Here is a 262,912-nt window from a genome sequence, read left to right as displayed (position 1 = left end):
TCATGTCCACAGAATTTGCAACTTAACACATGTATTATACTCACTTTAACTCTTCAGGGTCCAGAATTTTACGTGCAATTATTTTCAGTGATACAGAAGCTGTTCTATTCTTTCACTTATCCTCATTACTCTCCTACACGCTTCTTCTCACTCAGTACCTGCTCTTTGAGAAAGGCCAGAGCTGTTTACACAATCCAGGTTGCACAAGGAGCCTGAACTTAGACAAGTGAGTCTTCTGTCTCCACTTCCCTTCCTCATAGTTCTCCATTCTTTAGATACTGCATTACTGCTTGACTCTGCCTTGCATGTATGCCCGGCCCCCCTGGAGAGCCATTTGATGTCCTGCGTGAGGTTATCCCAGGCTACTCCAGACAGCAGCTGCTTCACTAAACCTCTGCAGTCTTTCAGTTTTCCTGCAGGGGTCCCCTGGAAACCAGAAATCAACAAGACAGGGAACCTCTGAGGAAAGGGACAAGGAACAGTGGCTTTTGCCTCTAGCGACCTTGAATATTTAAACTGCAACCCAACCGGCATGTGCATCCCGACAGTGTCCTGCCCTCTTCAGCCCTCAGCTGAGATCTCCTCTGAGACGGGGTTTTCTTTCCGTCAGGTTCAAGACGCACAACCCAGACAGGGGCAGACTGGGCCATCAGGTTTGCATTCTGCCTGGGACGACGTGCACCTCTCGTTTACACAAATCAGGCAGCACCCCAGCTGGGCACTTCACTGTGTTCTTAGGTGGATATAAACCAACCGACACCTCACACGTTTAAAAAGCCGATAAGAAATACACCGACCTAAGAAAGGTTTTATGTTTATTCCTGAACTGCCTTAGAAACTAAAGGTTGTACAAAATGTGGCATTTTTAAAAAGAAAAATTAAAAAGTAATGTTATGTCATTTAGCATAAGTAATGTTACTCACGTAGCAGAGCAACAATGGAAGCACGAACAACAGAAAAGGCTCTGGAAAACCAAAACAGCTTTGGTCAGCAGCCTAGAAACCCCACAAGTAACATCCATCCTGGAGTCCATATGAAGATAAATTGCATATTAATATAATTAGGAACCCTGACAAACAAGATGATGGAGGAGTGATGACTCACATTCTACCACCGCTGATGTGCTAACCAAAAACGAGTTGGTGACAGCACTTAATAAACCAGATCATCCTTACAACATCCAGGAAAATAATCCCTTGCAGCACTGTTACCTTCTTAATCCCTTCCCTTGTTCCTGCAGCCTCAATTTTGGCTGTGGATTGAGAAGTGTGTTGTTCAAACTCCACTGGCTCCTACACACACTGCCTGCCTCAAGCAGCTATTTGCAGGTAATTCTCTCTCTTACGGAACTGCTAACGTTCTTCAGTAAATAAAATACTCCAGCTCGCAGCTGCCTGCCACATTTCACAAAAGAAAATCGAACCAAAGATTATAACATAACTTTGATATAGAATCAGATGAAATATTTCCACTGATAAGATTTCCACAAACATTTTATGTAACAAATGCATAGTGATCTTTAAATAAACCCAGTTCTCTTGTGGTTAATTTCTATATACATTATAAATACATACACACACACACAATTAAAACCCTGACACAGTAGAGTCTTGTGTCTGCCTGCAAGATGCCAGAAAGATGTTTTTAGGAACCAAAATCTTCTCTGATCCCCGATTAACGCCTCAGGCGAGTTTGGAAATGTCTTCGTACTGGATATCTTCAACTCGGCGTCCTTTTAAAGGTCCCTGGAGAATAACACAGTAGAAGAAATAAGGTCAAAATATAAATTTGTTTGTTTGTTGAATTCCCAATAGGGAGCTTAAAGTAAGATAGCTAAAGGGGCTGTATGAAATCTCGCCATTTAGACATTTTTCAAGAAGCACAACCAAAGGCAATAGCACTGGAAATCACAGGTATGAGCGCTTTTACACAGTGCTGCAGGCTGTAAAAGCACGACGACTACGCTTCTCTTGTAGTGCTCTGCCCAAAGGCCACGTGTAACTGCACCCCGGAGGCTGTCCAGGGGATGCACAGCAGAATGCATCCAAAAAACTGCAGGTTTGGGAGTTGCTCATGACACAATAGCTTCTGTTTCATTGTTTTCAAACTAACAAGAGAATGTGGCAGGGCTTCAACACTGTCCCAGAAATCTTTTTGCTTTCAGGACACCTTTTGTGCTAGTTAAAGTCCTTGCGATTTTGAGGCAAACGTAAGCAGCTGTTTTGAATTAATTCACTGTGAACACTGTGCAGTAAAAATTTAATTCTGAATACAATCTTATGTATTAAAATCCTGATCATCCTATGATCAGTAAGAAAATTCTCACAGACTTCACTGGCTTCCAGGAGTAGTTTCACACATTTTTAATTTATAGGCTCAGAGTTCATGCAGGGAGGGGAAATCTTAACACCTACAAGCATCAGAACTGGAGAAAAAACTACCTTTGCTTTCCAAGGCCAATGTTATCATGATCTTTAGCTCCAACCAAAACTCCTTCTGTGGTCAGGACATCTGCACAGACTCTTCTCAAGCAAATTCTCCAGAATCCAATATGGGCTGAGTTTCTACAGCCCTTCTTTGAACAGGATCCTAACAGGGTCTCTCTCCTGCAAGCTGTGCTTAAGAAATTTGACTTTGAGCCAATATCCTCTCTGCTGCATCAATGAGTTTAAAGATTGGTTTTGCAGAGGGGAACAAAGAAGTAGCCACACAGAAATAAGGATATGGCCTAATTTTAGCCCAGAGAAAGGTGATACATAAAAAAAACCCAGGCCCAAAACCAACCATAATTGTTAACCGTGAACAGGACAACAAAGAAGCGCATAAAGCCCCAAGTTCAGTCTGAAAAAGGCAGGAGAAAATTCACATCCTTGCATAGTTCACGTTTTTTTACCTTCCCACAAGGCAGTACAGCATATATAGTTCAAAATAAACATACAAAATATTTTTCAAGTCTCTTTCAAGTTCAAAACTTGCTAAGTTCAGCATCCTGGCATCTTTTTAAAGGCAAACAGTGCAGCATTAGTCTGCAATGGGGAATATGTGGCTGTCTTCCTACTGGTTGGGAATAGGTGGGGGTGACCACAGCATTTTGCACACCATAAATCCCACCTGTAAGACAGGATTAATGGTACCTTCTTTCTTTATGAAAGCTCTCCTACGTACAGATGAAAGGTGCTCTATGCAAATGAGATCTTGCAACGTTTGATACTTACAGAGTCGATGATTATTGTCGCTGAAAACCTCTTTTCATTGATAGATTCCAAGATGCCTTCGTTTCCCCTGTAACCACCATTTAACACCATCACTTTCTTGCCTGAAACGAGAAACAGGAAAACAGTTACACAGCAGGGCTCCCAACTTCTTTTGATGGGGTCGTGTTCAATTCCACTGACAGCTGGGGGAGGGAAGGCTTCTCCCAGCAGCTCCGGCAAGCAGTGCCCAGCTTTGCCTTACAGCCCGCCTGTTGCCGGAGTGCACCAAAGTGTACTGCTCCAGGCTACACTGACACTACAGGCAGAAGCCACTGAAACTACATGAGGAAAGAAGCCAAAGCTCTTTTTCCCACGTCCCATTCCCTGTGTCAATGGTTCAGTGTACCTCCTTTCTGCATTCTGTCTCACACAGGCAGTCCCCTCAGGGCATCAACCCCAGCAGAAGGGTGAGCAGAACTCACCTACACCATCAACCAGATCTTCAGCTGCATCAGGTCTGCTGAAAAAACTGTGAATCCCAAAATCCTACGCCCTGTTTGCCCCTACACTGACACTGCTCTGCTTACCGCTGCCCTGACCGTTCCCTGAGATACCGGTCAGATGCTACACACAAACATTAGTGTGGGCCAGCCAAAAAAGGCCAGTGAACCGGACAGGAGATGAGGGAAGCTTTGCCAAGTACCCACAGCTATTTGAGGCATGACTTTGGAAGGAAGACACAGGATAAATATGACCAAGGGCTCTGTAGGGCTCCCAGAGATGCTTTCATCTCATCAAATGAACTGATTCCTAAAGCACTTCTGTCTTCTCAGAAAAGAATCTAATTCTTACGAGAAGGGACTGTGAAGACTCAAAGCAGAAGCAGTGTAATAATTCCCTAGAAAGTAACCAGAGGATATTTGGTAAATGATCAGGGCAGCTTATGAAATGCTGTCCCATGAGCAAGGTGGCTTTTGTTATGGTACTTTCAAGTGGATGAATTATAGTTTAAAAGAACTTATATTTAAGTTTTGCAGCAACAGCTAAGCTGAAAAACGAACAAAACAGCTATACCTGGTGCGGGTATTACAGTTTCCAGGTGTGTCTGATCAAGCTTCAGTTTGTCTCCAGAATCAATCATCTTCACAACTGCTGTATATTTGTCAATCACTTCCTGTTGCGAAAGGCAGAGGCCAGTCAGAAAAATAAAAAAATTTTCTCTAAATTTTACATTTCAAAATTAACAACTCAGGACCACAAGTCTGCACTTCTACATTTTTCAAAAGCAGCAAGGACTTCTGAGCTGTCCTAAAGGCATCCAGCTTTCACAAACTGCTGACTGGCACCACTCTGAAGTTAAGGCTAGATTAAAAGGGCCCCTCTTGACCATCAGTGACTGGCCTAGTCGACCACTGATTTTGCTGGCCTTGTCTGAAAGTTTTGTCAACCTTCGAGTAGCTATCTTAGCTATTCTGTCAAAGATGGAGAGCAAATCAGAGGCTTCTTTCCCCCATGGGAGGCTGAGCTGGCTGAAGGCCACACAGTGACCACTGGGATAGTACCTCTCAATGAGGCAAAATCATGGAATCATGGAATCGTAGAATCGTTAAGGTTGGAAAAGACCCTTAAGATCATCGAGTCCAACCGCTAACCTACCACTGCCAAGTCCACCACTAAACCATATCCTCAAGCACCACGTCTGCCCTTCTTTTAAATACCTCCAGGGATGGAGACTCAACCGCCTCCCCGGGCAGCCTGTACCAATGTTTGACAACCCTTTCAGTGAAGAAGTTTTTCCTAATATCCAACCTGATATCACTGATCATTTTTCCAGCTAGCATAAACCATGTTCCACCTCCCATATTCAGAGCTCAGAGAAAGACAGACACTGGGACTCATAAAACCTCACAGATGACTACCAAAAAAGCTGTGATTTTAAGCTCTACACACTCGCGTTGATCATTCAAAACGCACCTGGGTGTTGTCTTTGGCACTCTTGCCAGAGACCGCTGAGCCTTGGACTACCTAGTACACCATCATTTTATTGGCGGAGGCTAAAAGAAAACACTTCCAAACAACAGAGCAAGGCTTACAGCCTGAAGATTTTGTACGCAAATGGGATCTTGTTCAAAGGCAGCCTGCAGCTTAAACGCCAGTGCAAAACTGACCAGTCTCAGATTAAAATGCAATCGCACTGCTCTTGATCATATCACATTGACAAAGTGACTATTCTCCAAGACGGATATGTTAATAGGGACCAACAATGCAGAACAAAACAGTGCTTAAGAAAGGATCAGAGTAAATTACATTAAACCTATTCAGAGATTCACTCCGTGCCCAAAATGAGTCCCGCTACAGTTAAGGTAACGTTACAGCCCTTACCAGTGTTGCCTTAGGGCTGAACAACTTGCACAACGAAACAAAACCCCGTGTTTCCACAATACCAGAAAAGCCTAGCCAATGCCACATGCTTCTATTTGCACACCTTACCTTAACAACTGCCTTCTTCTTGTGATACTTCTCTCCAAGCTTTTTTGTTACAATTTTTACAACGATTTCCTGGAAGATTTGAAAGGAGAAAAAAAAAAGCCCAAATATAGAAACAACTACACAATCTAAGCTAACCGCACATTCAGGTGGCTCTGTCTCCAACCCCAGACTGTACAGCACAGCGCACAAAGCAACAATGGTAAAGACTTGGCTTTCAGGAATTTGCCTTTATCCTCAAATTGTTGCCTCAAAGTAGCATCCCTCAAGACTTCGCTTTTGTTTTACAAATACAGTTACACTTGAATTCAGGATATAATGTGACAGCCCATAATGGGTCAAAGGCAGGACTTCCTGATCTACAAGTCCAGCCAAAAAGCAGATGAGATGAGGTCTCTCAGCTCAAAGGCTGATGCTGACTCCTACATCTCTGTGCGAGTCAACTGCTATGCAGAAAGAAGAGGGCTGTAAGTAATATCATGATTTAAACATGACCTGTAGAGACTCACAGTACCAACTTTTTAATTAGAAAATTCCACCCCATCTGAGATCAGGCATATGATGCTTCAGACTGCAGATCATGCTCAACCAGAAGAGCAATTCCTCCCAGACACTGCAATATTTCACATTTCGCAGCTTGGAAAATAAGAGTGAATTTAATTTGGAATCTGCTTTTGGATCTTTACACAAATCAACAGTGTATTTAGAGATGCAGAATTGGTTGTATTTGGTATAATAATAATAATTTTTAAGACACTTACAGGCTGCAACCAGTAGTCTCTTCGAGATGTCCTTTTCTTCTCCTCTTCAAGCTACAGAATAACAACAAATAATCACCATTTACTTCCTCCTTTCACTGCAGCTTTCCCATGCCTTTGAAAAGCTGAACCAATTCTCCAGTCCCACACCAAGTGGGGAATATAAGAAAATAAAAATCTAAATCTAAATAAGCGTAAGTCAGTGTGTGTTTGCTGTATAAAAATCAATCTGATGAGATCCAGGAATCCACAATAAAATGATGGAGATTTATATTTGGTTTTTTGTCAAGTGTTTCTAGATATTTTCTTCTCTTCCAAAATCTGTATTCCTTTACATTTCAGTCGTCTGGGGAATAGGCAAAGATGAGCAGCAGAAACCAGTTTTAACGGGGAAGTGAAATCATTCTGCCTGATAAGATACGAAAGTCTGAATTCCACACGAACTGAAGGTCTGAGGTCACTTCAAAGGGATGCCCTGGTAGAGCGGACATTGCCACAGGCATGGGATTACAAAGACACAGATCCTGCATGATCATTACCTCCATAATCTCATCCAGTGCAGATTTCTTCTTTTTCTCTTTGGACTGACCAGAGCTATGAGCTGATTCTTTCCTTTTAACTGCCCCCTCCACCATCTTCAGTGCATTCGGTCCAAGGACACTGCTGGAAGAGCAAGATGATGTTTTCACAGCAGACCTTACATCGTTTCCTCTACCAAGATGCATTTGAAGAACTGGTTCTGCAAAAAGGCCTGCTGATCTATTTAATTTCAGTTGTGCAAGTCCACAGACCCTGCATGCCTCCTTCTCTAGGACTGCTTTTGGCACCTAGAACTGATCTCCTTGAGGTCTAAACTCCACATCCGCTGACGTTTGCTGCTAGCAGTCCAGCAGAATGAAAACAACCTAGCAATCAGCGCACCAGTGGAAAAGCAAAGGGTTGGTCGGGGACTTGAGATCAATGGAGAAGATAAGAGCAGGTCTGCAAATAAAGTTTTCAAAATCAAAAGGGCAAACTTGTGGCTTTAGAGAAGCCACCTGGACAGAGCAACTCTCAAACATGGTAGATGTCTAGAACTCCTTCCAGACAGAGATACTTAACCTATCTCTGTCTGGAAGGAAAACACATGGGAATCTGCAGAAAAGGTCTCCACACCCAGCAAATAAACACCATCTTCAAAATCATATTCAGAAGAGGCAGCAGCCTATGAAAGTTATGAAAGAAAAGAGCAACCAGCACGAAGAGTTACATATCAGGGAACATCTAGGTAAAGTGAGGACTGCCTAAAGGCACCTCAGGTTAAGCCATTTTTATAAAAGACATTTGAATGCAGTAAAAGAATGTTGGTGTTCTCTCATCCAGAAAGATGAAGTAGGCTGCTGTGAGATCAACAGTAAGGTAATATCGACACGGCCTTACAACAAATTGCATGTTCTGCCTGTGGAGAGGATGTTGTGATATACTAGCAAAGGGAAGATACGTAATGTGAGTGAAGGTACAGAAAAGGCAGCAGAAGCAAAACTGAGAGAAAAATTGTATTTCTGAGGAAGCCTGGATAATCTCCACAGCACAGCTCTAGAAGAAATAGCACATTAAATCACAAAGCAAATTGCAAGTACTTAAAATAACATCTTATAAAGGGTAACATACAATTAAAACATAACAACTGTAGTGCCTATATTTAAGAAGGAAAAAGTATCTAGCTGTGAGGTTACTAAGGGATTCCTGGGTGTCAATACTAAAACAAATCTTATTTCACATATTAATTACGAACCCTGGGGCAAAGAGTGAGAGACCATCAACACTCTTAGGGTGTTCCATCAATATGGAGGACACCAGAATGGACTGGTTTATCTTGAAAATCATGCTTTAAAAAACACAAAATTCAACAGCACGTTATGCAAGCTCACATACTTTGGAAAAGTTTACTCTGATTACCTTATATCTACTGGGAGCTGTTTAAGAACAACAAAACCAGAAAGGGGTCTGGCTATAATCACAGATGACAGCTACCAGTGCAGACCAGTCACGAAAGCGTCAAGCGCAACCCTAGGAAGCATCAGGACAGACAAGCATTAGCACCTTGGATAAGCCATGGTGACATTTCATTTGCAGCATGCACAAATTTGAGCAGCTCCCCTGTTCAAGATTAGCTGAGACTAGAACATGGACAAGGAAGGGATATTCAGCAGATCAGGGGAATGGGGAGAGGAGGCCGGCACCGTGCAGGCCTGCCTGTACAGCACAGTGAAGGCTGAGATGCTAAAAGTGTTCTCTACATATTGTCTGAGAAAGCAGACACCAGGGAGAAAAAGAACTATTTATGTTAAACACGCACACCAACATGAGAGCAACTGGTATAAACTGACTACATTTACCCGGGAAATTACAGACAAGATCCGAACTATCAGAGCAAATAGGTTTTGAAGGATCTTCCTTTGGGATTATAGCGCTGGGGAGACCCTAACTGTGTACAGTGGAGGCTGATCAATGTGCAGACAGGGCTGGACACTGGTACACTTGCAGTACTGCAGACAGGAGTCAGCGACCTTGAGAGTAGCTTCTGCTCGTTCCTTAATTAGAAGTAATTCTAATCTCACTTGTCCACTGAGTGAGTTAAGCAGGGATTTGAGGATGTAAGTTCTTGAGGGAAAAAAGGAAGCCCAGGGCTCCCAGCTTGCTCAAGGACGGTCAGCATCAGAAGCCATGCCCGCAGCAGCAGTGGTAACTCCTAGCTTCACGTCTGCCACACAGTGTCAAGGGAAGGCACATCTCCCCTCTCACTCCCCTTTTCAGCAAGGCTCCAACTCCATCTCTGTACCCAGCTACCAGCACCCCCATGCCCTCAAAACTCTACCACCCACTACCTACGATCTTCTGGTCCTAGTTCTGCACCCTGCTCAGGAAATACAAGTGCCAGGCTTCTGTAGCTTGTGCTTGAGCATAGAAGATGGCAAGCCAGGAAGTGCTACTGCACGCTGTGCTGGGGCACCGGACAGCAGGTTGAACTCAACTGATCCTCAGCAGCAGCCAACAGCTGCAGAACACATGTTTACACTGACACAGGAAAGTGGCGTCCATGTATGAGTCTGAAGAGATTCCTGTATCACCAGCGACACATAAACCACCGTCCGGTCACTTTACCATGAAGTGGGTATCTTAATTTTGCTTGTACACTACCATTACAAAGTTTACAGGCAAGTATCTCCCATATGCTATGAAAAAATTAGACTGCTTGACATGTGGCTTCACATTCAGCCAAATTTTAGCAAATACCTTAAGGATTCCTCACTGAAACTATACAAGTGAGAGTCTGAATTAAGTTTCAGACTCATCTTAGGCACAACTCAATGCTTGAGGATAATTTACAAGTTTTCCTCAATGCCTGAAATCTGTATTATTGCACAGAACTACTTTATCGTCTCATTTTCTGCCTGGCATATCTCCCATCAGATACCTTATCTAAGAGCTGAACTTGTGATGAGAGGAAAGCTTTTGTTTTACCTGCAATATGTTTAATTACAATATTGCCTCACATGAAAAGATGTTCTGCTCATCAAACAGTTTCACAGACTGCCATAAGTCAGTATCGTTTGCATTATTGATCCCTTTTGTCCTGCGTTGCTCATGGTTATATGATGACAATTAAATCCATGAGCTTTAGAAAGATTTACATCAGGTATATTCAGTTTCTTAAATGATGATCAGAGAAAGCATTACCTCCCATTAGACAAGGCAATCAAAGCTTTTAGGAACCAAAAGTAACAAGTCATGAACACTCGTTCATAGAAGGCAGTTGGGACTAGATGGGATTCACTTGAAATGCTCTGACTGGAACCCTCATCCATGCTTTCACGTAACAGTATCTTCTCAGAGGAACCTCTAACTGCCTGTTACTTTATGGACATCTGCCACGAATCACAGAGAATCCAAGAAGGCTTCTCACAGCACACATTTAAGATATACCCATTCATCCATTTTAAATTCAAAAGGAACCATGAAGTCACCTGGTATCCCCTCCTGAATAACATGACAGGATGAGAAATTAGACTCCAAATATTTCAGGACAAGATACATCTTCCTGTCCATACAAATATATTGTCATATAAGTGCTTTGCAACAGTAAGGGTTGCCCTTAAATTCTTTTCTCACCTTGTTTTAGAAGATGCTGCTATTGAAGTACTTGCTCCTTTGTTTAAATTAAATGTAACTAAAAAATAAAAAGACATTACTCTATTTCTATCTTTAAAAATAACTCCATTGAAGGCTGTTACAATTTTTAAAATCTGCAAATGGAAAAGATCATACATTTGAAAATATTTACTAATCTATGTTTTGGTTCAGCTTTTAAAATAGATTACTTTAAACTTTATGAGAAAGAATACTCTGTATTTCCATATTCCAGTGCTCTTTATAACTGATCTCAAAGCACTTTATGAAGCACTGAGCAAGCCTCAGAGCTCATCTCGTTTTAGTCACAGAATCAGCTTCAGTAGGTTCTAGAAAACTATGTGTATCAAAATCTGGTTACCTTTTTCTTCTTCATTTTCTCTGTTCAGCTCAGTATAGACTGGCTTTTCCTGCCAAGAGAACACAGAACACATTTCAAGAGTCAAACAAAAAACTGAGCCAAGATATCATTTTTTGGTAATCGCTGATTAGCTCAGTTTTACAGACTACTGCGAGGTTATTACAAGAAACTGTAATATTCAACCTGGCTTAATTCATAGAAGATTATAAATTGAAAACATTATCTCATTACAGGCTCCTGTGCAAAATTCTCTAATTAACACTCTCTGCAGAGGTGCTGTCTAAACTTGCCTGATTCCAGCATGAAAGGGAAGTGGCCTTTCTGCAGCAGTTTTCTGTTTGAACCAGCGTGATTAGACTGGCTTCTGGACAGACTGACAACCTAAGGAAGGAAATTCTGGAATCCTTCCAAATTTTTAGCACCGAAGGCTCAGACCATTTAAATTTCAATTAGTTTTAAATTTTAAATTAGTTTTAAATTTTAAAAAAAGGTAATTGTTTACAACAGCATTTAAATGTACCTATCAATATCCAGGATCAAATGGGAGGTTCCAGTCCCAGGCAACAACATGTATGGAAGTCATGGAATGATTCCAAACAAACAGATCCCAAATACCACACCAGCACCACCAAAATAGAGCTTTTCAGTGTGCAGATTTGATTATGTCAGTTGCTCCCGCCTCGGTTATTTACCTCAGTCCCCCCACAGTACAAGGTACTTGTTATCTGCAGCCCTGAAAGTTGTGAAATACCATAAATGAAGACACATCACACTGGTTACTGTATTGTTTACTCTCCCCTCTTAAATTCAAGAGTGATTTTTAAATCACCGATCACCTGAAAAGCAATAATTATTCCTTCAGTACTAAAGTAAGCCATGTACAACGTAACTCCAAGTTTTCCTCCAGAGCAAGATATAATCTAAGATAACTGTAGAGCAGAAAATCCAGAAAATAAGTGAACTGATGTGGTGATTCAGGTATGGATGAGGACAGTCTAAATCCAAGTCTGAAATGGCCAGGATCAGACACTAGGGTCACAGGATACAATTCCAGTAGATTTCAAAATCCCATCAAATCTAAAAGGAGCCAAAACCTCTGCTTTTTTTTTATTTATTTATTTTTTGAAACCGTGATTCCATAGAGGACCTTGATGTTCACCAGCTGTAAAAACCACCAGCAAGTTGGTTACTCAAAGAACTGTAACAAGTTGCAATTTCAACAGAAACAAGTTACTCATGGCTGCTACCAGAAATACCTGGGAGAATACTATTCCCTGTGGCTTAGAAAAGAACAGCAATGCAGCCAAATATGCCCACCGTTCCCCAGTTTGAACGCTGATGAGCTTGTAACCTGAAGCATGAAGCTTTCTCATCACCTTCTAACTGACTCCAAAGGAAATAGCGCTGCAAGGATCCCAGCAACATCAACTTCACCATTAACTTAACCAAGAGGAGTTTTGAGCTAAAGCTTGACACGCTGTGCGATTTTTCTCACCAGTTCTTTCCCCTCCAAACCTCTTCTGACTTGCTGTTCAATGAATTTAGCAGTTTTTTCTTCATCATCAAGGTCCTGTTTCTTCTTCCTCTCTTGTTCTTGTTGCCTGCGAATAGTCTCTGGGTCCCTATCAATATATTGAATATACCAGCCCTTTGGAGTCTCATCAACCTTGCAAAGACCTAAAAAAGTCAATGCAAGAGAAAGTTAAGAGTAATACTCACAAAAGCAAGCAAGAGACAAAGAAAATATTAAGGTAATTTTCACAGTCCATGTTCACTGTAACAATGCAGAAACTTTACCAGAGACAATGTACCCCTTACTGGCCTGGTAAAATCGACATTGAATTACCTTTAGTATCTGTTTCTGCCCTTCAGCTAGCCAGTTCTACTTGGAAATAGGCCAGAGTACATAATACAGCGGAGTGCTTTATAATACTTTCCCCTGTTGAAGAAAATGTTTCCTTCCCACTGTTTTAACAAGGAAGAAAACAGAAATCTAACATATATAAACAATACAGACTAACAGCATCTTACCAAAGGAAATGTTACTATGCTACGCTATTGTTACTAACTCTTGCTAGAGCGACATTTCAAGCACTATATGACTCATGAACATATCCTGTAGGACACAGGCAACTGGAGCTAAAGTAAACTTTCTGTCATACCACAGGGCCATTTAATCTCCCTTCCTCCCGCTCAACACAAAAGTGAAGATCTCAAGCTTTAACCCTTTCACTAGGCCAGGAATGAAAACTGCTCGCTTCTTGTCACCTTAAATACGTAAGGATTCTGTGGTCATAAGTAGTGTTCTACCACAGCCTTCAATTTTTAAATGACAACTGTTGGAAGTTGATTTAGAATCTAGCAATACCTCCAGTAAATACAGACCAACAGGTGAAACAAGGAAAGGTTCAAGACTGACGCGTTTATCCCAGACTTCTGACATTTTTCATAAGCAAATTCCTAATGCTTAGCACAGAAATATGTTTGGACATCTGGTAATATATATATACAGGACAGGAGAGGAAGAAAGAAAAAGGAAATGGGAGAACTAACATAAATGTTTACTGATCACTTATCACCACCGCAATTACCCAATAATTTTAAAACTTCCCAACCCTGAGCAACTATGTTTACCTTCTCTCCCCAGCCATTTAGTAAAATCAGTCAGTGTCTCCCACTGTGTGGCATTCATGTGGATGTGCTCCCGATGGCTGATATATTCATTGTACACAATATTATTGTGCACTCTTTTTGTTCCTGAAATACAGAATTATTATTATTATTAAATATAAATATGGGACCTAGGAGAAAGCAAGCAAAACTTCTTGCACTGAACTAATAAAAGACAGTAAAAACAAACAAACAAGCAAACAAACAGTAAAATATTTACCAAATCGCCTCCTGAGTAGTTCTAGGAAATCATTTCGGAACTCCCTCAGGGGATAAAAAGAAAGTATTTTAGTAAAACTTTAAACAATTACAAAGCAATTTTCTATTTTCATTAACAATGACATATCTGCAGTATGAAACGAGCATTCTTTTGAACTGAGCGTAATGAAATTCAGACACTCATTTCCCTTTTTCAGTAACACAGCATTAAACGCAGTACACATGCACAAACAAATACAACATGGTACCCGCACATACGAGTTACAACTTCAGAAGGGTAAGACCCTTTTTAAATGGATACAATAGAAAGAATGAAATCCAAACACTTCCCACTAATTGCCGGTATTTCGTTACCAGGTATCTTCCCAGGTTGACTGACACAAAACACACGGCAGGACAAAGGGCAGCAGGGCAGATTGATCACTCATCTCACTGCTAACTCAAGGGCTTGAGCATAAAGCCTCGCTTCAGACTCGTGCTGAAGACAGCTCCAGTCAACCCAGCTGTCATGTAGGTCAGCTGGACAAAGGACTGGGGGAAACTGTGGGATGCCAGTCACACCCCTGATGGGTTATCTCCCTGTAATGGTTCTTTCAGCCCTTTGTAACTCTGCTTGTGTGGCAGAGCCTCAGCTGGGGCAGAACAGTGACGTACTTTGTAACACAGAGTGACCTAAAACAGAACTCAGACACAGGATAGAACTGCCAAGTCTGATTAAATCTCATGGCTCCGTGAAACCTCTTACACACTTTCAAAAGTGACATTGCCTAAATTTTCAAACTGCAATTAAAAAGAAGCTGCTGACACCAAAATGTATCAGAATTAAAGTGTCTTCAATGGGACATGACCAGGCCTTAGAGGTATGGCTGCACAGAGGTGACGCAGGAATGAAGACCTGGGTAAGAATATATAGCAAACTTACTCAGAAAAGTAATCCATGAATTGCTGAGGATTTTCAGAAGCCAGCAACAATTGCCTCTGGTGGGACTCAGACATGCAATGACATTTGAAGCCGTTCTATAAAACAAAAATAAATACTTTGTCTGTCTTCGTCTCAATTTGCAACACTCATGCAGCTGAAGGGTATTAAGAATAATGTTTTAGAAGTGAAATTTCTTGGAAGTTCCCAGAAAAGACCTTAACTCAGCCATAGCCTACACGGGATGGTTGTTCCTCCTGGAAACAAAGCTCTCCTCAAAGCCAACAGACTTAAGACAAACTGTGGAAGGGGTTATAAGACAGGATGTTTCAGCAGTCCTCCGCGTACCCTGTGGAATGGAACAGACACGGCATCACCCAGGCCCACCCCGGACCATCCAGGTGCTTGTGCGAGAGCACTGAAAATGTCTGCTGGCTCCCTAACGGGTCTATACTGATGCAAACGTGTGTAAGGAGGGAACAGTGTCCTGGGAGCACTCAAGCTATGGACTGTGATAGTTTGGCCACCTCTGGCACAGGGTTATCATCAGAGCTCCCCAAAAAGCACCCAGACATAGGGTATTTGACCATATCCTTTTTTTTTTTTTTTTTTTTCCTAATATAATGCTCTTTCATCACAATATGATTAAATCTACAGCAAATTTCACTGCATGGGAGCCTCATCCCCTCCTTAGAAAAAGATCTGGTTGTAACGCAGTGAAGCTTTTTTGCTTGTAGTCACTGGGAAGTTAATAGGATTTGAGCTTCTTGGGTGAAAGGGAGAGGGGGGCAGAAACAGCTGAAGAACAAGACAATTAAACAACCACAAGATTCTTTACTTCTCTAAGGCATGTTAAAGAGGCCATTCACGGAGAATGGAAAGCTAAAAGCACAGTTAGCCCAAGTGGAGGTACTTTTGGAGCACAACTGTGGTGGAAATCAGGATGAAGAGGACACTCACATCCCTCAGGCATTTGGGTCCAAGTAAATAGACAAGAGAAAAAAAGAAGGGGAAACTGCAGAGAAAAAGCATCTCTTCATAACTGGAGAAGGGAAGAAACTGACCCAGAATCAGCAGCAAGGAGCTCTCAGCACAGCAAAGACATGGACCTGTTGAAGCAGGTCCAGAGGAGACCACAAAAATGATCAGAGGGATGGAACACCTCTCCTGTGAGGAAAGGCTGAGAAAGCTGGCGTGTTCAGCCTGGACAAGAGAAGGCTCCAGGGAGAGTTTATAGCAGCCTTCCAGTACTTAAAGGGGGCTTATAAGAAACACTTTTTAGAGGGTCTGTAGTAACAGAACAAGGGGTAATGATTTTAAACTAAAAGAAGGTAGATTAGGACTAAATATAAGGAAGAATTTTTTTATGATGAGGGTAGTAAAACCCTGGCCCAGGCTGCCCAGAGAGGTGGTAGATGCCCCATCCCTGGAAACATCCAAGATCAGGCTGGACAGGGCTCTGAGCAACCTGATCTAGTTGAAGATGTCCCTGCTCATTGCAGGAGGGTTGGACTAGATGGCCTTTAAAGGTCCCTTCCAACATAAACCATTCTATGTTTCTACAAAAAGAGACCTCACAGTGCTCCAGACATGCAACCCCTTGGGCACATCACTGCACCTACCCCAATCCCAACAGAAATCATGGCTACCCTCAACTCCCTTCAAGGTGGACGGGAGCCCCCTAATTCTTAACCCCATTGACCTCTCAAGGCATGTATAAAGGAATCACCCCTCGAGTGTGTTTGGGGCCACCCTGGGCTCTGTGCTAAATCCTGGGTTGACAAGTCGCTGCAGGGCACTGAATATCCCCAGAGACGCATTAGGGCCAACACACTTTCTCCAGAGTGGATGAGGACTTCTCCCATGGAGGAGCCCAAAGGGATTGCCCCAGCCACAGCAATTGGGAACCCTCAGGGTCCCACCAGTCTGTCCCCACGGGGACTGTAGCCCATATAAGAGGGACTGGGGACCCCCAAAGGACAACAAGGGCCCTCTCCAAAGCTCCCCTAAAAAGAACTGGGGCTCCTGCACACGCAACAAGTGAGGCCAGGATGCTCCCTAGAAGGATCGCACCCCAGACAGATTCAGAACCCCCACAAGGAGACTGGGGACAGTTACAAGGGGAATCTGAGCGAGCCCTGTACTCGCCGGCAAGGGGACTGAGGAACCCACAAGAAGGTTATGAGGCTCCACACCCCCTAAAGAAATCGCAACCTCCACAAGAACATTAGGGCCTCCTACATGGGTAACCCCACGGTGTCCCCTCAATTGCAGTAGGGACGCTCACAAGAGAGCTCGGAGCCCCCACAGCGGGACTGAGGACCCCAAAGGCGGGGATCTGACCCCCTCTCTGCATCTCCAGGAGAGCCACCCTCTTCAAGGGGACCGGACTCTCCCACAAGGGGGTCGGAGCTCGCCCTGCCGCTCAGGGAGAGCCCCCAGCTCCCCCCAGGGACCGAGCACCACCATGCCCCCTCAGGAAAGGCCACAAGCCCCGCCCCGCCAAGGAACCGGGGCCCGCCGCGTCCCTCTCAGAGAGCGACCGGGGCCCGCCGCGCTCACCCGCCACAGGCCCAGCCACCAAGGGAGCGGCCTTACCTCATCCCGGCACTGCTTCTGGCACATCTGACAGTACCAGCGCAACTTCTGCAGCCCCTTGGACTTGATGCGGTTGGCGATAGCCTTAGGACTGAGGAAATCCGACTTCCCCATGGCAGCGGCGCCGCGGAGCGTCCTCCACCACCCCCGTCCACCTCCCTGCCGCCGCCGGAAGTGACCGTCCGCCCCCCGGAAGGACTTCCCGCTCCGCGCCGGGCCCGGCTGCGCGCATGCGCGGTGGGGGCGCGCTGACCTTCAGCGGGGCTGTGGTGGAGGCGCCGCCATGTTCGCCCGGGGCGCCGCCGTCGCGCTTTACCAGCCGCAATGGTAACGGGCGGGGGTCCGGGCTGGGGTGGGGGGTCCTATGGGGACCCAGGGGGGCGGGGGGGACGCGTCCCGGTGGCGGCGGCGCCCGGCGAGGCGGCCTCCGCGGCCTGAGGGGCTGAGGCTCTCCTCAGCCCCGCGGCGGCCGGGGGTGGGCGAGGGGCCGCCCGGGCCCTGAGGTACGGCTGGAGGAGCGGGACCGAGAGGGGAGGCAGGCACGGCAGTGACCTGCGGGGCGGAGGCGCCGAAGCCCGTCGGGAAAGGGCGCTGAGCGCGGGGGGCGATCGGCGGGACTGGAAGGCTGGAAAGGGCAGGTTCCTGGGTGACAGCCGGTGCAAGGGGACTCTGCTCTCGTCAGGAAACGGTTTAGCCTCCTCTCCTTTGCTTCCATCGTTTTTAAAAAACAGTCACGGTTTTTAAAAGTCGTGCCCTTCTGCTGCCCCGCTCTCTGGCCCTGGTTTGCATCGTGCTGTTACCGAAGGCAATGGATAATGTATGTGTTGTGGATATATTAAGTGACATGGAAGATGAGAGGAAGGATGGTTTTGGGCCCCTCAGGACAAGAAGGACACTGAGGCGCTGGAGCGTGTCCAGAGAAGGGCAGCGGGGCTGGGGCAGGGTCTGGAGCACAACTGTGCTGGGGGGCGGCTGAGGGAGCTGGGGGGGTTTAGCCTGGAGAAGAGGAGGCGGAGGGGAGACCTCATCGCTCTCTACAACTGCCTGAAAGGAGGTTGTAGTGAGGTGGGTGTTGGTCTCTTCTCCCAAGTCACTAGTGACAGGACGAGAGGAAATGGCCTCAAGTTGTGCCAGAGGAGGTTTAGATTGGATATGAGGAAAAATGTCTTTACTGCAAGAGTGGTCAGGCATTGGCACAGGCTGCCAAGAGAGGTGGGGGAGTCACTGTCCCTGAAGGTGTTCAAAAAATCTATGGATGTGGTGCCTCACGGCATGGTTTAGGAGGCCTGGAGGTGTCTTAAATTTTCATCCCTCTGAAAGGGATCTGCCCTTGATGGGTGTTGGTTTGCTGGAGTGCTGGGGAACTATCCTAATTTCTCCTGCATTCATTTTCAGGGGCCAAGTCAGGAATATGGCAACTCTAAAAGACAGTAAGTACTGGTTTCTTTTGCTTTTGAGAGAGGGAAAGTGTTGCAGGAAAAACGTATGTTAAAATATCATTTTCGTTAGCCTCTGTTGGATAAACTAATTGTGGTACATCCTGACATTGATACCTGAGCCTCCAGCACTTCTTATATTAATCAAGTTTCCTTCAGAAAAGGCTTTGCTTAAAATGTTTTCAGTACTAATTTAGATGTCACTTCAGCAAACCAATATAGTTTTACTCCAATGTATTTTAAAAATAACTTTATCATACGTGCTAAACCAGACTTTTGCTCACCTTTAAGAATTAGTTTATTTTCTGTTATGTTTACTTCCCTGAGCATTTATTCAACATTGGGGAAAAACAGGTTGACTGAATGGTTTTGCTTTGATAGCGCTTATTTAAGCTGCTCCTTGTAGGTTCTGATACAGGGATATTGCCTTGGAATTGTGCTTGTCTGTAGGGCACCTGTTTTGTTTTCTTTTTACATCAGTATTTTTATGAATCTAATTTTGCCACAAACTAAATGGAGGAAGAAGTTAATTCTGTTTCTTTATAGTTGGGGCCTTTTTTTGTTTGTTTGGGTTTTTTTTCCCCTTGTCATCTAGGTAAAGATGTCACTATACCTCAAATGATATATTTATGAAACAGGTAGAAGCAGAAGGAAAGAATGTAGTAACTGGATCTTATGTTGGGCTGAATAGTAAACAAACATTATGGTTTTTCCCCCAGACATACCTGTTGTAAAGATGCATTTGGGTTAGCCAGATCACTACTATTACTGCTTTCTTATCATAAATACTACAGGCATGTCTTTCATGAGGTTTATTCATACATTGGTTTTGTATTTATTTTTTTCTTCTTTGAGGAACTCGGCGGATACTTTGGGATGTCCGTTGCTAGCATTTTATTGCTTGCTTTTGATGTCATTATGCCTAGTACAGCCCATGACCTTCAACTGTTAACCTTATAGTTACCAGGCGCCTGAAATCCATCAAGAACATTCAGAAAATTACAAAGTCCATGAAGATGGTTTCTGCAGCAAAATATGCAAGAGCTGAGAGGGAGCTGAAGCCTGCTAGAGTCTACGGAACAGGAGCGCTGGGTGAGAGAAGACTCCTGCACTGTGTGATATGGGAACAGAAGAGGAAGGCTTTCATGGTGGTGATAAAATGCCTGGACTTTTTTAACCATTTGGTAGATTTTTTTCCCAAAAGAATTTGTGTCTCTAGGCCACCGTCACCCTTTTAAGTAATTTATGGATAGCTATTTTTAAGAGTTGTAATGTGAAATTCATTATGATTTCTGATTACTTTTTTATCTTTGTGTGGTTGTATGATTGGTTTTGTTAGTCATAAAAGCACCCAACTCAGAATTTCTGGCCTGCTTCTATCTGTTAATGGAACTGTGTCCTGCCTCTGTGGCATCTACAGCTACTGCCAGGCCTTCCTGTGAACTCTGGGGCAGCATGTGCTCTGGACACAGTGGCTTTGCACAGTGACCTTAATTATGACCCTGATCGTGTGACACCCGATGCAGAGATGTGGCTGGCTTTGAACTGTTTATTTGTCATCTCTGGTCAGATCACATGCAGACTTGAATGACTGTGCGGGAGATAAAATTAATCTGGCTTTGATATGGAGTCCCTTTAGAAATGGTTTTAGTTAGAATAAGTTAAAGGTATTTTGATATCACTGATTTGCTTCCTGGCACCCTTGAGAAACTTACCCATCTTGTAAGTTACATATCTGGTCACAGCCGGCTGAGCATGAGCCAGCAGTGCCCAGGTGGCCAAGGAGGCGAGCAGCATCCAGGCTTGTGTCAGGAATAGTGTGGCCAGCAGGAGCCGGGCAGGGATGGTGCCCCTGTGTTCGGCCCTGGGGAGGCCCCACCTCGAATGCTGGGCTCAGGTTTGGGCCCCTGGGGACAAGAAGGGCCTTGAGGGGCTGGAGCGTGTCCAGAGAAGGGCAGCGGGGCTGGGGCAGGGTCTGGAGCACAAGTGTGCTGGGGAGCAGCTGAGGGAGCTGGGGGGGTTTAGCCTGGAGAAGAGGAGGCTGAGGGGAGACCTTCTCGCTCTCTGCAACTGCCTGAAAGGAGGTTGTAGTGAGGTGGGTGTTGGTCTCTTCTCCCAAGTAACAAGTGATAGGACGAGAGGAAATGGCCTCAAGTTGTGCCAGAGGAGGTTTAGATTGGATATGAGGAAAAATGTCTTTACTGCAAGAGTGGTCAGGCATTGGCACAGGCCGCCCAGAGAGGTGGGGGAGTCATGATCCCTGAAGGTGTTCAAAAAACATGTAGACATGGCACTTCAGGGCATGGTTTAGGAGGCACGGTGGTGTTGGGTTGATGGTTGGACTTCATGATCCTAGAAGTCTTTTCCAATGTTAATGATCCTATGTTTCTATGATCTTTTTTTAGCTCTTTATGAGAAAGCAGAAATAAAGGCACCTGAGGACAAGAAGAAACACCTCCTTATTGGTGTGTCCTCTGACCGAGGTCTGTGTGGTGCTATCCATACCTCTATTGCTAAAACCTTGAAGAGTGAGATTAGCAACCTCTCGAATGCAGGGAAAGAAGTTATGGTGGTTGGAGTGGGTGACAAGATCAGAAGCCTGCTCCAGAGGTAAAAAGGAGAAGGGTTGGGTTGGGTTTGGTTTGGTGGTTTTGTTTGTTTTCTGTGGTAGAAATTTCAAGACTGCTCAGAAAGCTGTGTTGCATTCGCAGGCAGATGCAAGTGCGCAAAATTCAAGTTCCTTTAAAAAAAGAAATCTGCAACTACGCTAGAAAGGGGTTTGATCATCTGGATATTCCTGAAAGTGCTGCAGAGCACTGTTATATCTTTGGAATAAAAGTCTGAAAGCACCACTGGTGCTGTTACAAGCGTGTGTTTATCAGTGAAGCTGTTGTAATAATTTAACTGGGGAAAAAAAAATAGCAAAATTTGTCTCAGACCCTAATTCAATAAAATGCTTAGTTCTGAACACCAGTAAGTCACACTGGTTGGTAAGTCTTGTGGCCACATAGTTGCACATTAGAGCATCCACTGGGTTCTCACACAGATTTGATCTTACTGCAGGACACATGGCAATTACTTGCTGCTGACATTCAAAGAAGTGGGACGGAGACCTCCGAGCTTTGGAGATGCTTCAGTCATTGCCTCAGAGCTGTTAAACTCTGGGTATGAATTTGATGAAGGCTCCGTCATCTACAATCGGTTCAGGTAAGATTAAACTGAAACTGCACTGGAAAAACATCAGGTAGAAGGCTTCAAACGGCACATTGGACGGATGAAGTAATATGAAAATTGACTGTGAACTGTCACGTTTACTTTATTTCTTGAGGAGGGATTGCATTTTGTGGTGTGGGAGGAGACTTTTTTAATAGCTGCAGTTGGAATTCTCTTCTTCTTGCATAGTGGATGCTGTTATATTTACAGTCAGTGTGTAATTATACCCACATGGTGTCCGAGATCTCTTCATCAGGATTATCACAGAACTTTGTGGAATTGGAAGCCCAGAAGTTGTCAATTCTAATTTGATTTTAAACAGTTTAAGGTTAGTTGAACAGAAGAGCCCATTACGCTGTTTTCATACAGGTCTGTCATCTCCTACAAGACCGATGAAAAACCAATCTTCTCCCTTGAAACAGTTGCTGGTTCTGGTAAGTAGTGAACTAGAAAACAGCAGTTATGGGAAGCGGTAAATCACAGAAAAAGTACTCTGAACATGGGGATGTGGCATTAAAATGTCTTATTATGCTGTTACAGTATACGTGCTGTATACAGTCCAAGGCTGGCCTGTCGAGGTGCTGTGGGGCAGGGAGGTTAAAAAGAAAGGTCGTACTAACTTTGGTTTGAGAACCTCTCTTAAGCAAGAATACACCAAACTCTGCCAGTTTCAGCACTGACCTGCCTCAGCATTGAGCGACTTTGCGCCACTCAATAATAACCCAGGATGTTTCTGTTACATTGTATGGGAAGGTTAACAGTAATACACCAATAATGTGTGTTTGGTCTCGGCCAGAATCTGGCTTTCCTAGTACTAAATTGAATGAAGATAAATCAAATACTTAATCTCTCTGCTACCTAAAATTTTGTTATGAAAGTAAACATAGTACGCAGAGAAAATCCCTCCGCACCGCCTCGAGCAGAGAAACAGGTAGTCTTTCGCATCGCATTGTATTGTTTTGCTAGAGGTAGCGTATCTTGGATTTCTCTTCAGTCCGCTCTTTCATATTTTACAGAAAGCCTAAGTATCTATGATGATATTGATGCCGATGTGCTGAGAAACTACCAGGAATTTACACTAGCAAATATTCTGTACTACTCCCTGAAAGAATCCACCACCAGCGAGCAGAGTGCTAGGATGACCGCTATGGACAATGCTAGCAAAAATGCTTGTAAGTCTATGGTGTGGGCTTCCCAGGAATTCAGTGGTTTAGCATGGGAGTACTGACTTCCCTTCGTGTAATGCTTTGCTTCCGAAATTACAAGAAATGAGCTGGTTTCTCTCTTAATTCCATGTTGAGCCTGTTTCTTTGAGCCAGTTCAACCGGGATTCTTTTCTGAATATGTGAACCTTATTTAGCCCCTGGAAAGAGGGATTGCTGTCAAGTATACGAGAAACCAGCCTAGGTAATGGGCAGTGAAATAACAGATTCTTTAACAGGAATATGAAATGCTAAACTAATTCCGTAATGGCCAAAAATTCTTTACGCTCTTCTCATGTGGCTGGTCTGAAGATTTCCACAATTTTTATAAACCTGTGCCTACTTGTGAGCCCAGCGTAATTAGTACTGTGCCAATTTAAAGGTGGGGAAGATGAAACAATGATTAAATACTTTACCACCTGTCACGTAACAAGCTGAGAATATACAGGCATTCCTTGGAAGGTGTCCAAACTGAATGCAGTGCAGAGAGCGTGTGGCTGGTATCAGTGGGAGGCAGCTAACTGCTCTTAGGGCGGCACAGTGCTAGGACTTCGGGCCTGAGAAGGTAATGTTGCATAAAGGGTCGTGGAGACTGAGTGAAGCTGATGAAAAATGCAGTTGGGCTTCCTGGAACTGTAAGTATGGCTCTCTGCTGAGTGCCTTGTCTTGAGAGAAAGAGATGGTACCTTTTGTGTTTCAAAAAAAAATTTTGAAGAAAAAAGATTTCAAAAAACATCTGTCTCCCTTTGCCAGAATGGCAGTAACTTGAAGGAAATATCAATGTAGTTGACAGTGAAATCTAATTTAAAAGCAAATAACACATGCTTGTGTTATGTTAAAATAAGTGATGTTGTACTATGGTGTTTACTAGTTTGTCAGCTGTTCTTCAAATGCTTAACGCTGATGCCTCAAGCCAAATTCCCAAGCGTCTCGATTGCCTGCTAGTAGTGTCATCTGTAGGGGGGAAAAAATGGCAAGTGCAGTAAGCCTTGTGGTGGTTTGCATGGATTTACAAGACTCTTTGGTTTTCTGTTCATACAGCTTGTCTCTATCTGCATTTGAATAGTTATTATATGTTTAAATTCCAACCTTAATTTTTTCTAGCTGAGATGATTGACAAATTGACCTTGACGTTCAACCGTACCCGTCAAGCCGTCATTACCAAGGAGCTTATTGAGATCATCTCTGGTGCTGCTGCTCTGTGAGTACCTGTATAAATGTGAAACAGGAGTTGTTGCAAAGTTGTGTGATGCTTGTACGTCCTGCTTCAGTCAGGTTAGCGGGGAAGGTGAGGGCACGTAGGTCCCAGAACCGAAGGGAAGGCAGCCCATGGTATGACTCCCGAGCTTTCAGCTTGCGCAGTTCTACTAACAAGTGTGACGTTTGGCCAGATAAAGTTAGGAAGGTGGTAAAATAGATCTTTAGCCGCAACACGCATCCTTGCCTGATCAGGCAGTGGTTTTTCCTCGGGTTTTTCCTTGGCTTTCCAAGGTTTTTCCTTGGCTTTCAGTGGATTTTCCCCCTTACTCCCTTCTACCTGGGCTTCTCCTACTCTCTCTGTTCAAACAGCCCAGTAGTGCTGGATGGGGGAGAGCAACTCAGGTGACTGAAGCGCTTTTGGAGAAATCAGCCTGAGGTGGTGTTCAGAGGCCGAGAGTTTTGGGGGTGGGGTTGGAAGAAGGAGGGAATTCCCGGAGTCTGTTGATACCAAGTATGTATTTAAAGTTCAGTATTTTGCTTATTTCCATGTGAAAGATGTTTCATGAAGGTGTGTGTACTGCAGGTTACAAACGTGTGGACTTAGACCACAATTTGTAACTGCACGTAGCTGAAAAGTTGTGCCATACTGGGATGCAAATACATGTGTTAATCTCCTGTGTGTTTACAAAATGCCTGGAATACATACCTTATTGCAGCTACATGCTGTATTGTGCTCCTCACAATACATCTGCGCCATAAATACGTGCATAGTTTTGCCTGAATTTGCATGAGTTGCTTCCTAACCTGCTTGTTCTGTTTTTTCTCGTAATACCGTAACCAGGGATTAATCGGAAAAAGAGGTTCAGCCAAATCCAAGAGGTAAAGTTATGAAGTAGAAACTATTTTAAAATTAATTAACACAGTCTTGAAGTCAAATGAGGAAGTTGGAATTCAGTGATGTTGGCCAGAGAAACTTCTCTTCCCAAAGAGCTGGGAAACTGCCCATTGCTAGTCCGAATCTGTCTGAACAAAAACTTAAGCACCAATAATTTTAAGCAACATATGTCAACATTTGACACCATTTTCTGTGTTTTTTATTTTTTTAAACAACTCCAGGTTATTTAATTAATTTGCAACTACTGTGTTAATTTTTTCATAGTGCCCTGACCTTACGCCATGACTTTAAAATTCTGTATGTAAGACTCTGTACCTGAAGAGGCTTCTGTAGCAAAATAAGCATATTGAAAATGTAAAGCTTCAAGGAAAAATAGACTTGATAGAGAATTTGGGGGCGGAGGGGGTAAGGAATATGAATTAGTTGAAGTATTTAGTGTGAAGGTTTAGTTTGCTTCAATTCAAATTGCTTCAGTTCAAATACTGAAGCACAAAGGTTTAATTTGCCTCCATTTTCCTTACAGGTGAAGAAGAGCTCTTCTGAGCATATGGTTTAACCTGCCTGTGTCTGTGCTAACAAGACTTCTCTGGTATTTTGTGAAGAAGTGGTAAAGCCCCAGAAATCTGTAAATTCTTACAATAAACCACCTACATGAAGCAAATGCTCTTGGTGTCTAAATATCTGGGTTTGACTTGGTTACTCTTTGAAACGTGATTTTATTTTAAAGCTGTGATCTAGTTTTTGTGATGTATCTGGGCTGCAAAAACGTATTTTTTTTGGGAGTTTCCTCTTTTGAAGAGTGGAAGAGATGACCTGTCTTCACCTTGTGTCTGAAAGTGTTGGTTTGTTACATACGTTGTACTGTGTGATGAAGGGGGAGGCTGGAATAACCTCTCCACATCGTGCGGTTGGAACACTGATCTCTATCTCATTTGAATACCATATTATTACTATTTCTAGATGTTCGTATTCTGAAGTGAACTGATCTGATTACATGAGTCATTTCAGTGTTTATTTAGATTGCACGCTGGTTTTATCACGGTCAGTGTGTGTGTGCTATAAAATACAGTAACACCGCGGTTCTCAGCCCTCACTGGGTGTGACAGGATGTGAGAGAGGATAAAATGTAAAAAATAAGAGTACAGCAGGAGCGTAAGGAAGACGTGGTGGTGCGGTGTAACCAGGGAAGTGCAAAGCTGCCGCTCTCAGTCTGGTAGACAGAACAAGGGCCTTGAAGGGCTCAGGGATGTCCATGATGGAGACGGAAAGAGGGTTTGCAGAGATCTGGACGGAATGGAGATGGCCTTGAGCCTCAGTCTGTGAGCGTGGCACAGGGACAGGCAGAAGCAGCCACCTGTGTGCTCGGCTGCTGTTGGGTTGAGCTGGACGCCATTCAGCTGGTCTAGAAAACCGTACAGTCGAGTGCTGAGCTTGAGCTTGTTTTCCTTGGAGGCAACTTGTTGGCTTAACAAAGTGATGTGCCGCTGTGCGTGCGTGGTGGTGGGCGCGTGGGTAAGGAGGGAAGCGGTATTGGGATCTGAGGTGAGAGTCAGGAAAACAAGATACTGTCTTGGAGCAGATTTGTTGCGGATTTAGAAAACTCTTCCCATGATTTCTTTTACAGAAACTACGGTTCTAATGCTGCTGTTATTTACACAGCTGGAGCAGCAGATTGGTTGGAACTGGTGAATTCGGGGAGTACTATGCTGTGGGAAGACAAACCAGCCACTGGATGTTGTGATCATGTAGAAGTCCCTGATTATGCAATTCCCAGTTCACAATCTTGAGCCTGTAATTCTTTTAAGCATAATTTTACTGTTACTTAGAACCCCTTTTAAATCATGTTTTGTCTTGTTTCCTTTTCTACTTCAGTGTGGGAAGCATTGCTTTGAAAGTGCAAGCCTGAAAAGCCAGTAGATTGTAATTTACTCTTAAAGCTGAGAGTTAGCCCCGTTGTTCAAATAACTTCCATTTTTTTGAGGAGATCCTGATGGTTTGTGTTGCCCTTTTTCCTCTGTTGATTTATCCACTCTTTCTGTTCTCTCCCATGGGAAATTACACCCCTGCTAAGGAATAACTGCTGGCCTTCTGACATGGTTCCCACCACGTTCCTGACCTGATGGCAGGTGGAGCAAGGTCCATACCCACAGGGCCAAAGCTTTCCCACCGTGTCTGAATTTCTGTGGCTGCCTGGCCTGCTGTCACCACCTTGCACCTGCAGTGGTGCAGGAGTGCGCAGCTGTTGCGCTCAGCAGGACAGGCAGCCATCCATCGCTGTCATCCCAGATGAGAGGGGTGACACACGTGTCATGCTGAGTGCAGTAATGCTGGGCTATTTGAAATGGTTGGCTAAGCGGAAGCTGCCTGGATCAGTGGCAGCGTGCCAAGCCAGCTGGGTCCATCAGGGTGTCGTAGAATCATTTAGGTTGGAAAAGACCCTCTAGGATCATCAAGTCCAACCATCAACCCAACACCACCGTGCCTCCTAAGCCATGTCCCAAAGTGCCACGTCTACGTGTTTTTTCTGAACACCTTCAGGGATGGTGACTCCACCACCTCTCTGGGCAGCCTGTTCCAGTGCATGACCACTCTTGCAGTAAAGATATTTCTCCTCATATCCAATCTAAACCTCCCCTGGTGCAGCTTGAGGCCATTTCCTCTCGTCCTATCACTTGTTGCTTGGGAGAAGAGACCAACCCCCCCCTCACTCCAGCCCCCCTCAGGCAGCTGTAGAGAGCTATAAGGTCTCCCCTCAGCCTCCTCCAGGCTAAACACCCCCAGCTCCCTCAGCCGCTCCTCATAAGACCTGCTCTCCAGACCCTTCCCCAGCTCCGTTGCCCTTCTCTGGACATGCTCCAGCACCTCAATGTCCTTGTCCTGAGGGGCCCAAACCTGAGCCCAGCATTCAAGGTGGGGCCTTACCAGGGCCGAGCACAGGGGCACGGTCACTGCCCTGCTCCTGCTGGCCACACTATTCCTGATACAAGCCCAGATGCTGTTGGCCACCTTGGCCTCCTGGGCACACTGTTGGCTCGTGCTCAGTTCAGGAAAACACCTGTTCTGCTGTCCCCAACCCATCTGACTGTTCCCTTCTTTGCCCCCCCATGCAACATGTCCTTCAATTCCCCTCAGATAGAGGGGAATGCAGAACTCTTTTCTGCACCTTCCAGCCTTCCCCTCTTTCCCCTTTCAAGACACAACAGAGTGCCTCGCGTGCAGCCCAGGTCAGGTTGACGTACCGAAGGAGTAGCATGTCCATGGAGGGAAGTTCTTGCCAAGTCCTTGAATCCTATGTTAATTCCCTTAGGATTTTTTTGTGAAGTTTCAAAAAGGGGACCTGTACATTCGCAGCTTTCCAGGGCACTCAAAAAAAACTCCACCAAAAAAAAATTTCTAAGATGGGAAATGTGATGGCAGTTCAAAACTGCCCAAAGCTTCTCACCAGACTGAAGGGAGTGAGCAAAGATCCACCTGCCCTGACAGTGAGTGGCAGGACTTTGTCCTGGGTCCAGCTCCCCTCTCCTCGGTTGCAGATGTGACTTATAGGAGAGACCTGGCTGCTTACTGACTAATGAACATGCTACTAATGGTCTAATAAATCAAAGAGCTAACCTGTGAACTAATTAACTTCTAATCATAGACCGCTATTATTTACAATTCTGTCCTTCATGCTCTGATTAGTTACACACAATTACCGAGTTACAGGTTACCTCTTGTGGTATTAGTGTATACGCAGCCACTGCTGACTAACAGCTCCGTCGCTCCTCATTCCACCTCCCACGCCCCTCAGTAACTGCTTTTTTTTTCCCCTGGATCCTCCTTTTTGCCACCACAGTCTCATCCTTTCCCTGCTTGTTTTTTCCCCAAATAAACTACTCGCCAATAAATGTTCTTTCCTTGTTGCCAGCTCTGCTATATCTGTTCCCAAAGCTGATGTTTGTACTGCCTAAGCAATCTTGGCCTTATGTGTAGTTATTTATAAACCTGCCTACATACAGGTGACCTTGCAAGGTTCTGTGTGTAGAACCCAAAAGATCTCCCAAACTTCCCGTTGATTTGGCTCATACTGGCTCTTAAAAATTATTTTTTCAGTTGTGGTTCTACCATGTGCAAAAACTGCAGCTGCAGAAGACATTCACAAAAGTCATCTTTTTCTTAGCTCTGGAGGAATTACTGAAATTAGAAAGGAAAGAAATGTTACAAGTCAAATCAGCCTTTTGTTGTTGTTGCTGCAGAGGAGAAATATCCCCTACAAATCTTCTGCCATTAAAGTCAATTTTACTTTAAAGGGTCTTAAATCAGGCTCCTTCCTGTGCCCTTAAGCCTCTTGGCTGTCCAAGGCTTTCCTCTGTTCCACCACACCACAACGTCCCCTCCCGCTTCGCGGACTCCCGTTCCTCGCAGCACCCTCCAACCTGAGGAGGAACCCGCCCTCCCACCTTCCCGCCTCCCCCGAGCGCGGGCCGTTGCGCCAAGCAAAGCCGGCGCGGTGCGTGACAGGCTGCAGCGTGCCCGGCGAGGCTGTACGCGGGGCGGCAGTGCGACCCCACAGCCCGACGCCGCGATCCCCAACCCGAGAAGCGACCCACGGAGGGGATTAGGATGAAGAATAAAGGGCTTCGCCCAAAAGATTTAATGGCGGGGTGTGCGCGGGTGCGAGCTGCCTGAGGACGCCTTAGGGGAAACCCAGCGATGGCGAGGGCTGGCATCGGCCTCCTCCATCCAGCTGAAAAGAAAAAAAAAAAAGAGGAAAATAATCAAACGGGGCTTCGGATAAACTGTTTTGACCAAGGATTTTCAGCTTTTTGGTTAACACGTGGCATTGCTGCTTGTTTAAATGATGCGCCCGGGTTCTGCTCCGGCGCCTCACGGGTAGCCGCTGCTGGGCTGCTTTGGGCCTGCGGAGGACGGCGGGTGGCGGACCCTTGTCCCCGGGGAAGCCCAGCCCTCCGGCTGACACCAACTTTTCCTCACATATTTGTAGGAAGTACCAATTCCGGGGTTTTTTCGGGGGCAGGAACGTCGCCCTGCCCTGCCAACGGCCGATCGCTCGATGCGCCCCGCCCCGCTCGATGCGCTCGGCGCTGGAGCGGCACGGCCTGGCGGGGAGGTGCGGCGCCAAGATGGCGGCGGCGGCGGGCTGTGCGTGAGCCTCCCTCGGCCCTCCCGGCCCAGGGCGGGCGGCGGGCCCGGGCGGCGCCGCGCCGAGCCCAGCCGGCATGTGCGAGACCTACTCGCGGTGGCTGCTGCGGGTGTCGGTGGCGCAGATTTGTCAGGCGTTGGGTTGGGATTCGGTGCAGGTTTCGGCCTGCGACCTCCTCACCGACGTGCTGCAGCGGTACCTGCAGGGGCTGGGCCGGGGCTGCCACCGTTACTGCGAGCTCTGTGAGTGCGGGCCGGGCCCGGGGGGCGGCGCTGGGGGAGACGGGCTTCGGCGGGCGAGTAGTCGTTGCTGTGGGGACACTCCTGGGAATCCGGGCTGAGGGTGGCCCTGCTTGAGTAGGGCTCTGGGCCGAGTGACCTCCTTTAAGTCCCTGTCAGCCTTGGCCCTGCTGTGGAGGGAGTCTGTGGGGAGGGGAGTCTGTGGGGAGGGGAGTCTGTGGGGTGGCACTGTGGAGGCAGGGGGAGGGCAGCTGTGGGGTGGGAGGCTGCAGGGCAGGGCTGGGGGATGCTTTGCAGGGGAGGGTCATGGAGACGTGAGATGGAGATGTGTATCGTGGAGATGGAGATCTGGGCCATGAAGATGTGGGCAGTGCAGGAGGGTATGGGGAGGTGAGCTTTGGGCAGTACTGGGGACTGTGGGGCAGCGGGTGTGGGGTGCCTGTGTGTGGGAGACCAGGCTTTTGAGGCCGTGTTGTGGTGGCACGGGGAGGTGGCCTGTGGTGTAACTCCGTAGGGAGAGAGCATGGGGGAGTGGGCTGTGGCAGGGAGGTGAGGGCATGGGGGGGATCGGGCTGTGGGGCAGTGCAGGGGCCGTGGGGGAGGATCGGGCTGTGGGGCAGTGCAGGGGCCGTGGGGGAGGATCAGGCTGTGGGGCAGTGCAGGGGCTGTGGGGCAGTGCAGGGGCTGTGGGGGAGGATCAGGCTGTGGGGCAGTGCAGGGGCCGTGGGGGAGAATCAGGCTGTGGGGCAGTGCAGGGGCCGTGGGGGAGGATCAGGCTGTGGGGCAGTGCAGGGGCTGTGGGGGAGGATCAGGCTGTGGGGCAGTGCAGGGGCTGTGGGGGAGGATCAGGCTGTGGGGCAGTGCAGGGGCTGTGGGGGAGGATCAGGCTGTGGGGCAGTGCAGGGGCTGTGGGGAAGGATCAGGCTGTGGGGCAGTGCAGGGGCTGTGGGGGGGATCAGGCTGCGGGGCAGTGCAGGGGCTGGTGGGGGGGATCGGACTGTGGGGAGGTGGACTCTGGGGTACTCCACCTGGGGGAAGATCAAAGGGAGCTGAGCTGCGGAGCAGTGCAGGGGACTGAGAGGATGAGAGGGGGAAGCCGTGGGGCAGTGGGCCCCTAGTGTGAGGGAGAGGTGGGCTCTGGGGCAGCGGGTCTGGGTGTGGGTGAGGAGTTGAGACTGTGGGCTTGGGGGAAATGATGCTCTGAGGGTTTGGAGTGTGGGGAGATGGGGCTGCTGCCCCCTTCCTTTGGCCACAGCATGCAGAGTGCCTGTGTACAGGAGGAGGAGATGGGGCTGTGGGCCCTCCTGCTGGGGCTGTAGTGTTCTGAATCTGGGAGGGAAGAAGGGGCAGCCAGCCCTCTTCCTGGGTACAGTGTTTACATGAGAGGGTGCGATGCTGCTGCTTTATTGTCCTGGCTCATCTCTGGGTCAGGGTCTGTGCCCTGGTGGGAATGTTGAGTGGCCATGGGGGCCCACTGCGGGTAGGGATGTGTGTAGGGTCCAGGATATGGGCACGAGGGGAAGTGCTGAAGCTGTAGGGCGCAAGATTTGGGCTGGGTGTGTGGCTCAGGGAGGCAGGAGGTGTTAACCCCTGCTGCTGGAGGTGTGTAAGGAGTGAAGAGATGGGGCTGCAGCACATGGGGTCCGAAAGGTGTGCCTGGGGGGAGTGGAGTCATCTGTATGGGGAAAGAGATGTGGCTGGAAATGCTATTGCTGGGGCTGGAGCACTCTGGGTTGGGTATATGTGTGTAAGGGGGCAGTGGTTTTTGGGGCTTGGAGGTGCACATATGCAGGGGGAGGCTTTAGTGCTGGTGGGGGATGCACGTGTCCTATGCTGTGTGGGGTCGGGGATGTATGCGTATAGGGATGACGTGGGGCTGGGCTGCCTGCTGTCAGGGACACACATGCACATGGGTGGGCAGGGATCGACAGGTACCAGGGCAGTGTGGGGCCATATACGTGAGGCTGGGGATGTATGCATACAGGGGGAAGGGATGGTGCTGTGGGGCTTGGAAGGGATGGGGGATGTGGGGCTGCAGTCCATGAAGGGAGGGATGCACCGGGGTGTTTTCTGGGGGAGATGGAGCTGTAGTGCACAGGATGTGGGAAGGTGACGGGGCTGCATGTGGGAGGTGTGGAGTATGTGTATGGAGAACGCGAGGGATGGGGCTGGGGATAATTTTAGTGTACGTGGTGTGAGGTGCGAGTGTCTTCATGTGGATGCAGTGGAAGAGGTTTGGCTGTATATGTGGGGGACTGGAGTTAGGCATGCAGAAGGAGCTGGGAGTGATGGTGGGGGCCAGGATACCCAGGGCCTCGCTGGATTTGGGGTGAGGCTGTGCTAGGGTGGGAGTGTGGAAGGGGTGAGTTTACGCCAAATGGGAGAAGAGAAAGAAAAGAGATTTGGGAGTCAGCGTGAGGACTGGTGGCTGGGTCACATAGGAGTATGGAGAGTGTGTGTGGGCAGGATGGGGAAGGGGCAACCAGTGCTGGGTCTGGGAGTGTGGTAGAGGGTGAAGTTGTGTGTCCCTCAGGGTTGTCTGCATTCCTGCAGAGCCTGCAGTGGAGGGACTGAGTGGGGTGGGTGACCTGCTGGTACCTCCAGAACATGGTACGTGGGGGACGAGATGACCTGTTGCTTGCTGGATCAGTAATGCTGACTGTGGGGATGAGAGGGTGGTAGGGGTCTGCTGGGCCTGGGAATGTCAGGAAGGGAGTGCTGGTGTCCTGTTGGGCCCGGGAGGGTGTGGGAATGGTGGTATGTGGGGAGAGGGAGGCTGGCAGGGTCGCTGCTGGGTCTGGACATGGGGAGTGTTGCTGGGGATGTGGAGCAAGGCTCGGGTTGTTGGTGGGTCATGAGTCTGTGTGTGTAGAGGCCTTTGCTGCCTTACATGTAGGGCAGGGAGGGTGTGACCTGGCAGGGAGGACAGCAGTGATGTGTGTGCAGAGATGGGGCTGCCAGTGCTGCTGCTGGATCTGTAAATATTCAGGGGAGATGAAGTGGGGGTGCATAGAGTGGAGAGGCTGGCAAGGGAGTGCAGGTGCTCTGAAGGGGTGGGTATAAGCTGTGTGTGCATGGTGAAACAGGGCTGCTTGTGCCTTCTGTGCTGAGAGGAGCATGTTCCCCCTTCCTTTGGTGTGCTAGGGAGCTGTGGGGTTGTGGGCTGCTGCTGCTCCACGTGTCTGTGTGTTGTGGAGGGTGAGGTCCTGGAGAGCCCCTTTGGTGGAGGTCAGAGCTGCTCTGGTTGGGTCAGGCAGCGGGGAAGGCGTTTAGAGGAAGGAGGGCTTGGAGTTGGGATGGATAATGTGATTCCTCGCCTAAAGTGCTGGGTGAGGAGAAGGTGACTCACTGACGGTGGATTTGGGGCTACCGTAGCCACCACCAGTTCAGGGAATGTGCTGGGGACTGTGGGAGGTTATGGGAGAGGTAACAGGGGTGGCAGCGCTGAAGTGTGCCAGGGAAGTGGGAAGGTTTGCCAGCACTTCCGTCCAAGCTGTGGGAGCTGCGCTAATGAGGGTGTCACAGCCATGGATGAGAGGGTTATTGGGGCCACGTTGCTGTCAGCTGGTGGGGGACACAGCCTCAAGGTCAGAGGAGCTGTGAAAGCTGGAGCTGTCGGCTTCCTCTGCAAGAGTGAATTTGGAGAGTGTGTGGAGCAAAGACCTGGGAGCGAGGAAGCGTGGTGTATTTGGCTTGGTCGGGAGAGGAACAGCCGTGGCCTGAAGGTGCTGCTGCTTGTGGTCATGTCCCTTCTCTGAAGCAGAAGGAACATCACTGCTTGCAGTGATCCTTGATAAAGCAAAGCAATGAGCTGAATGCACCTGATTCCTGGCCCTGCCTCTGCTTCGTCATTTCAGGAATAATTTGAGATCAAGATCAGGCTTTGCCAGTGTAACTGAGCTTAGGAGGGACTTAGTGATACCACTGCAAACTCATTGAATTTCAGTTCTAGGTTGAATAGGTTTCCTTGTACAAGCTTTCCCCAAATTTGAGAGCTAGTTAGATGTGAAGCTGTGTATAGTTAGTCTGGAAATGGAACTGTGCAATATCAGCTTGTATCTCCCAGCAGTACAGGTGCAGCTGCTGCACCACTGACGTCTGTGTCTCAATTCAAACAAATGATCTGTAAGGCGATGAAAGGGGACAACATCGAGAGTTTGGGAGAACTGCGTTATGGGGTAAAAAAGGAGCTAACCCAGGCTTGGTCAGAGCTGTTCTTTGATATGGTTAGTACAAATATTGGGGAAGATGCTTTCATTACTGGATCACTGCTTGTGCAGGAGATAAGTTGTTGAGTAGCGTTGTCCCCTGAGCTCAGCTGCCTCTGCCACAGGTACTGTGGTGTTTGTAAGACCGGGAGGAAAAGATGCAGAGGTGGTGAAAATACAACTTTTTCCTTTCGGTGCTGGAGGAATTGGAAGTGCATAGAACTAAGGTATATCTCTCTTGCTTTGGTTTTGCTTACTGTAAGTGGGGAAAGGAATTATCTTTTTCCCCTCTATGAGTCACACAATCCCAGAATGGTGAGGGTTGGAAGGGACCTCTGGAGATCATCCCGTCCCACCCCTGCTTGAGCAGGCACACCCAGAGCAGGGGGCACAGGGCCGCGTCCAGGCGGGGGGTGAATGTCTCCAGGGAAGGGACCCCACAGCCTCTCTGGGCAGCCTGTGCCCCTGCTCTGGCACCCGCACAGCAAAGGGGTTTGGCCTCATGTTCAGGTGGAACTTCCCATGTTCCAGCTTGTGCCCGTTGCCCCTTGGCCTGGCGTTGGGCACCACTGAAAAGAGTCCAGCCCCATCCTCCTGACACCCACCCTTCAGGTATTTATACGCGTTGATGAGATCCCTGCTCAGTCTTCTCTTCTCCAGGCTGAACAAACCCAGGTCTCTCAGCCTTTCCTCATCAGAGAGATGCTTCAGTCCCCTGATCATCTTGGTAGCTCTCTGCTGGACTTGTTTGAGCAGTTAGTCCCTGTCCTCCTTGAACTGGGGGGCCCAGAACTGGATGCAGCACTGCAGAAGTGGCCTCACTGGGACAGAGTAGAGGGGGAGGATAACCTCCCTCGTCCTGCTGGCCACACTCCTTTTAATGCATCTCAGGACACCGTTGGCCGCCTTGGCCCCAAGGGCACGGTGCTGGCTCAGGGTCACCTCGCTGCCCACCAGCCCTCCCAGGTCCTTCGTGGCAGATCCGCTTTCCAGTAGGTCAGCCTGCAGCCTGTGCTGGTGCAAATGGAGAAGGACATATTACAGTCTGTCTCTTTTCTCTCTCTTTTTTTTCCTCTGGTAGAGAAGGAGAATGTGCTGTTTTCATGCCAGTGATGCGGTGGTTTTTGTATTACCTTTCAAAATTATTCCTGTATTTCCTTCTTTAGAAGGTTTCTAAAAAGACATCTTAATGCTTAGCAGACGCCTCCCTCCTTTTTCAGAACTGTTTCCTTTTGCTTCTAAATAAGTTACTGTACAAACCCAGCTCTGGATGAATGAGTTGAATTTTGCCATGGTTTTGCATAAGTAGAATTAATTAAATTCCAATTGTAGCATCTTTATTGTCAGTGTGTTATCTCGGAGTCAAACCAGTGGGGTTTGAGTTAGCAGGGTTGTCAGCTGGAGGGACATAATCTTTGTATTCGAAACTGAATGGATTTACTCTGACGTAATTGAGACAGTGTGGTATTGCTCTGAAAAGCATGTCATTGCCGTTCACATATTTTCTCAGTTGCAAAAGAAAATGATGGCTTTCCCAGCTGTGTTAGATCTTTGTTCCAGCTGTTACATCCCATTAGAAGAGCCACATTCAAGATTTTCATTACTTTTCTGCTGTTGTTTCTTTGCATTTGCAGTAGCTGTAGTTGATGGGAGCTTCTGTGGCTGCAAAGAGAAGGCAAAAGGATTTGCAAAGCGAGCTTGAGATGTGTTTGATGTCATGAAATGCTTCTGAATACTGTGTTGGGGGCGGAGGAGAGAGTGAACTTACAGGAGAGAAAATAAGGTTTTTCCTGTTAAAGTACACCACATTGTGCTGTTCAAATTTGTGGAAAGCTTGTAAGAGGAAGCCTATTCAGTATGCTGTACGCTTCACACGTGTTTTTATCCTAAAATTTAAATAAAATATTTGAAAAATGGTTGGCGTATATAATTAAGGTATTGAATTACACAACAAACTGACATCATGTGGTTTCGGAGAGCCGAGTTCTACATTTGGTTGTTTGTTTTAAGCAGAGGTGAAAAGGGAGAGATTCCCTGTTGCGTGCCACTTGGTTTTGCACTCACATTTCACGTGGTTTGGTAGAGGTGGTGGCACAGGTGGTGCTTTGGGTTCACTACTCTGGATTTTCTAGTCTGGTTTGGGTTTTTTATGTTGGGGAACTGACCAATGAAGACAGATGGTATCTGCTTCATTTGCTATGAATTTAGTTAATGCAGCTTTGCAGCAGGATGGCTGGTTATAGACATGCAGAATGTGTCATGTCTTACCTCCTAACTTACTTAGCACATCCAGTAAGAGAGTTCAGCTTCCAGTATATTTACGTGGTTGGTGCAATTCATGGGAGGATTGAGGAGGAGAGCCATGGTTCATGCCCCCAAAAGCCTGGTTTTTCTATTACATTACTTGAAAAACCAACCAGGTAGAAGCTACTTAGCTTTAATCACTGAGGGCACCCGGGCATATTTCAGCATGGCAAATGTAGATCATCTGCTGCTAAAACTAGAAGTGTAATAAACTAGGTAATTAACTTTGAGGTGTGTTGGATCTAGAAGTGGGTTTTTCAGTACTCTTTCCTTGGATATTCAGTGTTGAGCATGCGCTTGGATTTATTTTTATTTTCTCTGGTGAAATTTGCTTACAGTGAGGAAATGAAGTTTAAAAGTTGCTCTTTATTTTCATATTGTGTGACTACGTTTTTTGAAGATTATTGTTCTGTAAACAGAATCATAGAGTATCTCACATGGGAAGGGACCTGTAAGGATCATCAAGTCCAATTCCCTGCTCCTCGCAGGAGTACCTAAAAATAATTTTATATATATTTTAAAATAATATTAAATAGAAAATTAAGCAATATATTAAAATTGATAACAATAAAGTAATTGCATTTATATTGGAAAGGCATGTTCTGATCTGGCGAGCACAACGTTGTAACTGGAAGGAAAAATGACAGGTCTTGCAGGATGTTTTGCCAAGATAGAGCTGGCTCAAAACCTGCTCTAGTGTCACTGCGGAATCTCCTGTAAAGGAAAACTTAACCTTGTTATAGCAAATCTCTGCTTTGGAGAATGCAAACAGCAAGCCAATATTTTCATTGGGAATTACCGCATTGGAGAGACTTGACCTGGCATCAACCAAATTTTTATTTCTTTCTAAATAAATGTCAAAGTTACCTGATATATTTTTTTCATTTTTGCTCCTTTTTTTGATGTTTTTTTTTAGTTACTTTACTCTTACGAGTATATAATATCTATCAAAGTGTTAAATTTTGATGATCATTTTAAATGAGCTGATTCCCCATACGATGTTGAATGAGTGTTATAACAAGTGTCTGTCCAGGACCCATAACACTGGTCCTGATAGTCTTAAATGTTGATATTTTTAAGCTAATTAATTTCTTGCTGGCTACAAGTAAAGGAAGTCAACTTAGGTTGTTTTGCTTGACTTTTTGAGGTTACCGGGCAAAGGAACAGACTCTGAGTGCAATAGCAAGAAGATGCTTTTGCCTGCCTAGTAACTACATTAATAGGACCCTTTTTCCCCACTGAAATGCACTCAAGTAAGGCATGTATGCTTATTAAATAATCTACTGTGTACTCTTCTGACTGTTCTTGTGGATGCTGGATGGAAACGATGTGTTGTATGCTTGAAAGAGTTATCCTGGAGCAACTATTCAATGAGGTACACAGATGTTTCATGCGTGACAGGGTTATGTGACATGCTGGAACAGAAGGAATCTGTGATAGAGCCTGTAAAAAAAATTACTGAGGAGCTATACCTAATAATTTGCTGGTTAAAATAAATATATATAAAAATCTCTTTTATAGCAGACATGAGGGTGAATGCTGAGCTATTTATAATAGGCTGTACATGTTGCATGGGTAGTAACTAATTAATTTTTCTCAATGTATCTATTACAGAGTTGTAGTTGCTGCCTTCAAAAAACCCGGCATGAAACGAAAAGCTCTTCTGTTCTGTACTTACTTGCTTGTTAAATTTTTACTGATTTATACAAACTTTGGGCGATGAAGGAGGTGGTGATGGGGGTTAGTTTGACAAAAGTCAGTCAGCTATTCCTGAGACTGAACTTAAGGAAAGTAAGATAGCTTTTCCCTAACCCTCATCTGGCAACTCTCAGTTTCTCTGGATGACTTGAGCATTGGTCAGCTTGTTTGCTGGAGGGCTGGAGGAATTCTAGTGACTTTTGCAAAAATAACTAGGCTTTATTAACTTCTGAAAATTACTTTTCCCCACAAACCAAAGGCGAGCTTTTATTACTTGAAGGGGAGTTAGTGCACCACCCTCGTTCTGTTTGGTTTGTTTTTCCTTGTGGACAACTAGGTTTATCTGCAGGTGATGCTGAGCAGCGCGGTTGAGGGGTGGGCAGCTTTCCACACAGATCTGTGCGGATTCTGTTTCCTCGTAGTTTCGGTGCTGTACTTTTTTCAGGATCCATTTCCGTGTGCAGATTCCTCCTCACCCGGAGTTCGTTCTCGTGCGTAGAGAAGCTGAGAGTATCAACTGCCCGGCCATTCCCACAGGTTTCTGATGAGCTGTTTTGAGATGGAATGGTCTTAATTTAGCTCTGCTGTTTGCTGCAGCTATATCAGTTTCAGAGCACAGTTCCCATTCAGGGAGATAGTACAGCTTAAAAGCTTGTGAGAAAGATACTTTCTTAGTGCACCGTTTGCAGAGTAAGAAGGAGAGTTTTAACTTGTTGGATGAACTATTCCTGCCTGCGTCCATCTCCTCCCAGTTCTGGACAACAGATAGTATTTAAAGTGTCATGGCATAGGGAACAGCAAGAGGCTGGAAACCAAAAGCTCCAGAGCTGTTTGTGATCTGGCACTGACTTGCTGGGTGACATTGGATTAACTATTTCACTGGGAGGCTTCAACATCTGAATTTTTAAACTGAGGATGGCACAAATATCTGAGGAGTATTGAGACAAGTTCAGTATGCACAAATTAAACTCTTTTTTTTTTTTCTTGCATCGTTTACTTAGAGAAAAAAGCCGAAGACTGAATGAAAGACCAGGAGAGAGTATGTTACGTGTTTGTCAGCATTCTCTTTCATGTGTCTGGCTTCTGCTATTTTAGTGATTTTTATTTTTATTTTTTTTAATTAAAACAGAGAGAGAAGAGGAATGCTAAACTGTTCAAATCAAAGTATAAAGGCACAGCCCTTTATTTGATGAATCACCTGAAATGACATTTAATGCATTTTTGTGCTGTGTATATTACCAATTGATAAGTGTTCTGATTTAAATACAGATAGGAATACAAACCTGAAACTTTGTACACTTCTGCCACTGAGGATGTTCTTTCCTGAAAAGTAGAGAATAACTGGTCAGTCCTTTCGTCTCTGTGACAGTTGCAGGTTTAAAAATTTCTTTAGCTTTTAACCAATCTTAATACTTGACATTGTCTCTTTAGAGGCCAATGTCGAAGATATGGGAAAATTTCACAGAATCCCAGGTTGGAGGGGACCTCAGGGATCATCTAGTCCAACTTTTCTAGGACAAGCACGGACTAGACAAGATGGCCCAGCACCCTGTCCAGCTGAATCCTGAAAGTGTCCAATGTGGCTGAGTCAATCAGTTCCCTGGGGAGATTATTCCAATGGTGACTGTCCTCAGTGTGAAAAATTTCCCTCTCGTGTCCAATCGGAACCTCCCCAAGAGCAACTTGTGTCCATTCCCCCTTGTCCTCTCCATGGGACTCCTTGTGAAAAGGGAGTCTCCGTCTTCTTTGTAGCTACCCCTTAAGTACTGGTACGTGGTGATGAGATCCCCTCTGAGCCTCCTTTTCTCAAGGCTGAACAGACCCAGCTCTCCCAGCCTATCCTCGTACAGCAGCTTCCCAGTCCTTTGATCATCCTGGTGGCCCCTCTCTGGGCCCCTTCCAGCCCGTCCACATCCTTTTTGTATAGCGGGGACCAGAACTGTACGCAGTGCTCCAGGTGTGGCCTGACAAGCGCTGAGTAGAGTGGGGTAATGACTTCTTTATCTCTGCTGGTGATGCCCTTTTTGATGCAACCCAGCATCCCGTTGGCCTTCTTGGCCGCAGCAGCCACTGTTCACTCATGTTGAGCTTTCTGCCCACCAGGACCCCCATGTCCCTTTCCACAGAGCTGCTCTCCAGCCAGGCGGAGATTTAATCTTCAGGTGTATTTAGCCACCTTTTGAACCTGCTTTCTGACGCACATAATTGGCTTTTGATATCGTTGCTTAAATATGTCCATACTTCAATTACACTTAGTAATTGCATGTCTGCCACGTGTCTTAATAAGCACTTGTAGGAAGAAGTCCTTTTTAGCATTTATGACTTGCTAATCACATCGGTACACTTTGTTGGAGGTTGGAAAGATCACGTTCAGATAGAGGAAAAGACCTTTTCCTATTGCAGTGACAAACTAGACTGAACTTTCACCCTGAGTACATCACAGCTCTGGTGTCAAGAGGCACACACTGAGCAAGACACTCATAACATCTCCTTGAAGCCCCAGTAAAGGGGTAGGTGTTGTGCATCTTCCCAGAATCACAGATGGTAGGGTTGGAAGGGACCTCTGGAGCTCACCCCGTCCCACCCCCTGCTGGAGCAGGCACCCCCAGAGCAGGGGCACAGGGCCGCGTCCAGGCGGGGGGTGAATGTCTCCAGGGAAGGGACCCCACAGCCTCTCTGGGCAGCCTGTGCCACTGCTCTGGCACCCGCACAGGGAAGGGGTTTGTCCCCATGTTCAGCTGGAACTTCCTGTGTTCCAGCTTGTGCCCGTTGCCCCTTGGCCTGTCATGGGGCACTACTGAAGAGTCTAGTCCCATGATCCTGACACCCACCCTTTAGATATTTATAAGTATTGATGAGATCTTGCAGTCCTGTGTCCCAGGTTGTCCAGCTGGAGAACACATTGCAGCATTTTCCCTGCCTGTGCACTTGATTTTTCTTCCAAAGGAAACTGGACGTGAGCACTGTGCACACCCGTGCCCGTCAGTACATTTTCCGGGTCTAGGCAGTACATACCTAGGAGCGAGTGCTGTGGGGCTCACTCTCGATCCCCCTGTCCAGCCAACAGCACAGCTGGTGGCCTCAGGAGTGTCTGGGGAATACATATGCTGTACTTGTGGGATTGTTGAGAAGTTTTCCCGAAGTTTTTCCTTGTTAACTGGCTGTCCAACTTCTAACCGTTGACTCCTGACACCTCAGAAAATGGTTCAGTCAGTTCAAAGGTATCTTCATAGTCTGAAGAGCAACTAAAAGTGACCATGCAGAACTTCTTAGCTGTGTCAATTGTCTACATTTAATTTTTTAAGGATAGAACACTCTTCTGTCTGCTTAACAACTGTAGGGATCTTGTAACTCCTCTGGAGTGGTGAAATCCTCCTTTAATTATGTTTATGCAAGTCTCCACATTTCTCTGTCCCTAGAGTCTGCAGGGGAAACTAGTATTGCACTTGTACTAGACATTATACAAACACAAAATCTGAGATGGTTCTTGTTGCAGGGAGTTCACGTTATAAATTCAGATGGACAAAAGAAGGGATAACTTGGTCTGATCTCCCTTTTAGCTGTGGGGAGAATTAAAACACAAGTGACTTGCCCAGAGTCACACAAGCGGCCAGTGTTACAGAGCTGAGAATCAAAGCCATAATCTGAGTATTACCCTTATCTTCACTGCAAGACTAAGAAGAGAAATTCTAGAACAAAATTCTTATTTCCTAAATGTACCTGCAGGCGTAAGTTGGCTGGGGGTTTGAATTCAGTGATGTGAGAACCAGCCTGCTCGACTCCTTCAGCTTCAAGATAAATAAAGAGAGATTAGGTTAAAGGACAAACAAAAGAGCATCCCCCCTGTTTTCCAAAGCTGGAGCTTCACAATAGCAATTGTGTTCCTTCAATAAGCACGGGCTGGTTTTCCATAATTACTTTTTAAAATAAATCACAGCTTATCATCGTGTAGGGATGTAATATCTTCATAAGCCAACTGTACAGAATTTTAATAATTCAGTATAATTTTATTGAATTAAAAAATGTTTGGGGTTTAAGGCATCTCTTTTTTTCCTGTTATTATTATTATTATGAAAAGTTAGGATGAGACTCAACATGGTGCCTTGGCTACCAAAGCCAGATGTCCAGCTCTCCCTCCAGAGGCCTTCAGAGGGATTTCCCTCTGTCAGGTCAGGGAAACTGAGGCGCTTGGAGGACTTCTGCACTGTACAGTTTAAGTCTTTGAGCCAAATTACATGTGTAGAACAAACTGCATCCTCTCTTAGACTGTTTTCTTGGAGGTCACATTAAATAAATATCCTGCCTGCTTGGCCAGTAAGGTTTCACTGTGCTTTTTGTAAAGAAAAGAATATTTTTGCTGTAGAGTCAAACTTAAATTGCACCCCAGGAAATCAGCCCCTGGAGTTTAGTATAAAATATTCTCTCCTCGTCAGACCACTACTTAATATTCCTGAGTTTCATCTGGGAGGTATATCGAACCGGTAGGTAAAGTGACTCATAGTTTTATGAAGCCTGTAGATTTCATCTGGTGGAAAGATACTCTGTGAAGTACTTTTGTTATCAAGAGATACATGAGATACCTTCTTGTTTTGCTACCCATAAACTACAGCCAGTTAAAAAAAAAAAAGAAATTGTTCCTTTTCTAGGTTGAAAAATAATGTTTGGTCTGTTAGATACCGCTAAAGGGGCACTTTCTGCATATTAAGGGCTTGTTTCATTCATTTGAATTTACATTATGAAATTGAAAACTATTTTGAGTGGTGTTGCGCGATGTTAATCGACTGTTGCCGGGTAAAGCTGCCTGTTGCTGCTCCCTTGGCTTTGCTTGATTTGCTTCTTGAGGCGCAGTTCTTTAATGGTATGAATTGAAACAAAGTGATATGGATCAGAATAAAACACTTTTAAATGAGAGCGTGTTCTTAGCCTGAAATGTTGTGTAGCCCTACGAACAGTAAACCTGGGAGAACTGCGGGGCAGTAATCGCCATTACCGGTGGTGAGCCGTCGCAGATTGTAATCTGGAAGTGTAGATCTGTACATCAATTTTTTTTTAAACTGGATTTTTGCAAAAATGTTGTTCTTTTGCTGTTTTTTTTTTTATTTCTTTGTTACAGATGGCCGCACAGATCCCATTTTGGATGATGTAGGCGATGCCTTCAAGCTTATGGGGGTTAACCTGCATGAGCTAGAAGATTACATACACAATATTGAACCTGTCACTTTCGCACATCAAATCCCTTCGTTTCCCGTCAGCAAGAACAATGTCCTGCAGTTTCCCCAGCCAGGAAGTAAAGATGCGGAAGAAAGGAAGGAGTACATCCCTGATTATATGCCACCTATTGTCTCCTCTCAAGAAGGTGCGAAATTAATCCTTTGCTTTACATTTTGGCCCCTGTGTGTTTGCGTATTTGTTTGCATCCTTGAGCAGTTTGAGTTGTGCTGCCCATAGCAGTCGCTCAGAAAGGACGCACTGGGTGTTACACAAGCAGGGTTTCAAAACAGGTAGCAGTGCTGTGGCAAGTTTTATTTTCCACTCTTTTACTTTCCTCCAAAATTAACTGGTGTCAAAATACACTGTGTTAATACATGTCTCTCTAATGCATTTAAATTTTAGCTTTTCGGTTGTTGACAGAAATGAATGCTTTACATTACCTTTTATGTGTTAGCCTCCCTCCTGCAGATACTGTAAGAACTTATATCATTTGGTAAAGGTAGAAGAAGAAAGGCTGGCAAGACTGGCAGAGCATTCCCGGCTCCTGACAGCTGTTTCTCCTTCTTTTGAACAAATTTAACAAAAAAAAAAAAAAAACCCCAAACAAACAAAAATCCCCAAAGCTCTCCCAGTTAAAACGAAGTCAGATTTAAAATAAGGAAGTACAAGTCGTTCAGAGGCACAATGCTCACTCTTAATTCTCTTTGCTAATGTTGATGAGGGTTTCATCATCACTGTTCCAACTGCTCTCCTTCCCTTTCTTGTGTAAAAGTCCCAGGGAGGCAGGGGTTGAGGATTACTGTAACACTGAAGCCAACTATACAAATGCTGTGAGCTGCAGTCAGCCTGAGAATTTCAACAGTGGCAGTAGAAAAAGCAAAATAATTTTTTTTGTTTTTCAGCTACATGAGACTTGATTGCTAATAAGATAAACCTTTAAGAAACACGACCTAGTCTAACTTTCCCTTTGAATAGTGAACATCATACAACTATACTTCATGGGGAAATAAATGTGTGTAAGCTTGTAGACCAGGTACAAAAATCTCAGGAGTTTATTTTCCAAAAGAGTGTAAAAAACGGGTGCAATCCTCACAAGATACTTACTTAATTTATAATTTCTATAGGGACAGAATGGATATCATACTCTGTTATTCATATTGTTCTTTCTGAAGAACTAAAATCTTAGAGTCTGAAAACTGAAATATGTGTAAAAATTCTGCTCAGTGTGAAGATGAACATAAACAATATCACCTTATTGGGTAAACGAAATCCTTTGCTGTGCCACTGCAAATATTGCATGGGGCAGTTTTTCAATGATTTAGTAGCCTTCAGTCTTTCGTACATTGCATTCAGGTAGATCGATGCAGTTACCATGTGTTCCAGTTAGACCAAGTGAAATTACAGTCAGGACAGGTATCTGAAGTGTAAAGGACTGGCAGATGCAATGGTTTTAATGTGTGCAGTAGAAAAAAATATGCGATTTCCAGTTAAAATGTGAAGACTTACTCATGCTGATGAGTATTTCTGAAGCTCTATAGACCTGACTTCTCTGTTTTCTTTCATTGCATAGAATACCTAGCTATTTTACATGTCAGTAGCATTTTAATGTCTCTTGCCTTAATATAACCCAGGAAGTGAAACTGCTGAGTTTCAGTGAAACTGCAGAAATATTGTATTGGATTGATTAGAAGGTACTGAAATCTCCCTCTTGTGAAGTTGTTTTTAAAATCTAACGATGAACTCTCTTAAATCAGGAAGAGACAAGCAGAATGTAATATCGTGTATGTAGACAACATTAGAAAGATGAAAGTACAGAGGTAGCAGACGTTGAGAAGTGAACAGGCCCTGTTCTGGCTACCTTCTTAAAACAGTTCAGCCTGATTTTCGAGGAGGTAAACAAACACCATTCTGTCAGAGAAATCCAGCATCTTTGAAGTGTAACAAGTTACCTGGCAGTTTTGCGTTCTGTGTTGGTTGGTTGGTTTTAACTTGGAAAATCATACTTTAAAAATATGCGAGAAAGATGAAATTCAACAAGGCTCAAAGCGGCTGTAGATGAATATCTGAACATGGGGAGTGAGAGATGAGAGTATTACAGGCTCCGTCTGGCGATACATGACATAGAAGGAGAGGCTAAAAATTGAAATGGGGACAGTTGTGCGCTTTTTTTGTATGTAACTTTTTATACTCTTTCTCTTGCAAGTTAGATCCAGGAGTTAGATTTTAGCAGTCCTTATAAATAATGTATGAATCCTTTTAACACCCGAAGCAAGAAGATATTATTTCCAAAGTTGGATGAGAACCAGGAAAACTTCTAATGCCTAAGGCTAGTGTATCAGAGGACCTATAGATACAACTTCAAAAAATGAATACAGTATTTTTTCTTAATGGAAATTTAAAGCAAGCACTAAATACAACTGCTGAACCCAGGTTTGTTATAGTTGATTTAAAATACTTATAGCTGAGGACACTTCGATTTTTAATTAAGTGTTTTCTGAAAATGCTATTTGTAATATCGTGTGTAATTGTTTTTTGGAAGAGGAATTGTTTTTTGGAAGAGGTGAGGTATACAACAGAAACTCTGTTGTATATGTTTTGTTTTATTTTACTCCAAGTAAAATTTGGAAGAAAAACTTTTACTTTTTCAGATTAAGGGAATGCGTCATAAAACTACCTAAGAATTGCAGAAGCCGTTTGAATAGTTTGCAGATTATTATAGAGTAGAAAACAAAAGTGCTGCTGGTAAGATTGTGCAGCTCGTAACATTTGAGTTGCTTTGGGTAGGCAATAAAGGTAATTAGTAATGAAGGAAGGCTTCATGCACGTTATGATGTATAAAGTAAATCTTTCAGTCACTGAAAGGAACTGTCAGGAAGACTCGTTATGTCCCATTTTATATCGAAGCCTAGAGCTCAGCTCATGTTATGAATATTTACTGATATGATTTGGAAATTACTAGTGCTGATATATTTTAGCAATAATGTAGCCATGACAGTCTAAGGGTATGAGCAGAACAAGGTTTATTGGAAGAGGTAATATCTCTAGATTTTATCAGTTGATCTAATTAGAAGCATTCTCTCTGGTGACAAACTGACTTCACAGGTAATTTTAGCTAGGTGTTTTAGTAAGAAAAAGCTTTTTTTAATTGCTCATTTAAAAAAAAAAAGTGTTCAGTATGCACCGTGACCAGTAGGTGTTGCTAACCTCCTTCTCAAAAGTGCTCTCCTGTGCATGTAACAATCTTCTTATTTCCACTTACTCTAGAACTGGTGGTGTTGTGTTCAGAGTGTGCCATCTACCCAGCCACTTGTGCAATGGCTTAGCTATCATTGCCAAAGACTCGTGCCGTGGTTTAACGCAGCAGGCAGCTAAACACCACACAGCCGCTCTCTCGCTTCCCCCCAGTGAGACGGGGGGAGAGAATTGGAAAAAAAGGTGAAACTCATGGGTTGAGATAAAGACAGTTTAACAGGCAAAGCAGAAGCCGCGCATGCGAGCAAAGCTAAACAAGGAATTCATTCTCTCCTTCCCATGGGCAGGCAGGTGTTCAGCCATCCTCAGGAAAGCAGGGCTCCATCACACGTAACGGTGACTTGGGAAGACAAATGCCATCACTCCAAACATGGCCCCGCCCCTCCTCCTTCTTCCCCCAGCTCTATATGCTGAGCATGACGCCATATGGTGTGGCATCCCAACTCCTTGTGCTCCCCCAGCCGCTCGCTGGTGGGGTGGGGTGAGGAGCAGAAAAGGTCTTGGCTCTGTGTAAGCACCACTCAGCAGGAACTAAAACATCCCTGAATTATTGACACTGTTTCCAGCACAAATGCAAAACACAGCCCAGTACTAGCTACTGTGAAGGAAATTAACTCTATCCCAGCCAAAACCAGCACAACTTGATAAGAGCAAAATGTCCTGACCAGCCTGAGAGAAGCCGTTTCCTTTATACGTACTCAATAGTAAGAAATGCTAAAACAGCTCTTTGAATGATTTCTGAAGTTGTGGGGAAAGGGAGGAAGGCAAATAGGTTTTCAAGATCTGTAATTTGTGTCAGTTGGAAGTTCAGTTTGGCGGTACAAGTTTTGTTCCAAGAAAGCAGAAAATGTTTTCTTGTTTTAGATATGCCATGCCTCATTTCAGTAATGTGCACTAACTAAATGATCTGGTGCAGATTCCAAATGTTTGCGCTGCAAGGATCTGCATATAAAATGATATATTTTATAAAACAATCTGACTCAGTATTGCCGTGGCAAATGTTCGGTTTTTAGCAGGATTTTTACAAAGGACAGTGAAGGGATAATTTTATGCCAATGTATCATGATGTTCACTGTCTGCCTATTTTTAATTAGTCTCCTTTTTGGTTTTTGAGTCAGTTTAAGCGCTGTTGTCACTAAAATGTTATGGTGAACTTGTAAGACAGATTAAAAAAGGAGAAAAAAATAAATTAGTTGCAAAACATGATGGTTATGCTTTATTTCTTGTGCTTTAATGTAAGAGAACATACATTTTGCAATAATACATCAACTTCATAGAATTTGTTGATTGCATTTGAAGCAAGAGAGTACTCTGCTGAAAGTAGGCCAGTTGAGAAAGCCCAGATACTTTTCCACAGCTCATAATAATCGCTATTACATTTGATAACATTGAGGGCCCCAAGTCCTGCTGCTTTAAGAACTTGTATCATTCTCCATAATGAAAACAAAGAAAAGTGAAGCATGAATCCTACATGTACCACGGTAACCTTATTTTTAAGCTTCCTGGCATGAATTTCTACCTGTGCTTGCTGCCTCTTGTTATTACCTCATTTTAAATGATAATGATTTGGGGGGGAGAACCAAAAAACTTTGTCAACTGCTTTCTTTTTCTGACCTTTTGAAGTCGCAGGTAGTCCATCCGTGTTTCTCTGAATAGAAGACTGAAGAAAACGTGTCGCTTTTGTGCATGCAGTACTGTTCATACCTATTACATCTGCATTAGACCCTCATTCCTCTCTTACATTGTGATTGTGCAGGGGGGTGTCAGAAGGATATGAGGGAGAAGACGTGAGAGTCTTGTCCCAGTAGCTGCGCTTTTATGTGGGGAGAGGGGCAGCTTTTAGGGCGTCGAACTTCTTCCTCAATTCTTGCTTTATTTTTTTATTGTCTTCTGCTTCATACCACTTCAGTCCCACTTCACAGAGGTTCAGCTCCTTTTCCTTAAAGATGATCTGGAAACAAATGTCATTTTTACTGGGCGTCAAGTTTTGTGGTCTTTCCTTCCTGATAATGTGTGTTCAAGCACTGGCATTGCCTTTCTGATCATTGAGTCAGAACCAGTTCTTGGCACGGTGTACAAATTCGGATTTATTCGTAGCCTTTTCTGTCAGAGCAGTTCATTTCCCTGGCAGATCAAAGCATAAAATTGTTGATCTTCTTACAGCTTTGCCTTTTCCCCTCTTTGCTGTTGATGTGATGTTAGGACCTGGTAACCACCAAAACGTGATGCTTGCAGCCACCTGGAAGTATGGAAACCCAGCTGTCAAATTATACATCATCTCAGGGCATCTCTAGTTTTTTCATACAATGTTAGTTGCTAAAAATCTCATTTGAATTGATGGGGGGGGGCGGTGAAGCAAGGTGCTGATCAAAATAACATGATTTTTGCATCTGATATCTAGGGCCTATTGGTGCTAGAATTGTAATTGTATAAAGCATTAAGCATCGCAGTGGTATAAAGCATTAGTGTCTAGCTCCAGTGGCTAGATATATCAGATTTTAAAATTGTCACTGGCCCTTCAGTCTAGCAGGGCTTTCTTTGGCCATGGTCCAGAACTGGATGTAGCAAGGCTTGGATCCCAGACCAGCATCATTTCAGTCTCTGGTTTCCTCAAGGGTTAAACAAAGCCAATACCTCTTTCTAAATTAGCGTGTGATAGGCTTTAAAAAGGATACTGGGATATCGACTTTGCCATTTTGATAAGGCAGGTCTCGCTGTTCTTGTTTTTAAGCTTCTCTGCCTTTCCCCAGATCTAGTTTAACCCTGCAGACTAACTCTTCTTCGTTCTAACAGCTGCACCAATGATTTAAAAGCAGCAATGATCTTTTCAACAGAGCTTTTCCAGTTTACTTGGTTAGGAAACCACCACCCATCAACAAACAGGTACTGTGTAGTCAACCAGTTCGAAGAGTTAAACCCCTGCCAGGCTGTGAACACTTTGCTCCTGGCTGCTACCCGTGCCTGGTTGCTGAGTATTCGCGAGCATCCTTTAGCCGTCCGTGCACTGTGTTAGACGCTGATTGCTTTTGTGCGAATGAGTCTTCATGTATGCATCAGCCTGGCAAGGAAGGAGCAACAGGAGAAACAGACAAAATGAGAAAGGCAGCCAAGCTTGAGATGCAGACAGAAGAAAGGCATTGGGAAAGAGCCAATAGGAGAGGCAGGTTTCAAAGAAAAAGGAAAATATGAGACAGGAACAAAAAAAGTGTACAGAAAATGTGCCTGGTTTAAATCTTGCCATTAGACAGAAAAATAACTCTTTTATAGACGGCGTGCTGATAAAGCTGTAATTGGGAAGACAACTGTATCTTTACCTTTTCTGAAGAAGTTGTATCATAATCGAAAGCATAATTTCCAGTGAAATGCTGCAAGAAAGGATTTAATGAGGAACATTTTTTTAAAAAAGCTTAAAATATGAAGCTGAATAGACTTTTGCAGAAGAGCTTCATTTAATTTGCAGCATTTGGAGGAAAGAAAAAGAAATCAATGTAATAAGTGCCATAGTAAAACTTTATCCGTGGCAGAAATGAAATCACATAGCTGGGATCCATAGACTATGCAGACAGAGGCACATGCTATTTTATATTCTGTAGGAGACCAGTACCTACCTTTTCCTAATCATTCATGTCTTTGGAAAAAAAAACCCAAACCTCTTACTGTTTTTGTTAGAAGCATAGTGGCAGCTGGAAGTGGGGAATGGAGGGAACGGATTAAAAGTGTTTGCATTGGTTTTGAGAGAGAGCTTGTGATGGGCTTTCATGGTCTTGTTTGTCGGGGTCTTTTAAGTGTTGTATCCTTCGAAACAAACCAGCTGGAACCTGGCTGTACCTGAATAAGCAAATCGGAAAATATATTTTATAAAGATGCTGACTCCAGGTTTTTTTTTAAAGTAATAACAAGGAGTTAGTAATGCTAGCTATAGAAATACAGCTTTGTGAAAATACATTTCTTTAGCTTCTTTAGCTATCTAGTTTTATTTGCTGCATATAGCAAATGAAATGAAGTTAACTTCAAGGGGATATCATCCTTTTCAAACCTTCGCACAAAGATTTTTCTCATTTTTTCAAACCTGTTTAGATAACTTACAAGTTGTTAGTGATTCTTAAGGATTCGGAATAAAAACTGCCCAATGCAGAAGTTGACTCATAAAAGCCAGTTTTTTGCGGTAAATTATTTACACTGAATTGGAATGAAAGTTGTGGATTCTTCCACTGCATTGTGATGTGCAAATTGCAATGTTGGCTATAATAAAACTGAAGGAGAAAATGGGACTTTATGATAAAAGGGACCTATTGTCTTGTGTATTTAGAACAGAAATGCTGTCATGATTTTAATTTCCTACTGATCCGTTTTCAGCAAAACTTTTGTCACTTGTCTTGACTCGTCATGTCAGATCAGTTTTTTCCCTTTTCTGACAATGTATGACTTTGTTTAGTGCCTGCTTTGCTTCCTGCACTGTCTACTGCTACTATACTTGCGGATTTTATTTCATTTGGATCATCAGACACCTTTGTGCATTTGAAAGCATAAGTTTCAAATTAGGTTATCGTCTGATAGCTGTGTGTTACTGTTCTCAAGCCTTTCAGACTTTACCTACTGCACTGAGTATTTTTGGTGACTGGGGTGTGTGTGTGTAAATGGAAAGTCGAGCCATCGCTTAAAGCAGGATAAAAGAGAAGAACAACTGGCCTGTTTTAAGGGCTGACCTTGTAACTTTATTATTTCTCAGTGTTTCTGCCTCATGTAGGAGCCATTCCTGTTTTTCTTCTCATCGAACGCTTTTAGCTTCTTTTCTTTGACTTTTGCCACAAAGGATGCTTTAACTTAATGAAAAGGCTAGTCAGTGGTTACTAACAACTCCTGGCCTTTACAAAGCAAATAAAACTTACTTTAGCTACTGGGAGCAAAACCACAAACCGTATTGTTTGGGAAGGATATGGAAGTAAAACATGTTGATTGAGAACTCATATGTATATCGGATTTTGAGAGGTAGCCTTAAGTTTCTCAAGCAATGCCAGCATCCTTCTGCTGCTGATTAATAGCTGTGGCACGTACGTGGACAGGGGGAAGGTCCATGCCTGGAGTTCAGGAGCTGGTACTCCTGGTAGTTCTGAATAACGCTGCTGTCCAGAGAAGAGTTACTTGCAGAGTAACTTTTTTTCCGGTTAAAACACTTTTGAAGTGCCCGAACATTTCTTTCTTCCTGTGAAGAATACCCATGCTTGGAGCTATTCAGGAATAGATGTTGTATGGTGTTTACATGCAGGTTTTCAGACGTAGCTGAGCCTAACCTTGATCTTAGCATCAGAACAAGCCGTTGTCTAGACAAAGATCACTAGTGGATTACGGGACCTGTATCTCTCTTGGGTTAATCAGGTGAATGACTCATTGCAAGCTTCTGCAGACAAGTATGTGGTAGAGCCCAGGTTAAGACCAAGGAACTTTGCCTTCTAATTTTTTAAAATTATGACTAAGAAAGCTCATTTGAATTATTTGGGTTTTGCCACACACAGATAAGCACCAAGCACTTTACTGTACAGCTCTTAACTTCAGTGCCTTCTTCCAGTCTTCACCTTTGGTACATGTTCCTGTTTTCTCCAACTCTCAACTAAAGGGAATAATAATGAGTGGGTAAGTCATTAGGAAGGGATAACTCATTTTTGTATCTAGGCAGTTCCACTTCGTTCTGCAAGAGCTTGAGAAATGTAAAGTTGGATGGGTAACAGGGAGAGTTCAGACAGACAGCATTTGGACACATGACCCTGGTCCGCGCAGCAAGACACTTGGATCATTAAAGTTCATTTGTAACTGAGTGTCTTTTGGGAGTCTTTCATTTTTGTAATTGCACTCATTAGAAACATTAATGGCTTTCTGATGACTTGACAAGATGGTATTGTTATATATTTCTTCGGTTTGGATTTCGTTTCTTTCAACAGCTGTGTATTGCGTGACTAGGTGAAATGTAATTCTGTTTGCATGTTGTGTATAAATGTATATTGTTTGGATCGGTTAAGCAGAAGCTACCGTAGCATACCTGTGTTTTTGAGAAGCAATGTCAAACTTGAGCGGGGCTGGATCTGGCTTGTATTTAGCCCAAGGCTGGAAAACATAGGGTCTTCAGATGGTAACACAGTAAGTCACAAATTTCTCTGACTTGGTTTGAGATTAATGTTTCAGTCATGGTTATAAATGGTGACGCCATGCTGCCAGAGGTGGTATTTTATATATAGAGATAAATAAATCGAAGTTCAGCTCTGTGTGTGTGTTTAAAACAGTCCGATAACAACTTAAATGGCCTTTATCCTGGCCACTTTACAACCTGCAGCATTCCGCTTAATTTATTTTCTTTGGTGAACTTGTTTGCCCTCTGCATTCACACTGTTGATGTCTGCTCCTTTCCCATTCCAAAGAGTTGTATTAAAGGAAGACTCTGCGTTTCATGTGTATCCTTACGGTTGGGATGAAGCATACTTTTCTTCAAACGTTATGAGCTCTTTTCCCTGAGGGGAGGAGGATGGTACTGATCCTGTGCGTCTGAGAGGTACGGCTTAACAGATTGGCCAAATAATCCATCCTGAATTGGAGAGTGAATAATTTTAATACCCCTTATCTTGCATAGATTTTTGTGGATATTCATCTCAGCAAATGAACTTTGCATTTCTAAATGTTTAGAGCAGCATGTTCGTTCAGGCACAGCATACTTGAATCTTAATATTCTCCAAGTTTCTCCAGGTTTCTGTGCGTGTGGGACTTTTGTTCCAGGTGCATTTAAACAAATGTTTTGCGCTCGTGTGTGGACAACGCTAATTACGTCTGACAGTCACAACTGGGAATAGCATGGAGGAAATAATAGTTCTTGACCAATCGCGAAAACTCAGGAAGTCCTGGTGCCATAGGAAAGGAGAGAAACTCACTTTTCATTTCCTTTTGAGTTCAGTGTGTTCAGATTAACTTTAAAGGGAGCTGAGATGCAGCTCTGAGGATTTATTCTTCAATCGCGGGTTACCTACGTGTGGAGCCCGTCTCAGCAGGTAGTTAGTCACCAGCCAGGACAGCTCTCGTAGCTCAGCTGCTGGGTATCCTTTTGCAAATTAAGTATGAAACAAGGATGTTGTTTGGTTTTGCATGAGAAACTTTTAACACATTCATTAAAGAGGCTTTCCTTCTGGTCTGAATATTTTAAATCACAATATTGCTGAAGGTGATAGCTCATATGTGATCTCTCAGAGATAACTAGTTTCTTTTGCTGTTCTGAAGAGAATTGATGGATTTGTACCATTATGTGCAACAGTTTGTTTTCTGTAAATACAGGCGTTACATGTTCAGATCAGCAAGGCTTACTGCAATTCATTTACCTTTTTTGGGGGCACATGTGTATAAAATATTCTACAAACAAATATTTGCAATGTGATCAAAACATGCATGGTTTTTCGTGAGATAAAAGCTACAGTTAAAATCACGTATCCTTGTCCAGGAAACTTGAGTTGAGATGGGTTTTTTTAAGAAGCTTTAGAATTACAAGCAAAAATCTATTTAGATTTTGGTGATATTTAGCCATCCATTTATCCTCCTTTATTATCATACGTTACCTTTTTTTTTCAGAGTCCTTAAAAACATGATATAAATTCACGTTAGTTGTAATGAACTGAAAAATCAAGGTGGAATTTTATTGTTATGGTGTTGCTATATGGTTCGGTTATTTACAAACTGCAGCATATGAGGTGTTTATCACAATGTCACACATATTGAAAGAATTCAGTATTTTTAGGACTCCTGGGGAAAGTAAACTTCATGTGAATTAAAAAGTGATAAGTATCTTAATGCTTACGTTGCAGGTAACAACCTTCTCTTAGATGAGCTGATTTTCATGGAGTACAGCTTATGCACAGTACCTATTTAAACGTAAGGTAATTCAGGCTGAAACACTGAATTTCTTCAAAACTTCAGTGTAAAACCTCAGTTTTGTAAGTGGCCCATCTATTTAAGGAGTTTTTCCTTCCTGCAGACATTCCTTCTCACATGAGCTCACTGAGCCGAGCTCCTTGCATGTATTTTTGGTCCATCTCTGCTGTGCCGAGGCAGAGAGCTGGGTGATGCAAACTCCCAACACGTTTTCTAGACACCCCCCCCCCGAGGTGTAATTTCGTACAGATGGGATGCCAGTGTAAAGCTGCGGTCTTAAAAACTAACCCTGCTGCCTGGTCAAAGACAAAATGCTTCCACTGGTATGGGAACCGAAGAATGTTAAAAGAAATTTGAGCTTGAATTTTGCATATCAGTGGTCCGTATATCCTGTGTGTGGGACATCTGTCCTGTGCCCTGCCGTAGCGGGCTATGATTTTCCTAGGTCACAGGCTAAGGCGAGCAGGGTGGCCCCAGTACTCGTAATAGGAGACGTCCAAGGTAATCCATGGAAGCAGGAAATAGTGTTGATTAGTAAATGGCATTTTATAAGAAGCTTGGTCTGCTGTTGAGACTAGCATATTTCTAATGGGATGAAAAATTAAGTCCTTGCCACTTGTGGTGATTAAAGCCTCGGTGGCTCGCTTTTCAAGAGTAGCATGTTAACCCTGCTGGCGTAGGTCCAGTTGGGTTATAGAGTTCTGCCAACCTAAATGCCCTGAGCAGTTTCAAATTCGTGGAGGAGAAACCGCTCAGCGCTGTTCTGTGCCACTGAATAGCCGCCGCATCCTCCCACCAAGATTACTGCATCTCAGCGGTAATTGAAGTGATGCTGAGTTGAGACCAGGTCCTATCGACCGCACGCACACAGCAAGCCTAGTTTTTCTTTTCTAAGGGTAAATCTAGCCATGCATGCGTGTTTTCTAGGTTAGCGTTAGACCTGTATGTCTGAATGATGATAAATAAATGGAAGGTTGTTACGCTCTTTCAGGAGAGGGAGGAGAGCCCACCCTGGTATCAAATCTCTGTTTGCAGAGGAGAGAACCCGATGTGGTCTGCTAATGAACTGAAGAGACTCAGGCAAATAAATGGAAATATGGATTCCTTTCATCTAAAGTTTTCTTCCTTTCACTTGTGGGCTGCTTTTGTGCATAACATGGATAATAATTTCCATGTGGTATTTTTAGCAGTAAATGTATAGAAAAGGTGTGTGGACTGTTCGAGTAATTAGATGCAAATAGCCAAGTCGAGGGACAACTGGTTATAATCTGCTGTGAAGGAAAGGCGTGTGGCGTGGGAAGGTAATGCTGGCAGTGCCGTGTGCCACTAGGAGGGTGCATGTTGGGGTTAAATAACTTGGGGTAGGATTTTTGTAAAAAGGAGTAATTCTTATTAGCCCCGGTAAAGCAGCTAACACTCGTGCTGCTTTCAGACACCAGTGTTACATATGTGCTTATTCTGTGCGGTAGCTGTTGGCCTTATCTAAATGGAAAACCCTTTCCAGCTTGAGAACAACTTAGCAACTTCTTAATATCAAAAAGAGCACATTATACACAACACATGTACAAGACTCAAAGGAACATGTGTGCTGCCTAAAGTTTTTGGAGCTAGTGTGTGTGTACGCTAATCTCCTGAGAGTTCGTTGCTCCAAGCTTTTATCGAGAGCAAAGGGAGTCAGAGCTGAAGACTTCTGTGCACTGCTACTCCATCTGAAAGAACCAGCTCCTTTTTCCTTAGTTCAAGGCAATACGCCCAGAAGTATGTGTACATCGTTCCTATCAATGCAGTCACAGGACTCTGACTTTCTTTTTAAGTGAAAATAAATGAAAATGTTTTCATTTCTTATTGTTAAATGGCAGAGGAGGTTTCTGCTACAGTCTAATTGTCTTAGATCTGCTTTTTCAGTGCAGCACATCTTGGCATTAAGCTGTTATTACCTTTTAATGTTGTTTAGAAGAGATAAAATATATTGGTAGTATCTCAGGGGAAGGACTCCAGATGCTGGTTTTACGAGAAAAAGCTTAGATGTGGTTTTAAAACCTGCTTTCTTCTCGTCACAAAGATGACTCCGAGTTGACTGCAGCTCAGGGTACTAACTACGGAGTTGCTGCAGCTTCTAAATGTCCGGTTTTGCGGGTTCTTTGCCTTAATTGGTGTAAGGTTTGCTTTCCTAGATAATCTTCTATGAAAGGGCAGTGAGATGAGGGAACAAGCGAGCTTCAGAGTGAGACCCAGTCAAGAAGTCGTGTCCACTTAGGATCGCATTAGCAGGGGCAGAATATGCGAGCTATCAGATTACGCGCGAAACACTACTCTCCAGAATTAGGTGACTTTGTTTCCTTTTCTGCATTTAGTGTCCCAGCGTCCTGCAAAGGTTGGGGTTACTTTTTGAACAGCCAAAGCCGCATTAGTGCCTTTCTTTTTCTGGCCAGTAGTTCATTTCTTTCTTGAGCATTAAGGCAGCAACTGTAACCTTTTCATTTTAATGAGCCAAAGCTTTGTTAAACCAGGAACCTTCCCTGGTCACAGGTAACATGGTACATGAACATACTTAAGACAATTCAATTTCTGTAAGAAACCATATGCAAAGAGAAGTCTTGCTTCCTCATTCAAAGAGCCGGATTCCTAATTACAACGGAGTTGACGAAGAATGACATTTGGCAAAACCCCAGAGCAGTACTCAGCCTCGTTGCTTCTTGTTGCAGGGTGAGGCATCTCAACTGTTCTGTCATCACACCTTCAGATTTAATGTAAGGCAAGTTAGAAATATAAGTGGAGATTTTAAAATCTCCCCCCCCATTTGAGAGCATATTAATACTGCACTCATCAGGGACTTATGTATCTTTAATGTTACCTGTCTGTATTGAGTTATATCAAAGCTACCTTCACTCTGCTGATGCAGTGTCAAGGCTGAAAATTTTATTCTGCAAAACCCAAGTAATTTCTCTCGAGCTTTCGAGCTTTTATTTTGGCTTTTATGTGCATGTCTCATTTACAGCATTCATAGCAAAATATGTGTTCTTAAAATAACAGCAACATAACCTGGCTACATATGGCAAAGGAAATAATACGGAAGATCTAGGCTTTCTCTAATCCGAGTCCATATAGCATCTTATATTGCTATGTGTTATGTGGCTATAAAATACACTGCGCAAGTGGAATATTTTAAGTGTTGTGTTAAAATTTGCAATTTAAAAAAATTTAGTATCAGTAAAAGACTAGTATTAATGTTTATTGCATTTTAATTAAAAATAATTGTGTTTATTTCTGAGTTTACTTGAAATTCCTTACTAGCTCTTTCTGCCACCTCCTCTTTTCTTGCTCGGAAGCAAAACAAAGGAGCATATATCCAGAGAGGGTGATTGCTTGTACACCACACGTTGGCTTTCAGAATCGAATCTTTGGGAGGGAAGCTGAGAGGAGCCAGATGATCACATGCAAAGAAAATTAAACGTTTCAGGCCGATATGAGCAGTGGAGATCAGATAAGTACAGTCGTCGTGTATATTCTCGGAAGTTGTATTCGTAGTTGCTGTGCAGTAATCTCTGCTAAAGAACAAGAGCTTAGTGTGTGGTACACCTGGCACGATTTGAAGCATGAGGTCCAGTGGTTTGTTCCTAGCAATCTCTGTCCTCGGGAGACAAAAAAAAAAGGCACACCAAAGTGGTCTGGCTTTAGCAGTTGCTAGAGTTTGAGGGAAAGGGAAAACAACTAAAGCACTATCCATGCTAATGAGGAACATGTTCTGCAGTTGAGCTGAACCAGAGCTGTCAGGGCACACCAAGCTGTCAGCAGCGTCATCGCCGTTCCTGTTGCAGTTCTGGGGCAAGCACAGGACCACAGCCTGTCTCCAGTTGCACCCCCATCAATTTGAGGTGCAGAGGACATGGAGATGCTGGGGGAAGAGAGGTGACGACCTGGACAGAGCCAAACCCTTCCCGCAAACTTGTTGCCATACTGTAGTGCTGTTGTGTAACTCAGTAAGGGGAGGTTTTGGTGTGTGATGCAGAAGAGATGTAAGGACTTGAAGTGTGTGCCTGAGGGCTGTTGCAGTGACAGTGAATGGTGATGGTGCTAAGCAAATTAACCTGGGTATTACAAACAGCAGAGCCGTGTTAACAGGACACTTTTGTCAGGTCGATTTGTACTGTTGGGAAGAACCTAAGCCCAGCTGTGCTCGGCAAGCTGAACCTCTGGCTTGGCAGGTGCCCTGTAATGGGAGCACTTGGTGGAGAATGCTTTGGGTTAGAGCTTGCACGATGCCCCTCTACAATGTACACGTGTAGCAACATCTGCTCGAAGGACTTCTTTATTCAGAGACTACATCCACATCTTTTTGTTCAGTATTCCTTGATGGATCCATCTAAGGAAGAACAGGAATCCCTGCTGAGAAGCAGAATGCATCAGTCCCAGTGGTGTGCCACCCTAAGGGATTTTACTCGCTTTGCTAGCTGAGCAAGGTTTTGGGGTACGGGTACACCACTCTCAAGTTTAGACTGGTTCTGAGATGTCCTTTCTCACCACAAAACAAGTGGGCTACATGACTGCAGACTGTAGGTCAGTGTTTGGAGTCTGTTAATGAGCCAATTGTACAGAAAATACACGTTCCACTGGTTTCTCTCTTCATCAATCTTCTAGATATCCTGGAAAATTAGATATTTTCCTTTTACCTCCTAAAACTCAATCAGATGAGATCAGGTGTTTTCAAATAACACAGCTGTGGTTTTCACCACAGTTATCGTATCTCATTTGCTGCTTAATGCAAATTCAATAATCATATTGGGTCAGATTTCTACACTGACTGCATTGGTGTGTTTTTAGCAGTAATATTTTACAAATCACTGCAGAAATGCGTCGGTTGCACACTATTTTCAGAGGAATTTCCAACTTGAAGGCACGGTAAGCTTTCTTTATATTAGCTAGAAAATCCTGAGGTGTAAAAGCCGGAAAGGTCTGTATCACTCTTCTCCTTTCAGATACCACACGTGCAAAAATTTTATAGCATCGTTCCAAGCCTCAAGTTGAGAGAAGTTATGACTTAAGGCTATTGAACATGTAGTTTTTCAGACAGCTGCATGTTCTGCTATTTTTAAACACTTCTTCACCTGCAACAAAAGCTCTAGTTATTCTGTGCAATAATGTATTCAATCAATTTAGATTTAAAACATTTTTGATACTTTAGCTGCATTTTGCTAATAAAAAAGGAATGTGGAAGGAAATATTTTGTGGACTCAAAAAGCTGAAGTCTTACGGCACCTTTCACAGAAATTCAGCTCCTAAGTGGAATCCATGCATAAGATGGTGTATTCCTAATAGATACAGTTGTTTGGGTTTTTTTTCCCCCTGAGAATTATAAATGTCTGAGGCATGATTTAAAATGGAAATAGCATCATAGCCTTCACTGTTGTGTCACTATCAATTTGCTATAGTTAAACCATTCGGGGAGATAAAATAGATTCAATAGAGCTATCAGATAGTATCTCACAGTCTTTTTATTTAAATGGGCTTCACTCTTAATGCAAAAGAGAGCATGTATATATGCGCCTATGTATGTTACCGAAAGGGACTAAAGAGCCTGAGTGACTTTGGTGCTCAGTACGTTTTGGTTTTCTCTGTTACCTCGTGTTTTTGCAAATCTCCTGTACCCTTTTCCCCCATCTTAACTTTTACACATGTATTACTTCGCTAAACCAGCATGTTTAGCAGTAATTTTTTTCTCAAAGCTCAGTCTTCACAGCATTCTGGGATTTTCAGTTTTCCTAAGCCCCTACTAACTTCTGTGCAATTTCCCCAGCTGGAAACTGGAACCTGGTTTTGACGTACAGCTCTAGACTATTTCCATGCATTGCTGTGGGGCTTCTAATACTAAGACTGACCTAAATGCTATGGTCAAATTTGCTGTGCCTTTTCTCCCTGCCAGTGCATTCCTCTTACTAGTAGTTAGCACTCTTCAGTGTTCCATGCTTCTCTTTCTAATTAACAGGTTTCTTGAAAGGCATTAAATGTTTTTTTTTTTCTGCATGCCGAGATCAGCTTACATTGTTCTAAGCCTAACAGTTTATTTATGCATGGATTTCTCATAGCTGTCGTTTTCCATGAACGTTTGCGCCACACTTGCAATGTTATACTTTCTGACAAGTTTCATTAAATGGGATCATCCTTGTTTTTAGAATATGCCACAATAAGAGCATGCCTAAATTATATTCTTTTGGTTCCTCACTAGATAGCTTTCTCTACTTCTTCATTACCACATGTCTGCATTCTTTCAGCATGTTTAATTTTTTGTCCGAGACTTTTCAAGTAAGATTTTGTGATACTGTCAGATATCGAACTTTAAAGCTTCTATTATAGTTTCCAGTTATCTATTATTTTTGTAGTTCTTTCAGAAGAATCTAAAAATTGATCAAGTTATCTTTTTTTTTTTTTGTCTAATCTTGTAGTAGTTTTTTTTCTTAATACGTACTGATTCTGTTATGGGTTGAAGTGGTAGTTATTAGGGTCATTCTTTTGAAGTGTGTGTATATTCTGGACTTACTGATAATATTAATTAGATACATGTAATAACAAGCAGCTTTAGTAATTAGTGAACTCCTGATAGAGACAGCACAATAGTTTGAGACATGAATTTTCTCAAGCAGCAAGACAAAATGATTCAGATGCTCTTCATTTCAGTATCAAAACAATGTTGCCTGCTACATACAGGTTTCTTGCGTTCAGGAAACACACCATTTGGTACCGACTGGCTGTTTAATTCTGGAAGTTGCTAGTGATGGTCTGAGACTACTCATAATGGGGGGGGAAAAAAAGGGCAAACCAAAAATAAAATATGTTGGTTCTACATCACTGAAAAAAGCTTTTCTTCTCTACAAGTTTAATTATAGAAATGTGAAGATATTATTAAGGGAGCAGGGCAGCCAAAAAAGGAAACTGCCTGAGAAGTTCAAGAAAGTCAGCCTAAAGGGCAGGGGGAGAGAGAGAGGCTTAAAGTGCTGCAGTCTGTATTTCCATCCCTGTTTGGGAGACTTGCCCTTGGGTTCGTGCTTGGGACCAGCTGTGCCTGGTCGCTGGTACAGAGATGGGGCTGTAACCTGTGGCCACCCATACAGGCAAATGCTTTTCTCTAGAGTTCTTGCAAAAGGACAAATATACAATAATTTTCAATCTTTTCTTACTAGAGTTTCCTTTTATTTTCCTAGTTTGTGTTCATCTGAAAAAGCAAAGGGGTTTTCCTTGCATAGTTGGATGGTGCAGGAGTCTTTGTTAATTTGTCTGACTGGTGTTACATCCAAACTCGATGGCTGCTGTGGTCCAGATTCAGCATATCCTATAGGCTTGAATGTTTCTGTCTCCTTAATAGTGAAAAAAGTTTTGACATGTATCTTGACACTGTTGCATCAGTGCTGACTGTATGGTTGGTTTTTTTAAATTAAATGGAAGATTTACTATTATATCCAATTATTTTTCCCTATTAAATGGGCTTATCTTGACTTACATACCCCTTATCCACCGATGTGGCTTAAAGTCATTTTATCACCTCCACTTAACCTTAGGTGTGCATGAGTTTAAATATATGACCAGCGGAGGCTCACCTGCTGCGATCTGTGCAGTGAATGGTCTCTCATGGGGGGAATAAAAGCTTCACTAAAAAAAACTAGACTTGTGAAAATTAAGCTCACAACAAGGATTTGAAATTGAAGTGAGTGGTGTGTGAGGAAGGGTGCCTCACTCCTCAAAAAGACACAGTTTTGATTTCTCAGCTTTTTCTATGCTATTTTTCTACTTATTTTTCAGGGCGCAGTTAACCAAAAATATCCCAGCTTTGATGATTCGAAACAGAGGCAAGAGAGAGGTAGATTTGGATGCAGAAAGCCCAGGGCTTGTAACAGTATGTAGTAAATAAAAAGGCTGTCAGGATTGCTAAGAACTCCTATCTTTCTTTGAAATTAGCAGCACCTGTAGGTACTCCCAACCCCAAAGGTTTATACCTAGTTTGAGCATCCTGATTTCAAACCATTGGGCTCGATAAAGATCACAGAAGACAGTGTCCATATCAAAGCCTGAGCGAGCACCTTGCTCTCGTTCTCCAGCATCGCCATCGAGATGAGTGTCTGATAGATTGCCACCTCTCAGGAGGCTGGTGAGGTGGTGGAAAAGTTACTGTGATCTACAGTACGTGCAAAAAAACTCGCTTCAGGACTGCCAGCCTGCGTTTATGTTTTACATTGAATGTTCTCTGACACTTAAAACCACGTAAATGTAATATTTCTTGCTAATAGGATTGAGGGGGGGAGTATTACTACTGTTAAAATGAAACAGGAAGATCATTTATCCCCAGTTTTTTTTTAAAAAAGGGTGTCACTAAGGTGGAAAGACGGGAGTTTTAACCTAGTCTGTGTTTGCCCCTTTGGTGCTGTTCACCTCACTCCTCTGCATACACGGAGAGCACAATGTCTGCTCTTACCTGAATTTTATGGCTGCGATCTAATCTAAAATATTTGGGTGCTTGTGGCTGTAGTTTTTTGCAGGTGACAAAAATTACTTGTGAGTTAATCCTTAGAGAGGTATTGAATAACTTGTGAATTTGGGGAAGAGGCAGTGCTCAGACTTTCAAAACTGTGGTTCATTTGTATTAGGTGGAATTCTTAAAACTTTGGTCAAAGAAAAAAAAAACATTGAAGTGGGATCTCCTTTTATTCTTCCTTTACTCCTTTCATTCTCCCAGATTAAGGTAGGAGAGCCAAGGGATGTCAGGGAGGGTCTGCCTACCTCACGTCTGCAAGACCTCTCTGTTTTTATAGCTATGAAATTGTGCTGCTGAAATAGTTGCCCCAAACACATTAAATTAGAATAATTGCACTGAAACCAGATTGTGAAAATCTGCTCTCTCGGGAAGAGTTTACTTTTATTTGGTCCTTTTAAAATCCCAGTTGTAATGGGGGTGCGGGGTGTCGTTTTGGTGTGGGTATTTTTTTTTTCCTTAAGGAAAAAGGCATGGTGAGGAAGCTGTCAGAAATTTCTGTGCTACGCTTTTTGGTCATGCTAAGATCCTTTTCCTCCTGTTTCTGTTTCTCCTTTTCCACTTGGTGATCTGAAACTGGAATTTTGAAAACCATTGGCCAGCCTCCCCTTGGTGCCTGGGATGGCGTTTATTTAGCTGCTTTATTGTCAGGAGCCAGACAGCAGTATTTGGGGGCTATTTACCACCGGGGGGGGAATCAGTTTTCTTGTTAAAATGTATTGAATAATGAATCAATTTTTTTTTATTTGGTTTAGATATTTTCGCAGCCTGTTTGCTTTCAAAGGTGTTTCTAGTATCATCTTATTATATCCATCGGTGCTCCTAAGAAAACTAAGTTGGATCTTCAGAAAAGCAGTGCTTTAGTACGGGATCCTAAACAGAATAGTCTGTGGGAATATCCTTCCTAGACGGATCCTGTGAGTGAGCACAAAACAATTCAGACCTCAGACATTGCTTTTGGAATTTCTTTGAACTACAACTGTCTTCTGAAAAGATAAGTTGCAATGTCTTTGAAAAATGCACGCCTACCACAATGCCGCCCTGGCCTTTTCATCCCACAGAAAGCTGCCTTAATTCGGTTTTGTGAGGGTGCCTGGTTTCATGCAGAAATGATCCCGAAATACCAGTGCCTGGTTTTGTGTCCTGTTTGGTGCCCGTGCGCTAATCCAGCGTTATTTTGGTGCCTCAGCAGAGGGCACTGTTGTAGCATTAATGGCACTTGAAAGTCTCATCTCCAGCTTTTCTTGATATTTTTTTTTTATTTTGGAAACTGTTTAATGTTCTCCATGTAATTAAATTCAGTTCCCTGTATAATTAGCAATGGAGCCTTATTCTTTGTGCCACTGCTGTGGCTAGTATTATTTTTGTCTCTATTCGCCTTCAGTCAATGCAAAATACTGTTGCCTATCAAAATGTAGAAAGTTTTGTTGCTATCTCCCAGAGCTAAGCAATATTTAAAGGTGGAAATATAAAACTGTGTAGTTAGTTTCATTTAGTTGCTCAGAGTAAACAGGAAACCTTTAAAATTCCTGCTCGTGGCTCGGGAAATAGCAGAGTTAATGTGCCATAATAATTTTACCTTTGTATCCCAACGTGTATTATAATACTTTTGGATTGTCAGTACTTCCAGGTTGTTAGAAATACATATGCAAACCCATAATATTTAATTATGTGGGAAACCCATTGATTTTATTTGGCAGATACATTTTTTTTTTTCCCTCTTTAATTTGTTTTCCTCTGTATCTTTGCAAGAAGTTGTGCTGTATTCGTGCTGTTTAGTGTATTGAAATATTAATTACAGAGTGATCAGGCATCAGGCATAGTTGTTTTTCATTAATTGCAAATGCAAAGTAATTACTGTGACCTAGAAATAAGTTTGCTTGTCCAAATACCTGTAAACATCCTGATTTTTTTCATAATTTACGAAGACCAGCTACAAAACATTGTGTCAGAAAGAAATAATTTCCTGAGGTACAAGAGATCTTAAATCTTAATGCTTACATTACATAAAAATGTTCTTTCTGCTTGTAAAGAGAAAGTATTTGGAAGATGGAAGTCTATTAATATTCTGATATGTTTGGCTCTTACATTGGCAAATACATACAGAATTAATTACAAAAAATGTGCTCTAGTTTTCTTTCAGAAGGCGACTCTTTGTCTGTAACTGGTTGAGTTACATGAACGACCTGGAGAAGTTTGCATTAGAGATCGAGGGATACGCTCTGCCGCTGCCTGGCAGGATACTCTCGCGTTCGTTTAAAAGTCAACCACAAAAGGCATCTTCTCCAAAAATCTCTGTTGCCTTAGAAATAGTGAGGAATTCTCTCCTCCCCCCTCCCCCCCCCCTTTTTGGTAGTTGAAAATATTAATTAAGTTATCGACAGCTAAATGCAGTCGGGAGGGTTGCGAGGAAAGGAGCACCAAAGAGTTCGGAACAGAAGCGTGTGGTACGGATCCATACCCCGCTTTGCTCCTCAGGCTCCCACGGGCGATCTCGGGGTGGGGGCCTGATCCTGCTGCAGACCTGGTTCCCTCGAGGTCTGTAGGGTCTCTGGGAGGAGGGCACCGCGCTCTGCAGGATGCACCCGCAGGCTGCCCGGCTGCGCGCAGCAGGACTCGTGTCTCAAGGCCAACGCCGCGGTCCAAAGTCGCCGCTAGGATTGCGGCTGGAAAGGGCAACTTGAAATAACAAAGGCAAAAGTTGGTTGCGTTGCTTTTTGTCAGCCCAGTGCAATGCAACTGGCTTTTACTTTCACTGAGAGAGGAGATTGCCTCCAAAAAAAAAAAAACCAGCAGCATACTCACTAATATTGCTGTGCAGCGGGTTGTAACGATCTGGCGTTACATATTTTCTAAGGGGACTAATATCGTGCCCAAGAAGACTCTAATTAAACGCACGGTTTTGTTTAAAGCTTTCTTTCATATCATTTCTTATTTATTAGCGTCTCCTTACATCTGCTTGGTAGGCTAATATTCAAGCAAATTCTTGTTTTGTCTGAAACATTAATACTGATGTACTGCTCCTGTATCATCTCTGTAGCTGTTATCTGTTGTATGTTTTCCCCATGAGAGGCTATCGCAGGTTTTTAGTCCAGACTGTTTGTATTCGACAAGGTCAAGATAAGTTTTATCTCTATAGATAAGTCAAGTGCATTAGGATCAATACAGTTACAGTAAAATACATTGGCAATATTTATTGCCGGGATCCTAATGAATTTTTAAAGCTTGTAAGACTCTGTCGGTGTAGTGGGGATGCCCTAAATGGCTGTTTATAACAGGGCCTATGCAATTATAGAGTTAGGTACTTTTTAAAAATAAAGTACAACTTCATGTTTTTTTTAACGGGGATGGAGCTTTTTGCTCCTCCTGCCCCAAATCCTTGCAGATTCTTAAGACACTATCAAAATAAGTGTTTACTTTCCTTTCACTTGGGTGTCTGTATAGAGATTAATGAGGCTTTTCCCCAAGTTACCTGTTATGATTATAAAGTTGCTCTATTTGTAGCGCTCTAATAGGTTTTTTTTGAATTTTACCTTCCATTTTTTATTGACAAGATAATTGTCTTTGTTTTGGCTTTGACAGAGTGGCTTAGGCCAATTTCATTTGTGATATAAATTTCCCTAGGTACATATTTATGCAGTTAAATCAATAAGTATTTCATAATCTCTCTAAATACTTATGTAACTTAATAATTCCAGTCATTATGATGCATCTACTTAAATATGTATTTTATGTAGGGGCATTTAAAAATGCAAATTATAGGGATTATTTTCCTTCAGGCTTTGTATTTTCTGTTGCATCAGATAGAGAGTAAGAAAATTAACCCACAAAAAATCCTACTAAAGTAATACTGAAGATCTGACTTATATCCGGTAAAGATAATTTGTTGATAAGACTGCATGGCTCGCTCAAACTCATTTTGCTTTCTCTGTTTTCTGTAGTTGATCTTTTAAATCACGCGACACAGCCGCCGTAGCGTGAGGACTAAGTTAAGGAGAAAGTTTCCACCTTTGCTCCAGTCACCCCATTTTTGGGTCTTTTAGTAATGCCCCACTGTTGTCTTCTGTAGGTATGTTTTCTACCCCCTCCTGGCTCCAGAGCACCCAAAGATTGCTGCTTTGTGTTTTTAATACTTTGAAATTCAAAATCAGGATTGATAATGCTGTGTTCGGAAGCTGCTGTGTAGCTTCTCTTCGTCTTTACCACGGAGGTTTGATACCTGACACTTTTAATTTAATTTAATTAGGGAGGCAGAACCCCATCTTGGTGTTCATTAAGGGGATTATTCATCAAAGTTATTGCTTCCTTGATGGAGAATAACAATATCACTCGCAATGGCTGATGTTGCTCTCATAATTACATTACTTTCTACTATTTTTCTCTCCAGGGCTTTGTACTTAGTCTCTTTATTTGAAAATTTTAAATTGAGGGAAGCGTAAACTTCTGGTATAGCAAATTCACAAGGGCCACATTTATTTTAGTCTAGTAGCTTTATGTCGTGTAAATGCTTCGTTGACTTTTTTCCCCCTGCTTTTTATTGGTTCTCTGCGCTGTCTTTAAATATTTGTATTTCTTTCAAGCTTAGCTGCACTTCGGCTCGGGGCCTGAGGTTTCTGGCTGCCTGTTTGCTGATGTAGCTGAACTCTACCGGGCTGAAATCCTGCAGAGATCGCTGTAGTAAGGGCGCCTCTATGGAGCGGGGAGTCACCGTGGGGTTTGCTGGAACAGAGTCGAAACCTAATGTAAAATTAATAAGGGGGGGGGGGGGAGCAGACTGTTTGCAAAAGTTATCTTTTGTAACGCAGCCCTAATCAAATATTCAGAGAATGACAGCTTTAAAAATAGAACAATTGTCCTTTTAAAACATGACTAGTTTGTTTAATTTACCCCCAAGTATCCGGTGTCTGTGACTCAGAAAAACCCTTATCTACTAAGGGGGGAAAAAAGAGCATTGCAGAAAAGGTGACAAGTTTTCACCTCTTTCCTCAGAGAACATTTTAATTCCACTTTAATCAGTCTGCCAATAAAAGAGTACTTGGCTTTCAAGGGGAAACAAATCAAAATATGCATTTATCAGTCACGAGGCAGAATTCAATCGCTCACAACTGATGAACTCCAAAAGGAATGAAACTAGTACTATCACACTGCCTTGGTGGTTTGCTTTGTACCATCAAAGAGCTGGTACTATCTTTTTCTGCCACATCCACTGTTTGTCTGTCATCCCTAATTACGGCCTTTCAAAAGAAACGCTTCGTAATTGCTGTTAATAGTTAAAATAAAAATTTTCGCATCTAGATAACTAAACCAGTGTTCTGCTGTGTGCGGCTTTGTACGTTCAGCAGCTGCCAAAATAACTAACAAAAAAAAAAACCCCCAACTTAGCCAGAGATGAGACAGAGGAAAGAGAAAGAGGTTGCAAAGTGGTGCTGCCAGTGTTATCGTACAGGGCTCCTGCAAGGGCACGTCACAGGCCTGTCTTATTAAAATAAAACTTTATTTTCCACTAGGAGAGGAGGCTTCAGGTTCACGTTGCGCTGCACAGGCGCTCATTTCAGACTCCTCTCTGCCGCTCCAGTTAAGAAAGAAGAGACTGAAGTGGAAAGAAGTGTTTTGGGATTTATTTTTTTTTTTGTGCTGAAGCAAGTTGGATGCTGTTTCACGTACGGGTGTTTCTAGGTTGTGGGAATTAGTTGCTCTGGGTTTTCTGCTTGTTTAGCATGAGGGGAACACATTGCTCACTTTATTGATACTAAACACAGTCGTCATGATGGTTACAGTAGTTAGACTACAGCATTATACACAAAGCTGAATCTTTCTGGTGAGAGAAACTGCATTCTTTGGGCTTATCTTGCTCCGTGCGCTGGAATTTACATGCGTAACTACCAGTGCATCAAGATGAGTTTTTCGCCTTTGTGTGGTTTGCATCTCAATGAGGGTGGAGAGGTGCAGTCTGTTTAGCTTTCCTTCTCCCTGCCCTGAAAAATGGTTAAAACTCACCTCATACTTTATTTATGCTTTGTTCCATCCGACTTCTCTTCTGCTAGCAAGGATTTACGAGGCCAGAAAGCAAGAGCCAAACTGCTCTTCTGTTTCATTTTCTCCATTTCTCGTCCTTGTTTGCTTTCTTTTTTGCTCCCCGTGCAGAACGCGCTTTCCCCTGCCTGACTGCGTACCCCTTTAGGGCAAGGTTCGGGCAGATCCCAAGATGCTCGGCTCCCCTCACACAGCACCATGCCTTGTTCAAATCCGTGCCTCGACTCTGGTGTCTTGGGATTGCAGCCTGAAACTGGTCGTGCAAAATACCAGCCTTGGCGCGAGTTTGATGTGCAAAACCACCAGGATCTGACCTCTAGGCTCTCCTTTTCCCTTTCCTGTGGTTCCACAGTATCTCACTTGTGTTGCCCCGGTCTGGGGAGCTTTCTGCTCTCCTCCGTCCCACTGAGCTCCATCCTCTCTCCAGACCTCACCCCCTGACCTCCTTTTCTTTCCCCGGGAGTCGATTAGACAAAGGGGGTACATTGTCGTGTGGACAGTATATACAAATAAATTGCACTGTATTTTTTTTCTTTTACGGTTGATGTTAATCTTGCGCTTCAAAAGCGTGCTTGTAACGGTTGCGGGTAAAAGAAATATAAAGTAGGATTGTTAAAGTGCGTGTTTGGGCTCACACGTTTGTGAAAACAAATGCATTGGTATTGCTTGAATAGACAGGAGAACTTGTTTCTCCCCGCTTTTTAATTTGAGAGTATCACAAGGTGGAATTGTGACGGTGGGGTAGAAACTTTCACCTCTTCTTCTGTTCGAGAGTGGTTATGTCAGTCGCAGGGCAGTAGGAGGAAAAGGGTTTGTGTGCTCAGCTATTGACTTCAGGACTGCTTACGTTTAATTGACTTGAAACGAAGTGTGCTTGATTTAAAAGGTATGTTGCACAGCTTCAGAAAATTAAGTTTAGGAAGACCAAGCAGAACTGTAAATAATAATGTTTGTAAAAATGCTCTTAGCGACGCAGATAAATGATTAAGGATTATAACTTGTTACTTAAATAAACAGTTGACTTTACAAACAACAGATAGTACCGAAACCTAAAATTTTCAAAAGGACCTTAATTTTTAAAGGAGAGATAAAGGAGAATTATAAACCTTTGCATGGAGCTTCTCACATTTCATGTATGCATTTGCATTCATGCTCTTGTCACATAGGTCTTTGTAGACTTCATGTTCTTATACATGTTGCTTGAATTCTTGCCCCTGTTGCCCAATTTTCTGCTGATTTACTGTACTCAATAAATATTTGTATCTGGGAAAATATGGGAACATTACTTCTCTTAGGTAGTTTTGCTCAAGAAGTAATCTACTGAAGGTGGTAGTGTATTATGTATCTGAACCCCTTGGATTATTGCATATACGGGCTACTAAAGTCTTAAAGTGTGTGTACTGCTGTGTGTGAATGTAGATAGTTCTGTGTTTTCCAGAGAGCTGATGATTAGAAAAATGATAAATCATTAGACAGCACTAAGGAAGGTATGTCACATGAAGCTTGGAGGAGGAGGAGGAGGAGTACAAGGTAAAGGATGAGTCAGAAGCTGACAAAGTTCTTCAGAATTTGGTAATTAACAGAAGCGAAAATAGGAGTCAGCAGGAGCTGGAATGACAAAGATCTCCAGCTTCTCTTAAGAATGTAGAAATCCAGGTGCTGTAGTGTTGGGTCTGTATCCCGATGGAGGGTTTGGTTTGTTTTCCTGGGTGTGACAGGTAGATTCCAAGTATATCACAGAAAAGTATGAAATGTCCTTCGGAGGGCAACTGTAGAACATCCTACCCCAGAGAAAAAATAAATATTTTCCCTTAACTTTCCCTGCAAGGTTTGTGCGCTGAATCATAAGGACTTAGAATAGACTTTTTTAATAGAGCTGTGGCTAGTCTCATTAAATGTGTCAAATTATTTCCAGGTTTTCCACAAACTTTGGAGTTTTTTGGCAATACATTTCCTGCATCTAGCGGTACACTTTGGGGGGGGGGGGGGGGGGGGGAGATGCATTTTATATTGCTGTCTTTGGGAATTAAATGCCTAATTTATCTTTACCTCCTCTGTACTTCCACCTATACTGCTTTCCCTCCCCTGCCCCCCCCCCCCCTTTTTTATTTTCTTTTAAGTAAGCATGTAAGATGACTAGATACTTGTGTCACAACTTTGGCCAGTGAGTTCTGCCCTTGCGGGTCTAATTAGCTGCCCAGTTACATTGCGTATTATGTTGTTTGGCATGTAACAGCCACCTATTATTATTTTTTTTTTCCCTGATCCTCCTTTACAGGGAAACCACAATAATTGAAACGGCCCTTTCGCTGGATGTGTTTGTGTATGTTACTTCAGTGTTCTCAAGCAATTTTTATTACGCTTCTCACGGACAAATCTTGTTCTCAGTAAGATCAGTGGGAAATGTCCCCCTTATTTCTTTCGGGGCAGATTTTGCTACTGTGCATTTATAACTTCAAAGACAGCAAGTCCCCATCACTGGAGCGAAACACACTTGAGTGAAAGGTCAGAAAGAGGTGGCAATGAGAAGAAATGTCTCTGAATGTCAGAATCAATTAAAATATTACTTTATTTAAATTACTGGTTTCATGGCATTATTCTAATTCATGGAACCTTTTAAAGCCATGAGTTCCATTTGGAAATATTACCACTAAAAAGCATTGGGTGCCTGGAAGCTGTGGGTTTGGTTTTTTTTTAATTATTATTTTTTGGGGATGAGTAACTTGGAGTCCATCTAGTTTATGAAAGCATAGACAGAAGATAAAAGACACAGGAATAAGGAGGAGAGATTGAGTCAAGACCCTTTCCTTGCTGCTTTTTAATCTGCTGCAATTACTGTATATTCTTAACCCTATAAGTAAATGAAGTTGGAAACTCAGCTATCCCTTAAAAAAAAACAAAAAAGAAACAAAAAAAAACTTTGATGCATTGGGTTTCAGAGAAAGACGCCACCGCCATCGCCTGCAGTGTGGTGGTAACCTAAGGGTCAGGAGAACTTGAACTGCAGCATTAGGGCTGTCGTTACGTCTATCAAGCTTTTCCTGTGAACCGGCGCTCCCTGCGCCGCGGACTCGGGGCTCACACGCTGCTGCTGCTGCTGCTGCTGCAAAGTTTTCAAAGCGGCTCCTTCCTGGTGCGTTTGGCACGACAGAGAAGAGAAATGCATGTCATCCGCTGCTTTCACTGCCTCTGGTTGCAAGGGGCTTTTACCTTCCCGTTTTACTCGCTGCTGAGAACTTCAGCTGAGCTATTGTGAGGGAAGTAATGATATTTAAGGAGAAATATGTTCTGACATGCCATGTTTATCTTACTGTAGGACTTGTGAAGTGTCTAATGTGTAGCTTGTTTTTACCACAGATGTGCTACGGTTGACCAAAAAACTCAAGGCAACATTTCTCATTTTATTTGATCCAGCACACACATTTTTGATGCTCACTTAATGTTCAAATGGGTAACAGCAAAATCCAGCTTTCCGTAAGTAACTACTAGCTCTTAGCCTCATTTTTCAGGCTTGGTGCTCCGTACGGCTTTAATATATGATCTAATCTTTGTAGGAATGGCTCTGTTATAAGGTTTGTATGCTAAACACATCGTTGGTTCAAAAGGTAGTTCAAAAATTTAGGTGGTAGCTGACCTGGAGGACAGACAAATTGCCTTTTTAAGAATTTCCACCAGTATTACTACTTGGGCATATTTAAAACTCAGCACTTTCCAAATTGGACAAGAAAACCAATGAAAAATAGAAGTTTTGTGAACCCGTACCTTCTGGTTTTGACTCTTACAAACCCAAGGAGCCATTTACACTTTGGATTTTACAGTTGTGATGCTGCCCAAGATGATTCAACCAGACTGAGCCTCTGATCAGTTTAATGTATTCATGGGTTTCTTTTTTTAAGGCAGAGGAATCGTTATAACATTTACTTCAACCTTCAGTATAACAGGCAGTAGATTTCTCATCGGCTTGCTTTGTATGGAGTCCAGGACATTTGGAATTTTAAATCTTATTTTCCCCTCTAATATTGCCTGTGTGCACCTCTTGCAGCAAGCAAATGCTTTCACTGGCAGGACAGGCTGAGGAGCACTTACTGATAAGGAGAAGTGACAATGAACTTAAACAAAACAAACGAAACCCTAAAACACACAGTGTTTGAAAGTCTGACCTCTGCAAACTTGACCCTCTGTTTCGGGGCATTTTGTTTGTATGGGATGCAAAGGGATGGCCGTGGGTCTGCGGCGACATGACAAGTGAGCTCCAAAGCCCATGGCTGACAGCGATTAAATCTTGGTTATTGGAAAATCTTGGTTACAGCCTTGATTATTTTGTTCCTCCCCCTCCCCACTTTTGAAACTTCTGGATGTGCTTAAAGCACATAACCATAAAAACTAGAAAGTGTTTGCAGTGAAAGCCAGGATTACTCATGGGGTCTTCTGGACCTGCACATAAAGTCCAGAGAGAAATGCAAAATACATATTTATTTTAACAACAACAACAACAACAAAAAGTGGTTAAAATTTAGAAAACTTTAATAGGCTTTTTTCCCCTCTGTTATTTCCCTTAGCTTCTTGGGTAAGCAGATTTAATTGGGAGAACTATATACAGTTTGTATTTTTAATATTCTTCTTGATCCATTCGTGTCCTTCCAGGGGTTTCTCAGGAGTAACAAGGGGAGCCCCCGCCGCATCGACAAAGCATTTAGTTCTTTTTGGAGAAATTTCTCATTCCTGAGAGCTGGAGGGGGAGCAAGACCCAGGCTTTCTTGCTCTTGCTGCCTTTTTGCTTGGCAGGGTGGGGAAGGACCAAGGAGGCAGGGGAGAGGGAGTACCTGGCGGGTGGTGGAAGCAGGGGATGGAGGGGATGGAGCCCTATCGTTAGGGCTGTATGGAGGTGTTTGGGTCGGAGCACTGGTCTGGTTAGTTCTCCTTGTGTGCAAACGTTTTGTGCAACAGTTTAAACGAAAAGAAACATTTCTGTAAAACTGCAGAAGAGGTGGCGTGGTGTAGCAGGAGATCGTAATAGAAATCGACTTCTAAGAGTAGATGATAAAGGAAGTGTTGGGGGTGCAGGTAGCCTAATCTGCTAGAGATCTTGGTGAAATGCCAGTTGTGTTTGGGTTTGTGTTTGTGTGTATATTCCCTGCATTGTTAGATGCTTCTGTGTATGAAGGAGTGCTAGCTGCTGCAGGAGCTTTAGAGAGGTATGAAAAACATTCCTTCTAAAAATACTGGGAAGCTCCCTCCACCCTCATTGTTTATTGGAAACTTAACCCCCCCCCTTAAGATATTTGATTATGGTGTAATGCAGCTAATTTAAGCATCTGTTTATCACTGCCTGGCTAGACTGAATGTGAAATTTCAATTGAATTACCTCCCAAGAGAGCTTTGAGCTCTGAGGGTAAAACAAATCATTTTCTCTCTGTTCCCCTGGGATTGTCAATAAAAAGAATTCATCTAAATAGTTTACATGCGTTTTGAAATGTTGCATCTACTAGACTTGGTTTTGTTGTTAGTGGAAAATTGCCAGTGTGAGTGGAATATCGGCTTTAACTCGACTGGCCGTGTTAAAGCACGGTACTACAGTGTGTGGAAAGGCTACAGCTATGAAAGCATGTGCAGCTAAGTAATTAATGTTTGATCAATAAATGTGCATGCTTTATTTTAGAACAGGAGATAGCGTATAAACCTTAGCTTGCTACAACCTCCGATGTAAGCTGCCGTCAGCCCAGTAGCTTCTCCAGCTCTTCCAGCTGGCGTATGTTACAATAAAGCCAGTTATTGCTGTGGGCTGCTGGTGGGACACCATGAGCCCCTCATCAACACCGCAGCTTTGTCTGCTCCTAAATGTTTGTGTGCGCGCATGTTATTAAAAATATTTCTGCTTCCACAAGAAACAGTAGGTTTTCTCTTTTTATTTGTCATCATGTCAACAAAAATCTGGGAGGGGGCAGAGTACAGGGTTTTCTTGCTTTGCAAAAAAACTAGTTACCAGGTTTAGATCATCTCTGTCATTTTGGTAGTGTGAAGAGAGGAGATTTTCCTTCCAGTTTGCCTTAGATTTGAAGTGAAATCTGTTGCCATCCACATGTAGAAGACCTGCAGATCTGGTTTGTAGGTGCTTTTACCCTGGACTGGGCTGCTCTACTGCAGGGCTGGTGCTGCCTTCACTCAAACTGGGACGTGTGGATGTGTCCCTGAGCTGCAGGCAGCAATCCACGTGCTGGTGACGCCTCGGTCTCTCCCTGCTGCTCTCCTGGAAGGACAAGTGAGTTTTCTTCCAGCTGAGTTTGCTGACTAGGAAAGAGCCCTAGGTTGTGTCATCGTCAATACTGGTGGGCTACATTTCCAGGTGCAAGCAAGGACAACAAGATCAGGCTTCCATATGGGAATATCCACACTAACCTTTGTGCCTATCACCAGAGTCTCACCAGTAGAACACCACTGTGCCCTTTAGCTTAGATCCCTGGCTTACTTGGAGCTGCAGTGTAAAGGCTGAGGGTTATTTCATTCAAGCAGGAAAATTGTAATCCCAGGAGTAATAAAACTGGAAGGTGTCGTAACAGTGTGAATGCTTGTACCCCAAAGCAGTGTGCAGGTAACCTAGAGAGCGGGCAGACCAAAGGGAGGTGGACAGCAGAATTTGTTTTGCTGACAGCTCTCCTCTTGCCAGCAGCAATTCCAGTTGAGAGAAGAAGCTACAGCTAGCAGTAGCGAGATGCTTCATCAGCAAACACCTTAACACCAGTTTGCCTTTTATGATGTGAATAGTTGCAATTTGCTCTTGTACAGGTATTCAGGCAGTGAAGAAAAACTTCTTTAAGCATCATCTAATAGTGATAACGCTAAGAGGGTTGGAGGTACCCATGCAGAGCGAATGCCTGTTCATTGTTTTGGAGTGGAGACGTGTCGAGACCTGCAGGAGCAAGCCCAGGTTAGCAGCTAAACTTGTGTCATCGCTCTGCTACTTTTTCAGTCTCCTGTGCTGGTTCTATTTCTATTGCCTGTAAAAACCATCTCATTCCTTAACGATTCTATGATCTGTGGTTATGTTGACTGGGCTAATTTTAGATGATGTAGCAGTTGGGATGACAATCAAAAATCAGAGCCCAAAAACTGTGTGAACTTTTATTTAAAAGAGATGAAAGCTTAAAAGTTTAAAGAAATTTTAGTGTTTGCTTGTTCAGGAGTTCATTGTCTCTGCAGTTATTCTGATAGCTGGTCATGTTTAAAGGCAAAGCCTGAAGAAGTTAAATTCCACATACGTAGCTATTGCATTTTCCTAACAGCTATAATCAGCAGTAGTTCCTACAGCCATCACAGGGAGGGTTTGAAGAGAGGGACACAATGTTTCTTGTTTACTTACTGATATTTTCTTTAGTATGAGAGAGTGACTGTTTAAAGTACTTGTTTGTGGAAAGTGAGAAGTTACAGATTGCAACGGTCTAGGAACGATGACTTCTAAATGTAAATTTAAATTACAGAAACATTCATCATTAGCAGCAAAGGCATAATCATGGTAAGGATCATTCTGGATTTTTATTCCAAAACAGTAGCAGACCAGAAGTCCGCAGGTACATTGGACCTTTGGCACATGTTGTGAGATGCTGGTGTTCCATATTTCCTTTCTGGCTCTAAATATGGAACTGTTTTGACAGCTTAAGTATACTTTAAAACGATTAATCCTGACAGGGTTGATAGTAACCTAAGAAAAAAAAATTTGAACCCCAGAACTGCAGTTTGTCTTAATGAGTAGCTCACACTGTTAACAGCAAAGCCCCATTACTGCGTGTAGTAGAGACTATCATGATGAGAAAGGCCAGCCCTTGTAATTTCAAAGTACAAGACTAGAAGTCGAGATGGCCCCTCCTCTGCAGCCATGCAGTCTTACAGCGTGCCCCCAGCCCAAGGTGCTTCGCCTCTGCCTCTCTAGCTTGCTTGTAAAACAGTGTTAAGAACAAATTTATTTTTGAGATTCTCAAACTGAAATGGTCGTCTTTTAGGAGAGGTGTGCGACGATACCAGCTCCTTAAGATAAAACAGATCAGTGAGCAATGTAATGTTAAAAGCAAGCACCTACATAAGAATAATCTTGGAGTGTTTCCAAGCACAAATAAGTCCTGTGTCACAAAGAGTCAGAAGTCTCCCTTGAATGGTGATCGTTACCCTCAGGGTGCATGTTGGTCACTCTTTAAAATTCTTATAAAAACAAAGAAATTAATTATCCAGTATAAAAATGGGGCATACGTCTCCTGGCAAACATTCAATTAACTTTTTAGTGCTTGCTACTTAATGTTGTGTTTGACCAGTCAAGCATTGAGAACGACTTTCCTTTGAAAGGGAGCTGGGGTGGAACGTGGCATTGCGCTGGAGCTTTGCTCCGGCGGCCAGTTGTGGCTGGTCATCAACATTTTTCCCATGATCGTTGAGTGTGGAGCTAGTTATATTTTACTTATGCATGCGAGATGTAGTTTGCTTTGGGACAGGTTTTTTTGTAGGCTGGATGATGTTTTATTGAGAATATAATTTAGCTAGTTTTGCAATCATAGACTGGATTGCAGTGGTTGAGCATGAACTACCAATTAAAAGCAACTGTATAATACTTCTAATTCCCATGACTAATGGGCTGAAAATATGGAGCTCTTTGACCTGGATCCAATCCAAGCTAAAGATGAATTATGTCACATAGATCACATTTTTCTACTGTTAAAATGGCAAACGATGCAAACATAAACCCCAAACTTTAAGAAATATTGACTTCCGAAGGATGAGCTGACATGATGATGGATGTATTTTGAGAGTAATGCATGAGAAGAACTTGAATAACTATTTCTTTTTTTAGAACATTTACCTATTTATTTATACATCGCTATCATTTATAATCTCCTTCCACCATTAATCTGCTGCTTTGCTTACGCGGGATTGTGTACTGAAACAACTGGAAGGGAAAGACTCTCTGGGGTTTTTATATTGAGCGTCCAATGTCCTTTACATTGACAGTAAAAATCTCACTGCTTCAAGATACATGTTGGGGTTGTTTTTAACTACATCCTGTATGTAGAGATTCTCAAATTCATCTTTGATTGTTGTATATGATTTATACTTTTTTTCCTCAAAAGTATCGCTACAGTTGTTAAATTTGGGTTTAAATCCAGTAATCTAAATAGCTGAGTTTTGTTGTTCTTGTGGCGGAACAAAATTAAATATCTGTCGGTTAAACCTAAGGCCGGTTAGACTGCTAAATGCTGTATAAATATGTGAGGCGCTGGAGCTTATGTGAAGGAAAGTGCTCTGCTCGTCAAACGAGGGAGTGATTACGTGGCAGGGCAGTAGGAGTTCTCTTGGAAACAGGGGAAATTATCAGCGTACCAGGACAGAATGCAAAGGTCGATCTGCTGAATACAAATAAAGTATTGAGCACCAGGTTCTGCCTCATGGAGCTGGCGCTTTTGGAACCGCTGTGATAAATGCACTGATAAATTCGAGGGAATGAGTGCTATTGCAAAAGCCTGATGAAGGCTAGAAAGTGTCCAGCTAGTAGGAATTGCATTGCTTGGTCAGGCACAATGAAATTAAATAGAATTTGCTTTAGTGAAATTGCATCAAGGATGATTAAAGGTGCTGCTGGGAGAAGGTGATGATCACCTTTCACTGAAGCCACTCCAGTGACTGTCGCTTACTCCTTACGTCTGTTTTGGTTTTACCCCTTTGCTCGTTTCCTCTGACTTCAAGGCTCTTCTCCCTCTCCTGTTCCCTTGCACCATTGGGTTGTGCCCCTGCTCCGAGCCTGGAGGTAACGCCAGGGCTGCTTCAGAGAACAGGGAGCTTGTCAGAAGCCGCTTGTCAGCACTGTTCCTTGGGACCATGAGAGTCTGCCCAAATACACCAGGTCCTGCGAGTCCCTCGTTCGTCATTCCCCCCTTCTTCTTTCCTCTGTTCCTTGATAATTGTGTTTCAGGTCAAGATTTGGCCATGTAGCTTTGCTGTCAACAGCCCCAAAATGCTGATCCCCGTAACACAGAGCTGCGCTTCCCTCGTACCTAGGTGATGCTGAGACATGCAGGTCGGAGCTGCTCTCTGCTCCATGCACGGCTCTGCTGTTCAGATCTGTGGTCGGGATTCGAGGCTGTATCTCGTTTCCAGCCAAGTCACCAAGCAGTCTCTGATCCCTAGCTGCTGAAACCACCTCTGTTGCGGTATCACGGGCTTCTCACCTCTGTGGCTAAACTGCTCTTTCGATGTTTTCTTGATGCAGAATTCTGCAGAAGAGTCCGAGTCAAACTCCTGTTGGTTTTGCTTTAATATTTTTGCATTTTGCATTAAATTTTAGGTGACTTTGGCCTCATGGGTGTCAAACAATGACTTGTAAGAGAATTCACATCTTTCTGCTTGTTTTGCTGTGCTCCGCCATGTTTGCAGGGGAGCTGAGATATCACAAGTGGCGTTTGGGTGACTTGAGCTGGGTTTTGCCCCAGATGGGCTGACAGTGTAACCAGTCTTTTAAGGTAGAACAAAACATACACAGAAATACACACACACACACACGCGTGTATATAACCATGTGTAACATCCATGTTACCAAGATGAGACAGTATCTCATGACTTTTTTGTTTCCATTTCATATTTAAATGATGCTCTGGCAGTGGGACCAGAGTGGCATACTCTAATTAAAGAGTCCCACCTTCAAATTCATATGAGGACACCTTGACACTGTAAGTGGAGCCTGTTTCCTCAGCGTATGTATTTTCTTGAACAGTTTGACATTTTACCTCTTCTGTTGCTGGTTAATACTAGGCTGAGAGGTATAAGGAATACTTTTCATGATTGCAGTTGTTGGAGCAGTGCATATGCAGAGCTATATTTGCTCATCTATTACCTCTTCATTTTTATAACATTTTTAGCATGAACTAATTATTTTCTCAGCTTGAGATGTATTGGGAGTTGCATTTGATGACTGTTTATTTTCCAGGCGCTTTTTTGAAGGAGTAACCTAAGCTCGGGCGAGGGGTCCTCTGCTCTGCTCCCTTCAGGCACAGGGAGGATCAGGGGCTTTGCCAGGGGAGGAGAGGTTGGGCAGTAGATTGGTACACCGCCTTCATCCATGTATGAATATCCAGGTGAAAAGTTAATGCTGCCACTGACGGGATTATTTTCTGCTCCACGCTCGTGCATCCCTTGTATTGCCCAGACAACAGCAGGGGTAGGCAAATGGAGCCGTGCGGCTCGGAGGAGGTGGGGAGAGAAACAGAGATGTTTCAGCAAAGAAGTCACCATGCCGTTGGGTTTAAAGCATTTCTCTTCGCTTATCCCGGGAATCGGAGCCACCGAAATGCTATCTTCTCTCTGCCGTTGACTCCCTTCCAAAGGATTTGTTGTTGGCCAGTATGAAGGAACCTCAAATACACAGTGGAGCTCGAAACTTGCACCACAATGAAGCTGAAATGATAATAATAATAATAAAAGAGTTCCAGTTTCCTACAGATTTCAATTGGCTCAGTAAATTTGACACCATGTTTAGCTTCTGAGGTGATAATGCATCATATTACACTGTGTGGTTATTTTTCGTGGCCTGTCAGTAAAATAGAAACTAATATTCTATATTGGCATTTCGGAAGATGTTCCTTCAGAGCATTAAGCTTTCAGTGAGGATTTAAAGACTGTTAGTGCAAATGTGACCATTCTGTGTATTTTTCAATTCAGGCAGCCTACTTCTATTGTAGAGAAAATGTTAACAACTTAATGTTTTGGTTTAGAGTTAGAGATGGTAGAGTTTTAGAACATAAATAGATGCTCTGTATGGCAAAAAAAAAAAAATGAAATGGCACTTGAAAGAGTACATTATCTTCATATTTCCATAACTTCATTAGTTCCCTAACTTCCTTCGTGCTCAAGCAGTGTTTGCTGGGTGCTCTGTATGCACACAAAGGGGCAGTTTTTGCCCTGAAAAGCTTGGTCTTGGGGCATCAGATGTAGGATTTGATAATGCAGGAAGCAGTAAACGATGACCAATTCTGTACAGTCTTAACAGTAACAGCTGGCTAAAAAAATTTGCAAGCTGTTCTTTAACAGAAAATGAGGTTCTCAGTCGCACTAATACTTTTCTTGAAAGGGATTTTGCTTTCTGTGGGAAACTGCCTTTTTGTGGTAAACCAGAAATCTTTTTTTTTCCCTTGTAGGGAAGAGTTCTTTGCAGGAAACCGTTTTCTGACCAGCTTTAAAATACAGAGATAGCAAAGACCACTTACTTTTTTTTTTTTCTCTCATCACTCCTAAGGAAACCAAGTGCTAAACTATCAACATTATTTGAGATTTACTGAAAGCAGGAAGGGCCTGAGCTTTTTTATCCTTTGCCTGTACCCCAGAAGAGGAAGAAAATAACATATAAATACCAGGGTATTTTTGCCCCTAAAGTTGTTACTGAGGACTTGAGCTCCTTCAGTGCTTTCCTGTCTTCTCTGAAACTGTGCTTTTTGATCCCACTTGCAGCAGCAGCCTAAAACGTTTAAGAACGTGGGGGATGAGAGGAGGGGAAACAGGAGGAGGTTACATGGGCTTTTTCCTGGAAAATGTGACATTTTCACCAAACATTGATACAGCAAAAGCTTTTCAAGGGAGAAACCAGAGTTTCCATTTGGAAATGCTGCTGTGTAAGGCTGCATGGAAGTCATTGCTGGGTCGACTCGTCTGCCTTCTCCTTGTGGTCTAGGTTCCCTGGGTTGACTTCAGTTTCTTCATCCGAATGACTGTGCCTTTTCATTAAGCTGTGCTGGTAAACCAGAGAAGAGAGTCTGGTTGGAAAGCTGCATGGATAGAGGGCAGCAAGGAGCGGGGAAAAAAGAGGCACCGAACTGCAGTGCCTGTGAGATGCAGCAATGGTGGCTCTAGAAGGCTGCACTGGGTTTTCATCTTTTAGACAAAAACCAACTTCATGGTCCTAGTAATACTTTTTAGGAGCACTTAGTGTTTGCTAAATTGTGTGCTTGCCCATTAAGCTTCCTTTACCATATGTGCAGCATCAGCATTTATTTGTGTTAAAGCAAAGCAGTGTCAGAAGGTACTTCATTAATATAATGATGGGTCTCTTTGGATTGCCCTATAAACATGTCGCTGCAATACCAGGTATCATTCATCATATTTGTCGCTGCAAAACCATGTATCATTCCCAGGCTCTGCTGGAGCAGCTTAGGTCAATTTGTGTAGCAAGTCACTGGCCAGACTAGTATTAGCACTTCAGATTTCTTGATTCCTGGCCTCTTACCTGATCTTTAAGAGCATGATAATTTTGAGATAATTGGAGTTTTGTTAGGGTTTTCAATAAGAAAAACAATATTTGCGTATTTTTCACTTTTGGCAGTCATCTGTTCAGATGTCTCAGCCCAAACAAGCAAAATCAGAGTTATAATAGATGAATAAACAACTTTGTTGATGTTCTTAGTTATTGGCAGTTGCTATAGCAATGGGCTGCCACAGATTCCTGTATAATGGTTCTGGTATGTGGCTGCTCACCACATCAATCAGATTGGAGGTGCATCCTCCCTGGTAATGGAGAGGATAAAAATATCGTAGCTACACATAGGCCATAAAATTGGGGTTTCATGGTACTTAGAATGGTACAAGTTATATGTCCATGTGGTGTTTTTTTTTTCTGTAGCAGTACGGAACGTGAGTCAGTTCCCAGAAGTTTGTCCAGTGGATAACTCCAAGTGAGGAGTGTTTTGTTACAGCGTCCCCGTGCTTGGTCTGGCTAGTGCCAAAGCAACACAGCTGGGTAACTGTGGTGGAGGAATCCCATTTTGCAGCGTATTTTAAAAACCATAAAACTTCATCTGAAGGGTAGAAGCAGAACACTCAGAATGCCCTTCCTTATTCTTAACCCAAAAGTCTCAACTCCGTGATGGTATGGGATGGCTTCTTCTCTCTGGCTCTAAACGTTGCCTTTTCCCAGTTTTTTCACTAATTCTGAATTGTGTGTTTACAGGCTGCTCATGGTGCATATTTCCCTCCTCACCAAACAATAGCTTATCATGTAGCAAGGTGTAGCCCTCCAGATCTTCATCTCCAGCGTAATGGGAGTGTGTTTTTCTGAGCGCTCAGCACATCAAATTCGACCCAGCTGTGTTTTATTTCAATGTGTGATCTTGTACACACATGAGGATGTTCAGAGGTAGCCAGTGCCTTCATTCGAATCGCATATTGCTCGTTCAAATAAATTGCGCCATGTCTGAATGGCTGATCAATAGCAGGTCGGTCCCTTCCTTAGACAAGAAGAAATCCAATGGGAAAATATATTATTAACACGATGCGGTAGAAAAAGGAGGACAGAAAAGGCAAGAGTCAGGCTTGGGTTTTTGGTGGCTGTTTCAGTTTGGCTACATAGTTCATAAAATGTCCACAGATTAAATTATGTGCTTTGGCTGTAACATGAATATGGATTTTGGTATACCGAACCCTGCATGCATGGGAAATCTGGCTTTGGCTGTGGAAGAGCTGTGCATAGAGCACAAAACATTTTGGGATGGATAGATGGGGATATGCTGCTTGTACAGGAGAGTTTATGTTGAAATGTATACTCAGAAAAAAAAAAAAAGAAAAAAAGAAACAAAACCAGAACAAAGTAATTTTAGCTACAGAGAGTATTTTCATGCCTTCATATGGTTGCTTGACTATAATCTCATTAACTGTTCTTTTAATTGAATATGGAGGCACACTTGAGCCCTGAAATTTGGGTCTAAATGTTTAAAAAAGAAAAACAGAACTAAAAATGGCTCCGGTTGAGGGATTTGGTTCAGGATCCTCTTTAAACATGTAAGGAAATATTCACACTGGCTAACACAGGCTAACAGACACCTAAGTTGTTTGGCATGTGATTACAAATGGGAACCAAGGATTCCTGTAAAGCCATTGAAAAGAGAGACAGGCAAGAGGACTCAACACATTGGATATCTAACCTAAATGTCTAAAGAAAATGATACCAATATCTCTGATTCTCCCCTATTTTCCTCCCCACCCTGTTCTTCCAACAGAAATTTGTATTAATCCACTAGCAAAAAAAAAAAGGTGGTAAGGTGGTTTCCTTCTTTGTTTCACAGATTGTTTTGGCCTTGAACACATCATCATCTACAAAAATGCAATTTTTAAAGTTTTCATTTTTAATGTGCCTCTTCATTGATAAATTGAAGAACCCAGGATTAAAAGAAAGCACGTAATGTGAATTAAATATGGCAGTGGACAGTGAGTGTTTGTGTTACAGCAATAGTATCACAGGTTCATTTCCTTTGTATATATTACTTCAGTTTTGCAAACTAGGATGGAGTTTTTCCAGCTTTTTCTGTATACTTTTCCAGGGGCTTTTGGTTCCAAAGTTGTAAATTGAAAAGGATGACATTTCCACGCAAAGAGAAGAAATGTTTATTTTAAGAACACACAAGTACCCAGTTACCATATAACTTGTTGAATCCTTGATGCCAGACTGGCTTTGCTTGGAAGATGAATGTGAATTTGAAAAAGACCCTGTCAAAGTAATTGGGCTTTACAGCTTACTCCTATTAGCCAAATCTTTGCTTCAAGCTCCTCTGTTTTGTCTTTTAAGCATGCAGTAGCAATGTTTAAGGGAAAAAACAATGTTTGCAGCCTTGGTGCATGTGGTGAGGTATTTTCATGGTTTATGTACCATTTCTAACCATGGGCCGAGCCTTCCCCTCTGCCCCTTCCCAAAAAGAAGAAGAAAAGGAAGCAAGCACCCAAAAACCTCAGTACTTGTGGAGAGAAGTAAAATGAGCAAAACCGCAGGCGAGTTTTGGTTAGAGCTTTATTTTTCTTTCCCCTACACCGATATTATTGGCAATTTATGGATGGAGCAGCCTGTGGCTGTGGGAAGATGTGCCGAGCTCGCGGGCGGGTTCGCTGCCTGGGATGGGGATGCTGCGGGTCACGCTGGGCTCGCGGTGTCTGGCTGCAGGTACCCGGCTGTGCCTTCGGTCCCCGGGCATGGCAGAGACCGGTGCCAACTCGATCATGCTTTCAGCTCGCACAGAAGAGGAAACTGCTTGTTTAAAACAGGCTACTGCGTTTTTGTCATGCCTTCTTTCTCTGCCAAAGCTGTACAGATGCAGGGAGTGAGAATATCCTCCTGCCACCTTTCTGGAGGCATTTTTATACCCGCACTTCACTGTAAATTGGAAGAGCAACAAAACAAGGGAAAGGGGCAGTGTAAGGATCCACTGAGCTATAGCGGTCACTTCCTGGGGGTGCTTCACCTTGCATGTATTATTTTCTTTTTCTCTAACTGTTGCATATGTGTCTGCAGACAATGTGCTGTTAGAAAATTTAGAAGTGGGAATTAAATACTGTGCTACAGGATGATATGGTAAAGCTGGGTGTTTCTCATGTAACTTTGCAGAAACATCCCGCTTTTTCTGCTGGTCTTTTATTCAGTATTTAGAGATAGAAGATTTGTAGTCCTTTTCCTGGCATATTTTTTAATACCGGTATGCTTCTCATACTCTACTTTCCCGTTCAGAGTTCTCTATTTCTAAATGTTATGTGTATGGACAAGGGTTCATAAATATATATGTTCCTTGACGGTTTCAGTTCATGCATGCATATATGAATATATATCCCTCAATGGAATTTCAGTTCTGCGGCAGATGCGATGGATTTCTCCCTCTTTATCAGTGGCACCATTAGTAGAGATAGAAATGGAAACTTTTTCAACTAAAACCAGCTGGGATATCATTGATCAAGATACAGTCTAACCCAGGAAAATGGGGTGTAAGTAGTAATTGGAGCTGTAATGTAGTTGAAATGATGTTTTACTTGCTGTTTGTTTTTAGGATATTTCATGACCATTCATTTATTGTCTCTCTCTCTCTTTCCCTTAAAAATATAAATTTCTCAAAGCTGAAAAGGGGTTTAGGGCTGCTTAAACAACAGATGGAAAGGCTATAATTTTGTTCTTTCAGAAAATGTTTAGTAAGATATTAGAAGTTTGTAGAAGGGAAATACGACTCTAAGGAATTTTCAGATTTGTGACATCTTTTTCCTTTAATATGTTTACTTAACATTGCTGTTTAAAAGCACGGAATGAGACTTCACAGGTTCGTGAATTTTGTTTTTTTAAAAAAAAAACAAACAAACCTTCCCAAGACACTGGATTTACATTTTTAAAAGAAAGCCCACTGCAAAGACACTGCCATTAACTGTACAGAAATGAGCATTTGATGATGAGTTTCAAAGGAAGCAGATCAAGTGGTTAGCGAATGCTGCGGCATTCGGCACGTGGGCAGATTTGAGCAATAAGTCAAAAAGACACACACAAAATATTCTCAGGGAGCTGGCCTTGTTGCATCTGGTTCGAGGACAAAGATCTTATTTTGATTTATTTTGGCAAATTAGAAATGCAGTTTGCACCAGTGAGTATTTTTCCCTTAAATTTAGAGTGCCAAGCAGACAAAATTACTTGCCTTGACTGTCATCTTTTTGATACTAATTCTCCACAACTAAGTTCTGGAGTCAGCTCTGGAAACTGATTTACTTTCTTTTCTAAAACGCATTTTAAAGACAAAAAACCTAAACATGTATTAAATATTTACATGTCATCAGTCACTGTGATTACCATAATGTTTATATTCTGTTTGCAGAGAGTGAGGGAGGTGGTCATGCAACGTCAAGAGGCGGTTGTTATTTAGGAGACAACTTCTATCGTAGCGTGATCACTGGGAGAATACTTTGAGGCAAGGAAGTACTTTTTCCAATCAAATGCATTTCATTACAAGATTCAATCATCGATCTGCCTTGCTGTCCTCCTTTCTCACTCGGCTGTGCGGACATTATTAATTTTCACTACAGGTTAGCCCAGATATGGCTCAGATTTTCCCATTTTCTTCCCTCTGTAATTCTTTCTTTTCTCTTCCTCATCCCAAGTACTTCTTCCCAGCATATGCCCATCGTTTTTGTAGTTCTCTTTATAGGAAAGTGATATTAGAACAGTATTTTAGCAGCCCCTAGTAAATGTGGAGGCCGTGTGTATTGATTACGCAGGACTAGTGATTGTAGATACGTATACACACAAAAGTAGTTGTTGTACGTCTTTGGCCAGTTGACCTCGCTGCTGATCAGTCTCCCATTGCATTTCTAGCATTTAAAGCTCTGTAAAAAATTCAGAAAATTGCTTTTTTTTATTAATCAGTATTTTGGAAACAGAGGAAAAGTTCTCGCCTTTCTTTACTCAGTTTTTGAAAGATCCTCTGCAGTTTCTCCTGTATAACACACCGAAGCCACGTCTATTCCTAGAGCAGTGTTTAGGGTCTGTGTACCGTGGCAGTGCATTACCCCAGCGGTTCGGAAGGTGTGTGGAGCACCAAATCTTAGCTTGTGTAGTTTGTAATCTATCAGACTTAATGCTGATGTACAGAAAAGCTGTTTTCTTTTAAATTAAAAAAAAATTGTAACAATCCAGTGTTTCTGTCCATTAGAGGTTTGACAGTAACACCTTGGCGGTGAACAGCTAGAAGAAATTTTAAAGGGAGTGAGCTGTCATTTGTTAAAGCTGAACTGTCGTCTATTTTTAAATACATCCACACATGGATGCATCACAGTTGTGCCTTGGCTTTTAGCTTCACCCCCAAAAAAATTCAGTCCTCTCAAATCAGCCCAGGAAAACTGTTTTGCAGGTATTTTGGATGTGCTTGTTTTCAGACATAAATTACTCGCACAGTATCTTGTTTTTACACTGAGGAAATCCCAAAGCATCTGAAAAGTCACACATGCATAAGGCCACATAGAATCATAGAATCATTAAGGTTGGAAAAGTTCTCTAGGATCATCAAGTCCAACCATCAACCCAACATTACCATGTCTCCTAAACCATGCCCTGAAGTGCCGTGTCTTCATGTCTTCTAAATACCTCCAGGGATGGTGACTCCCCCGCCTCTCTGGGCAGCCTGTTCCAGTGCATGACCACTCTTGCAGTAAAGAAATTTCTCCTCATATCCAATCTAAACCTCCCCTGACGCAGCTTGAAGCCATTTGCTCTCGTTCTTTCTCACTTGACTTGGGAGCAGAGACCAACCCCCCCCCTCACTCCAGCCCCTCTCAGGGAGTTGCAGAGAGCGATGAGGGCTCCCCTCAGCCTCCTCTTCTCCAGGCTAAACCCCCCCAGCTCCCTCAGCTTCCCCCCAGCACACTTGTGCTCCAGACCCTGCCCCAGCCCTGCTGCCCTTCTCTGGACACGCTCCAGCCCCTCAAGGCCCTTCTTGTCCTGAGGGGCCCAAAACTGAACCCAGGATTCAAGGTGGGGCCTCACCAGTGCCGAGCACAGGGGCACGATAGAAGTGCAGTAGAGCCATCTCCTGTGAAAGGCAGATGATTCATAGCCCTGTGCCTAAACTTTGTCCTCACAGTGGCACGAAAGACTGTCTTATACACCCTTGTGTTGTGAAAATTGCAGTAACAAATTTAACATCTGAGCAGAGTAAGAAAGCTTGTTTATTTTTGCCTTATTTGCAGTCCCTTCACTCCTACCTAAACGCATCAAGCTCCACGGCAGTTATCTTAAAAGGATGAAGGGCAGGTTGGAAATCCCCTTAGGATTCCACACAAGGGTCTCAGAGCACTCCACAGCTGCAAAAAAAATTTAAACATTTCAGCCCATCCCTGAGGACTGCGGAGGTAGCGCCGCTCCATGCGGTACAGAGGCGCTGGTACCGTGCGTTGCTGTTTCTTCCTGCTACCCTGGCTGTGAAGTAGGAAGACTTATTTGCCATAGGACGCTCAGAGCCATGAGACCAGATAATTGGTATTTAAAAGTATTGCCAGGATCATGTAAAATTGTGGTTTATTTTCTCATCGTTCAGGAGACTTGTTTATTAAGTTTTCTGACAGTGGCAGTTATAATAAATGTGCTAGTGTTTCAAAAAGCATAATAATGCATTGTTTTTATGGGGAAACAGAGCTCCAGAGGAAATGATGGTTTGATTTTGTGCATATTTCCTGCAGTAAACATTTTTGGCATTCTACTTTTTTTCTTTTTTTTTTTCCCTCCTCAATACTTTATTTTTCCTGCTCAGTTTAATGCAGCATAGCCTCCTCTAAATTTAGTGGGAAGTGTAAACGTATGTTATGCTTTTTCTGTGGTTAGAAAATACATGTAGCATTAAGTTATTAAAGCTTGACTTTAAACTATGTCTTGGGCTAATGATTTTACAGTATAATTGCTTTAGTTAATTTGAAGGCAGGTATACATACAGCTTATTCCATTTTGGCACTATAAAGTTTGCCATTGGTATTATACCTCATTTTTTATATGATTTACATAATTTGTGAAACAGATTTAATATTTTGTGTGTGAGCTAATTAGTTTCTGGTTTAGAGCCTTCATTGTGTGTTCATTGGGTTTTGAACACCTTTTACAGTAGCACAGAAGGTCATTGTTGGATCTAAATTCTTTGTAGAGCAATCAATCCCGTTTTAATAAAATAAGTTGCATAATTTTTAATGTAATTAAATTGGGTTACATGGAATTGTTTTCAGCTGTAAATTTGCTGAATTGGAAGAAATATGGTAGTGATGTGTTAATTACTGCGCTGTGCTCTTGTTACGGTACAGTCAGAGATTACTGGACTTCACATGAGCGCAATTTTGTGTGTACCTCTGCAGTGCTCTTAAGGGGTGTCTGACTTTTTCTAGGAGAGGGGAAAAAAGAAAGGAACATTTCTAGTAGTATTTAAAAAAATTCTGCATGACTTTCAGAAGATTCAACATTAATATGTCACCAACATTTATTAGTCGTTGCCAGCTGACAGCAACACCAGCACTTGCTGAGCACCGAGCTCTTCGGCAGGTGGTGGCGAGGCTGGGTGGCTGAAATAAAGGTCCCTTTTCCAGCTCCAGGGGCACGCCGGGGAAATGGAGCCCCTCCGTGCACAATAAGCATCTCACAGTCACGTCACACGCCAGCCCAAAAAAGTTCTTTTCCTCTGGTATGTGATTCCTACGTGAGGGCACATGCTGGCTGTTTTCCTCTCCAAGGAATTGTTTTCTTGGCTGCCGCCGTCCAGTGTTTAACAGTACTGTGCAGCTTTAACGGCTCCTGGCTTATTAGGAGTCTAAACAGTCTCCTGTATCCTTTGTGTCAAAATGAGTGAAAGCTTTGGAAATCATTTTGGGATTCACTGAGCAGGAAAAGGAGTTGCTCGAAAAAGTCAGAGCCTGCAGAAAGGCTAACTTTGCGAGTTAAAAATGGACAGTAACAATTCCTTTCCAAAAGTTTTTTCCATCCATTCCTTGTGCTAATTCAATCTCTCAATTTACTCAGGTTATTTCTGTACGCAAATTATTTCTAATTTGGATTTTACTTGTCTGTCGCTACCTCTGTTTTTACCTGTGTAGCTTGCACATGCGTGTTCAAGGCTTTTTTTTTTGCTTGGTAAAATAGTTGCACTTAGTACAGAGATAAATTAAAGTTAATGAGACAGAACCAGAACACAGCACAGGTATTTCCCTTCCCTCTGTTTGTGTGCTGTTAGGAGCTGGTTCTGGGATTAAAAAAATAATAATAATAAAAATTTGATCAGTCACAGTGCAAGCCCGTATCTCATGGGACAGTTGCTGTGAGCCGGACTCTGTGTATAACCCTGGATCTGCGAAACGCATTGTGTGTTAGAAGCAAATATTAAGTCGCCTTCGTGCTCTTTGCCAACATGCATCTGATTCCATTTAACAGCGCCCATGAGCAGTCTCTTACGCAGACACTGCCGTAGAGGTTTTTTGATTATTTCTAAGAAACCTGAACGAAGGCTGTGGTTTTTATGGACGTGTTTACATAGCTATAAAAAGAATAAAGAATAAGAAAAGCGGACTTTTTTTTTTTGTTGTATCTGCAGCTATTCTTGCTCAGCCTAAAGCTCTTAGACCTTTGCAATACAATTATACTGGTGGAAGCCTTTAAGGCATTTATTTCCGAGTGGGAATACTGTTTCTCCTACTTTAAACAATTAGATGAAGTGTAATCTCACTTTCTTCCTGTGGAATGCCACACTTTTATTGCTATCATTTATCAGTTGCGAGATGTAAATAAGACGTAAGCTTAGGAGCCTGGCTCAAATAGAACCAGATTGTATTGATTCTTGTGTGGTACAGAATGAAACAGAAAATCATCTGACATCCTCTCGGTGTTCATCGAAGCAATTTTTAAAGAATAAAGGCTGAATACATACAATATAAATTCCTTATCTTGTTTACGTGATATACACGTGCAGTTCGAAAGTCAGAAACCTGATAAAAATCGCAGCTAATTGTGTGAGATGGGGCCTCTTATTTTCATTATAGGTTTAAACACGAGATGTCGTGGCTTAGTCTAAAAGCAGCTTCGAGGTATGCAGAAACTTTGGAGATGTGCTGACAATTTATTGACGGATGCCTAAAGACAAGGAGGAAAAAAAAACAACCCAAACTTTCACATCACTGACACAAAATGAAATGGAGTGAAAAACTGAGGTTTTGTCCATGCAACCAGTTAATGATTTTCTCTCTTTTTAAAAAAAAAAAAGGGGGGGGGGGGAAAACCCTTTCCCCATCCCCCTGCACTGCTAAGGGAGACAAGACGGCTGCTGATTTCTTAAAGCCTTAAAGTTAGCTGACCTCCTAGCTGAACCCGACTTTAATGTAAACATTTTCTTGAGATGGTTCGTAGCAGGGCCAGCAAATCTGGAGAATATTAGTGGCGCTGTGTTTGCGGGAAGCAGGAATCCCTTGGTAATTCTCAGGAGCTCTTTTCCAGGCCAGGGCAGCCTGAGACACAGTTGTGTTTTCAGTTTTGCAGGGTTCGCTGGTAATGCCCTGTGTGTCTTTTTAAAATGTAATTAGTAAAACACATAATTAGCTTTTGCTTTGAAGTTGAGGGTTTTTTTACTTGCTTTCGTTCTGTTAAAACTCTTTATCTTCCCCCACCGTAGGTAAATAATACGATAACAACATATTCGTGTTGCTTTAGTCATCGATGTTTTGGCGTTGGTATACGGATCTAAACAGAAGAGAGAAATTAAGAGCAGGGTTTCTTCCAGATCGCCTCTCTTTGCAAGAATATTAAGTTCCTTTAATGCTTCAAGCTTAAGCGAAATGCATGGATGCTGCCTCGACCCCAGTATTTTAAAGAAAAGTTTAATGCTTGTTTGGGTGTTTGTTGGCACTTTCAGGATCTCCTTGCGTGTGCATTCTGTACAGCGTGAATCGGTTACAGTGGCTGCGTGGTGCCTGATCACATCAGGTATTTTGCAGGTAGAAACTTAGGGCTGAATTTCTAAATTTCCCTTACCTGCACGCCGTTTTTCAAGGTATTTTGTGTTTATCATAAGCTTGAGCAGCTGTTGAAATGACATGCTGAAACGGGATATAATACTTAGCGCTTACTTCCTGCTTTTCAGCTTCAAAGCACTTTTCACACATTGATCTCCGCAACATCCCAGTCTGCCCAGTATCGCTGCAGTACAGCAGGATGCCTGGAGTGGGTGCACTGGTGGGCAGGAGTCCGACAGACGTCAGTCACTTGTGCTTATTACGCCCTAGCACGTGCTCTGTATGTATTAGGCTGTCTATAAAAATCTTAATTTTACTTGCGCAAATACACGTGTTTACCCCTAAGAAACCTGTGCCTGTTACGGGCAGCTGATTGCTGTCACTGCGTGTTGCGTGTTAATTTGTAGTCCAAAAACTGGGCTCAAGCTGTTGACCCATTAAGTGAAAAAACTTGGTAGAATAGACAGATTGATGGAAAGAAACCATGTGTATAGTTGATTTTTTTCCTCTGTGCAGAAAATACAGCAAAATTACTTTTCCAATTCAGAAGGAAACCTTACAATTCTTCTATTAAAGAATGTCTGAAATCCAGTTTTCACTTTCAGCACAAGGCCACAGAGATGGAAAACTCCCTTTAGATTTCTCATTTAAATTATTGAGCAGACGTGCAGAAAGGGCAGGGGGGAAGCCCAAGACTGATGTTTTCGACGTATATCTTTTTTAATGTCAATTTCAGGGTATGTACCGTTGCCGTCTTGATCAAAACTCCCCTGAACAGCACAGAAGTGGTGCTTTTGCGGAGTTAGAGCAGAACCCAGGCAGGACGTTACCTACATTAGCTGGTTTTCTGAGCAGAGTTGCATCAATTAATCATCCTGCTCTTGCCCTTCTAGCCCAGCTCCCTCTAGTCATGAAGTCTGCCACACGTTTTCTGGAGCAAGGATTCTCTTAATTTATCTTCTTTGTTGGTTGTAGGGTGCTTTGAACACCTGGACACTAGTTGGAGCGTGTGCGGCTTCCTGAAATAGAAATAATAATGCAAAGGGTTTATGTTATTACATAATAATTTGATTGACATTTCTCAAAGTTTTTTTTTTTTCAGGTTTTGATCGCAGATATGTTTAATTGGTGTTAAAATTGGCTGTTGTGTATGTTCGTTGTCATGGCTTGTTTAATACCTCGTGTTTGCAGTTGTCCCAGTTTTACCGTCTTGAAAGATGGTTTCTATTTTGTTCCCTTAATGTTTTCCACAGTTTGTTTTAAAACCCACAAATTTAGCTGAAGTGTTTGTTTTTTTACTTAAGAATGTTAACTTTAGAAATAAAATATTTCCTGTTTATCAGCAAAAGTGTTTCTTCCCACTTGCTGGCATGATTTCGAAGATGGATTTTTTTATTTCCTTCTCTTACACCACCTTTCTTTCTTGTGCTAAACATAATAAACCCTGAGCAATGATAAAGCTTATTTAACCCAAATACACCTGCCTCACCTCAAATAAATACAAAATAAATTGGGCAAAAGAAAGAGATACTATTTTTGAATCAGTACACAAACGTTGCTTTCTGTAAGATATTCATTGTACTGTAATAAATGGGGAAAATATATTGAATTTATGCACACGTGATTGACTTTTCATACAGTCAACCCACGTTAAACATCTTGAATATGGAATATGAATAGAGCTAACATTTTCATATGAAGCAATAATGAAAATGAACAGAGCTCCATTTCGACTGATAGCAAAGAACATTTGATACTCCAAGGCACAAAATGTGTTTAGCACTTGGGTTTTGTTAAGCCTGACAGAAGCCAGGAAATGGGACGGTACAACTGCTGCATAAAGGCTTCTTCTGTACCCGATGACAGGCTCGAGGATGTAACTGGGTAAAAACAATAACGCCACCCGACCGTTCTTCGTTCCCTACAGTAAGAGGAGAAGGTATTGATGGCTGCGTGTCGCCAATGGGTTCACGTCTGCAAATACCAGTCACTGGGACGTGGGTTTTGTTCCCTGGGCCGAGCCTGGCGCCAGGCTGCAGGGAGAGAGGCGGGACAGAAGGGAGGAGCAAAACATCTTTTTGTGGATTTTACAGGGTGGACAATATGTGTGACTTTTTCCCCCTTGTTTTGTTCCGTAATAGCCCTGGATGAAATGGGGTTTAGTCCAGGTAACAGGAAGGATATCCCAGTGCTTTCCTATTTTAGTGAGGTCTGCGGCTTGCAAATCAGCAGCAGGTTAAGAGTACTGGCATTGCTTGCCCTGGGTTCCTAACCACGGCGGTCCTTTCTTCTCCCCCATGGCAGCATCTTCTAGTCAAGCTGCTCTGGCAGAGGATAACAAGCCTGTATTTTCAGGATTTTTTTTCCTGTGGTGATTTCAGTCCCTGATGAGCTTTACTTGTTGAGTCTGTGCATGTTACCGTTTGATAGGCAGAAATATCAGAAGTCAAAATATGCGGGTAATGCAAAAACTGCCTGAAACTTTCTTTATGTTCCCTTCCCCGCCCACCCACCCCTTTCACTTCTAGCAGAAGCTCAAGTTGCTTTTCTCTTGCAGCCCTGTAAATGCGCTTGTTTCCTTAGTTGTAACTCTATAAATGTTCGTTTAACATGGACTCTGTTTAAAGAGCTGACCTCTTATTTGTTTTTAGTGTTTTAAATTAAACGTTTAAAGGTACCTAAAAATCAACTGAAAGAAAAACTTGGCCCAGCAATTAAGGTTTGACGTGTGAGTCTGTCCAGCTCCCACGAACACGCAAGGAGACTTTCCTGAAGAGCCACACAAGGGAGAAATTCGTCTGATCAACAAATACACAGCTCATGCAGCTCTGAAGGAAAGCTTGGCTTCCACGCAATTAAAAGAGGCTCTTAATAGACCATCTGCTAACCCAGAATGGGAGCTTATTGCTTTCTTTCATGGAGATGGAGACAAAAATAAACTAACAAGGACACCTGTTGGCTTTCAAGCTCTGGGTGTTTTCTGACTGTGTCTGCTGAAAGAGCGTTGTGATGCTTATGGTTTAATCACCATAATGGTGATTTACATTAGCAGCTTAAATATATAGAACTTCTTAGTGATACCGTAACTAAACCAGTACTTAAATTCCTTAGGACTGACCTAAAATACCTTGGTATTGTGTGTTTTAAAAATCAAATGCCGTATCAACATCCAGGAGAGTTGAGCCACTGGAGGGGTTGCTACTTCTGCATGAGCTTAAAGGTGATGCATTTTACTGTTCTTCAATATCAGCTTCAGCCAGTGTAAGTTGAAGATCTTGGACCACTTGTCTTTGCAGCGACAGTTTTCTGTATTGTGGATCCTGTTAATCATTAAAAAATGCAGGGGTTTTTAGCAGGTTTCTCTGCACATCTTGCAAGTTCCTTACTGTGAATAAAGAGTCTTAATTCAAAAACCCTTTGAATTTGTGTCAGGCTTTCGGCTGATCCAGCACACAGTCATCTTGTATCGTTTAATCTCAGATTGTTCACCTGTGAAGTGGCCATGATGTAATGCTTACAAAATGCACTTAATACACCAGTATATCCTGCAAACAAATAGGATGTTATGAGTAGAGAACTTGCTGACGGGTGGTAGGACAACGGTATCTGCTAAATTTTCCGACGCAGAGGCTGTAGAAGAGACATACAGTTATGTTTTTGAGTCTTATGTGAGAATAAAGCTTTTTAGTCCACCAAGGAAGATACTGTACCTCATTTAGAAAGGCCTTTTAAAGCCCGCACAGAGTGTTGGAGCTATATTTTCCAAACAAAAAAAACCTGAGACAAAATGGCAAAGGGAGAAGGCAACTAAAGATTTTTGTCTTCCCATCATTAAAATCATCGTTGTTGTCTGCAGCTGTAAAACTGTTTTGTTGTCTTGCCCAGCTGGAGCCCTGAGCTCTCCCGGTGCAGCATCAGCCGTGCTGTGCCGATTCCTCATCTCAGGAGGAAGATGAAGAACAGTTTTGCAATTAGTGCAGCGGGCTAGGATTCGGAATATTGGGGTCAGAGTTGCTTTGTGACCTTAGGTAGGTCACTTCCTCCATAAATCAGTATTATTACAGTAATATTTCCTTTCCTTCATCTTAGGTATGTCTTCTGTATGTGATTTGTAAACTGTTCTGACTGAGGGCTTTTCAGGTTAAGTCTGGACAGCATCTACCACAATGGAGTTCTGTTGTTAGCTGGGGTCTCCGAGATGCTCCTTTAATGAAAACAATCATAAATTCAAAGCTACTATTAGGTTATATCATTCTTTTAAACGTTGAGACGTATGAGGTTATACTTGTTTAGCTGAAAAAAGTCAGGAAATACCAGTGGTGAGGCTGGACGTAGATCCTTAACGTGTCATTGCACAAGTGTGTTATAATCACAACTTATTTCTCAAGTGCACGATACCATTAATATTTGACTTATCAGAACTCTGTAAACAGGAGAGGACGCAGTGTGATGTTCTGTGCTCAGAGCAGGGCTTTGCTGGAGCTTGATTTGGCAAATCTGTATCTACAAAACTACAATATAGTAGTTTTGCTTGATATTTATATGCAGGCACCTAATACCTGATCAGGTCATTGGTGTATAGTTTTGTGGGTACTCGTCATTGTGTATGTATGAGATTCTTTTCTGCTTTAATTTTATTCACTTGTATTTTTATACTTTACATTGAATATTTCAGAATCCAGAGGAGCATTTTAGAAGAACAGCAAAATTTTAATCAGTGTATGTCATGTGAATGAAGCTACTGCTGAAGCCCACTACAAGTGATCTCTGTACGCCCAGTTTGTCCAGTGCTTCCCAGTTTAAAGCCAGCTGTGCCTTTGCAGCCCAGCCTGCGTGCACAGGAAATCCCTGCTCGTTTCTGAGCAGGCCTAGGAAAACAACAGGAGCGAGATGCCTTTGCCAGGGCACGTCATTCAGCCTGCTCTGATTTTTCAAGTATTGCCCAGCTGTGCTGCTGTGGAAGGTTGGGCAGCAGATCGGTTTTTCTGTTCTGGTGAGACATACCCAACCAGCAGATCATCGGTTGGGCCCATCTGCGCTGTCAAAGATACATGATTCAACTCAAAGCGCTTCCAGTCTTTCGAGAGTTCACAGGCATCGCTGTCACTGTCTCAGGATGGTTTTACATTAAATTTGTTGGATATTGAAAAGAAAAAAAAAATATAGGATGAGTTTTGGCTGCACATTAGCTGATTGGTCGGTTCTATACATGACCAGAGTTGTGCCTTGCATCAAAGCTTGCATGGACAGGGAAGGGGATTTACTACTGTAAGAAAGTAGAAAGCGGAGGTCCAGAAAATGCTGTTGTAGATCATTTCTGCAGAGTCCACTTTTGTTCGCTCCTGCTTGATGAGGAGTGAGGCAAAGATCTAAAAGCCCTGACTTGTTTAAGTAGGAAACCCCCTTCGTACCTGCGGAAGTAGGGCCAATTAATTTGCGTATATGCCTCTGTTTCACACTGCTTTGACAGCCATGTAAATTCACACTTGCGTTGTTTTATACTTTATTGAATTTACATGAGTGGATTCAATGATACCATACCTATTTTTCGCCAAAAAATTCCAAAGCACCATTAAAAGAGGTTGCTCAAGTGGTTTCTACCTCTGCTGTGTCACCTGTGGGGCAGCAGAACTGCAGTTACTTTTGGTTTTGTTCTACTTTCCCATGATTTGAGCAGGAATGAGTAATATGGCCTAAACTTTTTTTTTTAAAGGTTATGACAGGCCAGACCTGATAAATTTTAGCATGATAGGGAAAGCTATAACCCACTGAAAATGGGGGTTGTAATTAAAATGTGTAGGCACCCTGAATTATAGCTGTTGTGAGTTGTTCCAGCTAAAGTAATAATTGAAGACCTTTTAATAATTTTATATGTTATTTTCTAGCTTGGCCTTGAGCTTAGGCAGGACTTCGGTTTCAAGATAATTTTCTTGTCCTCAAAAGTTAAATTGCTTTCTTTAATATAAAGCATACAATAAGGAGTGCAATTGAAAAGCTGCATGCCTACTGAACCTGCTCTTTCAGCATGAGACTCCACTTGCTAGGAGCAGATCCAGAGGAACAAACACTCTTTTATTATTAGATGATAAATCCCTGATGCCGTATCACTGTTTTGGCTTTCAACCTTATTGAACTTTCAAGAGAAATGCCTCTGTTTATAACATGAACTGCCCAGTAGCATCCAAATATCTGTCACTGTACTATGGACTTGAATTTTTATTCGGTAAACTATGTAGTGTGCTGTGTTGTTAATAGCATGTCTGATACTGTACGACTAGGATCTGGCTTATATCCTGATGAAAAGCTGTAGAATGAGATGTGGGGTTTACCATTTTTATTACAGAATTTTGATTGCAAGTTAGAACTTCTTATAAGTTTTAATTAAAGGAGTTGGCAAATTAAGGTAGGCTCTTCTGAGTGCCTAAGAAATATAAAATAGTATTTCTGCTGAAAGTTATTGGGATTGATTTTCCTAGATTACTGAAGCACTGTTGAGAATATGGCCAGAGTTCAAAAGTATCTACACTGAAGGCAAAAAGCCACGTGCTTTAGATAGTATTATTTACTAACATGTAAACATATGTAAAGAAATATGCCTCTAGCTAATGCCTCTAGCATCTGACTTTGTTAAACACAGAAAGTCTGTTGGAAATGAAGAGCAATTTGCATTTCTGCATGCGTGCACATATGCGTGTTTGGCGAATTATGTTTCCATGTTTGAGTTTTAATTCACTGTTGTCAAGTAAGTGCTGCAGTTTCTAAAATTGAGGAAACTGAGGCAAGGCTCTGAATTTATGTTGCAGGCAACCTAGTTTAGAGGCATCTGTGGTGAAGCGAGGATAAAAGTTGAAATTCACAGGTGCAGGGTTGGCTGGGGAATTTTCTTCCAAGTCATTTCCTTTGAAACACCCAGCATGTTGCTTCAGCAGGAATCTTTGCTTTTGACACAGCGGAGAGGTATTATGCAAGAAACATTTTTATAATATTGATATCTTAGTCCACAGTACTATATTTGTTTAATATTTGGTAAGGTCTCGGCTGTAACAACCAGCTAGCAAAAATTTTTTTCTGATGGGAGCTTTCTAACCAAGTCCTAGTACGTAGTCAAGATCTGGTATTTTATAATGCCAAGAACTGCCGTTAAAAGGCGTTATAAGCTATCGGGCTTTAAGGAGTGTTTTCTGCTGCAGAGTATCAAATTGATAGTCAACCATAATTTGTTTTTTAAGTTTGTCTGTTGAATGAGTACCAATTTGTGTAGATAATATATTGTGTGTTAAAGTGAGTGCTCCGCTTTTGTACATTCCCTTCCATTAAGAAGATGAGACCTCTGATAACTAGGAGTTTCAGATAATGTGGAATCAAATACGTTAGCAAGTCGTACTGTAACAAATCAGCACAATGACTATTTTATGTTTGAAGTGGAGATCGTGTTTTGAGTGCCTGTAAATGACTTGTTGGAAAAATCAATTCTAAGCATCCCCTTTCTCCACGTTTTGATTCATTTTACCTCAAATGTATTTTGACACTGAAAGTTTCCGTCCGCTCACATGTGGGGCTTTTTCTCCTGGCTTTTTCAAGCTTAGTCCAGATTTACACTCAGGTAGGTGGGAACAGTCTGTGCCTTTGAAGGGCACGTTAACCAGTGCTTAGTGACTGTATTTGACTGGTAAAGCAGTGTAAGAAAAGCATCCACAGAAAACATCTGAAAAAGACATTAAACTTAAACAACATGGCACTTTTGAATTGCCTCCCCAGGACATCTCCCTAGACCTCAAACTCCTGATATTTTTGGATGTCTCCAGTAGGATTGACAGAGCTTGTTTCATTTGGGGCAGGCAAATGAATAAATAAGGCTTCCTGGTACACTCAGAGAGCTCAAAGCACTCAGGAAAAAATATCAATAATCCCCATTTGATAGAGGGTGGGAGTAAGGCTGTGTCTTGTCAAGGACCGCCGAGCTGGTCACTGGCAGAGCGGGGCCTTCAAATCTGCTTGAAATAGGAAAGTCGATGAGAGAAAGAGATACGGGAGGGCTATTCCAACCTGCCGGATCGGAGGGAGAGGTTTTATAGAGAGATGTAACGTGTTCTGTAGCTTGATTTATTTATTCTTCCTTCCTAAGGAGAGAGTCTGCTGTATTCCACGTCAGATAGTCTTTGCCCTGGGTGCAATAAGCTTTTGCATTTTCTGAAGGGATATATTGGTAGTATTGTGAAAATGTGACTGTGACCTATTTAGGCGGGTTAGAGTGGGGTACAAATCTCTGCACTAGGAAGAAGTATCATTTTCCAGCTGGGCAGAAAATCGCATTTCTTCTGTAATAGAACACAAGAGCTCATTGAACACCAGAGTGGAGTGGCTGAGCCGTCGGCACTCCGCCGGGGGAATGAAGTCTCAGCTTAAGTATTCCATCAGATAGCAGAAATCCTGGGAGTCCAAAGAACAGAATTACTGGCTTCGGCAGATGACCAAAAAGTTCTTCTTTTTCTCAGGAGAGACTGCTCTGCTGCAGCAGACGATTGTTTTTAGGGGAGCTGGAAGATCCTTTCTGTATGTATTCTCCTTGGTAGTTATCAAGGGCTGAAAATAAAGAGGAAAGTATTATACATAAGCATAACCCTAGACTGGCAAAGAGATGACGTTCAGAGATTCATGCACATTTACGTGAGCCTGTCTTAGACATGGGAACTTTTGAATAAAAGGCTTCTGTTTCTCAGAAAATCGACCATTTGACCTAAACACTCAGAAGTTGGGTAGAGGGGCTACCCTTAATTATTAGGGGTGGGACAGTCCGATAGTTGCGTTAATAATGTTGCAGCCAGGATCAGACAGTTTGTAGGAGGAGGTAATACCTCCTCTTAGACCTCCTGTTGTGGTCAGGAAAAAAACAAAACAAAAAGCTTTCAAGGACGCAAGGTCCTAGTGAATAGCTTGTGCATCCAAAACTACATGTATTTTTTCCATCTGTTCTTCCTGGGCTAATAGGAGGTTGCTTCCCCTTTTAACCCAGACGTTGCTGCCTTTCTTCAAGGCCTACTTAGAGACGATGGATTTTTAAAATTTATTTTAAGATTTGAAGACGCTTCACAAATTCACAGTGTAATAAAAATATTAACGTGCAGGACTGTGAATTCAGGCAATGTCACATCATTAGGTTTGTGCTGGTGCTCTGAAGTGCATCACAGTTATTAAATTTCATTATGCGAGATGGGCAAATCTTATCTTGGCCGCATGCTAGCGTCACAGCAGCGAACTTGTTGAATTCCCTTAAGTTATGGTAATATCTAGTGTGCAACCTAAACTCTGTATTACAAGTTTTGACACAACTCTGTTTCAACCAATGGGGAACATATATTATTTTCTATCCTTCAAAGCTGCTTTTCTGTAGAGATAACATTGGCAAGGATAGCTTCGAAGATAGGCGCTCACTCAGCGGAGGAACATTTCTGTATTACTCACACAGATAAGGTGGTATTAAGAACTTCCTTGGAGTTCTTACCAAAAATCAATTCAATCTTTTATAGTTGTCCAGAGATAATTCATCCGTCTCCCCATCCTAATCCGCGCTGGGGGGTGCAGAGGCAGGGAGAAGGATGTGGTACAAAAAAGCGGACGTTACAATCTCCCAGTCCTTTTGCCATTTATTTCAAAATTAAAAACTAAACCTTTTCTGAATGGGGCATCAGCCACAAAGCGATGGTCATTCCCAACTCAGTCATAGCCCAGTGACCAAAGCAGCTAACAAATTGCAAGGAATTAAAACTGCTCTCTCTGCCAGAAGAAACTACCTACGGTTTCTTTCCGTGGCAGGACGAGCTTGCCTCTCTCACGGAGAGATGCAGATCATACTGCAGATGAACAAACACCAACATTTCCCTTTTTTTAAGACATATCCCCTAATCCAAGGAGTGAGAGATGGACTCTCTCTCCTGACTGTATAAAAAATACCTGTTTAGCCAGATCACACCTTCTCTTCAGCAAAAGGTAAACTGGTAGGTTCTGTGTTACGTGTCCAAACTCATCCTGTACTTCTAATTTTCAGCTCTGCCACCAGTATTTTGTGTGACAGTGACCGTATGTAAACAGTTTGTCCTTTCTGAGCCCCATTTGGGTTTTTTCTCTGTAAAATGAGACCACTGATTTTGTTCGTCTGTGCAAATTCTTTGCCATTTGTGGATGAAGAGCCTGTAAAAATCTGTGGCTGTGGCATGAGCAGGTTGTCCTGAAATATCTGGTCTTTGTAACAGAAAATTCCCAAAACAGTGGCTTGGCAGAAATATTATTCCTGAGCAAGAATGAATTTAGACTTTTATTCTAATCAAGTATCTTGTGTCTCTAAATACCTGCTATTCTTGAGCAGTCACAGAGCTTATTAATCATATCACTGATGATAAATGATACTTTTTGCCGCTCTGTCATTCAGCATGTCTGGTGTATGTCAAGGGGAATATTCTCCTGCAGTAGTGCAGCGTATTGAAAATGGGAATAATGTATTTACAGTTTCTCAGGTGTCCTGTCTAAAATCGTTACCTGTCTTTTTTCCTCCCAGTTCCTTAACTGGCTTTTTTTTTTTCTCTTCTAATTTGCAGAAGGCATAGATGCAAGTCCTGACAACCCCTTTCTCACTTATGGCATTGAGGTGTCCTTGTTCTTGCTTACAAATTTTATGGTTAGAGTTCTTTATCCCCATAAGGCACCTAGATTTTTAAATGTCTTTCTGTGCAGGTAGCTGAGTACATCTTATATTTTTGTAGGAAACCTTTAATAGCCAGAGCACAAGATATTTATCCCACGGCAGCAGATGTATCTTAGAGACCCATAAAGAATTTATGGCAAAAGGAAGCTAGTAAATATTGTATTAAAATTTCTAATGTTCTATTTTTCTTGTTACTTTGTCCCACAGTTCTGGAGGTAATTTGGATTGAACTTAATGAGTTCCTGGGTGTACACAGAGTACACCAGTGTTTTGTATTTGTTTCTCTAGTCCAGAAATGGTGGAGGAGGGGGGAGAAGCTCAGAAATAAAACAATAATTTGATGTTTTCCAGGGTCCTCCCAAGCATTTGAAACAAACTCAAATATTTGTGGATCTGAATTTTTTTCTTAAAGGCTTTTTGGCCCCCTGCAAAAGAAGTGGCAGGTCCTTTTTGTACATTTCAGTGATATTTCATCTTTGAGAGAGATTTCTAGACATTATCTGAAGTTCTGCTGTCTGTCTTTCAACTCGGAGCACTGACAGTTCTTGGAAGGAGAGAGGAAAGGGTTTTCCTTCTCCCACTTTATTAGGGAATAATATGGGGTAAAGAGAGGGAAACAAAACAAGATTTGGAAGGTAAATTCAGGAGTGATTTCTGCTGAGTCAAAGATGCCGTTCAGGAAAAATAAATACGTCTCCTGCCCCAGATGGAAAAAGAATCCTCTGTCCTACTGCAAAGTAAGAGATCTGAAAGAGTCTTCTGAACTTTCTCCATCGGCAGCAGGAGGCTAAATCAGTACACAAGTGTCCTTATCTACCCTGAAGAGAAGATGAAGGAAGTCCTATCTCACCTAAAAGGGCTAATAGGTCTACTAAAATGCAAAAAGCAAAGTTAGCAACAGAAATTGTGCGTGTATACTGGGATATACTGACCTTGAATGTTACATTTTCATCGTGTGCCGTCCTTTTAAGTCAGAGGACTGATACCCCCGTGTCTGACACAGGCTGCTCCGTGCTGGCTGGAAGGTTTGTCTGCGGTAGCTGCAGGATACTGCCAAGGGGAGCTCTCCTCTCTGGCTGGTCGTTTCTCCCTCTTTCCTTTGAGTTGGTTAAGCAAGGTGATTAGGCTAAAAGTTGTTTTTTTCAGCGAGGAGGGAGAGGAGAATTTGGCTTTTCCTTCAGCTCACTGAACTGATCTGCCCCGTGGCTGCATGGCTGCTGGATGCTGTGGGACGAATGTCAGAGCACGGCTGTGCTTGAAGCAAGGGTAACGTGCAACCGTGCTCTAAGGTAGTCTACATTAGACAGTGTCGGTGCCCCACGTCCCAAGCTGCTGATCATGGCAACAACTTCATCCTCTATGAGGATGAGGTCCTCACAGAATATAGAATATTCTATACTGTAATATAGAATAAGCATTCTATTAGAAACCTGGCAAACCCATGAGACTGTAAGCTAATTAATCTTGGCCATAATGTGCTAGACAGATACGTTCTCATGGTTTGGCATGGTGACACTGAATTCACCACTTTAAGCAAGACAATGTATATCTTAGTGACCAAACTGGGATTCTTCAGCTATTCCTGGTTTCCGCTATAACATATGAATAATAAAGCAGGATCTGCAAAAGTTATATATCTAAAAGTTAGATATCTAAATGCCTTCTGAAGGTAATGAATGCTTCATGAGAATATGAGGTGTAATTACTTTTTAATAACTCCTGAGCTACGTCACATCTGAACAGCTTCTTATCTAAGAGTATCCCCAGGCGTTTTTTATTCTGCTGCATGTGCATATGAAACGAAGCCACAGCATCTGCAGTGACAGGTGTGAGATGGAAGAACTCGGGAGCGAAGAGACTCTCCCTAAACAAGCATTCGAGGACCAAAACTTGCAGGTTTTAGCGTGATGTGGTGGAGAAACCAAACCAGAAAGCGATTGCTCCCCATTCACATCCTGGCTCATTCCACAGCCTCTTTGACTGTGTGTCCACAACATCCTTATTTGTCCCATCTTCCTCATTTTGCCCCTGAAATACTTGTTTAGTGTAACTCTTCTTTATCTCCTCTCCCTCTTCTTACTGTCCCATTTTTCATGGGCTTCCTGGATGTTTTGTCCTTCATCCTTTGCTTTAGTCTTGCCTTTGGTCACCAGCCTCCTTCGTGAAAATGTCCTGAGTGACACGAAGAGCAAATGTGTTCTTCCCTCTTCTAGTTTTTATCTTTTTGCTAAATGCTAGCAAAAGAGAAAGCTTAGAGTAGGGGACAGGAGAAGGTAGAAAAACTGATACAGAAAAACTAGTATTTTCTGGGTTTCGGAAGGGGCAGGCAATGAAGACCAAACAAAGGGAAGAAAATACAAGGATGAGAGAAAATAGAGAATCAGAACAAAAGAAGAAACAAAGAAATGGGAAAGAAAATCTTCAGTGTTGTTTATGCTCATGATTTATTCAGGCAGCGGTGTGGGTGAAGGCAGTGCTTTACAAACATAATTCAGGTCCCTGCCCCGTGAATTTACAATTTGAATTAGGAAGTGGGAGAAATTAATACAGAAAACCTCCTGCATTTCAATCTATTTCTCTGTAACGCATCCCAGAGCATATTTCATTTTGGGTAGAGGAGGTAACGACAGATTGTTGTTGCTAATAGGATTTGGGTCAAACTGCTGCTTACTGTTTGGCACATAACTAGATTAATAGGGGGGTGTTCTTAAAAATTACATGCCACGGAAGGAAGATAATCCGCTCCCCACCCAATTTCAAGTCCCGTTCATCAGCAAAGGTGTTTGGCTGAGCGTACTCTGCAACAATTTATCCATTAAAACCCGAGTTTCCCTACCACTGGCTTTAATCCTAGCTTGGAAGGAGCTCCCTCGCCACAGCTGAGAGCGCTTCATTCTGCCTGAATCCTGAGAATACCAAGTGTTTGTGCTCACTCCCATAGATAAATCTCCCCTTCACCCCCCAAAACTCATGAGGGCAGGGGTGGTAAAGGTCTGAGTTTATGGAAGCTATGTGGAAGCTTGATCTGTATTAGCAAAGAGCTGGAAGACAGTCAAGCAACCTGGGTTAAAAATTGCCAAACTACCCCCCTGGATGCTAGCGAGGGCTGGTTATACCCACCTATCAGAGCGGCACTTACAGTTACGAGGAAACTATGTCTAGAAAATAGCTTATATGAGGTATTACATGAGATCTGCTGGAGCTGGAAGGTTGATGGGCTTTTAAAAACAAAGGTTGTAGATTTTATTTAACAGCAGTGGCTTTAAGACCACGGGTTTAGGAATTGTGGCAACAAAAAGATCAAATAAATAGTTACAGATTAATTTTGCATCAGCTATAAATGGTTTTGCTGCGTTTGATAGCAAAGGGCAATGTTGTATCTCAAGATGAAGAGTTGTCTTTAGTTTGTGGCTTCTTCGGGGGTCTTTGTAGAGCACCAGGTGTCGTCCCTGGGAATCTCAGTTCCCTCTCGGTACGGAGTCACCCGGTAGTGTACCAGTCTCAGGTCCAGGAAGCGGGAAGATTACATGGGAATCCAACAACTCTAAAATGAAGGATTTTTTTTTTATGTCTGAGTGGAAAGTTAATGTTACGTAAAACTGCCTACTGAAGCCAATTCCTTTGCTAAATTTGTTTTCTTAGGGTTTTTTCATTTCTCCCATGTGTCCAAGAAAAATATTGCTTAGCTAAAAGACATTAATTCAGTTTAAATCAGGGTATCAAGCCCTCTGAGTCTAGTGCTGATGTGTGTGCACAAGTTTCTTGTTTAAATTAAGTCTGCTGGTTACTGGCTCTTTGTTTGTTTCTCCACTATCCCTGCTTTCCCTATATTCAGGATGCTTATCTCATAAACTGCTAGAAACCTAACGGCTGAGTACCATTTTTTAAATAATTCAGATGGAAAAGCAATATCCTGCAAAATTCCTGTAATCAAGTATGTATACAATCCAGCTTGTGCAGAAACTTGATCAAAACAGATCCTTAACTTCTAGTTAAGCCTAATTAGTTTTTTTTTAAAAAAAACAGTGTTCAATACCAAACCACTTCTCATTTTCCTTTGCAATCAGCACATCATTTTTGTTTCATTAAAGGACACAAGTTGCATCCCTTAGATATACAGCTTGGGCGAGCTTTGCAAAACAATTAGTGCATCTTTCACATGGTCTAAACTTGATTGAATAATTACTCAAATAATGGTCAGTAATGGAATACATAGGGTTATCTCCTGGCTAATCCTCAGGTAATAGAGTTGGTGTATCTCTGATTTTTCTCTTAGCAGTTCCCAGTGAACAGGAGACTGAGACAAAAGTGATTATGGGAAGTAGAGGGAGTCACTGGAGGCCAGCAAGGAAAAGGAGGCCTTATCTTAAGCAATTAATCAAGAAAACTCCTATTGTGGGACAATTATTCAAAGCTAATTCTAAAATAGCTTTAGAGCCTGAGGTCCTGAAGGGGTTTTTTGTGGGGTTTTTTGGGCTTGTTTTTGTTTTGTTTTACGAATTTTGCCAAGGTCATTGGGAGCACTGGGGCAGGCCTCGCATCAAAATGAAGGCTGCTGCGTACTTAAGGGTGAGTTGAGTGTAAAGTGCAGCATCACGCAACGTTGGCTTTGCGGTGGTTGTCGGAGCTGTAAGTTTTTATTTTAAAAAATTGGGTTGGAACATTTCTAAAAAGAGACAGTATTTTTAAAGTTGCCTAATGTTTCCACAAAAATACCCTCTGTTAGTTTGCATCCATTGCAAGCGATACCAAGAGGAGGGGATCACAAATCATTCACCTTCATGCCCCCCTCTCCTCGCATACGTGCAGGACTCTGATATCAATCTCTCTTCTATTCTTTTTCTCTGTTTTTTTGCACTGCTTTTTGCATAGCGTAAATGTCCTGCAAAGGCTCGCAGCAACTGCAGAAGCGTAGGATTGTTTCATTGCTGTGGCTTTGCAAAAGGCCATGAGGTCTTTCCATTTGTCCCCAAAAAAAGCTCTTGAACAGTGCGAGCATCTGACAGACTCCTTTGCTCTGTTTTTAGCCTCTGAGGTCCCTTGGAAGTGAGATTTATTTGAAGATGTTGCTGTGATCCATGAGGTCCTATGGAAAGAAGCAATAGATTTTAGCAGCTGTCCCTGAAAAATTATAAGGTCACTGGAAAAAAAAACAGAGGTTTTAAATTGGATGTGGTTTAAATTTTCCTACGGCCTCCTGAATTGAGCTCCTTGCTGGAGTGGGAAGCTGCCCACAGAATTATTACTCGGCACGGTCACCCCCTGCTCTCGTAGCACTTTTTTTCCAGCGGTGCTGACAGCAGCGTTTTGAACCTGCCTCAGCACAGGGCTGTCCGATCTGGTTTCAGATGGCTGGTGAGTGCCGCCTGAGAAGTGCTGCTGTCTCCCTGTGTAGGTGATCGTGCCGCCCTGATTAGTTTTCTCTCTGCCTATGGGCACCTTTTGCAGGGCAGGGTTACAGGGAGAGGCAGGGACACACATGTGCTCCCATACAGACTAACAGCAGAGGGGCTGAAAGACAAAGAAAGTCACTAATTGGATTTGTAGCTGTAAGTAAAAAAACTCTTAAGGTAAACATTTTCCTCTCTTTAAGTCTTTCCTTGGCTTCTTTTGTGAAGACAGCTTGAAAGTATCTGTTTCGGGGGTGAACCCTTCCCAGCAAATTTAATTTTGAGGCTTGTCAAGCTTTATTAAAGCCTTATCATCAGTGATTTCCTTCTCTGCTAGATCAAGACGATTATATTTGTTATGGGATTCGTATTGTATCTCAGAATTCCTCCCAGCAAATGTGGGGTTTCATGTATGTACCAAGACACTCTGCTACCAATTCAGAGTACTGAAGTCCCGGGGTGTGCATTGTCAGCACATATTCATGAAGACTTTGGATGCTGTTCAGACAGTCGTAAGCTGGAACTGCATTCTTATTTCTCAGGTAGCAACTATTTAAATAAACGCATTGCTCTGGATGGCAAAAGCGTTCCTAATTGCTGCTGGTATCCTTCAAGGAATGAGCTGGTATATCCGTTCCCAACAGCTGGAGTATTTCATAAACACTTCTGCATATGGTGTGCACACGTATATTAAGAGAGAGGGTCAAAATATGCCTTTTTTTACTTTGAAGATGCAGTGACTCTGTCAGCACTAGTGGGAGCTTCCAGTCAGTGGTAGGGCTTTTTTGTTTCGTAATTAAATTTTGGTGAGATATGTTCATCTGTGCCACTATGGATAGATACCGCAGGTCGAGGGTGGTGTAGCAGTGTGGGCATACTTTCCCGTTTGCCCAGGATCTGATTGACATTTTTCTACATCTCAATTCGTATATTGAAAACAAACTTCCTCTTCCCCCGGTCTTTTCTCATTTTTGTGTAATATTTATTGCTGGAAAAATACTTAATTTCCCTTTCTTATCCAGTGAAGACAATCAAATGGATGGAAAAGTCTCTACGTGCTCCTCTGGTTTTTTTTTCTTATAGTCCCCAGAAGTAACCAAAGCACTTTGAAAAATACAGATACAGTTCTTGCCCTGAGCAGCTTACATTTGGTTTCGAACGTGCCCTCGCAATTGCAATAGGAAGAGGAGCGGAAAGGCAATTAATGGCCAAATGAGTTGTTGAAATAAAAAGTTATTTGAAGGTGTTATAAACACTCACAGCCTTTCTATGATGGCGAAGTTGCATCTTTCTCCTGCATAGCAAGAATGATGATGGTCTTTAAGTTGCGTTGAGCCAACGCTTCCTTCTGGTAATGCATTTTTGCAGAAGCTCCATCACGTGAGCAAGTATATAACAGATTAATACCCCAAACAGCCCGGGTTTACTTTTGAGGGGGTAAAGCAAGGCAGGTGCAGGTAACTGTAGCTGATTGCAGACCGCCTCGGGCAGAGGTGTTCTCTCTCCACCTGGCTTTTGCGCCGCACCTAGCGCAGCAGTGTCCGTGTTTATCCTCTGAACTTTGAGATGAGCTAATCATTCAGTAGGAAACCATTGTCTTCATATTCCCACTTCTTCCATGCTACTGCTTACACATCAAACATCTTCCCTGCACTGATCCATATTGCTACCGTCTCCCCTCCCATGTCTTCTACCTTTGCCACAAAACCAATATCAAGTCAGGACACTAATGATAGCTGGGCTGAAGGGCACGTTAGCTATTTATAGCAGCAATATAAATAGAAATATGCTTATTAATACAATCTAAAATACCCACTGTGCCATCATGTCTGCCTCTTACTTGCTGTCTCTGAGACTCCTGAGGACAAGAAATGCAACTCTAGCAATTCTAGAACCTGTGCCCTAAACCACGGTTCTGCTGTCACGGGTGCGCTACACAGAAAGCAAAGCTTTTGGGGTTTATATTTTGAACTTTTGGGAAGAAAGGGTGAAGTCTGAAGTAACACGATGAAAGAAGTACGTGATGTCTATGGGGCAATTATGCCTTGGCATTTCTGGGCTTCTTTAGCAGTGTCGCAAAATAAGATATTAAATAATCATTGTATTTTCTCACTTCCAAATCCAAGTGCCTGAATCCATATGTGGGTTGCAAATCTGTGGAGGACTCAAACAAATTCTGCAATGCCAGGTAAAAGTTACTAGTATGGCAGAAGTACTGGTAGCACAATGTAATAAATACCTGTTTTGTTCCTCTGCTAGGAGGTATAAATTGTTGCATCCTCAAATATTTGTAAAAGCCTGGGGTTTTTTAGCACAGGATTTTATTGAAGGTAAAACAGTATATTTCCTTATACAAGACCATAATATATAAAAGGAAAAGCACTATAAAATCCTTCAAAATGTTTATATAGGTTCAGTGTTTTTGTTTCTAGTAAGATTTGTAATACTTGAAAAGCTGGTTTGGAAAGCTCAGCCAGGAAGATTAGATATGGAGGTGCAAAGTGAAAAGACTGACCGTCCGCTTTCCTTTTGTCAAGAAAAATACGTATAAACCCCTTGTGTTACATTTGAGAATTGTTAGATACAGATAATGCGACATGGATTTTGAGTCTTTAGATCATAAATTCGATCTTTGCAAGAGGAGCGGTGCCGAATCTTTAGTTATAACAGAAATTCTCATCCAGGAATACTTCCAGGAAGATTATTAAAATACTCCAGGTACTGACATCGGCTACAAAGATCTACTTGTGCATATTTCTTTAAAGGGGGGGAAAAAACACCTTAATACACAGTATTACCATAGCTAGGCCCTATTATACTATTGTAATCATAGCTGAAGCAAGAACGGTGATTAACGATGGCAATTTATTGTATCTGACGAGGGGAGAAAATAGGAGATGTTGTCGTTATCATAAATCATATCATAAATAACCAAAGAGAAGCACTCAGAAAGCTTGTGTGGTGTCAGCAGCAAGCCCTTTCAGGCACGTTAGCCCAGGATGTAGCCATAGAAACCCCAAAGTCATATTGTTATCTTAGTCTTGCTGCAGTTATGTGATACAACAGTATTAACATATAGATTAGGCCATTTATAATACTAGGTGTCATTTCAGGTTGGCTTGCTTATATAGCATTTTAGTTTTTTATTGTGCCGAATGTTAGGGAAATGCTGCATTTTTACAGGTCAGTATAGAGCCATTTATAACGTATCGGCTTCACACCTCTGTCAGTCTTGCTAATGTACTCTGTTATTGATTGGTTGTACTCTATGAATTGTCATTGCCTAATTACCTTGTCTTTGCTAATAATTTCATTTTTTAGAAGTCAAAATGTTCCTTTAAAGAGAAAACCTCTACTCCTGCACGCATACTTCGGGGCGAATTCCTGATTCTGTTAAGGACTTTTTATTCCAGAGGGAGTGAAAAGTAAAATAAAAAGCATCCAGATTAATCCAGATTTTGTCATGGAGTTTTTCTGTCCCTGGCTCTGTGTTTTGATCAGACGCCGGTGGTTTTCACATCACGCTCTGTTCTGCAGATTTCAGGGGAGAGACTCAATCACAGGTAATTCAGGGCGACACCAAAGTGACCGAACCAAGGCTGCCCTGCTGATAGCGAGCTGGCTGGTTCCCATGCGTCTTCTTGCTCGATCACTTCCTAAAGATGCTTCTGTGGTTGCTTTTACTCTCCATCCACAGTCTGCATAACAGCTCCAGACACATTAGCATAGCACTGCCATGCACGGGCATTTATTCATGTATGTATGTGTGATCTACAAAAACCGTTTTAAAAAGCCGAAGAGAAAATAAAGTCTCCCTCTTTGTATTTAGACAGAAACACTTTTTTGCTTGCTATAAGCAGCGCAAGTGCAGGACTGATATTTTGTCAGGTCAGAGAGAGATTGTGAGTGTAGTTGATAACAATCTGCCAACGCTGTTTTTCTGTCTTCAGCAGGAAGCTGGGTGTGTCATTTTAAGAATCCTGGGTAGTTTGGCTTCATAAACATTGCACATTATAAAAAGTATTGTAATGAGGACCGCCACTAGTAAGCATTTAAAACTGTTATTCTCATTGCATCCAGCACCCTAAAGCAGCAGTGGAAGCCAAAGTTGCACATTATACCCTAAGCCAAGATCTGATGCCCAAAGAGCGATGCTCTGCACCTCTCTGCTCTTCTTTCCCACACCCTTAGGCTTGTGTGATCTTGAGGTAGGCTTTTTACTTTGCCAGCTGGACAGGAAAATACTTCCTCTTTGTTTTTTTCCTTCCACCCCCAGATATATTTCCATCTGAGGTGGCCCATTAAGTCACCTCACTATGGAGAAGGGGCAAAGTGATGATATAAGAAAGGAGGTGCAGGAGTTTCCTCTGCCTTGTTATAGTCCATTCTCCTGCACAAACGCTTGAACCAGAACAAAAGAAAGGACAGGACTGTTTCTTTTTAAAGCAACGCTGTGATGTAGAACTACAGCTTTAGTAGTTGTGATTTGTTTCTGGCAAACTAGGGATTTCTTACTGTTGTGCTGATGTTCAAAAGTTCATCTCTGTTGATTTCATACCAAGAAATGCCTAATGAAGACTGTGAAGCAGTTGTTCAGCAGGGCGGAGAGGTAACTGAATTGGTCTGGAAATTTGTGAGTCCTGAACCAGATTACTGCTATCCTCTGTATTTCAAGATGGATGGATGTATTTTGTCATTAGGGATGGAGTGGGGTTGTTGACCACTTGTAGCTTCTTAGTGCTTCAGGCTAAGAACTACTTTTGGAGTGATAAATGTCAGGCAGCCTTGCTTAACACCTCCAGGTTCAGTCCAGAGTAATACCAGTTGTCAAAGGCACCACCCAGCCATTTGGGCCAAAAGTTTCCAGTGTGACTAACGAGTCTGGATGCTTAACTTCAGGCACCGTTAACATCCTCTTCACTGTTGTAGTTGTGTGTGCAAAATCACTAGCCACACCTGAAAGCTCTTTTTTTATGTATTTGTGGTTTCTGCATTTTAGTACATACTGAGAAGGCGCTGGAATGAGCTTGCTGGCAATGTCAGTGGAAAAATTTGAGACACATGGAAGATGACCTCCTTGATGGTGCTCTCTTACCATCTCTCTTCCCAGAGAAAGTGTCAACTGGAAAATGCCAGGGTTTGATAATAGGTTGGTTGATCTCCTTTATACGGTAAAAGAGAAATCTCTTGGTGTATTGCCCGTTTGGTAAACAGGTCACATCAATGTTCAGTTGTGTTCATATGGCAGAGAAATAATATATAATAATAATATATATATATATAAAACATATATATATATACACACACACATATACCTATATGAAATCTGGCATTTTGAGCTCAAAATGTATCGCAGATATCTTGGTGTGTCCATTTTGCATTAGGGTCTCAGGATATTGGCCTGTAGGATATCAGGATTGAATTTTGTCGCTCTTCCATTAATTTCCTTTATGGACTACAAGCACACTTTCTGTTTGTTTTGGGAAAAGGCCATTGTTATTAAAAGTTCAAGAGATAAAACCTATCATGGCATAAGAAAAAAACTTCTCACTTTTAACAAAGTCAAAAGCCCCTGCTTACTAGGATGTGATAGGATTGTTAAGCTCTTGACTTAGTGACTTAAAATTTCCCAAAAGGTATCTGGCTTAATCTCATGCTTTATATAGACAATAGGAAAATTATTCTGGAAGTCTGCAGGAAGTTTGGGATTTTTTTTCCCACTAAAAACTTTCATCTGTTGGGTGGGAACGATCACTGCCTTTCTTGCACTTGAGAGGCCGAGCTCGCTTTGTATAAAACCTTCAGCTCAGTATCCATGCGGTTGTAAGGGGCATGTGCTTGGAAAGAAACATGTGTTGAAGATTTCAGTGCAGGCACTGTCACATTATTTCCTCTCACAAGTCCTAATTTTCCTTAAAAAGCCTGACGCTTTCATCTTCCATACGTCGGTACTTGGTACTGTGCAGTGCAAAGGGGCGGCGAGACCTGATACGAGCAGAACCGTGTGTGAAAGAAATGCGCGATCTACTGATAGATCTGTACTTGGCCATTGTGCATCCCGTTAGAAAAGAAAATGTTCCAATTCTGTTTAAAAAGAAAAGGGTTATGGAACAAATTTCATTATTGAAAATAGGCATGTATGGGTTACATGGAAACATCTGCTCATTCAGAATCGTATCCTAGCGGGTTTGCTCTGATAGCCGATACTCTTTATCTGGCATACTGAAGTTAATATCAGATACCAAATGCCAAAATCTTGCATTATTATAATAACAAGTGTTGGCTTCCACAGGAACTGTTACCTGCCAGAAATGTGTGCAATTAATATGTTAGCCATTGCATTGGAGGTAAGAGGCTGCTGTTACTAACATCATGTTATGCTTTCTTCAGCAAGCGGTGTCAGTCTTTAGGCCAGCACATCTGACTCGGCTTCATCTTGTACCTAAGAAATACTGGTTTATTCTTAGATCTCCAGGTCTTAGCCAGGTGGTTTTATCCTACCACCAACCTGTGACATAGGGAAATATTAATCCAGTTTCCAGAAGAGAGACTGGAACTTTGCTTAAATCAAATACCGGCCAAGTGACAGTTTTTGGCAGGGTCAGTAACTGGGTAGAGATCTTGTCTGTCCCGGTCTGGGCCATGTTCCTTAGGACATCGACTGGCTGTAAGTGCTTACGCTGCTATCTCAGAAGCTACCAAGCAAAAAGTCTGGTAATGACCAAGATGATGACAATTTTAATTTTATATATATTTTTTAATATGTATATATGTATGTCATAGTTTTTCTTGCTTGAAGAATGTCTGTACACAGGTGTGTTTCTCTTCAATCAGAAGAGTTTTGCATCTATTTTTTCCTGTTTTCACTTTCATCAGACCTGTTGTTGAAAGAGCAACGTGTGCAGCCTCCTCTAATGAGGCAGTCAGGAGAGCACGATAGTGTGCTACGGGTGATTGCACTTCTTTTTTCTGCAATAAAGGCAGAATTTCTGTTCCTTTGTACCCCTGTGTCAGATTTAGGGACAAGTAGTCCCTCGATCATTGTGAACTTAGAAGTTCATGACTGAAGTGTGGAGTATTAATGGCCTGAAACTGAGCCGTGGCCAAATTAAGAAGGTACACACTCAATAAACCTTTGGTTTTGGAATTCCTGCTGTGCTACAGAAACATGATGTACAAAGAAAGAAAATTTGTGCTTCTTTAGTGGTTTTTCATTAAAAAGGTGCAGGAGTTCTAGTTTCTTGCCTGAACTATTCAGCTTAAGAAATTCTCCAGTGTTTGAAGTGGTGACAGATCCCCACGACTTGTGTTTGGGATTCTAATACTTTCTGTCCAGAGATCCTGAGGAGCTACATATTTACCAAGTTCAGCTTTCACAGCACCTCTGTGAGATGAAATTATCATCGCTTGTCAGACGGGAAGGTGACAGTACATAGTGTGACCTGCCTGAGATCGTGCTGCAGACCCGTGTCAAGAGAGGAGTGGATTCCTTCCTTCCCTAACTTCAAAATCATCCTTTCATGAAAGTGAAGAACTTGCCTTGTTACATAGATGCAGGTGATGTTACACATCCTAATACGCTCTGGCCAGAAACGCTGTCTTAACAGTTTTCTCAGAAGCAGCGTGCTAACGGCTGTCAGTTTGTTTTATTTCAGCGTTGGACAAGTTCACCTTCGGGGCTGGGCTGCGATGGCTGAACCCATCCCTTCTGTAACCTGCGCATCGTCTGAACCCCAGCTCTGCACATGGGCCCGGCTGACATAATAAACAATCGCTCTGTATAGCTTTAGTAATGTGAGCATTAATATTGATCCAGCACTGACTTCTCTAACAACAACCAAAAAAAAAAAGAGGTATCTGTTATCTTGAGAAACCTCCCAAACAGCTCTAGTCTCCTTTCATTACAGGAGAGAGTTATTAGGGCAGATGGCCGAGGTGATATCCATTTGACCTATAGATGCTAACTCAAGAGTCGGATCATTAATAAGGTGGCTGGAGATAGGGGGAGATGGCAGTAAAGAGAGTTAAAAAGCAGTCCTGTGCACAAAGGATTGTGCGTTGAGAAGTGCCGGGGCGTGAATGAGATGGACAAATGTGAAAAAGAGGCTGCGTGTTTTTAAATGCTCATCGCCAAGTCAAGCAGATTGCACTTAAAAGTTGGTATTCTCCCATATTTGGTTCCTGCTCCTGTGGGAATCCTTCTGGAGGAAAAAAAGCCTGTAGCTCTTGAATGTAAGACAGAGATTTCACTTTCTCTAATTAACCCTCCCCCCCAAAATAAAAACCAAACCTGCTTCATTGTTTTCTGCCACGGTCACAGCTGTGGTGGCTCAGGTTTGAAAGCCGCTGCCTGGCAGAAAACCAGTCCTCGCTGAGGATCAGCCCGTGGCCTTATTCCAAGAGAAATTTGGGTTTCATTTGACCACGATAGGATTCCAGATTGTCATCTGAGCGTGTCTGAAAAGTGGTGAATGTGTGTCAGTAGTTAAGTGCTCGTGAACTTCCTTAGTCCCTGGATTGTTCAGGACTGACCCAGGCAATTTTTTCCAGATGTTTTGGGGAATCCAAGTCCGTATAAAAGGGATGGTAATGCTTCTGCTTCCTTACTAAGTTGTCTTTGTGGCTTGCAGGAATGTGCATGAAAGCCGGAGCCAAGACACCCCGATTTCTAGTCTCACCTCTACAAACTGCACTTTAACCTTTCCTGCCCTTCCCTGGCATCCCCACACAAGATCACAGAAACTTTGTGGTCCCGTTGCAAACTTTACTTGGCCTTATTAAAAAAAAAATAAGCATTGCTCTTTTTTTATTGTACAAAACTCCGGTCTCTGTTCTCCAAACCTCCTCTGAAATTGTTTTTTCACCTTTGATCCAGCAGCTGCTGGTTTTCTGCAATCCTGAGTAGGTAGAACATGAGAAGCACCTTGGGATAGGAAGGAGTTACAAAAATATGAAATATTGCAGTGCACTTCCGTGAGACATGGTATAGCAGAATGGCTGTTTAAGCGGACACCGGGCAGAAATCTTTAGCAAATAAATGTGCTGATTTTTTCTAGTAAATGTAATTTTTTTCACTGCTTGTTGCAGTAGTTTCTCTTCTCCTTTACTGACTCTTTTTATCCCCATGGTTTTTACATTAAAATGGTTTCTGTTGCTATCTCTTAAAGTCTGCATGATCAAACCCCTTCTTTCCTAATGTTTGAATTTGGCTACACTTTTCATCTTGTAGCTGAGGCAGAAGACTTCTCTAAATCCTGATTTTAAAGTATGGTGTTTGTTTTAAATTTTATCACTCTTTAAAATTTTAATTGAAAACAAACTCTCAGTAGCAAACTGGGTTGACTGGGGTTGGGAAAGAATTGCTCGGTAGCAACCCATGCGGTATGACATTTGATGAATGCTAATTCTTCATCCCCAAAACAGTTTTGAGCAGATGAAGGCAGCTGATTTCTGCAACAGCTTAACCAGAGATTGAAATGACTTCCATGATCTGGAAGCAGATTTTTTCCCCCCATAGCAGGTGCAGGCTCGGTCCACAGTGATTTCTCAGTTATACTCTTAACTTTGCAGTTTAAAAAATTTAATGTCAGTGCCCAGCCAGGCAAAACCTAACTCCCTAACATTTCTGTTTTTCACGGAAGGCTAAGACTTTATCCTCAGGCAAAGTCTCCTCTCTGGGCTGGCTGCTGTAAATCCTCTGGGCCCTGGCAAAAGCCAGAGTTGCTAGCTCATTTTACTTAATTTGTGATGCTGGCAAGATTTGTGCTGCAGCCCAGGGCTCTTGACTCAACTCTCCTAAATCAGAGCATTGACACATTACAGTAGAGAAACACCAGCACAGAAAACCTGAAAATAAACGGCTCGAAAAGAGATACTTCAGAAAGATGCTGTCTTACGAAGCTTTAAATGGTGTTAGTGTTATAAGTTTCTCAGTGATTGCTTCTTTAAAACCACCTGCTCATTAAAAAGTTGGGTTTTATCTGCTGTCGTAGTAAATGTTTTTTATTACATATTTCATGTGAGAATCTTAGGGCACTTGATATCTTTCCGCAGAAACCCTGCTAGACAAAATGTCATGCGTTTTTGCAGGTGGGTAAACAGAGACATGGGGTAAAGTGAAGTGAGCTTTTCTACGCAGGAATGTTAACCCACCATAGGTGTAATGATGTAATTACAGCAAATATAAATATGTCAGGTTAATGCCGGTTTGCTCGTTCTTATTCCAGACTAAGAATCCTTTTTCGTGCTTGGATAATTCCATTTCGAAAGTGAGGAAGTATATCCAAGAGGATAAAGTGCTTGGCTGTGGTTGGGGACATCAGAGGTTCTCTTCTGAAACCTGCCGTGGATTTGCTGGGAGATCTCAAGTGCATTTTCTCCTTTCTCTGCACCATAATGTCACATGTGTAGGACTGAAGATGGTGTTATATGCAGGAAAAACAAAATCGCTATTAAACAAAAAAAAAAAAAAACCAATCACACTTGTGGTGTCCCCGCTGGCTCGAAACAGTTAGTGCCTGAGGTCCACATTGTGCATGTTTCAGGTTTATCTTATTTTCAGAAGCTGTTTTTTCGGTCTCATAGCCTGAACGCCCGCTTGGGACTGGAACACATTAGGTGTATTCCTCTGGCAACCTATCTTTCATGTTGGTTTCACTATAGCAGGAAGCCAGCATGTGCGCGCCAGGATTGTTCCATGATGCAAACAAAACAACAGTAAGCGGGGATGCATTTCAAAGGCACGCTCCTGCTCCAAACCAACGCACACACGCAATGCTGGGGTGTTCCCACATAATCATAACAGATAATGTCCGTGTGCAGCAAGCTCTTAAGATGGTATCGGAGACAGGACCTGGCAGGTTGAATGAGGCTTAGTCCTCTGCTTTAACCTTCAGACTGTGCTGCTTCAGGAAAAACAAACTGGGTTTAGGAAGACATTTTCCTAGTAGTTAATCTGCAGTCAAAATTGTGATATATAAGCAAGAAAGCTAATTCCAGTGAATTTTACTTTGATGTATGCTTTGCAGTCCGCTTTGTTACAGCAAAAAATGCTTCAACCTCTCTCCCTTCATTTAAAATGAATGAAGCAGGTTTGAGTTATAATAATCCCAACAACTGCAGTAAGAAATAATCAGGACGTTTTTAGGTAGAACTGACACTTTGGACCTGCTTTACAAGGTCTGCCATCACTGGTGAGCTCTGCCCTCATATCCATTGCTTGTGGGTTTGACGTTGCACTGCGATGAGGGCACCCGCCAGTTGTGATGTTGGCTGATGCAAGACAGAGGAGATGCCATGCTTTCCTTCCAAGTAGACCAGTAGGAAGCTGTTCGGTGGTCAGTTATCTCTTAGGGGCTGAGATACATGTGAACATTTGCTCTGATGTCTATTTGTTTCTGTAAAACCCATTTTTAATTATCCTAATGCCTTTTTAAAATGTTTTTTGTTACAGAAGAGGAAGAGGAACAGGTGCCTACCGATGGAGGTACATCTGCAGAGGCCATGCAGGTGCCACTGGAAGAAGAAGGAGATATGGAAGAGGATGAGGCAATTAATGATGAGAACTACTTGAGCAAGAGACCATTAGAAAGTCCTGATGCTGAGGATTTTCCACCTGTAAAACGGCCAAAACTCTCGGTTTCCAAAGGGGACACCTTGGACGGAGCTTTGGAACCACGTGAGCCTCTTAGCTCAATAAATACTCAAAAAGTACCACCAATGCTTTCTCCAGTTCATGTTCAGGACAGTACAGACTTAGCCCCTCCTTCTCCAGAACCACCAATGTTGGCTCCCATCGCAAAATCGCAAGTGCCAACCCCCAAAACTTTAGAGGCAAAGCCATTTGTGCCCAAAACAAAATCCAAAACAAGTTCTCCAGGACAGAAGACGAAATCACCTAAAACTACGCCCTCACCAGTGGTAACTGGGAGTCCCATACGTTCACCAAAAACTGGATCCAAAGAAAAAAAGTCACCAGGTCGCGCCAAGAGCCCAAAAAGTCCTAAAAGTCCAAAGGTTCCTGCTCATGTTCCCCAACCACCTGTCAAGCCTGAAACACCAAGTAGAACCCCTCTGGCTGCATTAAGTGACAAGATAGGAAAGGAAAACATTCAAGTAAAACAAGGGCAGACGCCACCTGAGCCTGCCACCAAGCCAAATATTGAAAACCAGACTAAGAAAGTACTGGTAATGGACAAGACCATTGATGACTCCATTGATGCTGTGATTGCTCGTGCATGTGCAGAACGAGAACCGGATCCCTTTGAGTTTTCCTCTGGTTCTGAATCAGAAGGGGAAATTTTTACCAGCCCTAAAAGACTTTCTATTTCAGAGACTACAACCCCTAAACCTTCTGTTTCTGCCAATAATGCGAATAAGGCAGGAGCAACTCCAATACCTCCCTCAGGTGGGACTTCAAGTTCAGACATTTCATGGACAATGGATGACTCGATTGATGAAGTCATTCGAAAGGCAAACATGGGGACACCTTCCAATCCACCTACCAACTTCACTTATTTCTCCTCACCTTCTGCTTCACCGCCAACTCCAGAACCTCTTCTCAAAGTCTATGAGGAGAAAACCAAGTTGGCTTCATCAGTAGAAGTGAAAAAGAAGTTGAAAAAGGAGCTGAAGACAAAAATGAAGAAGAAAGAAAAACAAAAGGAAAAAGATAAAGAGAAAAACAAGGAGAAGAACAAGGAGAAGGAAAAGAACAAGGAGAAGGATAAAGACAAGGAAGGAAACAAGGAAGCAAAATTTCAGTGGAAGGAACTACTCAAAGAGGATGATCTTGATCCCTATAAATTCAAACTAAAGGACTTTGAGGATGCTGACACAAAAGTAAAGTTGAAAGATGGCAATATCAAAAAAGAGAGAGAAAAACACAAAGATAAAAAGAAAGAGAAAGAGAAAGGTAAAAAAGACAAGGATAAGAAAGACAAAGAGAAACTTAAAGATAAGGGTAAGGAAGATAAGATAAAGGTTCCATCAGCACCTCTTGTGTTACCTCCCAAAGAAATGTCTTTGCCCTTGTTCAGCACACCAACTGCCATGAGGCTTCCCAGCATGTTACCTTCCTTGTCTCCAATGCTTCCTGAAAAACTGTTTGAGGACAAAGAGAAACCAAAAGAGAAGAAGAAAGACAAAAAGGAGAAGAAGAAAAAGAAAGAAAGGGAGAAGGACAAAGAAAAGGAAAAGAAGGAGAAGGAAAAGGAGAGGAAAGAACGAGAGAAGAAAGAGAAAGAAAAAGAGAAACACAAACACGAAAAGGTAAGCTGTTTAGTTGAGTTGAGACGGCATACTCGCTTGAAAATGCACATGGATTCCTGTATTTCCTGCTGAGCATTGTTTAAGAGCTTTGAGGAGTTGTGCGGTTACAGGTTTGGTAGTTTTTAAAAATAACAGCCTCAAGGAAGGCAGTCGCCAAGAGTTCAGGGATTGTCCCACGTCTTTGGAAGACAAGACAATGGAAGTTCAATTTGGTGAAGCTGACATGTGAGAATGACTTTCTGGTGTTCCTCAACTCACTTTTCACTTTGAAAAGCCAGGGCTCAGACTCAATGACGGCACACACACAACAAACGTATGTAGTGTGCAATGCACATACTGTGTTTGTAGATTTCCACTAGTAGGGCCAGCAACCACATACCTTCCATATAAACTTTAAATTTAGTATCTAAAAGTCTACTGTTTCAAAGCTGGTAGAAGTCTGTAAATTACTAGGTGCACAGAAATGAGAACCAGACTGCCTTCAAATAAACAAGTTTGCCAGTTATCTCAGATGTTCAGAAGAGCTGCTGAACCCTCTCTTAGCAAGACCGCCCCCTTGTTGCTCCAATTTGTTTGAAGTATGAAAATCGTTTTCAAATTATGGTCTAAATGTTCAAATGTCACCTTTCGTTTTGAGTCTTATGCTTGAGAGAGAGGAGAGGAGAGCTGGTTTTCAAGTGGGTTGAGCTCCTTCCACTCCTGTAATTCTTACTGATTTACATCAGCCAAAGATAATTTCTTCTTTCCAATATCACCTAATCTTGAGAGTATATTTAATATTTAAGAAATGAAACCAGCATATTTGCATGTTATCAGATTTGAAATCCCATTAGAAACGGCTCCCCTAATTCAGGGTTTGCTCTAATTTTTTGTCACTTCACCTTATAATACGCATTAGATTGTTAATATTGAAAAAAAAAAAGGAAAAAGGAAGACAAGAGATTGTGATAACCTTGGCTACAGGATTTCCTAAATCTCTATCCTTAGCATTAGGAAGCACTATATAAGTTCTGGTTTTACCAAGATGCTCTTTACATCCTGCTTTGAGTGTAATACTCAGTTCGTACAAGCTCGGATTTGGAGCATTCCTCACTTGCCTTTTTTCCCACTGTACCCTGTCGTGCTGCCTGCTGGACTTGAAACAAACTGCCGATTTCAAAACTTTACATATTTTTTAAGTTGACAAATGGTTTTTCACTGCAGAATCCGGGTGATCTGGAGAACTAACATTTGCTGTGGATAAATCGGTGATGGGCAAAGGACGGTCCAGTTGTCCCTGTTAATCTGATGTCCGGTTTTAGAGAGCAGCAGCACTTCCATGGATTCCCCATGTTGTCTGTCTGCCCCTCCTGCCTGAGATGTTTTGTCAGTATTTCACTGAGGATTTCTGCAGAGATTTCTATTTAAGTTAAACACGTTTATATACATTATAGACAATTAGTTGCTTGTTTTTCATACATTTGATTTTGCATTTCTTCTGCAAACCTCTATATCTGGCCTGCTTTAGAGCAATATAACAGGTGCAGAAACAAATACAAACTGGCGAAGCTTTGGTACAGACTGAACATATATATATTAGGAAAAGGAGTTCAACAGTAATAAAAACCTGGACAAATTAAATTGACAAAGCTGCCCATTACATTGGCAAAAAGTCCCTGTCAAAAGATAAACTTTAAAGCCAGAATGCATGAAAGAGTCCCCAGATAGAATTAAAATTTAAACTGATTCTTGATAGATAAGCTTTTTTAAATCCACCTCTTTGCTGCAAGTCAGGATTTTAAAAATAAATTTCCCCTTTAAATCTCTTGAGCGATTTTCATTTTTTGCAAGGCCGCACTGCTGGTGTCCTGGAAAAATGGAGAGTTAGAGCTTTATCAGTTGGTGCCCTGAGGTATGTGGCAAAGAAGCTAAATCCTTGAAGATTAGCAAAAAAAATGCAGCACATGGCAATAAGGGGCTTATATGACTACTAGTATTAGTTCAGGTGAAAGAAGTATTGCTTATACATAAAACTGGACAAATCCACTGACAATGTATTTTTAGTTAGCTACAAAGGAGTCTTATATTGCTGGACTTTACCTCTTTGGTGATTTGGGAAGCTTAGTAATCCACTGTAAATGCTCTTCTGCTGGCCCAAATACCCAGTATTACTCCAGAATGCTGCTCTTTCGTTTTAACCCCTAAAAGTACATGTTTCCTTAATTTAGCTTTTAGATCACACAATGACTTATTTAGCCAGCGGTTGTGCTGTAAGAGCAAATGATCAAGTTACTGCTCGGATGCTTAACCTTCCGCAGTGCATCCGCTTCGGAGGCGTAAGTGCAACCTGAAAGCTGAGTTTGTGGGCTAGCTGCAGTTTCAGCTTTTGATGGCTAGTAGAAAATACCAGATTTCTATTTCTAATATTGCAACACTTTAAAAAATAAAAACCAGAGTGACTCAACGGTAATGTTTCCATTTTTCAGTATCGTTATAGTTATTATTATGTAAGTGTGCACCCCAGCCTGTTGGGGAATTGAAGCTTTTTATCAAGTTCTCCCTGTAATTTTGCCCCAAGCTGCTGGAAGACCCAGACAGCAACCAATACGCTGCATAAATGGCAGAAAGCAGGAGCTGAAGGCTGCACGCTAGATGTGTTCGGTGGTGGGACCGAGGAGGAGGAGGAGTTTTGCGCAGGGCTTGCCTGCAGCTCGGTGCTCTGCAGTAAGTGTTGGGGTGCTGCCCTTGGAGCCAGAAAAGGAGACAGTGAGCTGGGCGCTGCCTCGCACGCAGTTCCAAATTAAAAGCAGACATTTGAAACAGTTACACCCCACTTCTAGGATGGAGATTACCGGGCATGCTGTAGGAGTGACTGCGCAGCTCACGAGGCAGCTGCTGACCCAGTTTCAGCTAACCTTAATACGCTGAGCTGTAAACTAAAGTAGTTGAGGAACTGCTTCATGAGAAATGGAGCCATCCTTGCATCAGGGCAGGGCTTGCCGGAGATGCCCCAAAGTAACCTGCCCTCATTTGTGAATCGAAATCCTGTTGTTGATGTAGAGGAAGACCAGGATATCCAGGACAGAACTGTGAATGCTCCTGAATTTTCCCTCTGCTGCAGTTGTGCAAACCCTACACACAAATCTCCGTTGTAGAAAGATGCTTCCTCTCCTCCTATATCAAAGGATAAGATCTGGGGTTGTCGTGGAGCCCAGTTTTCTTCTCACAGCAGACTGCTGTGTTGGTATCTGAGTGTAAAGAGGTGTTTTACATGCTTTTCTTTTGCCACATGAGCCCACACCACCATTGTGTAGAACATCTTGGTAATATACAAATAATAATACACAGGAGCTTTGTACAAAGGGTGGATGACACAGGTGGCTTTCTGTGCTGTGTGCTGGAAGCCAAGCAGCGATGCTTGTCCCCGGAAGTTTTGTATTCAAAGTAGGCACTACAGAGGAGGAGAAACCTGCGGGAAAAGAGGTAGGATAGTGTGTGTGCAAAGCCACGTGCCTGAGCCTCCTGTAGCCAGGGTTCAATTCTGTGCCTCTATCCGGTGGACAGTGCTACAGGTTAAGACGCTGGGAAAGCAGTTATGAGGCTTACCTACGGAAAGTGGCAGTGAAATTGTTGCAGGCATTAGGAGCTCCAGAGGAAAAAAGCTCTTGCAACACTCCAGGGGAATGACACAACAAAGAAATCCTGCTGTATAAACAAAAGCGTAGAGAGAGGTCTATGGACTGCTATATATCCATGGGGAGCTTTATTGAAAATCATGGTTGACTGTGTCAAAACAGAAATACTCCTCAGGCTGCAGCCCTTCGCTCTCTGGAGTAGGCATCTCCTAACGAGCAGCTCCGATTCTTTGGGCAAGGTGCGCGGCACGGGACTTTGTCATTATCGTTCCTCAATGTAAGTCCTAACTGAGTCCTCCCACTCTGGCCTGCTGTCTCCTGCACTGCTTTCTGTGCTTTGAAATGATTGTTTGCCCTCCCTTTCTTTCTGGAAACTGTTTAAAACAGATTTCTCCCACTGAGAGTTGCTCGAGTTTCCATTTTGTGTGTGCATACTACTTTTGTCTCTTTTAAGTTCCCGGACCAGATTCAGCTAAGTGGTTATTTTATTAAATGTGATGACACACATGCTCAAAATTAGATCACTCTCCCTCTCTTTCTATAAAAATACACATATATATAATGTATATACACTTCTTATATGGATATAAGTTGAGCAACTTATTTATGGAGAATCATTACAATGTCAACTCTAAAATCTGAGACGATTCTATCCAGGTTTCGCAAAGCAGTAGGTCCGTGGCCGTTGGTAATTTTGACAGATACTGGCTCAAAGAGTTTAAGGACATAATCAAGTGGTCTAAACTCCACCAGATAGGCAGGCTGGAAACCAGGCCATTTGAAATACAGCCGTTAGAAACCTCAGCCTAATTGCATTAGAAGGCAGTGTCTCCGTTACACCTATGTGGATAAGCACTTTCATGAAGTATTCAGTGTTGGTGCTTGGGGTTTTTTTGCTTCTTATGTGATGAACCTGGGAAATAATTGAATTTAAATCTCAGAAGAAAGCGCAAACACCAGTGGGCACCTATCAAGTTTGAGTACTAAGGTCAAAGCATTTCATGTCATCGTTCAGAAACATACTGGGGGGTTTTGTGTCTCTAGAAAAATACTAAATTGGGAAAACTTGTTAACAAAGTGTGTGAGCAGGTACAAATGCAGTGAAATTTCAGGCGGACTTCTTAGTCTAGAATTCGTATTTGTGATTTGCTGTTGCTGGGAGCTCCCAGCAAACTCTGACCGTCCATGCTCCAACATGAAGCGTGAGAGAGCGGTGATCAGTCTGTCATAGGTCTGTTTCATTAAGCTGATATACTCTATGTGGTTAACTCCATTGATGCTTTCATGTAATTAATATATTTTGGGAGTCTGCTTGCAGTCTTTGATTGACGATTGTGTTCCCTTGCACAGATAAAGGTGGAACCAGTTGTTCCAGCTCCATCACCGGTTATTCCTCGGCTGACATTAAGAGTGGGTGCAGGCCAAGACAAGATGTAAGTATGAAAAAATCCATCTGCAGGTTGTATGCTTACCAGAGTTCACCCTCTGTCACTTGTATTATTTTCAGTGGGAAACACTTAAAATTTAAGTGTTTAAATGATATTTATAGAGCTATGACGTCTTTTGACTGTTCTAACAAAAAACCAAGCAGAACACTTACCAGTAGAAACTTTTTTGACACTTTGCCCTTTTCCTGCTACTCTCTAAGTGGGACCCATCATCTTCTGTCCGTCCTACTGTGTTTCCTACTCTGTGCCTTTCGAGGGCATGGCTTACAAACCTCCATCTAGACTTGTATGATGCCTCCAGTGACATTTAGTGAGGTTTCTGTAATGGATGGTTATCCCTAGCATAACCTACAGCTAAATTTCATAATGCTCTTCCCTAACAGTTGTTTTATACTTATAACAGTTGAAATTCCTTTAGACGCGTCTGCTTTATTATAACTGTTGATGATTATTCATGAGTGTACCTAACGCGTTTCAAATGTTGGTTCATTAGCTCCCTAATTACTGGGTACTGTTGTACAAATAATAGTTACTTTGTACTGTATGAACATAAATAGGATGATCCCTATCGTGAGATCATACAGCATAAACAGGTGGCTGGAGAGGCTGGGGAAACCATGCGTCACTGGGCTTTTTAGGCTGGTACTATGTTGTATGTGAAGGGTTTCTTTTAATCAGGTTTCTTGTGTGTTTAATGGCACAGAGCACAGTTTCATGTCTGCTGGCAAACATGAGCACCAAACAGAATTTTCCTTTCCATTCATCACATTAAATATGGCTAATGTAGTTGTTTCTCTTTTATAGCTATTCTGAACTAAATCTCCTAATCACTAATTTTTCTGTTTTGTAAGTTAAATGGCATCTTTGATGATTATTCTGTTTTTCTCTGCTGTCCTACTCCTCCTCAGTAGGTAACTCTGAGTTTTACTGGTTTGAAGTTGCTACCAAGAATGAAGTGGTCATTCTTGGATTCTATGGGAAGCACCCACCCCAAATATCAGGGCTTTTTCCTGCTCTTCAACCATTTCTGCTTTCTTCCTTTCACAATATTTGAGGGTGATCTGAAATTTCTACACCTCAGATGGCTGTACAAAAGCTCTAGGTTTCTCAGAACAGTTGCCTGTCCTGCTGTGCATGATTTGAACGTGCATGGCTGGACAGACTGTCCCTTTAAAGCCCACAAATCCATTTTCCTCCTTGAGGACCTGTGAATACTTCTAAAATCCTCCTTTTCAAGGACTGTACAAGTGTTTATATGGAGAAAATAAAGTCATATTTTCAAGGCAGAACTTGTAAATTGAAGTTCTGAAGCCATATTTTAGCACCCAAGAGTTGACTTTGCTTCCCATCTTATCTCACCCCAGTCTTTCTCATACCCACACACATTTTGAGAAGAGACTTCAGACTCCATCTGCTTGCAACAAATCATATGGGTACATCATTGTCAGCCCCGCCAGCCCAGAGTGGCTCAGAGATACTGACATCTTGTTTTATGGCCTTTTGGGAAACTCGCTTCTATCGCAGTTTCCTTTGTGCGTGTTTAGTGGCACCTTGACCACCATCGGAGGGCCTCAGGTGTTGTGATCCATAGCATGGCAGAGCCCAGAGTTTAGACCCCAACTCCAGGATGGGAGATGCACAAAGCAGACTTAGCTCAAAGTTTCTAGACAAATTAGGGGAGAATTAAACACCAGGGCCAAGATATTCAGGGGCCAGGGAGTCCTGGAGGCAGCTGGTAGGAAATGCTAAAAAGTGGTTGTGCTCCAGCTCTCTGCAGCATCTGTACTGGGCCTAGGAGGGGAACTTCATCTTCTCCATGAGACGCTTGTCCTTGAGGTTGGCTTAGGCTGTGTAACCTAACAAGGTTTGAGTCATTAATGTTCCACCTCTAGCTGTTTTCTGGTTTCCCTTTTCTACCTTAAATATCTCTCCTCACTGCCCACCATACTGGCACCCTGATGTCCCATTATAACAGCTGTATCACCCAGTTGCACCTTCTAATTGATGGCAAACAAGAACTTCCGGAACTTCATAATAGCTTTTAGGATTTGTCATAGTATTCCAAGGCAAAATCCAGGAAGAAGTTTGCTGTTACACAAGTAAATACAGTTCGCACCACGTGGCTCTGGGAACTGTTTTGCGTTGCCTGTCAATCTGGTGTCTAATGCGGCAGAGCTCACAGTAGAGGTGCCCTGCTCTAAATAATACTTTTGCTTTCATCCTCAACAATTAATATTCAGCCTGAACTCGGAGTGTATTTTAATTTTCATGTGTTGTGATTATTATGAAACGGCTCTGAGGCAAAGCATTACGTAGCTGTGAGTGTGGCTCGGACCTCTGAAGTAACACCAGAAGTCTCTGTGACCTCTGTTGAAAGTTATTAGTTGAAAAGACCACAGGAGGATCATCAGCCTTTCAAGTAGCTCCTAACAGGCAGAAACAAAAGCTTTTGTGACGTATTATGTTAAGTTTCACACAATTTCGTCTGTGTTGGTAATGAAGTTCTGAATATCCGGTGATTATCATATGAAAACGTGTTTCAGTTAGCATGTCTCTGGAGTTTACTAGCATGGGATTTGAGAATACCATGAATCGCCGTGGAAAGGTATGAGAACAGTTTTTGGGGATTCATAGAATTTGATGAGTAAAAACTAGATGGACTAATGAGTTATTTCAGTTTCCTCTGTTAGAGAGAAGAGCTGTTTGGAGGCTTTTAGAGGTACTTAAGTACCCATTCAACAGGAGCTTTGTTTGTTGGGGGCAACTCCATATAAAACAATGTCTTTAATGGAAGTACTTAGAGATCTTGGTGAGGCCGTGAAGTCTCTTCAGGTGTCTGAAGAAAAAGTGCCAGATTGATGGTGCTTGAAGTGGAGATTCACATCACACCATAAACACAGCACAAGGACAGCAACACAAGTTTGCTCAAATAAGGCAGCAGCACTGAGGAAAGTGCCTTTGCAGTGTAGCGGAAAGTTTATTCTGTCATTTTGCTTCTTGGCTCCTCTGCTTGGACAAACATACAAAGCAGTGATGATAGTGGCAGAGAAGTCTCCTTTCTTGTTTTTTGTGGAGATGAGTACATATTGCTCCTAGATTCAGAGATCGCTGCATTTGAGCTTGTCTGGTGTGCAAATATTCGTACAACACACATCAGTTCAAAAGAGATGGCTATTAATAACATTAGGTTAATAGATATGAAAATGTCTGTTGCTGGAGGCTGGAGACACCAATATTAGAAAAACTGTTCTACTTTAGGGTTTTTTGCAAGTGTTTTAACTGCACAGTAAAACAAGAAGAAAGTAGATTATAATCAGAGCATTTCCATCTTACTTGTAAACAATTACAGCAATACTTGCATGGATGCCACATTAGAAGAAATTTACTGGATTCCATTCTAATGCAATTAGAGCTAATTTTGTTCTTTAAATGAATAAAAGGTCAGCTAGTAAATCTAGTTTATCTCAAGTCCAGGCTTCAATAAATTGTTTTATTTAATTTGTTGTAAAAGATCTTATCCTTAATGGGCCTAGCTCTTATTAGTTTGCTTGGGTTCTAAAATATTTATGACCACCTTTTTAGATATGATTTGAATGATATGTCGGAAGGGGTTTTCACTGGCTTTTTTTCCACTCCAGTGTTATCAAGGTAGATTGCTAACTGAGTTAGCATAGGAAGGAACCAGAGATGCTATCTTTTAAAAAAAAAAAAAACAAACACACAAACAAAACAAAAGACCACAGCTAGTATAGACTTTTAAATTTTAAATCAACTGCAAATGGTGAGCAGCATTTAATACTTTTATTTGATTGCATCATGGTTTCTTTTTGTCCAGTTATTTCTCCTAAGCGCAATCATTTTTCATACATATAGGTTTTTCAAAAGCATGTCTGCTGATGAGGTGTTGACATTCCAGCTACTGCCACAGTTGACATAAACTTCAGCAAAAGTATGTGCTGTAATTTTTTGATACTTCAGATGAATTTATTCCACATTTAAATACAGTTTGTAAGAAAAAACACATGGCTTCTGACACTGATGCCAGACCACAAGGCAGAGTGCCGCTCACTAATGCTGTGTCATTGCTTCTGTGACTTAGAAGCAGGATATATATTTTTTGTTAAATTGGGTCTCCAAATCTACCTTAAAATGTTGGGGTTTTGCTCCAGACTCGTGCTTCACTCTGTCATAGCCCTGCCATCATCAGGGAACCTGGAAACCAGACAGGAGAAGGCGCGAGACAGGTATTTTAACAGTGTTTAACTCGTAAACCTGCCGCTCTAATGAAGTTGCCCCTTGTCTTACATATTTTTAAAGTGAGTAGATACGTGATTTTCTCCAAAAACAAATTGCATACATGCTCAGATATGTATACATAAGTGCCTATAGAAAATGTATATTAAATACCCTGCGGATGTAAAATAAAGTCCTAAAAGGATTAAAGGATAGAAGAAGTTTTGTTGCCCAGATGTTTAATTGACTCCACTAAAGCTTTTTATTGTCTGGTGGGCTGTTATCAGCCCAAGGCCTAACTTACGTTCCTTTCGAGGCTCACTTGACTGCACGATATCCCCACGACAAAAGCCACTTGCATAGCTAGCTGACACCCTTTGTAGGGAATCTCAAAGCCAAGTGGCATATATGCAGACCAGGTAATTTTGTGACCAGTAGATGTGACCTTGCTGTGTAATATTGGTGACCCAGAAGCATACTTTGAGGACTAAGAGATACTTCTGGGACTAAGAGGGCAGGGGAACCTGTCCTGTTGCTTTCCGGTTTATTACACCGAGTTTCTAGGACCATCCATCCAAGAACTTCTATCACAACAAGGTGCTCACAGCACATATTTTTATAAGTCGGCAAAATAGCAAGTGTCTGAAAAAGTGGAAGTCTGAAAGGAAATAGAGCTTGAGAAAATCTCCACTTTGAAGCCATAACCCTACCTGAAACACAGCTGGATTGTTGGAGGAGTTTATTTTTCTTAAATTTACGTGGTTGGGGTCATCACTGCTACTTACTCAAGAATTTGTTACTTTAAGTGCAACCACAGTTGGGCAACAGAATTGCAGTAAAACAGTTCTTTAATCACACATTTTGAAATTCCATAAAACTTTATTATCTAACCTGCAGCGTGCACAGTACCACCAAGTTTATTACAGGGTAACATTCTCTGAAACCAGATGCCTAAATGATGGATCTTCTATCTGCAACAAGCTTAATTTATGTAAGAGTTAAGCTGCAAACTCTCCAGAGATTGAATTTTTGTGGGAAAACTACACACACACATATGCAATCAGACTTTAAAAAGGTAATGGCACCAAGGAAGGAGAGGAGAAGAAGAAGGTATTAGCAAATCCATCAATACGCTTTTTACTGACGTGGTTGAAGCAAAGAAATTAGGCAATGACTGTGTTGGTGCTCCCCTCAGCTCACTGGGGATCTGTGGTTGCTGCTGTAACACGTATTTGTATTTTTTGCTCAGACTCCCTGGGAGTTGTGAAAAAAAGGCTAGATAGCTAAGAGAGGACTTTGCTATTAGCTTCAGTTAAACTAAAATTCTGCCCTATGTAGTTTCCAAGAATGCACCTCATCTTTACGGTATCATCCTCGGTGGATATTCAGGATCTTTAATTTTTGATAGGGTTGTTCTCATATGGATAAATCAGACTGTGTGAAGAAAGTGTTGAACTTTGGGTGTTATTTAGTAGAGAGTTTCTCCATCTTTGATAATTTAGAGTACTGTCTTCATAGTGTTTGCCCACAATAGCTGAATAATGGGGTTCATTAACCTCCCTGCGTAGACATATCCAAATTGTTTGCCTCCAGCCTTGGCTCCCTACGTGTGGCTGGGGAGGAAAGGATTGGCTTTTTATTGACTTGTAAGCCGTAGGTTTGCATTACTGGCCAAGTAGCTCATGACCCATTCCATTTATTTCACTGTTTTGTGGTGGGGAAACAGGTAAAGGAATCCTGCTGGAAGCCCCTCCTTCCACACGTTTTTATGAATAAGAGCAGTGTTTGGAGCAGTTAAGGCACCGTGACCAAAGCCTCCGAAAGACGTAATGCAAGCAGCATGGGGCTATTGTGGGACACAGCTGTGGGCGGTGTTGGTTACCCTGCGATACGTTGCTTATTCAACAGAAAGCTCTGGAGGAGAACTTATTGTGGAATTAAATAGGAGGCAAAAGTGATACTTTAGGGAGAAAAAAGTAGAAGGGTAAATCACTGTTTGGGAAAATTAAACAACAGAATTCAGGCAGCAGAAGTCTCTTGATTGCAGGACTAATGGGCATCCCAGTTATTTAACAGCGTAGCACTTAGCAGAGAAAGACCATGTTAACCATCTGTTAATAGAGTTAATGCTGTGGGTGTCAGTCCAACTTTTGTTGTAAGAAGGAAAAGAGTGTGTAATGGTGAAATAATTTTTGATATGATCAATAGACCACCTCAGTGAGGAGAGAGAGTAATGAAAAATGATCTTGCTCCTCTCCAAGGCTGCAGAGGTGTGCTTAAGGAATTCCAGTGATCTTTACAGCTTTCATAAATCTTTGTGTGTGTCTGTGTGTGTCTGTGTGTGCGTACGTACATACCTGCATTTTTCAGTTCTATAGTCTTTTAAATTTTAAGAGCTGGAGGACCGATTTTCAATGCCTTTTAAAATGCTGAATGTATTTTAATGAAGATACTGTCTCAGGTGTTATTCATATCCCTTTCCCGATTGTTCTTTTTTAGCGTAACATATTGGCCCCGATCCTGCCGTAAAATCCCCATGTGTGGTCCTGTATCCATCCAAAAGTCTCGTTCACTTCAGTGGAGGTTCCCCAGCCTCTCCCTTGCTGCAGTATTGCAGCTTTTACATGAAAAAAAAGCGAAGAATACCATAGCCCTTTTACCAAAACAAGTAAATGATCATTTTTCTTTATATTTCTAGAGGTGATTGAGAAGAGTTTTTTTCTTCCTTGAATGTGCGTTATTTCTAACGTCAGACGTAGTCCTTAGCTTTTTTCTTTTTCTCTTTTTTTTTTAAATTACTGCAGCCACCCCAACTAATTATTCATCCTGTTTATGGTAGGTGGTAGGCTGTGGCAAATTATTTTCATTTTGCTGCTGGCCACATTGGGTGATGACTCCAATAGTGAATCCATGAAAAGGCTTGAGTCATTAGAAAACAAAACAATTTACTGTGAGATTCTTTGATTTTGCTGCTTATTGCTCAAGAGTAAAAAAATTGTATACTGTATACCGCAATTAAAAAAAAAAGACAGATACTTCAGGCAGGTTTAGACACATAAGCGAATTGCTTGTGTAAATGGGCATGAGCAGCTGCCCTTATAAAGCATAACAGAAACCAATCAAATACGTGTGAAAGATTAGAAAGGCAGATGAGTGTTTGTTTAAAAAAGAGATTGTCTCCATAGGAGATGACTGCAAGAGAAAGGTACTCATTTGTTCTTATCTTTGACAGGGGTGCTTCTTGTTATTCATTCTTTTATTGAAGTTTTTAAACAAAAGTGAGGAAACTACATAGACCCAAGGATTCATGTTATAGATCCTGGCAGATGGATGTGGACAAGAGGGCTGTAGAGAAGTAGCCATCGTAGACACAAAGGGAAAAGATGGTCCTACCTGAATTTAGTGAAGTTGTCCTGGGAGCAATTGGTCTTTAGCTGTACGGAGCCTCCAAGTTCGGGACTGACCAGCTGACTTGGTTCTTTCAAAAACATGTCTCAGTAACAAGCTGGAAATTACAGTTTTATATGTTTCTAAAGCCGTGCTGACATAATTTTCTGGTAGTTAATAGAACTCATATTCTACACTAGTTCCCATTAAATAGGGTAGGCGTAGGACTGGTTTATGGGCAAGCTTCTACATCATGCATCCCATAACATCTCCCAAAACAGATGACAATAAAGGGCATTTCACAAGGAACACGTAAGAGAACTTTACAGAGAGCTCATTGGCATAAACATGTTTTACCAGCTTCTGGTTTTGCTGTTGAGAGCTCAGCAGAAGGGGATAATGCCAGGTGGTTTTCACGTCGAAGCTCTGAGCAGCTCGTTATTGATGATAAGAGAGAAAAGAAGATGAAAGATACCAAGACGCCACGCTACCAGCTCAAATTTGTTTTGTCAAACTGGCAATGAACCATCCAGAGATGTTAAGTCAGAATGGTGAGAAAGAATGGGAGGGAGATTTAAGAGTCATCGGCAGAAAGGTGTTTGTGGTTGTTGGGAGAAATACCCTGGTGTAACAGATACGGAGGGCGGAGGCCAAGGGCAGAACTCTGTTTCACTTAAAGTAATTGAAAAATAAACAGTAGAAAACCTGTAATTCAATTTCAAGAGTGCAAATGTCCATAACCAAAGGAGTTAGCTAGAAATGCCTGCTGGACTGAAGACTTAATGGATTCAAAAGTGGTGTTTGCTGCCTGTGGGAAGGGGGCACTTGTAGCAAAATGACTACAAAGTGAATTGTATGAACAACTCTTTCCACAAGGACTTTGGGAAAAGGCTCATACCCCTAGGAGAAGAGGACTGTTAGCAAAAAGTTACGTCTTCAAGGCGAAAGAGTGTGGAGGTGAAGTCAGGCTTGGCAGAAGTCAAACTGAATTAAATATTGTGAAGGATATTGAGCAAATAGGAAAAGGAGGGGAGAAGGAGGACCATGGAAATGAAGACAGGGAGAAGATGAAGGATAATACAGGTATGAGCCAAGAACAGAAAGAATGCTTTCCTTGTGATCCTGTGTTCATTCCCTCCTTTGCTGAGGATTAGGACAAGATGGATAACAGCGGTAGGTTGACAGTGGTGGAAATCACCGCAGTGAATCAGGAAGTAAAATATAGGGACCTGTATGTACTGAAATCAAGGAATGGGCTAATCTTTCTCCCAAGTTGTAGAAGAACTGGGTTGTGAATTTGCAGATTTGGTGACAAGCAATTTTTAATATAGTACTTTTTATTTTAAAATGCAATGTTTGTTAACTCTGTTTTTAATAAATAGTAGAAAAATAGGAGTGCTGAAGAAGGGAAGAAAGGAAAAGTGATCTAGACAGCCGGTGACAGCAGAATACATAATTATAAAACAAATTTTGGAGGAAGGGCTGATTAAAGGCTTGGAGGTAATGGAATAAAACAGAGAACGGAAGTGAGCCATACCAACAGACTTGATATCAGTCTTTGATAAAGCAGCTGATTTTCTAGGTTAGCCTAGTCCAGTTGGCAGCCTCTGCAAGAGATGTGGCTGGCAGTGGCGGACTTTTTGCCGTGCATCTCGGGTATCTGTTTCCACCACCAAAGCCGAGAGCAGCTGCCTCCACCTCCCACCGCTGAGTGATTTCTACTGGACTGGGGAAGCTGTTGCTGGGTGCAGGGTGATATCGCTTCCCCTCCAAGGGAAGGCCTCAGCTGCGGTGGAGAAGAGGTGAGACACTCGCATGTGTGTAGCTGGAATAAAGTCGGCATCTGTCGTACCGTTGGGAGAAGGGATGCTCCCTTCTGGATGAATAAAAGATGGCAAATTCAAGCCGGATTTCAGGAAAACATGTAACATTGTCACACAGGACATTCATCGTGAAGCTGGCACGGATGGGATTAGCAGAGGAACTGCTCGGTAGTAAGGAGCTAGCTCAAGGGAAGGTAGCAACGGAGAGTTGTGAGAGAGCTTATCTAGCCAGAGAGGAGGTTACTAGTGAGCATGCTCAAGGATATATTTCAGGACTGGTTTGATTTAATAATTTCATTTAAAACTTTATCACAGAAGGAATTAGAACACTGATGGGTTTTGTTGGTATTGAGGTTGAAGGACCATCTCAGTACAAACGAGGATCTGATGATTGTCTGGAAAGAACTGGATCTCCTTGAATAGAAGGGGGAAAATAGTATTGAATTCAGTAAATTAAAAACTGCAGTTAAGGCTTTGCGTTTGAAGTGTACCAATGGAAACTTCGGGCAGAAGTAAAAAGCTGATCAGTGGGGTTATCGCTATGGTGGGTGCATTAAGTGGGTGCAGGATCCTTGGCTGGCCACGGAGCAACAGAGTTGCCAACATGATACAAGCGTGACTGCAGGATGCATTGCAGGAGGTAATTTTAGCAGAGAGAGTGGACGTGTCTGGGCCATCATATGCAAACCTGATGATACTTCATCTGAAATGTTATATCGAGTTCTTGAAGGCAGCTTGTATTCGGGAAGGGTGAATTGGGAAGAGCAGGTGCAGAGGAGGGCTCGGAGCTCTGTTAGGGGGAGCATAGGGGAGCCTGTGTTATGCTGGGAGAAGAGAGGAGAGGAGAGCAACTTTGTGTGTTTAGTCTAGCATGTGAAGAGGGGATATGATTGCTGGCTACAAATACATCAGGCGAGTAAACATTTTGGAGGGAGAGAGCTATTCAAGCTAAAGAACAATGTTGGCACAAAAACAAATGGGAATTATTTAGCTATGATTGTAGGCTGGAAATTCAAAGAGGCTGTTGTGCCACCAGAGCAGTGAGATCCTGGAGCAGGGTAGTGGTGGGGACGAAAAGATTAACCGGTTTTAAGATGAAGTTCAATAAATTTGTGAGTGGGATTAGGTCACTAGACTCCTTTGCCCAGGAAGGGGTGTTTGTGGGGATTTGCCATAGCGATGAAACGGAGAATGGGCTGTTGAGCTCCGTGTGCGCCAGCTGAAGGTCAACACGCTTATGTGGAAGTTGTTCCATTTGTATGAGACCAGGCAGTGACCATAAAAATGGATGATATCTTGGAATAAGTGTTCAAAGTTCATTTTTCTTGGTGGAGAAGAATACCACATCGCAGGCAATTTCTCACATGAAAATATTTGGGGTTTTTTATAATTTCAGGTTTAAGTCCTGGAGTCTTCTCACTCACAGAATTGCTAGGGGCTCCGCTGGCACTCTGCAAACGCACAAGTTGGTCATTGCATGTATTTGTGGAGCTTGTATTTGCCAATACGACTTGTTTGCACAGAATAAAATATTCAGCAGGGCATAAGAGATAAAAACTAAATTTCCCTTTCTAAAAGTACTATGGGAATTAGGCTGCATTACAGAGCTTAAATTACACTGATTCTCCTCCAGGGTTGGAATAAAGTTTTCAAAATCACCTCTAATCTGTGAAGAATCTAAACCATATGGAAATCTTCCTAATTCCCCTGGGTGTTTTTGACACTGTTACCCATAGATCTTAGAGTGGTTCATTTTTTTTCTGGTGCAACAAGCTCAGTTCCAGGTGTGAGATTTTTCCATAATAAAATAGTTACACCACTTAACTTTCTAGCGTCAAGGAACTTATATCAATAAAGGAATATCAATGCTAATAAATAACAGTATCACTCATAATAATCCAAGTGAGCTGTACTATTTTTAATTATGTCAGTGCAGCTGATGGTGTCATTTTCCTATGTACAAAGACCCCTTTAGCTCCTGCTCCTTGCTTAAAAATGGGTCATGGGTTCAGAAAAGAACTAGGAATTTTCAAATGTTTTTCCTTTGGGCAGAGAAACAGCTTCTTTGGAGCTCTGCCTCTGAGAAACAAAGATTGCTGTGATTTTTTTACTAGACCTTTCAAAGTACTGATACAGGATTTTTTTGGTGCTCATCACCCATAGCAATCATTCAGCCCTGTGGCTCATATCCTATTTTTGAAAAGCCATTTCCTTTCGGTGCACATGTCTTTTGCCTGTGTTTATATGAGGCGGTCAATGGGGCTTTCAGCCGTAAGGATCAGAATGAAATCAAATAAATTACTTCCAAAGATAGGAAACCATTTCACACCTTGGAGTCTCATTTTGCTCCAGATGTAGCGTGTTACAGCTCATGCCAGTTAGAGCCGATCATAAACGAACTGACCTATTGCGACACTTAAAATCTTGGCATAATTTGCGCTTTGCCTGCAAGCTGACAATTCGTTTTCATCCTGTTTGGGTTTGCAGCTGTAGCTGTGAATGGGGTGATTGCCCCAGAGTAATGATGAAAATGGGTTTTCATTCATGCTATCATTATGAAGAGGTGTATCGATACATACGTTCAATTATAAATGAGCCAAGGTTCTGCAAGAAATACAGTTCCTGCTAGCATTTAAAAAGAAATCCAAAGAGAATTTAGGTTGGACACAACCAGATACACAATCATTACATTAATTCTGGTGTTGTTTTTTTTTTTTAAAGGGAGTGGTAACGTTTAGTATGATTTATGGAGGGTCTTGTTACCACATCTATTCCAAGGGTTTTCTCACACCCCTTCATTCTGGAGGAACTATTTTGATTCAAAAACAACTTTAATTGACTTTTTATCTTTCAGCGTAGAGCATGTTTGTGATACGTTGTCAGGCAAGCAGCCTGCAGAGAAGTGTAATTCTTGTCTCGGGCCTCTGAGTGTGTTGATGGTGGTTGACGTTCACTTGCATTTGATTACCACAAAAATATTAATCCAGCCTCGGTTTTAGAATTTCTGAATTGGGGTGGGGAAGGAGGTGAAATTTTGTCTTATTTAGTATTGTACTTGCAGACTTCTGTTATACAAGTGCTGATTTTGGAAGCATATCAAAAACACATTTGGGAAAGAAGATAACAATATACGTATGTCCAATGTAGAGTTTAAATCCTAGCAGGGACCTAGGTACCGGGAGGATCGAAGCTTTGCTGTAGTGAGTACCGCCTACTCGCAGTGTGCTCTGTGCCTCACTTTTCCTGTCTATAATATAGAGGTCATAAATCTTGCCATCATTTACATAGTGTTTTGATATCAGGTTTCTCTCCAAGTCTGAAGTAACATTAATTATTAGTCGTGGGACTGCTATTTCCCTTTGATTCTCCCCACCTCCCTATTGCCATGTATGCAGCCCCTTCTTCAGGACGGAGGACAGGCTAATCCACCCTCGCTGAGATTACTCCATCGCCTCTAATGGTGTAGCACAAAGCCATTCATTTCTCCACTCTGGAGTCTAAAGTCTCTGAGTTTCATTAGCCCAAGGGAGTGGTAGGCCCAAGCGTGCTCCCAAATGCCGATCTCCTGTTTTGATAACTGAGCTCTAAAATCAAGATGAACAAGCTGCCCTATATACAGAACGTGTCCTAATTGCACACTTCAAGCAAACGAGCCAATCAATGAGCGTGTGTCGCCCGCTAATGAATATTTGTCGTTTTGGAAGATTTTGTATGTGATGTTCCATGTAGCTTCTGCAGTTATTAGCAGACTGGCTTCGAAGACACTGTTCAGGAGAACCTGGCTTTATCTAGACCAAGAGACTATGTAATTTAATTTCATACGTTAGCTGGGCATGGTCACTCTTATTCAAATTATATTGGCTAATACTTCTTTAAAACTGTTTACGCTGTGTGAGAAGTTGTGTTTAAAATCCTATTAGCTAATACATTTCCTAGTCTAGACTTAGGGAGGTTTGACTCCCAGAAGAACTCATAGCAGGGCTTTGTTTACTTGGAGGGGGTAGAAGAGGGAAGCGGGGAATGAAGGGGTAATGATGTTTGAAACCTCCAAATGACTTTTGCTGTGCCAAATATTTTGCTGTCTGTCCTTCTCCTTGCTTTTATTATTGCTAAGATTTTTTTTAATTGAGAGGTGGCCCTCAAGTTTTGAGGATAACTTTGGAAACCGTGGGAGTATTGCTGCCAACCAAGGGGCGTTCGGCGTTGGGAGCCGGGGATTTCTGTGGGAGCAATGGAAGGAGGAAAGCACAGAATACGCATCTGAGTGGGGTGGCCAGTCTGGCAGGAGCCCCGGGGAGCCATGTGCTAAGACTTTCACTGAACCAGAAATAACACATCATGGCCTTTCAAGAGCCAAAGAGAGAACTTTCTCGGTAGGAGATAACAGTGGCTTCTCAGATACACCCTGATAACAGGAGAAAGAGGCTGGATTTGATGTGTAGATGGCTCCCTGGATGGCCTGATAATAGGACTTCCTTCCTTCTGCAAGTCACAGACAATTTAAGTTGTGAGTCCTGCACTTCGATGCACAGTCTAGCACCTTACTGACACACAAAAAGAGCCTGAGCTCCCAGGTTAGGTACCTGAAGCAATCACTAGGACACCAAGTGGTGTGCATGCCTTCAGTGTTGCTCTTTTAGAGCCTTTTAGATTCACTCTAAGTTTCTAAACTTCCTTGGGTTTGGTTTTCTTCCCCTGGTCACTCATAGTAGGCCTCAGAAGGTAGGTGTGATGCTACAGTCGGCAGGTTAGGCAGGAGTACCAAACCCATTTCTGTGTTTCCTTTTACTAAGTCTGTTTTTACTCTAACTTGCCCTAGTTCTGATTTAGTAGTGCAAGTGGCATATCTCAGGAGAAAAACACTATCCTCTCAGCCAAGTATTAATTACTGTATAATTCCAAGCCTTTCTCACATGATGGCCTGGATTATTGACTTGAAATTCAGACAATGTCTCCAGTCATAGTGATACTGTCTTTTGAATATCATAAGAGAGTTGCAGTAAACTCTAAAGTTGAACGTATGATTCCCATTGACAGTGGAGCTGGACTTTCCTGGTTCTCAGGACTTGTTGCAATTTGATTTTCATCATGGTTTTCCTACTGATGTCTCCGTTTTATGCTTTCTTAAGATATCCTCCTCCCTGGAATGTCTAACCTTTCTTTAAATCACCTTCTTCCTACAGTCCCATCACAAATCAATTGCACTCCCACAGTTACCATTCAAATATAAATAAGTTAGTTAAATGATTTACCAAAATGTGGTAAAACAAATAGACCTATCCTCTGTTTTGTTTGGGGTTTTTTTTTGTTTTGTTTTCTAAAACATCCTTTTCCTTCTCTTTATGTTTCTAATCTAGAGCCTTATAGTAAAGGCTTTTTCTGTCTTGTCCGTTAAATTGCATGCACATCAATAACACTGTGTCAACATTCATTAATAAACGTCGGATCCTCTGTGTATCCCCCTTCCTGGGCAAGATTATTCTATACTGTGTATTTACTAGAGCTACATCCTGTCTACTTCAGCTACTCGAGTAAGTAGCAATATTTTAACTGCTGAGTATATAGTGTGCGTCATTTATTTGTCCTGACTAGATCCACTGCTGATTTCATAAATATTTGGGGAAAGAAATACCAAACTAGCAAATATTTGGAGAACCCCCTAATGTAGGATCTTAAGAGGATGATACCGTCTCTCAGTTTGAAGATTAAAATCAGTGCTGTTCACAGCTGATTAACTTTCCTTTCCAATCATAGAATCACAGAATGGTTTAGGTTGGAAGGGACCTTACAGATCATCTAGTTCCAGGCCCCTGCCACGGCCAGGGACACCTTCCACTAGACCAGGTTGCTCAAAGCCCCGTCCAGCCTGACCTTGAGCACTTCCAGTGATGGGGCATCCACAACTCTGGGTGACCTGTTCCAGTGCCTCACCACCCTCATAGTGAAGAAACCACCCTCACGGTGAAGAATATTTCCCACAAATTGAGCTGGCGTAATAAAACTTAACGAAACAAGGTTTAGTAAAGCCACAGAGAATATTTATATGACAGCGAGCAATAGAGTGGCTCAGGCTGTCCTGGCATTCACTTTGTAATGGCTTTGTGCTTTATCCTGTCCAATGGATGGGTGTAGGAATAACAACAGTCCTTGTGTTGAGTTGCAGCAACCTCTTTGATGACTCAAAGGTGATGTGAATTAGCTGCGTTATGTTTTCTTTATGTCTAGTCTGTGATCGATCATTGCTTTCTTTCCTATCAATATTAACGAGTCTCATTTTTGCTCCTACAGAGTCATCAGCAAAGTGGTGCCAGCTCCAGAGGCCAAACCTTCCACTCCTGTGAGCCGGCCCAAAACACCTCCACCTGTGCCGTCACCAGTACCAGCTCCCGTTCACGTCACCCCTCCTCCAGCCCCAGCTCCTCCTCCTCCACAGGCTACCGTCTCACCAGTCCTGATCCCACCGCCCTCTCCAGCCGTCTCGGCAGCAGGAGGCTCCAAAGCTCCGGTTAGGAGCGTGGTGACCGAGACCGTCAGTACTTACGTGGTAGGTAACGCATACTGCCATGCTTTGTTCCAGTGCCAGTGGCATTCATCTCTTGAGTTGTTGAGCTCCTGGGTGACTCATTGTCTCAGACTGGGCTTGTGATGTTGCTCTCTGTCAAGCTGCTCTTTATCTGGCCCTTGCTTCCGTGCATGTGTTTTGAGGGGTTAATAATTAAAACACTACTACTTGGACTGAATTCTTTTTTGTGTTCCCAGTTCAATGTTTAAGTTTCTTCTAAAAAGTCCAATTACATCCCACTTGGTATTTTCTGCTAACTGAGCTAGAGCATTTATTTTTGGAGGTGGAGATTTTTTTATGGATGCTTTTAAAAGTGCTGAATTGAAACCTCAAATGTCAAACTTGCCATAGATTTTGCTGTCAGTCAGGTGAAGTACAAAACCCTCATACAACATCAAGAATTTGACTTAGCCGTCATTTGAAATGTGGAGAGTCCAGAGAGTCCACTAGTCTCTTTTCTGGTTTCCTCAACGTACAGAAATTGTAAATGTTTGTACATCTCAGAAAGTCTGTAGGTAGTTCATTAGTCTACAGTTCATTAGTCTGTTTGACACATGCTCTGAGCTTGGCCTCTCTCTGGCAGCATTAAGACTTCTTCATTTCTTTAGAAAAGCACCCCATCCAACATGACGTAGGAACTGCATTCTCTAAAAGAACACGGGCACGCCTCTGGGCAGGACTAGAATTGGTGCGCTACTGAAAATTTCTGCTTTCTATGCAGTGTGAAATGCAAGTCCTGACCGTTTCTGCTCATTCAAGAGCAGCAGATACCATTAACAAGGGTAGCAGTGTTGTTATCCTCCCTGTCCTGGCTAAGTTCCAGCTTGGTTGGTGACACCTTGCTTATCTGTAGTGGGTGGCAGTTCAAGAACCTCACCATTTAAAACACCTGAAACTTGTTTTTGTTACAGAATTTCCTGTGCCTTAATTGCAACGTACGCATGATTTTTTAATTGCTTTTTTTAATTGCTGTTTTTATAATGATTCCTAGTGTAAATCTACCCTGCCATTTGCAATGGAAACGGTGCTCGTCCCTGCTGGACTTAAACTGTTGTATCATGTTACTGGTCTCTATTTAAACAGCTGCTACATTTCACTCCCGAGGTGGTTACAGCTCTAGACAACCAACCACACATAGGCTGTGCGTATCTTTAGGGTGCAGGATACACATCCTCACCTTCTGTACCACAGGTGTAAATGCAGTGTCGCTCACGTATTACAGTAGTGCCCAGAAGCTTGGAAATTCACTCTAAGAGAGAAGCATTTCCAAAATACATCCAATTTTCTTCAGTAAGTATTAAAAAGCGAATAATTTAGAGATTATGCTAGCTTAAAGAAAGAAAACTTAGAACTTTTCCTCGGTAATTCTAGTGGTAACACTCTCAGCACCTTATGGAGAGTTCAGAGGACACGTAGGCTCCAGTTTATTTCTTTTTTTTACAACATTATAGTTGAAACCAGGGCTTTACTGCATTGGGGTCCAACTGTTTGCACAGGCAAAGAGACTCCTGATGTGAGACATAAGTCAAAAAGCTGAGAGAGAGGTTGAGGAAGAAGGGAATAATTAATAACTATTAGCCCCTTGTACAAAGGGCATCCGGGACACAGAATGATGAAATGGCTTTCCCCAGGTGGCCTGGGAAAGCTGGTGTGACAGGGGTCCACAACGCCCTTCTGCAGGGGAGGACAGGGGGATGATCTTGTAGCTTAAAAATAAGACAGGATGTGGGATCTCCCCGTAGGATAGCATCTCAGTAAGTGTGCTCTGATCATTAACTCTCAGCGGTTTGTACTGAAATAGCACTAGGCAGTCACATACTGCCCCTCCTTCCCCGACCCTTGGCTCATTAAGGAATGAGAAGTTACGCAATATTTTTAACATCCTCATCCAGCAGTCCAATTCCTTGTTCAACAAACAGTCAGAAGTTTCAGTGATGATAAACCACCTTGTCCCTCTCCAGCCCCTGAAAGCCTGAGACAGGTGTTCTGCAGACAAACATCCTCCCTGAAAAACTAAGTTTGGAAGAGTTAGGGTATCTGTCTTCTAAAGGAGCGACATCAGGCAGCGCTGCCGGCACCTGGCACTGCCAGTGCCTGAAACAGGCAGCCTCGTGGACGTGGTACCTGCCAAGAGCCAGTGTCCGAGCCGGAGGATGCCGCGGCTGCAGCCAGGTTGCTCAAGCAGGTTGTAAAGGGCTGTAGGTGTCAACCTGACGGCCCACAGCGTCGCTTCTCTGCAGCACCGTGGCACAGCATCTCCTCCTTCCCAGCAGGATTACCCCACGGAAAAGACTACAGTCCTCTTCACCCCAAGCGCAGACAGTTTTACCTGTGGAGCAGATGCTTCTCTACCAACTTAAAATGACTTTGCAGATGTGAGATTAGATGAGTAGATAGGAATGATTATTGCAGTCAATCAGCTTGAAAATCGAGTTCATTGTATGACGTTGCCTGCTCCATTTCACTGTTGGGGAGGGGATTGTTCCCTGTTTAATAATCCTGGGCTTTGCATTTTCTAGTTTTAAAACGCAAAAAGAAAAAAATCAGGGCTTTAAGAGGAGTCAGTCAAGAGTGATGTGTTGGTTGCAGCTCTGGTACATTCCTATTGATTTTTCAGGAAGTGGTGTAAGATGTACAGACCACCATGTGGTGGCTTTTTATTTTTTTCTAAGAGCATTTGGGGCTTTTCATCTACTACTTTTTAATATCATTTTTGCAAACAGTACAGATAGCAAAAGGTTATTGCCTTAGATGTCTGTAAATGCACTAATGCGCAAAAGCTGAGAACAAAGCAGTTCATGTTTTTGAGATTCAGTGATCATGTGCAAAGCTTCATCAAGGAATGATGAAATCAGGGTAATAACCCAGACGTTTTGTACTTTGTGTTGTTAATTGCACTTCTCCGGGTGGATTTCATGACATTTTACATGTATGTTTTTACCAAAGAACTGTTGAAGAAACCACTTGAAATTTAAAAATACAAATAATGGGTCTAGCGGGATATAAACCTGAAAAAAATTTCATAAAGCTCTGAATATGACGAATCCAGTAAGCAGCTGCCTAATACTGTAAATGATCTGCCTCTCTTGTTTCGTTTACCCTTTAGTAAATTGTACTGTGACATAGATGTCATAAGGGGAATGGAAAGTTACTCAGTAACAACTTTTTTTATATCCTGATCTTATCAGCTAGTTGAAGTTGAAGACTTTGGCTAATAAGTAATACGGCAATATATACACATGGCACTGTATATTTTACATGCATATAAGACTGTTATCTTACGCAGGGGGCTGCCTTTGCTCACTCTTGCCATTAACAGGGTAGAATTTAAAAAGTCGCGGTAGTATAGACAGAGAAGGAATTGTGGCCTTAAGCCCTGGCTGCTCTATGTGAGTGCCTGTGCTTAGGTCGGGTGGTATAACTGGCTGTACTGGTTTACAGGACAATGCAGAAAAATGCAGGCTTTTCTCGTCATGTACAGTATAGGAAAAGCAATTAAAACATAACGCCCAGCACTTATGATCAGGGAATTCATAAATAATGATGGTGGCCGCTGAGTAGCTTTGCCAGATAAGCAAGAAACTTGATTTTTTTTCTTTAAATGTCAGTTTTGCTGCTCGCTTAGCCCTGGAAACCAGCTAACTTTCCTTTTCTTTGCACCAGATCCGAGACGAGTGGGGTAACCAGATCTGGATCTGTCCTGGCTGTAACAAGCCAGATGATGGCAGTCCAATGATAGGTTGTGATGACTGCGATGATTGGTATCACTGGTAAGTTGCTCTCCTCCATCCTACTCTGCCGTTCCCTGGCATATTGGGGCTATATTATTAAAAACCTCTTCTTTTTTTATTGTTCGTGACGCCAGGAATATTTAAATGGCTTTAGTGTGTCCAATTTAATAATCTGGAAGATATTTTTATCTCTGTTTCTCTGGAATTTGAAAAAGCAGATTTTAAGCTGTGAAGGAGAGTTACTTTTTAATTAACAGCCATTGGTGATAACAGTTGTTTTTCAAACTGCTGGGAAATATTGCTGATTCCGGTCATTTTGTGAGAACTACAGGATTATGAGCGTAGTGTGTACAGATAGACGTTTCAAATTATGAAGCATTGTATGAACAGTAATATAAATGTCAACTCTTACAAAAGGGTTGGAGGGAATTAATCACTTTTGAGGTGCTTTCTTAAACAGCTGCATAAAATCATAAGGTTTTTTGCAGGTGTATTAAAGCAGCATTTGAAATTATTTTAAATCTAACCTATTAAACCTGAAAGTGCGCTCATATTTTCTATTAAAATAACTTATCTGAGTGTCCTTTCGATATTTTTTTTTGTTTGTTTCAAAGCAGGTGTTTGTTAGGTTTCCGTTCGACCATTATATTCACTAAGATAATGATAATATAATTGCGCCATTAATTTGAAGGCCAGATCCTGTCTCCCACTGAAAAGTTTAATGTCTTTGGGTAAGAGACAAAAGTGACGTTACTCCACGGCAACGGTACAATATTTTCCTGTCCTTCACAGGCCTTGCGTTGGGATTACGACCGCACCCCCGGAAGAGATACAGTGGTTCTGCTCCAAGTGTGCCAACAAAAAGAAGGATAAAAAACACAAGAAGAGGAAGCACAGGGCACACTGAAGGCTTTGCAGCGGACTGAAGTCGTGCGGTCGCTGTGGCACCTTCTGCCCTGACTCCGTTGTGGGGGGGATCCAGCCTGCTCGCGTCTCACCCTCCATCACCGACCGTCAGGGTTGTGACTCTGGAGTGAATCCGGGGCGAGGAGATGCTCTCCGTCGGGGGCTGCTGCGTTTCGCAGACCGCCCGAGCCCAGGGGGTTGGATTTTGGTACATTCTGATGGTGTCTTTCACCTACCGAGGGAAATTTGCACAGAGCGATACGAAGACTTTGGTAGTTCATGGTACCGCTCCCGCTCCTGTGGCTCGGCAGCAACAAAAATGAATGTTGTAAATACAGATATCTGTCCTATTCTTTCTCGATTTGTTATTAATCCCTCTCAAACCTTTGCAGTTAAGGTGCTGAGAGGAGGAGAAAATGTAAATTGCAGTAAGTTGCAAACTGAGGAGACCTGGAATGATTTCTGTAGTCTGGATGCAGTTCAGCCTCTAATCCTACTGAGCCAGATAATCATAACATGGAAATAAAAAGTGGCTGGTAAATATTTTTGTGATGAGAATATATGAAGCTTTTTTCCTTGATTTTTAGTACTAACATAAAATAAACATGTTCAAGCTTTTGTGATATATCTTCTATTTTTTAAAAAAAAAAAAAGGTTTCTATTGTGTCCATTTTTTTCTTCCGTGTGAATTTATTTCGGTGGACCTGTAATATATTTTATACTTTGGTTTTTGTTTTTTTTAGTCTTTGTCGATGTACCTTTCCATCGCTTGTACATTTCATTGGTGTGAAAAAACACTTCCCATTAAAAGATTTTCACACGTGTAAATACCTGATATTTATAAAGTACTTTTTTTTTTTAATTATTTTTTAGGGCTTGAGGATTTTTACTTTCGTTTGCCTGAGAATACAGACCTAGCAGCTATTAAAAGCCCGTGCGACGTACGCCCGTCCTTACGGCTTTAAGGGACTGGCGAGATGCGCCCCAGCGGCGCACGCGCGAGCCATCGGCCAGCACCGTAATTCGGCCTCGATTCAGATACTTAAACGTGTGGCAACTGCTTAAGAAGTGAGTAATCCTGTTGCCCGAGAGCTTAGGCCGGGGGGCTCTGCACTTTTGACGGTAGCTACAGTGTGTTAATCTGTAGCTGGAATTGAAACTTTTTTTTCTTTTTATTTTTTTTAACAAGTGGTTGTGAGTTTGCCAAAAGGGTCGGGCTCGCCCTTACATGGAGGAGATGCAGAATGGCGTCACGCCGAAGATGCACGACTCTGCTTCGTGTATCCCCTTGGAAAGACTAATAAAGCGAATACGTGTTGTCTTCCCCCTTGAAAATGAGGGGGGAAATTGCAGAGAAAAAAAAAAAACATTAGACAGTATTGGCTATTGTAGTGCAATGGGTCTCGGAGCTAAATGAAACATACGAATGAATGTGGGGGGGGAAAATTACACCTTTTGTTTCCAAAGCGGTTTTAGACTTGATTGGTTAATTTGGGGACATTTCTACTTGAAACCGTACACTGAGAAACATCTGATGTTTGAGAATATGGCCCTTTGACCTGTTGCACAGATATTAAGAGTTATTTTTTAAATGCATCCAAATTGATATTAATGAGAATGAATTAGTCATGTTTTTAAAAGTACCGGTCTAGTTAGGGAAATGAGGCTTTGCTGATAGAACTGTTAAATTGCAAATCAGTGGAGATATGGATGAAATTGGTTTATTAAAAGTGCACTGTTACTTACTTTGTTCAATGCCACCTCATTTATATTCTGTCCCTGCTAATTGCCAGTCAAGAAAGTTCTTGGGTTTGATTTTTATTTTATTTTATTTGCAATTGTTGGATGTTGCAGACCTGATTCTTGTTTTCTTTTCTACGTGTAATGTGCAGACATACAAAAACCACAGTCTTTGGTCATTTCTGGTCGCAATAATAAAGAACTAGCTTTTGGTAAGTTGTTTATCCATTTCCTCCTCCCCTCCGTTAATCAGAACTTCTCACATTTAATCAACTGGATTATTCAAGGTGCCGTGGGAGGGCTGAACTCGGCCGTTTCGATGGCCCTTCAGCTATTTCTGTGCATGCCCGTGTGTTGCTGCCGCTGGGTGGGTTTCCTACGCTGGGTTTTATGATTTTATAAATGACCCCTGTGGCAATAAAACCAAAGCATCATTTTCAGGAGGCTTGTGTGGCTGACGGGATTAGTAATGGGAGACGGGGCCCTTCACCTCCGGGTCATCGGTTTGAAGCCAGCCCTGGTCGTAGCTGTACAGAGCCTGCCTCCCCTTTCACTGACGCTGGTGCATATCGGGAATTGGTGGAATAAAAACATAATCGGCTTCCAAAAATAGTTACCCCCTGAGCAGCCGTGTGGCGTGGACCTTCCTTGCAGCCCCTCATACCACCCAGCGCTGAGCAAGCCCAGCTGCTTCCCCAGACGTTTGTATTTGCTGCCGTAACTTCACGGGTCGTGTTTCTTCTCCGTAAACTCCGCCGGAGTTAGGGCTGCTCCCTTGGTTCTCGGCTCAAATTTATGGTTGGGCATTTCTGTTCCTCTGAATCCATTAGTGATCTGGGTTTTGGACACCACCGTCCATGGGAAGAGGGCACGGCGGCGGGGTCGCAGGTTGGTTTGCTCGTTGGATGTCGTGGGGCAGCATCCGTGTCTCTGAATGGTCCTCCTGCCTCGGAGGGCAGCTTCATCCCAGAGGAAAGTCAGTTGTGAGCACTGCCTCTGGAAAACATCTCTTTCCATGGGTGGTTGGAGTAGAATTGCTTAAAGGTTTAGAAAGTAAAGAATTAAAAAGTTATCAGTGAGGAGAAGACAACTCACTGTCTGCCCGCGGTATAAAGAGAAGACAGACACAATTCTCCCCCCGTTACTGATGTACCGTACGTAGAGGACTGAAGCGGTACAGCACGTATTGGTGGCAAATACTCAAGAAAAGAGCGTAAAAGCTATTCCGTGAGAAAAACTTGTTGAATCCTGCCTTTACTTGGGGCCCGATTATTATCTGGAGTCAGTTGGGAGTCAGTTGGAGCTGTGTCGGTTTACACCAGCCCAGGAGCTGCCCACTCGTGCGGCCAACGCTGGGGCTGGGGAGCAGCTCCGTTTATTGTGAAATGAGGCGGGGTTTTATTTGCATCTTTTTTATCCTGTAAATCCTCCTTTAGGGCAGCCTGTGCCCGCAGGTCGCCGGAGAAAACAGCAGCACTGGGTGCTCGCTGCAAAGCGAGTTAGTCATTAGGCAAAATTGCAACTTGTTAATGAGTTTTGCACCCAGAGAAAGCTATGGTGTTAGTGTCGAGACGATAAGCACAAAGCTCAGAAATGGAAGAAACTATCTTGACTACTGATTTGTATTGGAGGACAGAGATATAAATGCAGAGCATCCATCCCCGGAGTAGCGGGGATGCGCTTTTCCTGAGATAATCTTCCTTCGGGGCTGTATGTCGTGCTCAAAGCATCATTTCTCTGCTTGACAAGGTGTTTCTCTTCTGAAGGTGTCCGCAGCTAAGTACAGTGAGGATCTTTATGCTCTGCAACTGATTTGTGATTCCAAATGTCCTGGAAGAGAAAAGAAAAAAGGGAAAAAAAAAAAAAAAAAAGAATGGGAGGGTATCAGAGCCTGCTGACTTTGTCTGGGCTTTCCAGAGATAAAATATAGAGTATTACTTCACTGTATCACCTAAACCTTCTTTGTTCTCCTTTCAATAGGACGATTAAACAAAGACCTACTAACCAAATTAAAGTATAAAATGAACGCTGAGATGTGGAAACCTTGCCAGGAAGAATGTTAATGAATGAAGTTCACTAAAGGCATGCTGGCTAAGTTTTCAATACAAATAGTTTTATGGCCAATCTCAGATCATAGCAGTTTCTTTAGAAGTTTTAAGTCTCAAAAGTAGATGAGTTTCCTTCGCCAGGGAATGAATTAGATAATGCTCTCAATAAACCCCCTCTTCGCAGTCTTGTCAGTCATGCTGCTTAGGAAACGCTCCCTTTCTTCTGGGGACTCTCGGATCAGCTGTAACCTAAAAAGTAGAAAGCTGCAATTAATCCGTGTGCGCTGTGTGGCAGAGGAGGCTGCAGCGGGAGATTTGCGGCCAGCGAACAGCTCCTACCTGGCTGGTGTGAGCAGGAGCCCCTAAACGAGAGCTCTGGCAGCTGATCCTCGAAGGGGCTGTTTCAGCCTCTTTAAGGTTTACGCCGGGTAAAGTGGGGAAAGACTTTTTAGCAGGGCCTGTTGTGATAGGTTTTAAACTAAAGGAAGGTAGATTCAGAGTAGATGGAAGAAATTCTTTACCATGAGGGTGGTAAAACACTGGCCCAGGTTGCCCAGAGAGGTGGTTGATGCCCCATCCGTGGAAACATTCAAGGTCAGGCAGGACGGGGCTCTGAGCAACCTGATCTGGTTGAAGACGTCCCTGCTCACGGCAGGGGGTTGGACTAGAAGACCCCTAAAGGTCCCAAACTGTTCTATGATTCTAAGATGCAGCCCTTCGTGCTTATGGAGGGACCTTTTGCACCAGGACTTTAAATCCTGTGATACCCTCCACAGAGAGAGAGGAGGAGAGCTGGAGGCTACTGGATCACCGTGCCCCCTCTGCCTGCTCCCCCTTGGCAGGTTCCCCTTAATTTTCCTTCCCATTTGTTTGCTCCAGAGACCCTGACCCTTAACTCAGGTTTCTGGTGGCCAGTGCTGAAACCACAGCAGCTCGGGGGCTGTTGGGTGCCTTGAACAAACCGGGACGTGCATTCAAAAGTGGTGGCACCGAAAAGGTGCTGATAGCGGAGATTTGGTGGAATATCGCTGCCTCGAGCTTTGACCAAGAAGGCCAATTTTTCAAAAAGCAAAATATCAAGTAAACCCATAATAGGTGGAAGATCTTCCATATGTTTTTTAAAACACACGGAGAAAGTTATTTCTTATGAACGCAACTCCCTGGTCTGTTCTTAATGTAAGCATTCCCGTAGGGACTTCGAAACGGATTTATAAAACCAAACAGAAAATAATTAGATTAGTTTATTGCCCTAATGAGGGGGTGAGGGAGAGAGAGACTTAAAACACACGTACAAAAATTTAGGTTTCATCACCTGTCAAGAGTCGAAATTTGGTTTACAAATTGGAAAGTCTTGCCTGTCGATTACTCCCTAAGCCAGCGTGGGTTTGACAACTCGCTGTGCCCGTTGTTGGCTTTACTGTGGGACTAATGGCAAGCGTGATGGGGTGTCACTGGCCCAGCCCCTGGTGTCAGCCGGCACCTCCGGCGCCACTGCTGCCTAGGAGCCCTTCGGTCTTCTCCCTGCACGCTGATCCCTCCCCACGTGTGGGACTGGGCATATTTTCTATGGATTTTTTTTAACTTGGCATCTGAATTTAAATAAATATGATACCCTTTAACAGAAATTAGGAAATAGGGGCAAGGAATAGTGTGCAATAGTTTATTTTTAATAGAGATTTTTTACAGCACTTTTCTAAGAAATGCTGTAAGAATTGTCATCTTAGGGGTATACAGCTGCTCGTAGGTTTTGTTATCCACGTGATGATGATTGCATGCATTCAAAGGGAGAAATACCGTCTCGTTACCGGGAGAGTCGGGCGCAGTTCTCAGCTCTGTCGTGGCTTTACTGGTGCGTTTGGCTGCAGGATTGGTGCGTGTCCCAGTTTCCATCCGCAGGAGGAGGATAACATTTCCTGCTCTGGCAGCTCTCCTTCAGCCTTGGACCCAGGTGATGTGAAGCTTGTAAAGACAGCCCAGGCCTTCCCACGGGTTAAATAACTAGAATAACACCCTTCACACGGGGTGGGTAAAACTGCAGGACTATTAGGAGCTCTCCCAGCGCCAGGTCTGTCCTTGAACCTGCCCCTCAACTGAGCCTTTCTCTACACCTCTGTGCTCGTGTTTTCATTGAGACTGGGAGCTGGAAACCGTCTACTGCACTCCTGAACCAGACAGATCCTTTGGCTTTGCAGGTTTTAGTTGACCCTCTTCCAGCACCTTTTCCAACATGAAACCAACGCTCTTTTCATCTGCTGATTTTGAGCCTTTCTGTGGAAGGAGCCTGTCTGGGCTCACATTGAGACCTTATTTTGCTACTAGCTCTTTTTTAGCTTCCAGGGATATCTGGTGGGGTTTATCTGAGAAACAGCTTCTTGCTTAAAATTACTTCAGGCACGTCAAAATACACCTCTCATAATTTGTACAATAGCTGCCTTCTCTGGGCTTTGTGGGCTGTGAAATGTCTGAGTTAGTGCTCGGAGCTGGCATGTATTAAGATGCTGAGAATGAAGTGATGCTGTTGTTCTCTGTTCTTGCTGCAAAGACAGATGCTCAGTCAAGCCCAAAATCCAGGCCTTGGCCTCAGTATCTAATAACCCAGCCCAACCATTGACTCTTAGGGCCACCTTCTTTCTAAAAGCCTGGATTTGCAGTGCCATGGCTCAGGAGGAAGCACAGCCCTTCTGGGCTCCCAGTTGCCACCGGCTAAACGCTGCATTTCTTTGGTTTCAGGATAGCTTTGGCCTAACCGAAAAAAAAAAAAAGTTTCCCAAAGCAAGGATGTTCAGCAATTTTGTGCTGAGGATCCCACTGAGGGTGTCGTAGCTATCTAATACATGAGATGATGTTTAGGGAATACAGCCATGACCTATGCGAAGTCCAGTGAGGGAGTCCCTTGGAGATGCTCTGATTTGGTGGACAGTTTGTAATGGAGAAATGTCCTTCAAAGTCACTGGTTCTAAACTTCAGGTGTCACACATATATCCTGCCTGGGATGGTTTTTAAGTCTACCTGAAGGTTTCATAGCAAACATGGCAAAGCCATGAGCTCAAGCAACCATTGCAGTGCGTCCACTTAACCTTGATTCAGATTCTATTTACTCATTATAATCAGGTCACAAGGGATCTATTTTACAAAATCCTTGTGTCCCTTAGGATTGGGGAAAACACCTCCTGCCTACCAACCCCTTTGGAAGCTGATCCTGCTCCATTTGATTCTCTGTGTCTGTTAATTCTGTGCTCTGCAAGATTTGGCTGTGTGACCTATGGGGGCCAGAAGGGTGGGTTATTTTTGCCCTGTGCTTCCAAGTCACAGTGATTCCGATTCAGACGTGTCTAAGATGACTATTTAGCGATTTTGAAGACGATGTATGCACCTCCCTTTTCAAGCAAGGGTGCATCTAGGCGATGGACAACAGAAAGGTACTCGGGAGCAGCACACTGAGGCAACTCATGACAAGTTTGTCCTTCCTATGTAGCCTCTAAATTAGCAGCTGCTAAAGCAAATATGCCTTGAAAGGACCAAATCTGAAGTGTATTCATTCTTCCACTCACAGCAGGCAAGGTGGCATGGCTACGTGATGAAACCAGTGCTCAGCACCTTGTGGTGCCTTTTTCCTCTTTATTATTGTGGTAGCAAAAGTGCAGGAGAAACAAGTAGTTCTTACATGATCCTTATTGCTGGTGGCAAAGTTTCAGCTGTCCCCTGTATACGTGGCAGTGACCTTTCCAGCGGTTTGAGTCTTTCCTCCACATCTGGCCAAATACAGATTCTTCTGAACCACTAAGGGCATGGACCTATCTTTCTTAGCGTGGCTTCTGTGAGTATGGAAAATGAGATTCATTTGTCTCTAATGAACCTAATCATTATGGGATATTTCCATTCTTTTGAGGGGCTTGGATGGGAAGAGGGTGAAGGGGTGAGCAGAGGGTGAAATATTATAAACTACTGAGAAAACACAGAGTTTGAGTAGATGTATTCGTCCAGCATAAGAACAGCTGGATTCCACCTTCACCCATCATCACCTGCGTTGCAGGCTTTGGACCTCATCATTTGCCCAGTGCAGGTCCAGCTCATCTCTGTGCCCAGGGTCTTTGGAAAACATAATTCTTCAGATCTAAAGCAGGTGCAGTCTGCAACTTCTTGCAAGCACATCCAAGGGACGATGGTTAGGCCCAAGGTGAGCTTTTGGCAGGTATCAAATCCTCCTTTTGAGCCAAGAAGTTCCCACTACTAGAGAGCAACGCTATGGTCTACTTAAGTTTTGTAAGCCATTAATGAGTCACTTGATATCAGCCAGATCAGTTTGCTTACATGGAAAGGGCTCCGATTTCTCCTGGTGGCGTTGACTTTGGCGTGTAGAGCAGGGGAGCGCAGAGCTCCGGTGACTGCTCCTTCCTACACTCGCTTGCATGAGGGTACGGCAGCACGATGGACTCATCTCAGATTCCTTTGGGAGGTGGTGACAGAGCTCCACCTTAATGAGTTCATCGCCCTGCCAGCATTCTTCCCACACCCAGGTGCCCATGTTGGCAAAGCTACGCTCCACCAGCTCCCTGGAAAACGCTCCCTGGGCTTTTAACAGGCTGCAGATCTCAGGATGCCCGCCCGACTCCTCATTTTCAGTTGGCCTCAGTTGATGGCCCAGTTGTGTTTACAAGCAGAGCTGAGTGTGCTGGTTTGGTGTTGGCGAAGGAGGGCAGTGGGGAGAGGCGGGGGGACCAGGTTAATTGCCAGGGTTCCCACTAGGCTAAGTTTTGTGTAAGTCATCCAGTGTGCAGGTGGGCGGAGGGAGGACCCAGTGCCTTAGCCCCTGCCCAAGGCTCCGGCAAGTGTTATACCAGCTCTGTTTACCAAAGCCATGCTTAAATGGCTACAGAGCTGCATCAGGTCTTTGGTTTTTTTCTTGCTTCTGGATTGCATGCACTGGTCACGGAGTTAACACTTACCAGAGAGTATTACTTGGTCTTCTGGTATGAATCCAGCCTTGGTTGCACATGTTGCAAAATAGTTTCGGAGCTGAGTGTGCTCTTGGCATTGCCTCTACCAAGGTATTCCAATATTCTGCAACGACCTAGTAATTTAGCTGTTCATCTCCATTTTGAGCTATCCTTATCTCAATCAGAAGTGTCCTGCTGCTTGCAGTGGGTCCTTCACTTTTACTTGTCTGACACTGCACGTTTCCCCTCTGTGCAAGACAGGTGCCTGTTATCTGCTGGAGATACACCTTCCACACCTTTCGTACCCAGGAGCATGGAAGCTGCTGGAGATCAGACCTTAGCTGACAGCAACCTCCCTCTTCCCTGCTGGCATCACATTCTACAGCTGGGGAATATAACTGATCACTTCAGTGATCAGTGAACAATTCAGGACGTAGGGGGACCTCCTGAGACGTCTAGCTATATTTTGCCATCACGGTGCAACATGTCCCACCATGTCATTCCCATACTCGCATGGCTTTGGGCAAAGCAGGTGGATGTCCCCAACAATCGCTGGGAGAAGGCAATAAAAACAGGTAACTCGTTGGTGTATTAGCTTAATGGCTGAAGGACTCAAAAGCTGTGATAGTTCCCATCAGATGTGCTTGGAGAAGTCATGGGGCTGGGCTAGCGTGGCTGACTTTCCCTGAACAAGGACTCATTTGTTTTCTGCTGGCGTTACAAAGAGCGAAACTGAAGCAGGGCAGTGAAGTGATTTGTGCCAGGTCACAGAGCACGTCAGGGGCAACACCGAGACGGGAACAGGCACCTCTGAGCTCCCGGTTCCCCTTGACACCAAGCAGACGAGTCTGGTGCCGGAGCCGTCTGAGGCCAAGAGGGTCAGTATCTGTGGAGGACGGTCACCTGATGATACAAGAAGGGAAACTTTCTTCTGCTTTCTAAGCTTCAGCTCCCTTCTAGCAGCTAATCCTTGCTTTAATAGTGACATCTGTTGCAAAATGCACCTTTGAGCCCTCTCCAAGTACATTTCCAGAAACCTTTATATGGACCTACCACTGCAGGCACCCGTTTATGTTGAGTCTTTATCCCAAAAGCGGGTCTGAGCTGCCAAGATCTCCATATAATAGACATGCAAAGGTCTGGATCCCTCTGCAATGTCCTTCCAAACCAAAGGCACGGGGAGATGTCTCTACGTGGGCTCCCCCTGAGGCTGCACCTCCCAACCACAACTGGGATATACTGCAGGGCGAGCTCAGCAAAACACTGGCAAGAATTGGGCAGGAAGTGGTGATTTTGGATAAAATCAGGTTCATTTCTTCTTGAACCAAGAGACGCATCCCTGCAGAGGCGCCAGCTGCTTTGTCACAGGTGTACACATAGACAGGAGTGAGGTCTGGTGAGCAAAGTGGAAATGAGAGTCTCCCAACTGGTTGCGATAAACTCTATCAGCCAACAAACATCTGAGAAAGGCATTTCCATTTCTGTGGTCCCAGGTCAGGATAATGTGTTTCTAAATCCACACTTGCTTTTTCTTTAGGTTATTGCACAGCATCTCCGAGTTGAAGTGGTTTAGCTGCCTCCACTGTAATTTTCCACACCTAGCTTCTTCGGATTTCTTTTTTTAAGTTTCACCTTAACTCTAAATTTATTCAGGTTTGTTTTTGTTCGTATGATAATCACAACATTCTTTTGATACATTTTTTTTAAGCCTTGATTTACTGAGGTTTGCTCACAACCTTCGTTCCAGTTTACCATTTTTTGTGCGTGGGGATATTTTAAATGAATATAATTATATTTAATAGCTTTTGCAGGTACTAAAGCATCTTTTGATTTGAGTCCTAACTTTTGTTATTACCCCCCACACACATACACACCTTTTTAGATATTCTCTGTTTAACCTATGCCTAGAGATTAATTAAAGTGTCATTAAAATGCCTTTAGTACGTTTTGTGTCCTACATGCCTGGAAATATCTTTTTCCCACAGTCAGAATTGTTGTGCTTGTACCAACAATAACTGGCATGTGGCTTGTTTTGTAGATCGCCATGAGATATAACGAACGCTCCTAATTAGAAGAAAACACATTCATTTTTTGGATGCCTGTTCAAAGTTTTCTCAGGAAGACCCACTAGTTTTTCATTTACATCTCTCCATCGCTCTTGGCCAGCTCTGATGCCGGGGCCAAGCGCTTGCTCGGGAGCGTGGGGTGAGTCCCGCATCACAGGTGGTTGCGAAATGGAAAATCAGGATCTTCCCGACCAAGTATGGGGCAGAGTTCCTACCCCATTCATATATTTTCAAGCTTTGAGTGTTAAAATATGTATAGTCCAGCCTTGGGTACAAAGTCACCCTCCTCTTTCGATATTTCTGCTTGGGGAGAACAGCTGGAAATTAATCTGGACTCAGAGCATATATACCAGGAGTAGGTTTATCTACAGCTAAATCCTACAGCTGCCCTTGCAAAAATGGAGCTGGCCAGAGGATGGGAATGGATACGTTCTGGCCATTGCTATCGATGACCAGAAAAACTAAAGAAGGCAAAAAAAACCTTCCAATGTTTGCTTAATTGCCCATTTCTTTCTCCCTGCATTGTTTCCAGCCCGGGTGTCTCCTGCAAGCTGGACTGCTCACCCAGAGCAGCACCACATCAGCACCGTTTGCCCTTCGAGCGGGAGCCCCGGTGTGCGGTGCTCACCGGGACCCACCGGGATGTGGGATGTGAGATGCTGCGCGAAGGCCAGGTCGCTGCCGTGGCAGGAGCGAGCTTTGCCCAGCGAGGTGTGGGGCTGGGCACAGCCCCGGCGCTCGACCGGAGAGATGTGTGTGAAGCGGGAGTAGAAATTAGGAGATCTTGGTATTTCCCTGGGCAAGGAGTGGAGCCAGTCCAGGTGCTAACATAAATAGTGTGAGGCACTATACAAACTGAGCTCAGTGCTTTCCTCTCCAGTCTTTTGCACTTCCCTAAGAGGATTTTAGAAACCCAACAAAAAAATATGCATGTGAGCAGCTGGGATAGAAAAAAAACTCAAATTGCACAGCTTCCCCAAGGACCTGTTCGCCTCTCAGTGACGCGTTTCTGAAGTGGAACCCAGGACTCTGAGCCCCTCATTCCCCGTTCCTAGGGAGCTGAAACGCGGTGTTGGGCCTGGCAGCAGGCTCTCGCGCAAAGTCAGCACCAGCTTGGAGGTGCCACGGCTGCTTTCTGATTTCACCTCCATCAGGAAAGGAGCCGAGGCTCCCAATATCGCAGAGGTTTTCAGCCAATGATCCAAGCTTGGAGCCCTCCTCATTCCCGTGCTTGGTGGGATGTGCCAGGAAGGTGCCAACCTGGGTCTGACAGAGGCTTTTACATCACCTTGGCGCAGCTCCTGCGGTCTCTTCTCCTAAAAGACATGAGAAGAATAAAACAAAAAATGACATGAGAAGAACAAAACAAAAAAAATGGGAGCAAATTACTGACTTCTTGGGGAAGATCATGCTGAAGATAGTGTAATTATAATCCCTTTCAACAGCTGAAAGGGTTTGGGTTGTTTCATGGCCTGACTTCTAAACCTGGACAGGTTTTGCAGCTGTAGGCTTTGGAGAGCCTCTGCTGAGAACTCTCCCCCTGGTGGCAATTTGTCACTGGTTTAACAGGAGCCTTGGCCTTGCAGGCTGGTGCATCGGTGGGGACACCCTTGGGACGTCACCGGGGAGCATCGTGGGCAGACCCTGTGGCCCCTCTTCTCCTCCCATGACTCAGGGCCAAGGCAACTACATCACCTCTCAACAACAATTGAATCTTTTGTAAGAGGGCTGACAGCGACCCACCTTGCAATTAGCAGGTTGTTTGGGGAGAAATACTAATAAGCACCCTGACGAAGGTGAACCTGGGAGGGAGGCGGAGGCTGCCTTGACTCAACGTCATCCTTGGGCGGGGGGAGAAGGATGCTCGGGATCTGCTGGACTTGATTTTGCGACATAGCCTTGCTCACCCTCCATTTCCAAAGAGTCTTGGGGCATCCCATCTTGGATGAGCTGGTGAAGAGCCCTGGAGAAAAGGTCACCACCAGTTTTACACTGGGGCTGTCCACTTCCAGCCTCTCGCCTTGAATTTTTGCAGCCTCTCTGCTGCCGCCACCACCTTATTGCCAACATCTTTTTCATCCCTCGCTTTTCTGGTGGGTACCACTTTGCAGGAGTGCTGGAAAAGCCTCAGCAGACCACGTTTGGTTCAAGAACAAGGGCTGCTCCAAAAAAATCCCAGGTCTTCACTCCTGTAGCCTTCAACCTCTCCATCCCCCCTCACAGGTCAGTGCCGTGGGTTATAATTTGTGCTACAGTAGCTCCAATCAGGACCCGGGGTATTATTTATCGCATTTAGTACCTGCCATCAGTCATGAAAACTTAACAAAGACCCTATTGGGTTTATCTATAGGCAGCTAAACAAACGTATCTTGCTCTCCCGTTATCTTCTTGTTAACAAAACACTATCAGGATGTTCTAAACATCAGCATTTACTGCACAAGAGCCCTTTATCTGGCATGATATATAGAGAGCCCATCAATTAGTGCAGGGGGCTCGGAAATACCTGCCACGCTTTGCTCAAAAGTCCCAGCACCATCCCAGGGCTGCATCACAAGCAAATATCCCTGTGCGTTTCCCAGCCTCGAGCATCCCTGCATGAGCTGGGGAGAGCTTGTTATGAGCAGAAATCATGATAAATATTTTTTTCCATTCTTTCTTTTTTAATATAGAGCCAGGTAGGCTGGAGATTTTCCAGGGAAAGAGTGGTGCAAGAGCAGCCAGGGTGCTCGATGGCGCAGGGGAGGGGGAAAAGGGAAATGGGCTTTTATTCAGAAGGGCTGGACGTAGTTTGGGAATACAGTGAAAAGTGCCATGAGATGGTGCATCCTCCGGACAGCAACCCCTGTCTGCAGGATCAGCCCTTCTCGGGCCCCCACCGTAACGTCGCACTGGCGTAGCAAGGCTTGCGCTTGACACCATCAGCTCAAAGGGGTGGACATGGCAGGTCTTGGACACCAACCACCGGGGATCCAGGATAGCTGCTTTCTTCAAACACCTCTGCTAAATCACCACCTCAGCAGAGGAGCCACTTCACCCCACGCTTAAACCGCGGTGCTGTGTGTCAGCTGGACTGATGGTGTTTCACCCTCCTCTGCGACAGTTGCATTGTACATAGTGGGAAAGTAATTCTTCAGATAAATGGCAGATTGGGAGGATTAACCCCAACTCCTGTTTGTCTCCGATTATTTGAATATCTTGCAAAACAGAAACCTTGTAAAGAAGCACATGGCCTGGTTTGGAAACCACTGCAGCCACTGCGGTTTGCTCTGGGGAGATGTCTTCCTCTAGGTAGACCTCCAAGGCCAGGGCTTCATGCACTTGCAGAGGTTGGACTCATGGACTTCCCAGTCATTTCCATGGCTCCACATATCCAAGAGAAGAAGCTGAACGTTTAAAAGTTGCTTTTTTTTTTTTTAATTCTCAAACTCAAAATAAAGGGTGAAACAGTGGAGGAGCTGGGGCTGGGCTGACCTCTGCCTGGCTTTGAAGAGGCGGCATCAAAAATTTAAATGAAATAGGTGATAAAACCAGTGAAGCCAGTGACGGGAGTCAGAGTGGGCAGATGGGATCAGAGCTCTGGGCCAGGCCGGTGCAATTAGGAGTGTGTTTTGCACCAAGCTGACCAGGACACTGTAGGAGGGAGGCCAGAAAGGTGCAGCAATATGAAGAGATAAGATCCTGGAGCAGTGCTGGAGCTGTCTGGACAGAGAAGAGTAGGAGGCACCATAGAAATTTCCTGGGAGCTTATCACCGTGGGCCATCTTCTCCTCCTCTTTCACATCCGCGGCAGACCTGGTGCCGCAGGACTGTCGGAGCAGCTGCCCAGCCCTCGCCCGACCCCGCTGCCGTCAGCCACAGCGGCTGCAAGACCCATCGCAGCAGGGTGGGGGTCTCTGTCCTGCTGCGGTTGGAAATTTAGACCTCCAGAGATGTTTACCTGCCTTGAAAAAGAACCTGAAAGAGGTGATAAATATCTTCAGTCTGAGGAGTCGTGATCCCAGGCACCGAGAGGTGGTGGGGCTGGTGACCCGCAGACACTGAATGTGGACATTTGTTGGGGTTGGCTTCAGTGCTGAATTCACAGATCCACCAAAACGTATTTCAACGTTTATCTGCGCTGTTCCCGGTGGGAAAGGGCTGCTCGCTAAAAGCCAGCCCAAAGCAGTGCATCACATCCAGTCTCCAGAGGCAAAGGATGGGGCTGAAATAAAATCCACCAGCATGGCCCCATATGGGCAAAGCCTTGCCAGTGGGGAGGGAGCACCTCAGGTTAGCGGGGACCCTTTCCAGCAGCACATTAACCTGTTGTCCTCCTACAGCCAGAGCTGGCTTTTGACACCCTTAAACCAGCTGCTATTACCACAAGAAGGACCCCCTACAACTTACACCGAGAGCCAGGAAGCCCAGGTAAGGAGCCAGGTAGAAATTGGACTTCAAAAGAAAATTACCTCAGCGAGGGGCTGGTCATTGCTGATGGTTAATTCGTGTTTGGGAGGTGCTTGATTTTGCAGGGCGAATCTCCATGTGGGTTTTACATTCAGATATTCACCTCACACTGTTCTCATATCGTTGCTGTTGGCTGGTTTTTTTCCTCCAACTGCTATTAAAGTTACTATTTGCTAGGAGAACAAAAGACAAATAGGAATCATTGGTGCAAAACCTTGCCATCTAAGCATGATCTTTCTGGACCAGGAACCCTAAGCCCCTGATCTGTGTGATATATAGTTTGGGTACAATAATATCTGCTACAGTTATTATTACCTATATTACAAAGATCTCAAAAAAAAAAAAAAAAAAAAAAAAAAAGGATTTCACACGTGCCGGCTAGTTTGTCTGTTAGGGGGAGGGAAGAAAAAAAAAAAGAATAAAAGTTTAATAAACGTGTGCTGTGTTGTGGATGACTTTGTGGCGACCTTTGTTGCAAATGGCCTATGCATGCGGAATAATGGTCTCCGTGCAGAGAGGGAAATGGCTTAGTGCTATCATCGTTGCCTCGGTAACCATCAGAGTCTCCATCTAGCAGAGAGAAATGAGTTATGAAAAGGCTTGAGTGAAGAAGGGATTAACACATGATCCCAGGGACAGCATGTCAATCAAAATCAGCGGAGAAATTACACTGCTCTATTTGAGAATGTCTCCGGAAACGCAACCTTAGTGGGTGTATGTATGTGGATGTATGCAGGCATGATGGAGAAGCGCAGAGCTCCGAGCCTCGTATGGAATGTATATGTTTTTATACATGTATAGGGCAAGATATCTGCGAGGACTGGTGTGCACACGCACAAGCACCCCCTGCACACACGCTACCTATATGTTCATGTCCAAACACACCCATGAGGCACCTCTCCATAGGGACACACCTTTGCAATGCCCGTACGATGTGTGGCTCCGTGCTCCCCCATGCAGCTGAGCAAATGAAAAACACTAGAATAAAAAAGAAAAAAAAGTAAAAATAATCCAAAATGCATATTTGATCCTGAAATCTGCTTGTCCTCTCTCCTATCCTCACCAAGCTTCGTTGAAGTGTCCCTGATGGCATCCCTTGTTCTTGCAACACAGCCCAGAGGCCGAACCCCCTGAATTCCTTCATGCACCTCCAAAAGGGAGAGCAGAAGGAATTGTTCCACTCTAACATGCCCACAATGCAAAAGCTGGGGCGATATGGAGGCGATGGCTTTAGACTGAGGGTCTTGGTGGCTTCACCTGAATGTCTTCCATCAGTGTCGCACTCCTGGGCCCTGCAGCTTGTAGGTCAAGGGCATGGGAACTAAACCCACGATTAGCTCCCTCTTGGTTTTAGCTATTGCAAACTCTCTGGTAGTTACAACCCCCGGCGCTGCTCAGCCGTGTGTAGCTGTGCACACATTTCCTATGGCGATTGTTTGCCTTGATTCAGCTGACGAGCTTTACATTACCTGGGACCAGAGTGAGTTTTCTGCTAATGTCAGGAGCAAAATGTGATTGCTGGGAAGGGAGGGCTTGTGCAGCTTCATAGCTGAGGAGTGTGGCTGGAAAAGACAGTGAGTATTTGTTCTGTTCATTGGCTGCTTCAGTAATAGAAAACTTTCTCTTCCAGGAAATTCTCTCTCTCTTTTTTATTTATTTTTTTAAGCAGATGATTATTACAGGGAAAGTAAAATTTCTCTTTGGCATCTTTGCTGCTTCCTGAGCCGCCCAGCCTGCCCCCACACTAGGAAGTGCAAGAGCACTCGGGGAGGGGATTTGCCCCCCAAAAACATTGCTGGATCACCCAGCCCTCCACAGTCTGAGGTCCTCCCCAGGCTCATCGCCCAGCGCATCCTGCTCACACCCACTCATCGGCACAGCACCCATGCTCCTGCATGAGCCCCATGCACAGCTCATCCTACACCCACAGCTGATTCACACCTTGTGCTTCAGCTACAGGCACAGTTGCTTTACAACTACCCCTATACGTTCCATACGTGCACAGGCTCTTCACCTGCCGCCATCCTGCCATACCCCCATCACCACCTATGGCATCTCCCTCAGCCCCCTCGCAGCCCTCAGGCCAAGACACGCCACGTGCCCCGCGTCACCCCCAGGACCGCAAACCCACATGCAGGTACTCGGCCCTCCTGGCCAGCCCTGCCCGCAGGTGCCCTTGGCACAAACACACCTCCTCAGGTGCATCTTTGGGGTACACAAACACCGTGTGGTCCCCTCCACGCACGTGCTACAAAATCAACACCCCCCTACGGCTGCACCCGCTCATTTGGGGTGCACCCACCCGCACCCTGCAGCCTCACATATAAAAGAGCCGGGATCAAGCACAAGCTCAAAGGTAGATGCCATCAAAATCAGGCGTTGTGCGAATGCTCCCAGATGCTCCCCCCACCGCCACGATGGGCAGGGACACTCCCAGCCTAGCCAGAGCCACCAGTAAACCCTCCACCAAGGATTTCTATAGCCTTCCACCACCACAAAATGCTTGGCTCTGGCTTTTTGGGGCTCTCCAAGCCCCGCATCTCTCTCCAGACTCCATCCTCTTCCTTCCCCCCTCCTTGCTTTCCTTTCTCTCGGGTTTATTTCCCCTCGGCTCCCACTCCTTCCCCCCTTTCCGTCCCTCCCCCCTGCCACGTCCCCAGCCTCCCACACAAGTTTAAAGCCATCAGCCCAGCCAACGGTTAACCAAATCGCCTTGACCTCTCTGCTATTTGATATTTGCCTCCTTGACACTCATTTAGGAGCGCGCAGCGGTAAAGCAGACATTGGACAAGTCCAGCCTGAAACCAAAGCCCTATGAAAGGAGGAGAGAGATCAGAAGAACCTGATAGCTAGGAACTTGTTCTCTCCAAAGGCTTTCTGGACATTTTAGCCTGGATCAGGGGTCCGTGGAGCGCCAGTTCGTCGCCAAGCAGGGTGTAAACGTTAAATGTTAGCTATTTGTTCCAGAGATTGGCATGAAGATCGAGTCTTTCTGCCTCCTCTCCCCCCCTAGCCCCCCTCCCGCAGTCTCTCCAGCCCGTCCAGAGTCTCACAGACACTCATTCATTAGCGGTTTAATAACCCTCCCGACGTGATAACATCCTTTACTCCCGACTCTGCGAGCGGAGGTGACCCGGGGAGGGGGGGGGAGTTGCTCACTCGATATGCTCCGGGATTTGGGGCGCAGGGGGGGAACTCGGGGGTACCGGGCAGCGAGCATGGGCTGCTCCTGAAGAAAAGCACCCCCCAACCCCGCAAAAAAAAAAATAAAATAAAATAAAATAAAATATATATATATACATCAAAAAGCCCAACCAACTTCGGTGCTTGAGTCCCTAAAAGTCCGGGGGGCGCCTCCCCTCCGAGGTCCCCGAGCCCGGAGCGGGGGGACACGGCCAGACACACACTGTCGTCCCCCCGGACCCCCCTTCGCCCTGTGCCCCCCACCCCGGCTCCGCCGGCGCCCCGCTCGGGGGATGCAGAGATGCTGGCGGTGCCTCACCTGAGCAAGCCCTGTATTATTTTAAATGGCTCTAATTTTCCACATTTATCGCGTTTGCCCCGTAACTACGGATTCACGAAGCAACCTTTCGAAAACTCTGATTAGTTCAGCTTCGTTCAGTGCCTTTTCCTCCCTCTCCTTTCTCTCCAGGTTTTTTTTTTCCCGCCCCCCCCCCCCCCTTTTCTGCGCGACTTCCATGCGCTGCAGATAAGATATAAAATACTCTATCGGGATACTGTAATATTAAAGATCAAAAGTGGCATCAATTGAAGACCAAACGCACGGAAAACAAAGGGGAAGGCTGGGAGATGTTCATCAGCTAATTACAACTGCAAATATTATGCAAATTTATCTTGGCACAGAAACGGAGAAAGCGAGTTTAAGTGCGGAGATAATGCTGGAATATTGAATGTTCAGCTGAGGGTGGGACGCGGTCCAATAAATTCATCTGAGGGAGAACCGGTATTATATATATGTATATTCCTATCAAATCATCTGCACTTCAAATTGGGGGGGGGGGGGCGGGAGGATCAAAAATTGCGGATATAATTGATACTTGAAATTCCTTGACAAATATTGCGAGGAATAGACGGTGGAGGAAGAGTAGGGAGGCAGAGATTGCCCTTCGGATGGGGCTTGTGAAACACCGCATGTAAAACGCTGAACCAATAGCAGGGAAACCTGCAGCTGCAACACGCACACGGGTGGGGGGGAAGGTCCCCCCCACTCAGGACCCCAGGTGGGAGCCTTTCCCTTTGGGCAAAGGGGAAAAACAAGTTATTTTTCAACCTCGTTTCAGAAGCGTCTCCCGCTTCCTGGAAAAAAAAAGGGGACCCGTGCTAGACCTGGTTACTGATTAAACACCGTCCCTCTGCCGAAGGAGCCAGGGAGGGATGCGAGGGAGCCAGGGAAACTCAAACCAAGGCAGAGCAGGGCTGCCAGCACCTGTCCCCAGAAATTTTAGGATCAGGAGTGCCTGTACACAAAGGGGAAAAAAGGAAAAAAAAATTTAAAAATAAGAAAAAAAAGGAAATCAAAAAAAGGGAGGCGCAGCAAATTGACCGCGAAGAGGGTTTTTAGGCACCATTTTCTCGCCGGTGCTGTCCAAGGCACGAAGAGGCGGGGATGCTCTGGGTCCGGAGCATCCCCCGGCCCCTCGGCGGGGTTTTTGAGGGGGGGGTGGCTTGGGCCGGTGTCGGATTTGCCCCACGCCGCGGTTCAGTCCAGATTAACTTTTGGGCTGAGTTGTTATTTCTATGGGAATCCCCCCCCCCGCCCCCAACCCACCCCTTAGAGGGGAATAAAGACGGTTAGAAAATGTTTGAAATGCATCTTTTCCCTGCGCAGGTGAGGAGGCAGACCCCGGCTGCTTCTTCCCTTCAAGGATTCAAACGAATATATTTAAATATAGCAAAATATCAGCAGATCTTGCCCTCCTCGGGCACAGGAATATCAATAATTTCAGGTGAATGTCCCCCCACCTCCTTTTCACTTCTGCAGCCAGAAACACAGCGCAGCGTTCATTTGCATACAAAGCAACCCGCGGAGTTTCTCCAGTTTATGAGAAATGCCTTTAAAAAAAAAAAAAAAGGGAGGCAGAGACACAGGGAGAGAGAGGGGAGAGACTCCTAGCAGAAATCTTATCGATTTTTTGCTCTGCATGTATTTATTTGGCAACGGGGCGGGGAGAAAAAAATGAACATTATTGGCAGCCCTCCCTTTAGGAAAAAAAAAAAGGGGGGGGGGGAGAAGAAAGAGCTGCAAATTGTGTTTTATCTTAACCCGGCTCCGTGCTTTATTCAATGTTTATGATGTATTATCTCCCCCTTAAATAAAAAATAAATCATGTAAAATTAGGATCTCGCAGCCAGCGAGAGGAGAAGCTCCGGTCGATTTTCTTAATTTCAGTCTCAAAGTGACACACTAATTAAAGCGCCTCAACCCCCCCCAACTTCTTTTTATTATTATTATTATTATCAGATCCGTATATTTTCCCAATAATTAAAAAAAAAAGAAACAAAAAAAAAAAATCCCGTTTCGCTGCCCCCCGGATAAAACTAAACTAAACCAAGGACCCCCGGTTTTTTCCCCCAACGTTGCCCATCGCTTTCCGCCATCAGATTCATTGTGATGTATTAGATGCAATAAATTATCTCATGTAACAAAACATTGGGAGCTGAAAGGGTGATAATCTGGAAAGCAGAGATAAGGATTCATTATTCCGAATCATTATGAATCCAACGTTGCCTCTGACTTCTTTCTTAATCAGCTCCTCTGATCCTGGATATGTGAGCAGCACAGATAAGGAAAGAGTCATTTATAATTCTGTACCTCGTCTAATATTTTAAATAAAGTCAGAGGCAAGAAAACGCTATAAAACACAAGCAAGAGGCGGGCTCCGAATGAAATATCACTTCGATGTTGTTAGAGCCGCAGTAAGATTTAATTAAAATTCTCCACTTCCACGTGCTTTATATATTTTTATAAATATATTCTGCACCTTGGCTGTAATGGATTGGAATTTGCAACCGGGGCTGTTTGTTGGGCTCTGGATTTGACTTTTATTTCCAAAGTCCCTGATTTGGGTGAATGGAAGATGTGGGCGGAGGGGAGGAGGAGGGGGGATTATTTGAATTTCCGAGGTCCCCCCCAAGCCCCGCTCTCCCTCACCACCGTCCACACAAAGTCATTAGGTCGATCCTACCAAAGTAGGAGGCTACGTTTAATGGAAATCGTTTTAAAGCGAATATACTCTGCGCACACAAAGCGCAGGATCGATGCCAAAGCGGCTGATTTGGGGAGCCCAAGACGAAGGGTCCTTCCTCCCCGCTCCTTGGAAATGAAGATTGCAACGATGATATGAAAAAAATAACCTATCTGAGGCTGTGTTTTCCAGCCGGGGAGGGGGAAATTATTGATTATTGACAACTTTTCTCCGGCGTGGCGGCAGAGAAGGGTGGCTTTTCTCTCCAGAGCAGCCAAGGCAGTTTAATGACAGCAAATAAAACACCCCCAACCTCCTTTCTGCAAGCGGTTATCATAACAATAACGTACGGGTTATATTTATGGAGGGTCCGACTACAAACCCCGGTTCAGGCGGAGCCGAAATCGATTTTGTGTGTGTGTGTAGGTATTTATTTCGGCGTATACGCGTCTAAATGTGTGCCAGGAGGAGAGCAAGAGGTGGGATTAGCCACACGCACTCGGAGAATCACAGGCTCCCCTAGTGAGTTGGAAAACACGAGGAAAATAATGTATATTCCATGGAATATTTATACACACACACACCGTGCATATATAACCTACACATATATGTGCACAGACAAGGAAAAAAGTGTGTGTGTGTATATATACATGCATGAATTTATTTATTTAAATGACCTCTGGCTACCTGACTCTTGCTTTTAATGGATATTCGGACCTAAACTGCAGGCATCAAGGAAGGTCTGTGATATTTATGATAAACCTCGGGTGCCATTTAAAGCCTCATTAGTTATGTTTAACCTTTGAATCACCAGCCATCGTAGCTGGAAATGAACTTCACGGTGCGGGGTGACTGCGGGGCCGGGGGGGGGGGTATGGGTGTGAGTGGGGATGCGCCTGCGCCTCTGCCCAAATTCCCTCTCCCCCCGCAGCAAGTCCCAGCCCGGGGAATAGAGACAATAGTGCAGGGACTCCATCTCCGTGGGCTTCCCAAGCGGTTTTTCCAAGAGGAGCCTTGATTTTTCGTTTCCCACCTCGCCCCCGCTTCAACGATGGGCTCAGACATCCCAGATCCAGCTCCCTCACCCCCCTTCTTTTTTCCCCTTCTTCTTCCCCCTCCCCCCCCCCCCCCCCCCCCCCTTATTTTCTGGGCAGTTTTGGAGGGATCCGGCAATATTTCTCCCACGCTGCTCTCGCCTCCCTCCCGCAGCACTGTTTGGGGGAGCAGAAATCGCGGCCAGCAAAAGATTTCCCAGGGGATTTCCCTGCCCGGTGGTGGGGAACACACACCCCGAGTGATTTTAGCTGTGTTCTCCTTATTTTTCTACCCCATACCAATGCAGGGATTTAGCCCCGGTTCCTCGGCTCAAACCACACAAGCCCGGTGGCTGTAGAATACTAATTTTACACATTTCTCTGCGAGGTTAGAGGGGCTCAACCCGCCCCCCCCACCCCCCTCACCCCATCCCCGCTGTCGGGGTGCCATCGGTGTTTCGCTGCGGGAAGGCTCCCTTCGCGGCTTTAATGAGCTTTAAGTTATTACCTTAATTGAATGGGTTTTCTAAAGATAGAATTGGGAGGCGATCGCGTTACCTTTCACCTTACAGAGTCACTCTAGAAGCGGAGATAGCGAACTCCCAACGTCAGCAGAAAAAAAAAAACCGCAATATCCCTCCAGACCAGGAGTGGGTATATATGTATATATGTGTGTGTGTATATATATATATATTTTTCTTTCCCCAAGTGATCAATTTTCGCCCCGTTTCTAAGTTTCGCCGGGACTCAGCGCCGCCGGGATCCGGGGAGATGGGCCAGGGAGGGCGGCTCTGCATCCCCCCCCCCCCCCCCAAACCACGCGTGGGTCTCCCACTCGTGGAGCCTGGGGAGTGCTGCCAGTACCTTAAGTCCTGGGAAAAACCCACTCCTCGTTTATTCCCGTGGGAGCATTTCACGCCAGTGGTGGATGTGGGTTTGATGTTAAAAAGAGGGGGGTGGGGGTTGTTCTTCCCCCCCGTTTTCCCCCCTCCCCACGAAGTTGCTGCCCACCCCGGTGGAACAGCGTGGTCGCTCCGGGACGAGATTTCCGTGGCGATGGGGTTGTCTTCCCCCCCCACCGCCCAGGGTGGTCCTCCGGGTCTTGTCCAGCTTCGGTGGCGGGACCCGCACCCCCGGGGGGGCTTTGCAGGAACGAGCACCCACCTTTAACGATAAAACCCCGCATCCCCAAACCGCGGGGAAGTTGCCTTGCGAGCAAATCTGCCGGTGGATGAAGGCCGGGGGTGTGGGACGACTGCAGCACTAGGTTTTGGGGACTGACACGAGTGGAGGGGATTAAATGTGGAAAATCAGCTCCCCCCACCCTCCCGGTCCGTCAATCTCTTCATCGGTGCAAGATTTGGGGCACCCCCGGAGGCTGCGGCACGGCCACGGCCCGGCTCCCGGGCTTCTCCCCGGCCCTACAGCAGCCGGGGGGGGGGGGGGCTTTTGTCTTCTACCCCCTCCCCAGCCCTCGAAAACCCTCGGGTCTTCATGGGGAGAGGGGTTTGGGGAGCGGGCGGGGGTTTGCAGCTCCCTCCTGGCCCTCCCGTTCGCTCCGCACCGAGATCGGCCCTGGGTTCAAGCCGTCCCAGCTCTGGGACGACAGACACCGGTGGTGGTGGGGCACACGGACGGACGGACGGACAGACCCCCCCCCGGCTGGGGCCGACCCCCAAGGTCGGTGTCTCCCTGCAGAGGTGCCGCGGTCGGGAGCCTTCCTCGTCCCGATGAAGGGAGGGGGACAAGGTGGACATGGGGACTGTGCCCCCCCGCTCTCGGAGTGCAAGGGGATGCGTGTGGATTATATATATATATATATATTCTGTCCAGATCCTGGAGCCTCACACAAACACATACACAAAATTTTTAAAAATAATAATTTTTAAAATTTAAACAAAGGGAAATAGGGTCAATTAAAGTCCCTCCCGAAGAGGAGGGGGGACAGAGGAGAAGAAACAGCCCCTCATAGCTCATGTCACCGTTTTTCCTCGAAAGCTTTCGATGCAAGCGCAGCCAGCCCCGGCGTTAGTGGTGTGATCATACACTTAATTATATTTTTTTTTTTCCTTTCTCTCTCCCTCTCTCTTCGCGGCTGTCGCAGGCTCCGGGCGGTCACAGTCGCTCCCGGGACAGGTTACACCCCGCTCACACCCCTGCGAGCCCCAGGACCCGGCGCAGCCCCCGGCCCTGCCCCCGACCCCCCCCGCCTCCCCGCCCCGCGTGATTCCCGGAATGGGTGTGTAAAGAAATGGCCCATCACATTTCTCTCACTCTTTCTCTGCCCTTTCCCAACCCGGAAGAGCTCTGATCTTCAGCCCAGCCCGGAGGAGGAGGAGGAGAAGGAGGAGGAGGAGGAGGAGGAGGAGAAGGAGGAGGAGGAGGAGGAGGAGGAGAAGGGCAAGGGTGGGCGTTTGGAGGATGCGGCTCCCCCAGGTTTTCCCCCTCGGTGGGAGCTTGAGAGATGCCAAGAGCCGCCGCCGCGGCTCCGCTCCTCCCGCACGCCGGCCCTGAGAGCTCCAGCGGAGCGGGACAGAATAAAAACCATCTGCCCAGGTCAGTGAATCCTCCGATGTGTGTGTCCGTGTGTCCGTTCCCTCCACTTCTTTTTTTTTTTTTTTTTTTTTTTAATTCCTTCTCCTCCTCCTTTCACTCCTCCACGTGGAGGGAATTAGGATGGGCATCTCGGCTCAAAGGGCAGCAGCCGCCGGCTTGAAACTCAACCCGAATCCCCCTCCCCCTTTATCGCGTGGGGTGGGTGGGTGGGAGTCGGGTTCTCCCGGTGACCTTGGGAAAAGGCACCACCACCTTCCCCCCCGCCCCGCCCCGGGAATTTGGGAAGGGGGGCCAAAAAGCTGTTTTACCCCCGGGGTGTCGGAGGCAAAAAGGAGCGAGGCTGGGACGGCCGGGGGTGGGAGACGGGACACGGCGCTGTCATCCGCGGATGTGAAATATCCATGTCAGGGCGGGAAGGGATTTATCCGTCCGTGCGGGATCGGGGCCTTTCCGCCCCTGCTTTCCTGTGCGCATATATATACACCTTGGGGTATATACGAACCCGCGTATGCCTAGCGCTTATATTGCTGTACCCAGGGATGTCGGTGGGTGCCGGCCAGGGAGGCTGCGAGCAGCACGACCCCTGCCTTCCCATCTCCTTCCCACATACCGGCACCCACCGACGGCGATTTGACTGTGCGGGGTCGGTCCCTGTCGTAGACTACGTAATATATACCGTATATATTTAGCACTATATATATTCGTGCTAAAATAGAGCGTATATAATATATAGCAAGCACGCTATGCTTGTAATAGGATTTAGTTAGGGTGATCTGCCGCCCCTTTCCGTAGTTATTCCTCATTTTTATGCCTTGCAAACCCAAACCCTAGCCGCGGAGGAGAGATGTGCCGTTAAGGGATGAGGAGGAAGATGAGGGTCCGCTCCCGGCCCGGCCCTCCCACCCTCCAGGTGGCTCTCGGTCCCGGCCCCGCCGGGGGTATCCGCGGGGTGTCCGGCGGGACTCGGTGCCCAAGGACGAGGAGAGTTTCCCCCTCTCTCCCGACACCCCTGGATTTAGGTGTCTCGCTTGATTTCCCCACCTCGTAGGAATTTTTTTCCACCCTTCAGACTGGGAGGAAGGTATTTCAAGAGGGAGCCTGGAAACGGCTCGGGATGCCCAGAAATTAGCTGTCATTGGGCATCTTCAAAACAGAAAGGGGAGAAAAATGTCTGTCTGTCCATCCATCCGTCCACCTCGCCTCCTCTTACCTTCACGTGTCCATGCACAGGCAGGGCTCTGGGTGGCGGATTTTAATGCAACCGGATAATTAATAACCACCGGCCCTGCTTGTTTTCTCCATTATTTATGGGCCGCAGGTGCGGAGCAGGGCAGCCGGGGCTGGGCGGCGGGAGGCACCGGTCGCCCCCTCCCCGGGAGCCCCGGGACTGGCATCCTCGGCCACCGGGGCAGGCGGGGGGGCGGAGGGGGTCCCGGCAGCCCGGAGGTGGGGGTGGGGGGGTCGGGAAAGGAGAAACAGGCTCTCGGGAAGGAAGAAGGGTGGAGGGGGGGAGGGAAGGTGTCCCCTCCGGCACTTTGCTCCCGGCTGGGGCAAAGCGCTTCCTTCTCCCAGGGGATGGTTATTATTTTTTTTCTCCAGAGCCGAGGGGGGTGATTTAATTTCAAGGGGGGTGTGTGTAAGGTGTCGAGGTTCTTCCCCCCAGGGGCAGGCAGGGAGCGGGGTGCGGCGGAAGGGGGGACCCAGCTGGGGGCTCCGCTCGCCCCCCGGTTGCGGGCAGCATCTCTGTCCTGCTTGGGCTTGGGGGACACACACACAGAGCATCTATAGGGTGCCTATACGGGCACCTCAGGGGGATTTGGGGTGATGTAGTCTCCTCCTTAGTGCGAAAAGAAATCGTGCGGGTTTTGACACCCCCCGATCCTCGGTACAATCTGAATTTGGGAGCGTGAGACTGTAAACGTGAACCCCCTTTGCGGAGCGGGGTGCGCCACTGGGCCGTGCCGTGCCGGGTCCCACCGGGGGTGGGGGGGGTCTCTGGGCACGGGAGTTTTATTTTGGGGGGTGCTGGCGGTGCGGGGACAGCTCCAAACTAACGGCAGCCGGACTTTTCCCGGAGCAAATCGCTCCGGTTTTAATCCCGAGAGGTCGGGATTAAATCCCCGCTCCTCGCCAAGGAGCTGGTATTAATTCTGCTGCCTCTTCTCACGCCACCCGCCCGGCGATTTGTGTTTTCCGCTTTATCTAAGTCCCAGGGTAATTTCTTCTTTTGAAAAAAAATATATAAGAAAAGTAATTAAACTCGACGGCAGCTTCACCTTTTTCCGTGGGGTGGGAAGAAAACGGAGCAGCTCGGGTTTAAAGCCCGCAAGACGTTTTGCCTTCGCTTCAATCCGCCGTCAAATCTATCGCTCGAAACGGTCCTGGGCGATAAAGCAAAGCCAAGAAACCCGAAATAAAACGACCTCCCCCTCCTTTTTTATGTTCTTTTTTTTTATTATTACTATTTTTGCTAATGCTCATTTCCTTAGCCTCACCTTAATTTGGAGTGGCTGTTCAGGCGGATTTATAGGTGGTTTTTTTTTTGTTCTTCTCTTACTGTTTTAATGTGTCGGGTGGAAGCCTTGCCGGAGCGCTGCCTGGCGCCGCGGAGGGACCCGGGCGGCTCGGAGAGGGAGGAAAAGGGAGGGAAAAAAAAGGGGGAAAGGTGGGGGAAATACTCAAAAGGGAGAAGGAGAATCCCTTTTCAAGGCAACCCTTTGCTATCTGAGAAAGGGAAACGGGGAGGGGGGAGGAGGGAGAAAAGGGACTTACCGGGTTGATCTTGAAACTGGGGCTGTGCTGCGGTAGGAAGGAAGGACGGAAGGAGGGAAGGAAGGAGGGAGGGAAGGGAGTCGGGCTCTGCCTGCCACCCCGGAGCAGGACGGGGCAGCGGCAGCAGGGGTGACACGGCTTCCCCCCCCCCCCAAAACGCCCGGCTCCTCTCCGCGGTTCTGCCGCGCAGTTTGGGGAATGTGTCGGGGGCAGAGACCTCCCCTGGGACTTGCGGAGCCGGTTTTTGATCTCTCCTAGACCTTTTTTTTTCCCCCCTACTCCTGCAGTGTCCCGGGGCAGTCGCCCTCCTCTCAGCTTCAAAGAAGGGGAGGGGGGGGGAAGGAGGGGAAGGAAAAGCCCCAGTTTCTCTCCTCCCAATTTTAATTCTTCGAATTTCTTTTCTTGAGCAAAGCAGTGTTTCTCCCCCTCTTCCCCCCCCCCCCCGCCCCCAAATAACATCATTTGAGCTGAAAAAAGTGTGTGTGCGTGGTGGGGTGGGGGGGGGGTGGTTCACGAAAGGAGAAAAAATTGGCCACGGTGTGATGAGACGTTGATTTGTTCTCTCGGAATTTGCATGGCTCGGCACTTCTTTGTGTGCATGTGTTTATGTTTCCTCCCGATCTTCGCGAAGGGGAGATAAATGAATTATTAGAAGAGAATGGAAATATAGATGTATGTATTTAAAAACAACAACAGCAGCAACAAAAAAAGGAGTTAAAAAAAATATAAACCACCCATGTGGCTGGTTTTGAAGCGGAGGGGGAAGGCTCACATGGGATGAGAAAGGGAGTCTAGTATCTGCGTCTCTCTTTCTTTTGGATATTATTATTATCATTATTATTATTAATAATAATAATAATAATTTTTTGCTGGGTTGTGGTTCGTTTTACTGATAAAGGGGGGGGTGCCCTTGGGGAAGCATCATAATACCTGCCTGATTCACAAGGTGGGGGAGAAGAGGAAAACAAAAATATTCCCTCTTCTCTCCGCCTTTGTTAAACCCGAGCTTATCTCAGCAGCGTTCCCAGGGCCCAGCCGTCCTCAGGCCCGGGACTGTCCCCGGGGGCTGCCAGGGCTGAGCCCACACGACCCCGGGTTCTTCCGCAAGTTGGTGTATACGGGGGGGGAAAGAAAAAGGAAAAAAAAAGAAAAAAAAAAAAAAAAAAGAAAAAAAAGAAATCAGGGAGCTCTGCCCTGGGCCGTGTCCTCTCCGTAACCCTCCGATTCGTCGCTCCCGGCTGTTTTTACAGCTTTACCTGTACTATTCTGGTACCCTGTTTAAAAAAAAAAAAAGAAAGAAAAAACCAGCCTGGCAAACGTAACTTAATCCGCTTTCAGTCAATTGTCGTCTAAAAGGGGGCTAAAGGAAAAGGGGGGGTAAAGGGGGGGGGGAGGGGGCTCTCTCTGCCTGTCCCCGCCCCGAGGTGCCAGTCGCAGCGATGGGCACCGATGGGGACGGAGGCAGCGGGTGGCCCCGGGTCCCGGCACCAGAAAAACTCCCCTAGGTCTTATTTTAATAGGAAGACCTGGAGGATAAAAAAGTGGGGGGAGCGGCTTTAGTGCACTCTGCTCGTTTTTAGGGGAGGGTGGGCTGGGTAACCGCCCCGTCTCCCCGAGTTTGGTTTTTTTTTGTTGCTGATAATATTTTTTTTAAATTTTAAATGGAAGTCCTTTTAGGACTTTCAATTACTTTTGTAAAAAATTTTTCCTCCGAAACTTTTAGCGCCAAAACTAGCCCCATTTTTCTCCCCCCACCCCCGCTCCAGCTAGGAGGGATGCTGGAGCCCTAACCGGCCCCCCCCGCCCGGCAGAATTAACCCCCGAGCCCCCGAGCCTTATCTGGCGGCTGGTGGCGAGCTTGGGGCTAATTGCTCCAACAATGGGCTCCTATTAACGCCGAGCTGCCACTGGAAACCCTGCTGGGGGCTGCCGGGGGCGGCGAGGTGATGGATCTGCAGCCACAGCCTGGGAAAAGGACGGTCAAGGCCAGCGCCCCCCGCAAAACCCCCGGGGAGCCCAGATTAATCTGAGGAGGGGGGACGAAATGATGAGTTTGCTTCTTTTTTAATTTTTTTTTTTAAGAAGGAGATGTTTTTGCCTTCCCCACCACGGTTTCCCACCCGGCTGGGAAGGGAATAAGATTGAGGCTATCGAGGCCGGGCTTAAAATGCAGGGACGGGCTGAGAAAACTTGATTTGAAAGGGGGTGTCTTCCTCACGAAATTGGGGCTGGGGCTGCGAGGGGGAGGCGGCGCGCAGGGTCACGCTGTGCCACCCCCTGTCCCCTCCCGTCGGGGCAGGACGGGGCCCTCCGGACTGGCCCCACTTCTTCTCTCCCGCCACTGGTCAAACTTGGTATAGCTCCTATTTTATTTTATTTTATTTTATTTTATTTTATTTTATTTTATTTTATTTTATTTTATTTTATTTTATTTTATTTTATTTTATTTTATTTTTCTATTTAATTTACTTTATTCATTTTATCTTGAATTAAACATTCCATGCCCTCCAAACAGCTGAGGGAGAGCGGTTTCCCCCTATCCCTGGGCAGGGGCAAAGGCACGTTTTCTCGATGGCTTAGCAATTTTGTGACCTCTAGACGGAAATTCCCCTCCTGTGATCCCACGGCTGTAGGTCCCAGGGCTGGAACTGCGGGGGGCGGGGGGGTGGGTGGGAACCTCAGCTCACCTGCCCAAAGATCCCAGCTCGGCACTAAGACAGCCCCCCCCCCAACCCAGGTGTTAAAAGAGTTTTCTTTATAAAGTGACTTCTTCCAAGTGCTGGAGCCCACCCTCTCCCGCAGCATCTGCGTGGGGTCTGGGGGGATTTGGGGAGGGGGATAAAGGGGCAAATCCCGGGGATACCCATCGCCCTCACGGCCATAAACCGCTCCAAGCTGTGGGGGGGGAAGTTTGCCTCTTGCCTGTAAATAAATGTTTTGTATACGATGCTCCCCTCTTTCCTGTCCTCCTCTCAGAGAAACACCCCCCCGCCCCCCCAAAGAGGAAGGGTGGGCAAGGGACCCGCCACGGTGCTGGGGCACCCCCATACCGCCGGGGGCGCGGGGACCCGGCGGGGCATCCCGGCAAGGGCAGCGGCAGAGATCGCGCTGGTTCCCCCCGCCCCACACACTCCCCCCCCCCCCCCCCAGTGCACCCCAATAACTGGGGTACGGAAAGGAGGGGCGCCACCTCCCTCCTGCGGGCAAAGCGGCTCCTGTCTAACGGGGGCTGGGGGGAGGGAACAAGAGCCTTCCCGGAGCGAGTGAAGGCCCCCGGCTCAGGGAGGGCCATGAGCATCCCCCCCTCTTCCCTCGTCCTCCTAATGGGCTGCCGGGAGCGGTGCCCGGCTCCCCCCGGGCCGGGGCCGGGCGGGAGGGCGTCGGGGCTCGGCCCCGGTGGCGTCGGCGAGGCTGGACAGCGAGGGGCAGCGCCGAGCCCGGCCCCCCCGCTTCCCCGTTCCCCCGGACAATCCCGGGTGGGGGGGTCTGACCTGCAGCCCCCATCCCGGCCTGTCCACCGAGGGCTCCCAACCGGGCACGTCTCCCCGGTGTCCCCGTCCCCCGCCCCCCCGGCTGGGCTGCACCGACCCCAAAGCACGGCTGGTTGCCCGGCTTTGGTACCTGCCCCAGACGGCTTATTTTAAATAAAAATAAATATAGTACATGTGCGTCCCCGCCGAGAAGCGCGAAACCTCAGCGGTGCTTCTCCGTCCCCACGCCCAACAGCGGATGGGCCGCACCGTGGCCTTAAAACCGGGTTTAAAATGGGCTCAAAGAGCCGGAGCATCCGTCGAGGAGCGGCTCGGCCGGGGAGGCATTTCCGCGCTGCAGGTTGAGCCGAGCCCGGCCCGGCCCGGCCCGGCGGGGAACGGCGCTGCCGGAGGCACCGGGGAGCGGAGACCGGCCCGGGGGAGGCGCCGGCCCCGGCGCAGCGCGGCCGCGGAGCCCCCGGTTTTAATTCGACCCCCCTGGATTAAAAACTCCTGAGAGGCGCTTCCTCTCGCAGCCGGGTTAGACGCGCTCTTGCCGCCGTGCGGAGAGTCGGCACGCAAGGGCACCCTGTAAGTGACTTTTTCTAGTTCTGTTTTGTTAATTCTTTTTTGTCAATTCTTTTTTTCCTTACCCTTACTTTTTCTTTTTTCCTTATTTCTTTTTCCCCCCATTTTTCCCTTTTTCTTTTGTTTCCTTTTTTCTTGTTACCTATTTTACTTTTTTATTTTTCCCTTTTTATTTTCTTTTCCTTTTTTCTTTTTTCTTCTTTTCTTCCATCTTCTCCTTTCTTTTCTCCTTTATTTTCTTAGTTCCTTTTTCTTGCTGTCTTTCTGCTTGTCTTGCCTTTCCCTCCGCGTCTTCCCCCCCCTTCCTCGTTCTTTCTCCCTTTTCTCTCTCCCCCTTTCTCTCGTCCCTGCGCTCCTCGTTCTTTCCCCCTTACCCCCCTCTCCCTCCACCAGTCCCGGGGTTGTCCCCTGGCCGGTGCCCCGGGCGGGGAGGCCGGGGCCGGGCCGAGCCGTGCCGTGCCTCGCCGTGCCTCGCCTCGCCGGGCCGCCCCGGGCCGCGCCGCGGCGCCGCCGGTGCCGCTAGGGGATGCCCTGGCTCAAGGCAGCGGCCGGGCCGGCCGGCGGGGCGCGGGCGGGCGGCCAATCAGCGCCTCCCGGGGCCGGCGCCCCAGTTCCTGCTCGCCCCCCATTGGCTGCGGCGGCGGCGGCGGCGGCCCCTGCTGGGCGGCGGGCGGCGCTGGGGGCGCGGGGCCCGCGGGGGGCCGGGGGGCCCCTCCCGAGCCCCACCTCGGACCGGCAGCCTCCCCCTCCCCCCGCCCGGAGCCCCCCCGAACCTGCTTGAGCCCCGCTGGGGTCTCCGGTGGAGCCGGGGAGGGGAGAAAGAAAAAACACCAGACATCCTAAACCACCCCAAAATCGTATTTTTTTTTTCCAAGCGTGGCCGTTTCTCCGCGCTTATATCCTTAAGAAAAATATCATTTAGGTCCTTCACGCGGCGGAGCGCCTCTAAGCCCGCCGGCGGCTTTATCTCAGGACTGGCCCCCCGGAGGTCCTGCACCTGCCGGCAGCTCCCGGCTTGGCCCGTCCCCCCCGCCCCGGGGGGCTCCGGTCCCTCCGCGCATCCCCCGGGGGGGCGGCGGGAGAAGCCGAGCCCACCCCCGTCGCGTACCGCCTCCCGCCGCGGCCGCTCGCAGTTTCCCGGCCAGCGGGAAAACTTGTTTTCCCCCCTTAAAAAGGGAGAATTAAAAAAAAATAAAAGGGATATTGGGGCGGGGGGGTGATTAAAAGAAGTTGGCAGAAGGGGGTTCCCGCGGGTGCGCGGCGGGGGCAGCGCGGAGGCGGCCGGTGCGCCCCGCCGGTCCCCTCCTCAGGCGGGGACAGGCTCCGCCTCCCCCGGGCTTATGACACTGGAACCTCCTTAAGTTGCGTCTCGCCACAGCTGTCTGTAAGCACTGAGCCGGCTGGCGCCATCCTGCTCCTTTCAGAAAGAATGCCTTCCCTGTAAAAAAAAAAAAAAAAAAAAAAAAAGGGAAAAAAAAAAAGAGAGGGAGGAAAAAAAATAGGGAAAAAAATAGGGCGAGCGAGCGAGCACAATCTGATCAAGCACTTTCAGCTTCATCCCTCCTGGGTCACATACTGCTTCTCCACCAAGGTTTGTGCGGAATTTCTTTAGCAACTTGTCGCTTTTTTTCCCCCCACCTCTCTCCCCCCTCCTTTTCTCCTCGCTCCTTCCCTTCACCCCCACCCCATCGCTTTACACCCCCTCCTCGATATTTTTTCCCCCCCTTTTCTCTTTTCCCCTCTTTCTGGGTTGCATAATAATTAATGAGCAATCAAAGTGACTCTGGGCTGCAGAGCCGCGAGTGGCACAAGTTCTCACCGGCTTTAAGCCACTGGAGCTTCTCAGGTGCAACTTGAGCAAATAAACAAATAAACAAACAACCGCGACGACAAGAAAAAATAAAAAGGGAACAAAAAAAAAAACCAAACCCAAAGCCAACCCCAACCCCAAGAGTAAGAAGAGCTGAGGCGGCAGGAGCGCGATTAGAGCTGCTCGGCTCCGCTCCGAGCCGGGAGAGAGCGAAAGAGAAAGAGGCGCTGGGGAGAGGTGGGTCCAGGGCAGAGCAGGCGCTTCCCAGGGATGGCCGCCGAGGGATGGGATGGGTTTGTTCCTGCCTAAAAAGTCAGGTGCTAAAGTTCAGAACTTCTCAAGCACGTTTCTCTCTCTGCCTCTCTCTCTCTCTCTCTCTGCTCCTTCCCTTTCCTCTTTCTCGTTACAGGTGATCAAAGAAGAGAAACATCTGCAAAAGAGCGGAAGACACCGAGGGGATCTCACTTCGGAGAGATTTTTTTTCCCCCTGAGTTTGTTTTTTTCCCCCTCCCCTTTTTCCCCTTTTTATTATATTCTTTTCTCCCACCTTTTTTCCTCTTTTTTTTTTTTTTTTTTTTTTTTTTCCTGGAATCGATCGTTTATCACCATACCCCCCCTCCCTCCTCTTTAAACCAAACCTAATCAGAAACATCCCCAAACTCGCCGAGCACTTCGACCCCCCGCCCCCCGCATAACTCCAGCACCGTCTCCCCCTCCTATCTCAAGCCCTCCGCGCCTTGCTGAGGAGGAGGAGGAGGAGGAAGAGCAGCGGCGGAGCAGCGAGCGCGGAAGATGGAGGTCTCCACGGACCAGCCGCGGTGGGTGAGCCACCACCACCCGGCCGTGCTCAATGGGCAGCACCCGGACTCGCACCACCCCACGCTTGGCCATACCTACATGGACCCCACGCAGTATCCTCTCGCCGAGGAAGTGGATGTACTTTTTAATATCGACGGACAAGGCAACCCCGTCCCTCCCTATTACGGCAACTCCGTGAGAGCCACCGTGCAGAGATACCCCACGGCCCACCACGGTGAGTGCGCCCACCGAGATCCCGGCTCCCACGGCGGGGTCCCGGCCCCGGCGGCTCCGCGCTGCCCCGGCCCCGGCGGCCGTCGGGCAGAGCCCGGCCGCTCTCCTACCGGCGGGGAAACGACGTCACGGGTGGATTTGGGGGTTGGCTTATTGGAAATAAATCAAAATCCAGGCTTCCTCCCTTTCTTTCTGTCTTTCTTCCTTTCTTTCTCTTTCTGTCTCTATTTATTTTTTATCTTTCTTTCTCTTTCTCTCATTCTTTCTCTCGTTCTCTTTCTTCCTGTTTCTTTTTCCTTCTTTCCCTCTTTCCTCCTTTCCTTCCTTTCTCTATTTCTTTCTCTATATCTTCCTTTATACTTTTCCCCCTTTCTCTCTTTCCTTCCCCTTTTATCTCTCACACCTCTCTCGTCTCTCCCCCTTTCCCCCTCTCTCACTCTCCTTTCTTTCCCTTTCATGTTTCTCTTGTTTTCTTCCTCTTTCCCTCTCTCTTTCGCTTTAGTTCCCCCACCCCCCCTTAATTAGGTTAACAGGTAGGGTTTTCATACGGTGTTTAGTTTTTGCACGATTAAGCTGCTCTGCAGAAGAAAAGCAAGCTGGAGTGCGAGGGTGTGAAAATGACCCTGCTGTCCTCACGCTTGGGCTATTTCATTCGCACTTGGTGAGCTTGTTAGGCTTGGGTCGAAAGTTTTGCACATGTACCCAGGGCCCCACCGCGGCGTGTGTTAAAAGTAAGAAAGAAAGGAAAAAAAAAAACCCTTGGTGTAATTAGTTATCAGACCTGGTGTGTTTTTCCTGAGGGTCCTGCAGGAAGGTAATGATCCACAATGTGAATTTTGTTCCTGGGTCACAGCTTTTAGAGAGGAGACGAAATACCTGGGGCCGATGGGGCCCAGGGCAGTGGAGGGATGAGTGCTTTGGTGCCATCTTTTATGAAGAATCAGAGAGACCCACTATCTATAGCTGGAGTTTACCTGTATGGTTAAAAAAAAATAGAAGAAAGAGGAAAATAAAAAAAGGAGGGAAAAAAAGCAGATGCTGATTTGTGAAGCCAGGCAGTGACCTCGGGGGGAGCAAAATCTAAAAAGCCCGAAGTTTTCAGTAGGAGTCACCCCAAAATCAAGGAGAAGAAAGTGAGACGAGCGAGGGGAGATGGAGCCGAGCCGGGTTCAGGGGGCTGCTCCCAGCCCTCGGCTACTTGTTGAGTGCAAGCCCGCATTAGGCTCCGCTCAGTAACTGCTTTGTTCTGCTATTAGTCCCTTTAAAACAATTATTTCTAAGGATCAGCAGCCTTTGTCCTTTCTTTCTTTTCTTTTCATTTCTTTTTTCCAATATATCAGCAGAAAGTGGAAATGCGGTCTCTCTGATCTAGCCTGAATATTATTTACTATGCTACTTCCTGGGGAAGATAATGAATCTTGACCCTTTCTATTCGTATAACCCACCTTCCCTTCCTTTCGAGCAGTTACTTTCAGTATTGTTCACAAATGTCTGGTGCGATGAAAACCAGCTTGGAGATTTTCTAGACACGAAGTTCCCTTGCAAACATATGTGTCCACACTGCACCAGCCCTTCAGCTGTCTGTGGCTCTGTAGATCTGTGTTTGCATCTCTCCTTCTGTATGTTCAGCAGTCTCTACCCACATATCACGATACCTAAGGTAGAAGTTAAGGCTCTCTAGATGTCAATGCGTTTCCAGGGCTTTATTAGCAGGCACAAACTTGCCCTCCTCCAGTTGTATAACTGTGTTTTTTCAGCTTATAGCGATGTGTCCAACTTGCTGTGGATTTGGGTAGATTTGATTCTTTGGAGATATAGATAGATATATGTAGATATATTAGCAAGGGCAGCGATTAATTTAAAATATCAGGTACCGTCCCTTAAGAGCATTTAAAATCAAAGAAAACAAGGTTTGTATGCGTAAATCTAGTGGGGTTTTTTATTTTTATTTTTATTTTGGTTTTATTGCAAAGCCCAGGACTGTATTTTAAAATACAAGTGAAGGGTCTTGTCTTAAGAAGGGGATGGAGAGTTTCTTTTGAGGCAGTTGGTACTCTCTGCGTGTGCCATATCACCACGAAAAAAAAAAAAGCTCTCTAACATATACGTGCAGCCTCGTGGAGAAAAAGAAGATGACCTAGGCGGTTTGCAAAGTTTAGCAGCTCTGTTGGAAAGGTTATTATCAGGTCTGTGGGCATCTCCTGGCCGTCTTCGTTTGGCCAGAATATTCCCAGGTTTTATAGCCCACGGCTGCATTCGGGGAACTATTTTCCAGCTAAGAGAGATAAAAAACCCCAACAACCCATTTCTGCAGTCGAGGCTTGGCAATTTCACGCAGGATCTTCGCTTCGAAGTCCGCGTGGGATTGCCTGGAAAAGGGAGAGGGTGAAGCAGGGCTCGCCAAATTCCGTGTCCCGGGGCTGGCATCCCTACTGGGGGGTGGTGTCCCAGACCCCGGGCCCCGGCCCTGCCCTGCCCTGTCTGAGAGGGACCGGAGCTGCCGTTTTAAGTTATTGCAGCTTTAAAATCGTAATTTTAAAAGGGGGGCGTCCATTGCATCATATGGAATTTGCTTTGCTCCCCCCGCACGCTGAGCCCTTTGGGAAGGAGCCGAGGGGGGGATACAGCCTGGCACCCCCACGGGGGGCTCGCCAAGCTGGCAAAGGGGGTGTAACGGGCTTTTTGCTGTGTTTTCTCCGAGCAGGGAGCCAGGTGTGCCGGCCCCCGCTGCTGCACGGCTCGCTGCCCTGGCTGGACGGGAGCAAGGCGCTGAGCAGCCACCACAGCGCTTCCCCCTGGAATCTCAGCCCTTTCTCCAAGACCTCCATCCATCACAGCTCACCGGGACCCCTTTCCGTCTACCCACCCGCCTCCTCTTCCACTTTATCCGCCGGTCACTCCAGCCCGCACCTTTTCACCTTCCCACCGACCCCTCCTAAAGATGTATCCCCGGATCCGTCCATCTCCACCCCCGGCTCCACCGGTTCCACCCGGCAGGACGAGAAGGAATGCATCAAATACCAGGTGTCCCTGGCCGATACCATGAAGCTGGAGTCCTCTCACTCTCGGAGCAGCATGGCCTCTTTAGGAGGAGCCACCTCCTCCGCTCATCACCCCATCACCACCTACCCACCGTATGTCCCAGAATATGGCTCTGGACTTTTTCCCCCCAGTAGCCTCTTAGGAGGATCGCCTACCGGCTTCGGGTGTAAATCGCGACCGAAAGCACGGTCAAGCACAGGTAGGGCTTTTGGCTTCTTCACCCCCCTTGCTCGGGAGAGGAAGCTGTTGGGGGGAAGCGGGGGGGCGAAAGGGGAAAGGCTGCGCCCCCCCCCCCCCGCTCCCCCGCAGACAGAGGGATGCGCATAAGCATCCGTGTGATGAAGCCCCCGGGGCGTGGCGGGGGGCAAGAAGGAAATTTACCTTCCCCACAGGTTGCCCTGCTGCCTTTATAACTAAACTCCGGCCTTGTCGAACCCAGGATGGGGGTACAACCTTAGGCACACCGGCCCAAATCTCCCGCTCGCCCCCCGTTCCTGCCCCGGCGGGAGATCGGGCCCCCTCCGCGCCCCCGGGCGCACACCCTGTGCTCCGCTGCGACACCTGAGGAGGAAGCGAAACCGAGGGAACCGCAGCATTAGTCTATCTCTCTGTATTTTAATAAGGGTACTAAATCCCGGCCAACTTCCCCCGCCCGCCCTCCGCCTCACTCTTCCCAGGGCCTCTTCCCATGCGGCGCCCCGAGATGCGCGGAGGTTTTTTCCTGGGGCGGTGGGGAGAGCTCGCCCACGCAGCCCCAAGCCTATCCAGCTCCGTGCCGGGGTCTTCGGTCGCCCCCCAAAGCAAGACCCCAAGAGCATTCCCTTGGCCGCACCGCTCGGGGAGGAGCTGGGGTGGGCCCAGCGCTCCGCGCAGGGGGCGCGCTAGTTGCGCGGCCCCGGCTCCCGGCGGCTGAACGCTCCGGCCTTGGACGTTTGTGCGCATCGAGGGGTTGTGTGTGAGCCGGGGTGCGTGTGTTTGTGTGTGTGTGTGCGTGTGCAGAGGAAAGGGCGATTAGTCAAAACTTTTTTCCCCCTTTTTTCTCTCTCTCTATTTTTTTTTTCCGAGGAGGCTGCTGCAGGGTTGCCTGGCATGAATGAGATCAGTTTTCAGGGTTTTTCCAGGGTGACATTTACTCTGTCTGTCTGAGCAGGGACTGTCTCTATTTAGCTGATATGTTTGAGCTAATCCAATTATTTTCAGACTGCTGCACGCGACAGTTGCATTGTTTATCCAGCGCCAGGAACTTTAATAGAGTCCGGATGCGGTTAGAGTGACAAAAAAACCCAGACCTGTATGTTTTGTACATGAAAGCAGGAGAGAGAGAGAGATGGAGTGAAACAAAAGAGAGGGACAGAGGCTCAAACAGCCTGGAGCGGCTGCCCCGTTTAACCAGAGGGGAACAAAACGACCCGGGTATTAACGGGAGCGGCTTCCCGCCTGGCCCCGGGACGGACCGGGCGCTGTGTCGGGGTAGGGACCGGTCTGTTCTCGCCCCCGGTGCAAGCCGGGCCGTGCTGTCCTCCCGCGGCCGCCCCGGTGGCCGCCGAGCCGCAGCTCCCGCCGGGGCACCGGCTGCGCGGTATTTTCAAACCGTCTTGCTCCCCCTCCACCCCCCCCTTACCCCGCCTCTTGTTTTCCTTTTGCCACTTTCTGTTACTTTGCCTTCTAGAGAGACATCTGCGGTTCGTGATAAACCAACCCCAGGAGCAACACCTATTTTTTTCTTTCTTTCTTTTTTTTTTTTTTTTTTAAAGTTGATTTTAGCAAGCTGGGAAGCTCGGAGACAAAGGGGGTTACTGCTGGAGGAAAAGCAGGGAGGGGGTGTTTTTGCAGGATGAAAGAAGGAGAAACGGCTGCAAATGTCTTTTTTGTTGTTGTTGTTGTTGGGGGAGTGAGAGGAGAGGGGTTTGGTGCAAAGGCTCTGGAAAAACGGTTGCCGTTTGTGGTTAGGGTGCGGATGCCTCTTGCTCGATCGCAGCGCGGGCTGGGGCAGCGGGGAGCCGGCTCTCTGCTGAGTTAGCTCTGCTCTGGCCAGCTGAGGTCTTCTGTTGCTCTCAGATGGGCTGGGAGTGTCATTAGGTGCAAGAAAAAAAACCCCACCAAACTAAACAGCTGAACCCCCCCCCCCACTCAACCCTCTCAAAGCAGCTGAGAGGCTTGCCTGGACCCCCCCCCAGCTCCCTCCTCCAAGCTGGGAGCCGGTGGGCTGGGGGAGACCCCCCCAATAGCACGGGAGAGGATAGAGTGGTGCCAAAAAGGAGGAGAAGAAGGAGGGAAAGAACTTAATTAGGGCTCTGGCAGGCTCGGGGCCGTTTGAGATACCAAATATCAGGGATGGACCATCAGGCTACAGATGTGGCAGGGAACCTAGAGGGGTTTCCACAAGCTGAGGGGCGGAAGCTTAATTGCAAATTAATTGATAGCGAATATTGGCCAAGCGGTTGTGTATTGGCTGGGGCTGGGGAGGTGTTTTGGTTGTTGATCTGTGAGTATTTGGGGAGACCTTGATGTGATTTGAACTGAGGCCAAAGGAAGAGCCCCCCCCGGCTCATGCACCCCTCTCGGCGTGGGGACAGTGCTCAAGGAGTGACCCCGGGTCCACATGCACATCAGAAAGGGGGGCATGGACTTAAATTTAGTATCCGTCCATCTTGGGCGGGGGTTTGGAGGCTTCTGCAAAGCCTGCCAAGGTTTGCCTGGTCTGTATGGCAACACGGGGTCTGGAGGGCTGTAGGATCCCTTGGCCCAGAGGTGAGGGGGAATTACCACCCCGCCCCCGCCAAAGGAGGGACCTGAGAAAGGGATGAGAGCTTCTGCAGGGAGCCCCTCGACCCACCACGGGGTTTGGGTTCTCATTGTCACTATCCCCCTTCCCTGCTGCTGGGACACAAGCCCGACACCGCCTGTGGGGCGGTACTGGGGAGGGGGACAGGACCAGGGCCCGCCAGACTCTCCCCAGCCTGTGCCAGGGATGTCACTCAGCCATGGCCTTGGACCTTCACTTGGACATCCTGAGTTTGGAGAGGACTGGCAGGGTCTGGCAAACTGGGTCTCTTGGAGGGTTGGTGGTTTTTTTGGGGTGGGGGTCTTTCCCCAGCCTTTTTTACTTCCATTTTCCCTAAGTGACCTATGTGCTCTCTTGTTTCCAGAAGGCAGGGAGTGTGTAAATTGCGGGGCTACCTCAACCCCTCTGTGGAGAAGAGACGGCACCGGGCACTATTTGTGTAATGCCTGTGGACTCTATCACAAAATGAACGGGCAGAACCGGCCCCTGATCAAACCCAAGAGAAGGCTGGTGAGTCTCGTTTTTTATTCTTCCTTCTCCTTCTGCAACTTTTGCTTCTTGTCTGCAGCTTGGGATGGACAGGGAAGCTCAGGCAGCTCTGAAATGTGGTCCCACCGTGTCAGAGGGCTGGGAGGGGGGGATGCTTGGAGGGATGCTCCCAGCCACTGCGGGCCTCAGTTATCTGGTCTGCTTGCAAATTGCAAAACAAGTTAAACAAAAATCAAGATCCAGGGCTTCTTGCGAACCAGAACTGAGTTTTCTCCCAGGTCACAATGGGGCAGATGCGTCTGCACAGCACTTCTGGTTGGCGACACAAAGACGGTGGCTCTTTCCAGGCTAAGGGCAGGATAGTAATTTCCTAGTGACCAAAGAGATTATCAGGAGAACAGGATTTCTCCTGGGCTCTCCACACTGCTGTCCTCCCCCTCCCAAGTGTGTCTCTATCCCCCTTGGCTGGTGGTGTTGTGGAGGGGGACCCAAGCTGGGTACTGGGTGCCACTGGGGCATTAGCTGGACTCTGGTCCTGCAAAACGCTTGGCTGATGGTCCTGGTGCCACTTGAACCTGACGTGGCCATTTGTACCTGAGCCGTGTGGGTCTCAAATTGTGTCACTCCCCTCTGAGTCAGTGTGAGCGAGGACTCAAGGTAGGGGATGGCGAAGCCCAGTGAGGGTGCAAAGCCGAACGTGTGCCTGGGGCCACAGGAGTTGGAGGAAGACAAAAACTGTGGGTAAATATTTCAAATAATAGTTGCAAGCCTTGTGGCTGTACTACGTACAGGCAATACGTTAAAGCATCCCCAGCGATCTATTTATGAATTTCCCTGGAAGCCACAAGAAGGTCTGGAAGCTGTGGGCATGGCTAATAAATGCGCTGAAGTATATTTGGCAAATAATCAAGCAAACCACAAGGGGAAAATATATATCAAGTAGGGGGAAAAAAATATGTTCCCTGCTTGGGAAGTTATTGAATGTTTCAAATCGAGGCACGTTTAGTTTCGTTAAGATTAAAGACATGGATGGGCTCCTGGGAATCACTCAAAATATGGAGGAAAAGTGGCTCTCGCCTCTCTGTGGAGTTTCTGAGCTGATGGATGGATCTGGCTGGTTGTGTGAGGCTTGTGCCTGGCACGGCCGGATCCTGCAGGCAGGCAGGGGGTGGTTTGTTGGCCTCGTGTTCCCCGTGAAGGTGCTCACGGCCTTGCTCCGGCAGCTTTTAGGCACTGATTCAGCTTCCTCACCTGTGAGACGCCACAAAATCGGACCGGTGTGGCACAGGCGCTGGGAAGCGTTTGCAGGATACGACCCCAGGAGGGGTGACGCTGCGAGAGGCAGCGGCGTCGGCTCCCTCTGGCCGCGTGGGTTTTGGGGAAGGTGCGGGTTTGCTCCTCTACCCCCAAACTTCCCGCGGGCGAAACCTCTCTGTGCCTTCCCCTGGGCTTTTCCTGTCTAGGAAAATGTTGGTCTCCCTTGTCTTTCACAGCCTTGTTAGAAAAAAGGAAAAGCTTTCTAGGGAGGGAAGTACAGGCTGGGATTTTGAATTTTTTTGGGCAGCTCACTTGTTCTCTTCTCCTCCTCCCCCCGGCCCTTCTCTCTTAAACACACACACCTTGTTTTCTTTTTCTTTTTTTTTTTTTTTTTTTTTGCCCCCCCCCCCCCCCCCCCCATCCTCGTTCTCTCTTTATGTGTAAAGTTAGCTTCCTAGGAAAAAGCTGCCGGATATCTGAGCCCTGGAGATAACTCCTAAACAACAGCCCCGTTTCCCCAGCCCAAACACACAGGAGCTTGAGTGTATCCAAACAAGCGGAGGGGGAGGCAGAATAGGAAAGCGGCTGGAAAGGGGGGAGAGCTTTCAAAAAGTGTCTGATGGAACCACGAAGGAATGTCCCGAGTCACCCTCAGCCCGGCACATGTAAAATGAACTATATAAATAAATACATTGTAAAAGGTCATTCTTAGGGAAAAAAAAAAAAAGAAAGGAAAGAAAGTAGAGAGACCTTGTCTTGCATAATCTCGGGCATTTTAGTTAAAGTTACAAAAAAGTTCCCGTTCTTTGCAAACGGCCTCTGCTAAATGGGAACTTTTGATTTTTCTATATATTTTTTTCCCCAGCACTGCCTCAGAAAAAAAAAAAGGAGAAGCATTCCTAACGCTGTTTGCCTCTATGTTTATTTCCCTTGCTAACCTCCAAAAAAAAAAAATAAAATTCAGAAGGCACCAGAGCTGGGCCCACATTTGCATTTTGTGTGCAGGGATGTAGATGTGTGCATGCCCGTGGTTTGACTTGATCTTTCCTGACTTGCGAAGGCGAGCGGGCTGGCGAAGGTGGCATGTGTATGGAGGCTCAGGGTGGGGATCCGGCGTGTGCTCCTCTCCCTCCGCCACAAGTTTCCTGTGTGACCTTGGGCTGGTTTTGTAGGCTCTGATCCCAGGCACGCTGAAACTAATGAAAGGACTCCGATGGGTTGGAGAGAAAGGCAAATAAATCCTTAGATGCTGAGAACCCAGCCCAAGCCTTATTAAATTCAATGGGTGTCTTTGTAAGGGCTTGCTTTAGGAAGGTGGATGGAGGCTTGCTGTTTGAGGGGGCTCAGACAGCTCTGCTTCATTCTGGGGGGAAGGTGGAAGATCTGGAGATGTTGGCAGGGGCATCAGGAATGAGCAGGTGGTACCACACCACCACTCTGTTTAAAAGGTCTACAGCCCTCTTGGAGACCGTTCCTGTCCCTGTCGAAGCCAGAGGCAGCCCCATCACTGACATTGCTGAGATAAAACCTTCCTTTGGATTTTCTTCCTTTCCCTGCCCATGTGGATGCGGAGATCTCTGTTTCTGTGTGCAGCTGTGCTGGTTTTGGAAGGATTATAGCCAATTTCTCACAAGGCCTATGCACGTGCAGTCTTTTTTTAGGAAGCTGATGCTTGCAGCTTTCTGGGTACCCCATGTAAATCCAGACACGGAGGATGCCTCTGAATCAAACATCTTTATCAGTGCTTGGTTCCTCCTGCACCGTCCCCAATTCCACCTTCTCATCACTGCCAGCGCTTCCGAAGTTGTGCCTTTGCTCACATGCAACTGGGCCATGGGGTCTGGTCCTACAGATGATATGGGGCACCCTATTAGTCATCCCATTACTTACATGATCAGGCTCAGGTCGGTGACTAGCGTCAGTGGATGCCATTGCTGGGAGCTTTTACAATAGCGTTATTATTCATTGTTTCCTGCCCACTGCTGGTGTCTCCGGTGTAAGTTGGTACAGCATGAAAGGTACAGTCTGGGACCGAAAGAGCACAGAGTTTAAAATATTCAGCTGACAGCACTCAATTTTTGTAGGGGAAACACAGCAGATGGAAAAGGTTTTAGAGAAGATAGTGGATGTTGTGATTTATTCGTTTATTTAATGTCAGAGTTTGTTTGAAGGTAGCAAGGTGGTGACCAGGTGTCTTTTAAATGCACTTACCGTAAGAGAAATTACGGTGAGCACCATGTAGAAACCCCAAATATCTTCAAAGGGGATGTTTCCCCTGTGTGGGCTGAGTCAAATATCACTGGTTTTTAGAAATTTCCTTAGGCTTGATTTTTGGGTCTGATAAGAGCAAAGCTGTCACCGAGAGACTCAATCCAGCCCCTGAGCCACCAGTGCCAGCCGACGGGAGCTGGGGGGGCAGAGACCTGCAGACTCGGCCCCTCATCTCGGCAGCAGCCCGGCTCTGCAAGCTGGTGTGTCCACACTGTGTTTGAAGCATGCGTATTAACACATTGGTTTTGACGGGAACCAAGTTTGGGGCCGTGTCGTGGTCCGGAGAAGGACAGGACTGAGGTGTGTATGTGTACATTTGTTGGGGGCTCTGCTGTTCATGGTGGGATGCTTCATCTTTGCAACCAAAGACCCGTGTGTCGTTCCCAGCTCCTGCTTGTCATAAGCACGGAGAAGTCAACTAGAAGCTTCATCTGCCTTGAGATTGGCTCGTTTCAGTGTGGTTTATGGTCAGGCAAAATGAAACTGTCCCCATGAGCAGCTGGTGAGAGCCCCTTGCTGTCAGATCAGGCTTTCTGTGATGTTTCCTAATGCTCATGGGCATCATATTATTTATTTTTTATCCTTTTTGTCTAATTAAAAAAAGAATCCTACTCTATCTAAAACAAAACCAACCCGTCCTCTCTCCACCTACGCCGCATTCAATTATGATTAAAATTGCAACATGACCTAACAAGAGTCGGTATTAACGCCAGCGCTGTGCCAGTGTCCATGTTTGCATTTTGGGTTTGTTGTACGGTATCCAAAGATGCGGTATTTTTTTTTTTTTAAATGTTGGATGCGCTACAGTGTGCGGCTGTGTGGGGTGAGGGGTAAATTTGAAACAGTAAGAGCACAAAAGAGAGCATTAAAGGCTCAGTTCTGCAAGGTGCCAAGCATTGCTATGATCTGGCAAATCGCTTAAGCACATGTTTTAACTTTAAGCACATGAGCAGTCCCATTGAAAGCAGCGCATCGGGATGAAATCAGAGCTCTGGGACTGTGTCATATTGATGAAGAAGAGATAGGATAGGGATCTAAAGGTCTTCTTTTAGGAACTGTAGGCACTTGCACACAGGCAAACATGCATACGCATTCACATAGCAGCCTGCAAACTCCTTTTCCTCCTTGTGGCAGAAGGACAATTTGTTTGCTGGAGTTACAGTTTTTAAATGATAAGCACGAATTCATGCATGTGAAAGAGAAGCAACTTTGCTGAATCATTATCACAGCCAACAAAAAAGCTTCTTTATATACCTTGACACATAGACTTTTTTCTTGTCCCTCCCCCTTTATGAAATGGTAAGTTCTTCTTTCAGGCTCATTACCAATCCTTAAATAAACATGAAGGTTTAGGCTGCAAAAGGGTGTAATTAAAAAGCGGGGATTCTCGCTCCTTGCCACAGTGTTATTTCCGATCTGGAACCCGTATCCTTTGAAGTTGAGCTGAATTTACGGGACCGGGCCGTGCTTGCGGTCGGACCCGGCGAGCAGCTGCCCACCAAGCTCAGCGCGGGTCTCACCAGGCGCTCGCTGGAGCCGGCGTGACTCATGCTGTTGACTCCGGCAATTGTTGGTTCAGGCCCTGACTGCAGAATTAGACCCCTGGGGGGTCTGAGAGAATTAAGATGGAAAGACATGTTGGCATTTAAATAATATTTTCCCCTCTGGAATGGGCTGTGCCAGCACTGCTAATTTTGATGAGTTCTATCAGAGGTTTAACACTCACTTTTAGGATGCCCTTTGGCACCTGATTCAGTTCCTATATAATTTGGGATTAAAATACCTCGGGGATTTTTTTCAGAATTATTATTTGTTCTCACAAGCCAGTTTCTGGAGGCCTCTGACGATGTGCATCAGTCTTGCAGGGTTGATGTTTTCTTTCTCAGCAATTTTGCTGATTGCATCTCTTATATTTTATTTTTTTTTAAACATGGGTGCTTTTCTCTCCCTCTCCTTCTCTTTCCCTGTCTCTCCCCCTCCTTCCCACAGTCTGCGGCCAGGAGGGCGGGCACGTCCTGCGCAAACTGTCAGACCACCACTACCACCCTGTGGAGGAGAAATGCCAACGGTGATCCCGTCTGTAACGCCTGTGGGCTCTACTACAAGCTGCACAATGTAAGTGTGACTGTAACGCTCAATGATCGGCCTGAGTTTTGGTGCTCAATGGTCCAGACGCTTCCTTGACTTAAGGATTTTCAGTCTTGGGTGGTGCTGAGACCTCCCTTATACCTTTGGGGACCTCAGGGGTTGGAACGATGAGTTGGCGTCCCCTCAAATGTAGCCGATCTGACCTGGGAAGGTGTAAGACAGGGCCGTCCGTGGGTAATGGTAGAGCTTTCCCGTGCCTGAGCCAAGAAGGGAGGGGTGAATCAAGACAGAGACATTCTCCACTGCTGATTGGGCTCAGTGCGTTGGAAAAGACAACACGCCATCCCGCAAGCTGACAACCCTTCTGTGCTTAGCTTAGTTCCTCCAGCAAATACAAACTCTGGCAAAAAGCAAAATGTGCCAGCAACTATTCAGATTTTTCTTGGGTTTGTGGCTACCTTTGTCCTGTCCCTCCACCCATCCCCAAAGATGATTTATTTAGGTCTTGTGTTTGCCCCGGTTGACGCAAGTGATTCCTAAACCAAAAAAGACTTGATTTAGTTAGCGGGTTGCAGAGTCTGCTCAACCTGTGATGTGAATTTTAAAGCATCTGTCATGGAAGGGAAGGAAAAATGAAATGAAATGGCTGGCAGATTTAATCTAATATCTCCATGCAAAGCCAGCTTGAAGGAACCAGGGATATGTGCCCCAGGGAAAGAGCTAAAAGGATCTGAAAAGTCTTCTACTGAATAATACTGCTAATAAAGGAGTCTTAAGGCTACTCCTGTTACTCTCATTCCACATGTGGCATTAGAATAATTATGATGTCAGAAGAAGGAAAAGACTTTCAATTCTCTGCTTTGATATCACTTTTTTTTTTTTTGTAGTGGTCGTTTGTTTTATGTTTGACTTAGAAATCTCGGGCTATGTTTTGCCCTCATGTCCACCCACACAAACACATCAAAGACAGATCGGGTTTCATGGGGCACCCAACTCTTGTGGTGTCTCAGTCCCTTCCATTTGTTATTTCAAGCTCTTTGGTTTCTTGGGATGAGTAAACAAGTTTTGATTAAGTAGGGGGAAAAAAACCAACCAGGGTAATTTTTCACCTGTTCTGTGAGAGGCATCTCTCTTGGAAAAAAGGAAAATATATTTACCTTTAGTGGGCAGGCATCTCAGCACGTTTTGAGTTCTATGTAGCAAGCGAAGCTTGTGATCAAACTCTCAGTGTGATGACTGCAAACAAAGGCGTTGGACCCAGAGTGAAAGCTCTCAGAATATCACAAGAGAATATTCTCTGTTTGCTCTTTCTATGGCAAGAAGGGAGCAAGGTCAGCCAGCTTCACTGGAGGAGTCTATGCTTGTGCTATGCTTTCATTTTGGCCTCATAGCCACCAGTGGTAGGGCTTAAATCATATAGCCTGGGAGAGCTATAGGGAGACCTATACCTGAGCTGCTTCCCCTGTACCCCAGCAACACCCTTTGAAGAAAACAGGCTCTTCTCAGGTGCCACTCATTGGACCTGACAGAGATGCCTGTGTTTGGATGAGATGACTTGTACTCTTGAAGAAGGTGTGATTTCTCCCCATGACTACAAAAGGTGGCAGGATGATGAGTTCAGAGATGTCTACCTGCATTGTAGACATATGACTGGAGGAATCCCCACTAAGGTGTCTAGAATGGTGTCTGAGTGCTGAGGTTCTCCAGAAACGTGCTTGCAGGAGCACATCCTTTTCTTTTTCACACTAACATTGTGAAACATGGCTGGCCTGAACTGACCCCTAGATCCACTGTTTAGGGAAACTCTGATCCAGCTGTGAAGTTTGTGACGTGGGGCAGGCCTTGAGCACATTGGAACTATTTTCATATTCATTAAAAACACTGACAGCTGCTTAAAAGCTCAGCAGAGCTACTTACCAAATTCAAGTAATATCTTGCCTTATGAGCAACTCATTAATGGGACCTGCTTAAATGAAACCCCTAGAGGACCGAGATACTGAGCGTAACAACATACCTAGGCAAGGATACTAAAATCTGACTATGAGTGGGTAGATCTTTTTTATTGATACTTTTTTAAGATGATGCTTAGTTATGACTGTGGTGAGAAACGAGCAACACTGCAGCTCATAGGCCTTGAACGTACCACCCTCAGATTTAAAGGTCCACGATGGCAGAGCATTGGAGCATTATTCTGCAGCCCAACTGCTTTAGAGGCTGTGGCCGTGAAGGCCACATTATCCTTCAGAAGACAATTATGAGCGAATTTTTTACCACTGGTGAGTTTTTTTACGACTGGTAAGGCAGTGGTAGCTTCATGGAGATGCCTTTTCTTTTGGGCTGCTGGGAGGCAGGACCCAGGTTATCCTTTAATCAACTCAAGGCAGGGAGGAAGCTTGGTGTTTGCACACGGACAAGGTTCCTTGGCTGGTGCAAATTGGTCTGGTCTGTTAAAGTGCAAGACCTGTTTGGGTAGGCTGTGGCCCTGTTCCCTTTGTGTATCTTGTCTGCATTGGTTCTCCATCAGGAGAGGTGTCAGAAATAAAGAGGCTTGTCGTAGCACGTCCCTCCCAAGCAGCTGAGTGTATCTGCACAGGTGCTCTGTCAATGCCGGTGGAAGGCCTTTGGCCGTATGGAAGGTGCCTTCAGCCTGTTTCAGGCTAGACTGTAGGTAGTTCCTAGCTGCTTTTTTGCACCCCCCTCCTTTTGTCTTTTCTTTGGGTTTAATGAATTTTTCTTGGCCCTTCAGATTATTAGCGTATTTGAATGGATTGATCTGAAGATGAAACTCACCCAGTTTTTAAGACCACATCCGGAATGACTGCAGTGAAAAGGCTATTTTTTTCATGGTGCTATTTTTTTCATGGGGCTATATCAGTTTGTTTTACTGATGATTCCCACAGCTTAAGAAAACCCATTTGTCAGTAGGATATAAGCAATAATCATAATAGTCTTGGGGTACATTTAGTGAAGCTGCTGGCATTTCTCCCACTGACTTCAGCAAGAGCCTGCTCCATTAACACCAGTATTAACAATGACTAATATTTCACACTGATATGGTGCCTTTCATCCTGTGGCATCCCAGAGTGCTTTCTAAGATACAGCCAGTCTGGAAGATTAACCCAACATTGTAATGACTATGTCTGAAGGATAAATCCGCTTCAGTGACAGGACCTTATTGAGGTCAATGGCAAAATCCCATTGTCTTCAGTCGGAGCAAGATCAGGCCTATAATGTTTAAGACTATCCCCTGGATTTGATCTGTTGAATGTGAGGTTCTTGTCCTCGTTATTTTAGCCCTTTTTAGAATCAGGATGAGCCTCCACTCACTCAGGGATGGTTGGGAGTGTACCTTGCTGAAGGTACACTGCAGACTGGCCTGTGCCCGTAGAAATGAGTGAGTTGCTGTTGTTTATGGTAAAAGTCCTCAGAAAAGGCCTCTATTTCACAATCTCTTGAAGCAGGGCTATGCATCCCAAGAGCAGACGAGTCAGTATTTTGCATATGATAAAACAAAGAGAATAATTCCTGCCCATAATTAATTGGCTCCATCTGAAACTAATGAATTTCATATACATGCATTGGGCTGGCTTAATTTTAATTTAGCATGTGTTTGTCATTTTTATCACAATGAATTTTCATGGAGAAGGTCTTCCCTCTGGGTCTCTCATTTCTCTACATCAGCAACAGAGACGGGTCCATGGCTTTGATGTTTTGGGGATCGCTTCAACTCTGCTGTGACTGGTCTTTGAAATCACTGGAAAAAATTTCCAGCTTGCTGTTGTGCTTGTGCTGGTCTCACTCTTCCTGACATTTATCTGAGTCCTTATCTGTTTGGCACTGGGGTCAGGTACGTGCTGGGAGGGTGAGACCATGTACACCGGGATGACGTGTCCAGCTAACAGCTTGGATGTCATCTCTGACCCCAGCTGCAGGGCTGGCCGTGGCTTTGTCACCATCCTGAGCAAAACTGGTATTCCCATCTTTAACTTCCACATCAAATCATGTCACAATGCAAATCCTCATTAGGAGTTGGGGATCCCAGAGCTCTTATGTGCCTCCCCAAATCTGAGCTGGATTCATTGGGGATCGAGACTTCCAGGTCTCCTCTAGCATCGCTGCCTGGTGGGGCTTGCCTGGGGCTTCCCCCTGGCTTTGAACCTGGGCAACACGTCCCTGCCGGCTGGCTTAAAACAGGTCAGGCAAAGGTTTCCCATCCCAGACTTCCAGTCGGAGCAAAGGGCCTTCTTTGTGCGTTTACCCCTGTTCCCTCGGCAAGGACAGGAAGCCAGGGAGACGGGTGATCTTGTATTTAAAGCCCATGACATTTGAGGTTTTTGCTTGTTGCTGCCCCAGGGCTGCTGTTGGGCTCTCTGTGCATGGGCAGCTTTCTCCCTCCTACCTTTAGCAAGGAGGGCTGCTCCCTCTGGCTCCCTTTATCTAGAGGTAGAGCAATTAGCCTTTTTTTCATCCATTTTTAGGATGAGGTGAATTTTTGCATCACCGCTGGTACAGAGAGCATGGGGTCACTAATTCAGACTGGGATGATGGACTTTGGGATGCCTAAACTGAAGCAGATAAGCCTGGTCCTTCCTCTCCCCGTGCCTCCATCCCTGCGTGTAACAGGGAGCTATTGTATCCCTGCCTCCCCTGGGAGAGAAATCCGTGAACGATTCCCATGCTGTGGGGGAAGGCACCAGGCAGTGGCTGATGAGCACGAAGTGAAACTTTGCTGTGATCTGGAAGAAGGGAGTGCTTTGTCCTTTGCTCTGATTTAAAATCTTACAGATGAAGGTCTGCTCAGGACCCTTGCAGGAACCTCTTTTCATTGTCCTTCATCAGGGTTGAGATGGTGGGTAGCAGATTCATTCCTGCCCCCCCCCCCCCTTTTTTTTTCCTTTTGCAGAATACCCATCAGCTCTGCCATGCGCTCACATTTATTACCAAAGGTGGTGTTCAGCCCTGGGGGTTTCGCTGGGCTCTCCTGCCTTCTGCTATGGGCAAAATTCTGCAGAGGAGTCAGTGCATACTATATAACTCCCCATGTAGACTCCCAAGTCCAGAGTTTTAAGGATGTTTATGGATATTGGAGGCATAAATACCTCCCCAAGCGTGATCTTCGGGGCTTACACGGCACCTGTGCTAAAGCATGTTGTGATGCTGGCTCTCTATGCAGCAGCAGGGATTTCTTACAGGAGGCCCAACAGACCTTTTCCTACCATTTCCCAACCCTGACTGGTGTATGATTGACCATTACAGCTGCTTATATCCATGCAGAAGAATATAATGCTTAGGTTTCCTATAGATATGTCTGCACACAAGTAGAAAATGCTCTGCCGGGCAGCACAGATACCTGTTTCAGCACCCCCCAAAAAACCTGGAAGGCTTTAGAAACAAAATCGGGTCTGCTAATGTAAACCTGAAAGGATGGTCAGAACAAAATCTTTGGAAAGAAGAAAAATAAGACAAATACCTGCCACTTTTTTTGAGGAGTTTGCCCAGCTCCCGAATGCCGCTGCAAAAGTTTGAGACCCCTTGTAGCACTAAAATCCCAGCAGCTCTTGCTGCTAGTGGTTTTAGATCAAGCAAGAAGCCTCAGGGTGAGATGGTGTCTGCAGGGAATATTTGAAGGTGATAATGATTGGTTTCGCTCCTAAACACAGTGTAATTACCTAATGTGCAGATAGCTGGAATTTTTCAGCCACTGCAAGTTATTTGGGTATGTTTTGCTCCTGTGAGGCTCTGCCAGCAGTTTTCTGTCATCCTGTCTTCAGAATTTTCAACCGAACTTGGGTTTTCCTGGTGGGGTCTGAATTTTGGCATGGAGGGGAGAGGTTGTGTAGCCATGGCACACGGGGCATACACCGGGAAGTGGGGGGCTGCTGGCTGTCCAGCCGGTCCTGGGCACATCCCTGGGGCTGCCCGGGCATGGGGTACATAAATGCCATGGTGATCTGGGGAGAAGGGATAGAAGCACAAAAAAAATAATTGATTTTTGTTTAGATTAACAGACCCCTGACTATGAAGAAAGAAGGAATTCAGACCAGAAACCGAAAAATGTCTAGCAAATCCAAAAAGTGCAAAAAGGTCCATGACAACCTTGAAGACTTTCCCAAGAGCAGCTCCTTTAACCCCGCCGCCCTCTCCAGACACATGTCCTCCATCAGCCACATTTCACCTTTCAGTCACTCCAGCCACATGCTGACTACACCAACACCGATGCATCCTCCATCCAGCCTCTCCTTCGGACCTCACCACCCTTCCAGTATGGTCACTGCCATGGGTTAGCAAGAGACTCCCCTGCTGAATGCTTACGGTCTCAAAATGAGATTTACTTTATATACTTGCATTTTTGCAGGCGTGCGGTTATGGGTCTGACACCCCGAATCAAATGGGAGGGGGAAAAAAGAATAAATAATAATAAAAAAAATGTTATTTGAAGGCGTAAGAGCGAAAAAAAAAAAACCCAGAAAAAACTACAAAAAGCACAAAAAACGGAAAAAAAAGAAAAAAAAGAGAAAAAAGTTAAAAAAAAAAAGTTTTAAAAAAGTGATGTTTGCCACTTTTTAAAGGAACTCACTATGGCGTCTATGTATTCTTACCCACTGAATCTGGATACCATTTGTGAATAAGCCATTCAGAACTTGCATTCCCTATTGGACAGGATCTCTAGTGCTGTGAAAAAATAATAAAATAAAATAAAAAACGCGGAACATTGCATATAACTTATATTGTAAGAAATACTGTACATTTGAGGAAGACTTTATTGCATCTGGGGAGCTGTAAAGAAAAAGGCATGAAGGACTCCAAGAGATTTTTTTTTTTTAAAGGAAAAGAAAAAAAAAAAAAGAGGACGGGAGGACAATTTAAAAACCAGAAAAACAAACAATGCAGACCAAGAGGAAACGCGGTCTTACGAACAAATGGACCAACTGCCAGTCATGTCTTCTCCTTTTATTTTATTTTAATTTTGGTTTTTTTTGGTTGGTTTTTTTTTTCTGTTTCTTTTTCATTTCCGGGGGAGGGGGAGGGGGCTGGCTAGAACGGTTTTGATGATGCATTAACTTACTAACTAACTAAATAAATAACTAAATAAATAAAACCTGTAGGGAGATCATTCATTTCAGGCCACGGGCCTTTTGCATAGGAAGTACCAATGGTGTCAGGCAATCAGTGTTAACATGCGGACATTGCCAACAAGGGGTTTTCAGATAGCCATTCTCCAGGTCTATACGCATTGTGAACAAGTTCCTGTAATTGTTGTTTGTATGTATAATTCAACGCACCAAAATAAGAAAGATGTAGATTTATTTCATCCTATTATACAGACTGAATGGTTGTACAAATTTATTTACTGCTAGTGATAAGACCTGCTTTTTTTGTTTCGTTTTCATATTTTTTCCTCCTTTTTTTTTTTTTTTTGAGAATAAACTAGATTAAATTCTGTTGACTTAAAAGTGTTTTGTGCTTGGGGGTGGGAAAGGGAATATGTTCCTTTCTTTATTAACTTTTTTTTTTTTTGCATTTGTTTTGATGGTATTTATTATGTAGTTACCTCGGGTATGGGAATGTGTGTCTCTGCACTCATGCCAACAGCCAAAACAGTGTTTGATGTGGCTTGATAAAGAAAAAACAACCAACCCACAGAACAAAGGAAAAAAGCCCCTCAAAAATAAATGGACTTCATGTTAGTGTAACCCCACTGTCCGGTGTGTGCTCCCTGTCCCACGAACCGCAGCCCAGCCGCTGCCCCCACCTGCCGTCGGGCTCCCACGTGGGATGGGTCCCTTTTGGTCTCAGTCAATCATGGCCATCAGGGTGCCAAACTGGTGTTGATGACAAGTTGGGACTGGGTAAGTGCAAGGGTATGGCAGGGTCCTTATGGTCCTGGCTCCGTTTTGGGCAGTACTAGGAAAGACTTTGGACAGGAGCTGGAAAAGCACTTTCTGCTCTGCCCCGTTGCGTGCTCAGGGGTACGATTTGATGGTCTAAAGTTGAGATCTTGATGTGAAATCAAGATGGACCAGACCCTGTCCCTGTGCTTGGATGAACGGGCAGAACCTGTCACAAAAGGCTGAGTTTGATGGTAGACAGAAGACGATTACCCAAAATTCAAAGGCCATCAGCCATCCCTTTCCTTCAAGAGTTTTCTTTGAAATAATGCCATTTGTATTAACATTATTATTGTTAATAGCAAAGTTTGGCTCTTATAATTTTACTTCTGATGGTTTATTCCTTAGGAATTGGTCCTCTTAGCCTTCAGTATTTACTCTCCCATCTCCTTTATCCCATCATAAGGTTTGGGCATTTACTTTCCAAATTAAGGGTTAAACTTCTTATCATCCCACTCCATTTTCTGGAGATTTAAGCATGGTGTCATAAGACAGAGGTTGCCAAGGCTGTGAGAAAACGCTTAAAAACCCCCAAACTAAAAAACAACCCCCAAATGTAAAAACTTCAATAGACACGACCGCAAATGAATTATTATTTTTTAATGCTGAATGAAATAACTGAGTTATTTCACCAAGAACGATGTGGACTCCTGCCTTTCAGAGCCAAGCGGATGGAAAAATGTCACCATATCTGTCAGATGCTATTTGGAACCCACTTTCTCTTGGGTGATAACTGTTAATGGTAGCACGGTCTAATCCTCTTCTGCAGGATGGCTCACATGAGTAAGGATGTTTCATGTGTGAAAGACCACTTCAAAACTTTCAGGATGATTATACAGAGGTCAAATAGTCATTTGATTTGGGAATGGGGGAGGAGGGGAAGAGGATTGACCTTTATTTGGGCTTTTTCTCCCCTGTTTCACGATGAACTTAATTAAACTATGTCTACCATAAAGAAGGATTTAGCAGATGTAAGCGGAACAGGCAGTAATTGTTTTGCAACGTCGTATATTCTTTCCTTTTCACTCTGTTGACAAAAATGTGTAAAAAAAAGGCAGAACAAATGGCACACATTTAAAATCTTATGTTAATCACCTTTCTGCTTTCTCAATGAACATTTTAAGCATAAAGACTAAATGTTGAAATAAAACAGAATGAAGAATTACTGAGATGCAAACGGAGATATTGTTGGCTCCTAATTAATCATCTGCAAACTATAAAGCTATTTTCAATTAGTCTGACAAATCAAAGGAAATAATCTTTGCTGATAGTAAGCTTGAGAGATTATTATTTTTTAATTCATGACGCTACAACTTTTCCCTCCTTTTGCTCATCAACAGATTGCAGTTGGACTAAGATATTGATTCCAGGACCTCAGCTGTGGTGAAATTAGAGGAGGATTCACATGGCAGAATTTCGCAGGCGTGTATTATTGCGTTCGAATCTTTGCATTTGCTTTAAAGGGAACTGGCTCCTGACTTTCTCACTCTAATTTTTTTTCCTAAAACCTGGAAACATCATCTTCTTGCAGTTTCCTTCTGATGTTGTTTCATCAGTCTTAGGGCACTGAGCAAGATGAAGCAGGATTGGGGCCAACTCAGAGGATGGGCATCCTGAAAAGGGCACAGATGCAGACGCTCTGTCTGCATATTCTCTAGGAAACATGTATAGTTTGTCTAGAGAGTTCTTGCATCAATTATCTTATATTCTGATGCCAGGAGCAGGATGAATAAGGTCTCTCTCAACACAGACACCTGATTACTGCCTGAGATGCTGAATTAACGAGCAGTCTACCAGTTTCTCAGTTATGTTTTCTTCTTTCTTTTCTTATCCCAGAACAAATATTCCAGAATTTTAATGTCTTGAAGGGTTTTGTTTGCTTGTTTGTTTTTTGTTATGTGTTTTCTTAGGGGTTTTTTTTTGTTATGTTTCTTTCCTTCCCTTTGACACATGGAAAAAAGCTGGTTTACAGAAAAGGCTGAGGGCTATTGGTCTTGGGCAAATGTCTTGTGGATGGCGACTCTGTCTTCTTTTCTGAAGTCGCAGGGAAGAGCCGATGTTAGGCAGGCTGGAGCAGGAAAACCCTCTGAGACATGGCTCTACTTCGATAATCTATATTGTGTAGAAAACATCATGGAAGTCATTAGTGGTGTCAAATATTGTGCCCTTTTTGCAGGCAAAATGCCTTCTGGGAATTTGAGTGAGTAATAGCTGTTGTGCTGATGTGACTGTGGTAACTACATTTTACTCATGATCTAAGCAAAAGTCCATTGGTACCAGTGGAAAGACTGCTAATCAGTAATGCAGTAAGACTTGAATCAAGACCTCCTAAGTATTAATTTCAGTGTTACCTCCTTGGTTTATCTGCCTTAGTTAACTTTTCAACTGCATCACTGCCGTGCCAGTACACACGTGCGCACACAGACACACACACGATATTGAAGACATATTTTTAAGATTACCAAGCTCAATGCTTCAAGGCTGGACAAAAGCTGTAATAAACACCATCTGCAAAACCTATTTTTTATTTCTATGTGTTTGAATTATGAGTTGTCTTAGAACGCATCTAGACCTGCATTTAGGTTCAGATTAGCAGTGTGTTTTTGAAGTCCTTTCCCAATCATCCCACCTTAGGGTGATGAGATTTTTACCTTGGCTCATGCAATATGGTTTCCTTGGACCCCCACCTAATGTGCTACTACTCTAATGGGAGCTCAGGCCACAGCGCCAGACTAAAACTACCCTGAAGCCACCGCCCAAAATAGGGTCTTTGGGTCCTCAGATTGTTTTCCCCTCCAGAGTCACCCCTATTGCTAGTGCACACATTGCCATAAAACACATGTTCTCACACTCCTTTTTGGTCAATGAGACTCCCGATTCACTCAGGTCTGGTTCAAATCCGGGGAAGAATTTGGGTGGTGGATGGGAACCTGCCTTTTGTTTCCCAGCGTCTAGGAGTTGTTTGGGATAAGAGACCAGAAGACATTTCTGTGGAAAGAAACTGTAAACTACACCTTAAAAAATGCCATATTTGTCCCTACTTCTTTCACAGCGGTTCTATATGGCGTTGAGAAACTCAGCCCAGTCTTGTCACACTATCATGTGATCATCCCTTTCGGGGATGCCTAATTTCACACCCTGAAATAATCAGTGTTTGCAGTGGTATCTGAAGCCAGGTGATCTTGTGCTGGATTAATGCTGCATAATATAAAATTATTTTAAAATGCAGGGTTTATCTCAACCAGATCTGCAAATCCAGGGCTTCATTTCTTCCACCTCCTTCTATCCCCAAATCTGGAGAACAGATAATAACTCCTTCTCTCCTCAAAGATGTGTTGGGAAGATAAATCCATCACTTGTGAAGTGCTTGGATGCAGGTTGATGACCACCATGGAAAACCTGTTGGCTTCAGCAGGTCTGCAGCAAGGAAGGCATGAGGAGTAAGTAAAATACAGGCCCACTGCTCGTGAAGGACGATGTGCCCTGAATGAGGCAAAGGAAAAAAATCTGTGATTGTCGTATGTAGAAGGAACAATGGAGGTGGAGAGAGAATGAATAATTCAATCGGGTGCTTCCTAACGTTTCAGCAGTTGATATTCACACTATTTTTTAATGCATTTTTTGGTTGCATTCTTCTGTAAAAATATGTGTACAGGTATAGATGGGTGCTTATTGCTGATATGGACTCCATACCCGGTCAGCAAAGGAAATGCGGTGTGTGTCATGCCTATGAGTAAGTATGTCTAGACCCAGAGAATTGGAGGGTGCCTGTTGTCACCTGTCTGTCTTTATGGGTTGTATGATGCTCTGTGTGAGTCTGAGTGGATATCTAAGCTGCAGCTCTACAGAAATGAAGGCACAACACAAATGTATAGCAAATTTATACCTGTTTCACACAATTCCCTGAGGCTACCCAGACTCCCGGGTGGATGTTGGATCACTCTGTCTTAGAATTGTATTTCCCTTGTTATAAGTTTAAATTAAGGCTTTGACCTGCAGCTCAACTCATTTTTTTTTTTTTCTCTCAAGGTACAAAACACCTGGTTATTTAACCTGTCCTTTTACATTTCCACTCTGGGTTACTGTCGACTCCAGAGGCACTGAAATAATTCATGAGAACCTGTCCTCTGGGAAGACAGAAGTGACTGAAATGCTCAGGGAAAGCTTGTTTGTGAGCCTTGCAGGCTGGTGTTCGTGCTAACGTGGATAATTGGCAGACCTTCTGCATGTGTATTCAGGCTTAGCCCACGAACAGTTTTAGTTACCAATTAATATTATATTGCAATATTATAGTGCAATCATTTGTTTAACTATTTCTGTATTAGAACTATATTAATCTTCTTACACTACTTCACTGGATAACTCTTTTCTTGCTTAGCCACAAATCATCCAGTGCGTAAACCGGGGTGGTCCCATTAACTGCATGAAGCACTGCTGTCCGCAGGTCTGGCTTGCTTCATTCCAGGTCAGGATAGAACCCTTCAGCTCCAATTCCACTTTTAATTACACTCTTCCCTAATATTCACCAGTCATAGGAGAGCTTCCTCTCTCATCTGGGGTCATTACGAGTAATTAAGAAGTCGGGAGAAAGCAATATGAACTGCTGTAAATGCAGAGGGGCATTGATGACTGTTGGCTTCTTGAGACCCTTGGTTTCTTCTCCCATGTGGCAAGATTGCCCAAGGCCAGGGAGGCCAGAGGAGCCCTCTCTGCAAGAGGTGAAGTTGTCTCACTTGCAGAACCTCAAGACAGTTGCAGAAGGTCATCCCTTTTCTGCATACACGCAGAAATGATCGCTGATGAACTTACTTCCTGCAGAGTTGCACTGGAGCAGATTTATAGATTCTGTGATGAATTTTAAACTATATTTAGGGACTCTGAGGAAACAGGAATGAATAGGCCTCAGTCCTGAACTGTGATTCTTGATGGCAGCTGCTTCATAATAGACTTTTTTTTTATACTAGTATGGGACAGGAAGTGGAGTGGAATATAGAACTATGCTGAGCCTGGACAGAGGAGGATCCTCAAGTAGGAATTGAACAGGACCCATGGGAAAGCCAAAAATAAGGAAGCAGGGACTGAACCTATGATGGATTTCTGAACAGTCACCCAGGGTCTTTCCATTAATAGCAGGCAGGATGTTTTCCTTTATGAAAACCCAATTAAGTTTATCAGACACTGATAACCTTTCTATAAGAATTTTCATACTGTGTTCACTGTATATATGCACATAATAGGGATATTGTTGTCTATTAATTTCCGTGGGGGGCCTTTTCTATAAAAACCTGTACATCAAAAAAGAGTTATGCTTGCATATGGGCCTGTCAACCTTGTTTGTGTGTAGTAGTCCTTTTCCAAAAGGGTCATGGGAGAGGAAGGTGAAAGCCTGTGGATTTGATGACCTATATCTGTCCTGGTTGTGTATGCATAGGTATTTCATGGATTACACACAGGAATGGCTGCTATGTTTGCTCTACAGAGTTGTCCTTTTGCATCAGGGGATGTAAAATCTGGGTGCAGGCTCTGGTAAGGATATCTTTTCTTACCACCTCATTGGTAAATTGACTTGAAGTTTAAACACACAAACTCCAAGCATCAAATTCAGCATCTCCGCTCTGAGTCACCATTTCAAGTGTCCCTTCTCTCCTCTCTTTCCCTTAAAGTGGGCAACACCAAGGCCTTGCTTGGCTTCCGGCTTTAGCTCCCTGCTCAAACTGTTCCTGACTTGTTTGAGTGGAAGTATCTGGTCTCTTGGAGTTATTTTTTTTAGGGACCATTGAGTTGGGAGGCAGGTAGGAGGCAACAGGCTTTCCAGGCCTTCAAGTGGTATGTCTTCATGCCTCCTGGCTTCTTGAAGATCTCAGGCTGGTCAAGCACGTAAGTGCTTGCTTGACTTGAGTAGGATGGATCAGAATAGAGTGTGTCGGCAGCTCAGACATGATTTACAATGTTCGGAGAGATGAGGAAGTCCTGTGTTTTCACTGAATTTTCTTTCTATTCCCTCTGGCCTACTTGATCCACACCTCTGACATGGTGTTATGCATCTTTACTGTGTATGTAGAGTGAATAACCCTTCAACTCAAATCTACCTTCAAGCTTTGAGGATCAGGTCTTCATCCCAGTGTTGCTAAAATCAATTGCTCATTCTCTGCTCATTCCCAGGAATTACTGGGTTCCTTTGACTAAGTTCTCCCTTCAGGCCATTGGATACCTAAATTTCCTCTCTTCTCTACTGTAAATCTCCTGCTGGCTTAGAAACATGAACCATTTTTCCTTTAAGGCAGTGGGAAGCCTGTAGTCAATGATAATCCAGTGGCATGGGAGGGAAAACATCTATCATGCCTACAGAAGTTTACTGATTTTGATAAGTGCTTGGGCTAAGATCAATCCAGATAAACATATTCCTGCTGTTGCAGGGTAATCACAAAGATTTCTAGGCATTTTTAGATAGTTCTGTTATATATTTTAAATGTCATCTTTGACCATTTTTTAGCTTGGTGATTGACTATGGCTTAGGAACATGGGTGGACTGCATTACCTAAATGGGGGATGGACCCTTTCCACAGCTCCTGGGTGCAGAGGCCTTTGTGTCCACACTAGCTGCAGTAATGGGTGAAAAGCAGTGATACATGTGATAGATTCACAGGCCTGCACGAGCTCTAGCGCATCTCAACATACCAGTGTATATGCCAGGTGGATGAACAACCACAAATATAATGAATCAGATTGGCCTGCAAAATAGTTTATTCTGCATCCTTTCTGCTGAACCAAAGCCAAACTTTTCCTATGTATAAAAAATGCATGATCTCATTTCAAAAGACCCTGCGCTCAGGTGCCTGCTCATTCATTTCTAAGCCCATTCCCCTGTCTCATGTACTCCATCCTTAAGGCTTTCCCATGGCCTCTAGCCTTTGCCCAAGTAATGATTTGCTGACTGTGCTATTTGCATTCAGCAAAGCAGAGGCAGCTTGCAGCAGTAAGTGCAGCAGGACAGATACAGCTGATTCAGCAGTTGATTCAAAAATATAAATCAACTTAAATCCTGATTTGCTGGAAGACGTTACTTCTGGAAAGGCCCTCTCCTCTCCCTGGAGGTCCATCTCCAGAGACACTGGTACTGCTAGAAAGCCTCCCACCTCATTTGTCAGCTTTGGATGAGCCCTGAGCGAGGGTCGGATGTTGGATTTCCTGGGCTGTCAGCCATTCTTGGTCCTCAAAGGAATAGACAACCTGTCAGAGGTGATCAATAAATGCCATTGCCTGCCCTGGAGTGTGAGGTTTTTCAAAAAGAAACTCCCAGGAGGAAACTCAAGCCTGGGAGATAATCTTGACCACACTCAGCTGATATTCACTGAGGGAGGGTTTATGACGGTGGTAGTCTTCCTTCAAAATGTTCAGAGTACTTGTGTCCTCACGCAATGAAAAAAGAGGTGGAAAAGTGGTGGTGTGATCATCTTCTGGCACTGCTTTTTTATACCAGTATCCTGGTGCATTTATTCATCCTTTATAGCTAAGGAAGGTGGAGTTACACCTTATTTATACTTGACTGGGATCAGCCTTTTGGCTGGGTCCTTTACCTTTTTATATGGTCAGAAAAAGTTCATCTCTGCTCTCAACTGTTACTCATGCGTTAAGAGCTGTGAAACTAAGCCTGGAATTAACCCAATAACAAAGCTATGTCCTGAATTATACCCACCAGTTGAGCCACGTGAAATAGGAAAAACTTTGGTGTTCAAACTCTCTTTGTAGTGAATATCCAAGGAAAAGGCTTCTCTTTCTGAAAAATCACATGTATTTAGAGTCCTCTGATCTCTGCAGCCCGCACCAGTGGCATGGGAGCTGGCAGTGACTCACTGTGGACATATGAAATAACTATTTTCCCCCTGAGATCTCTTACAACAGGTTTCTGACTGTGTTTGCTGTGTTACCTGCCTCATTTTACATGTTCCGCTACCTCCTTATGCTTGGAGTTAGAAATATCCAGCTGGAGAAATGCCCTTTTCAGGTATATCTAGTCAACTATCATGTGTCATTAGGCTTGAGATTCTTCCCAGACAACTTTGGACCCTACAGAGAAGAGGTTTACTTTACAGGTAATTGTCTGGAGTGTCACAACAGTAAGTGGAGAGAAAAAGGCACTTCTAAGGTTTGAATCTTATACATATTTTAGACAATTACTTTAGGATGTCAACCATATCCTGGAAGTGCCCTTTTCTTTCCACTGAGTCACTCTACTAAAGATATCAGCTTTACCAGTATCTGGAGGTAGGAGAGATAAGTCCCACCCCAGGCATCAGTGCAAAATTTGCAAGAACTCTCTTTGTGCAAGGCAAGGGTCACTTTGCTGGCCTTCGACCTTTGCTCAGAAGATTTTCTGGTTAGTTTGAAAGTGGACTGGCACTACTTGATAGTAAGCAATTTTCCAAGGAATGCAGTAGATAGAGTAGGAAGACTCATATTGCTCCTCACCTAAAAACCCCCTCCTAAAATAGCATCCCAGCAAAGTCCCCAGTGCCCAAACTTTTCCATATCTGGGCGTCATTGCTTTTATCAGCACTGTCAATGTTGCACTTGGTGCTGAAGTGATTCTTCCTTAACTTTATTATGATTAACTAATTTACATGAATCAGGTTTTCTTTTTGGTCTTAGACGTGGTATCAAAAGGGCTTCTGGCAACAGCAGCAATAATTATAGACACAAATTATTTTAATATTTATCTTATCTAACATCTGAGCATGTAATTGGAAGGCACCCAGACACAGCAATGATGTTAAAGGAGCTTGAAATGCCATTGTGTAAGTAAATAAACAAACACATAAATACTTTGATTCTCAGCTACATAGAACTAATGCTTTACACATCTTAAGGGGGTGTTATTTCACTGTTAAAGCGCTGTTAAAGCATGAAAATAAACTCAGGACTCCTGAGTCCTACTTTAACTTGCGTATTTAACCAGTCACACAATTCTGGTCATGTAGACACAAATCTATGAAGTGACCCCTAACTAATTATATACACTTTTTCCCTTGCCCACATTAAATTTCAAGACTTATCTGGGATGGTGGAAGAGGGTTTTAGGCTCCAATGCCTATTTCTGTAAATTGTTAGGTTCTCATCTTTTTGTACAGCTGCAAAATAAGGCTAATTAGCCTCACGTCATCAAACATTGTGCAACCATTTGAGGTGCAAAGTATTGTATCATCTCCTTCATTATGCAAGAATAACAATACATTTCTGAGTGTAATGTTAAAAGTTTCAAAGCTAAAAGAACAGAATAAAGTGGCTGCCATAACAGTACAAACCCCACCCAACTCCAGTTAGTGACCTCAGAAATACCAAAACGCTTTTACAACACACCTGCTTAATATTATGGTACTTTGCTGTGGCAAAGTGATGCTCTATCTGAGAAATACATTTTTTTTGAGGATAAAGTCCTGACAGATCTTCTAAATCTGCAAGTATGCCAACCCACAAAGGATGGCTGTGCAAAATTGGGTGAAATGTTAACACTCAGCTGCCAGTCTTAAAAAATTAGAGAGTAATAACATGAAAAATAATTCTAAAGATGGCGTTAGATTATGGCACTGCATTGGTTTCTTCTCAAATGAACTAAGCTCCTGGTGGAGCAAACAAGTTTGTAGTCTCCTGCAGCTGGGTATTTTTTAAAGTTAGATTTACTAAAAAACAGCATGTGAAAGGGATGGAGAATAATTTAAAAAAATTGGGTTTGAAGGTGAGTGTAAAAAGCTGTGGGGAAATTAATACTCAAAAGCATAATTTAAATATTTTCAAAATGTTTCTCTTTTAGAAATATATTTGTTTTCATGTTTCCAAAGCAAAATGTTTTAAATTTTCATTTTGAAATGACACTCTTCCTAAAAATCTGATGTTAAGAAAAAAAGAAAAACAAGAAAAAATTTAATAAAGCTAATTAATGTAAAGTTGAACAAAATGTTTTGTCTTGACCTATAATTAATTTAAAAAGTATGCAGCACAAAATTAAAAATAAATGTTAACCCTCCTTAAATTTTTTATTCAGTTTCTGAACAGAACACCTCCTCACCTTCTAGCAAAGCATAAATTTTTATTTCCAGATCATTCTTGGCCTTAATCTGCTCTGTTTGTGATCAATAACCAAGCTAGGCCAACATGGTCTGACTTCAGAAATCCCATTATTATCAGGGATTGTGTCATTTTAATGATTTCTTTAGACACCCTATAGAGATATCCAGTGTAAGGAAAGCGTTATTTTATCTATGAGTGACTTATTGACTAGCACCCATGAATGAGATCACATATTTCTGTCCAGGCAGAACGGTGAACAATAATAGTGACGACATGTAAGAACAGTGCGCGTACACACACACACACACACACACACACAGAGTGAAGAGACGGTCTTCTTGGCTGGGCATATAAATCTAAAAGCTTTCAACTACATAGTTATCAACTGAGATGTCAAATCATTGTACAACTTCCCACTGGATTTTTGGCATGAAGATCTCTGAGCCCATCTTGCCAGAAGAGCACTAAGTAGAGGAGATGAGAGTTTACATGGACTCATCTTCTCTCCTCTCCTCTCCTCTCCTCTCCTCTCCTCTCCTCTCCTCTCCTCTCCTCTCCTCTCCTCTCCTCTCCTCTCCTCTCCTCTCCTCTCCTCTCCTCTCCTCTCCTCTTTTTTCTCCCCATTCTGGGCCCTAGTGCTGGGGCAGGGTGGACCTCTGTGGGCCTTCCCCCACAATGAACAAAGGGGCACCATTTCACCATTGCCTTTCCACAAGAGTTGCTTATCTCAACAGAGGGACTCCAGAGACAGCACTACGCTCTGTGCAGTGCAGGGAATCAGTCTAAAATGGGTCCAAAATGCTCACCCTGAAGGGTAGGTGTCTTGGCAGCTTCATGGATTGGGCATTGTTTTAGTTTGTTAGGACAGATTTTTGGAAGGCTGCTAAGGCATAGCAATGCATTGGCTTCTTCCAAGGCATGTGGTACTGGCAGGGAAAGAGAAGTGGGCCTAGATGTGCCAAAGCTGTGTATTTTCACAAGTCCTTCAGCTGCTCCCCTTTAATCCAGGAACGTAGGGGTGTAAATCCCAATCTAATATCATAGTTATGTTTGATCTGCTACTAATAATAGCTCCACCCACTTGACATGGGGCATAACTCCCTGACATTTGTAAGGCCAATCTGGGTCTTACAAGTAAGGTACAGCATGAAGCAAACATGTTGTAATAAAAACAGTGCTGACATTCCCATTTCATTTTAATTTTTGCTAACAGGGGCCTTGCCAGCTTAGAACTTGGGGTTCCTGCCATGAGAACACCCAGCAGAGAGCCCAGAGAAATAATTCTCTCATGTTTCCTTTTATCTGCCACTTCCAGAGATACTAGCACCAAAAAAAAAAGAAAAAAAAGGTCCCCTGGGAACATACCAGGGCTGTGCCCAGAGTTTGATTTAAGGGGGAGAACAACCTGTCGGGTCAAGAAAAATGGTTAAGTGCAGCAGTGCTCTGTTACCTCTGCATGACCTTCCTTGCAAAAGTGGACGGGAGTCTTTCGGCGGTGCTGCAAATATTGGATGACTCTGCTAGTGCTGTTGAAAGACAAGGGTGATAAATAGTGTTTGAGCCACGTTTCTACCCTCCTTCAGGCAGAATTTGAGAATCTCAGGTATACGGCCTTGGGAGAGTGATTCACGAGGTACCGCTCACACCGGCTTCCTCCGAGGGAGAAAGCTGACACTTCCAGGACACTGACCTCCAGTCTGTACACATTTTAAATGTTTCAGCACCCTCAGGAAAACCACAATTAGATGTTGCCTCCCTGTATTTACACCCAGAGACCAGCAAAGCACACAGCTGGGGAGCAAATGTTTGAAAAACAAATGTCAGAGATTAAAAAACAAAAAAAGTGTGTTTTTTTCCCTTTTTTTTTTTTCTTTTTTCCCCTTTTTTTTTTTTTTTAAAATAATCTCTGACACCAGTTCGGTGAATTTGAGCTTGTTTGGAAGGGAGATGAATACCTTTTTGCACCTCCCCACACAATCACCTTGCAGAAAAATAACGCCTCAGCCAAGAAAAAAAAAAAAAAGGCAAACCCACACAGATTTTGCACTTTGTAGAGGCAAGACTGTGCTTCAAATCTGCCTTCGTTATACAACTATGTCTGGCCAGGCTGAGCCTTGCACCCTCTCCTCATGCCTTCCCCTCCTGTGTAGCACATGAGTTCTAGACGTCGGCAGCTGAGTGTAGGCAGGATCTCAGATATCACGGCAATATAAATAAATAGAGAACGATGAGATAAAATATACAGGCAGATGGAGGGGCTGATAACAAGATAGGCTGATAGGGTGGTCAGGGTAACTGCGCTTCAGCACATGCATAAATACGTGGGTTGTGCCCCTTACCCTAGGGGCAAAATATCCAGCATCCAACATGACACGCATGTGGCCGTTCAGCCAGAAGTACTCCAAAACCTATAGTAACAATAAACCTTCTCTTGTGCAGCACGTTTAGAGTAACAGCATTTTCTATTTAAAAAAAATCTTTTTTTAATGGCAGATATTTGTAAGTGGGACAGGTATAATTCGACCCTAAGATTTCAAGAAAAAGTTACACAAATACAACATTCCAATACTACCCCCACCCATCACCACCCTTTTAGGTAGGCAAATACCCAGATACTAAGTTGACAGCTGCTTCTATTAAGAGAAATGTCCAACTGGCCATGAGAGGAGTGATTTTTTTGTTACATTTCCAAACTTTCTGCTCTAAGGACCGCTAGGGAAACTGTGAGGGTTGCGGCCTGTAGCCTTTTTCTTGACACCTGACCAGCTCTTCGGTGTGCAAACGTTACTGTAGGCCCGTACAAACTCAGTGGACCCAGCGGAGATCCTGGATTTCTGCCTGTGGGCATCATGCTCTTTGTGAGCCCCTTCCCGAGGATAATGGCCACAAAAACCTGCTCTGGTTGTGGTCTGGTTTGATCTAGAGTCTGTTACTTGCTGGGTATTTTTGCCAGAGCACTTGCGATGATTGAGAACACTGTCTTGCCTCATGTTTACTTACTAAATTCAGCTTCTGGTAACAAGCTATTAGTATTTTGTACTTAATGGTGTGGAGGGGAATGTATATATTTTAATAAATAGTGCATTTTTACCACGGACAAAAATGCTGGTTGAATTTGCTGCAGAAATTTGTGACGAAAATAAATAAGGGAAGTGCTTAAAAATCATGGGATGTAGATATTTTTAGGGTGAAACGTTTCCTTTATGGAAATAACAATTTGATTTGACTTTTTAAAACTGAAGCTTTTTGCATTTTTTATTTCCAAATGGCATTTTCTTTGAAGGATTGACCTAATTTAGGAAAAAAAGATAAGAAAGAAATAAAAGTTTTAAATGACTTCCAAATGATACTCAGCATTTCATGTTCAGCTGCAGAAAATGTTTTCAGTTGACTCTATTTTTTTTGTTTGTTTCATTAAAACCAAATGAAAACCTTCAAACTTCCCATTTGCTTTGCTTTGAGTCTGTCTTTTTTTTTCCCCTCCGCACTTATTATGCTTGGCCACGCCACTGGAAAATGCAGTAATTCACTGAAGTGAATCACCACTGGTGACCTCTTTGAAAATACTTTTGGTGATACACCTCAAACATCTCCAATCTTTCACATCTTTCCTCAGGTCTGATCATTTGTTAATTAAGCATTGCCACACAGTGCTGAGAGAAAAAGCTATTACCACAAAATGAATGCAAGATTTAATGTGACCTCGTTGGAGATATCGGGACCATCAGTTTTCCAAGCGAGGAGAAAACCTGAGATTCTTGGAGTGTTTCCTCCCCAAACTACAGTCGGTAATTCTGCATCAGTGCTGGGAATTACCTGTCCATGTAAAGTGGTCAAGAATATTGACCCACTTCAATGACAAGGTAAATGTTGGTTAAGAAATGATGTTTTTTTCTCTGGATAAATGACATGTTCCAAGCCCCAGTGTTGCCTTGTCTGGGACATTCCACAAAGGGTAATCAGGCACTGGTGCAAAGAAAAAAACCCCAAACCAAACTGAACTTTCTGTGGATGTGCAATGCAAACAAAACCGCAGCTTTGCCTTCCCCACCCTTGCACCAAAACTATGTTGAGGTTTTGGAAAGTATATTCATATTTTCATTTTCACTCCTCCAAGGTAGGACAAGAAGCAGGATGTGCTGAAATACCACGAAGGGCCGTCTGGTCTGGGTAGGTTTCCAGCACACTTCTGCAGAGCCCAGGATGGCTCTTGTTTGTGAGCGGGTTTGGAGGTGGGGCTTTTCCTGTGAGTCGAAAGCTTCACCTAGCTTTGCCATGCTAAGTGTAAAAATTGAGTCTTCGTTGTGGGTGACTGAGAATGATCCTGGCTTATGGATGTAAAGAGGGCAAAATAAAATCTTCGCTCCTAAACTAATTTTACAGTTCAGCCCTGTCATTAGTCAAGTCCCTATTGAGGCTGCAGAAATTTCTGCTCTCATTGAAATCAGGGTGAATTTTACCCCTACAGGGTGAATTTTACCCCTGGGCCAGCAGATAGGGACTGGCAGCGGAGTAGTCAGGGAGAATAAAGCAAGATTATTTAATAGGAGAATTGCAGTCTTTTATTTGCATTGTTTCTTTTCCCCAGCTCCAAGCTTTGCATAAAGCTGTCTTTGTTAAAACATCATGTTGGGCTATGGTATTGGATTGAGAAAAAGGCATTTATACTGGGGCTTAATGCAGCACAGATACTAGGTATAGTTGCTTGAAATGAAAATCAAGGGTAGGCAGCCTCCTGAGAGCCTCAAAGTTTAAACAAATTACAAGAAGTGTTTCTCAGGTGAAATTGGAAAGGGTGCTTTGTGATGCAGAAGAGTGGCCATGAGTCCTCTGTGTTCACACCGTCTTGGGTATTGTAAGGAGCTTTCTTGTGAAACTGTTTGCCAAACCAGAAGTCCTAAATTGAAATGTGTTGACAGAAAGAATCTTACTACTTATTTATAATTTAAATACATCTTGAGGCAGGTTATGAGATGATGTGGGTAAGTCATAATCCACCCTCCTTCCTTCCTCCCTGTGTCCTGGTGCTCCTTCCAGCACTGCCCGGGACTTCCAGGGCATTCGGGTGCTGATGCTGGGCATCATCCCTTCACCCTTCATTTCAGAGGGGGGTGAGGGTGCTGGGAACTTGGCAGGATCAGGCCCTTCACCTCATGCAATCCTATGACCCCGAGGGAGCCCACACACAGATTTGTTCTGTAACACATAACAAACAACTTAGTTTTACTTAAAGGGAGGGAGACGAGAACTTTGAACAAATGATGCATTAAATATGGGCTGCCAACTGCACCTTGATGCAAGTGCTTTATGCCAAGATCTGTCTATCTATATAATCTTTTATATTCCCAGCTCTTCCTGCTTGTCTATCTATCTATCCATCTCTCTCACTCTCTCTCTGTATATATATTCCTTATTTCAAACTCTTTCTGTCTATCTGTCTGTTAATCTATCTACTTATTTTGATGGCTGTCATCAGAATAACATCTATTATGGTGTTTTAACTGTGCTGGCAAAGGACACATTACCATTCCCCTGACAAAATTACAGTTGCATGGAAATGAGGCCCCAGTTTAGCTTGACTGAAATCAAATGAAAAGAGCAGCTGGGTGGCAGGTTTTATTGTCCAGTGATCAGAGTCTGGAGCTGGGGTTTAGGGGCTGTAGGATCTAGTTCATGGTCTGCTGTGGGATTGTCTCCTTGCAATCTCTCTCCTGCCCTCATAATGTTTTCCTCCTTTTCCTCATTTCTACACTCTCCAGGCCTGCTGTGGGCATCATAAACAAGTTTCTATTTTTCACATAGAAAACTGACCCATGGGCTTTTTGGACATGTAGATGTTGCACTCAGGGGCATGGTTTAGTGGCACTTGGCAGTGTTAGGTTTACAGTTGGACTCAATGACCTTAAAGGTCTTTTCCAACCTAAATGATTCTATGGTTCTATGATCTGTAGGTGCTACTGAAAGGAAATGACATCTTGTTTTCTCCGTACTCTGCCCTCACATGTGAGAGGTACCCTCCATCTCTCTTTAAAGGTATTGGGGGTGGAGAGGAAGCTGCCATTTTGTGTTTGAACTCAGTGCCGGTAATTAGTTGTACTCTCTTCTCTCAAACTATCAAATTTTAACTTTTATTTTTTTTCTATTTATTTTTTGCTTTCTGTCATCTGAAAGAAACGGAATCTGACCCTTTCTCTTCCCCGCCCCATCCTTTCTCTCTCTTTTGTCCCCGTGCTTTACTCATTGTGTATAGTAAAACACATGCTTAGCTTACTTGGATTGTATTCACATGTATTAACTTCTACAGCCTGCAGCGAACAATGAAAACCCATCTTAGTAGGGAAATAACAGTAGCTGCGCATTGGCTGGTAAAGGCAGAGGAAGAGTTTCAATGTACACAAGGAAATCGAACCTCCGATTTGCATAAGACTAGACTGTGCTAATTTGTTAAGTGAACAGATAGATGAGAAACAAAAACATGCCTTAAAGCATGCATGGATGGTTACTGCAGAAACCAGTACCCAAAATGGGTCGGATCCAAAAGGGAAGCCGTCAGAGCCCACTGGCTGCTGCTGGAGTTGGTCTTGATCAAAGGATGAATAAAAAGCAAATATTCATCTGCTCCATGAAACCGCAGCCTCGCATTTGAAAGGCAGCAGGGAGCCACCTGGCACTAAGGGATGCTGCAGAAGTGATGCTATATCCAGGGGCATGGGCAGGATTTCCCAGGTCCCTCAGAAAGCTAGGATTATTATTTTTTCAGGGTTCACCATCCATATCAGCCTTCTCAGAGTTTGGCAGAGAAGTTTTGCTGGAGAAGCACAGAGTGAGGCAGATGGGAACACAATTCCATTTCCTCTCCTTTTGCAGTGAACTGCTTGCCACTCTTGCAGACAAACCTTAAATTTCCCAAGGGAAATAAAATCAATGGAAGTCTCTGGGACTTTCCCCCGTTGTTACCTGTGAAAGAGACAATCTTTAGGTCTTTATTCAGGAAACATGATCACCTCCAGCAGCAAAGAGAGAGAAACTTGATATTAGCCAACACAAGAATGTACACGTCTATGATACATATATATATGCGTGTATGTGTACATATAAATGTGTATATATATATAAATCCAGCTGAGTAGGTTTTCCATGTTGAATAAATACCTGGGATCCCCAGGATCAGACAGCTTGATGAAATACACTTTTGCTAAGCATTTGCTATTTTCTCCAACAATTTGGTTTATTTAACTAACAATATGGAGTGATCTCGGAGCAAGAACAAAAATAATCGTTTCTCGATGCGAAAAAGCTCTAAAATAATAAATGCCAAGAGCTCGCTGAGATGAAAGACCTGAGGTGGTTGTTCTGGAGCAAGGGAAGCTGCTTTGTGGAAGTGCAATAATATTTTCCTTGCCTTAAGACTATGAAGGCTTTTCTGTTCAAGGTTTCCCCTGGAGCTTTTGCAGGATATGGCCGTGTTATTGCACCTTTGATAGCACACAGCCAGGCGATAGCTGCATTAGCAGGTGTGTGAGGGGTTGCAGCGAAACTTTACAGTCAGGGCTTGTTTTGAGGAATCCGTTTGATTACAGTGCAGCTAGGTGGCAAGAGACCGCAGCAAACTGCTCCCTATAGACGAGGTCCTGAGTGGCTCAGAAACATTGCAACGTTTCCAGCCAGAGACTATGTGAGCAACCCAGGTTGTGGAGCTGGCTGTCTATGAAGGCTATCACCATTGCTGCCTGCCTTTGGCTTGCTTCTGGCTGATGCCACTGAATTGGGAGATATTGGTCATGACCCTTCCAGTGCTACTGAAAGATGCCTGAACACCTCCAGAGAGAGGTGGTACAGGGACCTGTAGAGAGCAAACTGGAAGTAAATATAATGCTTTCCTGGAGAAGTGGCAAATGCAGTAAATAGCATAGGAAGGAACTTCAGGGGTGAGGGAAGTCAACCCTTCGCTCTCACCTCGAGGTCTCTGAAGACAGGTTCAGCTATACTTCTTATGGGCTGATATTTGTCAGCAGTTCTTAAAACCTCCTCTTCCTGTGATTAGTACGCTCACCATTAGAAATAATTCCTCTCATCTTGTCTGATGTCTCTAAGGAAAAACATAAGACTTCATAGTATCCCTAAGCCACCAATTACTTATTAGTTACATGGCAAGCCCTGGAGATCACAAGTTGCCCCTCAGGCAAACAGCCGTTACCCATTATGGAAAATAACAATCTGACTTTTGGATAACTGAAAGGGGAGGATCATGAGTGAGGCACTCAATTTGTCAGAGAACTGCCAACCATTTCATAGCTGGGAATGGCTGAGAATGTATCTCCTCTGCTGGCAAACCACAAGGGAAAAATATGCAACTATCAAAGGGGTTCATGAACCTAGATACATCGCTGGGCTTGCTGCTCTTCCACTGGGCACTGGCAGCCCTCTGGCCTTCTACCGTATGGGATATCCAATGAGGGCCGATGAGATATGAGCTCTGAATGTGGGCGTAGGCTGAGTGAGGACTTGGATCTTCAATGGAAAGAGCTATAAGGCTTTGCCTTGTCAACAGTTCTATGGGTATTGCTTTAGGCTTTTCATAATCATATTTACCAAATTAATCAGCTATGCAAAAGAAGCTAACATGCATCTTTACTCTTGCGGACCCATTGTATCCAAGAGACATAAGTTTCTCCCATTTCTAGAAATGATCTTCTGCATGTTCAGGTTCTGTATATCCCCTCTGCCCAGGAGGTCCCAAGGAGAGGTGGCCTGTCCACTTGCTTGTTTTTCTCCCCATGTGGTTGTGGCATATTGTCCTCACCATGATGTGAATGTGTGCAGTGGGAAAACCCAAATAAACTGATTTGAGTATATTACATTGATTACACTCTTTCTGATTCTTTGACATAATTCTCTAATTACCTACCGCACCTGTGACCACAACGAGGCTCAGTAGAGTTGTAACCCCTTTTGTAGCATCTTATCCAGAGTCCCCTTCAAGTCCCTAGGAAAATCCTTGATGTCTTTGGATAGGAACCTGTATCTTTGCGTTGCCTGTTCCTCATTGAGGAGGGGTCCCCTCTTGGCTCAGGGAGTCTGAAGCTGCCTTTCTTCTGTACTTCATTCCACCTCTTAAACTGAACTGTGTTTCCTTCTTTGTGTGCTCCTTCTTTCTGCAGTCCTCTTTTCCAAAGGGCTGGTTCCCAGCAGGAAAGCTATTGGTGACTTACTCTGTAATATATGTAGCTCTGTGTTTAGGGGACCATTTGGAGTAGGAGTTTTGGGGGCTTTAACTGCCTTCCCCATTGAAAGCCTTCCTCAGGGCTTTGTTGCTGAGCTGTGTCTGTTGTGGATGAGTGTGCTGGAGGCAACGAGTGCTTGTAGCCATGGATGCTGCCTGTCTGTCCATCCATGTACCCCATGTCATACTCTCCTGGAAACCTCAGTAGGTGAAATGCACAGAGAGCTGAGATCCTACTGCATCCCTCCTCCAAAAACTTTCTGCCAACTCCAGCCTTCCCCAAGTTCTTGCTGCAGCACCCAGTTTGGCAGAGTCCTGCAAGCCATTTTGTAGATCTCAGCGATTGCACAGCACTCATTTTGAAGGCTCCCCAGTGTTTGCTTCAGGTATGCCAAAAAGAGAGGGTGCGGTACAGGCTTCAGTGAGTTGGCACCCACTGACTTGAGTCAGTATTTTCAAGCCCTCAATTTTGCAGACAGTGGAACCCGGAGCACTGGCTCTGCTCGCGGTCATCCTCCTCCTCTTCGTTCCTCCCTTTGTCCAGGAGGCTGGTGCATGAGTGCACAGAGTGCTGACGGGAGCCACTGTGATAGAGACCATCTTGGTTGGCAGGGTGAGACACGAGTAGGGGAAGGGGAACAACAGCCAGATGGCACAAACAATCCAGCACTGGGATTGCCACTGGGCCATGCGAGGCCCTCACCTCTGAGATGACTATGTGGGCTTGAGTTGTACCACTTGCCTAGGAAGTACCTCCACTTTGCAGGCGTGACATGATAAGCATCTAGAGCTGTCTACGTGTGTGCAGGGTTATTTTTGGCAATACAACATGTGGAACCAGCAGCAAGGAGATAATACAGTGCTGTCGCTATGTATTACGACAACTAGTGCTGCGGCAAAGTTGAGCCCAAGTTAACCCTACATATCAAAACTCAAAAAGGACCTTCTTTACTGTGAGAGCCCGTGGGCAGTGGAACAGTTGTCACAGAAAGGTGGGGACTCTGTCATATAGTGTTTAAGGCTGGGCAAGACACTAGGGAACATACCAATCCCACCTCGTAGGTCTGCCTGACCCAGCCTGCCTTTTCCCCCTTTCTAACATGGTGCCTCACCCAAGATCACCCAGGTCTCAGTGACAAAAGATTGAGGAGGCCATGCAACCTGGCCTTCGACCAAGGTGGGATTCTTCCACCTGCCCTGCCTGTACCACACACAACAAAGAGAAGGCTGTTAGCTCATGATCATTAGCTCCCCCCCCCCCCCTTTTTTTAATCCTGAAGTAAACACGCCGCAGCTACAGGAGGGGTGGTATGCAGACACTGGGCCAGGGCTGGCTTCCACCGTGGTGGTAGGAATGGGAATTCCACTGCAGGCTAAGGGGAAGGCAGAGCCTCCAAGCTAACGTGATGTGGGAGGTCTAATTCCTACCATCCTGGGCCTGATTTGTAGGCAACAGATTATTTCACTGGCTTTCAGGATGGTTTTTATATCTTAGGTTTGTTTTTTTTGTTGGCTTTTTTTTTTTTTTTACATGAAAGCAGGAGTGTGTGGATTTTGCAGGTAAATTATAATGAAAGCTGATGGGTGCTTGTGTAGGCTTGTAGAGGGTTTGTGCACAGAAAGCAAGCAGGGGCTGGAGGGAATAGCTGAATGCCCAGGGAAGGTTTAATTAGCATATAGTGAAAATCTAAAGGTTATACCTAGCCCCAATTCGGTGAAAGACAAAAAACGACTGTTCTCAGAACATACCTCAGCAGCAAACCCTGTCGCACCTGATGCAATGCTTCCCTCTTGGGCCACCCACCTCTAAGACATGATTATGCAGTGAGAAAGGAGCAGTGCTTTGCACTTTCTGTTATCATGGTCCTTCTTAATTATACATGCGTAAGCATTCAGACACGGCCGCAATGAGCATGGTACACATCCAGGGGAAGTCAGATTCATCTGAGAATCTCCTACCGCTTGGCAAGCGTTTATTAACTCAGCCTCCCAACACCCCCGTGAGGAAAAATGTGTCGAAACCCATTTTCAGTATTAATTTAAAAAAAAAACAAACTTAAGCAAGCGAAGTGATTTGCTCAAAGCCAAACAGCAGGTTGGTGTGAAAGAGCTTGCCTTAAAAACCCAGAATAAGGGATTTTGCCCTTCGTCTCTTCACACGAGACCATGTTCCCACGTTGCTCTGTGTTTCTACAGAAACTATAACAGGGGGGTCCCTCTTTGTGACTCAGGGGCTTGGTTCACATCCAGAGAGCCATGTTTCCATGATTACTCCTCCTTTATGTAAAATGGCCCTTGTACAGGCTCATCTTGCTGAGCTGTTTGGCGCTGTTCCTGGGCCTGACTGCTACCATGGGGTAGGACTGCTGGATCACATTTCCATTTTGTAAGGAGACACACTTTCTCAGGATGCGCGGAGGCCTGGCAAATTTCAGTAGAAAGTCTGCATGAACCAGAGCTGCAAGCTTAGGTCTACTGCATTATTATTATTAACATTAATATTCATTGCAGTAGTGCGTCGGATTCCTAATCAGCGATCAGAGCTCTTGTGCTAGGAAACAGTAATTGTCCTTAGAGATCTCAGGTCTAGATCCACCAGAGTTTAACTTCTAATTATGTGCTAATGTCCACAGGTTTTATTGGGAAGCCGTAAGTTGGGAACCAAACTAGCTTTGCAGACCTTGGCCGAAATCTTTGCAATACAGCATGCTTTCTCGCATCTCGGTGCAAAACTGTTCTCCATGCGAAGAGCAGCTCAGTGTGTGAGAACCAGCCGTCCCATGCATGCTTCATATTGCAGGATCAAGGCCTCTATTAATGACAAGGCTTGACAATGGGATGAGACCTACAAAGAGAGGGAGAAGGAGGTGCCGAGGGTGTCTTGTGATTATGCGGTTAGCTTGTGTTTCTCCACCATGCAACAAAAAAGGAAAGAAAACCAGCTAGACTACAACAGGCATCCTTGTGTGGCCTCCAAACTGCAGCGTCATTCACAGGCTCACTTGGAAACCCTTGCAAAGTTTTTTTAACATCTTCTCCTCCATGAATAGTGATATTTTATGCACAGAAACTCAGCTTCACCTCTCTCTCTTCTACCTTTTTCTTTCTTGTGTGTATGCTGATTCTGTCCTTTTTTTCCCTCTTTTTTTCGGTGGTTGCCTAGTAGCTAGCAGTTGCATTCTGCCTTATCAGATTGTGCCTAGTTACAATCTTTCTCTATGTGCCGAGGGCAACCCACCATAAGAGCATATGGAATATTTTAGCATGCGTTGTTTTTTTTCCTCTTTCTGTATTCTTTTTTTCATTTTTAAATAGACTTCAGTTTTATTCCCAACGTAGTTTTGTTGCCATTCAGATTACTTTTGTCTCTGATAAAAGCTGACATCCACAGCCTGGGAGCTATCAAAAGAATCAGGCGAACCGAGGAAAGTGGTAAGGTCTGATGACTTTGGGGCCCTTTTTAGCTTAAAAACCCCCCCACATTCTGAGCTGGATTCAACCCTCTTTCCTTCTGGCCTCTGAGAGAGAAGCCTCTGTTCAGTCCATGTAATGTCTGAATTGGCTTTTGGAGGTGCTTACATTTCTCCTAATTGAGAGTAGAGAGAGCCTCTAAAATATGGTCTCTGAAATTCAGGCTGTGCTGCAGAAACAGCAAAAAGCCACACATGTAGCGTGCACTTCCAGTTCTGCTTTACTGTGCTGGCTTTGTTGGATAGGACAAAAAGGGAAAGTCAATGACGCCTCTTGATTCAAGCTAGACTCTTCCTTAAGCAGTGACAAAGGAAAGCAAGCTGCTTTTGGCCAGGCATGACGCACGGCTAAATGAGGGCTGTTGGGGCTGCCTGTTCTTGAGCTCTTTGCAAAGTCTGGTCTTCAGTGTGGGTGCAGATCAGTGTTTCACACCTGGAGTGTGAGCAAGGGGAGTTGGCTGTGGTGCTTTTGTTAGGCTTCCTTTCCGATGGAAATTTGGCTCATGAGATCATGCTCTGTGCAGGGATGTGTGTGCATGTCGGTGTGTCTGTCCGCCTGGTAACTTTGGAAGCCATTAGCCAAATTCAATCACATTTGACAGCTGGGCTGGAGATTTAAAGATATGCAGCTCCTGCAAGTTGTCAGAAAACAGGCAACTGGCTGGAGCTGGATGTATTGTTGAAAGGCAGCAAAGTGAGGTCCACCCTCGTTAGACATTAGAGAATCCACACAGGAAAGATGTTTTGAATGCCCTAGCTGCAGGAACAGCTTTAATCAGCTTATGTTCTGCCAGACACCACAGAAATCACTGGCTGCTTCTGTTTCAGGCATCTAATAAGTTATAAACACATGCTTAAGCTCCTTTCTTTCTTTTCTTTCTTTCTTTCTTTCTTCTTTCTTTCTTTCTTTCTTTCTTTCTTTCTTTCTTTCTTTCTTTCTTTCTTTCTTTCTTTCTTTCTTTCTTTCTTTCTTTCTTTTCTTTCTTTCTTTCTTTCTTTCTTTCTTCTTCTTTCTTTCTTTCTTTCTTTCTTTCTTTTCTTCTTTCTTTCTTTCTTTCTTTCTTTCTTTCTTTCTTTCTTTCTTTCTTTCTTTTTCTTTCTTCTTTCTTTCTTTCTTTCTTTCTTTCTTTCTTCTTTCTTTCTTTCTTTCTTTCTTTCTTTCTTCTTCTTTCTTTCTTTCTTTCTTTCTTTCTTTTCTTTCTTTTCTTTCTTTCTTTCTTTCTTTCTTTCTTTCTTTCTTTCTTTCTTTCTTTCTTTTCTTCTTTCTTCTTCTTTCTCTCTCTTCTTTCTCTTCTCTCTTTCTTTCTTCTCTTTCTTTCTCTCTTTCTCTCTCTCTTTCTTTCTCTCTCTCTTTCTTTCTCTCTTTCTTTCTTTCTTTCTTTCTCTCTTTCTCTCTCTCTTTCTTTCTCTCTTTCCTTTCTTCTCTCTTTCTTCTCTCTTCTCTCTCTCTTTCTCTCTTTCTTCTCTCTTTCTCTCTTTCTCTTCTCTCTTTTCTTTCTCTCTTTCTTCTTCTCTCTTTCTTTCTCTTCTTTCTTTCTCTCTTTCTCTCTTTCTTTCTCTCTTCTCTCTTTCTCTCTTTCTCTTCTCTCTTCTCTCTCTTTCTCTTCTTTCTCTCATTCTTTCTCTTCTCTCTTCTTTCTCTCTTTCTCTCTTTCTCTCTCTTCTTCTCTCTTCTCTCCTCTTTCTTCTCTCTCTTCTCTTTCTCTCTCTTTCTCTCTTTCTCTTTCTCTCTTTCTTTCTCTCTTCTTTCTCTCTCTCTTTCTCTCTTTCTCTCTCTTCTCTCTTCTCTCTTCTCCTCTTCTCTTTCTTCTCTCTTCTTTCTCTCTTTTTTCTCTCTTTCTCTCTTTCCTCTTCTCTCTCTTTCTTTCTCTTTTCTCTTTCCCTTCTTTCCCTTCTTTCTTATGACTAATAAGGGAGCTCCTGCTGCAACCTTAATGCTACCCCTAATAGAAGTCAATCAACCATCAGATAAAAATCACTTGGACACAAGTTCCATGAGACCTGCTGTCCACTTGCTATTTTTTTCCCTCTTCCAATGTCTTGGAAAGGGAGTTCCAGAGGCTGGAAGAAACACTTATTAGCTTATTATTTGAGGTAAATCTAATCAGCAAATGATCTATCATAATGACATTTCTCCCGAACATAAGAGGAAAAAAAGCCTGGGGACATATTGGTGATAAGTTTCCCACCCAACACAAACTAAGGTGAGCCCTATTGGGTCAGAGCGTGACTGATCACTGTGGTCGTACCCTGTCACAAATCCTACAAGGAAGCTCACATCTTCTTGTGGGTAGGTTAGTACTGTTTCTCATTATTAGTATGGCTCTGTAGGTGTGCCAGGCCCTTTCCAGACTAATTAAATAAAAGGTCTCTGCCCCAAGGAACTAACCCAGCAAGGGATGACAATAAACAACAAGAGGAAGAGGGTTACGCAAGTGAAAGATCGTGAGATACATCTCATGTTGTACCAGTATGTTGGGCCAAATCCTCAAGTAATTACATAAAGCCCAGTTTTGCCAAGTTGTTCATTGTTAAGTTACTCTGCCCTCATATAAGAAATCCCAGTGAATTCATTTAACGAGAAAAAGACATGGAGCTGTACTGAGAGGTGAACTATCACACCTTGCAAGCCAGGACAGTGGTTCTGCTTGTGAAGAAAGGGACCACTCCACAGGAGATAAAGAGTACCACTGAGCGTTAAGCTGTTATCTAGGCAATGTATAGATACTTTACTTTATTAAGCACTGCAACGAGGTGGAACAAAGCACTCAAGTTCCCTCGAAATTAATTATTTGCAGATTTAATTATTATGACTGGATCTTATAAGGCACTTAGGAATCAATGGGAGACAAGTGCCCTTGAGAATCTAGCTTCATATCTTTAAAACTGGATCTTCTGCACCAGCTATCAATTCCCATCTCTCCCTCAGAAAGACCTTGTCTGAGAGGTTCCCTCCTTCCCGAAGCCGCAATGACTCACACTTACAGTTGACATTCAAGGAACAAAGAAGTCTTCAGCATCTATCTTGATGTGCATCTGGGCCAAGATGGCAAGTCACAATCTGCCTCGCTTTGAGCTTGGAGAGAGAGGGGCTGATGCTACAAAGATCAAAATGAGGTTCAGATTCCCCTGACGTTATCCTGCTTAAATGCAGGGCTTGGGGATAATTCCCAGCTCTAGTTCCAGGGAAATCTCCTAACTTTCAGCTGTGAGTCTCGGTCTATCAAGGAAACTAACGCTCCAGCTCTATGGCAAAAAATGGCATTGGTAGTGGGAGATTTTTTTCTTTTTCCACTGGACCCAGGCCACATACAGCTGAAATATAATTCTGAGAAATGGGCAAACAACTACAGGGAAGGGATATCTGGGAGTGGGACTGCATTTAGGTACGTAGGTTGAAGGCAAAGGAAACTTTGTGTATGTTGGCTCTGAAGCCATGTGAGGTAGAGGGTGGTACAGAGAAGAGCTCAGACAGTAGCTCACCTCCTTCTTCCCCTGGGGCAAATGCCTTTTTTTCAGTTAGGAATGGATACATAATAAAAGAGCCAACTCTGTAGCCGTCATGATGCAGAACCTGGCAGTGCCTGTTTCAGAATGCTGGCTTAAGCATAAACAAGACCACATGAGAACAGAGAGAATGATGATGGTCCCAAAATTTTTTAAACTACTTGCAGAGCACACATTTTGTGTATGCTTTGATAATCAGGGCTCTTGCAGAGCTTCTTCAGGTCCACGCGTTCCCAGGGGTCTTGCTGCTCTCAGTGAGCAAAGCGAGAAGGATGCTGTGATTACATGGTTCCCTTTTGGCCAAGGTCAGCTTGCAGAGAAGAAGGAGCAGGACATCAGGGATCCTAGCAAGAACCTCAAGATAATGTGGTACCCTGTGAAACCTAGGGACTTGCATTTGTCAGTCCACTGTCACCACTTCTCCCAGCTCCTGACCCATGCTGTCCAGCCACATCCAGCCCTAACAGGTTATATATATGTGCTCCCAGGAAGCACAGACGGATGTCTGCTCAGCAGCATCAGGGACTTGAGTTACCCTGGTCGGAAATGATATAACCTCATGGCTCAGGCAGGGGACTGGGAAGGGAAACTGATACAGAATGGTTAATACAACACCGGTCTTTTACACTGAGGATGAGCCAGTCACCTCTGAGCAACATAAGAAATCCACTCCAGCTGAAGAGCATATGTTTCTTTTCTCTTTACAGCGAAGCTCCCATTTCAGGCACCAGTGTTATTTGTTTCTCGAAATCCCCTTCCCTGTGTTTGCTTCACTGACCTGATCATCTGAGAGCCCTGAGAGTGGTAGCTATCCCTTCCTACTATTGTGTGCTCTCAGGACCAGTTTGGAAGTGCTGTGTACATGTGTGTTTGTTTTGTTTCTCCTGCTAGTTGTTGGTGGGGTTTTTCCCCCTCCTTTTCTCCAGGCTTAGATGTACACAAAAGTAACAAAGAAATCAGAAGTGGGAGGACTGTGGCATGCAAATCTGTCAACGTGCTATTCAATTAGAGTATTGTTACAACTGAAACACCAGCAGCCTAGTGAGAAAAAGGAAGTACCAGGTGCTAAAAGGACAACCATACAGTTTTCGGTACAGCATACCAGACAGGTTTTTCCCCTGTTCAAAAAATTTACTTCTCTCTCCCATACAGACTCATAAAACTGGAGTGCACCTCTTGAGACTCTAAGTCATATCTCTTCCCTCTTTTAATCTCCTCCATGAGCTGAAAAGGGTTCACGGGGAAGGAAGTTTCTTGTGTGTATATTTTTGCTCCTATTGCACTAACTGGAAGTTGTTCAGGTCATTCACTCTAGTCTTTCTTCCACCAGCCTGTGTTTATTTTGTTTCAGTTTATGCCATTTATTGTGCCCATGCTGTCTTTTAGTTTAAATAGAGCTTTTTTTTCTTCCTGTTTATTCCACTGATGTATTTATATAAATCAGCACTGTCCTCTCTTAGTTTTCACTTTGTTCATCTAAACAAGCCAAAACGTATATTCTCTTCCCATGCCATGGGCTCATCATCTCCTGATGCATCCCAGTACTTCAGCTTTGTACTCTCAGTTCATCTGTCCTAAATATAGGCAAATAGGATTGTTCCCTTCGCTGGAATTGTTCTGGTGCTTCGGAGGTTGTCCTCTGTGTTTTGTGCAGATCAGGACAGAAGTTTCCTTATCCTTATTGGAAATACCTTGTAAGACACATTTTTGACAGCTATGTCACCTGTTCTCTTCCGAGAACAGCTGATCCACCTTCTGATCCACGTATCCCACTTTTCAGACCTTTTTTAATAGAATAGCTTAAAAGACCCTCATCAGTACCTAACCTAATAATGCATCCATCCAGCGTCCATCTTGAGTGTCTGTAGGGTTTTGTCTAGCCTAAGCTAATTGTCTATCGTTCCTTTACAGACACAGGAGAGAAAGTAGGTATCATATCCTACTACTAGAGTATAAAAAAGACACTCTCAGGGGCTGATTTATCTACTTATGTCTTTACCTGAGTATGGCAGGAATTTAGCCAGCTATCTTGGACTGCATGTTCAATGTAGCTAAAGTCAGGTGAGATGCATGACCCCTTTAGTACAGAACCTCCAGTTCTCAAGGACATGCAGTTCATCTTGTATGATCACTTTATGCTTTTACGCACTGGCAGCGATGCCTTCTGAGTTTCTGTTAGCAGCAAATTTTAGTAACACTGTCCTACCTTTTGTGACAAGGACATTTGGAAAAATATTAAATAAAATCAGTCCCAAAACTGATTTCTGAAGAACTGCAGTCATAACTTACTTCCAGCTCCATACCTCCTCTCTCGACACCATCCATTGTCTTTTCTTCTGTAGTGACTCCCATTTCCATCTTAAAATTCTTCTCTTAGTCTCCATACTCTACTGCTTAATAATTTCCCACGAGGTACTAGAACAAATGCTTTTCTGAAGTCCAGAGCGAGTAGATCAACTGCATTTCCTTTAATTAGAAAATCAGTGGTCTTATCCAAGTGAACGATCAGGTCAGTTCAGAATGATCTATCTTTGTCAGAAAACATTCTGTGTTTTACTGCAATTTTCATTTACATCCATGTCTTATAAATATTCTTTACTGCTGAAGGTGTTCTAAAGTCTGACTTACTGCTGATGCCAGCCCACATTTCCTGGATCAGCTCCTTCAACCTAGGACTTGATAGACCTCTTAAAATTATTCACAGTTAGGCTTTGCACTTATGTTTAGACAAGTAAATAAAACAGTCCAGGGCTTATTTTCTGATCCCAAAGACAAACTGCAGGGCATGGCTTGAGGTGGTACACCTAAACTCTAAAATCCACCTCTCCATCAAAAAAGAGTGGTCCCATGGTTACTGTGTACTGGGAACGATGCTTGGCACATGATGTCTTCTGCATCATGCCTCAGCATGCCAGGTGCCACAGGACAAAACTTGCTAGGGACTCAGCTAAGAGCAGGGCAATCACATGTCCTCACCTCATTTAATATACTAGAATAGGCAAAACTAATGATTCTCTGTGCCTTTTCTCTCAGAGCTTTGTAGGGAGATTGTTCAGTTTCCCCTTGAGCTGACAACAATTTCAAGGAGGTAGTTCCTACTCCCATCACCTCTTTCCCATTAGCCTTTATGCCTCTAAGCCCATGTTCATTATTCGCATCCTTTACTGGAAAATTTTGTGATTTGTTTGAATTTCCTTTGCAAATTCTAACTGTGTTTGACTTGTGGCAATTCTCCTGCTTGGTGCATTTGTTTCAGTCATTGTACTTCAGCCATCAAAAAGTTCAGCGCCCAATTAGGGATGGGGTCTATCTGCCTCTCTCTGCCATGTATGGATGAACTGAAGCACTGATCTCCATTCCTATCCCTTAGAAGTTGGGGGAGGTGGGTCTCATCCTATATTTTTACACCCCTCTTTCTCTTTCTTGCTCTTATTCTTGCTACAATGAACTACTAACCAGAAAATTGAACATTCTAGGTGAGGTAGCTGTAAATCTAAAGCCAGTTCTGTTGGCCTGATGGTGATTTTCACCAGCAAAGACCTGCGCCTGGAGCTTTCCCTGGTGAGAACGGCTTGATGCCATTTTTTCCTACGCAAGTCGGACTCAAATGGGATTGTTGCTCCCATGCAAAGTTTTTTCCTCCCCACCCCTGTGACGTGAAGCATAAGGCTGCACATTTCAGCTACTTTTTGGATAGAGGCAATAATTTCTTAATTTGCCCTGAAGGGGCACGCGCAAAAATGGAGAGGAAAAAAAAAAAAGAGCTTGTGGAATTGATTGGAGGAGAGATGCATCTTGTTCAAACTAGAAGTGAAAATATATTCCAAAGGAGAAATCATTAGCATTTTCATTAAATGCCAAAGAGTGTGACTATTAGACCTACCTCAGGCAACCCTGGGGTTGAAAACTTTTCAACAAGATTTAATTGATCCAGATGGATTGAGGTTGTTTTTGTTTTTCACCCCTTCCACCCTTCTACCCCCTGCTTAAATCTCTGTACTCCATCACATGTGAGAAAACCCCAAACCGAACCAAATTAAAATAAATAAACAACGCCTTCAGCCCACGCCCTGGAATGAAAACTGCAGTGTAATATGAAATGTGTCCTGATCGTCTTGTTATGGAACCCGGTGACTCACCAACTGTTACAATTGGGGTTAGATAAAATAAAGGGATTATAATTAAGGAGGCAGCAGGAGGATGTTAACTGGGCAGTCAGATGGAAGCAGACCCATTACAGACTCAGGTGTGCTGGGGTTCGGCTTGGTTTTCAGAGGGCTGCCGGGGATGCGTGGACACGCGGCTTTGCTGGGTGGTTTGCAACAGTCTGCTAAAAAACATAAAAGCGACACATTTGGCTGAGTTACTCCAGCATACTGGGAGGAGGGGGCCCCAGTTCCCCTTTGGTGTTCTGTAGGTATCTCCCCAAAATGCCCAGTGCCTGGCTTACGTGAAGGTGGGTGGTGAAGTGCCCACTTGCCAGTCCTGGTCAAGGGAAGTTACGGGCTCCTTGCTGCCGTTATCTGAGGGTTGGGCGGTATTTCTGGGCAACATCTTGACCCTGGAACACAATGTAGGACCCTCTTTCCCCTGAAAAGAAATCTGAACGAGCCCTCTGGACCCAGTACAAACTCCTGCTTGGGTAACTATCAGTAGGACCAGTGCAAGCACCATCCTCCGTGGCAGCAGGGAGCAGAGGGCTTTAACTGTGATGGGAGAAAAGACAACAGCTCGGTGGCGCACGGCTGTTAGGTTTAGCCTACATACTTGGCACAGTGGCAATAATATTTTGACCCTTTGGGTGCAAGGTCACGTAGCAAGTAGGCAAGTTGGGTCTTCCAATGTCTGCCATACCAATAGAGCTATTTTCCCCCTCCTGTTTCCAGATTGGTTTGATGCTTCTTGACCTCCTGGAGGAAAATTATTGCAGATATAATTCTGTTAAGATCTCCTGTGTATTTAGCATCTTACGTCCAGCAGCCTGACTGAGCCAGCCTCAAATTCCCAAAGCCAGGTGGATCATATGATGGTGTTTCACGTGTCAGCATGCCAGAGCAGTGCCACAAATGATCTATGGCCAGTGCAAATACTTCTTATGTAAGTCCATGCAAGCAATTTGCATGGGTGCAAAGCATCTAATGCTTTAGTTTGGACTAGCTTAATACTTGCAGTAATTATCCAAAGGTGCCCTGAACACTATCATGATTAACTATCAGGTTGGAACTGGACCTGAGATGGAATCTGTGAAAATGCAGTCATGGTTGGAAAAGGCTGCAGGAGTCATCCAGGGCTGTGACCGCACTACAGAGTATCTTGGAAGCAAAAGTGCAGTGATTTCTCTAGTAAAAACTATGATGGGAGTTTCGGTAGGATGTTCTGTATTATTCCCCAGCCTGGAGTTTTGCCAGGACACGGGAATTTATGTGCCGGAATACAATGCTTCCCTGATGGAGTTGGTAGCTGGCTAAACCTGAAGCTGTGCTCCAAACCTTCACCCCTGAATCAGCCACATGTGTGTCCCCGTTTCCTCATACTCCTTCATCCCTCCATGTCTGTCTGTTGTCACTCATCTGACACACGGAAATGCCCTGGGGCTGGCATCCCCTTTTTGTTCTGGGCTCACACAGCCTCTTGCACAAGGAGCCCTGTGGTAATACAGCCAAACAACAATTGCTAAGGGTGAAACATTGCCAGGTTATAGATGGCAAAACCAGTCCGCAGGACTGGCTGTGTAATAGAATAACAACAACAACAAATTCATAATAATGATTGCAGAAATAATGAATGGCTGCATCCAAATATTAGCTAGCTAGCTAGAGCTCACCACTTGCCTTTTCTGCAGCTGAGATGAGAAAACTCACTCTCCTTGCTGAACATGTATTTGCCTGCACTGCCAATCTGCTAATTCTGCTCCTCACCATTTTTCCATTTGCCTTGCTGTATCTTTCTCAATTAAAAAAAAAAAGAAGAAATAAAAATCAAATCGCATGGCATCAAAGAGCTACATCAGGAGGTCATTGCATCAAATGCTGCCGCTAGTTTAATAAAGGAACTGACTAATATACTCATTAGTGGTGCATGTTGCTAATGCCCGATCAGATAATGAAATTGAAATATCATGTTTTAGGGTGTAATCAGAATCCCTGCAGATGCTGGGATGGAATTGCCCCATAGGTACAGCATTACACAGTTAACTAGGTGTGTTACTTGACGGGGGTGTTTCAGCTTCCCAAGCCTGCGGGTAGGAAGAGATGAGCAGGACTGTCAGCATAGCTAGTGAGAACAGGGAATCAGGCTGGAAACAAGGGAAAAAAGCTGAAGTGACCTTGGTTGAAGAGGATGGACGCAGCTGGGAGCAAGTGGCAGGTGTCAAGCCACCTACGGTACCAGCTAGGACCGGGTGGATGTGTGGAGGCATGGTGTTGGTCCTTTGGGAGGACATGATCAAGCTCCCTGCAGACAAGGAGCTCCCTTGGTTGGCTAAGCACTGGTGGGTGTGTGCAGAGAACTGCACTGAAGCAGGGCTCCTGGGAACTTCAAAGGCTTCATTGCCTCCCTGGCATTTGGAAAGTAGAGAAGAAAAGACTAGCGTGGATGCAAAAGAGCTGTGTGTGGAATCGGAGGTAGAGGGGACCTGTTAGACCACTCCTGAGCAGGGATACTGGGCTGCTTTTAGCACTGGCTTTAGCCTAATTGCAAAGCCCTTCATTAGCAGGCATTAGCGAGAAAGGATGCGTCTTGCTTTCCTGGGTCTACAGTGTTACCTACACAAGGCTTTTAATCCTCAGCATCCTGAGGGAGCTGCAATCGCAATTTCATTGTCCAGGGACGGCAGACAGGCATGTCAGAAGCCTAGCACCAGCTTTCTCCTCCCAACTCAAACATCTGCCTTCTAAGTTTTCCAGCAAGTGGTTAAGTCCAAAGAAGTTAGCAACGCTCCTTTTTAATTTCAATTTATTTTTTTAAAATAAAAAAATGAAAACACATTAAAAAAATTCAAACCCAACCCCAGCCTAATCAATGCTACCAGACTTTGGGTAAACCGGGCTGAATGACAAGAGTTTTCCAGAGGAATTCGTTCTGTATGGAAGTTAACTTTAAACACTTTTCTTCATTGCCAGATGATTTAATACTGGATGAGCCAATGAAAGACAAAGCACTTCAGAGACACTCAAATTACTTCCCAAGTTTCTCACAGAATATGTTCTGCTGAGACAACATTAGGCTACAGACTTCAGTGGGATTAGCAGTAAAGCAAAGTTTTGTTTTACCACAGTGTTTTAGATTGTCTTCCAATCTTTACTTCTTTTTATTTTTCTCCCTCCTGCTCCCAGCTGCTTAATAATAATAACTTACATGTCAATAACAACCCCTCCTGGCTAGTATCTCTCAACACTTTCTATTTGTCCTCCTCTTCCTTCAGCATCTCAGACCTTCCTCCTTCCACCTTTTTGCATGCACTCTCCTGGAAAGATGGTTCAAATCCTTTCAGTTGAAGGAGTGAGCTCACCCAGTACTTACACATCGGCTGTGAGGTCCTTCAGAAGAGGGAAAAAAGAGGTGGGGAAGAGGAAAGCGCATGCCCCTTCCTTGGGTTTCTGAGAGAAAAATCTTTGCTTAACTCCAGGAGAGGGGCCAGGGCCATAAATCCTCTAGGAAGGGAGATATCCTCTTGCCACCCAGAATATGGTACCTACATCCTAGAAGGAGGCAGGATTTAAAACATTTCCTTTTTTCTCTTTTCCCCTTGGTGTTCTCCATTGGTTAGTTTAGGCAGGCACCTAAGCCATGTGCAGACTGCTATGAAACCTGTTTTTAGGTGAATTCTACAGGGAGATCCATGGGAATTAGGTCCCTAAATAATTACACTGAAGCACCTAAAGCTATGGCTGTGTTGATAAACTAAACAAGACCAGGGCTCAAGCCCAGGTACTGGCACAGGATCTCCCAACCTAACCAACCCTTAGCATGTTCCCTGGCAAGGGTTTTGTCCTGTTCCAACTAGAACTCTCCCAGACAATGCCTGGGCACGGTCCAGGGACAGCCTGGGCCAAGGAGCATCACCACAGGCTGTTCAGATGCAGCCCCCCGGTTTTGGAAGGAAAGACGCTTATCAGCATGGACGCAAGTGGGTCCATGCCAATTGGCCTCTGGGGCAAAGAACAGCCCCATGCATGTTTTATTTACTAGAATAGATGAAGTCAAATGCTTTCAAGAATGTAGCCTGAGATGCTAAATAGGGACTTGGGAGCATAGCTGGGATCCTAGTGCTGAAAAGGAAAGGGGGAATAAAAGTGATGTTTGGTTTATCCAGATATTAACTCATTTCTTCCTACAGACCTGCTTTGCACCGCTTCATTTCCAGAAGACCCAAAAGGGACCAGATTTTCTGCTGCTATTATTCTCTTGAACCCTCATAATCCACTTGTGGCCACTTCCCAGATCTCCCTACAGTGTGAAAGTCTTGAAGATGGACAACTCAGGGCTATTTAATAATGCAATGGAAGTGAAGTTTTTAGCAGGGACAAGGTGTTCTGCTGTTTTCCTTCAGGTTTGTGTCAGAAGTGTCTGACGTCTTTGTCATAACTTGGTGAAAAAAATCTTTTCTCTCCCTCCAGTCTGCACCAGTGCAGTATTTGGTGGAAGGTGGTAATGAGACTTCAGCATTTGTGCTGGTGAGAATAAATCTGCGGAGATGATGCTGGCCTGTTCTCACAGCACAAAATGAAAGCTGGCATATCTCTATCCCTTGCCACGAGCACTCGGCCGTCTGGGTGAACAATAGAGCCTGTGTTCGCGCAGCACCTCGTGGAGGGGCGTCCTTGTCCCCAGCCAGCTCGCCAAGCAACATGACACCGTGAGCACTAAACCCAGCAGAGCATCGGCATCCTCCAAACCAGGGAGCTCTGAACATGCTGCTTGAAAACCTTTGCTGCAGTCATTTTGGCATTAACATTTAGGGGAGTTTCTCAGCCCATTGATAATTTGTCGAATTGGAAAAAATAGCTGTTGAAGGGGGAAAAAAATTAAGCTTTTAAATTCAGACTTTGAAACATATTTTTTGGCTTAATATACTCCGATTTCTGCCTATATAAGATCTAATTTTCTTGCATTAGAATTCAGGTGTGTATTATATAGGTACAGATGATGTGCGTGTATTACAAGCAGAGGCGTGCATAATAGATATGCCTGTGTATTCTTTGTCCCTGATGGATGTTTCATGTTATAATCCTTGATTCCTGTGGCAATGGAGACCCTGTTTAAAATCATGGTCCTGCTGGGTTAGACGTTTCTGTGCTAAGTGACTAGTGCCCGGGTGTCAGCAGCCACCTAGCCCGAGGGGTGAAGGATTAACCTCACAGTCTCTCCTCAGGATCCTGCTTCCTCATGGGCATTTCACTCTGGTGTATGTGTTACTAGGACGCCTGGAGGCAATGTCCCCATTCCTGCATGTGTCGCTTGGGTGTCTGGAGGTAACGTGGTTGAGGTCGGAGAAGAAGTGCATGGCAGAGTGTAGCTAAACCCAGCCTGTCAGAGTTATCGGTTGTGATCTTAACTAGAAGGTCCTTTTTCTGCTCACTTACCCTTGCACACACGCACATAATTGCAGTGTGAATTCATAATATAAACCATGATGTAATAGACACCAACTCAACTCAACTTAATTACTGTACAAATGAACAACAACTTAAATCACAAGCAGAGTCCCATTAAAAGTAATCAGATCCTGGGTGGGGAGATGGTTAAAGGTGGTGTTTGAACTCCAAAGAAAAATATGTTCTTGTTTGGACATAATTGGGTTTCTTTTTTTATTGTTATTTTTTCTTACACAGTGTATTTTTGCTCTCTCTCCCTGGCTCTTTCTCATTTTAATTTTTTCAACCTTTTCCTGATAAACCAAACTAGCCTAGACATATCTTTTGAGAGCAAATGTTCTCTAAGCTATGCTCATTCCTTGTGAGTTTGTACGTTAATCATTAAATATAATTAATTAGAACATCTTGTAATTAACTTGGAAAGCAAAATTATACAGGGGAATGAGTTTGTAACCACATCACATTTGAAATAAAAATAAAACTTTGACTAAAAGGAATAACTGCTCTTTGGAATTAGATGAGTAACAATGTTGGATTGGCTCCCCTGAAGCTGTAATGTTGGCTCTGAACTAATTCACATATATTCACCATATTTCACATTGGTACACACGCACACACATACATGTGCACACACACCATAGTGCCATAAGCCAGGGTTAGCCCACTACAGGGATGCCTTAAGCCACCTCTTTCTTCTCAGCTCTCTGCATTGCAGAGGACACATGGGGCTCGGCAAACATGCCATCAAGCAGCCTTAGGATTGCTCTAACTTGCCCTGACTAGTATGATGGCCCTTTGGGTATGGTGCTGGCTGGAAACTGTGGCATTTCATGGCAGGCTTTCCTGCCAAGGCATGAAAGGATGGAGCTGGCAGAGAGTGGCAGACAGCTGGCCGTGGGGTTACCCCTCAGCTGGAGATTCCAGGTCCAAAGGAATCCTCACATACATGCTGGAAACCAGTTCTCAGGTCCACCACCTCTCTAAAAAGCACGTTCTGGGCTGACCTATGCAGCACAGATAATGAACCACCCTTTTTTTTGTCTCGTCCAAAAAAAAAAAAGAGGAATAGAGTTTACCTTTTCTTGCCAAGCAATTTTTTCCATCAGCAGCTAAACACCACAATCATTTCCTTGTATGTGTGAAGAGTTCTGCCATCCCTGCTTGACTGAATGAGTTGGGGATGTCCTGGGAGAGGGGAGCTTCACCATGCCCAACAGGAACACACTCACTCATGGCTGCTGCAGCATCCCAGGATGAGATACTGGGCTCAGGGGCTTTGGTCAAAGCCCCAGAGATGTGTAGGAGCAGCATTCCTGGGGATTCCCTGACTGACTACCTAGAGGGTGTTGGGAAGACTAGCGGTGACTGTACAGCAGTGCCCAGGACTGTGTTAGGCTCTGCCACTTGCTTGCTGTATGGCCTGGGGCATGCCACTTCATCTCTGTTTCTCCTGCCTCTCCGCCCTAGTAGAGTACATTGTGTGAGCTCACTCTCCCCCTACACATTGGGCAGACACTACTGCTAGCCAAAAGGGCTCTTTTGCCCCTGTCATGTCCCCAGTTGGGACCGTGCTTCCCTCAGCAGCTGGCATCTGCTTAAACTGGATGGAGGACTTCATCGCTCTGAGCTCGCTCTGTTGAATTTTGCCTTTCACTCTTTTGGCGGGAGGAATTGCTAAGCCTCTGTCCAATTAAATTTCAACCCTCCACAGCCAGACAATCTCTCGACTGTGTTGTTCATCACCACCAAGGCACAGAAACTTTCCTCACATTTTTGTGGTTGGTTTTCAGGCTGATGGGAGGGGAGGTAACTAGGAAGGAGGGGCTCTAAGGTGAAAAGGAGTGGAGGTGGAGGAAGGCTCCTCAGAAGATGAGGGAGATGAAAGATGGGATTGTCTGGAATTCCAACCCTGGGATGAGGAATCCCAGTGAGCGGAGAGACATTATAGGTGACTGCAGTGAGGCAGGGTCCTTTCCTCTTCTGGGGTCATGAGCTGAGTGACCAAAGGACTTGGAGATATGGCCTTGGATATCCCTCTCCATTCATCAGGGCATGCCCGCTTTGTGTCAGGCTCTCAAACTGCACGTTAACCCCCTTCACTGGTTCCTTAGGCTGGAAATCAGCTAAGAAGCCGTCCCTTGGCTAAAGTTTGCTCAGGTTGTAGAGGTTTAGTTAATTTCAAGAGGCTCAAAATATCATCCCCCGACCTTGATGAGGAGATGAAACAGGGTGTGGATTTTCAGGGCTGGGGTGGAGGGGGAGATGCACTAGGAGCATAACTGTGTTCTTGCCTCCTGCCTCCTCCTTGCCCATGCGCAGCACCCTGCTGCTGGAGCAGGCACCATGGGTGGGACACAGCTTGCCTAACCGTGAGAAGGCTTATGTTAGACACCTAGGGTAAACTGGATGGTCGTAGCATTTTCTCCAGGCAGAGACGAGGCACAGGCACCTCTGGGAGAAGAGCATCCTATTGCAACAGGGGGCTAAGATCCACCCAGAACAGATACTTGGGGTGACAAAGGAAGAGCCCATCTTGCTCTTCAACGGTGATGTGAATCCCATGCCCAAAAGAGGAGCTAGAGCGGGAGTTATCTCCCTGGAGAGCAGCTGCGCTCTGCTCCCACCCCCATTTCAGTCATCTCCACCTTAGCTGCCTCTGTACTTCCTGGCCTCTTCTCTTTGGCAAAACTCCCATTCTGGAGAGAGATAAGGTGGGCCCTATCCTGGGACAAGAAATCTGCCCATATTTATTGCATTGCAGATGCGGGGCGCCATGAATAAATGAGGGTGCATGCATATTCCCAAGGAACAACAGCAGTGAACAATTGAAAAAAAATTCTAGAAGAGATGTGACAGTGGTTTTGAATAGAACTGACATTGAGCAAACACTTCACACAGTGTGGAGGGTGATATAATATCCTGCCCTTTCAGAGTGTCACTGTGACGGGTATTTAACATTCATTGGCAGCAGCAGCCTGGTTTGATCTTCATGCTGCAAGGTGCTGTGCATATATCTAGGAAAAAAGAAGATGGTTAAGGAGATGCACCCAGTTCACAGCCTGTTCTGATGTGGGTGTGAATCTGCCTTAGTGGAACCCATGGGAGCTTTACTACTGACTTCAGTCCCTATTAACCTCCCTGATGAGTAGCAGGAAATTAGGCATGCGTGGAGGGAAGGGTGTTTATGAAAAGCAAGGTCTAATGAGAACCCGGTTTCAGAGTTAATTATGGAACACTATTGCCGCTCCCTAACCCAATACTGCACCTGATTCTGATCTCGCTGCATGGGAAAGCGAGATACTTTATACCCATGGGGGCTCTTGGGCTGCATATGGCTCTTGAGCAATTTAAGTGCATTTATGCTGGGGTGATATCATGTGATCGGCAGTGGGACTGCATCAGTGCGGGGCTGCTGGGTAATCTGTGGGATGAAGCAAATCAGCAGAACTTGCCAGGTCATGCCCAGCCCCATCCCATCCCACAGTGGTGCAGAGAGACAGAGGAGAGCTGTTGTTATCTCCTTAGTGAACCACTCCTGCTACTCTCCCTCCCTTTGCTCTCTGATGTGCCTGATACGTGTCTTCTGTCTCTCAGCTGAATGAAAGGTGTTGGTAGATGGTTTGTAAGGTCAGCAAGATGGGCCAGCGTCGGGATCAATTGAGTTGTACCCGCATGTGTATGTAATCAGGATCTGGCCCTCTGCTAATTAAAAAGCTTAAACAAACACATGCAAATGAGACAGATATGAACACGCAGGTGGATTGCTGGAAACAACACCCTCCACTCCTCCAATCGAGGGGGCAGCCTGTCCCAGCACTCCCTTTTGTTTTGTTGTTTCCACAAAAAAGCTGCCTCTGTTGTGGGGAAGTTTCCCCTTGGTTGAGTTCAGCGCGTATGATCCTGGGGCATAAACAGCCTCTTGTCCCATGACACACGCTTGCCCTGAGATTACACACAGCTTGTCAGAGATGGCACAAACCACTTCACTGGGGGTGTAAGGAAATGCCATGTTCCCCTTTCTCTTGGCCTTGCATTGGATGGGCTGGGAGCCTTTTTGAGTATGAATCTCAGATGGTTCGCAGCATGTGACAGATTTTCCTGGGTCTGATTCTCTTCTTCACAAGGCCATCTTACATAGCAGCCCTGGAAAAACATTCTGGGCAAGATACTTTTCTTGCTACGAGAAGGATGCATAAAACAGGTACACAGGTGACAGCTCTGGACCCACTAAACCTAAATCAAGATGCTATTGATCACATTTTTAGGTACAAACAAGATTCTGGGATAACTCTTATAAGTACTTGCACTGCTCTTGTCACTGAACTTCCAGAGTCCTTTGAGAATAGGGGTTTTTCCCACTAACATAAATGGTCCTTTGATAATGGAAAATTTGCCTGAGTAAAGGCTGACAGTTTAATGCTGTGGTTAAGTCATTGCTTTAATCTGGCATAGCTCTGAAACAATCTGCTGGAAAGAGTTACTGGAAGGGTCCTTTGAGTCCCCTTTTCCCTACAGCCACTCATTCCCTTTGTGCTCACACTAATGTTCATGGGTCTGCGTGGTGATTCAGATTAAGGAATTAATCTGGCCATAAGATCACTTGGCCTAAAAAAAGAAAACAAGCAAACAAACAAAAAAAGCAAAATGTGTCAGCATGAGAGCCACTCTCAGTCAGAGGGAGATGATGGGAATGAGAGGAGGTCATGGATGTGATTGAGGTGAGCCCTGTCCATTGCACACAATCAACAAAAATGCTAGTGCCATGGAGCACACTGTGCTGAAGACCCACTTGTCAGATATATACAGGATAGCTAATATCTGATAGATACCTGACACGCTTAGCAAAACTTATACTTGAAATGCCCCAGCACAGGCTGTGCCTCAGGGCTGGGGACCTAGGACTGGAGCATGTCATTCACCAGTTTGATACAGCAAAAGTAACTTGGTAAGAAACAAAGTCAGAGGGAGATCTACTGAACGCATAATCGCACATCATTTCTACAGTCTTTACCTCCATGGTTGACTTTGCTACCTCTACTGAAAATGAGTCTATGCTATATTTTACTTCGGGTAACACTGAATGTGGAAAGAACTTCAGACATTTTTATCCAATTCTCCTTTTGGAAATGACTCTCAGATATCTCCCATATCCTCCTTCCCCTGCATGGCCCTATAAAGGACAATTGTACCAAACCACCAAAAAAGACTCCCACTAGACCTAGGTGGACAATGTTCTATTTTATTTCATGTATTTCAGCTTTCAGTAGAACTTAGGCTACTCTAAATCTCTGTCTAATATTCACAGGTTGGAGGTTCGGCAGAGACGGGCAAAGCGGTGTGTTAATTTGTTTGGCATAGCCTTGTCATGTGGGTTTTCATTTTGCAACTCCACAACCAAAATGAAGGGTAGCTGAGATCAAAGTCATTTACTGTTTAGACTCTAACGCTCAGGGGAAGGTAGAGGTGCTACTTCAGATAAGAAGTCTCTGATTTCGTGTCATTAAAACTGTATGTCTCAGTTCCTGAAAGCATATAAATACACTTATAGTTGAGCTTAAAGACAGGAGCATATGTAAATACTTTGATAAAACAGAAGTAGGATTACATGAAGTGCTTCTAGCTCTTGTACTGACTTACTTGAGTTAGCTAATTCAGACAAAAAATGCCATATAGGCATAGTAACTTTCTTTTTAACTAGATTAAAGTTAGAAGGAACAGATTAAAGCATAGTGGGGTCTTGGATGCTGAACACGAATTACTAGCTAGAGTTGATCTCAAATTGCCCTTATCTTTGATCAGTTCAGAAGTTGAAGTAGATTTAAATGGAGAATTCTAGCTCATATTGGAAGCCTTCACCAGGAGTTTGATTACTGGAAGGGCTTGTGACAATCACTCCCTTACAGACGGCCTAGATAGAGATGGAGCTACTTTGTTTCCAGAATTTGTTTCTAGGTGGTCTAAAGCCACCACTTTTTCATGTTTGCTTTGCTGAATCTGGTTGGCCATGCAAGTTAAGAATCTTCTTTTTTTATTCCCACCAAAAATAGTCCTTGAGACTTTGATTCACTGTAAAGTTTTGGCTGAAATACTTGTTCCAAGACCTTAGTGTCAACAGCAGATTCCAGATTCCTGTTTACTTTAATTGGCTGTTCTTTCAGCCACAAATAAAGATTTCAAAACTCAAAGGCGTGGAATGGCCATCCCCTGCTTCCAGTGTGGGCCTGCATGACTTTTTTTCCCCCCATGGCTTCTTACGTGAATGTGTTTTTGAAACCACTTGAATCAGGAATTTTGTTTTCAAGCGGGGACCTAAATTTAGGATCCTGAATCCATATTTAGAAATGGATAAAAATAACAAAAAGTCCTTAGCGCTCTTCTCCATGGAGATTTCTTGGCCCTGAGAACTTTCAAGATTTAAGTGTGGAATATCATATTTGTCAGCATAAAGACTGCCAAAACTTTTCCAATCATAATCTACAGCAGAACCAGCAGATTTTTGTTTATATGTTGCTCAGTACCACTCAGCAAATATGCTTATGTGGGCACAATTGGTGTGCACAGGTATGTGAAAAAATATGACAAATGACCTGATTTTCTAAAGCAGAGCACTCTGGTATCTCCCAACGTCATGGCTCGAGTTAACTCTTCAGGAAGAGTCGTCTGATCTGCTCTCAGCCCATCCCTTACACCTGAGAGTGTTTTGGGCTGGGATTTTCCAAAGTGATCAGTGTTGGCTGAACTCCACTGTCAAATTTACTGGCAGTAATTCCCAGTGATTCACTGGGAGCAGAGCTAGGCCAGAAGTTAGACCCTTTGAAGAAGTCCACAGTGAGATCCTGTCCTGAGGTGTCCATCTGCTGACGAAGACCTCCTGGGCCTTTTTATTGCTGGCTGTAGAGAGAAATGGCCCAAGAAAACTGGAACAGTGCACCTTGGTGGGAAAACAAATGCTGTTGCCATGAATCTTTGCAGCTGAAGGTGATGAAATTTTTTCTGGGGAAGTTATGAAAAGTCCTTCTTATATTGTCCAGTGCACCGTGTCACGCCACTTGTGAGCTAATCTCTCCATGCAACCTGCTCTTCTGGTTGATAGACCTGTAGTATCTTTCCCACTCTGCCTGTGATTTTGAAATGTTTCTTCCTTCCACACTGGGGTGTGATGGACAGCAGATGTGTGTCCACCTTTGCCCTTGGTGTGATCTGAAATACAGAAAATTCAGGGAAAGCTCTCCTAGTAAAATCCTTCAAGAATTATAAATTGTGAAACAACAGACAGCCCCAATGCAGGTTGGAGACCTGCAGCCAACGATGTCCAAAACAACAGCAAAAAGCATCTATCAATCACATCGTTTCTCTCTCTTATTTTCTGTCTTTCTTACAAGGCTCCTTTCAGCCTCCTCCTCACTTCATGATCCCAGTTGATGGTGGTAGTAGGAGATAGATAACATGGTTGGTCATATTTGCCCTCATGTGGCTTGTCCTTCTCACCCCACCCATGCTCTGGCTGTGATGATGCATATCTATGGGAGTCAGTGGGAGATCTTTTCACAAACACTCACTGTGTGTTGTGCCTCTTGTGGGCAGAGATGTTGCTGTGTTAGCCATCATTATTTGATCTGCCTCTCTGACAAGGTTGTTTAGAGCCTAAATATTGGTTTCTGTTCTTAGCTGGGAACATGCTATAGTTATAGTTACAGCTTCGCCTGCGTGGCCAAGTCCAGTTCCTCAGCTCTGTTGGGATTGCCTGATACTCTGGAATGGAAACTGTGGAGAACAAAATATATGACAAGGGGCGTTGCATGAAAGAAAGGGAATACTCTACTGGAGTACTTAGGAAACACTAATTTTTTTTGCTAGGGCAAATCATGGTACCCCAAAATATGCCTCTGCTGGAGCTTAAAATACCCACCGAAGTCAACGGGATTTCAGAGGTCTGGGTGGAAGAGGTGGAAAAGTATTGATTCTACCTTCAACTGATGAAGGTGGAGCCTAAATCCAGGTTATAAATGCCTCTGCATTTTGACCCCAACTTTCCATTTTGCCTGTCTATAGAAAACAGTCACTTATGTAATGTTCAGTATTCCAAACTGAAAACTGAGAACAGCAAACTCGCTCACTAAGATCAAGAGCTGAAGCGAAAACCACCGGCATTCATCATGGTCTTGGAGTGCCTTCAGCCATGAAAACCAAGTACCCGCTGAGGTGGTAGTTATCTTCTGATCCCTCCATTATCAATAGATTGAAAGAGTCACTTAAATCAGTAAAACTGATATCTAAACCATCCTCTGGAGGGAATTCCCTCTCTTGTTCCTAACTGAGGTATCTCTCTTGGGCTGTGGAAATTGAATTGGATGCACCTGAGTTAGAGTGCTTCTCTACCAAGATGCTTCTTCCAAAAGGTAGCCCAGTATGCTACCCTGAGATCAGCTCCAGTTTTTGATGAATGTGTGTGTTTTGAACAGTTTTCTAATCACCAGTAAAGAAAGCTTCCGTGAAAGCTGTCAATGGATCCTCAAGGGCCTGGACCCAGTCCTGCAGAAGGCAGTAGAAAAGGTCCTGCACACTTCAGGAAATTGATGTCTGTTGGCCTTTCTAGACAGAGATGACCTTTCAGAATGGACAGAAAACCAGAGGACTGAAAACCAAAGCACTGGAGTAGCTGAGGGAGGCTTAGGAGGGGAAAGCAAAAAAGAAGAGAAAGCATTTGATTTTTCCGCAGCTGCTTTATGTGAGGTAAGGCCTGTGATGGCATGGCTAGATCTGTATGTGCCAGAGAATGAAGGCCACAAAGATGAGAAGAAAAACGTTGGCCAGTGTGAACTGATGCAGCTGAGGAGCTGGTTGGCTGCAGAAGTCCATGTTTGCCCAGAGTGCAGAGCAGGAACCCTTCTGGGAAAAAGCCAAGAGAAGTTATTGCATCTGTCCAGGGATTTTAAAATGCTACTTTGTGTGGAGGGAATTTTGGGAAAGAGGAAGTGAAAAGCTGGGGTGTAAAAATAAGAAAGGACGCTGTGACCTGGCCGGGGGTTTGAGTGGGGTTTGGTATGCTGCTCTCGTCTCATCACGATGCGAGGCCAGGCTGCCTCGCAGCCAGCAGAGCTTGGTGTAGATGGGAAACAGCAGAGATCAGAATAAAACCTCCAGCATTTTTCGGGGTAACAGCTACTCTATGAATGACATGCTGGAAACAGCCAGGGGGAAATCAGAGGGAGATAAGATAGCTGTGTTCCTCTGGCCAGTGTCCTCAGCCAGTTTGAAGGATTGAAGATTAGGTCCTTTTCTCTGGTTTCTCTTGCTGGTCTCTGTGCAAATGCCACAGGGCTGTGATAAGGAGGAGGTCAGAATGGTGCTCTAACTACGTGGTGTTTTTTCACATGCAGCGGGATACGTTAACTGAAAGCAAATATACCTGAACCCTTCCTCTGACTGTGTTTTTTTCCATCCAGCAAAGCCAGGATCTGGGGATGTGCACCAGGGGAAGGAGAGAGGGTCTATGGGAGGGCTATGGAAAGAGATTTGGCACACTCTGTGCCAAAAAGCCTCCCTACAGTTCCAGCACAGGTCTGCATTTTGCTGGCCCAGTGTGACCACTGATGCTCAAGGATGCAGCTAGACAGTGCCTTGTGCTTCTCCCTCCAGCCACCCCCTCCTGCCTGCATGGAGCACCCCAGGGTTCACCTGGTGTTCTGGGTGGGATCATCACAGGCACAGGCAGCTGCCAGCAGGTGCACAGGGACACCAGGTTGCCATTTCTTTGGCCTGATTGCTTTGGTGACTGCCCCATACAACCTGCTGGCCAAACCGTCTGTGTGGGTGCTTCCTGAATGAGGTTGGTGTAGGCAGCTTAAATACTAGGTGTTATCCAGGCTGGAGTGGGCAAGGGTGTTCACAGTGAGTCCATCGAAGAAGGAAACACCCATCGGAGAGGGGAACCATAGTAAGCCAGATGGGCATAGGATTTTTTTTCAGCCAGTATGGGTGGATCTGGAACTGATCCCAGAGCCTGAATCATCCATCCTCAGGGAGCCCCGACCCCACACCCCCTTGGAGAATGCAGAAAATGCAGGGTCTTCTGCATTTTCTTGGGAGAGGGAGGAACAGGGTAGGTTTCTGTGCAGGGATCCAGTCACCTTGGATCCACAGGGGTCAGGGGTGGCCTTCATGATGTTTCTTGCAACGTTGAGTCAGGGCTATGATGAGCTAACCTTGCATAAGGAGGAATGCCATTGCCAGTGGTAAGCTGAAAAATGCCGAGCTCTATTTTCAAAGACAGCTCAGAGGTTATTTATGTACGGAAATGCTCCTTATCTCTTAATTCCCAGACTGATGGGTGGAAGATATGTAAAGAGTGACTTCTGTCAGAGACGAGCTCACCAGCAGTGCTACTGTCTTGGCAAGGGGGAAAGGCTCTCTCTGCCTTCCTTGGTAGCAATGCTGACTAAGGGCCATAGGAATCCTAATTCCTGGCCCAGAGATGGCAAGCCAAGCAATCTGATGGGCTGGTTGGCTGACAGTTAAAATCCTGTCACAGAGTAGTAAGTATTCATGCTATTGCACAGTTTTTATTTTTCAAACCTGCAAGACCAGAGTGGAAGGACCCAACAAAATCTTCATTTTGGCTTAAACACCAGGTCCTGAAAGAGCCCAAACCAGGCCCATTCTTTCATCATTCAAAGAATACATCAGAACTCCTTGGTATCAAAAATGTTATTTTTTTCACCATTATTAGTCTCAAAGATTCAGGTTGGAACCTGAAATTCAATCCCATTTCCTTGTGGCTTGAACATTATTAGTAGGTAGAAATTTGCAACTGGAAATTAGATAATGATTCCTCTGTAAGTAAAACAGGTGGAAATCCAGCTTCTTTTCCCTGGCTGCACTGACACTGGCATGCTAACTAAAAATAGTAAAACATTTATTAATGAGTGGGGTAGGCAAAAGGAAAAAAAAACCTAGAGCAATGAACACAGGTAATAGGGTGTCATTATTAAAGAGCTGTCTGTCAGAGTAGGACATGCATAAGAATTAGGTGTCCTGGAAAATGCTGTGAAAAAATATCTCTACTTCTGTTTGATGGAATAACATTTCAATTTTCATGAACTTTTCACAGACTAAATATATTTGTGTCTAAAGAAATCTTATCTCTTAACAGGCAGTAATGACAGCCTTATTTACACTGAATGACATCTTTCTACCAATTGGACCAGAAAGAATGAATTCTTTTCCTAGTGTAGGGAAAAAAATGCCTCATGGATGTATTTTCCTTGGTGGTGGTGTGTTGTAGAACACATGAAGAATAAAAATAAAATGTACTGCATAGGATTCATAGTGGATTTATAACATAGAAGAAAATAAAATAAAAGAAGATGGTTTTGCATGGGAAGGATTTTCTAACATATCCTTTTGGGAGAATTGGATGGAAGGTTCTGGCTCGCTGGCTGCCTGACTCTTGAGAGGAGCCTTGCAGCAGGGAGGCTGAATTCTCTGCTTTTCTGCTTTGCCTGGCCTCAACCTCCATTTGCTCTCCCTGATCTAGGGTGTCTGGCAAGCAGCTGCCAGTGAAGGAGCAGAGGAGGCTGGGAATCAATGGTTGCAAGGGCAAATGAGACTGGACTCCCTCAGAGAGGAGACAGGGCAGCAGTGGGGTCCACAACTACCTGCCTTCTGTGCTGCCAAGGTCACGTTGGCTCCCTGCAACAGAGCTGGGGGGGAACGGATGTGATGCACTGGGGAAACAACATGAGGGGCTTGCTCCTTGCATCCCACTTGAAAGCCTTGAAGATGGCAACTGAAGCTGTTTCTGGATTTAGGATGGAAAGTTATTATTTTTCCTTTCCTTTCCTTTCCTTTCCTTTCCTTTCCTTTCCTTTCCTTTCCTTTCCTTTCCTTTCCTTTCCTTTCCTTTCCTTTCTTTCCTTTCCTTTCCTTTCCTTTCCTTTCTTTCCTTTCTTTCCTTTCCTTTCCTTTCCTTTCCTTTCCTTTCCTTTCCTTTCCTTTCCTTTCCTTTCCTTTCCTTTTCCTTTCCTTTCCTTTCCTTTCCTTTCCTTTCCTTTCCTTTCCTTTCCTTTCCTTTCCTTTCCTTTCCTTTCCTTTCCTTTCCTTTCCTTTCCTTTCCTTTCCTTTCCTTTCCTTTCCTTTCCTTTCCTTTCCTTTCCTTTCCTTTCCTTTCCTTTCCTTTCCTTTCCTTTCCTTTCCTTTCCTTTCCTTTCCTTTCCTTTCCTTTCCTTTCCTTTCCTTTCCTTTCCTTTCCTTTCCTTTCCTTTCCTTTCCTTTCCTTTTCCTTTCCTTTCCTTTCCTTTCCTTTCCTTTCCTTTCCTTTCCTTTCCTTTCCTTTCCTTCCCTTCCCTTCCCTTCCCTTCCCTTCCCTTCCCTTCCCTTCCCTTCCTTCCCTTCCCTTCCCTTCCCTTCCCTTCCCTTCCCTTCCCTTCCCTTCCCTTCCCTTTCCCTTCCCTTTCCCTTTCCCTTTCCCTTCTCCTCTCCCCTTTCCCTTCTCCTCTCCCCTTTCCCTTTCCCTTTCCCTTTCCCTTTCCCTTTCCCTTTCCCTTTCCCTTTTCCCTCACTGCTTGTTCTACCCCATCCCTTGTTGCAACCCACAGAAGAGCATTCCTAGTTGGAAAACCCTTCAGACGGCAGGGTCCTGAATCAGCCCAAATCACTACACATTGTCCATAGTCCTCTTGATCCCAAGGGAACGGCCGGTACAGTAAGAAGCTGCTCTGTGTGACTCAAAATGACCAAATTAAGCCCTCTCTATGAGCAGTGGTTCAGGTGCTGATGCATCGTTTCTTTTCTGTAGTGAGAAATTGGATGAGAAGGTTCACATGAGCTCATTCGGTCTTTATGGGCTTGAACCAGCTTCCATTGGAGTCAATAGGAATCTTTCCATTGACTTTAATGAGAGCTAGATTGGATCCTAAATTAGTACCTTCATCCTTCAAATTGTTTTGCCGTGCCTATCCCCATCCATAATTAACATAAACTGGCTGTGATAGTCATCAACAGGAAAATTATACCAAAATGTCCTCAGTAGGTTTATTCCTGCTCTCACTGAAGATGATAGGAGTCTCACAATTAACTTCAAACAGGACTGGTTGTCTGCGTATCATGATTATAAAATATCTTGATATATTTGTAAGGGAGAGTTCAGTTTGAGCAACTTAATTGCATGTCAGGACTAAAAGGGTTGGCTGTGACCAAAGACAGCCACACTGAAAAATCAGGCAGTATTAAGGAGCATGATTTGACTTTGTGGCTACATAAATCAGTATTTCAGTTTCTCATTTGGTATTCACTGAAACGAAAACATAATCTGAGTTAATTGCTCTTCCCCAAGGTGCCTTGTTGCGCAATGTTTTATAAAATTAAAGCCTGTTAAGTACACACGAAGAAACATACTTTAGATGCAGAACATAAAATACTAGCACCTCTAATTCTGCTGTCATGTATGGTTGATTAACCTGGTACTACAGAAGCCTTGAGGAGAGTTTCTGTGCTGTTAGAAAACATATTTCCACTTAAGGGAATTTAGACAACAAAGGATCTCACAAATGGCAGTGTTGGAGGCTAGGCTGACATTCGGGGCATCTGAGCTGTCTCACAAAGCCGTGGAAGACCAGGGGAAAAAAATGCAACCTTCATCCCACTTATGGATAGTTACCCATCACCCCAGTGCCTTCCATGGCAATTAAAAAACTACGAATCAAGCCCTATATCCCCCACTGAGGCAATGTTCCTTTTGGCTTCAGTGGGAATTTCGCCTGGGCTTGGGTGAGTGTGGGGTGAAGCGTGGGGAATGGTGTGGGCAGTGGGGGAGATGCTTTCTCAGGCACCTGCAAGATAGCAGCGGGAAGGTCACCGTGCTGCCGTGCTCCTAGGTGGGGGAGCTGCAAATCACCCACCTCAGAAAAAAACAAGACTCAAAGGTTTGAATTTCCTGAGCCCCTCAGATACACCAATATAAAACAACTGGAGAAGAGCCACAGGGGACTGAGGAGGCTGAGCTGGAGAGCGGCATTGAGAGGACCCATGGGGAGGCCGTGATGGTTGGGGAGTTACAGAAGAGGTGCTGTATGGAGACCTCCCCATCCCCAGCTGCTCTGGACTCTGTTTGCTGCTTGCAGATGCCTCCCTGGGGCAGGCAGGGAGCTGCAGAGGGCAGATGGAGCACATCAGCAGCTGCCTGTCTGACCAGGAGCTGTGCGGGAGCATGTGGGAAGATCAGGAAGGCTTATCAGAGTTTGCAGCAGCGAAACCGCCTAGTAAGGCACAGTGTGGGAGATGGGGGGTACCCGGGTACCCGGGTGAGGACCAAGCTGGGAGCTTGCCAAGTGTGCGTGGTTTGAGTTAGGACACACTGAATCTTCTCCCAGGATGAAAGTGAGTCTGTATCTTATAACAAAACCAGCTGGCGTTTCAGGTTGCCACCTGTTTCTGCTCCTGACCTGCCTTGTGTCTCAGCTGCCCTCGTGGCTGGCCCAGTAGCCCGTACCTCACTCTGAACAGGACCAAAAGAGAGAGGTGAGATAAACAGGGTAGGCTCCCTGGATGGTTATAAACCTTGTGCTCCTCTTTGTTTTCCCTAATGCTGTCCTTATACACTGTATGGAGAAAGCTGTTGTAATAAACTGAACAGGGCCTCAGCACTTTGAGACCCATCGTCTGTGGTGTTTGTTGGACGTGTTTGGCCCACACCAGCAATGCCCAGGCTGGTGAATGCAAAACTGTTTGCTGAAACGTGCCCAAATGCTCTCTTTCCTGTGTGTCAGCACATCGCTTCTCAGCCTTTGCATGGAGTGGTGCTTTCGATTCATTCAGCCTCACTAGCTGGGGAAGTGCTGTAGCCAACATGCAATGAAGACTGGCAGAGGAAATCTGGGGACATGCCAGCAGGGCACAGCGGTGGCTGTCCTGGCATTTAACTGGAGCGGTCTGTGGACGAGATGTCTACATCTGGGTTAGACCTTCTAGTCTTTTGGACAAAGATATTTTCAGAGGGCAACTTCTCCAACCTGTCCTCAGTGAAGGACTGAAAGGGTGAGGATTTGGATCCTTCATGACTAGGGCAGCTAACTGAAACCCTGCAAAATGACCTTCGATTCTTTACCTTGTGGTCACCTTTAAAAGCTGGTAACATTTTTAGGGCAAAGTAGAGAATTTTACACTGTCCATAATCCATGAAAGAAGAGGATTTTTTTTTTGGGGGGGCTTCACAGAATATGACTGTCCCCTTGACACCTGCATAAATGGGCCTTTAAGCCTCTGCCAGAAACTTTCTGAAAGCCTTATGTAGAAAAATACTAGATCTTCTAAAGCATGTTAAAGCTATATTTACCAGCTATCCGAGCCTTTGGAGTTTTCCTAGACTTCCTAAAAAATAGCACTGATAGCTCAAAAAGTTCTTTAGCTTGTTCCTGTAAGACTCCTGGAGTAGGTGTCCAGGCCTGCTCAGATGAGTTACTCTTAAATTCAGCAGACGCTGCCTCACCCCCTTCTCTCCTGCTCTTTACTATTCCACCCACACCATGTCAGAGCTGCTGCAGACTGCACTGGGGCCGGGGCTGCTACAGGTGTCTGAGGCTGGAAATTAGAGCTGCTTCCTTTGCCACCTCTGAGCTTTGCCACGTCAGACACTGGGAGCAATGGGGAACTCAACCTGTGAGTCAAACATGACTTTCACTAGCTGGTTGTGTGCAGTGTAACCCGCAGCATCGTTTGGCCCTCTAGGCAGAATCTATCTGCCTTAATTATGGGCAACTGTAAAAAACTGGGAAAGATGCAAGAAGTGAGACTCCACAAGCCCTTCTAGTGGTTCTGTCTGGCCTTAAGCACTTGGAAGCCTCTTGAATATGTTGGCTAATGCTCCATCACTCACTCTCCTACGTGACCTCTATGAATATCCTACGTGTGGCTACAGTAATTCTGACATTAAGTAATGTTCCCCGTCTGAGCTGTACAAATTTCAAGTGAACTTTCATACCGCCTCTCCTAGCAAGATCACCTACACATTCTCACAGCAATTCTAGCTTTAAGCTATGGTGGAAATGCGCTGGTATATAAATCCTGCCATTCTGCCTCTTTGAACATGAATGCTATCAGTTTTCAAAGTTAGCCAGATAGGACAAATACGTTCCTTTGCGGGATCCTTTCTTTTGATCACTAGGGGTATATCAACACCTGGTAATTCTCTGAGGCCTGCTATGGCGGAGCCTGTCTTTCTCCAAAGAATGTGGAAAAAGTCCAGGGAGATGGTTTTGCTAGGCCAAAATTAAAGTTGTGAATAATGTGGATACTCTTGTCTTCCTATCCCTGTATTTCACACACAAGGAAACAGCAATAGCGTGGCTTATTTGATAGACCCCAGCACTGAACTCAGGAATTCTTGGCTCATAGCCCTGTGCTCAAACCCTTTCTCCTCCAGCACTCAAATAAGGGCCCAGTATGTTCTCAGTAATAATATCCAGTGATTTGTGCAAGTGTAATAGAACAATGCCATATGCTTCGGTTCCTAGGCCAAATTCTCATTTTGGCATTACTCCATTGACTGCAATAAAAAGAGGCCAATGAGAACATTTGACCCAGCGTGTTTCCAGTCTGTAGGGACTGTAGAGGTGGTCCTGTGATTTTAACACGGAACTGCTTTTCTGGGATGGTTCAGTCTTTATTTCAAGCATGGAAAGGTTCAGGGAGAAGTAGCGGCTTGCATTGTACTGGGGGCTTCATGGGATCTGCTCAAAGGAAATATTTCCATCATTTTCATCAATGCCTGCTTAGTTATAATGTTCCAGTTGCCTGTACTTACAGACCTGGGAATGTGCAATGCTACTTAGTTCTGTATTTATTGGAAAGACCCTTGATATTGCTGGTCATCCCATCTATAAGAGGGTCTGTTTTGGATTATCTTAACTAAAAAGTGGCCACCTAACCAAGAATGGCTTTCTCAACCAGCTGTCTTAGGTAGGGAACCATAAAAACAAGAGTCTGCTGTGTTTAAGCTTGTTGAGCAGTAATTGTTTGAGCTCTTCATACATTGAATACAACTGCTTAATTGATCTGTTAGAAGCCACTGAAAAGGGAGCTAGGGACCAAAATGTAGGTTGACATCTGTCTAAAAAAGAGTCGGAAGAAATTTGGAATTTCTACCCCCAAGGAAATTGTGATGTTTCAACAGTAGCAAAACATACACCTTCTGTCAGAAGATCATTTCAACAGAAAATCCTTGAATAGCTAAAATCTAAGACAGTCATGTGCTCTTCATGACTGGAAAACTTGAGCAAACTGCTAACTTCAGGTTCTGAGAAGCACCAAAGAGCACTTGTCCTCATTTTATAAAAGGACAGGCAAGAAAAATGGACGCAAAAATATCTTTGGTGAGGCTGAAAATGGACCACAGCATTCTGGGCCGATGCCACAATGTTCTCATGGAAGGTACTCTGCATCTAAATTAACTCATCATTTATATATTTCTTTTTATTGAACTCTTTGATTTTTTTTTGTTCATTCTCATTTTCTCTTGAGGAGCTTAAAGAAAATAAATTAGTGTCCTTAAAAATACTTTCTATGAATTTAGAACTACAGTCTTTAGGAAGGGCTGACGAGCCTTCCTACTGAAAAAAAGAAAGGGAAATACATATTTTCTCAGTAAAAACTGCTTTCTTATAGTGATACTCACCTCTTCCCTCTCTGCACTAAAGCTTGAAATTTATCTTGAAATACATCAGCATACTATATGAAATACACTCACAAAATAAAAATAATGAAAATTTCAGTGTTCCAGGAAGTCCTGAGGGAACTTTAGTTTTGGTACTGAATTTAGGGGAAGAAAATAGTTAAAGAGTTGGTGAAAATATTGAACTTTAAGAGATGGAGAAATATAGGGAAAATGGGAAAGAAATGCCTTGTTGAATATATTAACTGTGAACAGAGAAGACAAAATGACTAAATATTACGTGGAGTGTATGTTATCCTCCAGGTTTTGCTCCAAACTTACACTAAAAAAGCAGGAAAAAAAATAGAAAAAAAAAAATCTGTCTTGCAGCATGGTCATACTTCTTTCTTAAGCAGAGCTTTTTAAATATGTTCATGACTTAGAGAAGAAGGGGAAGTGATTTGTAGAGGTGTACATGTCTAATCAAGCTTTCTGAACCAGGCGCTGCACTGGGATGGGTTGTTATTTATGACGAAGAGTTTTAAAGGTCACTTGAAATGAGAGAGTATCTTTGATGGGTGACATTCTAGCCCAGTGGGAAACACGGCGTAAATTAGCAGTTATAGAGACTTTTTTGTTTCAAACACTTTAACGCAATGAAAGAAGAGAAATGTTTTCCAATTATTTTTCAAATATTACCACTGTTATTACCGTATTTTCTCTAAAACTAGAATAAAGAAGAAATGCAGTGAAAAAGAGAGGCTAGGTATGGATTAATCACAATTAACTTTAGCTTTCTAAAAATTAGGAGTCTGGTCTAAACTAGTTCTCTGGATTCCCACTGTAGTCAGTGGGGAGAGGTGGGCACTAGCATTTGCACATTCATCCCACTTATCTCTAACACCTTTACAGTAAAGAACGACTGAAATCAGGTCTGCACCTCTCCATTGACTTCATAGGGATCTTGACAACTAGTTTTGCTTAATATCGAACTTTTAGACAGCTACACTGATGAGGGAGAGGCTCCATCCTTGGTAAAACTCATGTCTCTCTAAAGTCAATGACAGCAGTTCCAATGACTTAAATGGATGTTCAGATGTCACCACAGAGTCTTTCATGAATATTTTACTTGTGTAACTCCTTTAATCAGGATACTGCTGATCTAAAATATTTTAAGTGAGCAAAGAAAGAGGAGCTGGAATCGTCCCAGCTAATGAAATATTTAGTCTGTAGAGGTCCTCATCTGAGTTCATCACCCTCAATTTCTTTATATAGACTGGAGAAAAAAATAGTCATTCTTAGAGCATGATTCATATCACTAATTTTAGATTCCTGATTTAGGATGATGAAATGAATTGCAGCCTGGAAGTGCCTAATTCTCTTCATTGACTTACTAGGGAGTCTAGACACTCCAGATCAGCTGTAGATATCTATGCTGTAGACATTTTCTTTTGGCCATGTGAAGCCTACTTCTGATCTTAGCCCTTTTAATTCATGTTTCACAGTCTTTTGCCATCATTACCTTTCTGCCTTGATATCAAAATGAATATGCACTATCCAGGATAGTTCCACTTATCAGCTTATTCTGCTTCAGCCAGCAAAACTTGACTAATTTTAAAGTAAAATGTAACATAATGTAAGGAGCTAATTTCTCCGTAATCTATTTAAACAATGGTAGGGGAAATTTTACACTACTATTGAATAGGTTTGATAGTGCATAAAAGAAAAGTTCTTTATTTATCCAGGGTTTTTTTCTGAAGGATAAGTATTGCTATGTAGTCCAGAGGAAACCCCAGAACATTAAAATGCTCTGTTTTATCTGCTCCTCAGTTCTGCTTTGCAGTCTTCAGTCTGAAAGGAAAATATTCCATTAGATTTACACCCACACCAAGTCCTTCTTACAGACAGTTGGACTTGATGATCCTAGAGGTCTTTTCCAACCTTAATGATTCTATGATTCTATGTCATATGGCAAAGAGGATTTAGTGTGAATGATAACTGAGTCCAGAGTTTGTAGCATAGGTGGGAATAGGCTCTAATTATTCTTTCTGGAAGGAGGAATCTATGAAAGGTCAATCAGAAGGTTATTTGTATGACTTTGCCAAGAGGGAATTACAAATACGAGTAAAGGGTTAATGGTACACTGTGAAACTTTAGGCAATTTCTGTCTAGGTATTGTCAAGGGGAAATACATATTTTGGCAGGCATGAAGTGAATATTAATATTGTGTCTTAGCTTACAACAGGCAAGTAGTAATACTCTGTAAATATAGACAACAGAGACTTCAAACCAAGACCTGGACCTCTGCAAATCTTTCATTTGGTTGCTAATTTGTTGAGCTTTGTATCTGGGATTTTGGTTCTCTATCACTGGAGGCAGAGATATTTCCTCTGTGAAATTCACAGCTGCATTTAGATCTGGCTCTTGGGATATGATGTGAATTCATATTCAGGTTCCACCTTGAAACTGGTTTTTGATACTCAGGAGTATACATCCTGGAGTTATATTTTGATGGAAACATCGGATCAATGCTTCATAGAGGTCAAAAGGTTAATCAGGCTGTGGTACCTACTAAGAAAGGAACAGAGAACAAACCAGAAAACATCACTATAATTCTAAATAAACCCATAGAGCTCCCATACTTTGAATATTGTGTGCAGTGATGGTTTTCCTCATTTCAAATAAGATGTGATACTAGAAAAAGTACAGAGAAGATCAGGGAACAGTTTCTGTAAAAGGAATGACTAACAGACTAAAACTGTTCACCCTTCAAAAGAGATGACATGATAGAGTTTCCTTCTCCATTCATGGAGAAGGCAAATAGGGAATGGTTTTTCTCTCTTTTTTTCCCAATAAAAGAAAATGGTTAGTCCCAAACACAAGACAAACGAAAAGAAGGTTACTCGTACAACATGTGGCTCAACTATGGGAGTCTCCTCCACAGGATCTTGCAGATGGTAGCTGCACAAACTGACCAAAGAGAAATCTTTCTGAGTTATTTAATGCAAGGACCTCACTTCTAGCTAGGGAGGTCCCTGAACCACAGCTTGTTAGAAGTGTAGAAAGCAGTCTTCTAAGAACACAGGCCTCTTACTTTTCCTGTTCCTATGCTTGTATCTTATGCTTGGCACCTACTGTTGAACTTTGCTGGAGACAGGATTACCACTAGCTAGACATTTTGTATCACATGATATGGCAGTTCTTATGTTCTTGGCTTTGTCTTCAACAAGACTTTTTTCTTGTGTACACATGTTGAAATTACTTCAATGCTTATAACCCTAAACAACATCTTATTATTTTGTCTTCATCTATTCCAGACAGCTTGCTTGTATGGAAAGACTCTGTGAGCTATTACTGATGACAGTAAGTCCTCTGGATGATTATCGATGCTTTAAACACCATGAAGTCTAATTTGACTGAGGTCTATCGAAGACAGGTTCTTTTTGATGGTCTGCCTGCAGCTATTATACACAAAGAAGCACCAAGGACAGAAAATGTATGGCTGATGTGGGAACACAGATGGTCCCTGCGTTTTTTTGTAGCCTACCTACGACATTTTTGTTGTTTTGGCAATAGGTTAGTTTTGAAGGTCCCAGCAATTTTTTTTTTCTCTGCTTGAAAAGTCTTTTGTTCCCTTCAAACTTCCCTTATATGGACTCTTATGTCACCACTGTGTTGACGGAGTGGCTTTGATGGCAAGGTTTCAAAATCCAGTCACCTTTGTCAGTCAGTCATTGAGTTAATAACAAAACAAGGACTGTTAAAGGTATACCTAGGCAAAGCAGAACTGGAATTACAGGAGAATAACCTCTTGAAGTGCCCAGGGGGAAAGCTGAATAAACAAGGGCTCCCAGCGTGTTCAAAAATGTGTCAAAATGACGTCTGCAAAATGTAATAGTGGCTTAATAGAAACTCAGGCCATACATTGTCCAGTAAAATATGAATGTAAACGTTTGGAAAATTGTTGTACTCCTAACAAGGTGTTTTGGAATCCATTATTTGACTTGGATTTCACTGAGTGTATGATGGGGCCTTGTTTAATGTGGAGGGCTGATTTCCCTCATTATTCCGGTTTACCTTTTTATTTTCACAGTGTGTTCATATCATGATGGTATTTGGCATCTCTTAGCTTTCATTTTGTGTTCAGTGTGAGACCTGGATTAATCCCTCAGCTGATGTAACCCTGCACACTTCATTAGTACTAGGGAGGTTTACATCAGATGAAGATGTGATTTTGGGCCATTTTCACCCACAATAATTTTTCCTTTTATTTCTTCTTTCTTTCTGTCCCATATTTGTCTACCTAAGAAAGAAATTCTGTTGAGCACATCTTGGGATCTACATGGAATCTTCAGACTGAAGAGGGAGTGATGTCTTTCCTTGCAAGCTGAAACATTTGCTTCTTATTTAATGAGAAGTTCAAATTAAAAAAGAAAACCAAAACTGAGGTTAAAGTTGTATACAAGAATTTTCTTTGACTGTTGCTTTAAAATCTATCAGAGACATATTTGATGTTTTTGCAGCTGTATGGCTCTTATACAACCTAAGGACCATTTATTGGAATTTTTGAGTGAACTTTTGTTTTTATAGGTGTGTAAATGTGTTATCGAAGATATTTTGGCATTTTAACCAAAGACTTAAATTTTGTCGACTTTAGTTAAAAATGTACGTCCCTTTTTTTACTCTTCAGAAAACCCCTTTGGTTGACAGGTGCTGTTGGTTCCACAGTGAGCCTTTCAATGCGTTTATTTTACTAAGAGGTGGTTTGGATTAAAAAATAATAACACAATGAGTTAAATCCAATCCTTGATTAAACCACTGTAAACCTGGAGTAAAGTCAGGAAAATTGAGAGAATTTTTCAGCATTTGCATCTCTCTGTGTGAAAGCAGAACGTTACCTTTGGGCAGAAACAAAATCTGTTATGACACTTTGTATGAAAACTAGTCTATCCTGGTTTTCATAGGATTGATGTCTTTTTTGTTTTAGGAATGGTTCTTTCTTTTTTGATGAACTAGAAATATTTTGCTCACAGTCTGAAACCAGGACTTTTTCAGGTATGAGCTGATGGCTTTCATGTTTTGAGATGGTGGTGTTACCCTAACAGCAAGGTGCTTCTCATTCATATATAATCCTAGATCCTCTGGATATTTCAATAGCATAAGCTTTTTTCTGTGGCCTAGGGAAGACATAGGTGGGTGTGAGATGACCTTTTGCTTCAATTAATTGATTACCATTCAGTTTTATGATGGAACAAAAGGGTGACTGGAAGGAATGGACATAGTGCCTGGTGGGAGGAGAAGCACTAATGTTTTGGGCCAAGAGATGGGGAGTTTAATTATTATCACCAAATCACAAAATATGGCTGTTTTCACTCTTTTTCTTTTTTTTTTCCCCCCTTTGATAACGTTTCTAGTGTAGCTTCCTTTCCTGAGTGCCAGTGTGTTGGTTTCAAATGAGAATACAACCACTTCAGTAAGAAGTAGATATTTATATATATATACACACACCACTCAGCAAAGTGTTTAAAAAAATTACTCTTATATTCTAATTAAAAAGATTTAAAACCTAGTTCCTTGTCACCTCATTCAGTGCAAGCTTTGCCATTGACATCATTAGGAGAGGATTGACTTGATTGTTCCCAGGAGCCCTGCAGAATAGTTTTCCAGTCCTGATTTATCTTTACTTTTGGCTGGGCTGAATCCATAAGGTTTGTTTAGTTTGATGGAAGAGAAGGATAGGCGTACCTGGGTTAGCTTTCAAATATGATACTGGCTGTTGTTTATTGTGGCAATAGGGAGCTTGCTTCCTGAAAAGTCCTCTGAGAAGTCAGGGTGAAGTAGGTGTGCTCCATGTTGTTGTGCCCAGACTATCTGAGCTAGTTTATTTAAACCCAGCCTAAACATATATTTAGTGCTCCTTGTCACAATTACAGGGGGAATATGTGAGATGAGCACTCTCAACCTTAGAAACCCAGTCCCATCAGCCTTTGTTTATGGGTCACGTTCTGTTAACCTTTCTTGTTGTTCTCCTCTTTGCTCATTCCAGTTTGTCATCATCATTTTTGAAGAATGGTGCTCAGCCTGAACACATAAGCCCAAGTCTAGCATCCCAAGTACGGTTGCATAGCTTGCTTCTTTAAGTTACACACATCAACGCATGTTGACGTCCAGAAAATCATTCTTTTCTGCCACAATATCAGATTGCTGGCATCTCAGTCTGTGAGCTGACCTCTGCTTCTTAGGTTGGCATATCTGACAGCCGGGCAAACTTCGTATTCCAGACTGAGAGCTCACTCTACAGATTTTGGCTACTGCAAACAGTCCATACCAACCACGTTATCAGTGGCAGTGCTTTAGTTAACTGCACTAACCCATTGGTCGCTCAAGCCAGAGCCTGAAATGTGTGAGGTGTGCTGATTCAGCACTGACCACTGTATGCCTTGCCTTTGACATCGCTGCCTTCAGGATGGCCAGACCTGGCCTTGGTTCTCCATTTACTTCTCCTTCAAGCAGTGACACCCCCTCTTGACCGCCCTTTTCTCTCCCCTTCCTTCCGCTGTGTCAGAACTGACAGCTGAGCTGGATGCTGATGAGTCAAGACTTGGTGGAACCCCAAACACATATTTGTGGATAATAAATTCAGACCTGGAATGAACACCCATGTCGCAGCAGACGGGGACCAGGTGGGTGTTGGAAATGTGGGATG

At 44.3% G+C, this 262,912-nt stretch overlaps 4 protein-coding genes across 14 annotated transcripts; 3 read left to right on the top strand and 1 right to left on the bottom strand.

Annotated features, from left to right (window-relative positions):
- Positions 1-798: 798 nt before the first annotated feature.
- KIN (Kin17 DNA and RNA binding protein) lies at positions 799-17,546 on the bottom strand. 5 transcript variants are annotated; one of them, XM_075081647.1, is made up of 14 exons: positions 17,377-17,546; positions 14,782-14,876; positions 13,861-13,904; positions 13,605-13,727; positions 12,466-12,647; positions 10,971-11,019; positions 10,592-10,649; positions 6,979-7,102; positions 6,443-6,493; positions 5,685-5,753; positions 5,169-5,219; positions 4,269-4,368; positions 3,216-3,316; positions 799-1,745 (listed from the first exon to the last, which is right to left on the bottom strand). In XM_075081647.1, exons 1-14 carry the CDS (start codon positions 17,488-17,490, stop codon positions 1,683-1,685), a joined length of 1,224 nt encoding a protein of 407 aa, XP_074937748.1. In that variant the 5' UTR covers positions 17,491-17,546; the 3' UTR covers positions 799-1,682. The 5 variants fall into 5 exon arrangements, with proteins under 5 accessions (XP_074937748.1, XP_074937749.1, XP_074937750.1 ...); XM_075081648.1 differs by having other exon boundaries at positions 6,979-7,099; XM_075081649.1 differs by lacking the exon at positions 5,169-5,219.
- Positions 17,547-17,572: 26 nt separating this feature from the next.
- ATP5F1C (ATP synthase F1 subunit gamma) lies at positions 17,573-25,983 on the top strand. 3 transcript variants are annotated; one of them, XM_075081653.1, is made up of 10 exons: positions 17,573-17,703; positions 18,772-18,806; positions 19,773-19,904; positions 21,218-21,422; positions 21,876-22,019; positions 22,395-22,459; positions 23,042-23,197; positions 24,332-24,428; positions 25,269-25,306; positions 25,846-25,983. In XM_075081653.1, exons 1-9 carry the CDS (start codon positions 17,660-17,662, stop codon positions 25,273-25,275), a joined length of 885 nt encoding a protein of 294 aa, XP_074937754.1. In that variant the 5' UTR covers positions 17,573-17,659; the 3' UTR covers positions 25,276-25,306; positions 25,846-25,983. The 3 variants fall into 3 exon arrangements, with proteins under 3 accessions (XP_074937754.1, XP_074937755.1, XP_074937756.1); XM_075081654.1 differs by lacking the exon at positions 25,269-25,306; XM_075081655.1 differs by lacking the exons at positions 25,269-25,306; positions 25,846-25,983 and having other exon boundaries at positions 24,332-24,432.
- A 4,438-nt stretch (positions 25,984-30,421) lies between these two features.
- On the top strand, positions 30,422-150,131 carry TAF3 (TATA-box binding protein associated factor 3). Of its 3 annotated transcripts, XM_075081644.1 has the most exons (8): positions 30,429-30,707; positions 44,028-44,270; positions 76,614-76,755; positions 120,655-122,471; positions 127,436-127,518; positions 143,265-143,520; positions 147,202-147,308; positions 148,062-150,131. In XM_075081644.1, exons 4-8 carry the CDS (start codon positions 120,705-120,707, stop codon positions 148,174-148,176), a joined length of 2,328 nt encoding a protein of 775 aa, XP_074937745.1. In that variant the 5' UTR covers positions 30,429-30,707; positions 44,028-44,270; positions 76,614-76,755; positions 120,655-120,704; the 3' UTR covers positions 148,177-150,131. The 3 variants fall into 3 exon arrangements, with proteins under 3 accessions (XP_074937743.1, XP_074937745.1, XP_074937746.1); XM_075081642.1 differs by lacking the exon at positions 76,614-76,755 and having other exon boundaries at positions 30,422-30,707; XM_075081645.1 differs by lacking the exons at positions 44,028-44,270; positions 76,614-76,755 and having other exon boundaries at positions 30,618-30,707.
- A 22,920-nt stretch (positions 150,132-173,051) lies between these two features.
- Positions 173,052-202,257, top strand: GATA3 (GATA binding protein 3). 3 transcript variants are annotated; one of them, XM_075081640.1, is made up of 6 exons: positions 173,052-173,208; positions 182,258-182,881; positions 185,585-186,121; positions 189,072-189,217; positions 194,714-194,839; positions 200,813-202,257. In XM_075081640.1, exons 2-6 carry the CDS (start codon positions 182,641-182,643, stop codon positions 201,095-201,097), a joined length of 1,335 nt encoding a protein of 444 aa, XP_074937741.1. In that variant the 5' UTR covers positions 173,052-173,208; positions 182,258-182,640; the 3' UTR covers positions 201,098-202,257. The 3 variants fall into 3 exon arrangements, with proteins under 3 accessions (XP_074937741.1, XP_074937742.1, XP_074937740.1); XM_075081641.1 differs by lacking the exon at positions 173,052-173,208 and adding an exon at positions 181,397-181,629 and having other exon boundaries at positions 189,075-189,217; XM_075081639.1 differs by lacking the exon at positions 173,052-173,208 and adding an exon at positions 181,399-181,629.
- Positions 202,258-262,912: the final 60,655 nt, after the last annotated feature.

The sequence above is a fragment of the Phalacrocorax aristotelis genome, chromosome 1 (assembly GCF_949628215.1).
Source record: "Phalacrocorax aristotelis chromosome 1, bGulAri2.1, whole genome shotgun sequence".
Taxonomy (NCBI): domain Eukaryota; kingdom Metazoa; phylum Chordata; class Aves; order Suliformes; family Phalacrocoracidae; genus Phalacrocorax; species Phalacrocorax aristotelis.
Note: the sequence above shows the minus strand (reverse complement) of the source record. Positions and strands in the feature narration are given on the sequence as shown.

Coding starts and splice junctions, on each gene's coding strand:
- TAF3 (XM_075081642.1), top strand. CDS start 30,542: ATGTGCGAGACCTACTCGCGGTGGCTGCTGCGGGTGTCGGTGGCGCAG. Junction 30,708..44,027: donor CCACCGTTACTGCGAGCTCT/GTGAGTGCGGGC, acceptor TCTTTGTTACAG/ATGGCCGCACAGATCCCATT. Junction 147,309..148,061: donor TGCGATGATTGGTATCACTG/GTAAGTTGCTCT, acceptor TGTCCTTCACAG/GCCTTGCGTTGGGATTACGA.
- ATP5F1C (XM_075081653.1), top strand. CDS start 17,660: ATGTTCGCCCGGGGCGCCGCCGTCGCGCTTTACCAGCCGCAATG. Junction 19,905..21,217: donor CTACGGAACAGGAGCGCTGG/GTGAGAGAAGAC, acceptor ATCTTTTTTTAG/CTCTTTATGAGAAAGCAGAA. Junction 22,020..22,394: donor GTCATCTACAATCGGTTCAG/GTAAGATTAAAC, acceptor GTTTTCATACAG/GTCTGTCATCTCCTACAAGA.
- KIN (XM_075081647.1), bottom strand. CDS start 17,490: ATGGGGAAGTCGGATTTCCTCAGTCCTAAGGCTATCGCCAACCGCATC. Junction 12,648..13,604: donor TAAATGGCTGGGGAGAGAAG/GTAAACATAGTT, acceptor TGACTTTTTTAG/GTCTTTGCAAGGTTGATGAG. Junction 11,020..12,465: donor GTTTGGAGGGGAAAGAACTG/GTGAGAAAAATC, acceptor TTCTCTTGGCAG/GAAAAGCCAGTCTATACTGA.
- GATA3 (XM_075081640.1), top strand. CDS start 182,641: ATGGAGGTCTCCACGGACCAGCCGCGGTGGGTGAGCCACCACCACCCG. Junction 189,218..194,713: donor TCAAACCCAAGAGAAGGCTG/GTGAGTCTCGTT, acceptor TCCTTCCCACAG/TCTGCGGCCAGGAGGGCGGG. Junction 194,840..200,812: donor TCTACTACAAGCTGCACAAT/GTAAGTGTGACT, acceptor ATTTTTGTTTAG/ATTAACAGACCCCTGACTAT.